General features: G+C 45.7%; 5 protein-coding genes across 16 annotated transcripts in view; 2 read left to right on the top strand and 3 right to left on the bottom strand.

The window, feature by feature from the left end:
- Positions 1–65,214, top strand: part of FGD5 (FYVE, RhoGEF and PH domain containing 5) — a 123,596-nt gene extending 58,382 nt beyond the window's left edge. The window contains exons 4-22 of one of the 5 annotated variants that reach the window (XR_004677838.1): positions 10,316–10,374; positions 10,487–10,517; positions 29,358–29,518; positions 29,783–29,939; positions 30,562–30,649; positions 32,367–32,417; positions 33,014–33,072; positions 38,764–38,835; positions 39,890–39,958; positions 44,112–44,195; positions 45,185–45,264; positions 47,420–47,519; positions 47,835–47,972; positions 48,423–48,552; positions 49,360–49,490; positions 55,241–55,369; positions 56,285–56,340; positions 60,287–60,441; positions 60,791–65,214. Coding sequence is in view for 4 of the 5 variants with exons in the window: in XM_034997591.1 (XP_034853482.1) it covers positions 10,316–10,374; positions 10,487–10,517; positions 29,358–29,518; positions 29,783–29,939; positions 30,562–30,649; positions 32,367–32,417; positions 33,014–33,072; positions 38,764–38,835; positions 39,890–39,958; positions 44,112–44,195; positions 45,185–45,264; positions 47,420–47,519; positions 47,835–47,972; positions 48,423–48,552; positions 49,360–49,490; positions 55,241–55,369; positions 60,287–60,441; positions 60,791–60,827 (1,731 nt within the window). In the remaining variant the exon portion in view is untranslated. Of the gene's footprint in view, positions 1–10,315; positions 10,375–10,486; positions 10,518–29,357; positions 29,519–29,782; positions 29,940–30,561; positions 30,650–32,366; positions 32,418–33,013; positions 33,073–38,763; positions 38,836–39,889; positions 39,959–44,111; positions 44,196–45,184; positions 45,265–47,419; positions 47,520–47,834; positions 47,973–48,422; positions 48,553–49,359; positions 49,491–55,240; positions 55,370–56,284; positions 56,818–60,286; positions 60,442–60,790 lie in introns of those variants that run through there. The other 4 variants (XM_034997591.1, XM_034997592.1, XM_034997593.1 and 1 more) reach the window with 4 other exon arrangements.
- Positions 65,215–74,503: 9,289 nt separating this feature from the next.
- NR2C2 (nuclear receptor subfamily 2 group C member 2) lies at positions 74,504–171,914 on the top strand. 6 transcript variants are annotated; one of them, XM_034997597.1, is made up of 17 exons: positions 74,504–74,814; positions 87,222–87,261; positions 87,604–87,708; positions 90,425–90,508; positions 126,026–126,136; positions 144,695–144,895; positions 146,843–146,945; positions 149,341–149,520; positions 150,462–150,609; positions 151,359–151,452; positions 155,138–155,271; positions 156,244–156,421; positions 157,568–157,689; positions 158,516–158,655; positions 161,323–161,460; positions 162,615–162,720; positions 165,434–171,914. In XM_034997597.1, exons 4-17 carry the CDS (start codon positions 90,449–90,451, stop codon positions 165,606–165,608), a joined length of 1,890 nt encoding a protein of 629 aa, XP_034853488.1. In that variant the 5' UTR covers positions 74,504–74,814; positions 87,222–87,261; positions 87,604–87,708; positions 90,425–90,448; the 3' UTR covers positions 165,609–171,914. The 6 variants fall into 6 exon arrangements, with proteins under 6 accessions (XP_034853488.1, XP_034853487.1, XP_034853489.1 ...); XM_034997596.1 differs by lacking the exons at positions 87,222–87,261; positions 87,604–87,708; XM_034997595.1 differs by lacking the exon at positions 74,504–74,814 and having other exon boundaries at positions 85,921–87,708.
- Positions 145,497–187,372, bottom strand: MRPS25 (mitochondrial ribosomal protein S25). 2 transcript variants are annotated; one of them, XM_034997603.1, is made up of 5 exons: positions 187,105–187,372; positions 182,173–182,279; positions 175,301–175,388; positions 162,719–162,774; positions 145,497–146,099 (listed from the first exon to the last, which is right to left on the bottom strand). In XM_034997603.1, the coding sequence occupies exons 1-5, from the start codon at positions 187,236–187,238 to the stop codon at positions 146,014–146,016; spliced, it is 471 nt and encodes a 156-aa protein (XP_034853494.1). In that variant the 5' UTR covers positions 187,239–187,372; the 3' UTR covers positions 145,497–146,013. The 2 variants fall into 2 exon arrangements, with proteins under 2 accessions (XP_034853494.1, XP_034853493.1); XM_034997602.1 differs by lacking the exons at positions 145,497–146,099; positions 162,719–162,774 and adding an exon at positions 174,214–174,576 and having other exon boundaries at positions 187,105–187,356.
- A 5,055-nt stretch (positions 187,373–192,427) lies between these two features.
- On the bottom strand, positions 192,428–220,679 carry RBSN (rabenosyn, RAB effector). Of its 2 annotated transcripts, XM_034996392.1 has the most exons (12): positions 220,553–220,678; positions 218,075–218,395; positions 214,277–214,414; positions 209,728–209,828; positions 208,750–208,795; positions 208,287–208,448; positions 205,568–205,809; positions 203,601–203,671; positions 199,524–199,610; positions 198,335–198,437; positions 197,183–197,287; positions 192,428–196,299 (listed from the first exon to the last, which is right to left on the bottom strand). In XM_034996392.1, exons 2-12 carry the CDS (start codon positions 218,220–218,222, stop codon positions 195,181–195,183), a joined length of 2,322 nt encoding a protein of 773 aa, XP_034852283.1. In that variant the 5' UTR covers positions 218,223–218,395; positions 220,553–220,678; the 3' UTR covers positions 192,428–195,180. The 2 variants fall into 2 exon arrangements, with proteins under 2 accessions (XP_034852283.1, XP_034852284.1); XM_034996393.1 differs by lacking the exon at positions 218,075–218,395 and having other exon boundaries at positions 220,553–220,679.
- A 35,363-nt stretch (positions 220,680–256,042) lies between these two features.
- On the bottom strand, positions 256,043–259,162 carry TRH (thyrotropin releasing hormone). Its single transcript, XM_034996719.1, has 3 exons — positions 259,055–259,162; positions 257,837–258,058; positions 256,043–257,158 (listed from the first exon to the last, which is right to left on the bottom strand). Exons 2-3 carry the CDS (start codon positions 258,048–258,050, stop codon positions 256,656–256,658), a joined length of 717 nt encoding a protein of 238 aa, XP_034852610.1. The 5' UTR covers positions 258,051–258,058; positions 259,055–259,162; the 3' UTR covers positions 256,043–256,655.
- Positions 259,163–286,827: the final 27,665 nt, after the last annotated feature.

The raw sequence follows: 286,827 nt of genomic DNA on the forward strand, positions 1-286,827 counted from the left end.
CTTTATTATAATGGTCTGGAAAGACCCACAATATCTCCAAGGTATGCTCATGTGGGGTTTGGCACTATCTGTGGTTTCAGGCATCCTCTGGGAGTCTTTAGACATATCCCCCAAAGATAAAGAGGGTCTACTGTACCTCTGACTCAGCACATCCCAAACTGAACTCAGCATCTTCCCATCCCTTTGGCCTGCTTCCCCTCTTGTGTCTGCCATTCTGGGTGTTGGCACCAGATTCTAAAGATTTGAAATCCCTGGCATTTCATTTCTATTGTCATGTGTTAATCACAGATCAAATGAAAATCAACAAACTCCAAGGCCTTTGGCCAGGCATCATGAAGGATTCAAAAACAAGTTCTATCCATTCTTCAAACCCACTTCAGGGTCTTTGCACTTGCAGTTGCCTCCACCTAAAGCACTCATCCCACCCTTTGCACAGCTGGCTAAGGGTTTCAAATTAAATATCACCTCCTCAAAGAGGTCTCCCCTGCTCACTCTGCAGTGCTCGGTTGCAGCATTCCTGTCTACTTCCTTCCTCATACTTATCTCAAGCTGTGATTATGTCTTTCTTTTTCTGCTTACTTGCATGCCAGTTGCCTTTCCCCGTAAGAATAGCTCCAAGAGGGCAGGGCCACGTTTCTTTTTAAGATTTTATTTATTTGAGAGAGAGAGCGCTTACGAGGGGTGGGAGGAGGGGCAGGGGAGAAGCAGACTCCCCGCTGAGCAGGGAGCCTGAGGTGGGGCTCCATCCCAGGACCCTGAGATCATGACCTGAGCCAAAGGCAGACGCTTCACCGACTGAGCCACCCATGCACCTCCAGTGCCACACTTCTGTTCACATTTGTGTCCTTACCGCCTGGCACATAAAATAGTACTCAGTAAATATTCTTGAAAAAACTAATAAATAAATGAATACATTAGACTCAGTTCCTGCAGTCAAGTAAGGAAAACAAACTTAGATGCATGACAGTTTAGTAAAATGAAAACCCTTGTTTGGTCCTGTATAATTTACTTTGCACAGTGAGGGACAGAGCTGGGAGCCAGCCCAGCTTCTCACCAGCTCCCCAGTAATAATGCAGAGGGTGTGCCAGTTCAGCAGACTAACACAATAGACATTTCAAGGTAGTGTGACTGGAAGAGGATGAGGGATGCAGACTCTCAGAGACCAGGGGCTCAGGTCTGGAGGCGGCCAGGGCACCTGCATGTCCCACACCCCTTGTTCAGAGTCCTGGAGGGCTTGGGGACTGTCCGGAGCCAACAGGCTAGGTACGGAGACAGTTAGGATGCCCTGACCCTCAGAACTTGTTCTGTGGCTTGATTTTCCTCTCCACTTTGTCTAGATGTGCCCGTGGCCCCAGTGTGGGATTGGGGCCTCCATCACACTCACCCTCCCTTTCTCCTTCCTGGTTTCCTGGCAGCTACTCTGTATACCTAGTCTGCAGCCCTGTTGCCCAGAGTTGGCCATGGAGACCTGCAGCACCCCAGACTCACCACGTCAGGATCCCCAGCAGCGTGTGTCTGCTCACTGAAGTTTGAGCTCTGGCCTGTGTACGTCAGCCAGCCAGTTTGTATGGAGCCCCCACAGGGCCCTCAGCCCTCCGAGTGCCAGGAAAGAAGCCAGTGGGGTGCCCAACCATGGGGCGCTCACAGCCAAGGTGGAGCGTGAAAACGCTGCTGACACGATAGTCTCCAAACCTTACATTTATGTTTTATGCTCTTTTCTGAATGTTCTGTCTCAGGAGTTAGAAACAATAGCTGCCTGTGAGATAGAACAGTTGTGGGGCAGCCCCAGTGTCCTCAGCTGTGTGAGCTAAGCTCCGAACAGGGTAAGTGGCTCAAGTCTTAAGAGTCTGGGCAATCAGGAAGGCTTCCAGGAGGTGAGGCCTTAATACTCCACAAAGGAGAGTAGGATATCGTGAAGTGGAAAGGAGAAGGAGGGTACATAGGAGGCTCAAACAGACAGGATGGAATCTAGCCATTGACTGGCTTCTTGAGGTCATGGCTGGCCCTTTCTTGACCTGAAGTGAGATGGTGAGGACAGGAAGACCGAATATTGTATGAGCCATGACTGGCCTTGTCAACAGTGAGAACTTGCCAATCACAGTTATAACCACTCTCTTAGGATTCTAGAAGCTGAGAGAGCTGACAGGGGCATTTTGCTATCACTTTGTTTTGTTTTGTTTTTTAAAGATTTTATTCATTCATCAGAGAGAGAGAGCGGCAGGCAGAAGGAGAGGGAGAAGCAGACTCCCCGCTGAGCAGGGAGTCTGATGCGGGGCTTGATCCCAGGATGCTGAGATCATGACCTGAGCCAAAGGCAGATGCTTAACCATCTGAGTCACCCAGGCGCCCCTGTTTTGTTTTGTTTTTAATTGCGGTAAGAACACTTCACATGAAATCTACCTTCTTAATGTCCATTGACAGATGAATGGGTAAACAAAGTGTGGTCTCTTCAAACAACAGAATATTATTCAGCCTTAAAAAGGAAGGAAATCCCGTCACGTGATATAGCACGGATGAACCTGGGGGACATTGTGCTAAGTGAAGTTAGCCAGTCACAGAGGGACAAATACTGCATCATTCCATTTACACGAGGAATCTAAAACAGTTGAAGCAGATGCTAGAATGATGGTTGCCAGGGGCTGGGGGAGAGGGACATCGAGAGTGGCTATTCAGGGAGTATAGTGTCCCAGTTATGCAGGAGAGCTTTGTCTCACAGGAAGGAAAACTAAAGCTCATGGAGAAGCCGTCGCCTGCTGAGGGTTATCAGCAGGTTCGAGGCAAAGTCTGCAGTAGAAATCAGGTTTCCTGATCTCTTGTTCGGGGCCTTCCCAGATAACATGCTGCTTCTGTGAATGTATTACAAACTGCAAACCAAAGGTTCCTTCCAAAACTAAAAGTTTTTTTAAAGCATCTAGGCCAAAGCCAGACTCACAGCAGCCTGGCTTCAGGAGCTAGAATAAGACAGGTGTCAGCATGAACTGGAGGCAGACACTGGGTCCTGGGGGAGCCAGAGGACTTCTGTCTGGTCCCACCTTCTCCCCGCCTCTTCCTGGCTGGTGTTGTCTCTCTCTCACCATCTTTATCCCTTCTCTGCCTCCTGTGGGAGCACAGCTGACAGCTGGGATAAAGATGAGCCATGTCTCCCTGAGCTGTCTTTGAATTTCCCAGTGGCCGCTGAAGGCTGTGCTGGAAACCCTGACCTGAGTCCCCAGGGGCTCAACAATGTCTGTGATGGTGGTGCCTGGAGGAACTTCAGAGACAATGCTCTCCAGGAGTCTGGTGCCACCTTCGAGTCCTGAGCATTCTCCCTTCTCCAGATGTGACCTCAGAACACTCCAGCAAGCCCCCTCACTGGGACCCTCACAGGATTTCCCCAAGGCTTGAGACAGCCATGGAAGGCAGCCCCTCCCCCCTTCTGGGTGGATTTTTCTTTCAGTGGGCTGTGTGGCTGAGGAGGCTGGCAAATCCGGAGCATCAGGATGCCCACCTTGGTGCTCTGCAACCCCCTCCCCCCCAGGATTAGTGTGTGACTTAGAGACATTTACGGAGATTATAGGGGAGTGCTGGCATAGGGACCTGCAGGAACCAAAAAGGCCCAGAGGTAGGGAAAAACAAGGTGTAAAACTGAGTTCCGTGGGGCGTGGAAGAATGTAGGAGAGGTGTCCGGAAAGGGTCTCTAGGCTGAGTCACAGGCAAAGGGTAGGACTTAGCAGTGCCTCAGTTTCCTCATCTGCAAAATGGAGGTAATAAGAATAGTACCTTACTTGTAGGTTGTTGGGAGGATTCAGTGGGAATACATGTAAAAAGCTAGAGCCATTCTTAGCACATACTAAGTGTTCAATGAATGTTAGCTGTTCTGTTAAGTAGCTTTATTATTATTACTACCACCGTGTTACAGATGAGGTTGAGGGAAGAGAAATCACGTGCATAAAGCATAGGTGTAGGAAGGGGTGGAGCCTGGAATTTGAACCCAGGTCTTCGGACACCAGAGCACGGGCTCTCAGCATCATTCTGAAGGATAAGTTCTTTCTGCAAGTGCTAGGGAACCACAGGAGCCACTGGGGGCTGTGAGTGACAGCAGAAGGTGGCCACCACGACCTAGGATGGATTGGAGTAGGTGAAAGACTGGAGCTCCCAAAGAGCTAAGAGACAAGCTCAGTTGAGGGTGGAAGGATGCTAGGAGCTCTGGTCTAAGATGGGGACCAGAAAGCTCATCACTTCTGAGATAGGGCAGTTCTAGTGTGGAGAAGGCCCAGGCTAGGTGGAATGGATGTACATGTGGCAAAAGTCATCAGAGAAGGTATCAAGGGGCTGAGAGGGGGAGGGTCCTGGTAACTACAGATAGGGAGAACTGAGCCAAGCGCCAAGACCCCAGGACATGGGGCTTGACCAGGGGCTGGCAGAGACAAGTCTGGAAAGAAAGAGGTGGCTGTTAAAGGGCAGGGCAGGTGTGAAGCCAGGAGGCCTGTAAGCGGGGAAGGTGGTGAGAAACCAGGAGCTTTGGGGATGGTTTCTTCCTCTTCTGTAAAGTAGGACGTTGTGAAGAAGGACCATGTGGCCCCTGGGCCTACTTGGGACCATCCTGAGGGCCAGGCCATAAAGCCGGGGGTTCGTTGGCCTGCTTTTCACAAAACAATAATTATTACTATGACTATTACACAGTGATAATGATGCCTCCCTCCTCTGTGGCTCTTCACTGAGAAGAGCTTTTCCACCTACAATCCTGTATGAGCTTTGCAACAGCCTCTAAAACAGCAGTTGTCAAAACCTTTTGGCCTCACACGTCTCTCTCCTCTTAAAAATGATTGAGGACCCCAAATTTTTTGTTTCTATGAGTTTTATCAGTCAGTATTTACCACATGAAAAGGTAACACTGAGAAAAATTTTAAACATCTCTTAATTCATTTAAGAGTAACAGTAATAGGTCCATTGCATGTTAACATAAATGGCATTTTTTATGAAGGATAACTTTTCAAAAAAACTTAGTGAGGTGCCTAACACTGGTTTCCCATTTTTGCAAATATTCCTAATGTCTAGCTTCCTAGAAGACAGCTGGATTCTCCTGGCTGCCTCTGTGCTCAGTCTGTTGGAATTGTTGTTTGGGCCAGCTTCACAGATAAGTAGTTGGAAAAGGGAGACGGAACCCCAGAGGTTCTCAGGCCACGCTTGAGGAACTGCTCTTCTAGAAGAAGGCTAAGCACCCACATGTAATAGCTGGAGAAACTGAGGCATAGAGACAGAGGACTAGGGCTCCTAGCTCTTTCTGTGACTGCTACCAGGAGGGTCCCTAAAGGAGGACTAGCCCTCCCATCCTGGTCCCAGAATATCCTGGGGTTGACTGGCTGGTTTGCCTGGGGCCTGGGGAGGAAGTGCAGGACTGGGCGGCCCTGGGGAACTGGGAAGATAAGCTGCTTCGGCCTTGGGCAGAGGGGCCAGCGGTGGCCTGATATAACACTCACAGCATCAGCCTGAGAAACGCGATAGCGCAGGCCCTGGCGCCCCCAGCCCCCACACTCCTGGGAGGAACCCTGTTCCCAGAAGTCTGTCCCTGGACACTGCCGTCAACCTCAGAGTTCATTTCCTGGTTAAACAAACATCTATATTAAATGGCCCGGTTGGGCAACGCCCAGTAGCAGCTTCTGAGGAGAGCCTCGGGCACATGGCCTGCCAGGCCCCCTTCTTGTCCGGCTGGTGAAGACACATCCATCATCGGCAGAGTCACTCAGGCAGGACAGCCCCGTGCGTCCCACCCAGAGTCTGCCCGTCTGGCAGGAGAGGTTGAGAAGGACGTGCAGAGTGGCCCGTGCCCCAGTCTGCCCCTGACAGCTTTGAGATCGAAACAATAGTAATGGTGACAACTCTGAAAGTTGGGGTGGGCCTCACCACTCCCATCCATCATCTCATCGTCTCGTCCTTGCACGGTGGGAGTGCTGACCCCGTCTTCCAGATGAGGCATGGATGCATCTGAGGGGGGCTTGCCCTCAGTCGCGTAGCCACTCGTGGCCTGGCTGGGATGGGGTCCGAGCATCCTGACTTCCAGCATAGCTCTTTCCTTTGTAGCATGCTCCGAGGTAGGCACTGCTCCAAGGCTCGGAGATCAGAGAGAACCGAGTCAGAGGACTAGTCTGGGCGCCCCCTGGAGTGCCAGACTCCTGCTACCACCTTTCCAGCGCAGGTGAAGAATAGGTGTTTCCAACTTGAGAAACCCTGCCATCTGTCATGAGCAGAGATGCCTTTTACCGAGTGCTTACCTTGTGCCAGATGCACTGCTAAGTGCTTGGTTGTTGAAGCCAGACTACCTGGTTTTGAATTTTGGCTCTGCCACTTACTAGCAGTGACTTTGGGCAAAGGTTAGAACTTACCTGCGCCTCAGTTTCCTCATCTGCAAAATGGAGGTAATAAGAATAGTACCTTGCGGGCACCTGGGTGGCTCAGTCGGTTAAGCGACTGCCTTCGGCTCAGGTCATGATCCTGGAGTCCCGGGATCGAGTCCCGCATCGGGCTCCCTGCTCGGCAGGGAGCCTGCTTCTCCCTCTGACCCTCCCCCCTCTCATGCTCTCTCTATCTCATTCTCTCTCTCGCAAATAAATAAAATCTTAAAAAAAAAAAATTAAAAAAAAAAAGAATAGTACCTTGCTCATAAGTTGTTGGGAGGATTCAGTGAGAATACATGTAAAAAGCTAGAGCCATTCTTAGCACATACTAAGTGTTCAATGAATGCTAGCTGTTCTGTTATTAAGTAGGTGTTATTATTATTTTATTACCGCTGTGTTACAGATGGGGCTCAGAGAAGAGAAATCACCTGTTCAAGGGCACAGGTGCAGGAAGGGGTGGAGCCCAGGATTTGAACCTAGGTCTTCTGACATCAGAGCACGCACTCTCAGCATCATGCTGGATGACAAGTGAGAATTGAGTCACAGGCCTCTGGGAGATAGGAGGTCATCTTGTTTTCATTTTATAGGGGAAGAACCTGAGTTTGAGATCTTCTGACCCCTGTCCTTTCTCTACAAAGTCATTCTCTTGATGGAAACTTGACCACAGGATTTCTTAGCTGTTAAGGCTCGTCCTGGCAGAATATATTTTCCATTGCGAGGGTTTTGTTTACAAAGCCTTTCACATGTGGGACTCTGCAGGAGCCCCTGCTTGGGAGGAGTGAGCTACTCTTGTCCACAGAGCCCCACACTAGCCTTGCAGATGCAGAAGGCAGACAGTGAGTCACGATTCGGCGCCTGTGGGAGGGCGGGAGGCCAGGTGAGGCTGCAGGCCTCTGCAGGCCTCGCTGTTTTCCCCTCCTGCTCTACGGATGCTTTGATAGCCCGCCAAGAGGCAGCAGTGAGATGCAAGAGGGAGACTGACAAAGGACCCAAGTTCTGCCCTATTTGGGTGGCCTTGAAGAGAATGAAATCTCCAAAAACACTATGCTTCTTAGCCAAGAAACTATTAGGGGTGGAGCAGCTAGAGAAGGGAATTCATTTATTGAGTGCCTACTGTGTGCCAGGCACTGTATCTCATTTCATTTATTTATTCAGTTGTCGATTGAACATCTCATGTGTGCAAGGATAGCATCAGGTGGTGTGGTTGCTGTAAAGAAGAGCACAGCAAGATGACAGCTTATAACAAGTGGCTCTCACCCAGAGGTGAGATTTTGCCCTCCCCCTGCAGAGGACATTTGGCACTGTCTAGAGACATTTTTGGTTGCCCCAAATTGGGGTGGGGCTGCTCCTGTCATCCAGTGAGTAGAAGCCACAGATGCTGTTAATGATCCTACAGTACACAGGACAGCCTTTGCAACCAAAGCTGCCTGGCCTAGAATGTCAGTAGTGCCAAAGCTGAGAAACCCTGGGGTAGAGAATGACTTCGGGTGATCTTTGTTTAGGTCAGGTGGTCATGGATGGTCACACTAAGGATGGGATTTTTGATCTGAAAACGTCAGACAGTAAGAATGAGATCTGGGAAAGGGCGTCACATGCAGAGGGAGCAGCAAGTACAAAGGCCTTGAGTCAGGAATGTATCATCAAAAAGACCAGTGCACGAGGGGCGCCTGGGTGGCTCAGTCGGTTGGGCATGTGCCCTCGGCTCAGGTCATGGTCCCGGGGTCCTGGGATTGAGCCCTGCATCAGGCTCCCTGCTCAGCAAGGAGCCTGCTTTCCCTCTCCCCCCGCCCCCACTCATGTTCTCTCTCACTATCTCTCTCTCTCTCTCTCAAATAAACAAATAAAATCTTTAAAAAAAAAAAGACCAGGGGCGCCTGGGTGGCTCAGTTGGTTAAGCGACTGCCTTCGGCTCAAGTCGTGATCCTCGAGTTCCGGGATCGAGTCCCACATCAGGCTCCCTGCTCAGCAGGGAGTCTGCCTCTCTCTCTGACCCTCCCCCCTCTCATGCTCTCTATCTCATTCTCTCTCTCAAATAAATAAATAAAATCTTTTAAAAAAAAATTAAATTAAAAAAGACCAGTGCACAAGATCAGGCTGATTATTCTCCACCATATTTCGGATAAAAAAAAACTGAGGCTCAGAGGAAACAGTTTGCCAGCCACCATACAATTACACAATGTGGGAGCCGGGATTTGAACTTGGATATGCTTCATCCTAGAGTCCCTTTGCTTTCCACTACCTCAACTGCTACTCTCAGAGGAATGGCTCAGCCTTCATTTTGCAGTTGAGACCTCTCCCCTACTTGACCCTGTAAATTATTTTTTTCTTATTCCATCCCTGGGCACTTGGTTCCAGCCCCGGTTTCTACCTCAATAACAAAAACCACAAAGATAATGATAGCCATTACTTTCGTAGTGCTTACTGTGCACCAGGCACTATTCCACGTGAGCGATATCTATATAGATACATAGATAAGAGATAGATCTCTCTCTGTATATGCACTCATTTGGTCTGCACAATATGCAGGTTTTAAGTACCCTTATTCTGTTGTGCCCATTTTATAGATAGGAAAATTGAGGTATAGAGAGAGGCTAAATGACATGTTCAACTAGTAAAAGGCAGAAGTAGGATTTGAGCCCAAACTACCTAGTTCCAGGGTCTGTGCTCTTAACCATAACACTGTGTAGTTGCTCTCTCAACAGGTGGTGAGTTTCTAGTCATTAGAGTAGATCATTCACTTGATCAGTGGCTCCTTGAGTTTAGTCACACGTAAGTTCAGCATAGAAGGGAATTTAGAGGTCACTTTATTCAGACATGGGAAGACTGAGGCCCAGTCTCAGAAAGTGACTTGTGCAGATTGTACCAGGAGGCAATGGAAGAGCTGTAACCAGAAGCCAGGTGTCCCATCCAAGTGCCTTGTGCTCCGCTGTGGGCCACCCCACCCCCAGACTTGCCTGCACATTCCCGGAATCTGCCGTCTGTTCTGTCAGGCTGCCCCATAGTGTCTTTGCTCTCCTGGGTGCCAGCCAGCAGCTGTGTCTGATATTTGTCAGGTTTGGGGCCACAGAGGAGGGGCCTGCTTATGGCAGAAGGCCCAGGCATCTGCCTCAGCCCCCACCCATCCTTCCTGTTTATAGACATAATCTCAGTTATTCCCGAATCTTACAGGTGCAGAAGTTGGGCCTCGGTGGGTTAAATGGCTCACCTCCTGAGGTAAGCCAGGACAGTTAGTGCTTCCCAAGTGGAATGAGCATTCATTCATCCTTTCATTCACTCATTCATTCTTTCAGCCAACAAAAGCAAGCCTACTATATGTGAGGCACTGGTAGTGCATGCGTGAAATTTATGGTTCCTGCCCTCCAGGAGAGACATACTTGGTATCCTGAGAGGAGAATGCCCCGGAAAGGATACCTAATCCAGCTGGTTCAGGCAGGGGATCAAAAAAGGCTCCTTGGAGGAGGTGATGGATACCATGGCTAAGTCTTAAAGGATAACTGGGAATTAGCCAGGCAGAAAAGGGGAAATGGACACCAAGAGGACAGCACATGCAAAAGCAAGAAGCAAGAGCCCTCTCTATGTGCAGAGAACCGCAGGTGGTTCAAGGTTGCTAGGCCTGTGGGTGGACGCCAAGATCATACAGTCATGATAGGGGCCACCTAGTGAGCACTTACTGTGTGTTGGGCAGTGTGCTGAGCATTAGCTCAACAACTTTCTGAGTTAGATGCTTTCAATATCCACACTTGCAGATAAGGAAACCGAGGTGCCGTGAGGTTGAAGATCTCACGGGTAGTGAGTGCCAGGGAATGGGCTGAGAAGTACATGGATTTTGCCTCCAGCAGTTGGCAGTTTGTTCTGTAAACCCGAGGCTTGCGGAGGTGGGGTCTCCCTTCCCCTCTCTGAATTGGTGCTGTGCCTCCTAATGACTCTGTTCCCTCTTGCAGCTGGAAGGACTGTCTAGAGCCCATGTCATCGCACAGGAACTGCTGTCTTCAGAGAAAGCGTGAGTCCCCAAGCAGCTGCCTGTGGCCTTGAGCTTGTTAACAGAACGTCACCCCTCCCTGGCTTAAATGGGATGGGAATTAATGCAAACTCAACCCTCTTTCCCTCTGCAGATACATGGAGATGCTCCAGCACTTATATCTGGTGAGTTAATCATTTCCACTGTCCAAAACTCATTGCCCTTTTACCAGGCTGTGATATAAGAGGCAGAAAAGCAGTAAGGAGGCAGAGATGATTTTGATGAACAGAGGCTTGGCAGCAGATAGATGTCCACCAAGGCTTTTCGTGGACGTCTGTCTCCTGATTCATGTGCTTCAGGGGGTGAATGGCACTGTGCTTTCCATGGGTGTGTCTCTCTGCCTGGACCAGAGGTGTATGGGGGGATGTGCTAAGGTTTCTGGAAAGATGTTTGCAGTTTCCTCAGCCCTCTTGTTGAAGAAGGCAGGAGGAGGACAGATGTAGCGCTGGGTCATTGCTGTGTGTGCGAGTTTAGGTGTGTATGTGAGTATACGTGTGTGGGTGCATGCGTGTGTGGGGGGTGTATACATGTGTATGTATGTTTAGGTCTGTATGGAGAAGAGGATATGTTACCAGTGTGACAGAGCAGCTGGGGTTGAGAGAGGCTTTCTCAGTCATCCCAGCACTGGGGCAATAACACCTGAGCCCATGGAGAGGAAATCCTCTGGACTTTCAGAGGAAAGGAGGCCAGACTTGGAGACTGCCTGGGTATCAGGTACTGCCACCCTTTCCAACCCACAAAACTGCCTGGAAGGTCTCCCTTTGCAGTTAGTTCAGTTCAGTTCAACAAACACTTTTTGAGCACTTGCTATGTGACAAGAGTTGGGAAGTAGAAAGATCAGACAGGTCCTTTCCCAGGAGCTCTCTGGCTAGTGAAGGAAACAGATTAGTAAATGAGTAATCATCTGGAGCACAGGGGGGAAGGACTGACAACCTGGGGGAATCTAGGCAGACTTCCCTGAGGAGGTGACTTTTGGGATGAGTCATAAGGAGGGATGAAGGAAGAGGGTACAGCTGAGATGTGGGAAGTGAAGGAACATCAAGGGCACCTGCTCTTTGAGGTCTCTAAGCCATTTCCAGTCCCCTAGTAGTTTAGCATCTGATTCCACGCTGTGTTGCATTGTTCACCACGTCCATCCAAGAACATCAGAGCTGGGAATGTTCACCCTGGACATTTTGTCTGTGGTGATATGGAGGCCCAGAGAGAGTGACTGAGCCAGGGTGAACACCCTGTACTCCCAGTGCACTGTCATGTGTTAATCCTGTGTCTCCCAACTGCCTTTGGTCCTACAAGGACCTCTCTGGATGCTACAGATCACCCAACAACAAGCCAGGTCTCCTGCAGAATCCAGCTGAGGTCTCTGTCAGTGACATCACCCTACTGTCACATTGCTATGTGAGCAGGGGCCCCCAGGTCCCTGGAAGCAGGACAGAGCACTACTCTGGTCTGTGCACCGAGCCCCTCATTTTCGCCCTTTAGAATGAGAGCTTTGTGTTCATTATTAAACCCAAAAACCCTCAAGTATGAAGTGTACCACACTCTTACACCTAAAAGATTTCTTTAGGAAGGGCAGGAAGAGGCACTGTCCTGTTTTTTCTTCTCTCTCACTTGCCTCTGAGCTGGCAGCATGACAGAGAGTCTGGGCTTTTTGTTTTATGACTTTGTTAAGAGGGTTTTAACTGGGAAACTTCCATCTGTGTTTGCACTGCTTCCTGCCAGTTGGAAAGATGCTGAAACCGCTGGTAATCTATAATAATATCCTGAGGAGAAAAAAAAAGAGCCCATAAAAGTCACAACTCATAAGCTAGTTTCGGGAAATTGTGGTCCAGAGCTACATTTATGACGTCAGTGTGCATAGGGACAGAAGTGACAGAAAAGCCCCAGTGTGACTCCCAAGTCCTAGCCAGGGACATGAGTCTAAAGGAGACCCATAAACTTCGAGACATTCTCCACCACTCCCGGTCTGGATCCATCTCTGAATGCTAAGATTGGCAGGTTATCTCTCAGAATTCCTCCTTATAGATTTGATGCTGTTGAACTCCCAAGACTCCCAGTGATGGGAAGGGCTGACCATGCATTCTGAACCTCCCTAGCTAGAAAGGTCTCTGGCTCCATTATGCTGTTTTGAGGGGGGATGGGGTGGCCTCTGGCCTTCTGTGTTTGTGATTCAACCCTGTACTTGTGAACTGGTAGACAGAGCTAACTCAGGGCTTACTAAAAGTTCTGGTCATCCAAAATTGAATCCTAATGGTCAAGATCCTGTTTTTGCATAGCCTATTAACTAAGAATGGATTTTATATGTTTTACTTATTTTGTTTATTTATTTAAGATTTTATTTTTTTATTTGGGGGGATTGAGTGGGGGGAGGGGCAGAGGGAGAGGGAGAAGCAGACTCTCCGCTGAGCATGGAGTCTGACTCATGGGGCTCCATCCCAGGACCCTGAGATCATGTCCTAAGCTGGGGTTAGCCACTTAACCAATTGAGCGACCCAGGCACCCCTATATGTTTTAAATGTTTGTGAAAAAAGGCAAAGAAGATGCATCAACTGTACTAAGAGTTTTCCATATATTCTGGATACTAGACCCTTGTCAAATATATAATTTGAAAAAAAGAGGTGAAGAATATATGACTGAGATTGTATGTGGTCCACAAAGCCTTAAATATTTATTGTGTGTCCCTTTACAGAAAAGGTTTGCTGACTTCTGGTTTAAAGACTCCCTTCTATCCTTCCAGGAATCCAGTCATAAATGCATTCATCCCCCTGCCCATCTATCTGTATAATCAAATTCTCACCCACTCATGTAGCCAGCTTTTCAACCGCTCATCTGTCCTTTAATCTATCTATGCCCCTCTATGGCACATCTGTGCTCCCATTCATATCTCCCCCTCAATTCACGCACTATTCAGAGGTCTACCCATCCTTTCAACCATCCACCCATCCTCCCATCCACCCATCTTCCCATCCATCCACCCATCCACCCACCCCCCATCCATCCAACCATCCATCCACCTGGTTTATTCCTTTTGGATGGGACATCACAGGATTTTTACAGTGCCTATGGCACTGAGATGGGCCTTCAAGGCCCAAAGATATATATGGCCTAGAAATCTGCCCTTGAACAGGTGTCTCTTATTTGTGGGGGGATAGGGTGGAGTGGGGAGGAGAAATAGGTAAATAGTTATGCTACTCCATGGTAAGTATAATTTGCACAATTATAGTTTTGTGCAAAATCTGCAGGAGCATGGGGAAGGGAGAGACTTATTCCCCTTTGGGGTATCTAAGAAGATTGGCAGAAGAGGTGCCCCTAAGATGGACTTTGAAGGAGCCTGAGGGAGGAGGGCACATTAAGGCAGGTGGTCAGCATGGAAATGTTCACAGGCCTGAAGGTACATGATATGTCTGGAGAATGGTGCATCATCACACATGGTTAGAACATGGATAAGTTTGAAAAGGCAGGTTGGAGGTGGAATTGGGGGTCAAATGATTGGCCCAAAAACCAAGTACCTAAAATGCCAGGCCCAGGGTTTATGCTAGTTATTCGTTATAGACCTTGAGCAGTTATGTCCCGTGGACATCTTCAGTGCTCTGTTTTCTCATCTAAAAAAAAAAAATCCCTCCCTAGCAAAAGCTGAAAATTCCTACCATGGGTTCCTCCTTTGTGCTAAGGCATTGAAGGCCTTTTCAGAAGCCAGTCTGCTGACTGGGAGAGGTAACCCTGGAAGTTATCACCATCTGATTCCCCAAGAGAAGCTCCCTCCCCTAAGAGGTCCTGTCTACCTCTCTGGCACTGCCTCCTACCATTTTTGTTGTTCGCTCCAGCCACTCTGGGCCTTCCCGCTCTACTTCACATACTACAAATGCATTTCCGTTGCATGGCTTTTGCACGTGTTTTTCCTGCTGCTGGAATGTCCTACCCCAGATCTTCTCATAGCCAGTTCCTCCTTCTCATTCTGCTGTCAGCTCAAAGTGGTGCCCAAAACTTAGTGGCATAGAACAACCATGTTATTAGGCTTGCAAATTCTTTGGGCCAGGAATTTGGACAGGGCAAGGTGGGGAGAGTGTGTCTCTGCTTCCCAGTATCTGGGGAGGACTTCAAGACTAAGGGCAACTTGATGGCCAGGGGTTAGAATCATCCTAAGTGTCATCTTTCATGGCTTGTGGTTAGTGCTGGCTATTGTCTGGGACCTCATTTGGGCTGTTGGCCAGAACACATACTTGTGGCCTCTCCATGTGGTCTCTCTGCATGGGCAAGTTTGGGCTCCCTCACAGTATGGTGGCAGCATTCCAAGACTCAGTGCCCCAGGAGAGAGCCAGGAGGAAGTGTGTGGCATTTTTATGATCCAGCCTAAGTCACGTAGCACCACTTCCACCATACTCTATTAGTGGAGACAGTCACATAGGTCTACCCAAGTTCAAGGGGAGGGGATATAATTTCCAGCATCAGTGGGAGAAATATCAAGCTTACATTGCATAATGACCGTGTGAGATAGGAGACACTGTTATGAGCCATTTGGGGAAAATACAATCTGGGTCAACTGAGTTGTCAAAGCTGGGTTCAACTCAGTGGCTGTGCTTCTTATGTGTTCATTCTGGGACCCAGGCTGAAGGGACAGCAGGCAACCAGGGAAGGCTCTCCCCATGGTGATGGCAGGGAGTGAGCAGAAACACCGGAGGGCTTCTGAGATCCAGTCTCACGACTGGCACATCATCACTTCTGCCCACGTCCCATTGGCCAGAGCGAGTGCATGGCCTGGCCCATAGACAAGGGACAGGGATCTGCTCTCCCCATGAAGAGGCCATGGCAAGGGTGTGGATGCTAGGGGAGGGTAAGGAACCACAGCTGTGCCTCCTCTTCTGCACCATCTCATACTTCCTTTTATTTTCTTCACAGAACCTTTCATATCTAAAATCATCTAATTTATGTATTTGTTTACTTATGTTGTATTTTCATTTTTGTTCAATTCCAAATACTTTCTAATTCCCCTTGTGATTTCTTCTTTGACCCATGAGTTATTTAAAATTATGTTGTTCCATTTCCAACTATTTGTGAATTTCCCAAATTTCCTCCTCCTGCTGATTTTTAATTCCATCGTGGTTGGAGAATGTACTTTGTGTGGTTTTAAATTTATAGAGATCTGTTTTATGGCCTGGCATATAGTATATCCTGGAGAATGTTCTGTGTGTGCTTGAAAACAATGTGTTTTCTGCTCTAGCTGGTGGGTGTCCTATAGATTTCACTTAAGTCAGGCTGATCAATGGTGCTGTTTGAGTCTTCTACATCCTTGCTGGTTTTCTGTCTCATCTTTCTGTCCCTTACTGGGAGTGGGGTATTGATTACTGAGTTGTCTATCTCTCCCTTCCATTCTGTCCACTTTGCTTCATTTATTTGGGGGCTGTTCTTAGGGACTTATTGACTGTCTTGTCTCCCTCACTAAACTCAGAGCTCCTTGGGGGCAAATACCTTGACTGGTCCCAATCCCAGTGTCTTGTGAGGCCTGGTACACCATCAGGGCTCAGTAAATATCTGATGAATGAGTGATGGTGGGGTCAATCCTTCCAGCAGTCTTACCACTTCTTCAGTCAGAAATATTTCCTGAGCACTTCTTATGTGCTGGGTACTGGGTCCTTGCCCTTCAGGAATGACAGTCTAGGAAAGAGGCACAAAAGGGACAATATTGTACAATGGTAGGGGCATACTGAGCCTGAGAGATTCTGAGGAGGCCCCCAGGCTTCTGGGGGTTGGAGAAGGATTCCCAGAGGAAACATGTGTAAGCTGAGACCTGAAGGATGGGGAGCAGTTGGCCAGGTGAGGAAGGCTTGTACCTGGCAAGGGGGTCTGCATGTGCAGAGGTCTGGGGTCCAGTTAGAGATTGGCGTGTTTGGAAGCTGAACGAAATGCCACATGGCTGGAGCATGTGTGTGAGTGCAGAGTGGTGAGAGGTAAGGGGCAGAGCGGGCAGAGCCCCGTGAGTCATGTTGGGGGGTGGGTTTGATCCGCTGAAGGTCTGTGGGGAGGCCACCGGGTGATCCCAGCAGGAGGTGACACTGGACTGGAGTGCTGCAGGCAGATTGGAGGATGACATGCTTGGTGATTGGCTGCTGTGGGGTGCAGGAAAGGCAGGGAGGGGTCCAGGCTGACCTCAGATTTCTGGCTTGCTCCCTCACCAGAGCGGCAAGTGCTGGAGGGGGTCAGGCAAGGCATGGGGGTGATGAGTTTAGTGTGGGTCTTGTGAAGCATGACGGGTGGGGGAAGGACATCCCAGTGATCAGCTGGGCACAGGATGTGCACCAGAAGTGATTAAGTGTAGAGATATCAACTGAAGCCCCAGGAGTGGCCCGGATTTCCCCCAGGGAATGTGTGGGGTGGGGAGAAGGCTCTCAGGTGCCTGGGGCCTGGCAGGATTTTGTGGATTTTTTTAATTTATTTGAGAGAGAGAGAGAAAGAGAACATGTAAGAATGGGAGAAGGGGCAGAGGGAAAGGGGCAAGCAGGCTCCCCACTGAGCAGGGAGCCCAAGGACAAGGAGGAACGTGATGATGACAACTACGAGACAGGGCTCCATCCCAGGCCCTGGGGCTTGATCCCAGGACCCTGCGATCATGACCTGAGCTGAAGTCAGACACTTAACCAACCAGCCACCCAGGTGCTCCACCTGGCAGGTTTTTGTGAAAGGGTCAGAGGGACTAAGGGAGGAGTATTAGGAGAACACAGTGCAGAAAGGCAAGTAAGAGGCTTCTCATATCCTCCCTGAATCTGTCCCACTGATAGCACCTCCCGTACCCACCTTGCTCAGTGGTGGTAGGCACCAGAAGGGGCATCAGGAGTGCCCAGGACAGAGCCGGATTTCTCAGACTGCTCAGAGGAACAGGACAGCCCTCCTTATCACTGCATGCATGTTTAATTCAACCGTGGCCTTGGCACCGGCAGGACTGGCGCAAGTGCAGGATCTAGGGGGACTCGGTGTCGAATTCCTGAGTTTATCTGAATTGGGTGCTATCAGTTTGCCCCCCCATCCCAGTCCCCTCTTTCCTCTCCCAGACAGCTCTGGCTTCTGAGTATAACCAGTGTCCAGTGTACCTGATGCTTTAGAGGGGGGGTGGCATGAACATCTGTTGACCTTCTGTTGTGTGCTTGACAATTTATATACATTATGTCATTTAATTACACACACTCTGTGCTCAGTGGTATTTCTAAGATGGCTGAATGAGTCCAAAACTGAGTCTCAGAGAAGATGAATGACTTGCCCAAGGTCACACAGCCAGTAAGAAGTATGACCAGGGCCATCTGACTCCAGAGCCCTGAGAAGGGGAGGAAACAAAGACAAGTAGAACAGTCTGTTTGGGTGTAAGGAGCCTTAGGAGGGGGAAATCAGTGTGAGCAGGAGGAATGAAGTCAGGAAAGGCTTTCTGGAAGAGAGGACATTGAGATGGCACTGATGGACAGAAAGTAGGAACAGGTGGACAGAGTGGAGGGCTTGGGGGTGTGGGGTGTACAGGAAGTGGCTGGAGAGCTGGTCTTCAGGGAGAGCCTGAATACCATACCCCAAGGCCTTTCAAAAGGGAGGTATAGGAATTTGGGAGCCCTGAGGACTTGAGCAGGGCAGATATAGTGAAGGAGTTTGGGGGAAGGTTGGTCTTTGGGTTGGGTGGGAGGGGCTGATGCTGGGGGACCAAGAGGTTAACCCCGACCAAACTCCTAGATGGTCTCATGCTGGGGAAGTTGTGTGGAGCTAGGAAGTTCTTGTGTCTGTCTCTTACTTTTATCTTTGAGCCCCTGTCCCCAGACAACATTAAGAAGTAAGTTTTAATTGAGTGGGGAGGGCCCTGTTTCTGAGTCTTTGCTGGGCTCTTCCAGGGCAGAGTGAGCTCACTGATCTTTGTGGACCCAGAGAGAGACAGATTTCAGTCCAGTGTGAGAAAATGTGCTTTCTTTCCACCTGAACTGCCAGGGAGGGGGTGGGCTGTCCGTATTGGGAAGTATGAATGGAGTAGCTATTGAGGAGTCTTCAGGAGAGGGGTTCCTACCCCCCAGGTGTGTGGCTCTTCCCTGTATGTTTTCATTCAGTTCAGGAAAAAAGACTATAACCCTGGAAAGTCTCTCCTCCTTTTTTTTTTTTTTAATGTTTTATTTATTCATGAGACACAGAGAGAGAGTGTGAGAGAGAGAGGCAGAGGGAGAAGCAGGCTCCCCGCCTAGCAGGGAGCTGGATGAGGGACTCGATCCCAGGACCCTGGGATCATGACCTGAGCCGAAGGCAGACGCTGAACCATCTGAGCCACCCAGGCGCCCTTCTCCTCCTTTTAATCCCTCACCCTGAGATGGCCAGTGGGACTCAGACATTTTTAGCCATGGAAGTTTATCTTCAAATGGAATTTTACCTGGAACCCCAATATGAAGACTAGCTGAGAGCAGAGATGCTATGGTTCAAATGTAGGTGGAGGCCAGAGTTTGGGCTCTGCCTCTACCGCCCTTAACCCTGGGTCTCCATGGAACCCAGGGTGAGAAGGTCAACTAAATGAGTGGTTCTCCCAATGTGGTCCCTGAACCAGTGGCACCAGCATTACCTGGGAACTTGTAAGAAATGCATATTCTTGGGCCCCACCTCACAGCTGTGAAATCAGAGACTCTGGGGGTGGGGCCTGGCCATCTGTGTTTTAAGGAACCTTCCAGGTGGTGCTGATGGACAGTAATGTTTGAGACCCACAGATGATCCCATAAGGTCCCTTCTGCATGAGTTCTTTGTGATTCCCTGCCCCTTCATGACAGGCATCCTCTAGAACACTGGTCCCCAACCCTGGCTGTGCACAGATACCCAGAAGCTTTAAAAAATATGGTTTAGGGGCGCCTGGGTGGCTCAGTTGGTTAAGCGACTGCCTTCGGCTCAGGTCATGATCCTGGAGTCCCGGGATCGAGTCCCGCATCGGGCTCCCTGCTCGGCAGGGAGTCTGCTTCTCCCTCTGACCCTCCTCCCTCTCATGCTCTCTGTCTCTCATTCTCTCTGTCTCAAATAAATAAATAAAATCTTTAAAAAAAAAATATGGTTTAAAAACATTCATTCAGCACAGTTATGAACAAAGCTGGGTCAATCTAAGGGTGAAACTTAAGTGAATGAGACAGTCTGCTCTCTGCGTAATTGGAGAGAAGATAACAGAAACATACGGAGTGAGTACATAGCCTGACAATGCAAAATTTTGCAAAGCCATTGCTTTTCAGGCTGGGATACATATAACCCTGCCTAAGGTATATAGTAAGTGTCCAACAGGACACATTTTCTAAGAGCTGCTTTGCTTTAGATATATATTTTTAAGCAAATCATACATGGATATATTTTGGAGAATAATATAAAATATGCCTTAATTCTTTTTTTTTTTTTAAGATTTTATTTATCCACTTGACAGAGAAAGACACAGCGAGAGAAGGAACACGAGCAGGGGGAGCGGGAGAGGGAGAAACAGGCTTCCCGCCGAGCAGGGAGCCCGCCAAGGGGCTCGATCCCAGGACCCTGGGATCACAACCCGAGCCGAAGGCAGATGCTTAACGACTGAGCCACCCAGGCGTCCCTAAAATATGCCTTAATTCTTAAGCTAAAATATGAGATTTCAGACACATCCCTTCAGGCTGTGATCCCAGAGTTTTGGAGGCTGTAGGATACTTGAAAGACCCCTAGACTGACTGCTGAAGTGACCCAGAAGGGTTTTCATGATGGAGGTGGCATTTGAAGCAACTTTAAAAGATGAACAAGATGGGGCGCCTGGGTGGCTCAGTCAGTTAAGCGGCTGCCTTCGGCTCAGGTCATGATCCCAGGGTCCTGGGATTGAGCCCCTCGTCAGGCTCCCTGCTCGGCAGGAAGCCTGTTTCTCCCTCTCCCACTGCCCCCTGCTTGTGTTCCTTCTCTCGCTATCTCTCTCTGTCAAATAAATAAAATCTTTAAAAAAAAAAAAAAAAAGGAAGATGAACAAGATATAGATTAGATGCCAGAAGCAAAGAACAAAGTCACAGAGGATGGAAAAGAGGATTCCTGTAAAGCAGTGGTGCTCAAAATGTGGTCCCAGGACCAGCAGCAGCAGCATTACTTGGGAACATGGGAGAAGTAAAAATTTTACCCATCCCCATCCCCAGCCTCCCGAATGGAAGGTCTGGAGGTGGGCCCAGCGATCTGGGTTTGAATAAGTCCCACAGATGATTGTGAAGCATGCTCATCCTGGAGAGGCCCTGGTATACAGAGTGAGCAGGTGTGGAGGTAGGCTGGACCATGAACTCCAGGCCCAGGAGTTTAACTTTAAATGAAGGGCTTGGAGGAGACACGAAGCAGTGGGGGAAAGCGGTCCTTGTCTTCCTCACTCAGAGAGCTGCTTTCTTTTTTAAAAAAATGTTTTCGGGCGCCTGGGTGGCTCAGTTGGTTGAGCGACTGCCTTCGGCTCAGGTCATGATCCTGGAGTCCCGGGATCGAGTCCCGCATCGGGCTCCCCGCTCGGCAGGAAGCCTGCTTCTCCCTCTGACCCTCCCCCCTCTCATGTGCTCTCTCCTCTCATTCTCTCTGTCTCAAATAAATAAATAAAATCTTTAAAAAAAAACACAAAAAAACAAAATAAAAAAATGTTTTCTATGGGCACCTGGGTGGCTCAGTCGTTGGGCATCTGCCTTCGGCTCAGGTCATGATCTCAGGGTCCTGGGATCGAGCCCCACATCGGGCTCTCTGCTCAGCGGGAGGCCTGCTTCTCCCTCTCCCACTCCCCCCCTGCTTGTGTTCCCTCTCTCACTGTGTCTCTCTCTGTCAAATAAATAAAATCTTTAAAAAAAAAAATGTTTTCTAACTTACATACAGTTAAGTGCACAAATCTTAAGGGTAGGTCTTAAATTTTTAATGTGTGTATGTGCGTGCGCACACAACATGCCACTCAGGTAGAACATTTTCATCATCCCAGAAGATGCCTCTGTGCCCCTCCCCAGTCCCTGTCACCCTCCAGAGGTTACCACTATTTTTCTTTCCATCACATTCAATTGGTTTAGCCTGTCGTTGGACCTCATATGAATGGAATCATGAATTATGTATTCTTTTGTGTCTGGCTTCTTTAGGGCAACACGATACGTGAGAGTCATCCAAGTTTTCATGCATATCAGTATTCTTTTGTGTGGATATACCACCGTTGGGGTATCTATCCCCCTGTGAATGATCATTTAGCTTGTTTCTAGCTCGGGCTATTATGAAGCTGCTATGAATGTTCTCATATATATCTTTAGGGAACATGAGCACTCATTTCTCCTAAGTATCTACCTTGAGTGGAATTGTTGGTCATAGAGTAAGCACAGATTCAGCTTTCTTAGGAACTGCCAAATAGGTTTTCAAAGCGATTGAAGCAATATATACTTCCACCCCCAACATCTGGGAATACCATTCCTCATGCTGCCAGCGCATTGGTATTGTCAGTCTTACTCGTGACCATTCTGGTGATCGCATGGTGGCTTCTCATTGGGTTTAGCTTGCATTTCCCTAATGATTGATGAAATTGAGTATCTTTCTGTTTATTAGCCATTTAGAAATCCTCATTTGAAGTCTTTTGCTTATTTTTTAATTGGGTTGTCTGTCTTTTTCTTACCGATCTGTAGGAATTCCTTAGATGTTCTGGATACAAATCTATTTTCAGATATGCATATTGTGAATATTCTCCCAATCTGTGTCTTCCCTATTCCATTTTTTGAACAGCTTAGTTGAGATATAAATCTCATACCATACAATTCAGCCATTTAAAGTATAAAATGTAATGGTTTTTAGTATGTTCAGAGTTGTGTTATCATCATGACAATCAATTTTGGCACATTCTCATCACCCCCCAAAAAAACCACAACCCCCTAAGCTGTCACTCCCCATCACCCCATCTCAGCCCTAGGCACCCAGCTGTCTAGTTCTGTCTCTCTAGATTTTCCTGTTCTTGACATTTCACATAAATTGTACTCTTTTGTCATTGATGTCTTTCACCTAGTATAATGTATTTAAGGTTCATCTATGTTATAGTATGTGTCCGTACTTCATCCCTTTTCATGGCTAACATTCCATTGTGTGGATAGACCACATTTTGTTTATCCATTCATCAGTTGATGGACATTTGAGTGCCTTCCACTTTTTGACTGTTCGGAAAATGCTTCTATGAGCATTCATGGACAAATTCTTGTATGAACATGTTTTCCATTCTCTTGGGAATATACCTAGGAGTGCAACTGCTGGATCATACGGTAACTTTTTAACCTTTTGAGGAACCACCAGCTGTTTGCACCATTTTAGATACCCACCAGTAGTGTGTGAGTGTTCCAATTTCTCCCACCTCCTTGCAGGACTTGTTATTATCTTTTTTATTATAGCCATCCTGGTGGGTACAAAGTGGGATCTCATTGTGGTTTTGATTTTGCATTTCCCTAATGACTAATGATGTCAGGCATCTTTTCATGTGCTTCTTGATCATTTGTATGTTTTCTTTGGAGAAATGTCTTCAAATCCATTGCCCATTTTTTAATGGGTTATCTTTTCATTGTAATTCTGTGTACCAGTCCCTTATCAGATCTGTGATTTGCAAATATTTCCTCTCATTCTGTGGGTTGTCTTTTCACTCTCTTGAGATTATCCCTTGAAGCACAAAAGTTTTTAATTTTGATGTAATCTAATTCGTTTTCTTTTGTTGCTTGTGCTTTTGGTGTCATATCTGAGAAAGCTTTTCTAGTCCCAGATCATAAAGGTTTACTCCCATATCCAAATATCTCAGCACCATTTGTTGAAAAGGCTTTTTTTCCCCACTGAATTTTCTTGGCACCCTTGTTAAAAATCACTTGACCATGAACATTTATTTCTGGGTTCTTAGTTCTATTCCATAGATCTTTCTCTCTGTCTTATGCCAATACCACACAGTCTTTTTTTTTTTTAAGATTTATCGAGAGAGAGAGAGAGCAGGGGGAGGGGCAGAGGGAGAGAATCTTCAAGCAGACTCCCCACTGAGCAGGGAGCCCAACATGGGGCTCAGTCTCACAATCCATGAGATCCTGACCTGAGCTGAAACCAAGAGCCAGACACTTAACTGACTGAGCTACCCAGGCACCCTAATGCCATACAGTCTTGATTCCTGTAGCCCTCTAGTAAGTTTTGAAATCAGGAAGTGTGAGTCTTCCAACTTTGTTTCCCTTTTTCAAGATAGTTTTGACTATTCTGGGTCCCTTGCATCTCCATGTGAATTTTAGAATCAGCCTGTCAGTTTCTCTAATAAAAAGGCAACTGGGATTTTGATGGGGGTTGAGATGAATCTGTATATCACCTTGGGGAATATTGCCCTCTTAACAATATTAAGTTGTGAATATGAGAGATCTTTCCATTTACATAGGTCTTCTTTAATTTCTTTTTTTTTTTAGAGAGGGGGTAGGGGCAGAGGGAGAGAGAATCTTAAATGGACTCCACACCCAGTGTGGAGCCCTATGCAGGGATCGATCTCACAACCCTGAGATCATGACCTGAGCCAGTATCAAGAGTCAGATGCTTAACTGTCTGAGCCACCCAGGTGCCCCTTCTTTAATTTCTTTCAGTGATGTTTTGTTGTTTTCAGAGTACAGGTTGTATGCTTTTGTTGAATATATTCCTAAGCCTTTTATTTTTCATCTTACTTTTTCAATGATTTTAAACTTCTATCTATCTATTTTAAAGATTTATTTATTTATTTTAGAGAGAGAGAACAAGCACAAGTGGGAGGGGCAAAGGGAGAAGGAGAGAGAATCTTAAGCAGACCCCATGCTGAGTGTGGAGTATGGAGCCCAGTGCGGGGCTCAATCTCACCACCCTGAGATCATGACTTAAGAGTCGGTCCCTCAACTGACTGTGCCCCCAGGTGCCCCTAAACTTCTATTTAAAAATAAATTCAATTTTACAGAAAAGTGATAGGAATAGCAGTAGTACATAGAACAACCAAATTCCCTTTTTCCATATTCATCTGTTAACATGAAGGCAATATATTTCTTTTTCTGTATGGCTCATACTTTTTGTATACAGCTTAAGAAGCCTAGGGGTGCCTAGGTGGCTCAGTCGTTTAAGCATCCAACTCTTGATTTCAGCTTAGGTCATGATCTCATGGTCGTGAGATCGAGCCCCGCATTGGTCTCTGAGCTGGGCGTGGAACCTGCTTAAGATTCTCTCTCTTCCTCCCCCTCTGCCCCTCCCCCTTTCTTCTCTTTCCCTCTCTTAAAAAAAGAAAAAAAAGAAGAAGTCTTTGTGTGCCCCCCCACAGAATTGTTTTCAGGGTTCCAAAGTACCCTCCAGTGACTGATCAGGCCAGGTGAACCTATGTCTACTGGACAGCTCACGGCCTGCCAGTGCATGTTGGTGACACAGGTGGGTCATGGTTGAGGTTGGTGTGTGTTTGGCCAGATGGGATCCCAGTGAGTCCACTTGACTTTTGGCAGCAACATTAGTGGTTTGACATTCTGGCTACCCACCAACTGTTTAGCCCAGAGAATGGAGATGCTATGCTGCCCAGAAAACTCAGTAGTGGGTTTGGAAAAGGAAAAAGGGGCCAAGGGACTAGGCCCTGCATGTGAGCTCCCCACTTCTACCACCCACAAGTCCAGGACAGGGTTCTGAGAACCCTGAGAACTCTAGGAAACTTGTTCGCATTCCAGAGGCAGAGAGGCAGTCCTCACACTCAGGCCTCTCCACCAGGCTGCCCCAGGGTCTCTGAGGTTGGGTAGGAGCCCTGGGCAGCACTGTGGAGAACTGGGGTCTAGTCCTCCTCCTTCACCTGAGGAAGTCACTCCCCTGTCTGAGCCCATCTGTAAATGTGGAATTGGCATGGAGCAATGGAAAGAGCTGGGACTTTGGAGTCAGGCTGACTTTGGCTCGAATCTTGCCATCTTGACGGCTTTGGGCAATTTACTCCATCCCTCTGGGCCTGATTATTTTATCGGCAAAATGAAAGTAATAATAATGCCAAAGTGAGAGGGTTGTTCTGAGGACTAGATGGGAAAGTGTAGTGTTGAGCTCAGATTGCGGGAGTGTTCGGTACATGTTGGCTGTTGTCATGTGTTGCTCACCTTCCCCGGGGCTGGGTGCTGGGGATACAGAGATAAGTAAAACTCAGTCTAGGGGAGAAGGAAGGCACAAAAACCAGTCATCCTAAAACATAACAGAAGGCAGTGTGCACAGACTCTGTGAAGAAGGTATTTGTATCCCCATTTAGCAGAGGGGGAAATTGAGGTCCATAGAGATGAAGTAACTTGCCCAAGGTCACACATAGGCAACTCTCCAGGTAGACAAGGACTCATGTGTGTTCTCTAGGCCTTGGCTTGGGGCCTAGAGGCTCTAAGGCTGGAACAGGAGCTCCACAGAGAGCTGGGAAGTGAGCATGGTGAGAAGGTGGACTAGGTGAGGAAGGTCTCTGGTGCCCAGAGGGGTTTTGACTGGACCCTGCAGGCATGGGGGCCATTTGGTTCTTCTTCCTTATTATCTCTAGTCCATCCCCCATCTCCATCCCATCCCCATGGCCACCACTGGGTCTGGGCCCTGCTCCTGGATGACTAGAACGGCCTTCGTACTGCTCTTGCTCTCCTTCTGGCCACCACCACTTTGTTCTCCCAACAAAGTAAATTTTCTAAGATAGATATTTGATCCAGTGGTTCCCTGTCACCCTACGATGAAACCCAAGTGCCTTTAAAAGCCTGCAGGGCTCTATGGAATGGGTTCTCTGTCTGATTCTCCAGCGCCATTGTATTCTAATCCTGCAAGGTGTACACACATACTGCACCCAAGACACACTCAACTTAGTTCCTCCTTCACCTCAGGACCTTTGCACATGCTGTGCCCTCTGCATGACACACTCCCCTCTTATCTCAGTGGAGGTGTTGCCTTCCTGGCATGGTTTCCCAGAGCCGAGCCAGCTCTCCCCCTTATGGCCAGCTGTGGCTCCTGTGTTTTTCCCCATCACAGCACTTTCCCCCATCAACCTCTGTGTTGAAACTGTGGTTGTACTCCTCATTTTCTCCAGATTGCAAACTCTTTGAGGGCAGAATAGCATTTCCTGCTTTCACTCTCTCCTCAGGGCTTGGTGCAGAGCAGGCACTCAGAATATTTGGTGAATGAATAAGGGGATAAGGGCCGGTATCTCCTATCTCCTACCTCCTTCCTCTGTCTGAGAGACCCTGGGTGCAGTGATGGCCAGGACTATTGAGATGAGTGATGGATGGTGCGGCTGGCACTTGGCGCTTCCAGCCAATGCATGAGTTTTAAGAATGGATGTTTGTGATGAATCCAATTATGCTCCAGTTTTTGAAATGAGTCATGCTGGTGATGGCCATCCTGCCCATTGGGACTGAGTCAATTTAGTGAGAATTAATTACGGATGAGAAACTAGCTTGCAGAGCAGTTAATATTTCAGTTCCCTGGGGTGCGATGCACATGCAGCCATCAGTCTTGTCTTTGCTTGTCCTTCCTTCTCTCCCTCGCCTTAGCCCTCTTCCCCTTTTTGTGGTGGTCTGGGTGGCAGGGTGACCGAATTATGATCTTGGCTCCCCTATGGCTCACTCTCCTTTTCCATTAAATAAAGGTCTTTCAATCAGTCAGTAGTCAGCAAGTACTATAAAACTTCTCTGTGTCACATGCTCTGTTGGACTTTAGAAACATAGCAGGAAACAAAACAGATGTGACCCTGTTCTGAAGAGGTCATAACTAAAATATGATCACAACTGCCGTGGGGATAGCACTTTACAGTTTACAAAGCAGTTTTAAACATCAGGATGAGCCTCTCAGCAGCCTCATGCTGTACTTAGTGGTACTGCTATCCCCATTTTATGGATGAGGAAATGGAGGCTCAGATAGGTGACAGTTTGTCCACAGTCATCAGCTACTCTTCTGGTGTATCTGAGCTTGAACCTGGCACAGAGCCGATGACAGTGTATTGAAAGTCCTCTGTCTACCAGCTGCCCAAACGAGAGGGGTTACTGTCCTCATCAGGATGTTTTCTTTCTTTCTCTGAGATGCCAGGGCTGAGAAGACCCTGCAGGGCTGGAGGCTGGGCCCTAACCATGGGGACTCATAAGGAAGAGTGGGAGGGTCCTCCTGCCCTGGGTCAGCAGAGAAACCCCCACTCCAGGTTCAAAACAACCCCAGTGTCCCAGAGCCAGCTGCGGGCAGAAATAAGAATCAAGCACCACCTCCCCCTGGTTGCCTCTCACTTGTAGTTCACACTTTCTCCACCCTCTGAAACATGCTTTCAGGAAAGGCTCTGATAGCTTAGGTACAATGGGATTTGGTTTCTAATTATAGCTCTAGCATGTGGCCTCCGCTTAAGGACACACATGCCTTCAGCCAGAGAGTCTATTCATTAGTTCAAGACTCAGCCCCAAGTTTCTGACCTCAGTGATGGGGCTAGAGGGGTCCTGACCTTCAAACTGCACCAGACTGGGGCTGATGAGGGCTGGCCTCAGGAAGAACCAGCTCATTCTCCCTCCTTGGGACCACAGGCCAGGGTGGGCCGCCCTCTCCTTGTCCTTCCTCCCAATTCCCGGCAGAGCAGGTTGCAGGAGCAGGAGGTCAGCTCCGGACAGGATGAGGTGTTCAGGAAGCAGAGACCTTTATAGCCCCCACATCTGCTGTCCTCTGTCCGATGGCGCAGGCAGCCTCTTTAAAGACAGGGCCCAGGAGAGTATGCTGCTTCTCACCTTCTGTGTCCTGCTCTCTTCTCAGTCCCTCCTTCCCTCCTACCCTCCCGCTCTCTCCTCTTTGTCCCTCTCTCTTTCTCTCTGCTTTCTCATTTTTCTTCTTCTCTCCCCTTGTCCCTCTCTCTCTGGCCCTGTCCTACCTCCCTGCCTTTTTTCCCTAGCCTTCCCCTTCTCCTGATTCCTTTGGGGAGAACATCAGAAAGACTTCCTGGAGGAAGTCACTAAATGCCTCTCAGGCATTTTCCCCTTTCAGGTCTCAATGTAGAGAGACCATTCTAGCAATGAAAACTGTTCAGCAGTGGAATTAACTGTCTTGGTCAGTAATGAGTTCTCCATCAGGGAGGCAATCAAACAAGGCAGTGTGAGATCATCTTTCCTAAATGTTATAAAGGTGATTTGACTTTCTTGATTTGGGCTGGACCACATGACCTCTGATGCTGATGTTTTTCCTGATGTGCACCACTCCACAGTTTGAGGTGGTTTCAGTATATCCCATATATTTAAAACTACAGACCTGTGGCTCATGCAAGAGCAGGTATATTTGAAGATAAAATTTTTTTTGTTAAAAAAAGGTTTTGCATTTGTTTTAATTTTAGCATTCATTAAATTTAGTGGAATTTTTAAAGTAATTAATCACAATACAGATATTTTAGAAAACAAAGAAGAAAAAAAATCATTCCAATCTTAGACCCCTGACACAACCACTGTTTACATTTCAATCTATTTCCTTTTAGCTTTTTCCTTTTTTCCTGTGTTATGGGATTGTGTTAGGATAGAAAGACAACTTTGTATACCTTCTTGATTCCTAGCTCTAGGACATGAATATTTGTACATAGTCACCATCTGCATCATTTTCAGTGACTGCTTAATACACCATGGAGGGGTTGCCTATGATTTCTTTAGACTTCATTTTAAAACAACACAGTGCATGAACCTTTTCAAAGACAGATAATGGTTAGAGCACCCTATATTTCTTCAGAGAGGGAATTACCCAAATATTCGGAAGAAGAGCATGACCCAAGTTCAGGAATGAACATGCTTTAACGCCCTCTGTTGTAACAGGAGTTGTGTTGGGTGCTTTTTGGGCACCAGTTATCTGTGATCATCAGGTATGTGTTATCACCCCTGTTTTACAGGTGAGAATACTGGGGTCTGAAATGCTGACCTAAGGTCCTGTGCTATCTGTGTGTAGGTCAGGGCTTCAAAGCCGTGGGGGAGCTGCAAAGGGTGAACTTGTGCTCAGTCCTATCAGCTGTGGGTAACAGGCCTTTGGGGTTTCAGGATTTCCACGGAGCTGTCATGAGGGCCTTGGATGAAATAGACCAGGAGGGCAAGGACACGTTGGCCAGGGAGGAGCTGAGGCGTGGCCTGAGTGAACTCCCAGCCATCCGAGACCTGCACCAGGGGATCCTGGAGGAGCTGGGGGAGAGGCTGTTGCACTGGTGAGCTGTCTATGGACTCCTGCCCCTACTTCCATTACACTGGGGTGTGGGGGTGCTTAAAGTCCCAGCATGTGAAACGGTGTCTCCATTTGACCAGCGCAGAAGCCGAGACACAGGTATTAGGTCATTTGCCCAAAGTAAAACGAGCGCGGGAGGGTCAAGCTGGGGTTGCCACCCAGTAATGTGACTCCAGCGCTCACCAGTGAACACTGTGCTGGTCACAAGGCTGAGTTCTCGCTGTCCCATCCCCCTCCCCGGCTGCAGGGAGGGCCAGCAGAAGGTGGCTGACGTCTTCCTGGCCCGGGAACAAGAGTTTGACCATCATGCCGCTCACATCCTGCAGTTCGACAGGTATCTGAGTCTGCTCAGTGAGAACTGCCTGCATTCTCCCCGGCTGGCCGCTGCTGTCCGCGAGTTTGAGGTGGGTCCCTTGGTCCTCTGGAACCTGCTCTAAGGATCCAGGGGCGGGGTGCACATGGAAGGGCTTACTGCGAATCAGTGGGGCTTCTTGGTAGGTCTGAGGATGGGGGTCAGAGGGCAAGACCTGGCTGGGGAAGGAGAGGGTGACCCAGCAGGAGGGAAGACCTAGAACCGAGAACATTCCCTGATGGGTGATTGATGACAACTCTATGAGCCCCCACCATGGTGAGGGTTTTAGTGACCATTCTCCTGTCGCAGGAGAAAAGCACAAAGCAAGCTGGGACCCCAGCCAATGGAGTGACCAACAAATGGATCAACAAACTGGGTATCCAGTTACTAGACAGAAAAATGGTTGTTTTTTTTTTTCTTTTACTAACATTAATGAAAAGCAGGGACTGGTAGATGCACTGACTGCGAGCCTGAAGGAAGGAACTGTCACAGCAGGGTGATGCTAATCTGGGAGGCCTTCCTGAAGGAGGGGATCCTGATTTTAGAGATGGGGAGAAGCTTGGCATGGCCAGGAAGAGGTGTGGATGGGACAGTATATGAGGGATGCCATGAGCCTGGTGCCTTGAGACAGGGGTCTCTGATGGAGTTTTGTCCTCTCTGTCTCTTGGGAGCAGCAGAGTCAGCAAGGAGGTGGCCAGAATGTGAAGCACCGGCTGCTGCGGGTGGTTCAGCGCCTCTTCCAGTACCAAGTGCTCCTCACAGGTGGGCCCCACAGGTCAACGTGCACTGAGGTGATGCGGGGAGGGAAGGCCCCTGAGGAGGGGTGCACCAGTGCTGGTGGCAAGCTGTGTTAGGACAACCTCCCCTCCCACCATGGCGGCAGTGGGTAGGGGGAGGATGGCTCTCAGTTCCTGGCACCTGCTCCTCCAGACATGCTAGACTCTGTTACCACCTTCCCTCCAGCTGAGCTTGGAACCCCCTGCTGCCACCTTGGAAACCTCACTTCGGCGGCCACCTTCTGTGTCTTCCTTCAGCCTCTCCCATCCTAACACACAGAAACTCCCACCTTCCCCTGTTCTGCATTTCCTCAGTGGGTATCTCATTTCCCTAATGCTGTTCTTATCACCACGTCCTCCTTGTGGCCAAATCATTGGACATTTTTCACCTTGGACCTGCTCTGGCCATCTCTGTGGCTTAGCCACTGACCACTTTCTGCTTCTCAACCCTCTCATTCTGAGGTTTCTGTGATACACGCTCTCCCCCTGTCTCCCTCAGACTTCTCTGCTACCCTTCTCCATCTGTATTGACAACCTCCCTTCATCCACTCTTCCATAAATGTCAGTGTTTCTTGGGGCTCAGTCCTAGGTCCTCTCTCCTTCCTTCCCATTTGACAAACTCTCCCCTGGGAAAGTCATCCCCTCCCCTACCTCCACCTGCCAGAAATACTACACCTCTGTCCTGAGCTCCAGACTCATTTACCCAGCTGCCTCCCAAATGGACAAAGACACCAGGCGTGGGGAACTGCTGTTCCAGTAAAGGAGACAGACACCCACACGTAGAGATAGGCATGTAATTCCAGATAGTGACCAGGGCCACAAGGAAAGTATATTAGGGCCAAGGGACAGAGAATTTGTTCATCTAATTCAACAAATGTTTATTGAGTATCTCCTGTGTACAAGGCCCTGTGCTAGATGCTAGAAATATAGCAGTGAATTAAACAGCCAAAACTCTGTAACACTGTGGAGTTTATACTTTAACAAACTAACAAGGAAATAAAAATACGTCAGTGATTAAGAGCTCTGAAGAAAATAAAGCAGGTTAAGGGGATGGAGGTAATAGGGCTCTGAGTTAGATACAGCACGGGGAAGGATCTCTCTGAGGAGGTAGCACTGCATAGAGATCTCAGCCAAGTGAGGACATGAACCCTATGAAGATCTGGAAGAAGAGAGTACCAGGTGGAGGGAGTAGTGAGTGCAAAGGCCCGGGGGTATTAACAGGCTTGGCATGTTCAAGCAATAGTAAGAGTGCCAGCATTGCTAGAATGAATGAGTGACATGGAGAGGTAGCTGGAGAGAGAGCTAGAGCTTGTGGGTATAAATGTGTTAAAGGTGTAATACATCACACTCCGCTGTGATGCTGGTCACATCTGTTCCCCCAGTAGACAGTGTGCTTCTCAGAGGCAGGATTCACCTTGTCTGTGAATCCTGAAGGTATAGCACAGTGCCAGGCACACAGCAAGCACTCGATAGATACTTGTTGAACGAGTGAATGACTAGCAGTTGTGGCAATGATGCTGGTGATGGTTCGGGGGCCTGTTTTGTTCTAGTGTGGTGGGGTGGCGGGCTAACGGGGGTGAGAGGGTAGGTACCCCATTCTTCTGGCACTTTTCCTCCAAGTCCGGAGAGGGGGGCTCCTGCTGTGGACAGGAGGGACTGGCCTCCCAGGGGCAAACTGACCCTGGCTCTTGTTCTCCCTGCAGACTATTTAAACAACCTTTGTCCGGACTCAGCTGAGTACGATAACACGCAGGGTAAGTGCAGCATGAACCCGGAGGACGGGGACGTGTTCCTCTTTTGGTCCCTGTCCCTGGTGCAGGACATAGCCCCCTCCCTGGCAGCTGGATGTGCAGTGGGCAGGAAACCTCTGGGGCTTCTGAGGTGATTACCCCCTCCCCTCAAGCACAGGGCTCCCCAGGATGGGCTGTCATCTAGTCAAAGGAGAGGGCAGTAATCAGAATTTGGTGCTAGGAGGTGGTGCCAGGTCTCAAAAAGTCACCTCAGTGTCCCTGTTTCCTCCCAATTCTATGTGACTGTCCCTGCATATGACCTACCTACCAGGGCAGTCCCTATTTTAACATATTCAGTTTATAGACAAGGGCACTAAGGCACAGAGTGGTCAAACCACTGGCAAGGACACTTAGGCTGTAGTAGCAAAGCAAGGGTTGGGCCCGTGACCTGACCCAGCTGTGGGAAGACCTGGTGCCTCCCGCACACAAGCCCCTACAACTGTGGTGATCTTGGGGAGTGGGTGGGAGAGAGGGGAGGACAGGAAAGAGGTGAGAATGGTGGCTCCTGGACTGGCCCTCCTCCTCAGAAGGCCTGCTATCTTCTCTCTTTCCCCCCACAGGTGCCCTCACCCTCATCTCCAAAGTCACAGACCATGCCAATGATAGCATGGAGCAAGGGGTAAGTCCATTTCCTGGGCTCCTTCTCCGGGGTTCGGGTCTAGGCCCCCCTCCAGCCTGCCCACGTCTGCCTTGTGATGCTCCACTTCTGGGGGTGCTGCAGGCATCCATCTATGGGACCTGGCAAAGAGTTGTTGGCCCTTGGGTTCTGTCCCTGACACTTGCTGTGTGAACTCAGGCACTGTGTGTTCCTGTCCAGGTCTCTGGTTCACCATTAGAATACTGAGGGGGGGCTATAGACTTGTATAGATCTGGTAAGTAATGTCCCGACTGTGGTCTGAGACCATCTGCATCAGCACCTGGAGTGCCTTGTAAGCTACAAATTCCTAGGCACACCTTACATCTTCTCAGCCAGAATATCTGGGGGTCAGGTCCAGGGATATGCATTTTTTTTTTTAAGATTTTATTTATTTGACAGAGAGATACCGAGAGCAGGAACACAAGCGGGGGGAGTGGGAGAGGGAAAAGCAGGCTTCCTGCCGAGCAGGGAGCCCGATGTGGGGCTCGATCCCACCCTGGGATCATGATCTGAGCTGAAGGCAGACGCTTAACGACTGAGCCACCCAGGCACCCCAGGGATATGCATTTTTAACAAGCACCCCAGGTAAATGTTTTGCTCACAAAAGTTTGAAAACCACTTGTCCACAAGATTATGTGAGCTCTAACTACACGCCGGGTTCTGCCAGAGTGTGATTCTGTTGGACGCTGATCCAGTATTTGCCAGTTTTCTGTCAAAGACGACCAACTTTATCCCACATCCCAGCTCTGTTCAAGTGGCTACCTTGATTACTTGTGTCCCGTATTTTCTGCTCCACTAAGGTGTGGCTAGAGCTTTGTGTTGAGAAGGATTCTGAGGCTGAGTCCTAGCCCAGGGGGAAAGAGTTTGGTGATCAGTTAGTGATGTGTTCCACCAGCAGAGGTGGGGGTGATGGTGGTATGCATGCTGAGTACTTGCTCAGCTCTGCTGTGGCAGATACACAGAGCACCCTTTTAGCAAGTCATCCACAGGTAGAAGAAGGAGAGGGGAGTCACATCTATTAGACACCTACTCCATGTCAGTCTTGTGTTGGGGACTGGAGATACAGAGTTAAAACATGAATCCCAGCATGAGGAGATCACAGCTCATGGAGGAGTAAACATGTGGACATGATAAGCATCATGAGGGAGAGAGAAAATGCCACATGGTTCAGAGAAGGGAGCCATCCCTCCCAGCTGGGGCTGTGAGAAGAGATGATGGAGGTGCCCCCACAGGGAGGACACATGCCTCAAAAGCAGAGAGAGGAAAGATGTGCCAGGAAGAGTAGCTGACCTGGGCAGAGGCATGGAGGTGGAGAAGCGTAGGTCACATCCGAGTTCAGAGAGCCACCCAGCATGGCCGGAAGATGGGATCAGGGTAGGTGAGGTAGGGCAAGAGTCTGAAGAGATGGTGTGCTGAGTGTGGAGGCTGAAGCCAGCTGGGTATGAAAATCGGTACATCAGACATGTTGTCATCATCAGGTTGTCTGTCCTCCTGCTCTGGGGTCCATGAGCTCCTTGCTCTTTGTTGTTTTAGCATCGTGTACATGCAGTAAGATTTCCTTCAGCGTAGCCAAAGACAGAGGTGCTTTGGCGTCCCATACCCCGTCATGACATAGCATCAGATGGGCTGGCTTCTCTGCACCTCACTTTAACCAGGGATGCCTCTGTTTCCAAAAAGGAAAACTAGGTCAGGAAGGGCCATGTCTTCCCTCCTGTGGGTGAGCTCATGTGTGGCACCACCTTGCAGGAGGAACTGAACCCCAACCCCCTCCCCCAGCTTTCTCAAAGCATGGGGCTAGATGCTGTGCCTGGCACAGGCTGGCTCTTGTCTCTCCAGCTGCCTGGGGATACCACACTGGGTCTGCTCTGGATTATCAGCCCCTACTGCATGCCTGCTGGGATCTGGACTGGACTCTGCCTGGGCCATGGACAGGCAGGTCCAGATAAACCCAATGCCAGGGCAGAGCTCAGTGGTTTGAGTGGCTAAAGGGCAAGGCTGGGGCTCTGCCTCTCCTTCCCCATGGCCACTACACACCTCAGGCCTCATCACCTCCCAACCCTACCATTCCATTCAGAGCGATCCTGTTAAAATGTGTCTGATGGTGCCGTGCCCCCATTTTACAAAGCTTTCTATGTCTCCACATTATGTTCAGTAGAATCTGGGCAGTACTTATTGGTTGTGAGAACCAGGGAAAACTTCCTGGAGGTGGCAGCATTCATGTAGGTTTTATGCTCATATCAAACCATTGCCATAACTCCCCACAAAGGTAGCTAAGCTGGTGATATGATTTCTAGGAAGAGCCAGATCCCACCACCCTGAAATGGGACCCACATACCTACCTGACACCTGGTCTGAAATGCCACTAATAAACTCACTAGAATAAAGTACTGACAGCCAAGCCAAACTATAAATCCGTTGAACAGCCTGTTAACGGAAAACTGTTAGGTGATAGGAGAAACTTTGGGAAGTCTGACTCTTAAGAGCTGAGGCCCAGGTAACCCCTCCTCTGCCGTGATCCTCACATTTTGATGGAGGACAAGGAATAAATGGGAGCAGTGTGGAAGACGGGATGGGAAAGTCTTAGAAGTGAGAGAAGTCATCCTCATCAGCTTTGCAGGAAAAGCTATAGCAGATGCCCATGTGGCATCCTACTCACGGTGACCACAGCTGCCTCTGTTGAGCAGGGGATCGTGCCCAACGTTCTCCTCTAATCCTCAGGGGAACTGTTATCAGCCCAGTGTCACAAGCAAGGAAACTGAGGCCTGGAGAGACGAGTTGCTTCACCCAGGATCACTCAGCTCTCAGCGTGGGAGCTGGGTTTGAACGTGAGCCTTTCTTAGCCACCAGGCTGGACATGCTTGCACACATCACTCACAGGTTCAGACCTGGAACCTCACACACATTCTTGCATGAAAACACGTGCACATGCCCATGCACGCCGCACCTGCTCCTCTCTTGCGTGACACACATGAATGACCATAGGGACCATTTTTCTCTTTCCCACATTTGGGTCTGTCTTTTTCTTTCTTTACCCAGCCATGAGGAATGTCATGAAATGTAGGCATGGAGGTTTAGAGTTGCTCCCAGGTTTGTGAGCACTGGGAACTCCTTCAGGGACTGGTCACAGGTTGGATCAGAGAGTGGATGCACCTTGCTTCTAACTACAGTTACTCAGACCAAACCTCAGATTCCCTAGGAGAAAAATCCCACATCTGGTTGCAAGGTCAGGCTTTCGAGGCTTTTGATCAAATTAGCCATTGACTGTCCTCTTCCCTATAGCATGAAAGTAAGCTGTCTCCCTCCAGAACAGAGTGAGGGGACAGGTGTAAGTCTCTCCGAATTTCACTGTCTTTTTTTTAATAGACTTTTAAAAAAAATTTTATTGAGGTACAATATATGTAACATAAAATTGACCATCTTAACCATTTTTAAGTGCACAGTTCATCAGCATTATGTACGCTGACATTGTTGTGTGACCGTCACCACCATCCACCTTTAGAACTTTTTCACTGTCCCCAACTGAAACTGTCCCCATTAAATGCTAAGCCCCTCCCCCCCAGCCCCTGGCCACCACCATCGTTTCTGAACAGATTTAATTTTTTAGAACAGTCAGAGTTGCTCTAAAGTCCCTGTCTGATGGTTCCAATAACATTTGTGTCACCTCTCCGTCTGGTTTTGTTGAAAGCTTTATTTCCTGAAAATGAGTTGGGGTTCTTTCTTGCTTTTTGTGTTTCTCATAATGTTTGATTGAAGCTGGCATTATGTGTTGGAGGAATTATGGAGACTGAGGGAAACAGTATCTACCCCAGAAGTGGGAGCGCCTGGTTTTGATCATGCCGTTCATGTAAGGGGTGTAAGGGGTGGGGGTTGGGTCAGTCCAGTCAGTAGTTGAGTTGAGTTGGGTTTGGGTTTTGTTATTGTTATGTCACCCTCAGAGCCCCCCAGACTTCACACTCGTCCAGAAGGGCGCTGCTATCACCTGGTACTGTTTGTGGGGCCTGAGATGCCAGAGAGTTTTTCTCATTTTCCTTCTCCCCCCTCTGCCGCAGCTTTTAGCAATCCCTGCACCCGAGAAGGGGCCTCTCTCCATGCCCTTGCCCCTTCTCAGAGGTAGACTGCTATTTCCTGTTACGCACTACTACGCTCCCAAGTCTCTGCTCTCCGGGACAAGCCTCAGTCTTCAGCAGGGCCTGCAAGCCAGGCTTTCTCTCTTTCCTGCCCCTCCTCTGCATGGTAGCCAAACACAGCCTTGTAGCTGTGGCAGGTCTTGGACAGGTCTCTGCTTTGTATGAGTGCACAATCCTGGGCCCGAGGGGCTACCTCCCCTCTCCTGGGGGAAGACAGCTTTTGCTTCTGCCCTTTCCCCAGGAGTAGTGAGTGGCACTTCGCCTGTCCTCTGGGAGGGGATTTCTTGGCCTCTCCCAGGGGTGAGGGGTTTGTACAAGAGAGGGGCCTGGGGAAGTTGGCAGGATTTTTTGCCGGCCCCCCCAGTGGTAGCCTGCATGCGTTCACCGCCAAGGGGGTTCTTTCTGGCCCCCTGCCCTGCCTCTAGTCTTCCTTGTGAGCACCTGGTGGGAGCTGCTAGAAAAGAAGAGCTTGCAAGTGACTGCAGATGTGCCTTGAGTCTGGGGCTCTCTGTTATTCTAAACTGTCCCACCAGCCTACACCCGACCTTCCAGAATCCATTAACATTTCAGTTGCTTTCTTCTCATCCTCCTTTCTGTGGCCGCCCCTGCCTCCTGGGTGTTACAACAGTGCACGTGTCTCACGTCGCTGTGAAGGCGCCTGTCAGTCTCCCGGATTCGGGTCCGGTGGGGTTGCCTTGGGACTTCAGCTCTCTAGTAGATGGAAGAGGAGTCAGGGCTCTGTGGATTACCTTGGCCTCATTATTAGGCTAGGGGCACTGTTCTCTGTCACGAGTGGAAATGGAACAACTCTTACACATTTCTGATGTGCAGGATTTTGTGTCCAAAACTATGGACGCGGTAAAAGCCTTTTCAAGACAATTTCCCTACACACAATTTTCACCTTGCTAATTGATTTTAGAACCTGACCCTGCATAAGGTTCACCCCATGGGTGAGGCACTTGTTATTTCTAGCATAATGGGGTGCTGTACGGAGGGAAGGGAGGCGTGTCACTGCATATTATATGTAACCCAGTGAGAGCCAACAGGAGTTTCCAGGCACACTTCTTTTTCTTCAAGGAGCACAGATCTGTGTCTTCCCCAGGTGGAACATTTTCTCGATTACTCTCCCTCAGAGGCCCGACCCTGGGCTGTAAGCCCAGAGAGACAATCTGGTCTTGGGCATCTCTCTCCTCTGGGCTAGTGAAGTCTAGATGCACCAGACCTTATGGGGCACACAGATTTAGAGTAGGAGCCATGGCCTGGAGATGTATATGGGTATCGGATAGCACAGCAAGAACAAGTGACTTTCCCTATGGCACGCAGAAGATGGCGATGTCAGATCCCAGGCCCAGGGGGACTAGCCTGAGTATAGGCAGCCCACATGTCTGGCATCCAGCAGACCCAAGCTCAGGTCCCAGTCTCGCCACTGACAGGAGGTCAGATTTTGGGCAAGGCCCTTCTGGGTTCCGTTTTCCTCCTCTGAAGTAGAAGCAATGCCCTTGAAGGGGTCCTGACCGTTTCCCTCTCGCTCTGCTCCCACCCATAGGAAAACCTGCAGAAGTTGGTCCACATTGAGCACAGCGTTCGGGGCCAAGGGGATCTCCTCCAGCCAGGAAGGGTGAGTGCCACTGCCGCCATGGGCAGGGACAGAGGGCGGCCTGGTAGGCAGGCGGGTGAGGCTCTGATAAGACCCATTGTTCAGCTGGGCTGGTCCCAGACAGGCCTGGCTGCAGGTGCTGTTTACCCGCAGAGGGAGGGAGGGCAGGGCGCGGGCTCTGCTGGGCTCACAAGGCCCATGGGCTGCCTCCCCTGGGGTTTTCCACTTTCAGGACCTTTAAAGAAACAGTGCCATTTGGGTTCAGTGTCCCCTGTGGTTCTTTTCACCTCTGAGAAGAAGAGATGCCGATTATTTTTAGTTATTTTTAGTTTAGCCCAGCGTTGCTGGGAAATCAGGAAAACCATCTCTCAAGAGCCCCAACAAAGCGTCTTAAAAATAACATTTTTCAAGAGACAAATTTACCCACTTTTAAGCTTCCAAATGGAAAACATAAAATTCAGCTCAAAAATAGTCAAAAATGTGTTTGTTACCTGCTATGGTCCATGAAGGACAAGAGACAAAGAAATGAGAGGTTGTGCTCAGGATAATTTACTCAAAATTAGCAGGGATCTCACTGGTCTGAGATTCTGTAAAATCACACAGTGTTTTGGTCCTGGGTCGTCAGGTTAGTAAATATTTATTAAACATCTATTTTATTTATTCTTAAGTAACTTTAAACATCTATTTTAAACATTCTCCAGAATTATGGAGCTTGTAGCAACTGTTCACAGGTCTTCAGCTGTTTTAGCAGACCTTCAGAGGCTCCGTTCTGAAGGTCTCCTCACGGCAGCAAACCAGGGAAAGAGTCCCTGTCTGGACCACTTGGAGACCAGAACAGTGTCTGGGGCTTGGAATAAGTCAAGGTGGGGTGCCCCTACGAAGCAGAGCCTACTGTCTGTCTCCAGAGCTGTTGTGGCAAACCTGGGCATCTCCCTAAAGCTGGGAATTCACCCATGAATTCACTTTGGGAGGCATCGTAACTTAGGTTTCCCACTCAGGGCCTTTTCCCCACCCTTCCTTAGGATGGCAGCAGGCCTCAGCCTAACCCCCCAGGTCTGCTTCTCTCCCCCCACAGGAGTTTCTCAAGGAGGGGACACTGATGAAAGTAACAGGGAAAAGCAGACGCCCCCGGCACCTGTTCCTGGTAAGTACCTGGCCCCCAGCCCAGCCCCAGGACTGTCAAATTCTGTGAAGTTTTCTAGGGTCATTATTCAAAGACAACTGGAAGGGAGGGGTGGGTGCTAGAACAGAGCCGAATATTTAGGATGAAGATCATTCTACAGAGCTGAGCTTTCCAGAGAGCTGAGAGCTTAACCCTTACCAACCACAACCCTTCCTGCATTATTTGAGGGATTTTGAATGGAATTTTGCCGAAACTGAATTACCTGTGTCCCCATCTGAAACATCCTAACCCTGGGAATTTCTTATCCTGGAAATAACTGTTTGACTGCCTTATCTAATGCATGAGAAGACTGAGATCCAGAAGGGGAGTTTCCTTGGCTCCATCTCCCAGCAGGCTGGAGGCAGAGGCTCAGGAGGGAACCAGGGTTGTGACCCCAGTGTAGCATTTTCTCCACTGTGCACAAGACAGAGTACAATGTAACATTTCTGATGCTTTACAGCCACATTCTGGAGCACCAGGGAATGGCCAGGCCTGTCGCTTGATAACAACCTCTGTGGCTGTTGAGCTACAAGCAGCAATTTGCCCCAGTCCTACAAACTCCAAGTTGTTTTGCCTTTTAAGTTCTCCTACCTGTGCTGTGTATAATTTTCTCTCTGTTCTTCACTATTTTAGCTTTCTTTTTTTTTTTTTATTACTCTCAGTCGTGGCTGCCCCAACAGCCTCCTTACACTTTGTTAAGAGTTGTGTGCAAAGTAACAGTAAACAGGCTCCCAAGTGTCTAAGAACCTATTTCAGACATTTAGTGAGCACCTCTGATGTGCTGGGCACTGGAAACAAAGAGATAACAGCCTCATGCTGTACCCTCAGCCTTCAGTGTCAAATGTAAATATCGAGTTGTGAGAATGGTGTGTAATCTCAGGGCCATGGGAGCAAAAACAAGAGCAAAGAGAGTCTGGGGGAAGCTGTCCTTTGTTCCATGTTAGTCTAAAAATTTGAAAACTCTTTCTATTGAGAAGAAATTATACCCTTGAATTTAGGGATATCTATGTGGTCATGAGCCGGAGTGAGCAGGTTAGATCCTAACCCAACACTTAGCCCCTATGTAACCCTTAGACAAGTCACAGACATGTCTGAGCCTCCAGTTTCCCAGGAGGAAAGTAGGAATACTGGGCGGTTTGGGGAATTAAATGAGGCACATAGAAGGCCGCTTATTTGGTAAGTGTCCTCCCTTCCCTCTGACAATTGCTGTAGGGGACACAGGTCCTCCCTCTGCACCCGCACAGCCCTGGGGAGAGTTGGAGCCCACGACTGTGTCCTCTGAGAATGAAAAATGAAGGTCCGGGATGGTGAAAAAGGAGCATGAACTTTGGAATCAAACTGGATTGACATCCCAGTTCTGACATTTACTGGCTCTGAGGCCCATGGCACATCTGTCATTGCCCTTCTCTTTACAGTGGGGTAATAGTCCCTCCTGCCAGTGGGGGAAGGGAGTGAAGCCCCAGCTGGAACAGAGGGAGCTCCGTGCTGGTCCCCTAGCCATTCCCCATCTGGCCACCTCCTCTGGCCAGGCCCTGCTCGTGCCTTTGCCTCTCACAGGGACCCAGACAGCCAGGGAACACACAGCGTCTGTCCTTCTTTCCCTCCTCCCCTCCCTCACCTGCCCTCCAGCATCTAACTGGCCCTTCATCATAGCCTCTCCCTCAGGCATCTCGATGCTAGGCCTGGGTGTCTCTTATTCCCTTGTTATTATTAGGCCATAGCTCCCCGCAGGCTGAACCTGGGTCCCGTTCTTTGCTCTGTCTTAGCACAGGACCTTCATAAATTTCCCCTGGAGAAAGAGGTGGGAGGAAGATAGGTTCTTGAGCCAGGAAGACCCATGATGAACACACTTAAGACTTTTTCTTCCCCATAAGGTGCCAGTTTCATAAAATAACTGTAACTGTAGAACAAAGTCAGGGCATCTGCCCACCTGCACAGGGGTTTTGGTAATGCTACAGAGAGGTTCCCACCATGGCCCCAGGTGGTAGGTGGGGCTCCGCACTGGGGGCTTATTATTTTGAGAGATTCCCCTTCACTCCTCCACGAAGAATTCCTCTATCTTCCTCCAAATCAGGCTGTAAAACACCCGCTTTGAAGAGGAAAGAACTCTGGGCAGTGGGAGGCAGCCTGGTCCTGACCACTCATAAAACCCCAGGGTGCTAATGGCAGTTGCCATGGCAGCAGGTGCTTGAGGGGCAGCCACACAAAGGCTGGGACTGCTCTGATGAGTGACATGAGCCAGTTCCCCAGGGTGGGCAGGCTTATGAGCCAGGCTCTGTGCCCAGGTTTGGTCACTGTCCCCAGATGGGGCCAGGACTCACCGTGTGACCACCTCCAACACACCACACCTGAACACACTGGAGGCGCATTCATTTACATATGACCCTGCCGCTGCCACTTACAAGCTTTGTAACCTTGGGCAGGTTGTCAGGGCTCTCTGTGCCTCAGTTTCTCCCTCTGTGAAATGAGGATGATAATGGTAGAGCCTGCCTGATGGGATTGTTGGGGGCTGAACTGAAATCAGGGTGCTGAGCTCAGCCCCTGGCACAGAGTGAGTCTTGTCATTATTAGAAGGGCAGAGCTGGAAGGGGCTTTGAAGGTTCCTCTGACCTGGGGTCAGTCTGCCACCTGTTTTTGTTAATAAAGGTCTATTGGAACACAGTTCATGGATGGTCTGTGAATGCTTTTAGACTACAGTGGCTGAGTTGAATCGTTGTGACAGAGACTCTATGACCCGCAAAGACTTGAATATTTACTATCTAGCCCTTTATTAAAAAGTTTGCTGGTCCCTGGTCTCCTCCAACTCTGATTAGAGACAGTGAGGTCCAGAGAGAGGAAGGGTTTGCCTGAGCTCACCAGCAGCTCTGGGTCCAGGCCAGGTCTCCCACACTGCTCTGGCTGTGATGCTGGGATCCTAAGAGCTGGTGGCAAGAAGCCTCGTCTATTCTGTTCCCTCAGCAGACTCTCTATGGGGGGAGGAAATGCTAATCCTGAGTTCTTGCTCTGTTTTAGCCCCTTAGATGCCTTGTCGTGTTCAGTCCTCACAACACTCCTAGCTTACGCTGGCTCCCACGTTGGGTGGGCTCACTGGGGGCCATTCTTTCTCAGCGTCCATAATGAGGTAGGGTGGCACTGCCCCCCTGCTTTGCAGGGAGGAAGCTGAGGCTCAGAGAGGGAGCCAACTTGTCCACCCACAGTTGCACAGCTACAGAGCAGGGTGAGGATTGACATCGTCTTTTCAGACTATAAACCTTTTAGCCAAACAGAAACACGCTCCCCTACGGAGGTGAGGTGACTTTCACTTTCTTTCCATTTGCCCCAGATGGGGGCAAGGACCTTCAGTTGTTCATTCAACAAATATGGAGTACTTGCTGTGGTCACTGGAGATACACCAGTGACCAGGACCCATCAGCTCACTATCAAGGAGCTTCCTCTCCCCCTTCCTCTCTCCCTTCCTTAACTATACTTTATGACAGTTTCATTTGTAGAGTAAAATGTATCAATCTTAAGTGTGCGTACCTGCATATTGACTAATATGTGTCATTGTGTAACCACCACCTGGGTCAAGATATAGAATATTTCTAGACCATCCCCCCCGAAAGTTCCCCTGGGCCCCTTAGCACTCACTTTCCCTATCCCCTGCCCCAAGCAACCACTGGCCTAATTTCCGTCACTACATATTAGTTTTGCCTATATAAATGTTATGAAGCAGTGTGTACCACTCTGTGTCTGACTTCTTTCACTTAGCATGTTTTTGAGATTTGTCCATGCTATTATGTGGACCATCAGTTCCTTTTGCTATGTAGTTCTCCACAGTATGGATGTACTGTAGTTCATTTATCCATTCACCTGTTGATTAGATATTTGGGGTGGTTCCACTGTTTGGCTGTTATGAATAAAGCCTCTATGAACATTCCTGTACTTGACCTTTTGTGGACATCTGCATTTATTCCTCTTAACTATCGACCTCGGAGTGGAATTTAAAGGAAGGGACTCATGTGTTTGCTCAGAGTGGTTTTGCTCTCCTATGAGGGTCACTGGGGAATGCAAGATGCCCATGCTCTCCAGAGCTCAGTGATCCTCCGGGACAGACACCCTACAGCCTTCACGTCTGATGGGGTTTCCTTCTCCCCAGATGAGCGATGTGCTCCTGTATACGTATCCCCAGAAGGACGGGAAATACCGGCTGAAGAACACATTGTCAGTGGCCAGCATGAAGGTAAATGCCTGGTGCCAGGCACCCTGGGGTGGGTGGTCCGAGGGAGACCTCAGGGTAGGAAAGACGGCATCCCCACTTCTAGGAGCACATAGACCAGCAGGAAGAGGCAGCCCTGAGGAAACAGCGTTACACTGTGGGTTATAGCAGGATTGTGCTGGAGGTAGTCCAGGGAGTGTGGAGAGAGGGAAGGAGGATTTCCCAAAGGGAGGCAGCGGAATTCTTTAGGGTAGATAATATTTGGACAGATGGGAAAGGGGAAAGGGAAGGGCATCCTAAAAAGAGGAAAACACATAAGGACACATTTGGAGGGAGGAAATAAGTGGGTGTTCAGTAAAGGTTTTTAAATTATGGTACAATATACATAACATAAATTTACCATTTTAACCATTTTTAAGTATACAGTTCAGCAACATTAAGTATATTCACACTACTGTGCAACCATCACCACCATTCATTTCTAGAACTTTTGTATCATCCCCAGATGAAACTCTAGCCCCATTCCTAACTCCCCATTCCTCCAGCCCCCAACCCCTGGCATCCACTATCCTATTTTTTGTCTCTAGGAATTTGCTCTAGATAATTCATGTACATAGAATCATACAGTGTTTGTCTTTTTGTGACTGGCCTATTTCAGTTAGCAGGATGTCCTCAAGGTGCATCCATGTGCAACTTGTGTCAGAATGTCCTTCCATCTTATGGCTTAATGATATTCCATTGTACATATAGACCACATTTTTTTTTCCATTTGTTCATGGATGGACACGAGTTCCTTTCACCTTTTGGCTACAATGAATAATGCTGCTTTGAACCAAGTATACAGATACCTGTACAGAGCCTGCTTCCAGTCCTTTAGAGAACATACCCACCTTCCTGGGGGTGGACAGGTGCCCACAGACCAGAGTCGGAGCCACTGTGTCAGGACCAGAAGAGGCGGGTCTGTGCTTGCCCCTCCCTGCCCCCACCCTGACAGTCTGCTCTTGGTTTTCTAGGTCAGTCGTCCTGTGATGGAGAAAGTGCCCTATGCTCTAAAGATCGAGACTTCCCAGTCCTGCCTGACTCTATCTGCGAGGTATGGGGAGGTGGGTAGAGGGAGGGTCTGAGGGATAAAGGGGCAGGATTTTGCAGGTGTTAAAGGCTGGCATAATAACCTGGATGTGTCACTTCTATTTTGGTATTATTTTGGGTTAAGGGACTTATTTTCTAGAGCCTGTCATTTAAATATAACAACAATATCTCATGTTTGTAAAAGTCTACGAATTATTGGGTCTTTACAGCAATGCAAGAGGTTAAGGCGAGTAAAAAATGCATCGTGCACTTTAGTTTATAAAGTGGTCTGCTTTTAGGCTTTCATATCCGGAGAGTGAATGAGTGAGCATTCATCATTTGCCTTTCCCTGGTTCGGGGGTGTGGCCTCTCTATCAGAAGTGTGTGTGTTTTCCCCAGGCCTTTGGCTACCCAGGGATCCCGCCTCGCTTACTCTAGGCAGCAAAAGAGCTTCCCCCCTCCCTCTTTCCGGGCAAGGCCAGCTCGAGCTCCCTGGGCTCAGAAACCAGGGAGATGTGGCCCCTGCTGGGGCCACTGTGGGCACTGTGGGGGCTGGGACCGGGTCCCCAAGACATGGGTGTCTGCCTCCCCTCTCAGCTGGTACCTGACCTGGGGGTGGCAGCAGTGCCCTTTGGGTGGGGTGGTGGTTCCTGGGCCGGCACAGGATGCACACGCACTGACACATTCTCATGCAGTTGCATTTACTCCTTCAGCATTTATTAGCCACTGCTCAGTGCCAGGTCCTGTGCTGAGGACGCAAGAGTTAAACCTTGCTGTGCTCGGGGGAAGCCTACATTAAGGGCAGGAGAGTTACGTATCGGTCATGATATAGAGCATAACTGCTGTAGTAGTTAAAAGTGTTGATGACAAGAGTAACATACAGTAGGCACCTCCTCTGACCCCATCCCCACCCTTGGCTGTGGGGCTTGAGACTTCTCCCATGCATGGGGAGTTGAGGCCTAGAGAGGAGTCACATGGCCATGTGAGGAGGAACTGGGGCTCAAATGCAGGACTGTGTGACCCAGAGCTCTTATCCACTACTGTCTACTGCCGAGTGGGTAGAAGAAACCTTGAAAATTCCAAGGAGTGACCACCCATCTGGGGAAGTGAGGGAAGCCTTCGTGGAGGAGGTGATGCCTAGATGGGGTTCCATGGCATCTTTTCTCCTCATCTCTAGGTAAAGTCAGGGGCCTGAGACGGCCCGGGGTATGGTTTCTATATGTCCAGCTGTGAGGTGGGGATGGTGACAGGCCACACTCAGCCCTTCAGATGAGGCTGCCCATCTCTGCTAGGCAGGGGCACTGCCCTTTGGCCAGTGGCCTCGAGGATCCACTGTCACTGACAGGTCGGTCACCTTCCTGCACACCCAGATACTCATGCTGAAGCTTCCAGGAGACAGGCGGACCCATACATCTCCCTTCGGGGACATGGCATCTGGTTGTCCATTCCGCCTACCCCCACCTCCCTCCCAGGCCAACCTGGTCCCTTCTCCGGGCTTTCCTGGGGCAGGCCACACGCTTACTCAGGGTGGGAGCGACACCTAGTGGGCCCTGGGAGAATTTTCACCCCGCTATCTCTTGGAACCGCACTCACCACTCAGAAAACCCTGCAGGGCACGGTGCAGAATGGGGATTTGGGAAGCCAACTTGTTGGGTGAGGGAGTGTCTGGGAAACTATGTGGGAAAATGAGGAGGAAGATGGGGCGGCGACAGGGACGTTGAACTTTTCCATCTTCGCCTGCCCCTCCCCTCCCCTCCCTGTGTACACAGCCCTCTGCCCCCTGCCCCCCCCCCCCGCCCCGTCCCTCCTAAGGGTGGGGCCCTCTGCACCTCCCTAATGCCCTTTGCTTCTGCACAGTGCTTTGCCATTAACAAACCCACATGTCATTTCTTCCCCACAGCAGCTCTGGTAGCTAGAGGGATAGCGTTGAGAGTCCCGTGTGTTGCAGGGAAAGAAGCAGGCCCAGAGGACAGCTTTCTTGCCCTGGCTGCCCTGCTAGTAGATGGAGGCGCCGAGGTACAATGCTAGGCCGGTCTGGCGGCCGGCCGGTGCTTGGTGGGATCTCAGACACCGAGAGGCCCGGCCAGGGGAAAGGTGGGGGGACTTGATCTACACTGAGAAGCAGAGGCCGAGCCGCTGTGCATGCTGCATGCCTTGCTCACGCCACGTTGCACCCGCAGCTCCTGCGCAGAGCGGGACGAGTGGCACAGCTGTCTGAGCAGAGCCCTCCCTGAGGATTACAAGGCCCAGGCCCTGGCTGCCTTTCACCACAGTGTGGAGGTGAGTGGGGCCCTGACACCCACCTGACAGTGGCCTCACAGCCCTGGGTTTCCCTGGGCACCCACACATCCAGAAGGACTCTCAGCTCCTTCCATCGGGCTCCTCCTCCCACCCCTCCCACCAGCTCCCCCGTGGCCAGGCCCAAGCACAGCACCTCTGGTTGGCTCTGTTTCTGACCCAAGGTTAGCATCCTAGAGGATGCCATGGGGTGGAGGGGGTTGTAGAATTAGAATCCATCCCACACCCTGTACAGGAAAGAGGGCACCCATCTAGCCATCTCCTGACCACACCGCTCACCCCATTCCATTGCTCCAGATACGGGAGAGGCTGGGGGTCAGCCTGGGGGAGAGGCCCCCCACTCTGGTGCCCGTCACACATGTTATGATGTGCATGAACTGTGGCTGCGACTTCTCCCTCACCCTGAGGCGTCACCACTGCCACGCCTGTGGCAAGGTGAGTCACCTCATCTGGGTGAGTGTGAACTTAGGGTCGTGTGGGGTGGGCACTCGGGCATCCAGCAGTTACTGTTGGGCTCAGGGCGGGTGTTTTCACATTAACCTTGGGAGGCCCCATTGTACTGAGAGCCTCAAACCAGGGCTCCAAATCCCATTCCATTCCACCACTGCATTCCCAAAAGAAATCCTAGCACACGTGGTTATTGTCTTTGGAGAAAAAGTATCATGTCCTGGTTGAGGGCTCATCAGAAAAACTGATAGGCACTTGCACAGAAACTCTGTGTCTCCACGATGGAAAAGCAGGGGGACCTGGCACAGTCCTGTGCTCAGAACAGTACCTGGAGAGGTGGGGGGTGAGTCAGCAGAGGGGAGAAGATGCTGGTCCTCTGCACGTGCACATGCAGAGGGTGAGAACCGTTCCAACGTATGTCCCCAACCGGGCTTGCAGATTGTGTGCCGGAACTGTTCAAGAAACAAGTACCCTCTGAAGTACCTCAAGGACCGGATGGCCAAGGTCTGTGACGGCTGCTATGGGGAGCTGAAGAAGAGGGGCGGGGATGTCCCAGGCCTGATGAGAGGTAACCTGGGCACCACTGTTCTTCCGGGTGGCTTCTCGCTGGCCCCTGGTTGTGCCTGAAACCACATTCCTGTGGAGGTTCAGAACAAAAGCAGCCCTGAAGGAGGAAATAAGGGTTTAAACTCATGCCTGGGGCACCATTTCCCAAAATGTTGGCTCCTTGGGAAATCGATAGGCACTCCCAGAAGGGTCTGTGGGCAGCTAAGCTTGGGAAACGCTGGGGCAGTGCCTCTCTGTGAGGGGGATGGCAGGTGTTGTGCTTCAGGTATACTTTGCCATGGTGACCCTCTTTTTGAAAATGTTCTGTAGGCTTGTGTTCTATGGGACCTTTCCAGGATAAGGATTTTGAGACAGATAGCAGAGGAGGTGTGGATCAGGGAAGGGCTGAGGGCTCCTTGAGTGATAAAGGATCCTGAGGAAGCCAAGCTGGCCCCTGAGAGACTGTGCTCGGGGTACAAGCTTTGCCCAAGCAGAGTTGGGCCAGAGGGACAGCAAGTGTATACTGGGCCCAAAACCAAAGATTTCTCCTCTGTGGGGCCACCGGAGGCCATCACAGAGGACAGCCCAGGTGAAGAAGGGATAGCCAGCACCCAGGAAAAGCCTTCCTTCTTGGCCCCCGTGGCCTTCATGTCATCAGAGGGAGTGTGCCTGTCTTTGTGGTCACACCTGATCCCCCTCATGAGGCTGATTCCCATCTCAGGAGGGACCCAGAGCTCCAATTTTATAGGAATTGGCATTCCAAAGCAAGAAGCATGCCTGTCCATGTGGACACTCACCTCCCATCCCCTGTGGCTTATCTTGGTTACAGAGCGGCCCGTGAGCATGAGCTTCCCCCTGTCCTCCCCCCGCTTCTCGAGCAGTGCCTTCTCGTCTGTCTTCCACGGCATCAACCCCTCGACCTTCAAGAAACAGAAGAAGGTCCCTTCGGCCCTGACCGAGGTAAGGCAGGCGGACTGCCTATGTGGGAGGCAAGGGATTTAGAAGGTTCATGGTCCTCCTCGGTGGACAGGGTATGACCTCCCCCAGCCTGGCTGAGCTCTTCAGGACAAAGAGAATTCCCAATGGGAGACACTCTTGTGACAAGGACTGACTCACCACTAACAAGGGCCTGTCTCCTGGGCGTGACTGAGAACATGCCTGCTTGGTGGCAGAAGGCGGGACCCGAAATGTAGATGGTGCTAGAACTCTTTCCCATCCCTCTCTCCCCTCCAAGTCTTTCTTTTTTTCTCCTTACTTTCTTTCCTGTCCCATGGCCTAGACCTGGTCCCCATGGGTAGTGCACAGATCACTGGGGTTCTTCTGACTAAAACAGCCACAGTCCTGGCTTAGCCCTCCCTAGCAGGCCCTCGGAGCTGTGCTGTCCGCTTCAGCCTGCGGGTCCCAAAGGGCCTCGGGTGCTGAGCGTCCTGGAGGATGTGGGACTGTCTGCAGGAAGCCTCAGAATTGCTTAAATTCAAGTCTATCCTATAAGAAGGGCCAGATTATATGTCTGTATTCTGGTCACAACCACAAACAAATGTGTGCCCATGAATATACAAGCTGTCAAAAGAAGATCAGCTGTTTCCAAGTTTTTGCATTAATATTCATTATTGAGTAGCAGGTGGCAAGGTGCAAGTTTCAAAAAGTGTTAGGGTATGGAAATTTTAAAGGGGTACAGTTCTACTCATTTACTTAATTCCTTTGCATATTAAAAATCTTGGGAATAACACATACATGGTAAAAAAAATTTTTTTTCAAAACAGCACAAAAGAATACCTGATGAAACATGAGTTTCTCTCCCTCCCCGAACTCCTCCAGTCCCACCTACTCCCAGAGGTAACCACCATCAAGTTTCTTAGGGATCCTTACAGAAATTTTAATGCATATACATACTAAAGATGTACATCCATTGATCCTTTTTTTTTTTTTTACTGAAAAGGTAAATTGTACTGAATCTTCTATACACTCTTCACACTTAATTTCTCTTAGCTATCATTCCACATTTGCTCACACATACAAATCTCATACTTTTCACATTGTATGGTTGTAGCATCATTTATTTAACCTAGTCCCTTTCCACCAATTGAGAAAAGATCACCTTTTCACTCCTGCTGGGCAGAACCTGAGTGTTCCATGGGCACACAGTTTGAGAACCGCTGCTCTTAGCCTTCTAGAGTCCAGCTGTCTCTGATGCTGGTGTCCTAGCTAGCCCTTTGGTAATTTTTGCTCAAAGTGACAACCTTTTTATTACCTAGCAAAGACTGCACTTAGTGGGATTTGCAGCAGCCCCAGGAGAAATGTGCCCCACCTGTCACCCGCTGCCCTGTCCCTTTTCCGCAGGAGCTCCACCTTAACAGTAAGCCCTGCTCCCCATGACAAAGTCTGCGGAAATGCTGCCTCTCCGATCACCTGCCAGAAAGGGAGGTCAGAATCGGCTTCCCCTGACATACTCTGTCCACTCTGCCTTCCTCACTCTGCGAGCTGCCCTGGCAGGGCAAGTGCAGGGAGAGAAAGCCTGTGTCTGGTGCTGGGAGTCCTGGAACCTGTGGCGGACACAGGCTCCTTTCCTGGTACCTCTTAAAACAGTCCAGGCTGGGTGTGTGGGGGGCTCAGTCGTTAAGCGTCTGCCTTCGGCTCAGATCATGATCTTGGGGTCCTGGGATCGAGCCCCGCATCGGGCTCCCTGCTCAGTGGGAAGCATGCTTCTCCCTCTGCCTCTGCCCTTCCCCCGCTCATTCTCTCTCTCCCTCTCTCTCTCTCTCATGAATAAATAAAATCTTTAAAAAAAAAAAAAAATCCCAGGTAGGTGATGGCCTCCTTTCCCTGCATTGAAGTTCATTGACCTTCGGAGTATTTGCCAGGAGATCCAAGTTCTCTACCCTCTCTTCAACTAAGTAGAGATTTGACCTTCAGTAGATAACCTCCATTCCTCCAGGCGTCAGTTTCCCCATCTGTAAAATGGGAAAGTCAGATGAAATTATTTCCAGACCTGGCCTTCTTGCCCCAATAGTAAGATTAGTATTTTGAGCAGTTCTGTGGGCCAGGCACTATACCTGTCAGGTACCTCTCTTAGGTCATTGACTCCAGTTTTGCTAGTAGGGAATCTAAGACTTAGAAGAAGTAAATTGCCCACATTGCCCATCAAATAACTGGGAGAACCTGGGCTGGAACCCCAGACTGGTATTTCTCCAAACCTGTATTGTATTCTGAACGCCCATATAAAGACTGTGCAACAGACAAATCCTACTTCTACTAATAACAACAGGAATTAGGAAGAAGATTATAAAACCTTTTAAGTAAACATTACAAAGAGGATCCATCCTTAAATATAAGAGATAAGCTTAAAAATGAGGGGCACCTAGGTAGCTCAGTCAGCTGAGCTTCTGACTCTTGGTTTTGGCTCAGGTCACGATCTCAGGATCGTGAGATTGAGCCCCATATTGAGCCCACATCAGGCTCTACATTCAGCATGGAGTCTGCTTGAGATTTTGTCTCTACCTCTGCCCCCCCACTTGTGTTCACATGCTCTCTCTAAAATAAATAAAATATTTTAAAAATTTAAAAAGTGTAAGAATCAAGTTTATTTTTTTGAGCATGTATGTGTGGGTTTTTTTATTTTTTCAAGTTTTTATTTAAATTCCAGTTAGTTAACATACAGTGTTTATTAGTTTCAGGTGCACAATATAGTGATTCAACACTTCATACATCACCCGGTGCTCATCACAAGTGCCCCCCTAAATCCCCATCACCTATTTCATCCATCCCCCACCCCTCTCCCCTCTGGCAACCATCAGTGTGTTCTCTATAGTTAAGAGTATGTTTCTTGGTTTTTTCTCTCTTGTTTTTCCCATTTGCTCATTTGTTTTGTTTCTTAAATTCCACATATGAGTGAAATCATACAGTATTTGTCTTTGTTTGACCGACTTATTTCACTTAGCATAATACTGTCTAGCTCCATCCATGTCATTGCAAATGACAAGGTTTCATTCTTTTTCATGGCTGAGTAATATTCTACTGAATATATTTACTACATCTTCTTTATCCATTCATCAATTCGTGGACACCGGGGCTGCTTCCATATCTTGGCTATTGTTGGTAATGCTGCTATAAACATTGGGGTACATGTATCCCTGTGAATTAGTGTTTTAGTATTCTTTGGGTAAATACCCAGTAGTGTGATTGCTAGATCTAGATGGTAGGTTAGTTATTTTAACTTTCTGGGGAACCTCCATAACTTTCTGGGGAACCTCCATTTTCCACAGTGGCTGTACCAATTTGCATTCTCACCAACAGTGCAGAAGGGTTCCCCTTTCTCCACATCCTCACCAACACCTGTTGTTTCTTGTGTTGTTGATTTTAGCCATTCTGACAGGTGTCAGGTGGCTTTTCATTGCAGTGTTGATTTGCACTTCCCTGATGATAAGTGAGGATAAACATCTTTTCATGTATCTGTTGGCCATCTGGATGTCTTCTTTGGAGAAATAGCTGTTCAAGTTTTCTGCCCACTTTTTAATTGGATTATTTGTTTTTTGGGTGTTGAGTTTTATAAAGGATTTATGTATTTTGTATACTAACCCTTCATCAGATATGCCACTGGCAGTTATCTTCTCCCATTCCAAAGGTTGCCTTTTAGTTTTGTTGATTGTTTCCTTTGCTGTGCAGAAGCTTTTTATTTTGATGAAGTCCCAATAATTTATTTTTGCATTTGTTTCCCTTGCCTCAGGGGACATATTTAGAAAGAAGTTGCTGTAGCTGCTGTCAAAGAAGTTACTCTCTGTGTTCTCCTCTGGGATTTTTATGGCTTCAGGTCTCACATTTAGGTCTTTAACCCATTTTTGAATTTATTTTTGTGTATGATAAGAAAGTGGACTAGTTTCATTCTTCTGCATGTTGCTTTCCAGTTCTCTCAACACCATTTGTTGAAGAGACAGTCTTTTCCTCTTGGATATTCTTTCCTGCTTTGTCCAAGATTAGTTGACCGTATAGTTGTGGGTCCATTTCTGCATTTTCTATTCTGTTCTGTCGATCTCTGTATCTGTTTTTGTGCCAGTACCATACTGTTTTAATGAGTACGGCTTTGTGATATAACTTGAAGTCCGGAATTGTGATGCCTCCAGCTTTGCTTTTCCTTTTCAAGGTTGCTTTGGCTAAACAGGAACTTTTGTGGTTCCACACAAATTTTAGGATTGTTTTGTTCCAGCTCTGTGAAATATGCCAGTGGTATTTTGATAGGGACTGCATTAAATATGTAGGTTGCTTTAGGTAGTATAGGTATTTTAACAATATTTGTTTTTCTGGTCCATGAGCATGGAATGTTTTTCCATCTCTTCGTGCCATCTTCAGTTTCTTTCATCAGGGTTTTTATAGGTCCTCATAGTATTGGTCTTTCACCTCTGTGGTTAGGTTTATTCCTAGGTATCTTATTGTTTTTGGTGAGGTTGTAAATGGGATTGATTCCTTAATTTCTCCTGCTGCTTCATTATTGGTGTATAGAAATGCAACAGATTTCTGTACGTTGATTTTGTGTCCTGTGACTTTACTGAATTTGTTTATCAGTTCTAACAGTTCTTGGGGGTCTTTTGGGTTTTCTATACAGTATCATGTCATCTGCAAATAGTGAAAATTTTACTTCTTCCTTCCTTTGGATGCCTTTTTTTTTAAGTAATCTCTACACCCAACATGGGGCTCAAACTCATGACCCCAAGATCAAAAGTCGCATGCTCCACCGACTAAGCCAGCCAGGCACCCCGATTTGGATGCTTCTTTCTTTTTGTTGTCTGATTGCTGTTGCTCGGACTTCCAGTGCTATATTGAATAAAAGTGGTGAGAGTGGACACCCCTGTCTTATTCCTGACTGTAGAGGAAAAGCTCTCAGTTTTTCTGCATTTAGGATAATATTAGCTGTGCATTTTTCATATATGGCCTTTATTATGTTGAGGTGTGTTCCCTCTAAACCTACTTTATTGAATGTTTTTATCATGAATGGATGTTGTGCTTTGTCAAATGCTCTTTCTACATCTATTGAAATGACCATATGGTTCTTATCCTTTCTTTTGTTAACGTGATGTACCACGTTGATTGATTTGCAAATATCGAAGCACCCTTGCATCCCAGGAATAAATCCCGTTTGATAGTGGTGAATGATTTTTTTAATGTATTGTTGGATTCAGCTTGCTAGTATTCTGTTGAGGGTTTTTGCATCTATGTTCATCAGAGATATTTAGCCTGTGGGTCTCTTTTTTAGTGGTTTCTCTATCTGGTTTTGGTATCAGAGTAATGCTGGCCTCATAGGTTTCCTTCCTTTTCTATTTTTTTTTTTTTTTGAATAAAATGTTGAGAAGAATACCTATTAAATCTTGTAAGAATCAATTTTAGAAGGAAGAGCCTTTCCCCCAGATATTTGCAGTTTCGTATTATGGGGCCTTGTGGGTTGGGGAGAGGGAGCCAAGAATCTGAAACGCCACTTGGGGCAACACTCCTGAAGGCAGTTTTTGATCGTGTGTCTCCTGGGCCCACTCAGTAAGTCCTGTCTTAATCCCTGGTACTGTTGTGCGGCTTTTGAGGTGCTGGATGTGTCCCGAGACCTCATCCGAGTCTCAGATTTCAAAGCAGTATACACGCTCTGCCAGCTGGTTTGCACTGTCATTTTAGCTCCGCCTGAACCATGCCTACCCCCTGGTGCCCTGACCACTCTGCTTCTCTTCTGTCAGGTGGCCGCCTCGGGAGAGGGCTCCGCCATCAGTGGCTATCTGAGCCGGTGCAAGAAAGGCAAGAGGCACTGGAAGAAGCTCTGGTTTGTCATCAAAGGCAAAGTGCTCTACACCTACATGGCCAGTGAGGTAGTGGTGGTTCGTGCTCTCTCTCCTCTCACCTGTGAAGGCCCTCCGGTTAAGCTCATGCCTCAGAATGTCCCCGTGGGTATGCCCAACACCCCATCGCCTGCAGGGCGGTGTGAGGCTGGATGCGGGTTCCAGTTCCCGTACCACTCCAGTCTGTGTCGAGCAGTACCATGTGCTGAGTGTTGCCACAAAGACAGAACCACGTGTAGGTTCCAAGTGGAAGGACTTTACCATCTCTCTGTGGAGATACGGCGGGACAGCTTGCAGACCTGTGCACCCGACTGTTGAAGGTCACAGGCCCGGCATCTAGCACAAGCCAGGCACTCCAGGGAACTACACTGTTTCGTGGTAGTGTTTCTACTAAATACAACTTCAGTTGATACTTTTTACAGAGCGTCTGACCTTTACACATAAAATGTAGGAGGGCCTTGGACGGCCTTGGAAGTGAAGCCTGCTTCCAGAGCAGCCGGGTGCGGGCTCTGTTATACAGCAGGTGGCTGTCTGGTCCTGACCCAGGCTGACGCTGGGTGATAGTTTGAAGGATTTCCATGTCTAGCCCCCACCATCCGATGGCTTCCGCGGGCTAAACCCGCTTCGAAAACGGGACTTAAGAGCCCAGCTGCTGAGCATGTGTGTTTTACCCCAGCAGGATAGTCACATCAGCACAGGGCTGGCGCTTCTACCCCGACCCCAGATGCTGGCGAAGGTGCAAAAGACACTTTCTTTGGGGGGCATAAACGTTCTCTTACAAAAGACCGGTAGCTGTGATGGTTGCAGCCTGCCCGTCCCTCAGGGAATCCCAGAGGCCGGCAGGGACGCAGACAGACAGAGGGGGACCCACAGTAGGCCTGAGTAACTCCAGTGCCCTCACTGACATGCCCACAGAGGAGCTGAGGAGAATTTTGATCTTTCCAGAACAAACTGAAATGTGATGTGATGCCCACCTGCAGCCCAGGGCAGCATCTTCCAAAGTAGGTATTACACAGGATGCTCACAGGGGTTCTCTAAACAATGGATTCTGAGGGGACCCTGAGTAGGCAGTTAGTAGGAGTACTTCTTAGAATCTGTAATGTACCCAGATGTGTTGTGGATCTCTGAATGAGGGGATTTCCCAAGCTGGCCTGACCACAGGCCCTTCCTCATGGGGTGTCTCATGGGACTCTCCCATCCCATGGACCACTCTTTGGGAAGAAACTCTGTCTTAGACAGGTGAATGAAGGCTAGTGATAATTAAATAACCACCAAAGAGGCGAATCCTGTCTGAGAATGGAAAACCCATTCTCAGTGTCCATTCTGTAGGTCCTGAGCAACAGTTGTTATTGGAAGTAACACCCTGAGTTGATTTTAAAAGGTGGATTTTAAGTATGCTTCCAAAGAAGTTTTTTCCGTAAAGAACTAGTACAATTTCTTAATAAGACCATGCAAGTGATAGGACTAGGCTCACAAATTCCATCAAAGAAAAAAGGTTTGATAAAATGGATAGCCAGTTTTCACTGTGTGTGCTATCATGAATCCCTGTTGTTTACCTGTGGTATCCCCACCTCATTCCTGTCCCCACAGGCAGCACACTGTTCTGAATTTTTTCTACCATAGATTAGTTTTACTAACTCTTTTAGAATCTTCATATAAATCAAATCACATATAAATGTGACCTCTCCCACTCAGCATGAGGTGTCTGAGAGTCATCCATGTTTTTGAATACAGCAGTAGGTCATGACATTTTATGGCTGAGTAGTATTCCATGTTGTGAACATACCATGTGTTTATTCCATTCATCAGTTGAAGGACATTTGGGTTGTTTCTGGTTTTTGGTAATTATGAATAAAGTCACTTTAAACTTTTGTATAGAGGTTTTTATATGAAAATAGGTTTTTATTTCACTTGGGTAGACACCTAGGATTGGAATTTCTAGATCATAGGAAGGTATATGTTTGATTTATCAGAAATTACAGCCCTTTCGCAAAGTGGTCTACCATTTTATCCTCCCCTCAACAATGTATGTAAGTCTGAGAGTTCTGGTTGCTCCACATCTTAGTTAACATTTGGTATTGTCAGTCATTAATTTACTAGTATCTCAGTGTGGTTTTAATTTAGATTTCCCTAGTAACTAATGATGTTTTTGATGTGCTTATTGGCTATTTCTGTATTTCCCTTTGAGAAGTGTCTGTTCAGATCTCTTGCATATTTTTTTAAGTAAGTTGTCTTATTATTGGGTTACAGGAATTCTTTACGTATCTTGGATACCAGTCTTTTGTCAGATAAATGTTTTGTGAATATTCTCTCCCTGTCTGTGGCTTGCCTGTGCATTTTCTTAACGAATGAATTTGTTCTGTTCTTTTGGTGAACAGAAGTTTTTAACTTAAATGAAACCTAATTTATTAGTGTTTTCCTTTATGGCTGTTGCTTTTCATATCACAAACTTTTAGTCTACTGCAAGTCACAAAGTTGTTCCCCTGTATTTGCTTCTGAAAACTTGAATGTTTTAGTTTTTACATTCAGGTCTATCTGAAATTAATTTTGAGTATGGTATGAGACAGGGGGTGGTGTTCATTTTTTTTCCATATGGATATCCAATTATTCCACCACCACTTGTTTAGAAAAAACTTTCCTTTCCCTATAGGATTATTTTGGTGCCTTCGTTAAATATCAAATGACTAGGGGCACCTGGGTGGCTCAGTCGTTAAGCATCTGCCTTCGGTTCAGGTCATGAGCCCCGCATTGGGCTGCCTGCACAGCGGGAAGCCTGCTTCTCTCTCTCCCACTCCCCCTGCTTGTGTTCCCTCTCGCTATCTCACTCTCTGTCAAAAAATAAATGAAATCTTTAAAAAAATAAAAATTAAAAAAAATTCAAATGACTAAATACATTTGGGGCTATCTCTGAGTTTTCTATTCTGTTTCACTGATATATTTATGAAATCTTATGCCAATACCTTACGGCCTTAATCACCAGAACTCTATAGTAAGTCTTGAAGTCAGACTGTATAAGCCTTCAACATTGTTCTTTTATTTATTTGTTTGTTTGTTAGAGAGTGTGCATGTGCGTACAGAAGTGGGGGGAGGGGCAGAGGGAGAGAATCTCAAGCAGACTTTCACTGACACAGGGCTCAGTCCCATGACCCATGAGATCATGACTGACCTGAGCCAGAGTCACCAGTCTGATGCCTGATTGAATATCCCAGGCGCCCCTTCAACATTGTTCTTTTTAAAAGATTGTTTGGGTATTCTAGGTCTTTTGTGTTTCCATATAAACTTGTCAATTTCTACCCAAAAGCCTGAGATGATGACAGAGATTGTTGAATCAATTTGGGGAGAGTTGGCATCTTAACAATATTGAAATTCTTCAAATCTATGAATATGGCATAAATCTTCATTTATTTAGTTCTTTAGTTTTTCTTTTAATGTTTTGTAGTTTTAGTATAGAGGTCTCATACTTCTGTTCTTGCATTTATGTTAACCTTATTCCTATTTTATTTTTTGCATGCTATTTTTTTAAAGATTTTATTTTTTGACAGAGAGAGACAGTGAGAGAGGGAACACAAGCAGGGGGAGCAGCAGAGGGAGAGGGAGAAGCAGGCTTCCCAATGAGCAGGGAGCCTGATGCGGGGCTCAATCCCAGGACCCTGGGATCATGACCTGAGCCGAAGGCAGACGCTTCACGACTGAGCCACCCAGGCGCCCCTGCATGCTATTTTGAATGGAGTTTATTTTCAGTTGTTTGCTGTAAACAGATATAAAAAAATTATCCTGTGACCTTGCTAAATTGATTATTGGTTCTAGTAGTTGTTTTACAATCAAACAAGTCCTTTGCAAGCACAGATAGTTTAACTTCTTCTTTTTCTGAACTTTTTCTTCTTCTTGCCTTAATGCAATGACTAGGACCTCCAGTGCAATTTTGAGTTTAATTGGTAGGAGCGAGCACCTTCTTGCCTTGTTCCCAATCTTACAGGAAAAGCATTCAGTATTTTACTATTAAGTAGGATGTTAGCTGTAGGTATTTTATAGATAGCCTCAGATTAAGGAAGTTCCCTTCTAGTTTGCTGAGGGTTTTTTTTTTTTTTAATCATGAATCGATACTGAGTTTAGATGCTTTTCCTGATCCAGCGGTCTTTGAAAGTTGATTTCGTTTTATACACAACCTCAACTCCTCCTCCTTCTCCTCCCACAGCCTTCTTAGCTAATTATATCTTAACTAATTGCTTAACTAATTTTACCTCTTTGTCTATGTGTGGTTTCATAAAGTTGTATTTTATGAGCATGTATTTTCACATAAGTATGTATGTGTAAATATATGTTTATATACAAAAATCTCTTTTTCCACTGAGTACTGTGATTTTTAAGATCCATTTATGTTCTCTGTGAAGGTCTCATCACAGTATTAGCAACTTTATAGCACAGACACCCTACGTGCTCCATATTGAGACGTCGTGGATAGGCTGTGGGGGAATGAGTATTGGGGATATCATCTGGAATAATTCTGGAAAACAGAGTCTCTGACTAATCAAGTCAGCAGAAAGAATGCAGTGTTAGAAGGTGGTCATGAGTCCAAATTCTGGCTCTGCTCCTGACTAACCTGTGTGATCTTAGGGAGTTATTTACCTTCTCTGAGCTTCAGTGTCTTCTTAGAACAGGAGTGACACCTTCTGTGATGTTGTGAAGATTCAACAAGATAATATAAAGATGAAAATGCCTGGACCCTAATAGGCTGTGACAGAATGTTAAGTTTCTTTCTCTCCTCATGACTGGTCCTGGCGGGAAGAGGGGGTGAACAGTATGTGTATGGTTATTCCACTGTTGCCCAACCATGCCTCACACAGAAGGGCTCGTCGCGCACCTGAAATCGGAGGGAACAGTAAATGCTGAGCAGTTGACTGTGTGTAGTGCCGTGTGTAGTATCGTTTTCCCTTTTGCCCTCTGCAGGACACAGTGGCCATGGAAAGTATGCCTCTGCTCGGTTTCACCATTGCCCCAGAGAAGGAAGAGGGCAGCAGTGAAGTAGGACCTATTTTTCACCTCTACCACAAGAAAACCCTATTTTATAGCTTCAAAGCAGAGGATACCAATTCAGCTCAAAGGTACCCAAATAACTAGGCCTGTATCTCCTTGCCTCTCCCTCTACAAGTTGCTACCCAGGGCTCTGGCTTCTCTCTGCTCCAGCCTCCTGTACCATTTAACCCCTTTGGGCCACAGCAGAACAGAACCTGTTCCTGGTTGTAAGATTTTTTAAAGATTATCATGATTCGTTCATACAGGCATGCTTTGATTCAGCAGACCTTTTGCTAAATGCTAGGGAAACAAATATGAATATGACATGGTCCCCAATGTCAGGCTAATAGTCACCTAGTCCATCTGGTCACTTCTAGGTTCTCTGACCAGAGTCTCAGAGCTGTGACACCTAAGTGTGCCCTCTCCTCTGTTTTACAGGTGGATCGAGGCCATGGAAGATGCAAGTGTGTTATAGCAGTTATCAAGCATGTGGACTCAGAATAAAGTCTTAGGTTGAATGTGGACCCTTCCAGAAGCCAATCTGTGTCTCTGGCTCCTCGGGACTCATATCTGGATTCAGCACGGGGCCTCATCTTTTTTGCCATAACCCCCTCTCTCACCGTCACAAGTGGAACCCCTAAGGAATATTTATGAACCGCTCCTTTTCTATTCTTGTGTCTTCCAGCCGCCCGACCCCGCCCCACCCCAGCATAAACGATCTCCTTACCGGGTAGTGAGACCACGTTTAGTAACGTGAAGACATGGAAACAAGAGGGAAAAAGTACATTTTAGAAATGCAGGCTTTTTAGTGGAAACAAGCTTTTACAGTTTTTACCAGTGGTAAACATTATCACCTTCCATAGCACTGATGTCAGTGCCTCAGGCGAAACGAGAAACAACTGGTAAATAACAGCTACCCTCATCGAAAGCACTTTATTGTTTTACTGAGCTACAACCTCCAGTTTTATGTTTTCCAAGTGATTTACTTAAGTAAGGAGCAGATGGAGTCCTGTGGACTAATTTGCCACCAGTTCTCAACAAGGGTGTACGTACAGTTGATTTGTGCCAACACGGATGGACCTGGCCAAGTGGGCAGGTGAGCGGCACTCAGAGGGGAGGGTCCTCCTTACTGCAGAGGCCGCACTGCACTGGATAAGGCAAGGATTTTCTCCTCCACTTGATCATGAGACCTGTATACGGACATGACTTAAGGAAGGACCCCCTCCTTCCCGGGGTGGTCCTCACACTACCCCAGTGCTGGATGCTCGGCTGCCGGCAGGCCCAGCCCCCACCCTGGAGGTCACCACAAACCCTCTGAAGAGATAGGGTCTGCTGTAATTTATTGTGTGCCTTCCTGTGTTTACCCAACATGAGCTGACAGTGTTATGTGTAAAAGAACCTGTGCTTGTTTTCAACATGGTTACCCTTCGGCTGTATTACCAAAGCCTTGAAAGATACGAAGACAGAAAAGATATAATCAGAAAGTGAATTGGTGGTCTTGGCCAGTGGCTCTGGACACAGTGAGGGAGCACAGAAGTAGTGGCTTGAAGAAACTCTCTGGGCACCTGGGGCTCAGCCACCTCCCGCTGATGACTGCTGCTCATCATGCTGGACAAATTTCTACATAGAGCAAGAATGGGGGTGGGGCAGGTGGGATTCCTTGTTACTCTCATTGAAATAGAAAACGATCATATCATTTCCTGATGTCCTGTCCCCTAAACAAAACGGCATTTGCGACAAACCTTTTGTAAAAAGCACCATCTCAAGGAGTTATTTACATTAAATATTTTCAGGGGAATTTTTTTTTCTAGTTTGCAATTTCTCCTTTAAAATGTTTGCATTGAACATTTAATTAATGATTCAAACTAAGTGATTAGACAGATCTTTTTATTAATTTTTGAGGGCTCAATTCCAATGCAACCACTTTCATTATCAGACCTACTTTAAGCGGGCCTTCTAGAGCCTCTGAGCCTTTAAAAAGCACAGCAAGACTTCGGCACCAGGTAGTGGGAGCTTCCCCAATCTGCTGTGCGCCACTGGCCACTGTCAGTTTCTGGGCTCCAGGTAGAATTATGCATTTGGAAGTCATCTGAAGGTCTCTTGTACCATATAACATCCTATTTCCGACGCTGAAAAGAAGAGGTAATGGGGCTTTGATTTCTCAGTCAGTAGTTACCCTAATAAAAACCACCTGGGTTATAGATAAAACCTAGTGGATCAGTTTGATAAAAGGAAGTGGCAGGGGCCACTAAGATCCTCCACAGTTCCTATGTGACTGGGCAAGGACCCATCTGGTTTACCTGTAACTCATTCGTACCTGTCCTTCCTACGGTTCTTCGATTTCAGCCAATTTCTACTAGTCAATTTCGCTTGCTGTTCCTTCCCTGACCTTCTCTTTGTCCAGCCCATTTTACAGGTTCATGGGGCCTGGTTGGAATAACTCAAGTGAAGCCATCCACCTGGCCTAAGGGTGGATGCACCCAGGGGCTAGAGAAGTAACAGCTTTGATGCCACGACCACGCTCCCCAAGCTTCCCATGGTATCTGCTTTGCCTACCTGCTCCCTGGGCTTCAGCAAAGGCTGTGTTTCTAGGGAGGAAGCAGTTCTGTACCAAGCTGTAGCCCAGAAATGAGAGCACACAGGGTAAAGTCACTCACGTCAGAGGCTCCAGCTCCAAGCCTTGGTGTTTTCACCAGTCACATGGAGACCATTCCAACTTCCAAAAGAGTTCAGGGGCAAAGCACAAACCAAACATTCAAGAAAGTGGACTGGAAACCATAACCCCATGGGGGAAGGGCATGCACTGTACAAAGTGAAAATAAGTAACGGGCCCTGCTCTGTGACAATACAAGATGAAGACAATATGCAAAGACCTTCCTTCTTATTCATGGAAATGGCAAGAAAGAAGCCAGGCCTGAAGAGAGCCTGGCAGGGGCAGGCTGAGCTCCTTTGGTCATCAGGTCTTTTCCCCCTCTATTTGTTGTGAATGACCTCTCCTTGAGCTCGTCACACATGGGTCAAGAAAACACAGCCCTTTGCAGGGTTGGCCTCTGCCTGCTTCTCAGAATCAGTAAAATTTTATGAAACTGGAGTTACACTGAAAGCACTTACTTTCAAGTGGCTTCACACCTTCCCTGCAATGTATTTCCAGCCTGGATTGGTTTTAGTAACTAGGAAGAATTCTGTTCATGATTATTAATACAAAGCACACTAGAAACAAAGTGTCCAGGGACATTGGTCGAGTTCCTGGCTCCTGGTAATAATTCTTGCACATATCAGAAGTAGGCTTTGAGTTGTTGTGGTCAGGCCGACAGACACGCTGACCACGTATTCTCCATTGGATGCAGCCTGGTCCCTTATGTGGGTGTGGACTGAGGGTGGATCATTGGGTGTACGCCATGCAAGCCAGTGCCCAGGACACCGACAGCCCTGCTACCACAACTGAAGGGTAATGAGGTCAGAGTCTTTTCTTCATCCAGCCCAGCCTTTTGTTTGACTGAGTATAAATGTCATCGCTGAACACTGAACCTCTAAATGGGGACTGAGGTCACCTGGGCTAGGAGTGGTAGGACTAAGCTGGAGCCTGAGTTCTGCTACAAGGCAGAGACAACAACATGCTAGAATATTCTGTTAATTGATTCAACCGTGTTTTGTGGCTTCTATAATCGTGGGAGTTTTGCGCTTCCACACATGAATGGTCAGTTGAAAGGACAGACGTGTCCACGCTAAGGAGTCTGTTTTCAATAAGTAAGAGCAAACTAACATCAAATTGGTTTAAATAGCTTTACAAGAGGAGGTCCAAAAGCAGGGCAGTTTCAGACTTCGACAGTATCCCTAAGGACCAAGCTCTTTGGGCTTCTCTAATCTGCTGTCCAGCGTCAGCTTGATTCCAGGGCTGGTTCTCCAGAGACTGATGAGTGACTGCCACTGATGGCGGGGCTAGAGGTTTTCCTGTTCACAGGCACCAGAGAGGGGAAGCTCATCTTCCTGTTGTAGCTTTTTCTTAGAGGCACCCAGCAGGCCTTCCGTGACACTCCAGGTCCACACTTACTTATTGCCTGCCCTTTCTTAAGCTACTTACAGGGAGAGACTGGTCAGCTGGGGGCTGAGGGGAGGACGGCTGCTGAGGATCCACCCACAAAGTCCACTCTTTGGACCACATCTTTTGGAAAGACTACGGTTTGGATTAGCATAATGTAAGGGCTCTGCAGGGCCATGGAGGAAGCTCCCTAGGTGGCCTCAGTTTCTTCCTTGCACAGATAATCTGGTGATGCTGTACAGGAAAGGGCATCCTCTGCTGACAGAACAGAATGACAACAGGCCTCATTCTCTTGACAGTCCTTCACGGGTACTGTTACAATAGAGCAAGTATAGAAAGGCAGCACATCCACAAGAGTGAAAGAGGTTTGTACAAAATCCGTGTTAAGAAAGCAGAGAGAAACAAAGACACTGTGAACAAAAATTTTAGCCTTGTTTTTTTCAACTCTAGGAGTGGGTTATGAAATCGACGCAGTGGACCACAACCAGCTCCCTCCCCCAGCCCCACCCTACATGCTCACTGAAGACAGCAGAGCGGAACACAGCAGGGCGTATCCGTCCTCCTTAAGGCTGTTTTATGACATTTTGTTTTTCAATTGTGTGTGCATACACATGATATTACTGATTGTTGATGTCAAAATGTAGTTCCACTTCTAGATTATGGTCAAAACTTACTTTCAAAAAATTTTTAAGCCACTAGCTTAAGACTGTCAGGTAAGAAAAAAATGAGCACAGAGTTGCAGTTAAGACATATAATGAGCCAAATCAAAAGACCTTACTAAAGACACATATTCAAATGTAAGGACATTGCCAGTTTTATTTTTTGAATGCTTCAAAAATATAACGAGGGGAAAGGTATAAAATTTATGGTAAAGCTACAGAAATAGTTTTGATCAGGAAATGGTATGGTAGCAATCAAGGTATCAGATACCTATAAGCAAAGTAACATACACCTGTTATTGGTGTATGTAAATTATAAATTATAACAATTATCCAGAAGCTGAGAGTTGCAAATATGACAGAACTTTAGAATAACAACATGTTTTATGCCAGGGGCTCCCAAAGCTTATTTTCAACAGTGACCACTACTCTGGTTTATTACATAAAGATTTCCCCACTCAAGTGAGAACTGCCCTAAATGACCTCAAATTCTCTTCAAAATTAGGATCTCACTTTCAAAAGTGCAATTCACATTCTCTCCAAAGGTAGACTCAGAGGGAAAGTAAGGAAGGATTTGGCTCTATGTCTAATGTGTTCACCGGCAAGGTGTATCCAAAAATCTGTCTTGTGGTCAAGGATAGGCATAAGCCTATGTTCCTAAGAACTCCTTTTAAAGTAACAGACACAAGAAGCAGATGAAGATTTAAAAGAATTGCTCCCGTAAATCTGCGGCCCTTCAAATCCAGTGGCCTATACTTAACAACCCTTAACAATACCACACTAGAATTCATGAATGTGTCATGGAACTGCCCCACTGTGAGCAATGTACATGAGAAAATAAATTACCTCTTGATCGCTACAGTAATTGGCTATACCCCAAAGCATGAGGCTTGATTATGCCAACATGTATAATTATGGAAGTTATTACAGGCATAAAATTAGATAGCTCTTTTTAAAATACAGCTATAATACCACTCAGTGTAACCCTGAATCCTACTTTATGGGGCAGGGTGGAAAATGACCATTAGTTTTCACTGTAGCAATTTGACTAATTTCTCTTAAATCTCAACCTTTCACCTACTCAACAAAGATCTTCCATTTTTACAATTATGAAGATATCACTGTCTCATCCTGTAAGTCCATCCCTTGCTATATAGGATAAGAAACATCCCCTCCTAACAAAAAGATGTGAAGAAAATGGCCTTTTATTATTTTTTAAGATTTATTTATTTGAGAGATCATGCACCCGAGCAGGAGGAGGGGCAGAGAGGGAGGGCGAGAGAATCTCAAGCAGACTCCCTGCTGAGCATGGAGCCTGACTTGGGGGGCCATCCTATGACCCTGAGACCATAACCTCAGCTGAAATCAAGAGTCGGACACTCAACCGACTGAGCCACCCATGTGCCCCAAAAATGGCCTTTTAAATAACATTTCTTAGAAAGCTCTCCTTTTTCCAAGATATGTCCCTTGACATTATTAAGCTTTCTTTGTGAAAATTTTTAAGGGAACAGTATTTTTCTTCTTTGTTTAAGAAAGCTATAGGGATAAAACTTCTAAGAGAGGATGCAACATAGTATTCCTTGACAAGTTCTCTCTTTGGGGATAAAAATCACAATAAATACAACATTTGCTAAATACCGTATCTCAAAATTTTAAATTAACAAAGTGCATTAAACATTCAAAGTTTCTTGTCTACATAATTTAGGTGTTTAGTTCAGGGCTTTGGTCAAGAGTATCAGCAGCCTTCATGGACGCGTGTTTACCACTTGGAAGAGTGCTTCCATGTTCTTCCTTCCACATTCCCCTCCCCACCCCACCCCCGTAGGTGGGGGGGCCTCAACTGACCTAGGAGCCAACAGACTCAGGAGTTGGATCTCCTCTAAAGCCCCACAATCCATTAATGGCAAATCTGGAATATGCCAAGACATCCAGGGTACTTTGTACCCTATCCCCGCCATCATCCTAAGCTGAAAGATGACTTTCAGTTATTCTGAAAACTGACTCTGCTGATTGAAACTCTGATACACAATTGACTGATAAATATTGACTTTCCTAACACACAGAAATGATGACTACCTAAGTCATAACCGAAACATCTATGAACAAATCAAATTTGTTCAACAAACCTGGAGCCTCGAGAATACATGATCTGGAAAGAAAAGTTAATATGATCAGGGTTGTGTTGCTGGTGCTAGAAATGTTCAGTTGACTGCTGGAAGAAGAGGAAGGGCCGAATGTTGCGCACGTTAGCCTAGGAGAATGCTAAGGGACTTTGGAACACTGCAATACTCAGGTGCTATTTTAACAGTGACAGCCGAGTTGGCACAGTACTGAGCACTAGAGACATCGTTACTTACTTCCAGGAGCTCACCCCCTGAGAAGTCAGGTACAAACACTCTATGGTAGAGGTTGAGAAAGGGCTGTGGGAGAATGGTAACAGTGAATGAATTGTGCCTGAGGCAGATTAGGAAATCGCGGGGGGGGGGGGGGGGGGACTTGTCATCTGAGGAGGGCTTGCCTTATACAGAAAAGGGGTTGGAGAGGCCCTTGGAGGCAGAGAGCAGGAGTTAAGGTGTTGAGAATGAGTAGGATACCATGTGGCATATTCAGGAAATGGGGTAGCTCGGAATCATCAAAGTGGAGGGAAGAAGTCACAAAAACATGAGACAAAGAAGGACTGTTTGTGGCCAGGTCATTCAGGTCCCCTGCACTTATCTATAGTTTCTAGGGGATGTAGGGCAACGAGATGGGGGGGGGTCCTTCAGATGCTTTAAAATAGGGGACAAAACATCTGTTTTAGAAAGACCACTCTGGTCTTCCATTTAAAGAAGACAAATTGAATACATGTGAGATGGAGTCTATTCTGTCAGAGATGGCTGCCACAACAGATGCCCTCCTGCATATTCTCCTGACAATTTGACTTACTCTTCCCATCAAGTGATGGAGTACGCATCTCCTCCCCTGACCCTGGACAGACCTGTGTGATGGCTCAAGGAGTAGCAGAGGAAGTGACTTACATAAAATGCCACTTTGTTCTCTGGTGTCCTCCTCGAATGTGTGCAGCATGCTATGAGGAAGCCCAGGCCACATGGAGAGGTCACATGTCAGGATTCACACTGCCAACCAGCATCAGTCACTAGACAGACTAGGAAGCCTTTCAGATGACTAGCTCCGGCCACTTTCTAACTGCAACCACAAGAGACCTCCAGAGAGAACCTCCTATCTGAGCCCCCTAGAACTGCAAGATGATAATTTTAAAAAGTGTTTTTTAAGCCACTGAGTTTGGGTGTAATTAGTTTCACAGTGATAACCAGGAAGCATGCATTTCGTGGCTCCTTTCCAAAACCTACTAAAAGGACAGTAAATGAATAAAAAGATATAACCTAAAGGACAAAGAAAATGCAAGAAAAGGCACAGGGTATCAAAATGGTCAATTCATTTTTGGAGGATACCTGGACAGTGGCAGCTGACTTAGCAAACTAATACCGAAGTGACTGCAGGGAAGGATTCCAGTGAGACACAAGGACCAGTCCTTGCTCTCAGGAGGCGTGGCGATTTGGAGGCACAGATGTCTGAGAAGGCTAGAGTGGGACTAACAAGAGGATCAGTTGAGAGCTGCTGTAAGTATTCATGAGACCCTCAGATCCCCTGACCCCACTCTATAGAGATAAGTGACTGCCCTTTCCCACCCTGGCAGGAAACAGTAAATTTATGCTCTGGAAAAATGAGAACTACAAGAGGAACGTGCCTCCACCGACCAACGCATGCACGCACAGGCACACACACACTGCATACAACCTGGAGACACGGGCTACCGTCTCCTGCCTGCGAAGTTCCCTTTCCATGACAGATTAAAATGTATGTTCAATAGAAGGAATCAAAATTCTGAGTTCAAGTGTTTTTACTGTAATACTACCATTGAATGGGGCGCCTGGGTGGCTCAGTTGGTTAAGCGACTGCCTTCGGCTCAGGTCATGATCCTGGAGTCCCTGGATCAAGTCCCACATCAGGCTCCCTGCTCGGCAGGGAGTCTGCTTCTCCCTCTCCCACTCCCCCTGCTTGTGTTCCCTCTCTCACTGTGTCTTTCTCTGTCAAATAAATAAATAAAATCTTTACAAAAAAAAAAAAAAGAAAAGAAAAAAAATACTACCATTGAATGATGCTCTAATCTGAAAGGGGCTGAAAAGACCCACTGTGAAGGACTTTCAGTGGCCCTAGCTCAGTTTAGATTTTATCTGATTGGTCAAAGGTCCCAAACTAGTTCTGAGACCCACAACCATGTTTAAGAGATGATGCATAGTTAAAAAACCACTTGTAAACTGCCAACATTTCAAAACCAAGAGATTTCATTTACAAATCTGGATTTCTGGCTTCTCTTGAAAAATCCATTTCTGGCTGCATTCCAGATGCTGATGAGGGGCTGCCCCTTTAAGTCTAGTGAGCTCCCCAGGTGTCACTATGACCTTTTAACATACTAATAGTGTTTATCTCAGCTTACTGACCTCCTTTAGAACACTTGCAAGACCCGACCCCTACTGTCCTCGCCTTAGGCATCTGAGTTTTCACTTCAGCCCTAAGCAATGCAGAGCCATTAAAGAACTTTATTGGTAGAAGAGAGCTAGAACTGGCTGTTGGCAGAAAACTCAGGCAGTGGGAGGGAAAAGGGGAGGGCGGTGGGTGGGGAGGGGGCAGCTGGCAGACTGGTTTGGAAGGTTAGGAAACCATGACAGCAGGCCAGAGAGACCTAAACTAGAGAACAGTGGAGGAGGGGCCAACCGTGAGGACAGAACCAAGAGGATCTCTGTGTAGACCCAGTCCGGACAATGTACCCAGAGCGTCCCCAAGGCCAGAAGCCTCAGGGCAGCATCCTAGCTTCTCCCCAAGGTGAAGCACAGGATCCAAAGCAAAGCACTGAAGGGGAAGACTTTTCCAAGAGTCTTTTGGCTTTGAGGTACATTTCCTGGCCTGTAGTGAATAGGCTGTGGGGCTGAAATAATCTCTTCTTTAAGAAACTCAAGCAGTGCCACTATTCAGACTTTGAGAGTAAAAGGCCAATAGGCCCCGGTGATTAACTCTTGTGGTAGCACTGGGCTAGTGAAGAACTCCCAACCTCAAGATTGAGACTTCCTAATTAGGCAAGCTGCATTCTAAAACAAGGGACCAAGGGCAGGCACATTTTTCTGAGAAGATAATCTAATTCTCCACATGTTCCAAGATACCTGAGCCAAATACAACTTTGAAATAATAACCTTTTCAAGGCGCAGGAAGCCTCAGGTCAGAAATTCCCAGCAAAAGCCATTCTGGAGGGGACTCAGGAACTCACTCTCACAGTGTCCCTGCGTTCCATTCCCACCAGTCTACCACAGGCTCAGTCTCTTTTCTCTTCCTGGGAAAAGCAAGGGCCAAGTATACAGAATCTGAGACCTCTCCAAGTAGCCTTCTACTCTGACAGAGCTTGACTGACAGAATCATGGAGGTGGGAAGATGGTTTTCTTTTCAAAGTTCTCAAGGACAGAAGAGAAATAAGCAGAAGTAACTATGAATAAATGTTCCACCACCTGCCAACCATGTGACTTTGGAGAAGTCATGCTCCCCTGTTTAAGGCCTCAGCCTCTTCAGGTATAAAAACAAGATAATACCATCCACTTCACAAAGTTATTGTGAAGATTTAACAGGATAATGTGAGTATAAGGAACAGGCAATCTGGTACTTACTGATTACATCTGTTTAGATTCCACATTCTTAAAAAATAAGGCTAAAAAGAATTATATCAGGTTTAACAGTTTATTTTATAAACATGTCATAATTATATAAATGATATAAATGTAAGTTTCATAAATTACTATACATAGCAATAAAGCATAAGCTATTACAGAAAAGCTGATACAAAGATATAAATACTTAAGAAGGTAATTATTAAGCCTTCCCAGTCTACAAAAATAAGGAAAACCATCATTTCTGCTACCAAAAAAGCAGTATCTTTACAAGTTAAAAAACCAACTTTGCTTAATAATAACTTGAAAATTTTAGCACATATACAACTATTATTTAACCAAAATTTGGTTTTCATTGACATTTATTATTTAAATAACCCTGGATGGCAAAAAACATGTTTACTCTGTCCTATGTACAAAATGAAACTGCATGATATTGTTCCTGCTCTCAAGGAGCTCACAGACAAGTTATTTAATGACTGAGTGAAGAACACACTAGTTAAGTGTTGTGAAAAAAATACCTGCCCAGAGAACAGAGAGGGAAGAGAAAGGAACACCTGGGTCTCATCCACAGAGCACTATGCAAGGAGCGAACAGCCCCAGGCTCACATCCCAGCTCAAGGAAGTCACCAAACTTTGTTTTCACTGAGTTCATCTTAAAAGTGGGATGATAGGGGCGCCTGGGTGGCTCAGTCCTTAAGCGTCTGCCTTCAGCTCAGGTCATGATCCCGGGGTCCTGGGATCGAGCCCCACATCGGGCTCCCTGCTCGGCGGGAAGCCTGCTTCTCCCTCTCCCACTCCCCCTGCTTGTGTTCCCTCTCTCGCTGTGTCTCTCTCTGTCAAATAAATAAATAAAATCTTAAAAAAAAAAAAAAGTGGGATGATAATATGAATATTGTTCACCATATACTGTTGCTGGGAAAAGCACTGATTTAGTAAATACCCATCTTTACTAGGTACTGTGGTAAGGGCTGAGATAGGACAAGGCACATTTCGATACAGAGCTCACAGTCTGGGTAGGTGCCAAGAAGATGCACACAAAACAGCTGGGTATCATCAATCCTGTCAAGCCCCTGTCCCTGTGAATGAATAATCTTCAGTAGTCAGTTTGAAAAAACCAACAACTGCATTTCAAAAAATGAAAAGTTTTGTCTTGTTTTTCTTTTGCCACGCATTTTTGGAATCAGATCAGTGGTTCAGGCCGGTAGTGTACATCAGAATTCTCTGTGATGCTCAGAAGTGCTGATGCCAGGCCCACCCAAAGCTTAATGCTTCACAACCACTGGGGCCTGGCAGTTCTTTACTACACCCCTCAGTCAAGAATCCTTTAATATTTAAAGGCAGATAAAACAATGCTAAAAGCACTGTTGATACAAATGTGGATACTTATCAACAGTCAAAAAAAAGTATAGCTAGTATGATACAACTTGAATTTTTTTTGTGATTAAAGCTGCTAAAACATTCTCACTAAAAAGACTTCTAGCGAGTCGTGCCTGCGTGGCTTAGTCTATTAAGCATCTTGACTCTTGATTTCGGCTCAGGTCATGATCTCAGGGTCATGGGACCGAGCCCCAAGATGGGCTCCACACTGAGAGTGGAGCCTGCTTAAGATTCTCTCTGTCACCCCCCACCTCACATGTGCACTCTCTAAAAATAAACAAACATATATATATATATATTTTTTTTTTTTTTAAGACTTCTAGCAAAAACACAATGGAGAAAAAAAAATGGCACTATGGCAGCACTGATTTCAGCTTGCAGAGGCCTGTTACCTGCTGATATTGTTTGCAATCTGTCTCTGTACGTGTGCATCTGTTTTCCAGGGAAGAAAAGCTGCCCAAGATTATGAACCCTTTCTACACTACTTTTTTAAAAAAAAAATTTGAGAGCGAGAGAGAACGAGCAGGGGAAGGACAGAGGGAGAGGGAAAGCAGACTCCCTGCTGAGCAGGGAGACAGAGGAAGGGTTCCATCCCAGGACCCTGGGATCATGACCTGAGCTGAAGGCGGCCACTTAACCGCCTGAGCCACCCAGGCACCTCTCTACACTACTTTTAATATTAAACAACTAACCTTAAAGTGAACATCTGGCCACTGATACAGCATGGTTTTACAGCATAAACCTTAAGGTCAAAAGGACTAAATCACAGCTCTGGCTTCCCTTATTGCATCTGTAACATTTGTCAGATTGCTTACCTTACCCAGGCCTCAGTTCCTACACCTCAGTAAAATGAAATAACTGTGCCTTGTTCACAGTGCTAATGATAGGCCATCATAGAAACATTAATGATTGTTTAGTATTTACTTCAAAATTAGTGCAACTGTAATGTGTTTGCAAAAAAAGAAAAACCCAAAACTCACTGATGTCTGAATTTTTACACTATATCTGGAAGCATTATTTAACGTTAAAAAACTAATTTTTGAAAAAGAATACAATTGTAAAAACAGTCCATGTTTACAAGGATTTACCATCAAATTACTGTGTAACCATAGGCACATCACTTGACCTTTCTGGTTCTCACCCACCTCTCCCGTAAGATCTTCCTGCCAGAAGAGGACTGGGCCATATCATTTCTTGAGGCCCCTTCCAGCTTCAGGCAGGACATTACAAATTTAACTCTTTTCCCCACTTCTTTTCGAGGTGAGAACATGGGAAAAGAAAAAAATGGGTGTATTTAAAGCATTTCCTATCAAATAGAAACAGAAGATTTAGGACAAAATACTCAAAGTTGGGGTCAGCCTGATCAAAGCACAAATGTTTAAGAAAAAAGGTTAACCCATCCATCTTGGGGTCAGTATTTATTCATAACAAACAAGAAAAATGCAAGAAAAAAAATCAATTAGCAAGGAATCTTCCTCCTACAAAGCATGACGATCAAGGAGAGTCTAACCAAAACATTTCAGGACATCTAGGAAAAATAAGTGGTACACACCTCCCAAAGCAAGTCAAAACCACGACTTAGAAAGAGAAATATCTAAAGAAAACCTACAACCCAAAATTCTTAAGACCAAGAGAAGCAATTTTGCAGTTGGTTTACACACACTTATGTATCACTTCACTAGTTCCAAAGAGCGGGGAGAGTGGAAAGGACGTAAGATTTGGGTCATGTGTTCACTAAAAGACCATAAATAACAGGTTTGGGACGGTTTCAATACTTTACCTAATACTGCCAGAAGCTGGCGACCTTTAAAACCTAAATAAAAACCATCCGTAAAGAGTAGGGCACAAACAATTCAATACCCACCAATAAACCACCCACTTAACCTACAGGCTCTCTGCTGGGAGACTGCTTCTTCAATCAACAGAGGCTTCAGCTCAGCGGGAGGCCGGGATGGAGGGTATCACAGGGAGAACACAGAAACCACCTAGCCTCGAGGAGCTCGCGGTCCCCCAGGAGGCGCGGGCTTGCATCCGAATAACGGTGCGCCGCGTTCCCAGGTTTTCAAGACGACCAATCGGCCCTCTGCCCTGAAAACAGAGGCGTCCGCGCCACTGAAATTTCATTTTCGCCTAGGGGCTGCGCCAACCCAGTCCGGGGCGGAGGCTCCCCGGCCAGCAGGGCCGACACCAGCTCCCGCCCGCTCGCCGCCGGGCCCGCGGGCCGCCGAGGGGCCGGATGGACCAGCGCCGGCCGCGGCGTTCCGGTGCGCGCGCGCGCCTCAGCCAATCGCGTGCTCGCCCGCCCCCCGCGGCCGCGGCGAGGCTGGCGCTGGGAAGAGGAAGAAGAACATTCGCCCTCCTCCTACCAGCGCGCGGGCGGCGGCGGCGGCGGCACCGGGGTCACGAACTCTGACCTTTCACTGACAAAAACAATAACAAACCCCCCCTTCCCCGCGACCGCGGCGGCGCCCCCGGGCCCGCCCCCGCCGCCCCCGCTCCCACCTCGGCGTCTCGTCTCTCGCCTGCTGCCCCGCGAGCCCACGGCCCCGGGGCTCCCGCCATCCGCCAACGCCGGGAGGCCGGCCTCCCCGCGCCCTGCCCTCCGCGTCGGGGGCCGCCCGCCGCAGACACGGGACCTGCTTCGAGGCTGCTTTGGCGCCAAATCCTGAGGTAAAATTGAAAAGGGGCCGGGGCGGGCTCGGGCCGGCGGCGGAGGGGGCGGGCCTGGCGCGCGGACATGGAGCCGCCGCGACGGCGGCTGAACCCGACCCTTTTACCTTTGCCACGGGGCGGCGGCGGCGGCGCCGCCGGACGCTTTGCATAGTGGGCCGGGCCGCTTCCCTCCCCTCCCCGCCCGCGGCCGGGCGAAGAGAGCGGGCTCCCCCTGACCGGCCCGGCCGGCGCGAGGGTGGGGGCGGAGGGGGAATGGCCGCGGCCCCGCCTCACAGTTGGCCCTCCGCCAGCGCCGCCATTTTGTTCTCGATGGAGATGGCTCCGGCTGGGCCAGGCTCCCCTCCTCCTCCCTTTCATCCTCCTCCTCCCTGCAGTCCCTCCTTCCCTAGTTCCCCGGCTCCTCGCCCCTCCGCTTCCCGCCCGCCGTTGGAGACCGCCGCGGCCCAACCGCCGTTTTTTCTGAAGGGAGGGTGGAGAAAAGGGAGGGAGGCGGGTGCGGGGCGCGACTTCGTGAACGACAGCTGTCCCGACCAATTGATGCTCCGATAGGAGGGCTGGGTCCTCTGACTCCGCCCCCCAAGGCTCTGTTGATTGGCTCGGGCGGGAGGGGGCGGCCCCCGCGGGGCGCGGGAGCCCAGGCAGGGCGGGAGCAGAGGCCGCGGTGCGGCGTGAGGCCGGGGCGGTGGGGGCGGGGCCGGGGGCGGGGCGCGCGGGGGCGCGGCCTGGGTTAAGAGTCTGGGGGCGCTCGGGGACGCCGCGAGGGCCCGGGTGGTTTCCCTCTGCCTGGAAGGCGTCCTGAATGAGTGCGGTAGAACAATAGTAATAAAGGTGATGAAGCACCTTGAATCCACGGCGCTGGCTCGTGGGAAGGGCTTTTCGGAACCTGGACGCCCGTCGGGGCTCCTGCCCGTGTTTTCGGCATGGCTGCGGGCGAATCCCTTCCGAGGCTCAGTTTCCTAAACTGTAAAATGGGGGAGAGATCGTTTTAGGGGCTCTGCTCAGAAAATGGAGTCCAGGCTACTTTGTGAACCTCAAAGTAATGTAGAGATGGTGTTCCTGTTGAAAATGGGGTGTAGAGCCACCAGGAGTGGAAAGCTTAAGGGTATTGAGGGCTTTATAGAACAGAGGTAAATCTGAAGTAATTCTCATTCGTTGATTAAATGGATATTTGCCTAGTTTGGGGCACTGGAGGATACATCCAGAGAACCACCTAGACAAAGCCCCTGCCCTCCTAGGATTGGGAGTTGGGGTGAATAGACATTAAAGAGATGATTAGAGTGGTCAGTTTCATGAAAGAAATGAAATGAAACTGAGTGATGTGTTAAAGAAGGCCTGCGGAGACTAATTTGGATTGGATGTTCGGGAAAGGTGGTGATGTTTGAACGGAGGAACCCAAGGAAGGAATAGTGTTCTGGAGAGCGAGGCCCAGGAGGGAAAGTGTCTGGAGTGACTGAGAACGGGCCAGTTGTGGCTGGAAAGTGGTTGGAACTAGTTCATTGTCCTTTTTCCATAATCCCACTCTGCCTCCAGGCTAAAGTCTGTGAAGTATGACAAAGGCAGGGGAGAACAAATCTTCAATTTAACAATAAAAAAGTAGACAAGGAAAATACAGCCATCAAGTGAATTGCTGATGGATACATGACTGAGGGGGAAAGCATCAGAAAATCACTTTACTTCTGGATTCAAGTCTTTTGTTAGTCCCTTATATCCATCTTTAGTTGGTAAAGTATTTGCCAGGCCCCCCTAATACCCTAGGCACTAGGTGACCAATACACGGATCCGTGTCCTCAATTATGCGAATGTGGTTTTATACAGGTGAGTTCTGTTCTCCACCCCCCCCCATACGTACATACACACGTAAAATGTTTTAAGCAGCAGCTAAATAGTGTTGTGGTTAACAATGTCAAGATTTACCAGCTGTGCGACTTTGAATAATTTTAACTTTTTTGAGCCTCAGTGTTTTCATCTGGACAATAATAGAGCCTTTTTTCTAGAATTGATGATTAAATAAGTTAATGTAAATAAAGAGCTTAGAAAATTGCCTGACATACTCATAATTGGAGTTGTCATTATGAAGCAGTAGTTGTCTGGTAAAGACATTGGACTAGTTAAGTGATATAAACAGTGAAATTTTTAGGCAGTGTGGTATAGGGGCAAAACACTGGATTAGAACACTGGGGTTCTAGTTTTAGCTCTTCTCCTTTTGGCTTGTCACTTGGCATCCAGGCCGAAAGTTTATTTAGAAAACAAAGTAGTGGAAGTAAATAGTACTTACGAAAGTAAGGGTGCCTTACAATTTACAAAATTCCTTTAAAGGCATTATATTGTTGAAGCCCCACCAGAACCCAAGTTACAGTAGAGGCCATTTGGCTGCTTCCTATTTTAAGACCTTTCTGTAAACTTACCATTTTCTTATCCTTGTACCCCTAGTTCCTGTGCTCTAAACACAGTGGCCTGCCGTCGACTTCTTTGAGGGTGCGGCTTACCTTTACCCCAGGCCCTTTCAGGCTCTTCCCTTGGCCTGAAATCCTCATATGCCTGCCCTTTCCCCCACATACTCTAGTCCTGCAGCTCTCAGCTCAAGCTGATCACTTCCTCAGGGAAGCCCTCTCCGATGCCCACTGTTTGTCTAGATCAGATTCTTCTACTTTACATTGTGTTCTTTTTCCTTGTAAGCTTTATTTCACTTTTTAATTACACTCCATTATATGATTGATTGATTGATATCTCTTCCCCTTACCATACTGTAAGCTTTGTGAGAGCAGGAATCATTTCACTCACCATTATGTTTCCAGCACTTAGCAGAGTGTCTAGTACTATTTGTTGAGTGAATGAATTGTTGATAACTTATGATATCACTGATAAGTAAGTTGCTGCTCTTTAATGGTGCCTTTTTATGTGGGCTTGCTTGGCAGTTCAGATAGCAGTGCCAGCAATAAAATGTCTGTTCAGGTATTTGGATGAATTTAGGAATTGGTCCCTCACAGATGTGGCTCTGCCTGGAGACATAAATATGAATAAAAGAACCCAGATTAATCTCTTTTTACCCACTTATATGTTGATTTGTGTTTTTTAAAGAGAAATAGATAATTTAATAATTAATTGAATTATAAGTGAAATTTAATTCATATGGAACTCATTAATAAATAGCCCAAATATAATCATGTCGTTTCTTTTAAGTGAAGAAACAAAGCATCCATGTGATTTTCTTGAAATTAAAAATGATGGTCTTTGTTTCTCTATCACAGAGGATCAAAGAACAGAAAAGAAGACTTTGGTGGGTTTGCAGGGAGTTGGGAGTTGAAAGTCTCTGTAGCCGTTAATTTCAAATATTTATCTTTCCAACAATAATTTGATTCATGCAGTGGAGTTACTGAAAATCACCTTTTAATTGCTTTACCAAGGTTAAAAGATTTTTGCGATGTGTCAAGCTTCTATGAAAGTCTGGTAAATAGGACATTTTTGTAACATTTTTACTTAATTCTTTATTTTTGGATGTTTCTTTTCTATCCTGTTCAAGGATTTTTTGTATCACTTACTCAATTTAACACTTCTGATTCCTTGAACTAATTACTCAGGGTAAGCAAAGAACTGATAGTTTAATGCAAAAGCTATATGTTGTTTTATATCATTAAATTACTTATTTATTGCCTTCAACAGTTGTATTTATGGTGATCTTGAAGTTTTGTTGGACATGCCTTTATAGAAAGAAGAAAAACCCTGTGTAATAACCTTACTTTATGAGGACTTGTGGAAAGTTTTAAGATTTGTTTCCAAGGATTCAAGTGACAGTGCAGCATCTGTGTCTGCAACCTTGAATGGGTAGCCTCTTAGAGGCTTATACATTCCCCACTTGTCATATAGGGAGGGGTGAGCCAACATAGGGGCCAGGAGTAGGGGCCAGTTGTCCAAATGACTTAGAGAACAAGGTAGGTGGGCCTGTGTAGAGTAGCACCCCCCTCAGTCATAGCACTGAACCACTGGCTTCATGTATCTAGCTGTCTGAGTGTGACCTATTGAGGGCTCTCATTTGGAATTTTTATCTTTGAGTTCTCTTACCTATATGCCAAATGCTCCTTTAGTCCCAAAGCACCCCCTAAAGCAGATACTGGTCCCCGTTAAATCAATACCACTTAGGGAGAATCTGTGAAGAAATCCATCTTAAAGCTTATCAAGTCCAGCCTCACACCTGATGCAAAGCTCCCCAGCCAGTTAGTTCATCTCTTTTTACTTCATTGCTGGTTGTGAGGAGCTTAAATATATTTGTGTTGACTTTTTCCCTCCACGTATGATTACCACCTTTAACCTGATAGACACATTTGTGCTCCTGTCACACATTGTAAAAAATATGTTCTTCCTTATATGTTGGAGTGTGACTTGCCTTCAGCCTGACATGCCTAAAGGCTGAGATCCCTCCCTCCCATCCTGCCGTTCCTTCCCTGTGTCACCTATCACACTGCTGCCACTTGCTTCCCATGTGCTCTTCAGTGCCCTGAGTGCTAGAGTTGTTTTTTGTTTTTTTTTTTTTTAGATTTTTTTATTTATTTATTTGACAGAGAGAGACACAGTGAGAGAGGGAACACAAGCAGGGGGAGTGGGAGAGGGAGAAGCAGGCTTCCCGCCAAGCAGGGAGCCCGATGTGGGGCTCGATCCCAGGACCCTGGGATCATGACCTGAGCCGAAGGCAGACGCTTAACAACTGAGCCACCCAGGCGCCCCAGAGTGCTAGAGAGTTTTAAACAGCTGGAGCTCTGTGTCAAAAGGCAGGACTGCCTGGGAACAACGATTCAGCTAGCATAGCTTATAGTGATGATGAGGGAGACTGAACAGAGAAGGTGAAAGCCCATATCAAGGCACTGGCATGGGGCATGTTAGGAGGACAGTATGAGCAGATTCATGCCCCTGGCATCTGGGAATCTTAGAGTAGAAGGATGGGAGGTGAATTGTTTAAGATGGGAAAGGAATAGGCTAGCTCAGACACTCAACTATCCTTTCTGATTCACCCCTAGACTCCAGGTAGCCTGTAAGGATGAAAGCCAACCTCAGGTGCACAGTGTGATGTTTAGAGACAATAAAAATTACCTCCTCCACTATAATAAGAGGCCTGAAGTCTTAATAGGTTAAACCTTTCATTCCTTAACTATTGACAGTAACCCCAAAGATTCTAATTCCTGGAAATGTTAAAATTGTTGTAGAGAGAAGTTTCATTCCAAGCATAAACAAGGATATCACTCTCTCCTGTTTGGATTAGTAGTAGGAGGTACAAGAGATATTGGGGCCTAGAAAATTAAAGTGAGTGGGAGAAGTGAGAGGCTTGTGGGGGCAGACTCAAATTTGAAGGCTTCATGGCTTTACTGGAGCCACCTTGCCTTTTTTTTTTTTTTTTAAGATTTTATTTATTTGAGAGAGAGAGCGTGTGCACCAGTGGGGGGAGGGGCAGAGGGAGAGGGAGAAGCTGACTCCCCTCTGAGCAGGGAGCCAGATGTGGGACTTGATCCCAGCACCCTGGGATCATGACCTGGGCCAAAGGCAGATGCTTAACTGACTGAGCCACCCAAGCACCCTATTATTTTTTTCTTTTTTTAAAGATTTTATTTATTTTAGAGAGAGAGACTGTGCGTGTGCACAGATATGAGCGACCCAGGGGAAGGGGGAGGAGCAGAGAGAGAGGGATAAGCAGACTCTGTGCTGAACGCAGAGCCCAACGGGCTCCATCCTCAAACCCTGAGATCATGACCGGAGCCGAAACCAAGAGTTGCACACTCAGCCAACTGAGCCACACAGGCACTCTACCTTATTTGCCTTTATTGTTCATGTATTGATAGAAGCTATGCAAAAAAAAAAAAGAAAAATAATAATTACATTCTTACCTGGCTGCTCACACATGCAACCTCAAGAACTCTAATAACTGCCTGCTTCTATGTGGCAAGCAGGTCTTGGCTGAGAAAGATACACAACAAAGATTGGACGGCTCTTGGGAAGTCATACAATGCCAGCAGGCTTCATGATGCATTTGCCCCAGTAGTATTTATTGAACTTGAATCTAATTATTGTATTATTTGTGAAACATTTCAGAAATGCCATTTGTATTGTCCTCATTCTTTTTCTCTCCCCCCTGCTCCATTGCTTCTGTAATAATGCATCTTTTTACTAGGTTGATTAAGTGAATAGCCTGGAATTATTGAAAAATCACCTTTCACTAAGGTTAAAAGCATATATTGCAAAGTACATGCCAACCCTTGACTGAAAAGACCGGTAACTAGAATATATTTGTTGGGGTACCTGGGTAGCTCAATCAGTTAAGCATCCAACTCTTGGTCTCAGCTCAGGTCTTGATCTTAGGGTCATGAGTTCAAGCCCCATGTTGGGCTCCAAGCTGGGCATGAAGCCTACTTAAGAAAAAAAAGGGGCGCCTGGGTGGCTCAGTTGGTTAAGCAACTGCCTTCGGCTCAGGTCATGATCCTGGAGTCCCTGGATCGAGTCCCACATCAGGCTCCCTGCTCGGCAGGGTGCCTGCTTCTGCCTCTGACCCTCCCCTCTCTCATGTGCTCTCTCTCTCTCATTCTCTCTGTCTCAAATAAATAAAATCTTAAGAAAAAAAAAAGTAGATTTGTTGACTTATTTAATACAATACAGATTCTTGAAATTTTAAATTTATAATACGTTTCTTTTCTGAAGAAGGAAGACAGTCGATTTTTTAAAATAGGAAAATTTTCAAATGAAGAAAAGATAGCATTGCATCAAAAGGCATGTACAAGAATGTTCATAGGAACACTAGTTATAAGAGCTCCAGACTAGAAACAATCTGAATGTTCATCAGCTATAGAAAGGATACATAAATTATGGCATATTGGAATACTATATATTGGAATACTGTACAACAATGGAGAATGGATTAATTGTTGATGTTTATCACAAAATTGGAATACTATACAACAATGAGAATTCACAAAATATATTTATTTTTATAAATATAAATAAAATTTATTCACAAAAATAATAAGCAAAAGAAGCCAGACACAAAAAATGTATTACAGCTCAAAAACAAGCAAAACTAATCCATGGTAAAAGAAGTCAGGAGAGAGAAGGGAACTAAATGACAATGAGGGGGTACAAGGGAAACTTTTGGGGGTGCTGGTAATGTTTTCTGATCTGAGTGGTGTATACATGTGTGTTCACTTAGTGAAAATTCACTGAGTGGTTTCATTTATGAATTGTGCACTTTTTATTTGCATATTGTACTTTAGTAAAAATTTTTACTTTAAGAAAAGATGGTAAAATTATCCTCATTATTTTAATCAAGTGATTATTAGATAGGTAAAATTTTAAGGGAAAAGTGTGTTCAAGTTCCAAAAGAACTGTCATGTTACTATCTGAGTGGAGCTAGGTCAGAAATCTCTGTGAATAATACTGAACATAAATCACATATTTTGGAATTAGTGGTATAAATGAGTTCTTAAGTGATCTAGCTTATTGATGTAAGCAGTTTGTTCCCTTAGATGATTAGCTGGTCTCCTGTCACTTTTTAAAATTCCCTCCTCTTCTGCTTTCTGGGAAACTATTTTGAAGGGCACTATGGTATAGAGGGAATGTTGTGATTTTAGAGGCAGAGAGGCCTTAGAATCTTAAGTCCATCTCTTACTAACTGGATGACTTGAAACAAGTGGATTAAAATTCTGAGTCTGTTTCTTCTGTATTGGTGGAGCTAATAATACTTGGAAGGTATGTTAAGGATTAAATGATGCCAAGTTTGATGTAAGGCACATAGTAGATGCTCAGAAAATCTATCCTGCTTTCCTTCCATCCTTCTATCCGTGGTTCAGAGTAATAGAAACAAAAGAGAGTGCATATAGCCTTTACACTTGGGCCCTTGGTAAGGGAGGAAATCACCCACAAGTGTACATTATTTTTTAGGGGCATTCTCATATAGAAAATTGTAGTGCTGCTCGCATAGAATAGGAACTCCATGCAGATGAGAGTTACTTCTCTTCCCCACTATTCATTCACTCCTCCCCTCCCCATCACACATATACCATTGCTTTCTTATGGTGCAGACTTGTCATATGAAGAAATAGGTTTCCTATGGAGGGCAGGAAATCATCTGACCTAGATGCTAAATAATCTTTAAGTCTAAATAATGTCAGGGTTTCTGATAAAAGGATATATATATCTGGGGGCTTCTGGGTGGCACAGTGGTTAGGCATCTGACTCTTGGTTTTGGCTCAGGGTCATGAGATCCAGCCAGGGTTGGGCTCCCTGCTCAGTGGGAGTCTGTGTAAGACTCTCTCTCCCTCTCCCTCTGCCCTCCTCCCTCCCCACATAGACTCACTCTCTCGCTCTCAAATAAATCTTAAAAAAAAAAAAAAAAAGGATGCATATCTGAATTTGAGGCATTCCAGTGAGCATGTTTTCTGTTGATGAACATTTATATTATACTCAATATGCCACTTGATTTCCATTTCCTGATTTCAGGTCTTGATTTAGGATTTCAAGTCTTCACCTATGTATTTTTTAATTCTCTCTCAGGCAATCCAGATTCTTCAGTTTTTATTTTCCCATGAGTATAAAAAGACTTCTGATAATCACAGCATAATAAAACTTAAACTAGATACCTCATACCTATTAAGAAGTTCTATACCCAGTAGTATTTTGCAGATAATTATTACTATTTATTAATATGTATATAATAAATATACTATGTATTACTAATAAGTTATATTTTTATTTTTAAATATTTGTGAGATTTATCCTAATTCAAGCCTTTCATTTTGCACAGGTGAATAATTTAACAATGAATTACAAATGCTGTGTGAGCATATTTTATATGTATGTGTATATTATATGCGCACACATTTCATGTGGTTCTTATGTCAGAATAAGAGACCTATTCCTAGTAATAATACACATTATACAGTTTGAATTTTTGCTTTCAAATTTCTTTGAGAAAGTACAAGTGTCAGCATATCCTTATACCAATAGTAGCTAGCATGTATTGCATGTCTACTATGTGCCAGGCACAGTATTAGGCTCTTGACTTACATATTTAAGATCTAATCTTCAGCCTTCACAGTAACCTCATGCAATATGATATCTGATCAGCTTAGTGTCAGAGCCTCAAAAACCTGATATATTTGTTTAAATGGGAAAATATCGTGGGCCATGCACTGCATAAATATGGATGATGTGAATCAGTTATTGTGAAGGGTAAGGCAAGCTCACTCATTCCTGTCAGTGAAGACAGAGTCATTGTCCCAGGACTTGCTTATTGTTATTTGAGACACTGGCTCCTAAACCTGCCCCTGTGGAAAGCATAGCTGATCTGTCCTGGCGACTGACCTGGGGATTCGGGTGTTCACAGTCAGAGCCCAGTTTTCACTACAGTGGGGTCTGTAGCCCTTCTTGACTAAAAAACCCTGGTTGCCTCTTTGACCTCAGCCATAGCAACTTCTTCCTAGAAACATCGCCAGAGGCAAGGGAAGCAAGGGCAAAAATGAACTATTGGGACCTCATCAAGATAAAAAGCTTTTGCGTAGCAAAAGAAACAGTCAACAAAACCAGAAGACAACCGACAGAATGGGAGAAGATATTTGCAAATGAGTATCAGATAAAGTGCTAGTATCCAAAATCCATAAAGAACTTCTCAAACTCAACACCCAAAGAACAAATGATCCAATCAAGAAATGGGCAGAAGACATGAAAAGACATTTTTCCAAAGAAGACATCCATATGGCCAACAGACACATGAAAAACTGCTCAACATCACTCGGCATCAGGGAAATCCAAATCAAAACCTCAATGAGATATCACCTCACACCAGTCAGAATGGCTAAAATTAACAAGTCAGGAAACAACAGATGTTGGCGGGGATGCTAAGAAAGGGGAACCCTCCTACACTGTTGGTGGGAATGCAAGCTGGTGCAGCCACTCTGGAAAACAGTATGGAGGTTCCTCAAAAAGTTGAAAATAGAGCTACCATATGATCCAGCAATTGCACTACTGGGTATTTACCCCAAAGGTACAAATGTAGGGATCCGAAGGGGTACGTGCACCCCGATGTTTATAGCAGCAATGTCCACAATAGCCAAACTGTGGGAAGAGTCAAGATGTCCATCGACAGATGAATGGATAAAGAAGATGTGGTATATATATACAATGGAATATTATGCAGCCATCAAAAGGAATGAGATCTTGCCATTTGCAATGACGTGGATGGAACTGGAGGGTATTATGCTGAGCGAAATAAGTCAATCAGAGAAAGACATGTATCATATGACCTCACTGATAAGAGGAATTCTTAATCTCAGGAAACAAACTGAGGGTTGCTGGAGTGGTGAGGGGTGGGAGGGATGAGGCGGCTAGGTGATAGGCATTGGGGAGGGTATGTGCTATGGTGAGTGCTGTGAATTGTGCAAGACTGTTGAATCACAGATCTGTACCTCTGAAACAAATACATTATATGTTAAAAAAAAGAAGAAGAAGATAGCAGGAGGGAAGAATGAAGGGGGCAATCGGAGGGGGAGATGAACCATGAGAGACAATGGACTCTGAAAAACAAACTGAGGGTTCTAGAGGGGAGGGGGGTGGGAGGATGGGTTAGCCTGGTGATGGGTATTAAAGAGGGCATGTTCTGCATGGAGCACTGGGTGTTATATGTAAATAATGAACCATGGAACACTACATCAGAAACTAATGATGTAATGTATGGTGATTAACATAACATAATAAAAAAAAACAAAACAAAAAAAAACCCTGGTTGCAAAATTTGGTCAGCTCTACACTTTTTGTGAGCCTAGAAAAGTTGATTCAGAGTCACCATTGTATTGTTTTTTTGTTGTTAAAAGAGTGATATTGTTCTATTTGTATTTGAAAGGATTTATATTATAAAACCTACCACCACATAAGGCCAAGCAGTAGTAGTTTTACTTCCATCATTCTGTGGTCTGTATCACAGTTTTTTATTTATTTATTTATTTATTATTTATTTATTTATTTTTTTTTTTTATTTAAAGATTTTATTTAGCAAGAGAGAGCACAAGCAGGGAGGAGAGGGAGAAGCAGGCTCTCCGCGGAGCAGGGAGCCCGACGCGGGGCTCGATCCTAGGACCCTGGGATCATGACCTGAGCCAAAGGCAGCCGCTTAACCAACTAAGACACCCAGGCGCCTCAGTATCACAGTTTTATATGCTGTGCCCTGTTATCATTTGTGTGCAGTACAGGAAAAACTCACTAGTTCAAGTTAAGTTTAAGACTCTGCTTTCATTCCTAGTCTTTCTAGCCACCACTTTCTAACTGCCTTCCCACATACAGTCTCTCCTTTTCCATCTCTCCACACTGTTGCCCAAAGGGGTTTTTTTTTTTTGTTTTGTTTTGTTCTGTTTTGTTTTTTTAAGATCCAGATGTGATTGTTTCATTTCTCTGACAAACCTCTGGTAGTTCTCTGTTGTCAACAGTGTCAGCCTCTCTTCCCCTGACCTCTCCAGCAGTTTCCCACCTGACTGCTGTTCTTCGAATATGCCGTTCTCCTTCATACCTGCCAGTTTGTATGAGCTGTCCCCTCTGCCTAGAACTCTCTCCCTGTCATCCCATTCCTTGCTTGCTAAATTTCCATTCTTCCTTCAAGGACCTAGTTTAAATAGCTCCTCTCCTATGAAACTGTCATTGGCTCCCACAGGCAGAGAGAGAAGCTTTTTCCTTTGGCTACTCATTGTAGCATTTACATTGTATAGCTATTACAGGTTCCTTCTTAAGTTCTTCAGGGACAAGGACTTTCTTCTCCTCCTCCTCTTCTTCCTTCTTCTTAGTTCACTGCCTAGTTCACAGCAGTTGCTTTAAAAGGTTTGGTGGTCTTGAATTTGATTAGTTTAAAACCACCATAGGAAAATACTCTGTAGTAGCTTTTTTTACTTAAGCTATTTGGTCTTACAGCTCTTTTGGCGACTAATCAGGCTCTTTTTCAGAAGCATTATTGTGCATGTGGGCAATCTTCAAGGGTTAAGGAGCTGAGTGGTCAAGCGCCAGCCTTTGAAGACCTCAGGTTTCTTTACCAAGAGCTACTGTAGTGTTTTGTCCACAGTGGTTATTACTACAGTGCCTGGAGTATAGTAACCACTCAGTAAGTGTTAGTTACTATCAGTGTTATGCTTACTGTTAGCTCCACCAGCCAAGAATCGCTAATGCTTTGTCTAATTTATAGTATCCAAACAATAGATTGTTCTCTTTTTTCAGATCAAATGCAGAATTACATTATGCTAGTGAATATGGTTTTTCAAACTACATGTAGACACAACCGACTGTCCCCTGGAGCTTCTCATTCTAGGGAAACACCCCCTAATTGACAACCATTGCCCAGGACCCTTTCCAAAACACTCTACCCTTCCTGCTCACTGTGATCTTTCTGTCTCTAGGACTGCCTATGGCTGCAGTAGCAGTAAGAGAAGCTCTCAGGTGAGAGTCTTACCCCCTGACATTATCTTTTTTTTTCTGGGATGCACTTGAGTTAAATGTTTTCCCTCACTTCTTGACATTGCCTGAGGATTTCAGCTTGTTTCTTATATTGTGATATCCTAGGAGAAGCCTCTGTCTTTCTTATCTATATGTGAGGATAGGATATGGTTTGTGATAACATTTTCAAAAATGATGAAATGGAAAATAATTTTCTGAAATAAGCCTCTCACCTGCTCTCACTCGATTTAAATCTTTATTGAAAGCACTTGCTTTTCATAGTTTCTCTTTCATTTTCTCTCTCCCACTCTTATTCTCACTCTTTGTCTCTGCTTGTTTTTCCAGAAGGTGCACATTCCTCCTTGTTCATTTTAAGTAGCTTCAAAAGTTGCTGTTGATGATGCCTGAAGTTGCTTTGGAGGGAGAAAACCAACAGTGAGATCAAGAATTGTAAGAATTCAAATATGTAAAGAAAGGTTGCTGTTCTGGTTTTGAGTGCTTGAGATGGTCCAGGAAGTTGGTGGGTGGAGAAGAGAGCAAGGTAGGGGCGGCGGGGGGGGGGGGGGGGGGGGTTCTTGCCCTAACAGAAAGCACCACTTCTTGTAAAGCTGCAGTAATAAGATAATGGTAGTGGCATGGAGAAAAGTAGAACAGTAGTGGAACAGAACAGAGAACTTAGAATTATAGCCACACATACAGGGAAGCCTGAAATAGGACAGACGTGGCATTACAGATTAGTAGGGAAAAGGATAAATTGTTCAAAAATGGTGCTGGAAAATTGATTATTCACACAGGAAGAAAATTAATTGGATCCTTACTCCTCATCAAACTCAAGAATCAACTTGCACATAGATTGAGGCCTTAAATGTGAGGGACAGGGACAAAACTCTTAAACATTTATAAGAAATACATAAAATTATGCTTATGACCCTGGGGTAGGACAGAATTTTCATAAATAAAACGTAAAAGTACAACCTGTACAATAAATGTTGATAAATTCAGCCTTACTAAATTTAAGAACTTCTGTTCATCAAAAGATACCATAAAGAAGGTAAACAAATGAACCACAGGGTAGGAGAAGATACTTAGCTTAATATTTAGAATATCCAGAATATTTAGCTTTTTTAAGCTGAACAGGTTAACTACTATTTCTCTATGACCTAGTATCTATAATCACTGATTATTAGCAGTATCTTGGGACAGGCCCTCCCATCAGCCTTATCTGAGGCTGATTGGTCCTGCAAATTTAATGTTAAAGGAATCATTACAGAAAGTTTTCTGAGTTACAAAGTCTCTATCAGGCAGTCATCTATAAAATCTGCTTCAGCTCAAAACTTGAAGGAATCAAGCCACCTGTTTTTAGGGAAACCCAATAGAAAGATACACTTTTCTAGTGTTCTTTTGTTTCTCTACTACTCAATATTTCCATAAGAATATTTCTGTAATATTAAAAGTCATACATTTCTTGCAGCAAACTGCAGTTAATAACAGCAACAGAAATACTAACAAGACCTAAAAGTGATAAAATTAATAGTTGCAGCTGCATATTTGGATTTTATTTCTTAATATAAAATACCTATTAGCTATCTACCCATTTGATTTCCTAGAGACTTACTTACTAGTTTGAGAAAAAAGATTAGAACTCTAGACTTTTAACATGCAATAATAATGTTTTTAACAACTGTCAATAGACCTTTCTGGTACCCGTGAAGTGATGCTTTTTTCTTCCATGTCTGTTAATTGGAACCAAACTGTAACTGGGGAAAAAAAGACCAGAGTGTTTTTTGACACGTGTGACCTGGTTTCATTGTAGCAGGTGGTACAGTACCCGCTCTTACAGGATTTTGACTCCTTGGAGGCAGGGGCCAGTTCTTTTATATTTGTCAGTCACAGTTTCGTGCCACCATTTCTCTCTCATTGCTATTTTAGCAATAAAATAATCTGAAGGGGAATTACGTTAGTAGATATGGCTATTTAATAGTAGATAGAATCATTGGAAAATTACCAGAGGATGAAAACGTTTCATAGAGATCAGGGCTTACAAGTATAATGCTTGAGGTAAGAACTACGTGAAAGTGTTTTGTAAAATTGCATTGTCTAGTTTATGGTCGAGGGAGGGCCAAGCAAATGAACTGTGTATGCATTTGTGTATTACTATATAGTTGGTAGTACTGTATAGTTTTTATATGTATTGCTGAAAATAAATTATACCAGACCTTTTTTTCTCATATTCACCGTGGGACCAGTGCCGTCAGTAATAAAGTCTTTCTGATTTGTCCAGGAATTAGGTCCAAAGTGGAATCTCTTTATCCTGGATTCTTTGTGGAAGAGTTATTGGAAGGGGGTTAGGGACTGTTCAGTGGAGCTGTGTCTTTAGACCTGAAGAGACGGGGGTCTGTTGCATTAACAGTGCTTGCATTCAAGGGATCCTCCCCAGGAGACTAGCACACTTTTTGGTTTTTAGATTATTTTTCTTAATTTTTACAAATGATGGCACTATTTTTTCTATTAATAGAAAGCTGAATTATCTGGTTTTCTTATTTAATGAGGACTCTAAATATAAATTGATGAATTTATGGGTACCACGTTTTTACCCCACGTTTTAGCACTTTAGTAATGCAGTCTCCTTACTTCTTTTCTTGGTTAGTGCTAGTGTTTGCCTTTCAACCTATGAGTGAGTTGTGTTAGCGCCTGGACAGGGTTTTGCTTCTCACATTGCCACTGGTAAAAGAAGTATAGTTGTTGATAGCAATCTAGTGCTCCCTATCTAACGTTGATCTCACACCTTTCTCAGATAGCCATCTTCTTTTTCAGCATACTGTGACAGGTAGCTATCCAAAAAAATGTGATTCCCACCTCCCTGAGAGGTGAACCAAGCAGTTACAACCCAAGAGACCTGATAATTAAAGTTCCGAATTCATCTTTGTCTGTGTTTACCAGGGGAAGTCTTGTTTCCAAATTGAAATGTTTCTGCTAATTAATTTTGGTACCTGTAGTTGAAAAAGCTGGCACAGCATATCCAGATATGCTTAGCCTTGTAGCTGTGTCTTCTATAGAGGGCAGAATCTGCACAGGACAGTACCAAAGATGAATTTTGATTTCTGATATTTTTCAAGTAGCCTGGTTTCTCCCCACCTGATAGAAGTTGCTGCATCTTTCCAAACAGGTTCTCTAATGATCTTGCTTCACCATGGCTACAAATATGGAGGGGCTGGTTCAGCACAGAGTGGGGACCCAGCAGGTGGCTGAGGTGAGTGACAGGGGCTAGCACAATAGCTAGCACCCTTGCTTTTGAAAGGAAAAGTACATCAGTGTGCTCTGTTGTTTGAAAATAGTCCCAATGAAGTCAGCATGTGATCCAGATCCAAAGCAGGATGCTGCCACGGAAGAAAAAATAAAAATGACAACATTTGCTCCTAATGTTTCTTTGCGTGAGTAGGTGGCCTAGCTTCATATAGTAAGGTGACTTTAAAAGTTCACCTTGGGGCACCTGGGTGGCTCAGTCAGTTAAGCGTCAGCCTTCAGCTCAGGTCATGATCTCAGGGTCCTGGGATCGAGCCCCACGTCAGGCTCCCTGCTCAGCGGGGAGCCTGCTTCTCTCTCTCCTCCCCACTCATGCTCTCTGTCACTATTTCTGTCTCTCTCTCTCTCTAAAATAAATAAATAAAATCTTAAAAAAAAAAAATTCACCTTAACCCTAAACCTAAAAGAATCCAATGCTTATCAAACTTATGATTATAGTTTTAACTCCAAGGCTCTGTCTTAGTTTCTTGCACATTTGATACTTTGTTAATACTGTGGTATGGTGGAAAGCCCAGTTCTGTGCATTTTACAGTCATTATTGACCAACTACCATGTGCTAGGGATTTGGGTAGGTACTGAGAAATCTAGAGGTAAATGAGCCATTGGACCTCCTTTAGCAGCCTCAGAGCCTGGTTAAGGAGTAATTATAAATCAGGATGAGAAGTGTAACTCCATGTGAGGAACATGATCCTGGAGAGGGTTTTGAATAACAAGTAAGCATTTGTCAGACAGACCCAAAGAAGTGGGGTAAGGAACTCTGCCGCTGATGCTGACGAGGGCACCCTAAGTCAGAAACCTATGTAAAGGGGCGCCTGGGTGGCTCAGTCGTTAACCGTCTGCCTTCAGCTCAGGTCATGATCCCAGGGTCATGGGATCGAGACCCGCATCGGGCTCCCTGCTCAGCGGGAAGCCTGCTTCTCCCTCTCCCACTCCCCCTGCTTGTGTTCCCTCTCTCGCTGTCTCTCTATCTGTCAGATAAATAAAATCTTTAAAAAAAAAAAAGAAAAGAAACCTATGTAAGGTCGGGACAGAGGCATGACGTAGCTGGTATGTTCGGGCACCTTGAGGTGTAAAGGAGGGAAGTAGTAGGGCCAGATCTTTTCACTCTATACCATGCAAGGGCTTTAGTGCATTTGAAGTTGGTATGATCATTCCCATTTTATAGGTGAGGAAACCAAGGCTCAAAGACAGGAGTAATTGGCTAATGGTACACTGACCTAGTTCTGTTCCACTTCTTCCAAAGTTCCTCCAATAACATGCATCCTACTGTAACCAGGAACCATTAGAAGGATTCACATTCACACTTTTGAACCAGTACTCATATTTCTAAGGCAAAGATGCAAATTTACCCAAAAAAAATGGACATTTAAAGAAAGAATTTAAAAAGTAAGAACACACATGCCAGTTTAAACAAACAAAAATGGTGAGCATATTTTCCAAATTTTGGATCAACCATTAACTTTAAGCCTAATCACCTCCTTCCCCCAGCAAATAGTGATTAATATTGACTGAAGATGAAAGCAGGTAGATTTCATAATTTTTTTTTAATATTGCATTTTTTAAAGGGTTATCAGAGCTGTGAAAGTGTTAAGTTTAAAGTGCTTGTGTTTATTTGTTGCTTTAGCTCGTGGTAGGAATAATTACCTTGGAAATCATTGTTGGTTTTTCAAAGAGTTAGGGTTATTTTGCATTTGATAAAGTTTCCAGTTGAAGCTGACTTGGAGACTGATGTATGGATCACTGCCCGAGAGGTCGTCATTAATTCTTTAGGGGAAGAGATTAGTATAGGAACTTAAAGTAGTAATCTATAGCAATTTATAGGCTAATCTAAGTTTTGTGTATGCAATCAGAAAATTTGCTAGCTAAAATTTTCTGTCAAATATCTTACTTCCTTCAGGAAATGGAATTTCATATATTAACTTAATGCAACTATTGTTTCCCATGACAAAAAAGTGCATTCTTAGGAGACATCTAAAGTAAAAGAAGGCATTGTTAATTTGGAGTGCAAAAGCAATCTTATTTAAAATATCCCCTTGATTTCCTTGCTTTTAGTTCAAGGGATAAGTATGTGTGTGTGTTCTTTGAAATTTTTGTTTGTTTTTGAAATTTTGAGTTTAATAACTTTAAACTACATATAATAACTATATAATATTAGATGAGCTAAAAGAGTAAGAGAGCCTACAGTTCATCATTTCAATGCTAAGTAGTAGTTGAGAGGGAATGAAGTATCTAAATTGAGGAGTTACTAAGAGTCACTTTTGGATAGTTGTTTATTCAGTCAGCAGACAGTGAAGGAACACACCCCTTCTTTGCCTGTTGGCCAGCGAGGGCACACAGGTAAATAATAGGCTGGGTGTCTGCTTACCAAGAGCTCTCTATCAAGAGTGGGGGGTCAAGCATAAGACGGGCCATACTAGAAGAGTGAATAGAAAAGGACAGGGTTTCCATAGTAGAAAAGAAGATCCGCAGGGGCCAGACAGATTGGGATTTAAATTCAGGCCCTGCCATTTGCTATGTGGGTGACTGCCTTGCTCCTCAGTTTCCTCATCTAGAAAATGGGAGTAATAATAGTACCTATCTCATGGCATTGTTGTGAGAAGTCATTGAAATAAAAATGTATAAAGAGCTTTAGTAGGTGCCATGCTTTTGCTCAATGAATGAGATACAGCAACATTGTCAATCATGTAAATGATTTTCTCTTAGGTCCCCAGATCAACCTTTTTGTCTCTAGACCAGATAAGTCATAAATACCAGGGTAAACTACAAAGGTTGGATAATACAAAGTAACAACTTGATGGCTTACGATGTTCTCAAATTTATTGAGTTATTCAGAGAGGCAGTTTAATATAGTGGTCAAGACTGTAGACTGTAGTAGAGTCAGTCAGATGGCCTAGATTTGAATCCTGGCCTTGCCACCTGAAGACTGTGTGACCTCTCTGTTTTTTTGGAATTGTTTATGAAGAATTAGTGTTAATTCTTTTTTAAATGTCTGGTAGAATTTAGCAGTGAAGCCATATGGGCTTGGGCTTTTCTTTGAAGGTAGCTTTTTGGTTACTAATTCAGTCTTTTTCATTTGTTGTACGTCTATTCATACTGTCTTTTTCTTTCTTTTCAAGTCAGTTTAGTAGTTGGTGTCTTTATGAGAATTTATTCATTTTATCTAAGTTATCTAACATGTTGGCATATAATTGTTTACAGTATTCCTTTATAATTCTTTTTATTTCTCTAAGTTCAGTAACAATTTCATTCATTTCTGAGTCTAGTAATTTTTAATCTTTTTTTGGTCAGTCTAGCTTAAGGTATGTCAATTTGTTGATCTTTTCAAAGAACCACCTTTTGGTTTCATTGATTTTCTCAATTGTTTTTGTATTGTCCATTCACTAATTTCCACTCTAAGTAAACCCTAATGAGATACTATTTTGCATCCACTAGAATGACTAGAAATAAAAAGTCAGATAACAAGTGCTGGTGAGGAGGTGGAAAAATTGGAAACTTCGTACATTGCTTATGGGAATGTGAAATGGTGTAGCCACTTTGGAAAATAGTCTGGCAGTTCCTCAAAAAGTTAAACATAGAGTTACCACATGACCCAACAATTCCATTCTTAGGTATACTGTTGACCCTTGATCAACACCAGGGTTGGGGTGCCAACGACTGTACAACCAAAAATCTATGTATAATTTTGACTCCCTGGAACTTAACTACTAAGAGCCTACTGTTGACCGGAAGCCTTACCAACAACACAAATAGTAAATTAACATATTTTTTATGTTATATGTATTATATAATATACCATATATTTACAATAGTACCTGACTTTTTCTTTTTTTCAGTATTTCTAGACTATTCATTTCATCTGCAAGTTTTTTCAAATTGTCACAAATCTCCAAAAAATTTACCCAAGTATTTATGGAAGAAAAATCTGTGCATTAGTGTACCATGCAGTTTGAACCTGTGTTGTTCAAGGGTCAACTGTATACCCCAGAGAAACAAAAACATGTCCACACAAAAACTTGAACACAAGTATTTATAGCAGTGTTATTAAAAATAGCCAAAAGGTAGAAATAGCCGATGTCCATCAACTGACAAATGGTTAACAAAGTGTGGTATATACATATAATAGAATATTATTCGACCATAAAAAGTAATGAGGTACTGACACATGCTAGGGCATGGGTGAACCTTGACGTTATACTAAGTGAAGAAGCTGGTCACAAAAGACCATATATTACATTATTCCATTCTTACGAAATGTCCAGAATAGGGAAATCTACAGAGATAGAAAGATTAGTGGTTGGTTAGGGCTGTGTATTCGGGGGTGATACCTAAAGAGGTTTCTTTTTTTTTTAAGATCTATGTATTTGAGAGGGAGAGCGTGCGCTTGTGCGCACAGAGGGAGAGGGAGAAGCAGACTCCCCGCTGAGCAGAGAGCCCAGTGCGGGCTCGATCCCAGAACCCTGGAATCATGACCTGAGCTGAAGGCAGACACTTAACTGACTGAGCCACCCAGGCGCCCCAAGAGGTTTCTTTTTGAGGTGATAAAATGTTGTAAAATTGACTGTGGTGATGATTGCATATTTCTGTGAATATACTAAAAACTACTTAATTGTATACTTCATGTGTGTAGATTATATGGTAGGTGAATTATATCTCAATAAAACTGTTTTTAGGGGTGCCTGGGTGGCTTAGTCAGTTAAGCATCTGCCTTCAGCTCAGGTCATGATCCCAGCCCCACATCAGGCTCCCTGCTCAGCAGGGAGTCTCCTCCCTCTTCCTTTCCCCCCACCCTGACTCATGCTATCTCTCTCTCTCTCTCAAATAAATAAATAAATAAAATCTTTAAATAATAATAATAAAACTTTTTTAAAAAACAGTACATAAGCAGCCAGATGCCACTGCCAAAATTAGAAAGTATTTTCCAGTATAAAAGAATAAAAAGAAATGGGGGGACAGAAACCTAAAGGGATTTGTGACAACTTTCACTTATTAATTAGAATTATCTACTTCCCAAAATAGTAAAGGATGATTTACATATACAATAAACTATGCATTAAAAAACAACCAATATACAGTTTGATTCCAGTTTTGTAAAATATTTATACCTAATATTTATAGCTATATACCATCTACTATGTAATACAGTGTGTCAGGTATTATGCTAAGCTTATCATCTCATTTAATACTTCCATTAACACTACAAGGAAAGTATTACTTTCCCCACTTTAAATGAGGAAACTGAGAGGTAGAGAGATGAGATTACTTTGCCAGGTTTCAAACTCCTGTGTGAGTGACATCAGAACCCAGGCCTTTAATCACTATCCAATAAGTTCATTTTTTAAAATATCCTAAATACTAACAGTGTTTTTAGTTTTCCAGGTTATGGACAATTGTCTTTATACAAACTTCATTTTCCAAGTTTTAATTGTAACACTTATTTAAACAATTCAACAAATTATTGATTCTTTCCATGGACAGAGTGTCAGAAGCGTGGCTAAATTCAAGCTTCTGCAAAATCTTTGTGCTATGGAGTTGACTATGAAACTTGATAAAGAACAATATGGTTAAATTTTTTTAAGATTTTATTTATTTATTTATTTTAGAGATAGAGTGCAAGTGAAGGGGATGAGCAGAGGAAGAGGGCCAAGCAGACTCCACTCTGAGCGCAGAGCCCAGCTTGGGGGCCTAATCCCACAACCCTGGGATTATGACCTGAGCTGAAACCAAGAGTCATCCATGTGCCCCCAATATGGTTAATTTTTAAAAAGGGATAGTTGAGAATTTGTAACTATAGCAGGAGAAGATTGAATCATACCTAATAATAGCATTAGTTTTGCTTTTCATTTATGAAATAAATGGATTTTTGAAAGGGCTTCACTATTTTTTAAGCATTTAAAATTTCCCTCTATAGCTGGAAATAATAAAACACACAAACATCCAGACTTAGTGTTTCTTCATATTGCCTACATGAAATAAAGACACTTTTTAACTCAATGTTTTGAGTCAGAAAAATTTAGGAGTTAACTCGTTGGAGCATTTTGAGTTACTTACTGGTTGGCAGAAAGAGCCCATTCATTCACCCAAACTGTAAGTTGAGTGTATGTTTACGCAGTGGGAGGGTGGTGGCTTCACAGATCTTGGCAAGGCATTTTCCTGGCCCCAGGCTGTCTAAGGGGCTCTCAGCCATCAGATCCTCTTTGAATAGGAAGGTCCTGTCACCACAGAGAAAATAGCCAGATTCTTACGACCCCATTATTCTTTTATCAGCAGGGCTTGCATCACCATTGGAGAAAACAACTTTCCATATAAGGGAATGTTTAAAAACATATGGCTCTCCCGGTTCTTGAATAGAACTCCGTACTGGCAAAGCTACATCCTCAAGTGGGAAAAAACAGTCATTGCTCAGGTTTCAGGTTTCCAGTGTCCTCAGAAGACCAACTCATTACATTAAATTCTGTTATTCTGCCCTCGTACAAGCTGGACATTTAAGTTTTAATTTTCTTGTCGAAGTGAAGTACATATACATAGACTTGAAAGTTGGCCAATACTATGTTCGGCTTGAAATAGGAAACAGCAAGCTCCTGAACCACCCTTACCCTTCCTTATCCCCAAGTCTCCCTCTCTAAATTTGATTTCTTCTGGTATTTAACTCCTTATTTCTAAAAATAACCTTCCCCTGCCCTTTTTTGTTTTTTAAATCAGTGTTAGACATTGTCCTTTTGGGGGGGAAGAAGTGTTGTGTTTTGTTTTGTAGTAAAATACCAAGTTCACCATTATAACCATTTTTAAATGTCTGGTTCTGTGGTGTTAAGTTCACATTCACATTATTCAGCAGCCATCACCATCATCCATCTCCAGAACTTTTCAAATTCCCAAACTGAAACTCTGTACTCCTTAACATTAACTGCCATTCCTCTTCCCCTCTGCCTCAGCAACCACCATTTTTTTCTCTATGAATTGGACTACTGTAGGTACCTCATATAAGTGGAATCATAATATCTGTCCTTTTTGATAGGCTTATTTCATTTAGTATAATATCCTCAAGGTTCATTAATGCTGTAGCATATATTAGAATTTTCCTCCTTTTTAGGGATGCCTAACTGGCTCGGTTAGTAGAGCATGCATCTCTTAATCTCAGGGCCGTGAGTTCATGCCCAATATTGGGCATAGAGCTTACTTAAAAAAAAAAAAATACATATATATATATATATATATATATATATATATATATATATATCTTCCTTTTTTTAAAAAAGGCCAAAAAATATTCCATTGTGTATATGTTACATTTTGTTATCAGTTCATCTGTCCATGGACACTTACGTTGCTTCCACCTCTAGGCTACTAAGAACAATGCAGCTATGAATATGGGTGTATGGGTGTACAAATACCTCTTCAAATCCATGATTTCAGTTTTGGGGGTATATACCCAGAAGTGGAATTGCTGGATCATATGGTAATTCTATGTTTAATTTGTTGAAGAACCACCATACTATTTTCCTTAGCAGCTGCACCATTTTATATTTCTGTCAGCAGTGCACAAGGGTTCCGATTTCTCCCCATTCTCCCAAACACCTGCTATTTTCTGCTTTCTTTTTTATAATTGCCACCCCAGGGAAGTATGAAATGATATTTCATTTTGGTTTTGATTTACATTTCCCACATAATCAGTGATGTTGAACAGTTTTTCATGTGCTTATTGACCATTTGTATATCAATTTTTTTTTAAAGATTTTATTTATTTATTTGAGAGAGAGAATGAGATAAAGCGTGAGGGGGGGAGGGTCAGAGGGAGAAGCAGACTCCCCGCTGAGCAGGGAGCCCGACGCGGGACTCGATCCCCAGACTCCAGGATCATGACCTGAGCCGAAGGCAGTCGCCTAACCAACTGAGCCACCCAGGCGCCCTGGATATCAATTTTAGAGATCCTCTTTATTCAAGACTTTTGCCCATTTTTTAATTGAGTAGTTCTATTAAGTTGTGGGAGTTCTTTACATATTCTGGATAGTAAAGTTCATCAGACATAAGCTTTATAAATATTTTCTCCCATTTTGTGGGTTGTGTATTCACTCTCTTGATAGTGCCGTTTGAAGGACAAAAAAAAGTTTTTAGTTTTGATGAAGTTCATTCATTTTTTTTCTTTTGCTACCTGTGCCTTTGGGGCCATATCCATGAAATCACTGCCAAAATCATTGTCATGCTTTTCCCCTATATTTTCTTCTAACAGTTTCATAGTTTTGGCTCTTATGTTTTAGGTTTATGATCCATTCATATATGGAATAGCATAAGGGGCCAACTTCATTCTTTTGCATGTGGATATCCAGTTTTCTTGGCACCATTTGTTGAAAAAACTGTCCTTTCCCCCACTGAATGGTCTTAGCCTCCTTTTTGAAAATCATATGACACATATGCAAGGATTTATTTCTGGGTTCTCTATTTTTTTTAATTATGGTAAAAGCCATATAAAATTTACCATCTTAACCATTTTTAAGTATACACAGTAAAGTACATTCACATTGTTCTGCAGTGGATCTCCACAACTTTTTTATTTTGTAAAACTTAAACTCTGTATCCACTAAACAATTACCCATTTTCCTCTCTTCCCAGCCCCTGGCAACCATCATTCTTTCTATGAATCTGACTACTTTTTATACTTCATATATATGGAGTGGAATCATAAAGAACTTATCTTTTTGTGACTGGCTTAGTTTTAGCATAATATCCTCAAGGTTCTGAAGTCAATTCTGTTCCACTAGTCAGTATGTTTGTTTTTATCCCACTACCATACAGATTTGATTATTGTAGCTTTGCATTAAGTTTTGAAATCAGGAAGGGTGAGACATCAAACTTTGTTCTAATTTTTTGAGATTGTTTTAGCTATTTTTGGGTCCCTTGACATTCCATATGAAAGTTAGGGTGGGTTTTTCTATTTCTATAAAAAACATTGTTGGGATTTGAATCCCTAGGGATTACATTGAATCTGTTAGATGGCTTTGGGTAGTATTGACATCTTAAAAATATTAAATTTTCCAATACATGAACATAGTATGTGTTCCATTTATTTATGTATTTAATTTCTTTCAGCTGTGTTTGTAGTTTTCAGTGTTTAAGTCTTTTACTTCCTTTGGGTAAGTTTATTTTTAAGCATTTTATTTTTGTGCTATTGTAAATGGAATTGTTTTCTTAATTTCCTTTTATCATGTTCATTGTTAATGTATAGAAATGTGACTGATTTTTATGTGTTGATTTTGTATCCTGCGACTTTAATGGTTTATTAGTTCTAACAGTTTGTCCGTGTGTGTGTGTGTGTGTGTGTAATCTTTAGGATTTTCTATATGGAAGATCATATCATATGTGAATAGAGATAATTGTACTTGTTTTTTTCCAGTGTGGGTGCCTTTTGTTATTTTTCTTGCCTAACTGCTCTGGCCAGAACTTCCAATATAATTTAGTGGAAGTGAGGGAGGGCATACTTGTCTTCCTGACCTTAGAGGAAAATTTTTCAGTGTTTCATCACAGAATATTGTATTAGCTGTGGGGTTTTGTTTTCTTTTTTTTCACATTTGACCTTTATTATGTTAAGATAGTTTCCTTCTAGGGGCACCTGGGTGGCTCAGTCGTTGGGCGTCTGCCTTCTGCTTGGGTCATGATCCCAGGGTCTTGGGATTGAGCCCTGCATCAGGCTCCCTGCTCCGCGGGAGGCCTGCTTCTCCCTCTCCCACTTCCCCTGCTTGTGTTCACTCTCTCACTGTGTCTCTCTTTGTCAAATGAATAAATAAAATCTTTAAAAAAAAAAAAAAAAAGATAGTTTCCTTCTATTCCTGCTCTGCTGAATGTTTTTGTGAAGGAGTGTTGAATTTTGTCAAATGCATTTTCTCCATTAATTGAGATTATCTTGTGTTTTTTCCCTTTCATCCTGTTAATGCAGTATATTGCATTGATTAATTTTTGTATGTCATACCATCCTTGCATTGCAGGAATAAGTCCCATTTGGTCATGACGTGCAGTATTTTTACCATGCTGCTGATAATCAGTTTGCTACTGTTTTGTTTGAGGAATTTTCATTGGTATTCATAAGGGACACTGGGCTGTAGTTTTCTTTTCTTGTAGTGTCTAATGCTAGCCTCATAGAATGAGTTTGGGAGTATTCCTTCCTCTTCAGTTTTTTGGAAGACTTTGAGAAGGATTATTGTTAATTCTACTTTAAATGTTTGCTAGAATTCACCAGGACTGGTCCAGGGCTTGTTTATGTTACTTACTTTATTTTTATTTATTTATTTTTTGAGAAGGGTGTTGATTAATAATGATTCATTCTTCTAGTTAGTTATAGGTCTGTTGAGATTTCTATTTCTTCATGATTAAAAGTTGGTAGGGTTGTATGGTTGTTGGAATTTGTCCATTTCATCCAGGTTGCCCAGTTTGTTGGCATGCAGTTATTCATAGTACTCATTTACAATCCATTTTATTTCTGCAAAATCAGTAGTAATGTTTGCACTTTCATTTCCAAGATTAGATATTTTTTGGCTTACTATTATGGATGAAGAAATTTTAGTTTTCATTCAGCACCTCCCATTTCCATCTCTCCTCCCTTCATTCTCTCATTAAATTATATCCTCTTTGCATTAATTAATGTTCTGTTACCCAATTATGACACTTAGTACAAATACTTCCTAGTGTCTCCAGTATTGTAAAAATTATAAAATTGTAAAACCCTGTTTTCCATACAAATACATCAGAGGAATTTTCAGTTTCCTCTTTTTTTTTTTTTCCATGAAAACATTCCTTCTAAAGCCCTCTGATCTCCTGCTCCAGTCCTTACTGATTGCTTTTTGGGCCTGCTGCACAGCTGTCATTCTTGACTTCTCTCGTTTGGAGTCTTTGTTTCCTTGAGTCCATGTTTTTTTCCTTAAAAAAAAAAAAAAATGGGGGCGCCTGGGTGGCTCAGTCGTTAAGCATCTGCCTTCGGCTCAGGTCATGATCCCAGGGTCCCGGAATCGAGCCCCACATCGAGCTCTCTGCTTGGCAGGAAGCCTGCTTCTCCCTCTCCCACTCCCCCTGCTTGTGTTCCCTTTCTCTCTGTCAAATAAATAAAATCTTAAAAAATAATAATAATAATTAAATAAAAATGGAAGTAACATGCTTCAAAAGCTTCCTAGGAAAGGGTACATCAGAGGTGAATTTTTTTAATTTAATTTTTTTTTTCATTTTATTTATTTGAGAGAGAGCACAAGCAGGGGGAGGCAGAGAGAGAGAGTGAGAAGCAGACTCCCCGCTGAGCAGGGAGCCCGATGCGGGGCTGGATCCCAGGACCCTGAGATCATGACCTGAGCTGAAGGCTGACACTTAACCGACTGAGCCACCCAGGCGCCGCAGTGAATTCTTTTTAGATCTTACACAGTTGACCCTTGAACACCATGGGTTTGAACTGCTTAAGTCCACTTATATGCAGATTTTTTCAGTAAATACAGTACTATAAATGTATTTTCTCTGAATTTTTTTTACATTTTTTAAGTTTTCGCTTTGTTTTGTTTTTTAAGTAATCTCTACACCCAACGTGGGGCTCAAACTCCCGACTCCAAAGATCAAGAGTTATATGCTTTTCCAGCTGAACCAGCCAGGCACCCCCTTCCTTATGACTTTCTTAATAACATGTTCTTTTTTCTAGCTTACTTTTTTGTAAGAATAGAATATATAATACATAAAACATACAAAATATGGGGCGCCTGGGTGGCTCAGTCAGTTAAGTGTCTGCCTTCAGCTCAGGTCGGGATCCCGGGATCCTGGGATCGATCCCTGCATTGATCACCTCATCAGGCTCCCTGCTCAATGGGGAGTCTGCTTCTCCCTCTCCCTCTGCCCCTCCCCCTGCTCGCTCTCTCTCTCTCTCAAATAAATAAAAATCTTTGAAAAAAATATGTGTTAATCAACTTTATGTTATCAGTGAGGCTTTGGGTCAGCTGTAGGCTATTAGTAATTAAGTTTTGGGGGAGCCAAAATTATACGTAGATTTTCCAACTACACACAGAGTTGATGCCCCTAACTCATATGCAAGGGTCAGCTATATATCTAAACATGTCTTTATTTACACCCACATGTTTAATAGTTAGACTAAGAGTAGAACTCTAAGTTTTTAGAAAATAATTTTACCTCAGAATTTGAGGCATCATTTTATTGTCTTCCAGCGTGGAGTGTTGGTTTTGAAAAGGCTGTTTGTACTCTTGATCTTGTAGGTGACCTTCCCTCTCTCTCTCTCCCTCTGTTTCTCTCTGTTTCTTTCTCTTTCATTCTGCCTCCTTTTATACTTCCCTCCACCCCTATTGTTAATATTTTTTCTTCATCCCTGTTCTGAAATTTCACATTATCTCTTGATGTAGTTACTCTTTCATATATTGTACTGGTACTCAGAAAGTCTCTTCAAATCTAGGAAATTGTTGTATACTAGTTCTCTGATAATTTCTTCCCTCAGTATTTTTCTAGTCTCTTTCCAGAACTAATTAATTGGATTTTGGATCTCTTGAACTAACCTTTTCAATTACTCATCTTTTCTCTCCTATTTCCAACTCTGTCTACTTCAGGGATAGTTCCTGATTTATATCTGTCTTCGGCCTTTAGCAATTGCACGAGTATATCATTTAATCTTGCTTTGCCAATTTCTCCACCGGTCAAATGGGGTTAATGTTTATATTTACTTTATAGAGGATCACTGTGAGAATTAAATGAGTTAATGCATATAAAGCATGGCACGTAGCAAATAATACCTTGTGGCAAAGAGTAAACACCCCAACTCCTGCTGCTGCTGCTGGTGTACTGTTCTTTAAACACTTTTTTCATTTTGTTTTGAGCATCAGCACTCAGACATTTCAATTTGTACACAATTCTTGAGATATGTACTGAATATTTAAAAAGCCAAGTAGTTGTGGTTCTTTTCTAAGTAGTTATTCCAGCTTAAAATTTGAAAGTAAATTTTCCTTACAAGTTATCAATTGCCAGTATCTTCAAATATTGATATTACATGATAAGCCCCATTAATTAACAATTTAATGTCATATACATACATTGTCAGTCTTTCACAGCGCATTAACAAAGTTACTAGGAAAAGTGGACTAGCACTACCCAAAGATGTTTCAGAGTGCAAGCAGTTCTGACAGGGACAGCCAAGATCAAGGAGTGTTCTTTAGAAAACAGTTCTACTAAAAACAACATGGGGAACAGAAGTAAGTTAAAATGTTCAAGGCATAGTAAATGTACAAGTGTGACTCCAAATTGCCGTTTAGTGTGTTCTATTTAATAGGATATAAAAACTACCTCCCATCTATGGAATGTTAAGCTGACACTTAAGATAAAGTGTTAACACATTCAATATCTCACTGTTTTCAGGCTGTACCCAAAAAATAAACAACCAGCAAATGATTTTACCTAAAAAAATAAAAAAGTCATTTACACTTTAAAAATGGGATGAGGTGGGATTCCTTTCCTAAAAGCATTACTAGAGGGGCGCCTGGGTGGCTCAGTCGTTAAGTGTCTGCCTTCGGCTCAGGTCATGTTCCCAGGGTCCTGGGATTGAGCCCCACATTCGGCTCCCTGCTTGGCGGGAAGCCTGCTTCTCCCTCTCCCACTCCCCCTGCTTCTGTTCCCTCTCTCGCTGTGTCTCTGTCAAATAAATAAATCTTCAAAAAAAAAAAACCTTACTAGAGCTACTGAAAACATTTGTATCTACAAAATAGTTGATAAAAATATTCCTCTGGGTTGTACAGGAAGGGAGATGGACCCCTGATAAGACAGGTTATATGATATTAATCAAACTTAGCCTCTTTCTCTCCTGCTTCTTCAGAGGCTGGACTCTCCTCATTCTTAGTTTCTCTGTTTTTTACGGAAAAACCGTCTTTAGTTTCCTGGTAAACTACTCCCTTTGCTCCCCTTTTCCCCTTGGTGCACTTTTTTCGTCTGAACATTTATGGTTTCCTGCCCTTTTGGCTTCATTTCCACTGCAGGTTTAGCTGACAACCTCCTGGATCCCCTGGGCTCCCCTGACTCCACCCCTTCAGAGTAGCTGACCTTCTTCCTTTGGGCTTCCTGGAGGTCAGGGGTGAACCAGACAGAGCCTTTGCGAGGCTGGGCCGCCAGAGTGGCTGTAACCCACCGCAGGGGTGGGGGTAGAACCAGATGGAACTGTATGGCAGCTTTTTATTGTCTCTTTTTGCTCTTTCTAGTTTTCCTTTGCTTTTACATAGTTGCTGTGTTATCCAAGTTCTTTTGTTTCTTTTAGTTTCTTTCATAGGAAGCTTTCCTCAAATGATTAATGATCCTTGTTTTTGGTTCACATTTAAGAATGAAGCACTTACAATTGAAAACAAAAAAGTGTTTAAGGCTTGTCAACTAGTTTGGTTTGATTTTACTTTGGGGTGATTACATAGTCACCCACACATTTTGTTTGGAGGGTGCCCCAGATGTCACTATAGGTTTCTTTTCTGAGGCCATTCGTTTTTTCTTGTCAAGAATTCTTCAGTTTCGGGGCGCCTGGGGGGCTCAGTTGGTTAAGTGTCTGCCTTCAGCTCAGGTCATGATCCTGGGGTCCTGCCCAGGCATTGGGCTCCCTGCTCAACAAGGAGCCTGCTCCCCCTGCTTGTGCTCGCTCTCTCTCTCTCTGACAAATAAAAATCTTTAAAGAATAAAAAATAAAAAGAAAAAAGAATTGTTCAGTTTTCTGTCTGAGATATACACCTAATGCCAGTATTTTTTGCAGCTGCTGCTGCTGTTGTTTAAAAGGTGTGGCACAAGGAAGGGGGTTGGAGGTTTACCTTCAGTACTTTTACTTAATCTGCCTCTTTGAAAACAGAAGACAGGGCTCCTCCTTCGCTGTGAAAATGTGTTTGATGTCCCTGGGTCTGGGGCCTCTTTGGTTCAACTTATCCACTGACTATATTTCTTTATTCTGCAGTGAATGAGGAGGTGATGCTTTTGCTTATGGTGGTGAGTTCCTGGCTGCACCACAGCCAGTCCCCTAGATTTTAGCCTGTTTCTCAGCCCAGCTTTCTGTGGGACCTAGAATTCTAGTACTGAGCATTTCTGGGGTCCTGGGGTAGGAATTCATTTTCTAGCCCCTCTGTAGTCCCTGGAATTCAGCTTTGTTCATTCTGCTGAGTCGGTTTCTTTTGTTTTGTTTTTTTTAAAGCCGGGCAAAGTCATAAAGACTTAACTGTATCCATATTTAAGTAGTTGTTACATGATTATTGAAGAATATAAAGATAGGCCCTGTCACATAAATTGAGAGAAAAGAGTTTTTTTTAAGATTCCAGCAAATCTGTACCCCGTAGTTTAACATTAGGGGTACATAGGGAATTTAATGTTATCATGAGAACAAATTTAGGCAGCTGTTGTTGCATGAAGAGATGTAGAACCACCCAGAGCAATTTTTCAAGAATCCATAAATACTTTCTTGTTAAATATTGGTTTAAAAACTACAGCACCCCCAATCACCCAAAAGTCTAGCACTCAAGCGGACCACCCATTTACAGCATTCTTCTAACACCAGTGGTATTCCAAAAGTGACCAAACTAGGATTAAAACATTCAGCAACTATCTTTTTCCTGCCCTAATACAAAGCCCTAGGGACTAAGTCATTTACATTTTAAGTAGCTAGCAGCATTTCACTATCTGTAATATAAATTTGATTCATTGATACAATTACTAATCAGAGCCGTGTTATAGTCCATTTCTACTAAAGTTCCAGAATAAACTTGGAGTATTTCCTGTATTCTCTCTTGCATGCTATTACATTTCATTTCAGATGTTCTACTTTCATTCAGTCTAAACAAGACTAGTATTGGTCAATAGCAAATTTATCAAGCCAAAAATTTTAGTTTTAGATTATAGGTCTGGAGGGGAAAAAAAGCTCTTGGACTTCACTCTGTATACACAATTGATTTTCCTCATGATAAACTATCAACTCATGAAGAATAACAGTTTTACTGCTTCAAAGTAAAGAAGACTATAAGAACCTTTTTCCTCTTTTTCAATTAAAAAAATTATGGGACAAAAGTCAAGTTTGCATTTTTTATAGCATAAATTACCAGCAAGGCCCAGACCTAGTAATCAAAAATTAAATAAAATCTCAAAATTTAAAACCAAGAAACAAGCTAAATCGCACACATATTTCAACCAAACAAATATTGAAATATTTCCCAAATAAAAACATAAGCACAATTATTATATTCCATGGTTCAGGGAAGCAGCATTAAGGATTCATGCCATAAGTTTATTTATAAACATATCAAGCATATTGAATTCAAGAGTTTGATCCATTTTTCAGAGATTGCAAGACTGCACCTTTTAAAATGCTCCTTTTCACATCTGTTTAATGGATTAATTAAAACATCCTTATTTCTTAAGTAGTTGGTATCTTGCTATAAAAAAAAAAAGGTGCAACAAATCAGATCCAAAGTACACAGTTGTCATAATTAGTAACCGTCACATGTTTTCCACTGAAAATGGCAAATTCTTCCCAGGGCCCTCCTCATAGTGGCTCCTGTGGGCCACAGAAGTTGCGAACCTTCGGATACTCTATCCCAGCATAGTGCTATCGGAAGTTCTGTGAGAGGCGCAGAGACCCAAGACGGAAGAAATGGCAGCACCACACCAAGTCCTCCTCTCACTGGGTTGGTTTCCATTCCACCTTCTGCTTTCCATTTTCCTGAAGTCTGTTAATATTTGTGATCCACTGTCACCTTCTTGACTATCCTTTCTGTCCTTGTGGGTCTGTACATTTTTTTAATCCTTACTCATAACTTAAATGTGATTTGGAAAGGAATAGAGATGATAAATGAATGTGAGTGTATTTTGGTATCAAGTTTAGCATAGCCTCATGAAGGGAATTGGGAGTAAGGCCCCTCCTTTTCTACTTTTTATGATAATTTATGTAAAATTGCAGGGTTTTTTGGTTCTTAAATGCCTGTAGAACACACCAGTAAAACTATTAGGGTGTGGAAAGATTTTTAACTACTTAGTTTCTTTAATAATTAAAGGACTGTTCAGATTTTGTTATTTGTAATTGACTCAGTTTTAATAAGTTCTACCTTTTTCTAAGAATTTGTTTTAAGTTTTCAAGTTTATTGGCATACCATTGTTCAAAATAACTTTGTTTTGTATTTTAATATTTGAAGCAACTCTAGTTATAGCCCCTTTTCATTCGTAATTGTATTTGTAATAATGTAATAATGTAGTAATGTAATAATCTCTTTTTTCCTTGATTGGTTTCATGAGAGAATCATTTTATCTCTGATTATTATTGTCTCTATTATTTTCTTCCTTCTGCTTTTTGGCACTTATTTTGGTATTCTTTTTCTAAATCCTTGGGATGGATCTTAGCTTATTGATTTCTCAGCCTTTCTTCTTTTCTGTATAAGCATTGAGCTATCTACTATCGCCTGAATAGACCTCTAGCCATATCCACTTCCAGGCAGCCAATGATTATCTTCCTATTGTTTTAGATTGATTTGCACTCTCTAGAATTTTCTGTGAAAGAAGTTATACAGTATGTACCCCTTACTGTCTGACTTTCATTCCACATAATTATTTTCAGACTCATCCATGTTTTATATGTATCAGTAGTTCATGCATTTTTTTATGGTGTATCCATTGTATGGAAATACTGCAAGGTGTTTTTTTATCCTGAATGGATAAACATCTTTTTTTTAAAGATTTATTAATTTATTTGTGAGAGTGTGTACACATGCATGTGTGCACAAGTGGGGGATGGACAGAGGGAGAGGATGAGGGAGAGAATCTCAAGCAGGCTCCCCACTGAGTGTGAAGGCTGGTTCGGGGCTCAATCTCACAACCCTGAGATCATGACCTGAGCTAAAATCAGGAGGCGGACACTTAACTGACTGAGCCACCCAGGGGCCCCCCAATAAACGCTTTTATCCTAAATGAATAGACATTTGAGCTGTTTACTTTTTTTGACTACTACAGATAAAGATGTTATGAACATTTCTGTACAAATGTTCATGAGAACATATGCTTTCATTTCTCTTGGATAGATAGCTAGGAGATAGATAGCTACTTGCTGGGTCATATATGGTAATTTTTAAGAAACTGCCCAGTTGATTTCCAAAGTAGTTTGTAAAATTTTATATTCCTACCAGTTGTATATAAGAGTTCTAGTCGCTCTACAGCTTTGCCAACACTTGGTATGGCCAGTCTTGTTAATGTTAGGCATTCTGGTAGATGTTTACTGGCTCCTCATTGTGGTTTTGCTTTGCATTTCTCTAATGTTGAGTGTCTTTCATGCGCGTATTTGCCATCCATGTATCATTTTTCATATGTTGAAATCTTTTGCCAATTTTTTTGAGTTATTAAATTTTGAGAGTTCTTTATGTATTCTGGGTATATGTCCTTTATCAGATACATGGTTTCTGAATATTTTCTTATAGTCTGTGGGTTTATCTTTTCATTCTCTTAACAGTGTCTTTTGAAGAACACAGTTTTTTTATTTGGATGAAGTCTAATTTATCAGTTTTTTATTTTATGAATTATGCTTTTGATGTCATATCAAAATCTTTACCTAACTCAAGATCACAAAGATTTTCTCCTGTGTTTTCTCTAGCAATTTTATAGTTCCAGGTTTTGCTTTTATAATTACCTTTTGTAATTTTTTTTAAAAGATTTTATTTATTGGGCGCCTGGGTGGCTCAGTTGGTTAAGCGACTGCCTTCGGCTCAGGTCATGATCCTGGAGTCCCGGGATCAAGTCCCGCATCGGGCTCCCTGCTCGGCGGGGAGTCTGCTTCTCCCTCTGACCCTCCCCCCTCTCATGCTCTCTCTATCTCATTCTCTCTGTCAAATAAATAAATAAAATCTTTAAAAAAAAAGATTTTATTTATTCACTTGAGAGAGAGCAAGCAAGCATGAGTGGGGTGAGAGGCAGAGGGAGAGGGAGAAGCAGACTCCCCGCTGAGCAGGCAGCCCGAAGCAGGGCTTGATCCCAGGACGTAGAGATCATGACCTGAGCTACCCAGGCACCCCTATAATTTTTTTTTTAACTTAATATAGTCAGAAAATCTGGTTGTATGATAGCAGTTCTTGAAGTTTGTTTTAGCTTGGTGTGTTACCTTCCAGGTTTTTTTCCTAAGTATTTATGTTCATGTGTATGTAGCTACAGAAATACATTTGACCCTTAAACAACATGGGGGCTTATGGGTGCCGCGCCAACCTCCACACAACTGAAAGTCCATGTATAATTTTTGACTCCCCAAAAACTACTAATAGCCTACTGTTGACTGGAAGCCTTATAAATAACATAAAAGTTGATTCATACATATTTTGTATGTTGTATGTATTATATATCATATTCTTACAAGAAAGTAATTTAGAGAAAAGAAAATGCTATTAAGAAAATCATAAGGAGGGATGCCTGGGTGGCTCAGTTGGTTAAGCGTCTGCCTTCAGCTCAGGCCATGATCCCAGAGTTCCTGGATCAAGCCCCAGACCAGGCTCCCTGCTCAGTGGAGAGTCTGCTTCTCCCTCTGCCCGTCCCCCCCTGCACATGTGCTCTCACTCTCTCCATCTCTCAAATAAATAAATAAAATCTTTAAAAAAGAAAATCGTAAGGAAGGGGTGCCTGGGTGGCTCAGCCAGTTGAGCGTCCAACTTTTATTTTCTGCTCAGTTGTGATCTCAGGGTCTTGGGAACACCCGTGTTGGGCTCCATGCTCAGTGGGGAGTCTGCTTCAGTTTCTCTCCCTCTGATCCTCCCCCTGCTCTTGCTTTTTCTCTCTCTAGTAAATAAATCTTAAAAAAAAAAAGAGAGAGAGAGAGAGACTTTCAATGGATTTGACAAAGCAGCTTTACCCAACTTGGGCCCCGGGATCATCTCAGATGCCCAGTGAAGAGAATTCCCAGGAAGGCTCAGCTGCCTCTCAAACTATCTCCAAAGTGTTAATAAAGAACTTTAGTAAATTGACTCTCGACCCTAGTGTCAAACTCCTTCCCCTCTACCAGAATATCCACCCCAACAGCAGGACAGAGAAGAAACCACAGGGGCTCTTTGACCGCATCCTCAGCAGCAGGACAAGAGGTGGAGTAAGGACTTTGCTAACTGCTTGGAAAGAAAGGATGGAAAGGATGATGCTATTGATTCAGTACCAGTGCTACCCCAACCAGCGATCCATGCATGCTTCAGAAGGAAATTGAGGGTGAATCAAGAGTGGAAAGATTTAGATGTATGTAGCTGTCATTATTACCTGTATCATAAAGATCTTTCTGAGGATACCAGCATGGAAACAATTATGACATGCAGCCGATGGAAACCTAGACTTTATTCTTGTGCTGCTGCTTCTCGCTAGTAATTTTAGGATCATTATGCAGCAGCTTGGGAAAGCTGCTCTATGTTAGGACAAACTGTACAATATTTTGATAATCTATGATACAAGCTGTCTTTTTTGTATCGTTTCTACCTGGGGATACCAGTAATTTGTGAGGAATCCTGTAGTTTGCATTTGAATGGCTTCAGTATACTTCCACTTTTTTATTGACCTAAGGAAGCACTAACAGGTTTTGAATGTTGCCTGTGTGTTTGAGAAGCCTGAAATGATTAAGAGAAAACCTAACATCAAATTGGAAGCCAAGTAACTTGTGCAGAAGGAATACACAGAAAACTTTGGGTGGTTTGGTTAGAGCATAATTAGGGCAGGGTGCATATGCTAGATTTTCTGGTTTTCAAAAATTGTAATAAAATTTTTTTTATGTGCTATGCTGTTTAAATTGTCAGTAGCAAATGTGTGTGTAGAGGATCTTATTAAAACTGAGACTTAGGGCTCCTGGGTGGCTCAGTTGGTTAAGCGACTGCCTTCGGCTCAGGTCATGATCCTGGAGTCCCGGGATCGAGTCCCGCATCGGGCTCCCTGCTCGGCGAGGAGCCTGCTTCTCCCTCTGACCCTCCCCCCTCTCATGTGCTCTCTCTCTCATTCTCTCTGTCAAATAAATAAATAAAATCTTTAAAAAAAAAAACTGAGACTTATTTGGGGGGAAAAAAGGAAAAAAAAAAGAAAGACAATCATACGGAAAAGAAAATATGTTTACAGTACCACACTGCATTTATTGGAAAAAAAATTCACATGTAAGTATACTCACACAGTTCAAACCCATGTTTTTCAAGGGTCAACTGTATATAGGTTTTTAAATTTAACATAAATGGAATCACACTAGATAAGATGTTCTGCAAGTTGCTTTTTTTACTTTGTCTCAGATATAGTGATTAATTAGTATACCATTTTATATTCCTACCAGCAGTGTACAAGAGTCCCGTTGCTCAAATCTATATCATTCTTTTTGCTATCATAAGTATTACATAAATTAGAGCTCTGCTTATTTAGCCACTCTACTGTAGAAGCACATTTTTGAGTTGTTTCCAAATTTTCTCAGACATAAATAGTGCTGCAACAAACATCTTTGTGTATGATGTCTCCTTGAGCTCACGTGTGGGTGTATTTCTCTAGACTAGGAGTAGAATCACTGAATCACAATCTTTCTGGGCAGAATGTTATCTTCTAAGATGTGTTTTTGTTTTTGTCAGCAATCACATAACCTGTATACAGGAAGTAGCTGGGCCACTGATAAGCTCAGTTGTTGATTCAGCAAGCACTCATTGAGTACATACTTTGTGACCCTTCCTTTTGGGGGTTTTGGGGGTTTTCAGTTCCTTCAGATGCAGTACCCCCTTTTTCTTGCAGTATTTCTTTTTTTTTTTTTAAGATTTTATTTACTCATTTGACAGAGATAGACACAGTGAGAGAGGGAACACAAGCAGGGGAGTGTGAGAGGGAGAAGCAGGCCTCCCGCGGAGTGGGGAGCCCGATGCGGGGCTCGATCCCAGGACCCTGGGATCACGACCCGAGCCGAAGGCAGACACCCAACGACTGAGCCACCCAGGCGTCCCTATTGCAGTATTTCTTAGTGACCCTTTTACTATACCAAAGTGATATTCATATTAAATATACCCATTCATATAGAAATAACTTCAAAAAAATCAGTATAGTACAATAACTATTTTCAAGAGAAGTAAAAGAAGCAATTTATTGTAATGTATTTCATGTAAATGCTCAGTCACAGCTATCATAGAAGGTGTATTAGAGAATTCATATAGTTCCACATATTTAAATAAGTTAGGACTTAAGAGTAGTAAGAAGATGAAGCTATTTTGTGAATGAAATACACACCGTGGACTTAGAATAAAATCAGTGTTATAATGAATAAGACTAGACTTACTTGTAGTATGGTAAGAGAAAAAGAGTTGACAAGTGGAGTTGTCAAACAGGAGAAAATGAAGAAGTATGCTGTCCTTGTAAATATGATGTACCTTATGTGGAAGTATTGTACCAAAATAATTTCCTGTGATATGTATGTCTTGGGGCAGAATAGTAATGTTCTATCTTAGAAAACATCTCCTTTCTTAAAATCTCACTGCATTTGAGGTGTGTAGCTTTATTTTTTTAAGATTTTATTTATTTGACAGCGAGAGAGGGAACACAAGCAGGGGGAGTGGGAGAGGGAGAAGCAGGCCTCCCGCGGAGCAGGGAGCCCGATGCGGGGCTCCATCCCAGGACCCTGGGATCATGACCTGAGCCGAAGGCAGACGCTTAACGACTGAGCCACCCAGGCGCCCCTAGTGTCTGATACTTGAAACAAGACTTTGGAGATTGTATCCTTTTATTGGTCATAGGTAATGGGGGATTAGAAATGAAACCATTTTTTTTTTTTTAAGATTTTATTTATTTATTTGACAGAGCAAGCGAAGGAACACAAGCAGGGGGAGAGGGAGAGGGAGAAGCAGGCTTCCTGCCGAGCAGGGAGCCTGATGCGGGGCTTGATCCCAGGACCCCGGGATCACGACCTGAGCGGAAGGCAGACGCTCAACAATTGAGCCACCCAGGCGCCCCAGAAATGAAACCATTTTGTCTGTAAACAAACAATGACCATCTGCTATAGGAGGAGATTAACATCTTACTCAGAGTGATAGGTTTAGCTCTACGCATTTGATTTCCTCCAAAATTATAATAGGAATGCTCTGTGTTTATATAATGCATTGTACTTTATTGCCTCATTTTAATCCTCCCATTGTCCTGTGAAGTAAGAGGTATCAATGTCAATTTTACAAATGAGTAAACAAAGGCTTAGAACAATTAAGGGACTTGTCCAAAGCCACCCAGACAGGAGCTAGCCTTCTAAGTGAAATGAGTTTCCCCTGTAACTAGCTGCCTACCAGGATGATTCCGTTTATTTTGATTTGTGATTGCAGAAATACAGCCTAGTTTTAAAATCTCTTCAGTAGGCAAGGAGAATTCTTTCTCACAGTAAAATTTTATATATCATCTTATGAAAAAAAGGTTTTCTTGAATGGATAGAAAAGGAGTTTTTCTTTTTAAAATGAAGAAAAGTACGGAGAACACTCAGTATTTCAGACGGGGTGAAAAATAAGATCGTTCATAATACCAAATTCTAACAATATTTGCTAGTTTTAAAAGGTAATTTTTTTTGGAAATAGGTTTTTTTTAATTGATTATGAAAGTGGTAAAACATTCTGGAAAATTTGAAAAGGAGAGAAGGAAGCCATATTTCTACAATTTTACACATCTCTATCATTTTACTACTTTATCCCTTCCTTGTATAACCATTCTACCTCTGTCACTCTTTATCCTTGTTACTGTTACTTTTCTCCAAAGTGCTTATCATTATCTGACAAACATATATACATCTTTGTCACAATAGAATGTAAAGTGCAGAAAGGCAGGAACTTTGTTTCATTTGCTGTTGTCTTCCCAGTATTTAAAACACTTTCCAGTGCGTAGAACACAGTAAGCACTCAATACTAAGATTTCTTTATTGGGCACTTGGGTGGCTCAGTTAGTTAAGCATCTGACTCTGAATTTTGTCTCAGGTCATATCTCGGGGTCATGAGATCGAGCCCTGGGTCGGGCTCCAGGCTCAGCAGGGAGTCTGCTTGGGATTCTCTCTCTCCCCCTCTGCCCCTCCCCATCATGTGCATGCGAGCGCTCTCAAATAAATAAATCTTTTAAAAAATTTATTGAGGGGCGCCTGGGTGGCTCAGTCATTAAGCGTCTGCCTTCGGCTCAGGTCATGATCCCAGGGTCCTGGGATCGAACCCCGCTTCAGGCTTCCTGCTCCGTGGGAAAACTGCTTCTCCCTCTCTCACTCCCACTGCTTGTGTTCCCTCTCTCACTGTATCTGTCTCTGTCAAATAAATAAATAAAATCTTAAAAAATAAAAATAAAAATTTATTGAATAAATGTATTTTTTGGTCTTTTTTTCACATGCATGTCATCCAGTTGTAATCACAGCATGCACACAATTTAGCAGTGTGATTTCACAGAATGTTATTTCACAGAATAAATGTAAATATCCTTTCCACAGGTTGCAACATAGCCTGCACGATCAACATTTTTCATAGCTACATAGTATTGTATCAAGGGAGTATAACATAACTCATCTCCTAGTTTGAGACATTTCAGTTGCTTCTGACCTTTAGGTTAAATATATCCATTCTTTACCAGTCAAGGGGCTCACCTGTCTCTCAGCCAAACTGTAGGTATTAAAACAGGTAGTGAGTCCCATGTCAAACAGAAGGCTACAGTTTGGCTTAGACACAGGTGCTCTGAGTATTAGTTACAGCCCCACCTCAAATGTGATCTCAGGAGCTCCCTTTCGGCTGTGGCCTTGGGGGAGGGCTGAGACTGAGACTTGAAGCCATTGAGCAGCCAGTTACTATGCCCTCCTTTGCAAGGACTACATGTGCTCACCTTCCTGCCAGAATGGGAGGCTGCAGAGGCAAGAACTCTAACCTGAATTCACATGCCTGGCACATGTTGGGTGGGTGTAGTAAAATATTTGTTAAATGAGCCCAGTGCTGTTATTCTCATGGTTGTTTTGTATGTAATGTAGATTGTTACGTTGCCTTGCCTTTGAATAGAATAGTAACTTGCAAAGACCCTGTATCTTCAAAAAATGTTGTCTTGATGTACTGTGAAGTTCAAAATGCTATATGCAGAACACGGTGTCTCTGAATTCTCCAAATCTTCCCTCCACTCTTTTTAGTTTTAAAACTGTTTTGAGTTGGTTGGATTCCATGGTAATATGCTCAGGAGCTCTTGGTTCAGGAAGGGTGGTCTTTAACGGGAAGCCGGTGAGGATGGGGGGAGGATGGTGCATTTAGCAAAAGCAACAATCTAGGTGAAGGGAGAACTTTGTAAAGCAAAGTACATCTTCCTTAGAAGCAATTAATCATATTATTAGACAAACTGCTTCAGCAGCTGGGGAAACGGCAGGAACATGTCAATTTTGCTTCCATGGTTACAGGGAGTGATAGTGTACTTGACCTTCAGCAAGCAGGGTCATAGAGAGGGCATCTTTAAACAGCTCTGTCTGGTTTTGGTGAATGGAATCTGTACTGACAGTTTGAAAGCAAATGCCTGGATTTCCCCCAACCATCCCTTGGCCCTTCGGGTTGGGCTCTCTGGCCTGGGAGGTTGCTGAGGAAAAATGTAAATAAAGCTGCAGGGAGCCATTGGCATGGTAAGTATAAGTGTCCTAAAAAAACAAGACTGCAATTTTGTTCTCATTCTGTTTCTGGGGGAAGCCTCCTTGTAATGCAGTGTATTTCATAGATACTTGTTTTTAGAGCAGTTGGTAAAATAGCAGTGGATTTAGACACCTATTATGTATTTTGAAGGAATTCAATTTAGTGTGTGTTGCTATGCTTAGCACCTAGCAAATTATGTCTTCATAGGAACTTGTATTTGGGTAAGTTCAGGTGGGGCAAAAGCCGCTTACTTGTTTGTTGTTTTCAAGAGTTTTACCTGCTTATGAACAAGGAGTTGCTCGTAAACACCTCATTGTTTTTACATAATGTGGCTAATGATTGTTGACTGTATGGATCTTTTTGTGCCAAGACATATAGGGCTGTGATTTTATCTTTTTAAACATATTATCAACTGGCAAATTTAAAAACTGCATAGTCAGTTCTGATATAAATGAGGCTGACTTGTAATGTTCAGGTTTGAATCCTTCATTGACTGCAGTATAAAGAAGAGCCTAACTTACCAGTCATCAGGAGAATTTATTTTTTAGGAACACAACACCGTGGCACTGTAAGGTCCTAATCCTTTGTATGAGGGAAGGGATGAGCACTTTCAAGACTGGCAGCCTCCTGTGGCGGCTTCTCTCTATGCTGCAAGTTGCAGAACAAAGAGAGATTAACTCTGCCCATTGACCCTTCACTACACTTATTACTTAATGGTCCTTTGAAATAAGAATAAAAGGAGGATGTGGAGCATTTCAGTTCAGACTGAAGGTATCCCATGGCTGAAACCCTTTACCCTACTTAGGTATTTACATTGTTCATTATTTCACTGGGAATGTTTAGAAGTCGGAAGTTCGTGGTTGAGATTTGTAACATATTAGGTCTGCATGATCTTTTTTCCCCACAGGGTGTGAACTTGGTTGCCCTATTAATAACCCATGGGAATGTTGCAGCCAAAACTCAGAATAAATTATAGATTTAGAAACTCTGAATATTTGCTCCTTAGCTCAATGCTGTGGGCTTTCTCTTCAACCTAGATGTCCATCTTTTAGCATGTAAACCACAGAAATTTTTCCTAAGAATTTTTTCCTTATAAAACTGCCAAAGCAATGTCATCTTATGATGGAATAGAGAAGGTTCTTACTCCAGGGTGTAAATGTATGAACTTTCCTAGCAGCCTCATAAACGCAGGTATGTCAGTGAAAGCCCGTACTCCTTGGGTTTATGTAATAAACTGTCAAAGCAGGTGTTGTGCAGTACCTGCAGGGTGTCTGATTAGCAGACAAGCATGAGAGTAGAATAAGAGAAGAAAAGGTGTAAGTAGAGTCCCAGGATCAAGGACTGTAGAACAGACTTCTTACTCATTCCTGAAATTAATAAATGTTTATTCACCAAGCAATCATTGTGGCCCTAAAATGAACCTGGCCTTGGGAATAAAAGGAGAAATAGGAAATGTTTTATACTGCCCTCTGAGGTAGACATAACCAAGCAGTTACAGTAGGTGCCTTGTGGAGGAGCAGCTGCTAAGATATAGGAACTCCGAGCACCCAGAACAGGACCTGTATATCAACTTGAGGAATCAGGAAAGGCTGGCCTGAGGAGCAGGGCTTTTATTAAACTCTTTAGACAGTAAACATTTGTGTGTCGGGCGAGCATGGTTAACTTTTTTTCTTTAAGATTTTATTTATTTATTTGACAGAGTGAGCACGTGCACAAGCAGGGGGGAGCGGCAGGGAGAGGGAGAAGCAGGCTTCCCGCTGAGCAGGAAGCCCGACACAGGGCTCGACACAGGGCTCGATCCTAGGACCCTGGAATCATGACTTGAGCTGAAGGCAGACGCTTAACACGGTTTACTTTAGAAAAGATGCAAAGCAGAACCGCTGATTTTACCCTTTAAGTGTGAGTCAGAGACCATGCCCTGGAAGGTCTATGTCCAAACATACTTTCACATCCTCCTTGCTTATGGTTTGAGTCCTTTGGACTAGCCATTTTCCTATTAAAATGTAAGTGTTCTGGCCAGGGTATAAGGCGCATCTGGGTGTTGCCAGGCGTTTTATACCTCAGTATGAACTAATGATCCTGTCCTTTGCAACTTGAGCGGATTGAAGGAGTAGAAAGTAGGCTAAGGCCTAGACTGACACCAGGTACTGAAAAGGTAGGCAAGAGAGGATGGAAAGGAGATGCTCCCGCTAGTTAATTTGCATCTATGTTTTTATGTCCTATTACCAAATTGGCTTTTTATCACTGTGCTAAATGATATTCAGCAATATGCTTCTGGAAAAAAAGTAGATTCCTCACCTAAATGTGTACTTATAATGCCAGGCTCTAAATTCATAAGCTGCAAGAATTTCCGAGCAGTCCCATTGTGGCATCACTTTGCCTTCAAGCCAGATCATATCTGGTGCCCCTGGTGCCACTTAGAACACACCTTCTCTCTAAAGGTCACGGGGTGGGGGTGGGGGGAGATCCTAAATATTTTCCCACTAACCTGTCACCTCCAGAGTTAAGCATTCCTCTGCTAAATTCAAGGGATATTTTGGGTTGTTCATGTAATCTAAATTTGTTACTGAGCTATTGGGAGCCCATTGCCAACATGACCTATACCCCTCTCAGGCAAATTTGTAGAGGCACTTGGGCTTCTCATACAAAAGGAATCATAAAATTTGCAAGCATATCCTTGAACAGGTGAGGGAACCAGAGTCTAGAGAATTTAAACTGTAGCTCACACAGAAGCTGGCAAAAAGCAGTCTTAGCACCCAATCTGTGCTGCTTCCACTACAGCCGTCTGTCTTCCCCAACAGATGCTCTAAGGCAGAACCACTTTTGATTGCTCTGCACACCCAGCATGCAGCAAGCTCTAGGGTAGCAGAGGGTTAATGCAAAGCAGGTTCAAGTGAAGCATGGACAACAGTCTTTTTCGGCTTACTGACATAGAAAGCTTCTTTGAGACCCTATGAAATACTTCTTAATACTGTTACTCTTTTAAATAAACTTTATTGTAATGTACATAAGTTCACAGTTCCTAAGTGTGTGACACAGTGAATTATCACACAGAGGACATGTCCATGTAAACACTACTCAGGTTAAGAGCAGAATAGAGCAGTACCTGGCTGGCTCATGAGTTCAAGCCCCACGTTGGGCATAGAGATTATTTAAAAAAAAAAAATGGCAGAATAGAATTTCCTTCCTCCTTCCAATTACTGCCCGTACCCTCTTCCCTAAAGGTGACCTTTATCCTGACTCCTTAAATAATTTTCTATTTGTTGATTTCATTCATTTAAAAAAATTTTAAGAGCTCTATTAAGATATAATTCACATATCATACAGTTACCTAAAGTATATAATTCTGTGGCTTTTATTATATTCATAAGGTTGTGTAGCCATCACCACTATCTAGTTGCGGAACGTTTTTCATTATCACAAAAAAGAAACTCTTACACCCTTTGGGTGTCACCCACCTACCCCCAGTTTCCTTATTCCCCAGCCATAGGCAACCACTGTTTACTTTCTGGGTTGTTTGGGGTGTTTTTCTGTTTGTTTTTTTTTAACTTGCCTCTTCTGGACATTTCATATAAATGAAATCAGACAATCTGTGGCCTTTTTATGTCTGGCCTCTCAGCATGTTTTCAAGGTTCATCCACAATATAGCTTGAGTCAGTACTTCATTCCTTTTTTTTTTTTTTTTTTAAGATTTTATTTGTGGGAGGGCTGGGTAGTGAGAGAGCACAAGCAGGGGGAGTAGCAGGCAGAGGGAGAAGCAGGCTCCCCAGTGAGCAAGGAGCCCAATGCGGGACTCGATCCCACGACCCTGGGATCATGACCTGAGCCAAAGGCAGACACTTAACCAACTGAGCCACCCAGGTGTCCCATTTCATTCCTTTTTATGGCTGGATAATGTTAATTATATGTATATACCACATTTTATTTATCACTTGAGGGACATTGGGTTGTTTGCATTTTTTTACTATTACGAATAATGCTGCTATGAACATTTATGTACAAATTTTTGTGTAGACAGATGTTTTTAATTCTCTGGTGTATATACCTAGGAGTAGAATTGCTAAATAGTATGGCAACTCTTATGTTTAACCATTTGCAGAACTGATACTTATTTCCAAAGTGTCCATACCATTCTGTATTCTCCCCAGCAGTGTATGAGAATTCCAGTTTCTACACATCCTTGCCAACTCTTGTTATCTTTGTTTTTTATTATAACCATCCTAAGGGGTGGGAAGTGGTATCTTAATGTGGTTTTGATTTGCATTTCCCTAATGACTAATGATATTGAACAATTTTCATGGGCTTATTGGTCATTTGAATATTTTCTTTGGAGAAATGTTTGTTTGACTCCATTTGCCCATTTCTAAATGGTTTCTTGGTATTCTTATTGATTATAAGGGTTCTTTATATGTTCTTGATACAAATCCCTTAAGATATGTGATTTGCAAATATTTTCTCCTATTCTGTGGGTTACTTTTCACTTTCTATATAGTGTCCTTTGAAGCACAAAAGTTTTTAATTTTGACAAAGTCCATTTTGTGTATTTTTCTTTTGTTTATTGTGTTTTAAGTGTGATAGTAAGAAATTATTGCCTAATCCAAGGTTAAGAAACTCTACACCTATGTTTTCTAATTTTTGTATATGATGTGAGGTAGGGTTGAATTTTTTTTTTTTTTTAAGGTTTATTTATTTGAAAGAGAGCACAAGCATGAGTTGGGGGAGGGACGGAGGGAGAGAATCTCAAGCAGATTCCCCACCAAGCATGGAGCCTGATGCGGGGCCCAGTCCCATGACCCTGAGATCATGACTTGAGTTGAAATCACAAGTTGGATGCTTAACCTACTGAGCCATCCCAGTACCCCTTATATTTTTTTATAGTTAGAAAAAAAAAGAATTTTCTGTCCAAGGAGAGCTTCACTATTACACTTTTATCACATGTAACAACAATATTTATACACAGTTTATAACTCAGGTTCTAGAAAAATTTTCAGGAAGCTTGTGGTAGTATTGATAGTTACTATGTATTGAATGGAATTAATACTTAACATATTCAGTAACCCTCACATCAGTCTCATAAAGTAGTCATAATATGTCCATGTTAAATTTGAGGAAATTGAAGTTTAGAGGGTTTAAGTCACTTGCTCAGGATGACAGTACATATTTCAGAGCCCGGGTCTATCTGATTCCATAGCCTGTGGTACTCATATAATGTTGATTGCTTTAAAATGTCTTACAGGTAAAGTGAGTATCTAAATCAGAAAGTTAGCATATTATTCTATCAGTTAAGAATTCCATATATCTGAAATTGGTAGAATTAACTTGCAGGGTAATAATAGATTCAAAAAAAATTCTAAATGTTCATTACTAAAGAAGGATTTAATGAATGTGCTCTGATAAAGTGACTGGCCAGTCTCTTCTTCATAATGACAAATAAACAGAGCTAGCAAATATGTGTACATGGATACTGGGAGATGTATTTTGCAGGATTTGGCTTTCCTGCCTATATCTTAGCTCAGACCTAATTTACATAAAACATTTTTTAAACTGAATATCACTATGAGAATATTGTATTCTGTTGTCTTTATAATGTAATCTTTTTGGTTGGTTAAATTAATGCTGTGAAAGAAAAAAGCTTTTCATAACTACCCCCAACAATTAATCAATTGTGATGTGCTTTATAAAACTGAGATCTGTTTCACTTACCATAAAATTCACCCTTTAAAAGTATATAGTTTTGGGGCACCTGGCTGGTTCAGTTGGTAGAGCGTGTGACTTTTGATCTCAGGGTTGTGAGTTCAAGCCCCACACTGGGCATGGAGCCTACTTAAAAAAAAAAAAAAAAGATACGTATTTGATACATTTGCAGTGTTAAACAACCAACACCACTAATTCCAGAACATTTTCATCATCCCCCAAAGAAACTCCATGCCTATTAGCAGTTATTCCACCTTCCCCCATCCCCTCAGTCCTGGGAACCACTAATTTACTTTCTTTAGCTATGGATTTGCCTATTACATTTTATATGAATGGAATCATATGTGTGGTTTTTTATGACTGATTTCATCCATGTTGTAGCATGTATCAGTACTTCATTCCTTTTTATTACTAAATACTATTCCATAGCATGGATATACCACTCTTTTTTTTAATCCATTCATCAGTTGATAGTCATTTGGGTGGTTTCTACTTTTGAGTTGTTATGAATAATACTGAACATTACTATACAAATTTTTGTGTGGACATGTGTTTGCTTTTCTCTTGAGTATATACCTAGGAGTGAAACTGTTGGTTCATATGACAACTCTGTGTTTAACTTTTGAAGATTGGTGAGACTGTTTTCCAAAGAGGCTGTACCATTCTATATTCCTGCCAGCAGTGCATGAGAGTTCCAGTTTCTTCACATCCTCATCAACATTTGTTATTTTCTGGTTTTTTGGATAGTAGCCATCCTAGTATGCATGAGATGGCATTTTGATGTAGTTTTGGTTTTTATTTCCCTAATGATTAGTAGTGATGTTGAATGGCTTTTCATGTGCTTATTGGCTGTTTTGTATCTTCTGTGGAGAAATGTCTATTCAAGTCCTTTATTCATTTTTTATTTGGGTTAGGTTTTTTATGTTGTTGGATTTTAGGAGTTCTTTGTATATTCTGGATATTGTAGCTTTAGGTCTTAAATTTAGATTTTTGATCCATTTTGAGTTAATTTTTGTATATGGTGTTAGATAAAGGTACAACTTCATTCTTTTGCATGTGGATAGCCAGTTTTTCCAGCACCAGTTGTTGAAAAGACTGTCCTTTCCCCCACCAAATGATCTTGACACCTCTATCAAAAATCATTTAACCATTATATGCCAGGTTTTATTTCTGGGATCTCTAGTCTGTTCCTTTGGTCTTTATGTCTGTTTTTATACCAATATCACACTGTTTTGATTATTTTCACTTTGTAGCAAAATCAGGAAGTGTGAGTTCTCCAGCTTTGTTCTTTTTCAAGGTAGTTTTGGCTATCTGTTTAGGGTCCTTTGAGATTCCATACGAATTTTGGGATGGATTTTCTGTTTCTGCAAAAAACACTGGTATTTTGACAGGGGTTGCATTAAATCTGTAGATCACTTTGTGTAGTATTGACATCTTAGCAATATTAAGTCTTCCAGTCCATGAACACAGAATATGTTTCCATTTACTTATATCTTTAATTTCTTTTAGCAGTGTTTTATAGATTTTATTATACAGGTCTTTTTTACCTCTTTGGTTAACTTAATTGCTAAGTAATTGATTCTTTTTGATGCTATCACAATGGAATTTTTTTTTTTGTAATTTCCTTTCCAGATTGTTCATTTTGTATAGAAATGCTACTGATTTTTCTGTGTTGACTTAGTATCCTGCTGCTTTCCTGAATTTATTTTTTCTAAGAGACTTTTTGGGAGGGAGGGGGGAAATCTTTGGTTTCTGACCTTAATTAGAAACCTTGCACTCTCTCTCTCTCTCTCTGTCTCTCATGAATAAATAAATAAAATCTTTAAAAAAAAAAAAAACAACGGGCGCCTGGGTGGCTCAGATGGTTAAGCGTCTGCCTTCGGCTCAGGTCATGATCCCAGGGTCCTGGGATCGAGTCCCGCATCGGGCTCCCTGCTCCTTGGGAGCCTGCTTCTCCCTCTGCCTCTCTGTCTCTCTCTCTCTCTCTCTCTGTCTCTCATGAATAAATAAATAAAATCTTTAAAAAAAAAAAAAAAAGAAAAAGAAACCTTGCAGTCTTGGGGTGCCTGGGTGACTCAAATCAGTTAAGCAACTAACTCTTGGGTTTGGCTCATGTCATGATCTCGGGGTCATGAGATCAAGCCCCGTGAGAGTTCTGTGCTGGGCATGGAGCCTGCTTAAGATTCTCTCTCTCCCTCCGCCCCTCCTCCCAACCCCCCTTCACCCCACCCCCACTCTTGCACATGCTCTCTCTCTCAAATAAATAAATAAATTTTTTAAAGAAAACTATCAGTCTTTTACCATTAAGTATTGTGTTAGCTGTATTTTATAGATACTCTTTATCCAATTGAGAACTCTTTATTTATTTACTTGAGAGAGAGAGTGTGTGTGCATGAGCGGGGGGAGGGGCAGAGGGAGAGGGAGAAGCAGGCTTCCCACTGAGCAGGGAGCCCAACATTGGACTGGATCCCAGGACCTAAGATCATGAGCTGAGCCAAAGGCAGATGCTTAACCAACTGAGCCACCCAGGTGCCCCAGATTGAGAACTTTGTTTCTAGGTAGTTGAATGGGTTTTTTTTGTGAAATGGTGTTGGATTTTGTCAAATGGTTTTTGTGTGTCAATTGAGATGTTGAGGCTTTTATCCTCTATTAATACAGCAGATTACATTACATACATATGGTGAGCCAGCCTTGTATTTCTGTGGTAAATCCCACGTGGTCATGGTGTATAATTTTTTTTAAAGATTTTATTTATTAGAGCTCATGCGCGCATGAGAGGAGGGAGAGGGGCAGAAGGAGAGGGAGAAAGAGACTCCCTGGTGAGCAGGGAGGCCAACGCAGGCCTCCATCCCAGGACTCTGAGTTCATGACCTGAGCCGAAGGCAGCTGCTTAACCAACTGAGCCTCCCAGGTACCCTCATGATGTATAATTTTTTATATGCCTCTGGATTCAGTTTGCTAATGTTTTATTGAGGATTGTTGCACCTATATTCATAAGGAATATTGGTCTTCTGTAGTTTTCTTGTGATGTCTTTGCCTAGTTTTGGTTACATAGAATGAATTGAGAAGTGTTCCCCCACCTGTTTTTTGGAAGAGCTTATAAAGCATGGTTCATGATATACTTTTTTTCTTTTTTTTACGAGAGCGAGCACATGCGAACCAGGGGGAGGGGCAGAGGGAGAGGGAGAATCTCTTAAGAGAGAATCTTTTTTTTTTTTTTAAGATTTTATTTATTTATTTGAGAGAGAGAAAGAGACAGAGATAGTGACAGAGATAGCATGAGCAGGGAGAGGGAGAAGCAGGCTCCCCACTGAGCAGGTAGCCCTGCATGGAGTTTGATCCCAGGACCCTGGGATCATGACCTGAACCGAAGGCACTTAACCGACTGAGCCACCCACACGCCCCTTAAGAGAGAATCTTAAGCAGGCTCAATGCCCAGTGTGGAGCTGATGTGGGGATTGATCTCATGACCCTGAGATCATGACCTGAGCTGAAATCAAGAGTCAGTCGCTTAACCAATGGAGCCACCCAGGTGCCCCATGATATACTTTTATTCAAGGAAAAGTAATAACTGCCCACTTCAGGTGCCTAGATGACCACTCAGGACCTTGAACCTTGCCTTTGGTGGGTATTGACTAAATTCCAGACCTTTGTATAATTGATGGGCTTTTCCCAGCCCCATCCCAGTGGGACTGGGGGATTACCAGGACTCTTTCACAAGTAGTTTTTCAGTGTAGTGCTGGTTCTTTTTGCCATCCTTTATGGTGTTATGAGAGCCTTTCTTCTGGAAACTATCATCTTAAAGGAGTGTTTTACAGCTGGTTTTGGAGACAGTGAAAACATTCAAAGATCATTTCTAAAAAGTTACTCTAGTAGCTATTTATTTAAAGTTGTATAGAGCAGATTTGAAATTCCTCTGTGTTTTTTGTGGGAATTTTTTTGTTTTATGGGGGGGTTATTTGTTTTTGCATTTTCAGCATTAGAAATAGCTCTTTTAAGATTGTATTTTCTTACAGCCATCCTGTGGCATTATCTCATTAGTTCCTTTGTCGTTCTGGGTGCAAACACCAGAACTACTCAAGTTTATTACTCAAAGCCACAGTGAAAGCAAGAGGCATGGTCCCCAGCTACCACTGGGCATTTTTCTGAGCTCCATTGTGATCCAGCCCACTTCTCCCCCACAGGTACCACGGACACAGACCTCTCGGCCGGAATCTCCAGGGATGACCAGCCCCTCCCCACGCATCCAGATAATCTCCACCGACTCTGCGGTAGCTTCACCTCAGCGAATTCAGGTACCTGCACCAATCCCACTTGGTTCCAGCCACCTGCCCAAAGGTAGTCCTGTCTTCTGAATCCTTTGCAGAACAAACCTACCTCAGGATTTCACTAAGGAGTTGTGCTTCTTGGGCATCAAGTACAATACAACCTCATTTATTCTTTAAAAAAGAAAAAAAAAGTTTACATTGATTGAACTAGCTTACTTTTTATGCAAAAGTTTAAACTATTGTTTGAAACTATTGGGATCAGTGTACCATTTAATTACTTAAATGCTTCCAAATTGAGAGGCAGTATGTCCTCGTAGTTAAGTGTATGGGCCCCCACTTGAAGTCAGATTCAGTGCCCCACTTTTTAGCTATTTCGACCTTAAAAATTAACTTTTCAGTGCCTCAGTTTTTTTCATTTAGAAAATGTATGTAAACCTCATAAGGTTATTTTGAAGAATCAATGGGATATTGCTTGTAAAGTGCATAGAACAGTGATTGGCACATACTAATGGTTCAGTATGTACTAATTATATGCAATAATTATTGCTAGTATTATTGTTATTAACTAATTGGTATTCACTTATTATAGGTTTAGACTTCCCCAGGGCTCTGAGAAGATGTGTGTATTGAAGTCACTGTCAACAACTTGGGAGGAAGGGATAATATGTTGATGACACACAGATTAAAGATTCAAAGTTACCTCAACAAGCTGAATCAAAAGGCTAAACAACAACAACAACAAAAACATGAAAAAAAGATGAATGGCAGAAAAAATACTAGTTACATAACACGAGTTTGAGAGAATACCAGGGTGGACAGGTAATTTGAGTGACTAAGTAAAAGGATTGCTTCATTTACAGTTTATTCCACGCTTGGTATAAGTGAACAGGATGATATCGTAACTAGATAATTTCTATAATGTTTACCTACTCTTAAAAGTGATTTTTTGGACTAACCTATTTTTTTTTTAAGATTTTATTTATTTATTTGACAGAGAGAATGAGAGAGAGAGAGAGCATGAGAAGGGGGAGGGTCAGAGGGAGAAGCAGACCCTCCGCTGGGCAGGGAGCCCGATGCGGGACTCGATCCCGGGACTCCAGGATCATGACCTGAGCCGAAGGCAGTGGCTTAACCAACTGAGCCACCCAGGCGCCCATATTATAAACTAAACATAGAAGAGTTCGTTTTATTTAATGAAAGAAGTTAAAGATTATATTCCCATTGTGTCTGTATTGTGTAATATTTTATCATAAACACTGAAGCTCATATAAGTAAGTCATTTTAACTTCACACCAGTAGGAAACACGTAGCTGAGTGTTTGGAAATTCAGAAGTAATGGGCCCAGCATTAACAAGGTTTTACTGTTCCTCAGAATTAAGAACTCTATAGCTAAATTATTTTTTCTCTTTTATTTTGTTCTTATTTGATCATTACGACTTAAAAATGGGTCCTTTATAGTTTTGTGGAGTATGTGTTAGCATTCTGCCTACAAAACTCTCCCAACTCTGGGAAAGGAGCTAACTGCATTTAATCATGGCCTATACATCATGGGCTCACAACCATCTGAGGGCAGATGAGAACATAGAAAGTTCTCCAGGAGACTGTCAGTAGCTAATGTATATATCAAGAGAGTACACCTTTCCCCCCATTTTGGTATGAGAAGAATCTCTCTTTTCCTAAGGGCCATTCTAGCATCCCATTCCTTACAGTGGGCTATCCCCATGCCATGGTGCTTGGCCCATGGTGACACTGTTGTCCTGGCTGGAATGCAATGCAGTAAGGTCCCTTGAACAGAAGTCTTGTAGAATAGATGCTTGGTGTTGAGCTTTTAGTCTCTCTGGGGAAGATAACCCTTTGGCATGAGCTTTATATATAGTAAATGTAGTTGAAATCTTTTCATTGTGAACTGTCAATAAAATTAGACATACCCTGAGTGCAGCTGAATTGACTGTATTTCAAGGTTTGGTTTGTTTTTTTGTTTGTTTTTGTTTTTAAGGAAAATGAAGGTTATAAGATGATTTTTTGGTTCTTTGTTGGTGGTGATGGCTTCAGTGAGTTTTCATTTCTAGCCCTGACTTCAGTGATAATCTCCAAAGCCCTAAGGCCTGGGAAGATAATAAGTGCTGTGATGTTTTCATGAATAACAATGCTTAGAACCCAAATGGTGGCTTCTGTGATAAAGTTGGGAGGGAAAGATTATACAGTAAGGGTGATAGGATAGGGCTAGGTGACATTTAGGAGCTTTGGCTCTGAATGGAACAGACTTAGGATCAAATCTTTTTTTTAAGTTTTATTTTTATATAATTTCAAACTTACAGAAAATGGTACATGGAAATCCTGTACATCTACCCAGATTTACCAGTTGTTTGCTATTAACATTCTAAGTGAATGTATGTATATTTTTTCTGAATCATTTTGAGAATAGAGATAGCACACCTCTTTGCCCTAAGTATTTCAGTATGTATTTTCTAAGAATAATGACATTTTCTTACATTATCACAATACAGTTATCAAAAATCAGGGAATTTAATATTGAAACATGCCATTATCTAATCCATAGTTCATATTCTAAAATGTCATCAGTTGTCATAGTTAAGTCCTTTATAGCTGTTTTCTCTCATTCCAGGATTTGTGTTACTGTTTTTAATAATGATAATGTGGCAGTCAGTGCAAGACCAACATACCTAGTTATGCAGGCCTGCACTGAGTGATCTAGAACATAGACTTGTATCTGTCAGTATCTTGTCATCATAATGGCAGCAAAGGGCTTTGGGGCCAAGTGGGAAGGCTGGAGGAAGTAGCCTTGCGGCTGGAGTTGAGAGCCATTGTTATGGGGATACAGAGGTCTAGGGTGGGGGCTGTGGAAGGAGACAGGGAGATAAGAAGAGCCATAGAAGAGCACCCACTTGTCTGAGAATGAGGCTTAATTGAACCCATCCAATCACAAGGTAGCTTCTCAATAAATCTCACAGGTTTTCATCATAATGCAGTGTTTCCAGGCCAGTGGTTTGCAAATTTTGTCTTTGTTGCTTCCCACATGACATAAACATTAGGTTCAAATTTTGTTTTTTAAATATATAATCCAGTTTTTAAAGCAATCAAGACAGATTAAAAGAAAAACACACTTGAACATGTCATATACCAAATTTGACATGCTGGAGATCACTGGTGTGCCTACGTGTACTGCCATGTTCATTGTTCGGAGCGGACCTTGGTATAAAGCTTCTCTTGCCATTTCTGTGTATTTTAAGGTTTTCCTGAGATACTCCTCTATACTCCCCATTTCAAGTTTATGTTTTGAGAGCATCATTATATTCAGTGTTTGACCTAAAGAAATATTTGCATTTGAGCTTATAAAATATATGATAAAATACTTGTTTTATCTACTTTATATATTGAAGTTTCACATTTTACTAGGAAGGACTTCTGCTATTATATATTTTTTAAGAGTTTGAGATCTTTACTTGGGCTCTTAAAGCACCTCCTTCCCTATTTCTCTCTTCTACTAGCTCTTTATTCCTGCACATCCCTTCTTGAATGTCAGTACTCTTCTGTCCTTTCCATGTTCTTAGCCATCTGACGTTTCCTTTCTTGCTTTGAAGTTCTCGGCCCCCCTCAGGTACTCATTGCTGTAAAAAATCACACCACACCAAACAGGGTACAGAGTAAATGATGCATCTCCCTTCCTCCTCTTCCCCAAGTCACCCAGGTCTCTCCCAGGAGGTAGCCACTATTACCATATTGCTTGCTTGTTTTTTCAGAGACAGGCTGTACGTATAGACTAAAAACACATGTGCAAATATGTACGGCATATTTTTCATGCATGAAGACATTTTTCTAGACTGTGCTACACCTTACTGTTTTGTCTTAACATCTCTTAGAGGTGGTTCCTATGTGGTAGAAATAACTCCTTCTTTCTCTTGAGTGGCAACTTTGATATCCCATCGATGCTGCAGTGAATACCTTTTACCTGTTTAATTTAGCACATCTGTAGAATCAGTTCTTCAAACTAGGATTGCTGGGAGAAAGGAGATATCCATGTGTAATTTTTTGTTTATTGAGGTGTAATTGACCTATCACAACATATTAGCTTCAGGTATACAACATCATGATTTTTTAAAAAGATTTTATTTATTTGAGAGAGTGTGTGCACGAGAGAGAGAGCATGGGGGAGGGAGGGACAGAGGGAGAGGGAGAAGCAGACTCCCTGCTGAGCAGGGAGCCCGATGTGGGACTTGATCCCAGGACGCTGGGATCAGGACCCTAGCAGAAGGCAGACGCCCAACCGACTGAGCCACCCAGGCACCCCAATGTAATAGTTCAACATTTGTTTATATTGTGAAATGATCATAGTGAGTCTGGTTACCATTCATCACCATACGTGGTTAGACATTTTTTTTCTCATACTAAAAACTTTTAAGATTTACTCTCTTAGCAACTCTCTAGTATGCCACACAGTATTATTAACTGTAGTCACCGTACTGTATATTGCATCCCCATGACACTTATTTTATAACTGGAAATATGTACCTTTTGACCTCCTTTGCCCACTTTGACCCCCCTTCCCAACCTCCCCACTTAAGGGAGCCACCAATCTATGCTCTGTATCTAAGAGCTCATTTTTTTTTTTTAAGATTCCACATGTAAGTGAGATCATATAGTATTTGTCTTTGTCTTTATTTCAGTTAGCATACTGCTCTCAAGGTCTGTCTGTGTTGTCACAGATGGCAAAATTGCATTCTTTTTTATGGCTGTATAATACTCTATATAAATAAATACACACACACACATACATACATACATACATTTTCTTTATCCACTCATCCATCTATAGACACTTAGGTTGTTTCCATATGTTGGCAGTTGTAAATAATGTTGCAATGAACATTAAGGTGCATATATCTTTTTGAGCTAGTGCTTTTGTTTTCCTTGGATAAATACCCAGAAGTGGAATTGCTGGATTATATGATAGTTCTATTTTTAATTTTTTAAAAAATTAAAGCCACCGTTTTCCGTAGTGGCTGCACCAATTTATATTCCTACCAACTGTGCATGAGGGCTCCTTTCTCTCCACATCCTTGCCAACATTTGTTATTGCTTTTTTTATAATTATTTGATACTAGCCATTCTGACAGGTGTGAAGTGGTATCTCATTGTGGTTTTGATTTGCATTTCCCTGATGATTAGTGATGTTGAGCATCTTTTCAGTACTTGTTGGCCAACTTTTTGTCTTTTGGAAAATATCTATTCAGATCCTCTGCCCATTTTTTAATCAGTTTGTTTTTTGCTGTTGAGGTGTTTGAGTTTTTTATATAACTTGGTTATTAACCCCTTAACAGATAGATAATTTACAGGTATTTTCTCCCATTCAGTAGGTTGTCTTTCCATTTTGTTGATGGTTTCGAAAACTTTGCTGTGCAGAAGCTTTTTAGTTTCATATATGGGCTTCACTTGTTTAATTTTGCTTTTGGTCTCAGATCACCAAAACTGATGTTGAGTTTACCATCTTTTTATGTTTTCTTATAGGAGTTTTATGGTTTCAGGTCTTAAAATCAAGCCTTGATTTTTTTTTTTAAGACTTTATTTATTTGAGAGAATGGGGGAGGTGCATAGAAGGAGAGGGAGAGAGAGAATGCCACTCAGACTCTGTGCTGAGTGAGCAGGGAGCCCGGCCTGGGGCTCAGTCTCACAACCTTGAGATCATGACCTGAGCCGAAATCAAGAGACAGACACTTAACAAACTGAGCACCCAGGCCCCCCAAGTCTTCCTTTGATTTTGAGTTGATCTTTGTATATGGTGTAAAATAATGGTCCCGTTTCATTCTTCTGCACGTGGCTGTCCAGTTTTCCCAGTATCATTCACTTATTGAAGAGGCTGTCCTTTCCCCATGGAATATTCTTGGCTCCTTTGTCATAAATTAATTGACCCATATATGTGTGGGTTTATTTCTGGGCTCTTTCTTCTTTGCCATTCATCTACTTGTCTGTTTTTATGCCAGTACCATACTGTTTTGATTACTATAGCTTTATAATATAGTTTGAGATCAGGGAGCATGATGCTTCCAGCTTTGTTCTTTTATTCTCAAGGTTGCTTTGGCTATTTGTCTTTTGTGGTTCCATACAAATTTTAGGATCACTTTGTTCTATGAAAAATGCCATTGGAATTTTGATAGGAATTGCATTGAATCTGTAGATTGCTTTGGGTAGTATAGACATTTTGACAGTATTAACTCTTCCAGTTTAGGAGCACAGAATATTTTTCTATTTGTGTTTTCAGTTTCTTCTATTAATGTTTTACAGTTTTCAGTGTGCACGTCTTTTACCTTCTTGGTTAAATTTATTCCTAGGTATTTTATTCTTTTCTCTTCTCTTCTCTTTTCTTTTTTTTCTCTTTTCTTTCTGTAGGCTCCATGCTGGGCTTGAACTCACAACCCTGAGATCAAGTGTCAGAGGCTTAACTGACTGAGCCACCCAGGCGCCCCTTGTCTTTATGATTTTCTATGCATAATATCATGGCATCTGCAAATATTGACAGTTTTACCTCTTTCTTTTCAATTTGAATGCCTTTTTCTTATTTTTCTTGGCTAATTGCGCTGGCTAGGACTTCCAGTACTTTGTTGAATAAAAGCACCAACAGTAGGCATCTTTGTTTTATTCCTGATATTGGAGGAAAAGCATTCAGCTTTTCACCTTTGAGTATGATGTTAGCTGAATTGTCCATGTATAATTTTGACAGTCACTGACAGACTGCCTTCCAAAGAGGTTGTGCCAATTTATATTCCCACCAGCCCAGTATGAGGGTGCCCATTTCCCTCACACTTAACTATATATTATGATGTATATACTGTTTAATCTTTTTTAGTTCTCTAGGTGAAATATCACTGCTGTATAAGTTTTGCATTTCTGTTACTTATTCATCCATAAATATGTAATAACAAAAATTATATTTTTGAGTATTTAAGCTGATACTTAAATTTTATATAATCATAAATAAGAAAGTACTTTTTTACCTATCTTTCACCATAACTCTACCCCCCTTTACTTTTCAACCAATAGGCTTTTTGAAAATTATGTCTAATTTTATTATGATTATCTTTTATATTAAATGTACTTTATGATCCAAGTATAAATACATATATTAAAATATTAGGCTTTTCTAGAACCACTGCTCTGAAATATCCAAGATCAGTCAACCAGCTAAGTATCTGTTTAATAGGAAGAATAATATTTGGAAAGCTTACAGGAAATAATTTATAAAAATAGGAAATATATAAAATAGGAAATTATTCTGGACTAACTTTTATAGTATTGGCTGTAGTTCTTTGCTGCACCTTCTCTGCCAGACTGCTAAATGTTGAAATCCCTCAGGATTCCTTTCTAGGCTCACTCTCTCCTCTCTGTATTTTCTCTGAGCCTGTGGCTTAAATGTCATTTTATACTAGTGATTCCCAAATAGATATCTATGGCCCAGACCTCTGCTGTGAACTCCATTTGGTTCAAAATATTTTAAATTTGTCTTGAGACTTCTTCTTTGACCCATGTGTTATTCAGAAGTGTGTTGTTTAATTTCTAAATATGTGGGGATTTTTAAAACTATTTTTCTATTATTGATTTCTAGTTTAATTCCTTTGTGGTCTAAGAATGTACTTTAGGATTCCTATTTTAACTTAAGGTGTATTTTATGGCCCAGAATGTGATCTGTCTTACTGAATGTTCCATGCAAGCTTGAGAAGAATGTGTATCCTGCTGTTGTTAGATTTATTATTTTATAAATGTCAGTTATATCAGGTTGATTGATAGTGCTCTCAGAGTCAACTATCTCCTTATTGATTTTCTGCCTGCTTAATCTACCATGCTGACAGGGAAACAATGACATCTACAACTATAATAGTTGATTTCTCTTTTTCTCCTTGGCAGTTTTATCATTTTTTGCCTCATGTATTTTGAAGCTCGGTTGTTAGGTGCATACATGTTTAGGATTGTTATGTATTTTGGGGAATCGACCCATTTATCATCATGTAATGCCCCTCTTTATGCCTGATACTTTCCTTGATCTGAAGTCTACTTTGTCTTTAAATTCAATTCAGTTACTCCAGCTGTCTTTTCATTAATGATAGCATGGTGTCTTACTCCATGCCTTTACTTTTGATCTGTCTGTGCCTGGGGTCTCCTGTTGACAATTTATAGTTGGGGATTCTTTTTTTAACCAAACAGGTCTTAGTCCTTTAGTGTTATATGTAGACCATCCACATTTAAAGTGGTTATGGATATATATGCATTAATATGAACCATGTGTATAACTGTTTTCTCTTTGTTGCCAGAGGCTTCTTTTTCTGCCTTACCTGATTTTGATTGAGCAACTTATATGATCCCGTTTATCTCTTAATGTATCAAATATACGTCTTTACAAGTGTTTTCAGTTGTTGCTCTGGAGGTTTAAAGTAATCATTTTATAAGCCTACCTTCAAATGATACTGTTTTATTTCACATGTAATATAGGTTCCTTATAACAGTGTTCCCAATTCCTTCTTCCCATCCCTTGTGACACTGCTGTCATTCATTTCACTTATCCACATGCTGTAATCACCCAATATATTGTTACTATTATTAACTTAAACAATTATTTTTTAGATCAATTAGGAATAAGAAAATAAGATTTATTTTACTTTCACTTACTCCTACAATGCTCTTCCATTCTTTATGTACATCCAAGTTCTAACCTGTATCATTTACTAAGTAAAGAAAAGCTTTTAATATTTCTTACAGGACAGGTTTGCTGGTGATGACATCTCTTAGTTTTGTTGTCTGAGAAAGTATTTCTCATTGACTTTTTTGTTGTGGTTTTTAAATTATTTTCAGCAAAATTCATAGGACGTAAAATTAACCATTTTAGGGGCACCTGTGTGGCTCAGTCGGTTAAGTGTCTGCCTTTGGCTCAGGTCATGATCCCAGAGTCCTAGGATCAAGCCCCACATCAGGCTCCCTGCTCAGTGAGGTGTCTTTTTATCCCTCTCTCTCTGCTCTAAACCCCCCTACTCATGCTCTCTCTCTCGTTCTCTCTCTCTCAAATAAAGAAATGAAATCATTAAAAAAAAATTTAACCATTTTAAAGTGAAGAGTGGCATTTAGTACATTCACAGTGCTGTACAACTACCACCTTTGTCTAGTTCCAAAACATTTCCATCAGTCCAGAATAAAATCCCTTACCCATTAAGCAGTTTCTCCCTGTTTCTTCTCCTTGTTCCTCCTTCTCTCTAGACCCTGGCAACCACTAGTCTACATTCTGTCTCTATAGACTTATCAGTTTTGGACATTTCATATACATATAATATGGATCATTTGTGTCTAGCTTCTTTCACTTAGCATAATGTTCATTTATCTATGATGTCGCATGAATCAGTACTTCATTCCTTTTCATGACTGAATAACCCATTGTATGGATATACCACAATTCATTTATCCAGTCATCATCCACTGATGGACTCTTCTCCACTTTTGAGGAATACTTTTGTCAAATGTAGAATTCTACTTTGGTGATTTCTTTCTTTCAGCATTTGAACTATTTCATTCTTCTATCTTCTGGCTTATGTGGTTTCTGGTAAGAAATCTGCAATGAATCTTACCCTTGTTTCTCTTTCCCCCATCTTCACCCTCCAGCTTCTTTCAGTATTTTCTCTTTGTCTTTGGTTTTCTGTGGTTTGAATATGTTAAGGAAATATAATTAAAAGAAACAAAATCTTCTCCCAACTCAGAAAACCTCTCTGTAAAGGTAGAAGAGACAGAAAACAGGTTTCTTTCTTTGCTTTGCTTCTTTTTAAGATTTAATTTTTAAGTAATCTCTACACCTAATGTAAGGCTCAAACTCACACCCCCAAGATCAAGAGTTACGTGCTCCACTGACTGAGCCAGCCAAACACCTCTTTCTTTTCTTTTTTTTTTAGTAAGCATTAAATCAGAATGTGATGTGCATTACAGGCAGTCTTCTAAGAAATTGCAAAGACAGAAAGGAATTTCACTTGTTTGTATAGGCAAGTAGGTACAACCCATTACATCATACATGTTTTCAAGATCCTAACTTTATCATGGAAATTGTGGAAACCCACCTGTGCTAGTTAGTTGGCTTTACTGGGGACCGAGGCGGGGGTGATTTTCTTAAATCCTTATGATGGGAGGTAATTTGCAAATAGGAGCAAGGTGCCCACCAAGTTAGACCCTTCCTCTCCCAGAGGCCTAAGAGGTAGGGGAGCTATCTCTCTTGAAGTTTACATTTCAAAATAATGGGTCCCAGATCCTTGAGAAAACATTCCTGAGTCGTGAGACTGGTAAGAGGCTTATGCAACCATTATAAAGATTTACATGCATATCAAGAAGACAGAGAAAGAGTTCTGAAGGGAAAGAAGTTTCTTCCTTTATTTTCAACAGGGAGAATTAAGCCTCTTTTATTTGTATTTAGTCTCACAAGTAGGATATGTCTAGATGTAGTATTTTAGTATTTAATCTGCTTGATGTTTTCTGAGCTTCATAGATTTGTGCTTTGGTGTTTGTCATTAATTTTTTAAAGTTCTCAGCTAGTATTCAAACATTTCCCCATTCTCCTGGTATTCCAGTTATGCATATGTTATATCTTGAAATTGTCCCATAGTTCTTGGATACTCTGTTCTGGTTTTTTTGTTTGTTTTGTTTTCCCTCATTGTTTTCTCCCTTTGCATTTCATTCTTTCCTTGGTTGTATCCAGTATACTGACGAGCCCATCAAGGCATTCTTCATTTTTTTACTGTGTTTTTGATTTTTAGCATTTCCTGCTTTCTGAGAATTTCCATCTTCTTACATTTCTCATCTGTTCTTGCATGTTGTCTACTTTTTCCTCTAGAGACCTTACATATTGATCTTTCTATTTTAAGTTTCTTGTTTGGTCATTCCAAGATTTTTGTCCTTTTGGAGTCTGATTCTGCTGCTTGTTTTATCTCTTCCGATTGTGTTTTTCTTGCCTTTTGGCATGCCTTATACATACTCTTTTTAAAACCAGACAGTATCTGCTGTTAGGTAATAAGAAGTAAAGTAAATAAACCTCTACTATGAGGATTTATGTTAATCTGGCTAGGGTTGAACTGTGTGTGGTGTTTGCTGTGGCTGTAGATCCAGAGGCTTCAGATTCCTCTAGTGTCTTTGTCTTAGTCTCTCCTCTTGACTTTGGGCTTCCTTGGATATTCTTCCTCAGAGAGTGTGTGTCTTGAAGCTCTTCCATCTGTAATCCACTGTTATACTGGAGCCCGGTTGGTAGGGTGGTAAGGTGTCAGGGAGGGAAAGCATTCTATCATCTTATGATGAAATCTCAGTATTTAGTAGGCCTGTGTCCCTGGGCTACCTGTATGAGTTTCAGGACCCAGTTCCAACTTTGAGGTGGGGTTGGAGGGGTCCCGCATACACAACACCAAGCAGTTCTGACACTATCAGCGCAGAGATAGCATCAGATTCTACAGACTAATGATTCAGCCCTGTAAGGCTGACCCCTACTCTCACCTCAGACACCAGTCACAAGTCCCAGGCTATTAGCTGAGCTTCTGACCAATCAGTTACGGATTAGAGGTTCCAGTGACATTCTTAGGTTCAATTAATTTGCTAGAGCAGCTCACAGAACTCAGGGAAGCACTTACTCATGGTTACCAGTTTGTTAAAGGATACAGATCACCAGCCAGATGAAGATACCTTGGGCAAGGTGCCAAACGAAGGAGCTTCTGCCCTCGTGAAGCTTGGGGCCAGCTTGGTGACACATGGAAGTGTTCTGGTTCACCAAGCATGGAGGCTCTCTGTAAAGGGCCAAAAAGCTGTTCTCTTGGGTTTTTATGAAGGCTTTATTACATAGGCATGATTGATTAAGTAACTGACCTTACTTAATCTTAAGGCTGATTCGACCTCCAGCCCCTCCCCCACACCCCAACCCCCCCGGGGTGGGGGGGTGGTACTGAAAGTTCCAACCTTTTAATCACATGGTTGATCCTTTTGGCAACCAGCCCCTGCTGTTGGGAGGGGTCCCAAAAGTCACCTTCATTAATAACAAGACACTCGTTTCACTTTTTTGGCTCTAAAGCATTTTTAGGAGCTGTGGGTGAAGATCGAATATATCTGAAAAATATATTTTTGTCATCTGAATGACCAATTATATTTTTCTTATAAATCATATTGCAGGCTGTAACCTTCACAAGTGTGTATTATTCCCTTACTGCCCACCCCTTTCTCTAAGATAGAAAGGTCTGAGAGGCCTGGAGTTGAAGAAATGCCCTTTCCCCAGGTGGGATAGGACTCAAGTAAAGTGTTTTCCCCTGGGGAATAGGCCTGTGTTTATTTTACAGAAGAAACCCTTGAGTTTATTTTACAAAAATTCTTCCCCTACCCCTACCAGAGCCACCAGGGAATCTTTCTCATCTCTTCACCTTGAGAACCAAGTGGAATTCCTAGGTCTAAAATCCCTGACCCTCCCAAGACTGTGGCCCCCAGGAGTTTCTTACTCCCATCCTAGTCTGTGCTAAGTCTCCAGCAGTTCTTTGTAATTACCTTTTAAATATTCCTCCAGGTTGGCTTCTGCTCCACCTAAGCAGATCTCAGACTTTGTGAATCCACCTCTCCAGATTTGAAGACGGATTTGCCCTGCACACTCAAGTTCTCTGATAAGTCCAAGGAAGGTCATTGATTTTCAGTTTATCTTGCTTTTTCTTGTAGTAAAGATGAAATGGCGACTTCTAAGCTCTTTACATTGAAGTTGAAACCAGAAATATACTTTGAGCTCCACACTCATCTATCTGGTATTTTACTTGACATATCTATTTAGGCATCTCATATTTGACAGGCCAAAAACAGACTTCTGAATTCCTACCAACCCTCGCTCCCTCCACCATGCCATTCATTGTTCAGGCTAGAAACCCGAGAGTCATTCCTGGCTCTTCATTCTCCAGTCCTCACATCTGTACCCACTTGCATGTGCTGTCGCTTCTCCTTCCAGCACACATCCTGCAGTGATCCTCTGCTCTCCAGACCCACAGCCCCCATCTTCAGCTCCCACCTGGGCTCCTCCAGGGACATCTGAACAGTTTCTCAGTTTCCACTTTTTTTTGTTCTGTATTTTTTCCATCCAGCATCCAGGAATATCTGTTTAAAATGCAAAGTCCATCATTCCTTCACTTCAGGTCTTGACTGTATTTAGAAAACACTGTTTTGTGTTATTCAGGGAGGAAAGCTTTGTCAAATATTTTATCTACGTAAACGTTCTAGGGATTGAGTTAGTGAGGCTGAATGGAGAATATATTTGTTTGATCTTTGCCTGTGAGCAGCACTAACTACTTATGAGTTAAAATTTATATTTGAGTAAAAGATTCATGTACCTTTTTGCATAGGTCAAAAAAATTTTTAACAGATTTTCTTTGCCTTTACTTTTAATTATCTCTTCTATTGTCCTTTGTTATGCTTTAATATACCGACTTATAATAATCTGACAAATTATATATATATATATTTAAAAATATATGTGTTTGTATAGGATAGTATATAAGATAGATATAAAATAGCATAAGAAACCTGAAGACCCTGATTTAGGAGGGCAAAACCCCTGAGCGGCTCCTGTTGTACTTGGAATGAAATCCTGACTTCCACTAGGGCCAGCCCACCTCCCTCACTAGGTTCCTGGGCCACTCTTCATTGTCCATAGGCCTGATGTCAGTTCTAAGAGTTCCTTCCTCTTAGGGCTTTCCATATGCCAGAACATTTCCCATTGCTTGGAACACACTTTTCCCTAAACCTTTATCTGACTCCCTTCTTAGCCTTGAATCCTGAGTTAAATGCCACCTTGACACAGAAGCCTTCCTTGACCTCTCTTGACCTCTCTTTCTAAAAAGTTAAGTGCCTGTGTTACTCTCTCCTACTCTAGTCAGATCTTTTCCCTCATAACATTTATCATAAATTGTTCATTGGCTGTTCTGTTTACTTGTCTTTTGCCACTTTTCCACTAAACTTAGAAGCTTCACGAGACCTCCTGCCATCTCCATCATGCCTGTAATCTAGCAAAGTGCCCGGCATAGAGTAGACCCTTTGTAAGCATTTGAGGAATGAATGAGTGAGTGAGTGAGCCAAAGTCGGAGGGAGAGATTCAATGAGATGAAAGGAGTAAAAAAGACTTCTGAATGAGGAAACAAGTATGTGAGAGCTTAGAGCAGGAAATATTTTTAGCAAGGTCCTCTTATATTCTGGGGCTCGTACCAACTGCCTTCAGATGTAATAATTCTTTTTTAAAGGTATGTAAACAGGGTCTCAGAAAGCACATATAACTGTTCCACAGTGACCCAGTTGGGAAGCAGTAGAATGAGCATTCCATTCGCAGCTCTAGCTGCAAAGCCCTATTTCAGGATCACAAACCTGTGTTTACAGGACCAGCTGGCACTGAAGAAGGTGGACAGGGTGAGAATTAGGGCCAAACAGAGCGCCCGTGCCCCATCCAAAGGAGCAACCACACACAGCCAGTTGATAACCACAGGGGAACTTGGGGACAAGGATGGGGACAGCTTGTCAAAAGAACTGTAAATCTGATTTTTATGGTAAATACTCTATCCTCAGGTAGTGCCAACCAGTTTTTTAAATTTTAAACTCTGGGAGGTCAAGCAAAAGTTATCCAGTGGCTGTTTTTTTGCCTTTAGGCTGTCCATTTGCAGACTTTTCTTTACAGCATGAATGATGAGCCCAGCTTGGCTGGAACAGAGAGTGGGTAACATGGAGGAGAATGGCAGTAAGTAGATCTTTGAGGTCCTTTTGGGGTAGAAGTAGAGAGGGCCTTGGGCCAGTAGAGTATGTAGTCATCTCTGCTATAATATGACATATGTGTTCTAAAAATTCCCATACTGTGCAAAATTCTACAGTGGAAACCAGAGGGCTTATGGGGGTATGTGGGGTTAGTGGCATAATATTCAGAAATTGTTGGTGACACATTAAAAAGCAGGTATGAATTTGATTTGATTTAAATTGTGGTTTTACATACATTAAATGGTTAAGAAATACATAATGACGACCATAAATATGGCACTTTTCCTTGAAAGAGACCTGAAGCTTGCTTGTGGAGGGGATGTGGGAGGATTGTAGCTCCTGAGTTGCTGTGAGTGGGGTGATCTGAAATCAGGGAAAGCTGTAACACCACGTGCACTGAGCTGGCTGTTCCCACTCCGCTCACTTCACCTGGGGGTCATTCTCTGTGTGTGTACTGTTTCTCAGGAGAAGTCATGCATAAACACAAGATTTATATGATGCACAGAATAGTCCCTAATATATCAGTCACACTGGAACAAATGTACCTTTTCAAAACAAGAGTTGTAGCAGTACTAACCATGTAGCCAGCCTTGGAAGGCCTTAAGAGTCACAGAGGGGCACCTGGGTGGCTCAGTCAGTTAAACGTCCAATTTTTAGCTCGGGTCATGATCTCAGGGTCGTGGGATCAAGCCCTGTGTTGGGCTCTGTGCTGAACATGGAGCCTGCTTAAGATTCTCTCTCTCCCTCTCCTTCTGCCCCTCCTCCCTGCTCACTCTCTCTCTTAAAAAAAAAAAATCACAGAGAAAACAAGACATTCCTCCTTAGGTTCTTCCCCTCCCCCCATTTGTTACTGTTTGCAAGCAGAGAGTATGAACATTTGTTCCAAGTGAAGAGATTAAATAAAGTTTGCCTCTTATGTTCGTTTCTTAGGGCTGCCATAACAAATTACCACAAACTTGGTGCCTTAAAACAACAGAAATTTATTTTCTCGCAATTCTGGAGCCCAGAAGCCCAAATTCAGGTATTTGCTAGGGGCATGCTCTCTCTAAGATTCTAGGGAAGTATCCCTCTGTGCCTTCCTAGCTTCTGGTAGTGACCGGAAATCCTCAGTGTTCCTTGCCTGCAACTGCAGCACTCCAGTCTCTGCCTCTGTCATCACAGGCCTGCTAGTAAGGACACCAGTCACTGGATTTGGGGCCCACCCTCTTCCATTATGGACTCAACTTGATCACACTTGCAAAGGTCCTGTTTCCAAATAAGGTCGCATTCACAGGCCCTGGGGGGTTAGGATGTAACCATCTCTTTTGGGGGGGGTCATGATTCTACCAACAGCACCTTTTCACCACCCCTCCTCGGGAGATTTAATAAGTCTGGATACATCCTCAATTTGATGTTTCCTTGGTGTCATTAAACAGGTATCTGCCTGCTGATATTTGTCAGCAAGGCCTTTGTTTGCCTGAGGGTCATCCTGAGGTTTTGTGAGCCTGAATCTTTAGGAGAAAAAAGAAAAGAATAGTCTGAGCTTCGGGATATGTTACATAGAGCCACCAAGAGCAGCTGGACCCAGTTACTCCGACCTCCCACCCCTGCCCCATCCCCATATCTGCCATGTCTCGACCAAGAGGCCTGGGGAATAGCATCAAAGGTGGTGACATGCCAGTGACTGTGTGTACTCAGGCGCAGAGGTTTTACCTCTGAACACGTGGAGGACTTCGACTAGCCTTGCCTTGGTTATAGCTGGTGATTGGAGAGCCCTCTCAATCACATGACTGTTTCATTTGTTAACAGGGAAGGTAATTTAGGAAGTAGATAAGTTTTGATAGACATGAAAATGAAGTCAGACATTTTACTCCCAGATCTCAAGGTTATAAGGGCCTTCCAAAGGCCAGCTTGTTACCTTTTAACTAAGGTAGGAGTCCCTTCTGTGGCAGCTGAGAGAAGTGTGTGTCAGCCAGTCTGTCTGCAGTCTTTCAGTTCAGCATTGGGTAGGAAAGTGTAAGAGAATTCTTCTTATAAAGTTTTCTGTCTCATGTTGTACTTTTCCAGGGGACTCTGAGTGTGTATGCCACAGGTTGTAACAATGAAAGGTACTTCCTTTCGTTCTCTACATCTATTCTTCAGCCTTCAAGATCTTTTGACCTTGATCAGTTGCAAATGATGCTATGCTGGGATTCATGCGCCACCATCAGCTAAGGATTTGTTCATGCATCTTCTGTTCCCAGTCTGCTCTTTCTGGTCTTGAACTTGCTGTGCCCTCAGCCTGTAAAATACTTTGCCACATACTTGCATGACTTCCTCTCTTGCTTCATTCAGGTCTTTGCTCAACATCACCTCCATCAGAGAGATCTTTCTTTCTAAAGCAGCCCCCCTGCCTCCTTCCCCTTGACATGCTTTGTCCATTTATTCTGCTTTTATTCTTTATGATACCTACCATGACCGATAACTCTACAATATCAGTGTTCATGGTCTGTTTTCCCCATATAAGGTTAACTCCACGAGGTAGGAACTCTGTTGTGTTCATGTCCCTATCCCTAGTACAAAGAACAGAGCTTGACATATAGTGGACACTCCGTAAACATAATGAAGTGATTAGATCTTTGTCGTCTTTTTTTTTTAACTAACCAGCATTGTCTGATTTTCCATATTGGATAGTTGGCAAAGCTGTTGTGCTAGATTCTGTGTGAGTTTGCTGTCTGAACTTCGGAATGCTGTGTCACAAGTCAGCATCCGTCAAGATGTAGCACGGATGCCAGACCTGCCCATAAATATGGTAGAGGGAAGGGAGTTCCAGCTAGAGATGTAGTACCTCTCCCCTTATCCAAGGTCCAGCCACAACAGCCCCCAGAATCCTATTTGCTGTGAGGGCCTGCTGGTGCCCCAGGGAGAAGGTGGGCAGTGTTCCAAAGCTGGGCACTCGGCCTCGAGGAAGGCAGGACAGGGAGTAGAACAACTTCAGAGAATTTCAGGAGCAGGAATGACAAGTCCCTCTTGCTGTAGCAACTATTTCAATTGTAACTGATGCAGTTAGGCAGGGATTCTGGAAAGAGGCGGACTCCGACAGCTGGCCCCCTGAATGGTGAACGGTGAGAGCCTCTGGAGGAGTCAGGGTCAGGACTTCTCTGGACTTTATTATGCCTAGGACAAGGCTTTTTTTTTTTTTTTTTTTAAGCTAAACTTATCATCTACTATTATTATCTCCATTTCATAGAAGAAAGGACTTTTTCCAATTTTATTGAGATATAATTGACACACAGTGTATAAGTCCAAGGTGTACAGCTTAATGACTTCACTTACATATATTATGAAATGATGGCCACTATAAGTTTAGTTAACATCCATCATCTCATATAGATACAAAAGAAAAAGAAAAAATGGCTTATTCTTTGTGATGAGAACTCTTAGGATCTACCTTCTTAACAACTTTCAGATGCACCATACAGCAGAGTTAGCTACAGTCACCATGCCATACATCATATCCCAGTACTTTTTTTATCTTAAAACTGGAAGTTTGAATCTTTTGACCACCTTCATCTAGTACCCCACCACCGCCCCAAAGGACATTTTAATTAAAATAGTAGGAATGATATCATCCTAAAATAAAATTAGCTCCATGAACATTGGTTTCTGAAAAGCTCACGGTTGTGTTTTATTTTTCTCATTTCACCATGCACTGGTGAAACTACATCTTGGACCAGCATTGACTCCAGGACGGCACTGGGCAATCACCACTTTGAGCACCACCTGCAAGTACACGAGTTGCATGATACTCCGTGAGAGCAGCCTCCATGTTGTGTCTTGTAGATTGTAACAGACCAGCAGACAGGACAGAAGATCCAGATAGTCACCGCAGTGGACGCCTCCGGATCCCCCAAGCAGCAGTTCATCCTGACCAGCCCAGATGGAGCTGGAACTGGGAAGGTGATCCTGGCTTCCCCGGAGACATCCAGTGCCAAGCAGCTCATATTCACCACCTCGGACAACCTTGTCCCTGGCAGGATCCAGGTAAGGCTGTTCACAGGCATTCCTTTCAGCACTTCTGCTACCAAATTGGTTTGTGACTCTTCCTCTGCCTTGAAGGCCAAATCCATCTCTAGAAGGTCCTTCGAGGACCTACAAGTATGGCAGGTTGCTGCTTTAGCTAAAGTAAAAAACCAGCAAGTGAGCGGCAAGGCCCAGGAGGCAGTCAGCTACAGTGCTCAGATGCGATGGAAGTTGAGCCAGGACAGTCAGTGGCCCATAGGAGACTGGCATGAGCAAGCTGGTACTAAGGCCACTGGAGAATTGTTCTAACTAACCTAAGGCTGCACGGTGGCAGTTCTTGGCCCTGATATTTTAGGGGCCCCACCTAGGGCTGTCCACAGCCAAATGAGGACTGACTTGTTCCTAAATCTCACTTCATCTTTTCCAGATCGTCAGGCCTGGTCCCAGCTCTTCATTCTGTCCTTACCTGCTCCTGTGAACTGCTGCCTTTGGGTCTCTCCTCTCCCTGCAGCCCTGGCAACCATCCTCCTCCTTTCTGTCTTTACGACTTTGGCCGTTCTAGGGACTTCACATAAGTGGAACCCTACAATATTTTTTCTTTTGCATTTGGTTCATTTCACTGAGCATAATGTCCTCAAGGTTCATCCATGTTGTAGCCTGTGTCAGAATTTCATTCCTTTTTAAGGCTGAAGAATATTCCATTCTATGTATAGACCACACTTTACTTATATAGTCATCTGTTGTTGGATGTTTGGGGTGCTTCTTCCTTCTGGCTCTTGTGAATAATGCTGCTAAGAATCCATGTGTTTTGAGTGGGGAGGAACTTTCTACTATGGAGAAAAATAAGGAAAAGGATGTTTTTTCTTCTGATAGGACTGGGTTCAGAGCACAAGTGATGTTCAGCTTTCAGAACTGCACTTTTGAGACTCCTCATAGTGCAGTTAGTAAATACTGCCTCCTTTCCCAGAGTACATTCTGACCAACTGAAATTAAAATTCCTCCCTGCTTTTTTATGTTGTTCATGAGAAGGTGGCTGTGGATTTTGTTGCATGTTTTATAAGAGGTCATTCTACATAGCAATCTCTATATATATTCCCACCATACAGAAATAATTGTAAGGGTTATTGTTGATACATTATTTAATAACAGCTATTTTTTACTTTCTCATATTGGTGTCCGTTACAGTATTCTTCTGGATGAGTAACACTGTCACCTAGAAAGTCAGCTGCAAGTGAAGGAGAAATAACAGGTTTCAGAGGTCGCCTGTTCTAGTCCTTCTACTCCCAGCTGCCTCAAGGAGAGACCTAGTTATTTAATTAATAAAGCTTGATTCTGGGACACCTGGGTTGCTCAGTAGGTTAAGTGTCTGCCTTCGGCTCAGGTCATGATCCCAAGGTCCTGGGATCAAGCGCCACATAGGGCTACCTGCTGAGCAGGGCGCCTGCTTCTCCCTCTGCCCCTCCCCCCGCTCATGCTTTTGCTTGCTCTCTCTCTCTCTCAAATGAATAAATAAAATCTTGGGGGGAAAAAAAAGCAGCTTGATTCTTTCTCTGCCAAATATGCCTCTCAGCATACATTCCAAGCTGTTTCATGGGAATAGAGAAGGAGCCAGAAAGACCTGCAGTATGTTCATGTTGGAGCATCTGCATGTGATTCTCCACATGGCCCCCCCATCCTGGGCGATTTGCTAGCCAGATAGGAGAGTGAGTAAAAACCAGTGCCTGACCTTGGACAAACCGCGCCCCCCCCCCCCGCCCCCCGCCACTACCATCACTGCTGAAGGGGCACTGTCTAGGTGAGCAACAGGGCCATTCTGGATATCAGGGTAAGTTGTCAGGTGGGATTTTCCCAGTTCTGCCCAGGGTTTTCCTGCTTAGAAACCAAGATTAGGAATTTATAGTTAAACATTAGTTTGTTTAACGATCTGGTTTTTAACCAGCACTTTGCTTGTTTCCTGATTCTTCTTAGATCGTCACGGACTCTGCTTCTGTGGAGCGCTTGCTGGGTAAGGCCGACGTCCAGCGGCCGCAAGTGGTAGAGTACTGTGTGGTCTGTGGCGACAAAGCCTCCGGTAAGTAACCCTAGGTTATAGGTGCACAACATGGTCCAACATCATGAACCAAATGGGGGTTGGAGGATTATTGGAAAGAGAACATTTTCTGTTTGTTTGTAGGTTTCAAAACATGAACTCCATTTTTCTGAGTGGGGTAGTGATACAAATAAGCAAACCAGTTTGTCAGATTATTAGAATCAAAAGGAGGAGTCAAGATACTGTTTCTGTGACTTATAAATCTTGGTTATGTGTCAAATATTTACATACTACCAAGAAAGCAATCATTTCTTTAATCTAGGTAGTATTAGCACAGTGCTTTGCTGTTTCACAAGATGTGTTATCTATTTCTTCTTCATCCTTATTCTGTCTGCCATCCCCTCACTATAAATGAGTATGGTAACTACTGTAATCTTGCAGTAGCAGTCACATTCTGTGAAGCTTGGAGGTTGGGTGTGTGTGTGTGTGTGTGTGTGTGTGTTGGGTAAAGCAGGAGGGCATTCTGGCTGGTGGAGCCAGGGCCCAGTGAATTTACTGTCCACACCCATGGTGTCTTTGGGGAAGAGCTCCTGGACTTCTGTGGTTAGGATGTGGGTGAAAGGAAACTGGAGAAGATGTCTGGTCCAAAAGTTCAGACTTTAGCCTGCTAATGCCAGGAAGCCGTAGAAGGTGAGGCAGGCAGGAAGGATGGAGGAGTATTTAGTATATGTGCCACTGAAATGAGCACAGGATAGAGAAGGATTTAATAAGCTATTCTTCCAGCTGTGCTACGGGCACAGGCCTGAGTTTTGTGATTGGTTCCACTTTACTCTGTAGTCACAGAATTCCCAGGAACTTTGGACACTTTGTGGTCCTAGTTAAGCAAAAAAAAAGGTTGGACCAAGCATCTTAGGAAGACAGCCCAAACATCCACAGAGGTCAGAAGCTCCAGCGCCCTCCTAGCTCATGGTACCGTTTGCTGTGCCAGGGTGCGCTGCCTCTGTTCCCACTCCTTATCTTGAACAAGGCAAAACCTAGCCCATCCCATCCCTTTTCTGAAGCCAGTGCTGTCTGTGTCCTCCTCGTCCTTTTGTATAGACTGCTCTGGCATTTGTTACATTCTCTTATAATTGATTCTTACAGGCCTGTCTTCCACACCAGAAGGGGCTCTTTTTGTTAGAGCAAGAACCATGTTTGGCCCCTCCATCTCTATATCTTCTTGCTCAGCCAGGAGAGGCACTCTGCAGACCTTTAAATGAATGAAGCATGGACATAACAAAGAGGCCACAGAGTCTGCTTGGCTTCCCCATTTGTCAGTCGCCTTCTGGGCTTAAAGGAATGGCCTAGTCATAGGCTTGCAGTGCCACAGTCTCCAGATATCAGAGGTCACTCTAAGGGCTAGAGAGGCTAAGGAAATACACCGCAAGGAAGGAAAAATGACGTCTACACAGCAATTTTAGTACTACTCTTCAAGGCACAAAATTGAGACCCTCCAAGTACACACTTGGGGAATGGCTCTGCATGCTCGAGCTCAGGACAGTGGGACGCTCAGTAGCTGCCATCAGCGATGATCCTATGAAATGTTTCTTCTCAGCAATGTAGCTATGGTATTGAGTTACAGAAGATCAAACCAGGAGAGCGTGTCCATGGTCTGTGCCAGCTGGGAGCAAAGGTGGTGTGATGCATGTAGAAGCGCTTGGTGTATTTGGAAGGGTAAACTGAGATGGGGGGCTCTTTTTAATGTCATCGGTCATTAGAAGTTAGAGACACCAAAGTAAACAAGATTAGAAAAAAAGAACTGTATGTAATAAATGTACTTCTAGAACTGTGTTTCCAGAAGAGTCTGAATACCTAATCCAGGTGAGCCACACAGCATGCACCCTTCCTTCACCTTGGGCCTACATAAGCACAGCCCCTGCGCTTCCCCCAGGGTAGCTGTAGGGCCCAGGACGTGACTCACACCGAGCGAGTACAGGGAGGAGTAGGGCCCTTGTGCTCAGGCAGCTCATGCATGCTTCTGCTGCGTGCCACCGTCGGCAGGACAGGAGTGCCAAGTGGCTTCACAGCCCAGCTCTGGAGCCAGGAGCAGGTGTGCACGGTGGGCGGGATGGCTCAGCCGTCCTCCGTGAGCTGCTGCTGCGTGTTAGGTCCTTCGTGTGCTAAAAGCATTAAGGTCACGCCATATACCAGCTGTCATGTAACCTGTCTGAGCTTCTGCTTTTCTATCATGACATCACAGGGCTGCTTTAAAGACCATAGGAAAATTAGGCGAAGAACCTCAGTGCCCCGCTTCATGCTCAGGCTCGTGGTTGTGCCGTGGCTGCCGGCACCGGACATTGTGCACCAGTTACTTTGATAGCCTTACCTTAGACACAGGGCCTGTGAGGGATCAGCTCTTCTCTGGGTGATCTGTTTCACACACACTTTCCCCTTTTAGGCCGGCACTATGGGGCTGTCAGTTGTGAAGGTTGCAAAGGTTTCTTCAAAAGGAGTGTAAGGAAAAATCTGACCTACAGTTGCCGGAGCAACCAAGACTGTATCATCAATAAACACCACCGGAACCGCTGTCAGTTTTGCCGGCTGAAAAAATGCTTAGAGATGGGCATGAAGATGGAGTGTGAGTAACTGTACACGAACAAGCCACTTGAGTTAGCGGGTTGGGAGAAAGCAAGAATTCTCTACCTGGCTTTAAAATACTCTAAGAGGAAAATATCCACCGAGGCTTCCTTTTGTTTCCATTCTGGGGCAGCCAGGGGATCCGGCGCCCATGCTGCTGTGATTGGTCATTTCCCCATGGTGTGTGTGGAAACCTATTCCAGTTAACTCGGCATGCAGCACAGTGCAGTGGGGTGAACACAGGCTTTGGGGTATCAAACCCCAGCCCTGCCACTTCGGAGCTGTGAGGCCTGGGGAAGACATGGCACCTCTCTCAGCCACAGGTTCCTTGTCTAAATAGGACCCCTTAGCTTTCTTACATATTGGATCTGGGGTTCATCCTTTCTTTCTTTTAAAAAGATCTTTATTTCCTTCAGTTGTTTCTGGCCCGTATACGTCTCTCACAGATTGCTGAAGGGAGAGACTGCTAGTGTTACAGAAAACTGACACCCCATTAAACAGTTTGCAGAAGCCATGCAGGCTTGAGTTGGACATTAGAAAAGCTCTCTATGACACATGCGTTGGACAGGCTCTCTGTTGAGGGCCCACTTGAAGATGGGTGTTCCTCTTCCTGGAGAGTGCCTTTTGTGAGCAGCAAAAAGTGAAAACCCAGAAAGCTCAGTGTGGGCCCCCCACAAGGCCATGCCAATGCCATGCTGAAGTTTCTTAGCAGGCAGTGAGCTTGAACTCTTTAGACTTAGCATGGCATTGCTTGGCTTTGAGCTTTTCTTTGCTTTGGCTGAAAAGTCCCCTGAAAATTGAGCTGGATGTGCCTAGCGCTGGAGCTTATCATCCCCATAGTAGCAGGCTTACTAAGGAAGATCCTAACTTGACTACAAAGGATGTCGTTTTTCATGACTTGACTCCTTCGTCTAAGCCTGAATATTTACGTTGTGATTTAAGCTGTGCAGAGTGAGCGGAAGCCCTTTGATGTGCAGCGGGAGAAACCAAGCAATTGTGCCGCTTCAACTGAGAAAATCTATATCCGGAAGGACCTGAGAAGTCCTCTGATAGCCACTCCCACGTTTGTGGCAGATAAAGACGGAGCAAGGTCAGTCCCTGTTTTGACAAAGGGCAACACTACCATCAGCCTCTGAGCTGATCAGAGGCGGCGTGGCTATTCCTCGGAGGGAGCTTATGTGGCTCCTTCCCCGCTGCCACAGCCTTCAGCCTGGTCTTGCCTCATCCCACCCTTTCCGGAGCTGCTTCAGTCACGCCTGTGGACAGACCCGAGGATGGCTGATTTAAGATGGGGTTTTTCTCCTGCCTCGGGGTTATGTCCTATAGTTATTCATACACTGCTCTGCAATTCAAGATGGGGTTTTTCTGCAGCATAGACAAAAGGCCTAAGTCCCCGGGTAGTCCCAAATAGTTAACACAAGTTAACTTATGTCTTTTTCCCCATGTGATCTATCGAACTTCATTTAAAAGGAACAGAAAGGGAAAACAAGAAATCCAAACTGTATCCTAGTGAGAACTAGAGTTGAGAATTCCTTGGTGATATTCTGAAGATCAAGTTAACTTTATTTAACAAAGCGGCCACAGTCTGAGGTCTGCATGGAAGCCAAAGGGATGTGTATCTGTGTGGCATCCTATCTCAGGCTGTAGGCCCAGCTTTGTGCTCATCTCATTCTAGAGAGAAGGGGGGTGTGGTTCAGTCACTCGATTGGCTGAGTCTAGTTAGAGCTTTTCTGCTATTCAGGCAGTTTTGCAGATGTAGAAGGGACAGGGCAATGCAGCATGATCATACTGTGTGTTAAATGTTGGAAGCTACTCTGGGTTTCTTTATGTCTTAAATAGACAAACAGGTCTTCTTGATCCAGGGATGCTTGTGAACATCCAACAGCCTTTGATACGTGAGGATGGTACAGTTCTCCTGGCCACGGATTCCAAGGTGATATTCTCTACTTATGCCTTCTCCTCCACCTTTATGTTGCAGTGCACACTGCTTCTCTAAATTTGTGCACCCACCTTCTTCTTGGCCTTCTGAGACTACCTTGAAAGCATGGCCTTCTACATCTCTTATTTCTTATACAGCCATCCTATGATTTGTTTTAGGGATGCTGGCAGCTTTCCAGAAACTCGGGGCTGGCTGGTTATAGTCATTATTACATGTCAGGATCTAGAGTTCAGTTTGGTGAAAATTCAGTGGCTCTCATCTCAATAACCACCCCCACCCCACCCCAGTACACGAATTAGCAAACTACTGGTGTGCTGGGGAAATGGCTGCTTATCCTCAGATGGCCTTTTGCAAAAGCCTACTTATTCCTTTTTTTTTTTTTTTAATTGAAGCATGGTTGACACACAGTGTTACATTATCCACCCCCACCCCACTCTTTTTAATTAGATGATCTGCAGGAAAAAGTTCAGGCAGGATTCTGACAATTGCAAAACTACTAAGAGCAAATCAGCCATAGGGAATTTAACGTGTTGTGAACAGAGGGGTTTGTCAATCAGGAGAGCAAGAAAGCTGGCTAACCCCCATGAAGATACCCAAGGGACGGGTTTTATCCAGGCAAGAAAATTGATTCTATTTCCCATCTCGTTCTGATGTGACCCGGTAATGATGAAGTAGCAGCAAGCCATGGCTGAGGTCCAGTTTTCCTTCTCCAAAAGGAGGGACTTGGTAACGGTGCTGGCGGAGCCACTGCCCTGGGCCCGAGCAGCACTACCCGCAGGCTTCCTTCTCATCCGTCCACGTGCACACCACTGTGCCCACTCAGTACACGAGGAACATCCTCTCTTGGGAAAGAAAGGCATCAGTGGGAGCTCTTGGCTGGCACCAAAAGTGGCCTTCCATCCCGTGGTCCTGAGGCTGGGCCTCGAGCTTTCTCTCCTTGGGCCCTGGTGCTGCGTGCGACATGGCCATCACACCTGGCTTGCTGCCATCCAGTAGACACTCAGGACAGTGATGGATGCGTGGTGGGGTGGAGAGAAACCAGAAGCCTGAGGGAAGGCCCGGATAGCCTTAAGACCTGATTACCAAAGGATTTCCCAGCAGCTCTTGTGTCGTGCCGTCCACGCAGAGACTGAGAACCAAGAGACTCCAGAGTCGGCGGGCCCTGGGTCCAGAGCCCAGCGCCACTCTTGGTAGCCGTGCGCCCTCTTTCCTACATCCCTGCTTCCCTCAGGACCGCCACACAGGGGGTGCTGGCAAACTGGAGTGAGTTACTTACATAAAGCCTGCAGCATACAGTGCACCCTCAGGAAGTGACGAGTTAGTCGTGGTCACAGGACGGAAGAGAACGGACACAGGCACTGTGTGGTATTTAAGTAGTAGTGACGAGCAAGAGCTGCAGAGTCAGACCCACGCTTCCACCCCGCTCCTTGCTCTGTGCTCTGGAAGTGACCATACCCACCCCAGGCGTGTGTCATGAATAATAGGATATAGACAAAGCTCCTAAAGGTAGCTCTTTTTTGTTTTTGTTTTTAAAGATTTATTTATTTGGAACAGAGAGAAGACATCACAAGTAGGTAGAGCAGCAGACAGAGGCAGAGGGAGAAGCAGGCCTCCCGCTGAGCAGGGAGCCTGACGCGGGGCTCGATCCCAGGAGCCTGGGACCGTGACCTGAGCCGAAGGCAGACACCCAACGACTGAGCCACCCAGGCTCCCAGAAGCTGTTTTTTAAACCTTCTACTTTTAAATTATTAAAATTCAAAACAGTGTACTTTGACTAAATAACAGAGCTCTCACAGAGATCCCAGGCGCCCCCGGCCGACACCTGGGCGGTGCGGGCCGACTGGTCTTTCTCTTTCTCTCTGACGTGTCGGCCCCGCATCTTTCAGCAGCTGCACGATACTCTGTTATGTGGTTGTTCTGTGATGTATGAAGCAGTGCTCTGCTTAGGATCTTTTCCACTGCTCTAGTTTTTCACTTTCGTGATCCAGACACAACAGACATTTGTGTCTACCTGTCTTGGTTTATTTGTTTGCATATGTCTTTGGCTTTCCTATTTTTTTTTTTATGGAGATCTAATTCATGTACCAGAAAACTCACACTTTTCGCGTACAGTGCAGTGGTTTTAGTACATTCACAAGGCTGTACAACCATCACCACTACCTGATTCCAGAACATTTTCATCACCCCAAAAAGAAGCCCTGCACCCATTAAGCCATCACTTCCCTCTCCCCCTGCTCCCACCCCTGCCAACCGCTACTCTACTTTCTGACTATGGTTTTGTCAATTCTGGACATTTCATATAAAGAGAATCTTTCAATATATGGCTTTTTGTGACTGGCTTCTTTCCCTTGACATACTGTTTTCGAGGTTCATCCATGTTCTGGCATGTATCAGCACTTCATTCCTTTTTTTTGCCAGATACTAAGCCATTGAGTGGCTGACCCACATTTTATTTATCCATTCATCAGCTGACAAACATTTGGGTTGTTTCCACTTTTTGTCTATTATGAATAGTGCTGCTACAAACATTTGCGTACAAGTTTTTTTGTGGACATACGTTTCGATTTCTCTTATGTATGTACCTAGGAGTGGAATGGCTGGTCATATGGTAACTCTGTGTTTAAACTTCTTGAGGAGCTGCCAGACTGTTTTCCACAGTAGCTGCACCATTTCACATTCCCACCAGCAGTGTGTGAGAGGGTCCACTTTCTCCACATCCTCCCAACACCTGTTATTATGTCTTTTTGATTATAACTCCTGTTGGGTGTGAGGCGGTATCTCATTGTGGTTTTGATTTGCATTTCCATTGATGTTGAACATCCTTTCATGTGCTTATTGACCACTTGTATACCTCTTTGAAGAAATGTCTGTTTAAATCCTTGGCCCATTCTTTTTTAACTCATTTGTCTTTTTATTATTAACTGTAAGAGTTCTTTAGATATTCTGGCTACTAAACCATTATTAAGATGTATGATTTGCAAATACCTCCTCCCATTCTGTGGGTTATCTTTTGTGTGTGGAAAGGGGGGGTTGTCTTTTTACTTTCTTAATGGCTTTTTTTTTTTTTTTAGATTTTATTTTTAAGCCATCTCTCCACCCAGCATGGGGCTCAAACTCACAACCCTGAGATCAAGAGTCACACGTTCCACTCACTGAGCCAGCCAGGCGCCCCATTTAACTTTCTTAGTATCTTTTGAAGCATAAAAGTTTAAATTTTGGTGATGTCCAGTTTGTCTTTTGTTCCATTACCTTATTACGTGTATATTTGTGTAACCACCACAATGAAGACACAGAACTCTTCCATCACCAGAAAGATCTCCCCCCTGCTGCCCTGTTGAGGTCACACCCTATAGAAGCTGTTTTTATTTTTATTTATTTTTTTTTTGAAGATTTTTTATTTATTTGACAGAGAGAGACACAGCGAGAGAGGGAACACAAGCAGGGGGAGAGGGGGAGGGAGAAGCAGGCCTCCCGCGGAGCAGAGAGCAGCCCGATGCGGGGCTCGATCCCAGGACCCCGGAATCATGACCTGAGCCGCAGGCAGACGCTTAACGACTGAGCCACCCAGGCGCCCCCCATAGAGGCTGTTTTTAAACTAACATTATACCTTCATTGGCCTGAGAGCCTTTTGTGTGTGTGTTTGTGTTCATCTTTAATGTTCTTATTTTGTGTTTAATAGGCTGAAACAAGCCAGGGAGCTCTGGGCACACTGGCAAATGTAGTAACCTCCCTTGCCAACTTAAGTGAATCCCTGAACAATGGTGACACTTCGGAAATGCAGCCGGAGGACCAGTCTGCAAGTGAGATTACTCGGTATGATGCCATGAGTGTGGGGGCTCCCCCGTGACGTGCACACTCAGTTGTTGCTGCGGGAGGGCGGGTGGCAGCATTTGACACCCACCCTGTATTTATTCAGGGATTGTAAAATCGTCACAGTGTTCCTGCACATCTATCTTCTTCCACATTTTAACTATGGGAACATGGACCCATTTATATTACATGATATAAAGCAATCAAAACTGCTTTTCATTCCAAACAATGAAAAAGGAAATGGAGTGATTCAGTGGAAGCAGGGAAAACCCTTCAGTAGACAGGTGTTACTTGTTATCAGTCTTTATTTTGACTAAGTATTAGTAGTTCGTCCACTTTCCCACTTCTGTTTTAGTCTATTTTTCTCATGTATATTTTTTTCCAAGTAGTCTATAGCTTCAGTCCATCAGGGTGTTCCTGACAGACGGCATTAGCTGATCCCAGACACCCGTAACGGGCTGCAGACGGTGTTTCTTCCCTACGACCTGGCTCTCATGTTCACCCCTTCCCTGTGGGACTGGCCACTCCTGCCCATCTTGCCAGGCCACACAAGCACCTGGTCCTCATATTCTCTTGCGGCCTGATAGCAAAATTAAGATCTAGATCCAGTGGAAAGAGAATGGGATTCGAGTTGGGTAGAGTTCTGGTTCCACCACTCACTGGGTGGTTAGTATTGGAAAAGTTATTTAACATCCCTAAGCCTCAGCTTTCACATCTGTAAAACGGAGAGGGTTCTACCTTGGAGAGTAGTTGTGAAAAATAGAAATTATGTGTGAAAATAAATACTATGTCGCTTAGTGCCCGTGATGATGTATAGACCGTACACAGAAGCTCTCGTTATCCCTTCCCCCTGCAGGTAGACTTGAATGATCTTTTCCCTGTCGCCTTGTTTTTCTAGATTAGGTCTCAGCTAGAGTTCTGTTCCTCCTGAAAGCTGGGGATTCACAACACTGCCTGCTTCCTTTTTGCTTACAGGGCATTTGATACTTTAGCTAAAGCACTTAATACCACAGACAGCTCCTCACCTCCAAGCCTAGCAGATGGGATAGACGCCAGTGGCGGAGGGGGCATCCATGTCATCAGCAGAGACCAGTCCACACCCATCATCGAGGTCGAAGGGCCCCTCCTTTCAGACACTCATGTCACATTTAAGGTGAGTGCATTCAGCCTAATCACATGCCCCAGCCTCCCCAGCCTGCAGTTTGAAGCTAAAATCTTGCAGTGAGCTCATTTTCATATTGTTGGCTTTTGTTTGGATCTGGACCTTGTGTTCCAGAACAGTATTCTCATTAGAAAGAATTGTCACTCATGTTTTACACACAGTGTTTTGGCTCTGAAGATAACTCACCCTGAAGCAAGTGTGGCCTATCCTTGCCAGGTGGGGCCGACATGGTGCTGCCCATCGAGGGCTTTTAGTGGACTACTCTGCCTCTTCTGCTTTCTGGGATGGCCTGGCTCCAGCATAGGCAGGCACCTGTGTCCGCTCCAGCATGCAGGCAGCCAGCCCTCATTCCTAACCACTGGTCCTGACTGCTTGCTGTCTCGAGCCACAGAAAACAGACCTCCTACATCCTTGAAGAAGGCTGTTAGTCTTCCCCACATGCTCCTTCACTGGCCTCACTTCTGAAAGACAGTCCCAGGTTCCCCAAAGCCCTCTCAGTTTCTAGGGCTACAGACTGTGACTTCCTGTTCCCCCAGTGTTCTTTACTAGAGAGTCCTGACCAATCACTTAGGAAGACTGGGTCCCTGCTCATAGTTGCCCACCAGTGCCAAGAATATAGGTCACCAGTGGGATTCCAGCATCAAAGGCATTAATTCTCCTTCTGGACAGTGGAGCTCTGGAGCCCACTCCTGAACATTCTGGTGGTGGGGTCTCATCCTCCCGCCACATAGGCTTCTGCTCAGCTCTCACTCATTGCTACCCTGAGGCCACCTACCAAATGCCTTCTAGCCATGAGGTTGATCGCTGTTAACTGATTTAATTTAGATTTTAACCTATGGCTCAAAATGGAATTGCCTTAGAAGAAATACCAGTTTAGCTGAGGCAAGAGTTGACCACATTCCAAGTGCCATCAGAGCCTAGTTCACTGGGCAAGAGATTATGGGGCGTTGGTGCCAGCCCCCCGCTGCAAAGGACACGGGCTTCATAAGGATGGGTCTACACAGGAACTTCAGCATCAGAGATCATCACAGCTCAGGCTCTCATAGTTGTTGAGACGTGACAGCAGTTCACGTTGACAGACAAAGCCATGCCCTGTCTCTCCGTCACCTCCTGTGCTGTGTGCCTCCTCCTCTCCAGCTCACGATGCCCAGCCCGATGCCAGAGTACCTCAACGTGCACTACATCTGCGAGTCAGCATCCCGCCTGCTTTTCCTCTCCATGCACTGGGCCAGGTCAATCCCAGCCTTTCAGGCACTTGGGTAAGTGGCCTTTTTCTCTGTGTGTATCCTTCGGCAAGAGCCTTCTCCTTGTTAGGAATGGCCTAGAAGGTATCTGAGGGCCCTTCTAGTTTGCACCTAGGACCTTGCTCCAGTGACCCTGATTTTCTTATTAAATACACTCTGTGGACTGGGAGCAGAGGACCAAGGCGGCCAGTGCTTCAGTGTTCCTCAACTTTTCTCGGGCCTTCTCCATATGCTGAGGACTTGGTGCTGAGAGCCAGGGATGGAGTGGAACAGAAGGCAGGAGTTGTCTGAAATCTTGAGACAAGGAGAGTGAGGCTGCATCTAGGGGCTTCTCAGATAAAGTCATACCGTTCGCAGTGCGCCAAAGAGGCCATCCTGAGTATAAATCGTCCGAGGCAGGGCTGAAAGCTGGCGTGGCTGGCCCCTTTCTCTGCGTGCCAGTGCCGGCCCCTCCCCGGCAGGGCTCACAGGCCCTCTGTCCTTGAGCATAGGTGCAGGCTGTGTCAGAGGCCACATTCAGCTCCTAGCCTTTGGGTCGCTGCAGCATCTCTAACAGCCACGCCAGGGCTACTGTGGGTTTAGAGGGCTGTAGGAGATGACACTTTAGTCATACCCATCTCGATTTCTCATTACTGAAGTCTAAAGTGTCTTTGTTAAGAAAATAGTTTATCCTCAGAGGGACTTCAGTTAAGAGATTCACAGACAGTGGTATTTTTGGAGAATGATCCTGGACATACCATAGACTTTCAAGAAATGCTTGTTGAATCTACTTGTTTGGAGCAAGCTGGGGCCTGGAGAATACCAGCATGTACCCACACCCACCCCGACCTTGTGTCCCCAGGCAGGACTGCAACACCAGCCTGGTGCGGGCCTGCTGGAACGAGCTCTTCACCCTCGGCCTGGCCCAGTGTGCCCAGGTCATGAGTCTCTCCACTATCCTGGCAGCCATTGTCAACCACCTGCAGAACAGCATCCAGGAAGGTAGGGCTGGGGCTGTGGGGGAGCGTGTCTTGGTTCAGGCCGGCCCCTCCAAACTGGCTGGCCACAGTGTCCCACAGCTTCCACAGGCTGAGGGTAGCTTAGCTTTTAAGTCCTGGGGCCTTTACCAGTGAGAACACTTAAAATTCCACCTGTCTGTCTTCTTTTCATACAAGGAATATGAAAGGAAAAAAAAAGATAATTGGAAAAGTTGCCAGCTTCCTGATACATAGGTATTTAGTGATGTTTTCAGAATAATCACAACTTACACTTTCATCTTGATTGACAGGTATAAATGGAAGAAACTGTAGTTTTTCACTTGTGTGGGTGAAAGAAAACCCAGTTCTTCTTTACTGTGTTTCTCTTCCCTGCATGTCTCCTTTACTGCTCACACAGAACACTTCTGACATGTGTGGTCACCAGTGTGGGGGGTGTTTTCCCCACAACAGGCAATTCTCTGAGACACCAGCTGGGTATACAACAGTTCAACTCCATTCTGACAGTCAGACATAGTGTCAGATCCCACAGGTTAAGGGCTCAGTCCCACAAGACCCTCCCCCCCAACACACTCTCTATCTCTCTCCCTCTCTCTCTCTCTCTCTCTCTCTCTCCAGACTATCCCTTGTGCTTCTCACCAACCTGCTATATAGACTGGAGGTTGTAGCAACCCTTGGGTTGGATAATTCACTAGCATAGCTCACAGAACTCAAGGATAGAGGATACAGATGAACAGCCAGATGAAGAGATATATGGCGTGAGGTCTAGGAGAGTCTCAAGCACAGGAGCTTCTGTCCCTGTGGACTTGGGGTGCTTCACCCTTCCGGTGTGCATGTGTTCACCAACCTGGAAGCTCTCTCAACCCCATATTTTATGGATACTGCCTCACGTAGGCGTGATCAGTTATTAAGTCCATTTCTAGCCCCTCTCCCCTCTCTGTAGGATGAGGGATGGGACTGGAAATTCCAAGGTTCTGAGTGTGCTTTAGTCTTTCCAGGGGCCATTAGGGGTCCCACCCAGAGTCACCTCAGTGGAACAAAAGATGCTCCTGGTGCTCTTAACATGTAAGAATTTACAGGGGTTTTAGGAGCTCTTTGTCAGGGATAGGGTCAAAAGCAAACAGACCAAGAGATGCTGCTAGTGTTCTTATCACTTAGAAATTACAAGGGCTTCAAGAGCTCTGTGCCAGGAGCCGGGGGGCAGAGACCAGCATACATACTTTCTATTCTCTCAACAACGGGTTACGCTTTCCCGTGTAACAAGTTCTCACAGCCCTGGAGGGACTGTGATTGCAGTCAGGGCCTTGACTTGCCCCAAGTGAAACAGCAAGTAGAAGAGCTGGGCACAAATCTGGCCACCCAGACTCCTAGTCCAGGACTTAGTTGCCTCACCCAGTTCCCTCGTGAATGAACGTGTCACTCTCTTCTAGAAAGATTTGTGGCAACCATCTAACATCTGGTGGCCCAGTCCCAACTGCATCCGGACCAGGAGATAGCCAGTGCAGTCTCTCCACATGCTCTGAGCCCAGAGTGCACCAAAGACACGGTCTCAAGGGAGCATGCCCAGTATTCAGGACTAATATTTGATGCTAAATTGCAGTTGAGCTGCACTTTTCATTAGGCATTCGAGATGTCTGATTACCTAGGAATCGAGTGACCTAGTTACAACTTTGGTTATTCCTTTGGAATAGTAATATTATAACATCTTGTTGCATTTAAGTTAGATTTGTTCACAAGTGAGGATTAGCTATCATTCATTCATTCATTTATTCATTTATTTTGAGAGAGAGAGAGTTGGGGAGGAGGGGCAGAGAGAGAGAATCCTAAGCAGGCTCCACACCCAGCGAGGAGCCCAGAGCAGGGCTTGATCTCACACCCCTGAGATCACAACCTGAGCCAAAATCAAGAGTCAGACACTTAACCGACCGAGCCACCCAGGCACCCCTTAATTACCCTTTATTTTTAATTGCATGTGATAATACTAATACCTTCAGCAAATATTATCAGGAAGATTAAAACAGATAACATAGAAAAATTGTTTTCACAACTAAAAAATGTCAGCATTTACTAGTCAGGTCCATAAACCTTTATTAAATGCCTGCAGAGAGTTTAGAGAGCCTGACCACTGATAAGAATTGACTTACGGGAGCGCCTGGGTGGCTCAGTCATTAAGCGTCTGCCTTCGGCTCAGGTCATGATCCCAGGCTCCTGGGATTGAGTCCCACATCGGGCTCTCCGCTCAGGGGGGGAGCCTGCTTCTCCCTCTCCCACTCCCCCTGCTTGTGTTCCCTCTCTCACTGTCTCTCTCTCTGTGTCAAACAAAGAAACAAACAAATAAAATCTAAAAAAAAAAAAAAGTTGACTTACAGGTCTTAAGCACAGAATAAAAGGAACTATCAATTTGCACCTATAGGCCCTGCCCCAAGGTAGGGCCAGGGAGAATCAGTGGTCTAGGGGTTTGTTACTGAGAGAGAATATACAGCAGAGTTGCATTTGGGTATACCTATTGTCACTTCACCTTCACCTGGAAAATGAGGCTCCTCACCATCTTAAGGTAACTGGTTTTCCATCAAAAAGTGAAATTATTTTCTCTTTCAATCTGTGGCTCCTCAAGAAAGCTCGTGTCATTGTTCTTACCAGCCTTTCTCAGGGGGTCTGTGATGTTCATTTCTAGATAAACTTTCTGGAGACCGGATAAAGCAAGTCATGGAGCACATCTGGAAGCTTCAGGAGTTCTGTAACAGTATGGCGAAGCTGGATATAGACGGCTACGAGTATGCATACCTTAAAGCTATAGTTCTCTTTAGCCCCGGTAAGATATGTGGTGGGGACTCAAAACAGTTTTCCATCTGTGTCTGCTAATATTTCTGAACATGAACTTGTCAAGTCATCAGCCAGATTGTTTGTGACCGAATATTCTCCTAATAGGTGTGCTTTGCTAGCTAACATAAACTCGTTCTTTTAAATTGTTGCCTTTACAGTCCCAAAGATATGCCGTGGTTCCTGGTAACTTCGTATGTTGAATAGATTTATTCTGTATCCTAATTTAGACCATTGGCCAAGTAAGACTTTGGCATACAAAATAGAGTATACTACCATCCAGTGTCCTTTTTTTTTTTTTTAATTCATTAGAGACAGCATGAGCAGGGGGGAGAGGCAGAAGGAGAGGGAGAAGCAGGCTCCCCACCAAGCAGGGAGCCCAACGTGGGGCTCAATCCCAGGACCCGGAGATCATAACCTGAGCCGAAAGCAGACGCCCAACCATCTGAGCCACCTAGGCGCCCCCTCAGTGTCCTTTTTTGTTTTGTTCTGATTTCTTTTGCTTTCCTTTTTTGCCAGTTTTCAGGTTTTGTTAGCCTATGTTCTCCAGTACAGACTGAAAGTGCCCAAGTTCAGCTGTCCCTGTAGGGCAGCACCTGAAAAAGCCAACAGGACTGTGCGGCTGGCCTCGCTGCCCGCCTCTCAGCTCTTCTCTCTGAACCTCCAGAGGTCACTCAGGCTGACTGTTGTCCTTAATAGTGGGGTTTGAGCACAGCTTAACCCTCCCTTCCTCCCCAGCCATCCACTCGTGAATGACAAAATAGCTAATATAAATGGGAGAAAGTATGTGATTAAATACATAGGAGGTAAGTGGTAATTTCTAATCTTGGGTGATAGGTCTAAAATCTCTGTTTTCTAGAGTGGTAGGAAGCCAGATGTCCAGATCCAAGCCAGGTGGGGCTGCTGAGGCTGGTGTGACCACTGAGGAGCCCAGCCCCCTCCTGGGAACCTTCAGGCCTTGGCAGGGTACAGAGCAAAAGCCAGTGTTTTAGCAGTAATATCCAAACCAGACCCACCTTCAGGGTTCAATCTATATCGTACTTGAGAAATTGGTCAGAGGTTTAACTAAAAATAAGTACTAAGAAGTCTGCCAAGTGAGGCTTTCCAAATACACAGGGCAATTTGGGGGCACTTTTCTCTTTTCAGATCATCCAGGTTTGACCAGCACAAGCCAGATTGAAAAATTCCAAGAAAAGGCACAGATGGAATTGCAGGACTATGTTCAGAAAACCTACTCAGAAGACACCTACCGGTGAGGCCCACAGTACGCGCTCTCGTGGTGGGGCAGGAAGGAGTGCGGCTGCATCTGCAGACAGAAATACAAATTGTCAGCCTTCCCGCCCCTGGCAGCCTGGTAGAAGCCTCCTTTTGATCACATTTTAATTCCTGCGTTTCAGGGGTGGTAACTGTGGAAAGTGCTAGGTGGTAGGGTCAGGAATCCTAGGCCATTCCAGGGTTGCTGGGTATAAACTGTGGGCAAGACCTTGGGTTGCTCTTCTGTAACATGCTGAGGGGCTGGAATCATTGCTGTGTGGTTTCCTCTGGGGCTAACGTGCACGAAGTGGCAGTTCTCGTGGGGGCTCCCCGCACCCAGAAGAGCAGCCCTGCCCCTCTGGCCCACATCCACTGAAGAGGTAGAACCAGCACACGTCATAGAAAAGTGTTCATCGGCAAAAGCCAAACCTGACCTCTACAAAGGCGTTGAGTGTGTTACAGAAAATAGTTAATTTTGCCCTTAGATAAACTGGTTTTTTTAAGTTCCTTTATTTGAGCAAAAAGTTAATTTTAATGGTTGGGCAGCAAATATATGTGCACACACACACACACACACACCCCTTTCTCACGCAAATCTGAACAGGAAAGTTGTTCTCAATTAAGGCAGAAGGCCTGCCAGGCTTTCCAGCCAAGGAGTGGAGGAGCTCTTTGATCATGACCACTTCCAGCCCACTAGAAGCTACATGAATTACTGAGGTCACGTCAGGCAAACTAATATTTCCTTCCCTTCCCTGTCCCCTCAAAGTAAACACTTGATCAAAACTGACCAGGAAGATACATGGCCCCACCGTCCTCAGTTTGTGTCGTCTTCACAGACCTCAGTCCATAGGTGCCCCATGGAATGAAAATGCCCCAGGTCCCAGGAAGACTGTTTCTGTGATGTGACTGGGGGGTGGCGGTGGGGGGCTGGCCCTGCCGGCCCTGCTGGCAGAGAACCTCCTCTGCTTTAGACACAACTCCATGACCAGACACACCTTTTGCCAAAGCGGGATCCGTTTTCTCCTGGAATCGCTGAAAACCTCACCATGACTCTTGAGTAGTAATTCCAGCCTCAGTGCACAGGGAACGGGGCCACGGGCCTGCTCCCACATGGTGCCCATGATCAGAAGAGCCTGGAAATGGCCCTCCGGGGGCTGCACACTAGAGGCATCGTGACGACAGCACCTCTCTGGCCTTGGAAAGGAGGGGTTTCTGAAGAAATCCAGCCAGGGACCCAGCCAAGCGATTTGGGACCCTTTCTCATGGGACGCAGAAACTCACTCAGAGACAGTTCTCAAAACAAGGCCCCAGGATCGCTGACCTCTTTTTCTGCATTCATTATTTTACTTTTTCTCATCTCTATGCCTTTTCTCGTACTGTTTGCTCCTCCTGAAATGCCCTCCCATTCTTCCCCACTGTTTACATCTCTGCTGAGAGAAACCTCAGCCAGCCTCTAAAGCCCAGCTGATCTCTCTCATGCCACCCCACCTCCCCCAGGCAGTCCTCCCTGATTTACCTTTGCTGACTTCCCGAGACCCTCAGCCTGTCAGCCCCTCGTGGTCTATGCTGGTGTCCCCTTATACCTTTGTATGTCCTGTAAGACTCATGGTGGCTAGACGAATGGCGGATGGTGCTGGAATGCTACTTGCATAATACATATATTCTCTTTTAAAAAATAACAATGTTTACTATAGAAAAAAATGAGAACATTCTGGAAAGTGAAAACGTCCATATAAATACCACCTTTCGTAGATACCTGTTAATGTTTTATGCATTTCCTTCCAGAAATTTTTTATATTTGTGTAATTGGAATCATAAAATACAAAGTAAGGTTTTGTAACCCTTTTTTCATTTAATGTTCAACTGAGCATACTTCATCTTTTGTGGCTAAGGAGATGCTGTAATTTCTTTAACACTTCCCCACTGATGAGAATGTAGGTTGTTTCCAGACCGGGCTGGCCCCTCAGTGAGCATCTGTGCAGTGGCGGGGAACGCCAGTCACATGCTCCAGATACAGCGGCAGTGGCCCACCACGACAGGGTCACGGTGTACCCTGCCATCCAGGGTGTTTTCAAACCGAAGACAATCTTTTGCTTTATTTTTAATTATAATGCTGTACGAACACTGGGAATTAGGGGAGTGCAGGAATACAGAAGTTTAATAAGTAAAAGCACTCCAAATCCCCAAACCAGAGGCCAGCCATTCACATTTTGGTGAACATCCTTCTGAATACTTTTGTACGCACGTCACACAAATAAATCTACGCCAGTGAGCCTGCACTGTACTTGCTGCTTCCCAGTCTGCTTTTATTCAGCCATATGTCATGGACTGCTTTCCTTACCAGTGACAGATCTTTTTTGTACTTTTTAGTGAGTATATCGTGATCTTTTATATGGAGACACACCATACCTTTTTTTAACTTATCCTTTATTGATTTCCAAGTTTTTCTTTTTTGGTGGGGGTGGGGACAATTGTTAAAAATGAAGGAAACATTTGTACAGACGTCTTTGTACTTAGTTTTGATTTCTTTTTTTTTCTTCATGATAAATCCCTACAAGAGGAACTGTTGAAATTTGAAATACAGGGGGTAGATCATAGGTCTGTTTGGTTTAATTCCAAGCATTGCAGACAGGGTCCCAGGAGCCTGTCCAGGGAGAAGTCTGAAGGGCAGTGAATCCCCTTTCTCTAACTAAGGACCCTCCCTTTCACAGATTGGCCCGGATTCTTGTTCGCCTGCCGGCACTCAGGCTGATGAGCTCCAACATAACAGAAGAACTTTTTTTCACTGGTCTCATTGGCAATGTGTCGATAGACAGCATAATCCCCTACATCCTCAAGATGGAGACAGCAGAGTACAATGGCCAGATCACCGGAGCCAGCTTATAGTGCGTACCTCACACCTGCAGAGAAGCAAAAGGATCCTCCCAGGACCACTCGGATACAGAGAAAATAAAGTAGTGGTATTTTGGTATGTGCAAATATTTCCAGTATGTTAGCCATTTCCTACCTGGTTTCTTCTTATCTGTTAATCCCAGACAATAGCAACTAAAAGACTAGTAGGATCCTTTCCTGCCATAAGAAATGTTATAATGCCTTTTGATGAAGGAGATTTTGAAACAATCTTTTAACCCAATTTGTATTTAGAAATCCTCAAAGGGCAAAAAACAGAGTTTTATAATGTCAAAGACTAGTATTAAACAAAACAAAAAGAACCTAAGAGAACAGTATGTGTGTATATATATTAAAAATGTCCTTGGAATTAATAGCTACTAATTACCAGGGTAATAATATTAGCACTTTCTAAGCACTTCTTATCAATGCGTAATGTTAGCAACATCTTGCCCTCGGGCAGGACAAATGGAAAACTGTGTATGTCTTTTGCCGAAATGCTAGTAATTTCTGTGAAAACGCACTAGGGTACAGGAGACAATCATTTATGTTTAAGAAAAGATGGCATCATTCCTAATTGTATGCACACACTTGTGGTGTTGAACTAAATTCCTATGAACGAATGAAAATGTGGCTCATCCGTATGATGCAGTAAGTGGGAGTGTGGAGGCACAGTCGGGGGTGACCCAAACCGGAAGCTTCCTCAGCTGTGAGGTGATGATGCTTGTCAGCTTCCCTGACCTCTGGTTCTGGTCTGTGACTGGCATCTGCAGGCTCCTCCAAACCTGGGGCTCTCTTCTGATGACTGGTTCTCAGAATTGGATTACAACCAGTCAGACATTAACTGCCAATTCCTGCAGCAACTGAAAACATCCCCACATCACCTCCACCACTCACGGCAGACAGAGCCCTCTGACCAAAAAGTGCAAGGTGGGCATTTTGAACCCGACAGTAATTCCTGAATGCAGTCTGGGGCACTGGCTCGTTGTTCAGACGGAGGAGTACAAAGATTCCCTTCTCATGGGGTTTCCATTCCAAACATCCCCTCAAGAAGGGCTGTATTCCTGCAGTTCACTCAGAACTATGAAGGGGATTCGGGGCCTGGGGGTGGGGGGAGGTGCAGGATTTTGCTGCCTGGCCAGGGTGGTGGTGGTGGTGCGGCTGAATGGAAGGTTTCTCTGTTGACCTTAAATATCAGGGTTTTCCAAAGTGTCTCCAGACTCAGCATTTCTGTTGGCAATTTTTTGAATGGTACTGGTACACCATGCACTTTGATTCCCCCAGGTGTGTGCCAGCAAAGAACCCTGGAGCATTTTAGGTGATGGATGCAGAAGCAAGCTACCTGCTCTTAAAAAAAAAACAACAACAACAAAAAACAAAACAAAAAAAACCTTAACTCCCAAAGTTATCTTCTTTCTCTTAAGTTATAGCAACCATCGTTTACAAGAACAGAATGCAGTTATAAGGAAGTTCTATCTAGAGAAGAGCACCCATAAATTCTCATGGATGCAAGCAGCGGGCATTTCCTGCTTGGGAAAAGTGCCGTGTCCAAGACCCAGTCAGGTACTCTTCATTTCCTTTCTGTATAGCCCAGATTAAGAAAATAGCTAAAGTTAAATCTGTGTCTCCCATATCTTTTGATCAGATGATATCCAGAAAGATCCCAGTGCGCTTCCCCTGCCTCACAGGCACTCCCCAGCCTGGCTCAGGCCCTCGTCGAGGTGGGGTCTCGGGTGCTGTGTAGGTACCCAGCCTGCCGGCCGCTGCCTTATGACAGAACAGAATGCTCTTGAAGCATTAGCAGCACTTTGTGAAAGTCGTTAGTGGGAATTAAGTGTGGGGACAGTATCTCCAACTTCTGAATTCCTATTTGGATTTAATTATATTATTTATAGTTCATGTCTTGGAAGCAAATTTTGGAGACAATAGGGGAGCCCGTTATAAAATGATGGAAAGAATTTAATTTTGCCTGCTTATTAAATTTTTGGTTTTCTAACTTGGAAGTGATTTAAATTTCAAAATTAAAGGAAAAAACAAACAAACTAGCCAAGACAGTGAAGTTAGGGCAGGTCTGTTTCATTTCTGCTCATGAAGGATTTTAGCAGAGGGTATCTGCAACCGTGTTTATGCATCTTACACAGCAAGTTGCCTCTTTTCTGTTCTTTTGGTTTTTTAATGTAAGCATGTCTGTTGATCACATAGCTGTTCTCTGGGATTACATGCTATGTCACATCTCCCAGATGTGATTCTCGGTGTTGGGGAAAAGGCCCACCCCTTCTTCCTGGGGGTGGCCCTGGGAGTCTTGTGTCCATTCAGCTTGTAGACTCAGGTGGCCTTCAGATACTGGGACGGCTTAGCCAAGACCTCGACTGAGGTCCCCACGACGCCACTGCTGAAGGGTTTTGGGGTAGAAGTGATAACCAGCAGAAAAACCGAACACTTGGGTTGAGTGAGTGCCACACCCTGGCAGGCCAACCCTGGAGAAAAATCAATTTGGCTTAGAGGGTTGTTGATTCTGACCTGGTCCTGGTCCTTGGGTCCCTTCACTGATGGTGGCTGATTGTAGTGGACCATTTTGGGCCTTGAACATCATTAGTTTCCCAGATCCTCTTGGCCTTATTTTGAAGTAGACTTCCCTGAAGATATGTTCACACAAGCTGATTTCTTGCTGCCCCAAATCATTTCACACTTTGACAGCAGGTCCGTCCCGTCTTGTCAGATTGGCTAAGAGAAGCCCAAAGTCAAGAACTTAAAGGGATCCCAAGCAAACACTGAGGTTCAGCTTTCACAAGTCTTTTACCTCTTGTTAGTAGTCTGTGAAAGTCTAGATTTAGTTACGGAAGGCCAGCCCTCTACCCATTGGGTCTCTGACTGAAATAAGCCAGGAGCAGATTCTTCACCACACAGCCTGCCCACATGTCCCTTCTGCTGTCCTGGCTCTTCCTCCCTTGCGAGAGGAGGTGGCAGAACGCATCGTGCTTCTTGATGCCAGTGGTATCTCAGATAATGCTAGACAGTTAGGTGTTGAAATTGTGGAGGTCATGACACAGAATCATAAAGGACAGGAAGAGACTTAGAAAAAGTCCAAATTACACAAGCAAATGATACTTTCCAGGTTATTCCACCCTTCTGATTTGAGATTTGTATGTGTCTGTTGGGAGGTTACCATTATTTATTATCTAACTTCTGCCATGAGGCTGTGGTTGGGGTTCTTTGTTGTTTGGGTTTTTATATTTAATGTCAGGTGTAGTCACTTGTTGTAAGATGTTATGTAAATGCCCTCAAGAGGGACTGCTGTCTAGCTTGTCAGTATTAAATGTGGACTGTGTTCTGAGGCAGTTGCCCCCAGCCACGGTGAGAGTGACGGATGCGCCTTCTCTTGGGCTCCCTGATGCGGTGGCCACACACTCACTAGAGGACATGGTTGTGGCCGTAGGACAGACTTACTCAGTGCTTTTGCTTGTGTTGGGGATAATCACAGCAGGGAGCTAAGAATCAGAAGGGCTAGATCTAGTGCTTTTATTCTGGACAAAAACCACATCCTAATCCTTTGGGGGAATTTCTAGTAGAGCAGTCTTGCCCCCAGCCTGCCCTCTGCCTGACGCGCAGCCCTTGGCTATGGAGCCAAGTTTCAGGACCCGATCAGATCAGAGTCCAGAAGCTTGTAGCCCACTTGCCGGTGGAAAGGGCCTCATGTGCAGTGGGGCTGTGGATGACATTTCAACTCTTCTCTAAGTCTAGGCCATGAAAAGTCATCTTCTGACGTTCACTTTCATCCCGGCTATGAATGAATGGGGGGATAGTGGAGCAGGCCGGGCAGATGCCCATATGCTTCCTTTGTCCCACTTCCAGTTTCTAGATTGTACGGCTCTTTGAAATGTCTTAACTTTGATGTAAATTTGTAAAGCCAAGCCCTAATCGAGATGGACTGGGTTTGGGTCTTTTGTACACAGGGTTTTGGACATCCTCACGTGTGCCTCCTGCCGGTGCACACTTGCGCGTGTCCAGCCCTGGGGTCCCTTCAGCGGCATCGTGCGTGTACAGATTTATAGGCTTGTATGACTGAATGAATGTACATGTGTTTATATCTTCTATATATGTACAGTGTATATAGTGTGTGTATGTGTACATAGATGTATATATTATGTATACAGACATGTAGCCATGTATCCAAAGTTCCCTTATGTTTTAAAGAGAGTCTATGATAGAGTTGCTAAAGTAAATTGATGTGGATGTTCCAAGGTCCCTCAGCAGGATGGATTTGCTGATATTTTAACTCCATTTTCCTTTGGGTGAGCCTGGCTGGGAAAGGCCATGAAGGCAGATACTCCACCCTATGCCAAGGAAAGTTCCAGACAGAAAAGGTCCTGATAGGAGGACACTGCTGTATATTGTATATTCTCTGGGTCAGACAGCGACCAGAAAGCTAGAAAGTTGAAAACTAGATCTTTCACCTGGATGCCGCATGCCTGTTTATAGCCCGACTGGAAGGAACTTGGCAGTTGGAGCTGTCGGCCTTCCCAGACTTGCTCTGTCATGTGGTCCAGAGATCGGCCTCACGGTCAGAGATTCGGAACGGTCCATGTGCTGGGGCCTGCCTCCCAGGTCTCTGCTTGCTCTGGACTTGGCAAACAGCGGGCACTGCCCTGTGGCTCAACAGATTCCCATCTCTAATGCCAGTTGAAAAAAACCTACCAAGTAGTCTTTTAAAATAAGCGTAAGATAACTTATGGCACGGAAGTTACAAATTTTAAATTCTCTAACTGTAGCATGTGAATAAAATCCACTGACCTAAATCCTTTCTATAAATTGTTTTAAAATTTTTAGATAAAAATGGTATTTTAATATGGCTATTTGTGCCCTTAAAGCTACAGATGCCAAATTTTTCTTGTCCAGGTCTGTTCTGATTAATTTTCCCCCTTAATTGGGCTTTAAACTGAGACATGGCACTCGGGAGCCAGGGCCCAAGCCCAGCAGAGCTGCTTACAGACCTGGGAAGTGGGGCCTGCCTGGCCGAGGGCCACAAGCTGGCCCGCTGAAGGGAGTCCCTGGAGAACTGCAAAAACTCACATAATCCACAGGTTTTCTGGTTTTTTGTTGGTGGTGTTTTTTGGGGTTTTTGGGTTTGTTTTTGTTTTTGTTTTTTTAAATAAGCTACTGAAATGTTTGAAAACACTTCATTGAGACCATAGTACTCAGTGCCTTTTGTGAGACGGTGGGTCATTTAGCCTTCAGCTTCCCCTCTATTGGATGTAAAAAAAAAAAAAAAAAACTCTGCTACTTCACTGGCCTCATCCAACAGTGCTTATTTGACCCTTGCCCCTGTCCTTGCCTGTTGTGACAATCACACTATTGAAGGTGGCTTTCCAGTTAAAATACGAGAAGAAGCTTGACAGTCTCTAAATGAATCTTCAAAATAAAAATTTTCATTTGGGGAGGGTATTTTAACAGCAATCTAAGAATAATTAAACTTTGAACTTAAAAAGAGTATCTTAGGGGTGGGGAAATGCCTCAGATATTTTTAAGGCCCAGCTAGACTTTCAGTTCAGAAACCAATTTTCTACATACAGCATAGAAAAAAATGCTATAAATATTGGGAAAAAAAAGTTTGGCAACATTTATCAGCTGACATACTGTGATAGCTTAATATTTGGATAACATTTGGAAATGGTAGACTTTTATGTTACAAATGGCTTGTCTTTAGGAACATATACTCAATTACCATTAACGACCAGAGCATCCATGGACTCAGATGCTGCCGCCACATACAACTCAAGTGCTGGAATATTTTTCTACAGTCTCCGTTCTCCCCATTCTCTTGTAAACCAGTGTTCAACTAGTTTTATAACTGAAAAGCTGCACATTTTTCATAGTACAAACCATAGTTTTTACCTGTAGTTTGGACCTGTTAATTAAGACATCTGTTAAAGGAAATTTCGGGTGTTAATTTCTTGGGACCGTTTCTGTAACTTCTGCCCTTCACAATATAGAAAATACTGTTATGCCGTTACATTTTAATTCCAGGTTTAAAACCTGTTGAAAGCTGTAGCTTGAAATCAGCTTTGTTTATGTGATGGCATTTAAAAAAGAGCATGTTCTTTTTAAACTGAATTTTATATCTAATCAATGTCTTCAGTCTTGAAGAAGAATTTGCATTGTTGTGTTTGTATATAGAGTATTGCAGTGCATGAATTAGCTTTATGCATTTTATTAAATGCTGTTTCAATGTGGCATTATCGTTGTGGCTTAATACTACTACCTAAATGAGGTTTATACTATTAAAAAAGTGAATTAAAGACTAAATGTGCATCTTCTCATTTCTTCTAATAGTAATAGCAGTAATGCCTGATCCCCAGCGGCTCCGTGCTGTCTCACCCCAAGCAGGTGGTGAGGAAGCAGCCTGTGGTCAGAGCCCTACAGCTTTCACCTCCCCTTAGTCTCAGCCAGAGTCCACGTGCTGGCCCACTGGCCTTGTAAACACCTTTAGTGGGAAAGGTATGGCCTTTTCCACTGGGGCCGTTCCTCAGTGTGGAGGTCAAAAAGCCAGGCAGCTGGTTCCGGAGCAGAGCACCCGTGGGCTGCCGGGCCACAGGCTGTCGGCACAGATGCGCCAGAGCCAGGCGGCAAAAACCAGCACGTGCTTCCTGTAAGGGTAACGACTATCCAGAATAAAAGCGTGGTCTTCCAGTTGTAGAAGTTGGAGAGCACTTGCTCGGTATGTCACGGCACTTCTCATTTTACTGGTGAGGATTCTCAGGTGCAAAGTCAGATTCCTGGCAGAACCCCCCAGCAACCAGACAGCTTTAAGTGGCCCTGCCAGGTCGTACTCAAAACGAAATCAGTCACTTCAGGAGAACAAGGTCTAAAACCATGCATCGTTTGTGCAAAGAAAAAAACATAACTCCTCATAGCGATTTTTTCCTCCCGTTTCCGTAAATTTTAAACCCATCTTATCATTACTAAACCACGGCGGAAATAGAAGACAAAGGTTTAAAGAGATAACCGTGCCCCCTAGTGGTGCTTATTTCAAGTCTCTGTAAAGAGAGGGGCAGCACTGTCCCATCAGGCACTAGATGCTTCTCTCCAAAGAGGGCTCGTTATCCAGGTCAGCAGCCTTTCTGGGGCCCCCCATTGGGCTATGGATGGAAGGGGTACTTCCCGAACGCTGGCTCACTTGCTGTGCACACAGACCAAAGGGAACAGACTCTTTCTGAAAAGCCCCAGCGGCTGGTGGGAAAACCACGGCTGCGGTCACCTGGGAGCGGTTATTAGAAACCAGACAGAGGGGCGCCCGGGTGGCTCAGTTGGTTAAACGACTGCCTTTGGCTCAGGTCATGATCCTGGAGTCCCGGGATCGAGTCCCGCATCGGGCTCCCTGCTCGGCAGGGAGTCTGCTTCTCCCTCTGACCTTCCTCCCTCTCATGCTCTCTGTCTCTCATTCTCTCTCTCTCAAATAAATAAATAAAATCTTTAAAAAAAAAAAAGAAACCAGACAGAGGATTAGAATGGAGGGCAGATTTCTCTGCTCACCCTCCAAAATTGTAAAAGGGGGCAGGGTGCCCTGTGGTGCGGACCTGCGATTAGACACACAACCCTGGTGAGCCTGCAGCCATCCCCCGCACGCACGCACGCACCCACCAGCCATGACCCGTGAACACCAGTCAGATGCAAAATCACAGAAAACCACAACCTGAGCATCAAATGTAAAAGAAGCCAAACCCCTCCCAATGTAATGGGCTGACCCCCAGCATTTATATAAAACCTTCTGGTTCCACATCCTTTCCCATGGCAGTCTACCTCCTGACCTCCCCCTGCTCCTTTCAGCCCCATTGGGCGGCTGCTTCCCGCAGGGCAGTCTCCACGTCCGCCTCCACGGCTCCCCGGGCCAGCTGGTCCCTCACTTCTGACCAGCTAAACCGTAAGGCAGCCAACCCTTGAGGGCTCTGGTGTTGCCGGAGGGCTGAAAGGCCGGGCAAGTAACCGCAGTATCCATGTCCTGTGAGGGAAGAACTAGGCGGACCCTCCGTAAGCCCTCACCCCCTCTTCCAAACCTTACAAAGTAAGGCCTGAATGAGCAAGAGGGCAGCCTCCAATACCAGCCCTCAGAGCAGGGCCCTGCAGTCTCAGCCAGCCCGCCCCTCTGCCTGTCCCCCGTCCTGGTCTGCAAACCTGTGACCGGGCCCTGGGGCCGGGGAGGCGGCTGGCAGAGGGCGCACACCGGAGGGGGGCTGGTCTGTGCCCGTCTCGGGGCCTCCTGCACCGCCGGCAGCCAGGCCTCCGGGAGGAGAGTGGGTTGGCTGCAGCAGTTGAAAGGGGAGCGCTGACAAAGGCTTGCCCTGGGGGTTCTGAAGAAGCCCGAAGAGCCTGAGCGGAGGGGGACTTCCACGTTGCCAACCACCCAGCTCCAGCCAGATCCTACCAGATCCAACCCCAGCAGCTCCTTCCTCTCCAGAGCAGGGCCTGGAAGAAGAATCGAAGCCAACAGAGACGAGGAAAGGGCGGCAGGACCGACCCAGGGATGTCAGCAGGCTGTGGCCTCAGACCTTCCCCAGCCCCACGCGGGCCTTTCTCCCGTGCCCACCGGACCAGACACACATCACCATGCCGGGGACCAGGACACATTTTATTGACCTGATAGAGCGGAGATACTCCCCCGACCCTGCCACGTCCTTTCACGCAGGTGTGCGAAAGGGGACCCTCTCACGGCAAAGGGATCTTTCAGAGTCCCGCCAGGGACAGAACCAGGGGCTTCCCTGGGTGTGGCCTGGGGCCTCAGTCCTGGGTGCTGGCCTTCAGCATGGCTTTGTACTTCCCTGTCAGCTCCTTGGGTAAGGGCACCAGGCCCGGGCAGGGCACCTGCCCTTCCACCTCGCAGATACACTCCCGCAGGCAGTACTTTCGGGGCCCAAAGTGGGCTGGGTGAGAAAGCTGCTTTTTCTCCTGCTCCTCCTCCTCCAGGGTTTCCCTGCCGAAGAGCAGAGAGAGCAACAGGTGTGGGAACAGCGCTCTGAGCCTCTAGGCAGCGTGGGACTTCTTGGCCAAGTGCACCCCGCCAGCAGCCAGGGAGCCCTGGCTCTCCCGTGCCTCTCAGCCTGCTCCCCGACCCCGACCCCAAAGTCTGCTGGCCCTCCCCCACAGGCCTCCCAGGTCACCCGGCCCGCACAGGCCCGCACAGGCCCACACAGCAGCAGTCAGCCTCCCTCCGGCCCAGGGGCAGCCCCAGCTCTGAGGCAGCACAAGGCCAGGGGGAGGGGCCTGCAAAGGCCTCTGTGCGCTTCCTCCAAGACGCACTTTCTTGGCTTCCTTCCCCTTCCTCTTTCCATCCACGTAAAGAGAAAGGACGAATCCCCAACACATACCGGGGTTAGACACCCACCAGCTCTAAGGAGAGATTCTTCCGGACAGGTGGCTGCAACCGCCCAGGCAAGTGTTTCCACAGCACCTCAGCTTCCCGTGGAGCCGAGGAGGCAGGGCGGTCTCCGACCCCACCTCCCAGCGGAGGGAGGGAGAGCTCACACAGGCTCGCTGACTTACAGCCCCACAGCTGGGGATCTGGGGAGCCGCAAAGCCCCACGGGACGGCCTCTGCAGCCCGGGAGCTCCGGCTGTGCGCGCCCTCCTGGCGCTCCTTTTCTCCCTCCCTCCGTGCCGAGACATTTGCTCCCCTCCAGGTCAGGCCCAGCAACTCACTTGTTCTTCCCTAGGATTTTCCTGATGTGCTCCATGATCTCCGTATTGCTCTTGGTCTCCACATCCACGAGGACCTGCTCCCCAGAATCTGGAAATGGGAAGCAAAGGGGACAAAAAGTGCTAAGGATTGGGCAGCACGCTCCTCAGCCTCAAGTCACGGTGACCAGTTTGCTTTTAGTGGTGAAGCATTTTAACAATAAGATAAATATGTTTGTCTACATAACCCATAATGATACCCTTCTTTTTTCTGTATTTCTTTAAACATGAGCAAAACTGAGGTATGTGCGGGGCACCTGGGTGGCTCAGTCGTTGAGCGTCTGCCTTCGGCTCAGGTCATGATCCCAGGGTCCTGGGATCGAGCCCCGCATCAGCCTCCCTGCTCAGCGGGAAGCCTGCTTCTCCCTCTCCCACTCCCCCTGCTTGTGTTCCCTCTCTCGCTGTCTCTCTCTGTCAAATAAATAAAATCTTTAAAAAAAAAAAAAAAAACTGAGGTATGTGCAAAAGCATACTATTTACTTACTTTTATTTATTTGAGAGAAAGAGCACACACACAAGCAGGGAGGGGCAGAGGGAGAGGGAGAAGCAGACTCCCGCTGAGCAGGGAGCCCAACACGAGGCTCGATCCCAGGACCCTGAGATCATAACCTGAGCTGAAGGCAGACGCTTCACCGACTGAGCCACCCAGGCACCCCATAAAGCATACTATTTTAATGGAAAGCAATTTTCCATTTCCATGTCATGGATAGAATCATCAATATCCTTAAGATGACAATTCTTCCCAAACTAGGCCATGGATTCAGTGCAATCTCTATCAAAATCCTAGCAGGTGTTTTTGTAGAAACTGGTAAGTCGAGTCTCAGATTCATGCAAAGGACCCAAAGTAGCCAAAATAATTTTGAAAAACAAGAAAATGGGAGGATGTTCATGTTCCAATTCCAAATTTACTATAAGCTACAGTAACCAAGACAGTGTGGTATTAGCGTAAGAACATACTACAGAGCAATGGAACAGAACTGAGTCCAGAAATAAACTCATATTTTTGGCCAACTGTCAGCAAAGATGCCAACACAATTCAACAAGGTAATGAATGAATTTATACCTTTAGTGCACAGCATTAAAAAAAAAAAAAGGAAAAAAAACCTGAAATTGGATCAGAGACCTAAATGTATGAGTTAAAGCCTCTATTAAACTTCTAGAAGAGGGGCGCCTGGGTGGCTCAGTCGGTTAAGTGTCTGCCTTCAGCTCAGGTCATGATCCCAGGGTCCTGGGATCGAGTCCCGCATCGGGCTCCCTGCTCAGTGGGGAGTCTGCTTCTCCCTCTCCTTCTGTCTCTCTCCCCAGCTTGTACTCTCTCAAATAAATAAATAAAATCTTTAAAAAAAAAAAAAAAACTTCTAGAAGAGAACAAAGGAAGTCTTTGTTCTCTAGGCAAAGATTTTTAGGTATGACATCAAAAACATGGTCCATTAAGGAAGTAATTTGATAAATTAAAATTCATCAAAGTTCAAAACTTGTGTTTCAAAAGATACTAAAAGCTGGGGCGTGTGGCTGGCTCAGTCAGTGGAACGTGCGACTCTTGATCTCGAAGTCGTGAGTTTGGGCCCCACATTGAGTGTAGAGATGACTTAAAAATAAACTTAAAAAAAAAAAAGATACTAAAAGCCAGAGTCGGGCGCCTGGGTGGCTCAGATGGATAAGCGTCTGCCTTCGGCTCAGGTCATGATCCCAGGGTCCTGGGATCGAGTCCCGCATCGGGCTCCCTGCTCCTTGGGAGCCTGCTTCTCCCTCTGCCTCTCTCTCTCTCTGTCTCATGAATAAATAAATAAAAATTTTAAAAAAATAATAATAAAAAATAATAATAAAAGCCAGAGTCTGGGAGAAAATATTCATAACGCATACACCTGATAAAGGATTTCTATCCCGACTACATAAAGAACTCTCACAACTCCTTAAGACTATCCAACTAAAAATACAAAATAAACATTTAACAAAAATTAATAACAGTTAATAATTAGCACATAAAAAGATACTATTCATCCATCATTAGTCATTAAAATGCAAATTAAAACCACAGGGCGATATTGGAGTGGCTCAAAATTGTTTAAATGGGTAACGCAAGTGCCAGGGAGAATGCAGAATAACTGAACTTTCCTACATGGCTGGTAGAAGTGCCACTTTAGCCAGTGAATACACAGAGAAAGGAAAGAAAGAAAAAGATTGGAAAGGAAGTTAAAACTGTATTTGCAGATAGAATAATTGTGTATATTGAAAATCCTAAGGAATTTAGAAAATAAAACCTACTAGAAATAATAAGCAAGGTGGCAAGACACGAGGCCCACACACAAAAATCAACTGGGCTTCTATAAAGTTGTAACCAAACAACTGGAAAATGAATTGTTTTTTTAAATACTTTTCACAGTAGTCACAAAACATACTCCACATTGTTAAAATGCCTATTTCTCCTCAAAATGATCTATAATGTAACTCCAATCAAAATCCCAGCAAGCGGGGAGCCTGGCTGGCTCAATCAGGAGAGCATGTGACCCTCGATTGCAGGGTCATGAGTTCAAACCCCACACTGGGCATGGAGCCTACTAAAAATAAAAAAAATAAAAAATAAAAAAATCCCAGCAAGCTTTTATCTAGAAACTGATAAGCAGATTTGGCAGGACGCCTAGATGCCACAGCCAGTTAAGCATCCAGATTCTTGATTTTACCTCAGGTCATGATTGAGGGTGATGAGATCAAGCCCTGCATTGGGCTCCGTGCTCAGAGCGGAGTCTTCTTGGGATTTTCTCTCTCCCTCTGCCCCTCCCACCCGCTCGCATGCACTCTCTAATAAATAAATAGATCTTTTTTAAAAAGTTAATATATAAATGCAAAGAACGTACAACTGCCAAAGTAATTTTGGAAAAAAAAAACAAAGATTTAAAACTACCTGATCCTAAAGACTTACTATAAAGCCACAAACCAAGACAGTGTGGTATAGCCTAAGGACATACAGATCAGTGAGAAGATGAAGTCAGAAATATAAAGTCAAATGGTATTTTTGTGTGGTAAAATACACATAACAAAAATTACCATTTTAACCATCTTAAAGTGTGTAATTCTGTAGTTTCTTTCTGTCCCTATGGACTTGCCCGTTCCAGACATTTAAATAAACGGAATGATATTATCTGTGGCCTTCTTGTGTCTGCCTTCTCTCACTTGGCTTATGTTTTCAAGTTCACCTGGGTTGTAGCATTTGTTGGTACTTTGTGCCTCTTCATGGCTGAGTAATATTCCACTGAATGGAGCTATATCAAGTTTTGCTTATCCATTCAGAGTCGACTGAGTTTTGATAAAAATGCCAAGGAAACTAAATTAGGGAAAGGACGGGTCATTCACCACGTGGTGCTGAAACACCTGAGTATCCCAAACCTAAAACCAAAAACAAGCCTCAGTCCCCAGCACACTTAATCCACAAAGAACTCAGCCTCTAGCAAAGACCCGAATATGAAACCTACAATGATAAAACTTCCAAAGGACACAGAGGAGAAAATCTTTGCCACCCTGGGGTAGACGGAGACTCCTGGACAGACACAGAAAGCACAAACCATAAAAGAAAACAACTGACAAGCCGGAGTTCTTCCAGATGAAACTTGTGCTCTCCCAAAGACCCCATCACGAAAAGAAAGCCAAAGCTGAGAGAAAAGAGTCACAATGCACCTACCCAACCAAACAACCTCATCCAGAAGAGAGAGAATTCAGTGAGAAAACGAACAGCCTAGTTTGTTTTTTTTTTTAATGGACAAAAGATTCAAAATAGACTCTTTATGAAAGAAATCTGTGAACGGCCAATAAGCACATGAAAAGATACTGGGAAAACGCAAATTAAAACTTTGATGAGGGGTGCTTGGGTGGCTCAGTCGTTAAGCATCTGCCTTCAGCTCAGGTCATGATCCCGGGGTCCTGGGATCGAGCCCCACATCGGGCTCCCTGCTCAGCGGGAAGCCTGCTTCTCCCTCTCCCACTCCCCCTGCTTGTGTTCCCTCTCTCGCTGTGTCTCTGTCAAATAAATCAATAAAATCTTAAAAAAAAAAAAAAAAAAAAAACCTTTGATGAACCCTGAAAGACTAAAATTTTTAAATATTTATGGGGCACCAGGGTGGCTCAGTCAGTTAAGCGTCCTACTCTTGGTTTCGGCTCAGGTCATGATCTCGGGGTCATAAGATAGAGCCCTATGTCAGGGTCCATGCTGGGCACAGAGCCTGCTTAAGATTCTCTCTCCCTCTCCGTCTGTCCCCCACCCTGACCCCGCTTGCGCTCTTTAAAAAAAAGAAATTTAACGTGGTAAAGAGAATGACCCCAAAACATGTCCCTGTCCTACTCCCCCAGAATGTGTGAAGAGGTCACCTTAGTGGCAAAAGGGGCTGTGCAGATATGAGTCAAGTTAAGGCCTGAAGTTGGGCCCATTCTCCCGGGTCACAGCCTAAATGACTCACACGGCCCTTAACATCAGAGAACCTATCCGGGCAGTGGTCCAAGGGGCACATGACCATGGAAGACCAGCCAGATAGGCCATGTTGCTGTCCTTGAAGATGGAGGAAGGGGCCACAAGCCAAAGAATGGGGGTGGCCCCTAGGAGCTGGAAAAGCCCCGTGAAAGAATTTGCCCCCGAGCCTCCAGAAAGGAAGGCTCTGCTGACACCCCTTGATTTCTGTCCACTTTGGCTTCTACAGAAATGTAAGAAATGTGTGTTGTAAGCCACCAAGTCTGCGCTAACTTGTTATGCAGCCACAGGGAACACGCCGGTAACAGTGGGTGAGGATGGGGAGCCGCCAGGGCTCCCACGCCCTGCTGACTGCAGGCGAGACGGGCGCTGGTTCGAGAAAGCGGTTCAGCAGCGCCTAAGAACATTACATACCGATCCTAGGGCCCAGCAACCCCACCCTGAGGCGCATGCCCAGGTCCACAGGACAACTTGTTCCAACCTTTGGAAGGTGCGGAGGCGCACCAGCTCCGAGGAGCCAAAACTAGAAACGGCCCTCGACAGCCCCGGAGGCCCTCCGGGGGAGCAGCCGGCCCACAGCGCCACCGTCTGGGACCTGGCCATTTCGGGAGTCCCTGCTGGGTGGCCATCCGAGGCGCCTCCCACCAGACTTCCCTCCAGAGATGTCCCACCGGCTCTGCCATCTGAGGACTTTCCCTGCCTCCCCCTCCCCTTATCACCAATAAATCTTCTAACTCTGCCTCGGCACTTAACAAAAAACCCCATGTCATCAACAGGGAAACGGATGAATAAACCGGTATATTCCCACAGTGGGACACTTGGCACTAAAAATGAATCCACTATGGACATACATAACAGATGAGTCTCAAAAACATGATGTGTAAAAGCCAGACCCAGCAGAACACCCACCGTGCCACCACCCCTAGGACGTTCCAAAACAAAACTGATCTACGGAGAAGTCCGAGCGGCGGCCGCCCCTGGTGGAAGGGGGAATCCAGGGGGAATCCCCTGGAAAGCCGCACGTGGGGACTTTCTAGTCAGAGATGCTCTGTATCATCCCTTGCAAAGTGGGAACACAGCTATGTAACAATTGTCAGAACTGATCAATTTATGCACAGAAGACCCGTGTGTTTCATTACGGGTAAATTATACCTCAGTGAAATTAACTGTTTAAAATGCAAACAAAATACATCCACAAAACTGCTACCGCACCACCATTCTCTTCACCCACCTGACCTCGCTCTAGGCTTCTTTCATAGCACTTATGCCCTGGGATCCTGTCTGGCTAAGCTTCTTGTCCTTTCAGTCTCCTCCTGCTACGCTATCATCCCTACGAGGGCAGAGATCTTTGTCCCTACAGCTCCCTGACACCCCAGGCACTGTGCCTGGGCCCAGCGGCCACGCCACATGTATTTGCCGAATGGATTTAAGATCAGCATCATTCTGCTTCCTGAAGCATCTCCCAAACTACACTTCATGTGGTTCTTACAACCACGTAAGGCAGATGCTGGACCTTCACCTGAGAAACAAAGCAATGGGAACATGACTCGCTCAGGGTTGGAATGACTGAGTAGAGAGCGGAGCCAAACATCTGCTCTGACTTCCAGGCACTGAGCCCAATAGAACCGAACATTCATTCTGTGCCTCGTGGGAAAAGACAGCATCGTGGAAGTGTGTGGCCCGGAAAGGACACACACAGATACACACACTGCTCAAGAGGACATGGCCAGCACTGAGCAGGCAGCTGGGGGAGACCGGGAAGGGACAATGTAAGGGTGCAGGGAGGGCTTCCTGGAAGAAGTGGTGCCCAAGTGGAATCTCAGAAAGATTTTAAAAATAAATCAATAAGCAAAGCAGCACGGGATTTCCGGCAGAGGGACCAGCATGAGCAAAGGCAGCAAAGCGAGGTGTGGCAAGGGAATTTGGAAAAACCAGCTGTACGCTGTGAGGCACGTAGAAAGATGTGGGGGCAACAGGAGATGGGGCTGGAGAAACAGGGGAAGAGTCCAGACCTCAGTGGCTACTGTGTGCCACGGTCCAAAGCCAGTGATGACGGGCGCCTGGGTGGCTCAGTCGTTAAGCGTCTGCCTTCGGCTCAGGTCATGATCCCAGGGTCCTGAGATCGAGCCCCGCATCAGGCTCTCTGCTCAGCGGAAAGCCTCCTTCTCCCTCTCCCACTCCCCTGCTTGTGTTCCCTCTCTCACTGTGTCTCTCTGTCAGATAAATAAATAAAATCTTTAAAAAAAGAAAAAAAAAACAAAGCCAGTGATGGAAGTAAGAGACGTTTACAAAAGCTCATAGCTCAGATCCCCCAAGCACTATGGTGGGAGGAAGGGATGGGAAGAAAGATCCTCCCGGCCTTGGCAGAGGCCACACTCACCCAAATAGAACCGCAGGAAGGGGGATGGCGTCATGTTCTTAAACATCATAATCTGTACCCAAGGATTTTTGTACTGGATCTGAGGTATGTTGAAAAACACAAACTTCCTGCAAAAGGGAAGAAATTAAACCTGTGAAACAGAGTTAATTTGAAATGCTGTGCACCTGTTTATTTTTTGAAGGAGATAGTCCAGAACTTTCATCCAATTCTCAGGGGACCCTGCCCCACAAAAAGGCTGAGAAAAGCAGCCGTCAGGAATTTATTAGTATATTCTCTGAACAGTGGGTGTCAGGACTTGTGGCTTGTCATTTGAGGGAAAAGACATCTGTACCCCTACCTCACACTGCACACTAACCTAAAACTCACAGAGCAGAAGAATAAATGTAAACATAAAACTATGAAATGTCCCAGATCTTGGGTGCTGGTTAGAGAGATGTATTCATTCCTAAGCAGAAGCTCATCAAGCTGTATACTTCATGTAAATTGTACCATAATTTTAAAATAAATGAAAGCAAACATGGAGAATACCTTTAAACTTAGGTTTAAAACACAGATAAATACACCACCTTAAAACTTTTATATGGCAAAATTTACCAGAAACAAAATCAACATTTGCCAAATCAGAAGAAAAATGTTTGTAAAACATAAAACAAAAAGGCTAATTCCTTTGGTAAAGTTTTACACATCATTAAGATTTACAATCCAGGGGCGCCTGGGTGGCTCAGTCGGTTAACTGTCCAACTCTTGATTTCGGCTCACATCATGATCTCAGGGTAGTGGGATCGAGCCCCACATCGGGCTCCACGCTCAGCACAGAGTCTGCTTGGGATTCTCTCCCTTCCCCTCTGCCCCCATGCACTCACCCAAACGCACACACTCTCTTTCTCTCAAATAAATAAATAAATAAAATCTTAAAAAAAAATGTTTTACAGTTCAGCCACAAAAGCCACAAACAGGCAGAAACCCAAAGAGCCTATCATCTTATGAAGAGATTCTCAATACCTTCCCAATAGTCATGTAAGTTAAAATAGGATTCTTTTCCACCTGTTAGATTGCTAAAGATTAAAAAAAAACAACAAAAAGAAGTTACAGAAATCAGGATACACTTCCTTAAGAATTGGTTTAACCTCTTTGGAGGTCAATTTGGAACTAGCAAAATATAGAAAGCATAGATCTTGACAGTGATTTCACTGCTTTTAGACATTTTTATACCTGAATGCAAAGACATTATTTGTTACAGCAAAGGAACAGAAACAACAAACGTCCTTCGAGAGAGGACTAATTAGGACACAGCTACATGTCTGGATCCCTCTCCACCTGCTCTCCATCCTAAAGTGCTAACCTACATGGGCTATGAGGTGGGCTTCCTTGACCTCTGACTTCATGTTGGGTTTGGCCAACAATGAGTGCTGGCAAGACTGAAAGGAGAGGGCAGAGTCAAAGTATTCTTTCCCTGACTCATCTCCTGGCTGAGTCCCAGGCTCCTGTCAGGCAGCCCTCTCCCCATCACTTCTGCAAGCCTAGACCTGAGGTCCTGCACGGTCCCTTATGGTTTCTTTTCCCCATCCTTGCCCATACCTCTGTAAATAGTCCCTTAATTAAAGGCTCCCCAAATTATCCTAATTTAAATGTGCCCTCTGCTTCCTCCTGCGACCCTGCCCCACATCAGATGACAGACAGGTGCGAGTGATACATGGGACAGTAACACAGTCACCCAGCTTTACCACTTCTCAGCTGTCTGAGCCAGGACAAGTTACTGCTCTGTGCCTCAATGTTTATGCCAAGATGCTGGCAATGCAGGACAACCAGTCCACAGTGGAGCTTGTAATTCGTTTTTAAGATGAATTGATAGAATCAACAGAAGGCGACTATGTGACCATTTACTTGGGGAGACTTCCATAACCGGGGCAGAATCTGCAAGCAAAACAAAGCAAAAGCAAGGACAATTATTAACTCCAGGGAAAACAAAAAGCTTTGCAAAAACAAAAAGGAAAAAATAATCATAGTACTCTAATTGGTCCAACTGTGTACAGTGTTCACAGTCGTATTAATTTAAACATTGAATATTGTTCTAGCCAAAGTTCTGAAATGACTATCCTGGGAGGATGAAGAGCTGAGTAATATGCATGTGTTGGGTTGGGGAATGGCAATAGTGGGGAAAGAGCTAAATTCTCATCTTCCATAGTGGCAAGACAACAGATAAAGCCTAAACCTAGAAAAGGAAGAAACAGCTCTCCAAGTATGGTATTTAACTATGCAAGGGAAATGCTAATGAAATGGTTAGAGTTGTAGAAGTTGTTGCCTCTAGGGGAGGCAGTGGAGGTAAGGTCCTACTATATGCCTTGCATCACGACAGCACACAAGGCTCGAAGCTCCAAAGCTGAATTTACCTTCCTGGGCTTATGACGTCTCTGCTCAATTACCACCCCACAGCAGAGGATCTCAACATCGTACAAAGAAACCAGGGCATATCCATGCAGGAATTGCTCACACCTAGAACTACTAGGGCAAAAACTCAACAGGAATTTGTTTGTGTTGTTTTTTTGTTTTTAAAAGATTTATTTATTTATTTGAGAGAGAGAGAGAGAGAAAGCACACAGTGGGGAGGGGTAGAGGGAGAGAGAATCTCGGGGAGACTCCCTGCTGAGCATGAAGCCCAACGTAGGCCTCCATCTCATGACCTGAGCCAAAATCAAGACTCAGACACTTAACCAAATGAGCCACCCAGGTGCCCCTCGACAGGAAGATGTAAACGGTTTGTGAAACCTGAGAACAAAGTTGATAATGGTAGGTAACCTTTAGTTGAGCACCTGCTGTACATGCCAGACACCTTAGGCATTTTAATACTTGAATCCTCACAATGACCCTGCAAGGTGGGGTTTTATAACTAAGCAAACAGGTCAGAAAAGTAAACTGCCCTAGGTCACACAGCCAGTAAAGAAGAGGGCTGTGTGCAGCTGGACCTCAGCCACTCTTTTGTCACCATCAAATTACCAAATTCACCTAGATCCTGAGGCTCAGGATGGACACAGAACTCAAAAAATGCTAGCAGCTGTTACTTTTTTTTATTGCACCTGAAAGGCAAGAACATCTGGCAAAGGTGAGCAGGGACTTAGCCCTCAGACACTAAGGCAGCTCCCCACACACCCAGCAGACACCCGAGACTATGGCTGGCCTGGGGAAGTATACTGGTGTACTTGGAATGGAGGTGATCCAGGGAGGGACAGCTGAAATGCTAAGGGTATATGAACAAGCAAAGGCCGGTGGGGCTGGAAAGGGCAAGTCCGGTAGACTCAAACCCAAGGGCACGAAATCCACAAGGGCATACACAGGCTCTTACCATTCCGAACAATGAAGCACAGAATGGCTGTTTGGCTCTTATTTACCTACAGGGTATTAAAATACTTGAAATGCAAGTATAAGGCCTGCAGGTCTATTCTGATAGACTGATCATTTAAAAAACCAGAGATTTATATAAAAATCTGAATTTCTGGCTTCTTGACAAGTCAGAAATTCTCCGTGGGCCCACTAAGCCGTAGCCAAGCAGTGAATGGCCCCTGGGTGACAGGGCACATTTTCCCAATCTGAGCGGGCCCATCCAGACTGCTTCCCTCCTTTCTGGTACTGCCCCACCTCTGCTGATTCCTAGCGTGGACGGATGGGATGCACAGTGAGTTATGAAGGAGTATCCGGGTGCCCATTCACCCCTAGACCCAGGTCTTCCAGAAGCCATCAGCCCACCTGTTCCCATGCAAGCAGCTACAAGTTTTTGGCTTCACCTGTGGACAACAAATAGCTAGGAGGTAGCTTCTGGCTATCCTGAACAGCTGTGCAGCAAAAGCCCCTCACCAGGGGGGGACCATACCCTACTGGGAGCACTTCCCCAGCCCATTTTGATCCACCCAGTCCCAAAGCTTCTGAAGGACAAGACTTCTTCTTAGGCACTGTTGAATCCCCAGCTCACAGCATGGGGCCAAGCATTCAGTAGGCAATCAGTAAATTTATACTTAATACCTGAAAAGCCCAAAGCACCGCTGCTGCCTCAAGGTTCAATTCAAACACTTCTTTTCTAAGCTTCCATTTAAGGAGCTCTCACTCTGCTCCATGCTGAAAAGCCACCCCAAGGAGTTTAAGGTGGGGGTGGGGGTGGGGGGCGGCGGTGGGGGTATGGAGCCTGGGGCTACACAGCTGACATAATCAATTATGAGAGGGACGAGTCCTGCAGCGGAGAAGCCCGTTCACAGCTACGGCTCACCACCACTCACCAGCCAGCGTGGTGCCCTGGGCAAGCAAGTTACTAACATCTCTGTGCGTTTCTTCATCCCTAGAATAGGGATAACCATGGGGCTTCTATAAACATCAAACGAGACAATGCATGACAAACATTCAGAAGCACGCCGCACACAGAAGGGCTCAGTAAGTGCTAGCAGCTGTTACTTCTTTCACTACATCCCACAGCGGCTCTGGACATAGGTATCATGCCAGTTTGGGACAATAAGGAGCAACTCGCCCAAAGCCAGCAGTTGTTAGAGCTGGGACCTAAACAGGGTCCGTGGCCTCGGGGCTTGGCTCCATCCAGAGCAGAACGTGCGCCGCTGCTCCCCACTGCTCGCCGGCCAGGCACAGGTAGTTAAGGAGACTCCGGCCTCCCCGGGTTAGCCTAGTCCTCCAGCGGGGAGGAAGGGGAAGGGGTGGGAGACCCTTGTCCTCCGCTCCCCGACCTCAGTCACGACTGCCCCTGGCACAGCGCGGCCCTGCTGTCCTCAGTCTCCTCGTCTGTAAAATGGGGCCAATGGCACCCAGCTCAGGAGGCCAGCCTCGGGATCAAGTAGCACCCAGAGCAGCTCCAGGTCTCAGCGTTACTACCACGTCATTACAGCGAGCAGGGTACGTCCGCGCGGCCTGGGGGCGGCCTCAAGGGCTCCGACTGACCTGGCGCCCTCGCCCAGCTCCCCGTGCGTGTTGTAGTTCACCGTCATGACCTTCACTGAGTCCTTGAACACTACGTCTCCCTGGCCCAGGTACTGGAGGGTGCGGCGGATCGGGAAGCGGCCCTTCATGGGCATGGCGGCGGAGGGGTCGGGCCGCGGGCTTAGCCGCGAGGACAGACCCAAAGCAGCCGACGCTGCTGGCCCGACGAACCTCACACCGCTTCGCCTCCTCGCTGGTTTCCACTTCCCGCGCAGACGCACAGGAGACGCCTCCCGGCGGGCAGCGCACGCGCGCGCCGCGGAGCAGCTTGGAACTTGTAGTCCCGGCCAGCGTTGGCTTAGGGTTTGGGGCGGGGATCCCGCTAGTACACCTTCGCTTTAGAACACCCACCCGGAACTTATGCTTTTCACACTCTGTAAATTAGCCTCTCCCCACCCCCACCCCGCAAGGGAAAATATTTTTAAATAGACTCAAACTCAGTCAAACAACAGAATTACAGTTGGAAATAAACCAAGAAGAGCTGCGTTCAGATGCCAAGTGGGCTACTAACTTGCTCTTCAACCTCAAGTAAGTTTTTCTTTTTTTTTTTAAGATTTTTATTTACTTATTTGACAGAGAGACAGCGAGAGAGGGAACCCAAGCAGGGGGAGTGGGAGAGGGAGAAGCAGGCTCCCCACTGATCAGGGAGCCCGATGCAGGGCTCCATCCCAGGACTCTGGGATCATGACCTGAGCCAAAGGCAGATGCTCAACGACTGAGCCACCCAGGCGCCCAAATAAGTCAGTTTTTCTCTCTCAACTTCTCCGAATTCAAAATGAAGTGTTCCAAGTGCACAATTTCTAACATTTACTATAAAAACTGATTTGCAAAAGGGGGGGGGAAGGCAAGTTTGGAAACTACCCCTTCCTGGTTCACCCACTTAACAGCTCTGGACCACAATTTGTTCATAAGCGAAAGGTGGATGAGATGCATTTCTGAAGTATGCTTACTGATCTAAGAAAGTTTTTACTTCTCCTTCACTTTTGAAGGATAATTTTGCCAGCTATAGAATTCTAGGTGAATGGGGGTTTTCTTTCAACACTTTATTACTCCACTTTTCTTGAATGTTCCTGAGGAGTAGTCAGCTATAATTCTTTGTCTTTTCTGTAAGATTTTTTCTTCTTCTGGCTTCTTTCAAGATTTTCTCTGGTTTATGCAGTTTGAATAAGATATACCTACATACAGATGGGGCGCCTGGGTGGCCGGGAATGTTAAGCCTCAGCCTCTTGGTTTCCACTGAGGTCACCGTCTCAGGGTCCAGATATCTCAACCCTGAGTGGGGCTTGGTTCTCAGCGGGGAGTCTGCTTGAGATTCCCCTCTTCCTCTGCCCCTCCCCCAAGCACACTTTCTCTCAAATAATCTTTTTTTTTTTATTTTATTATGTTATGTTAGTCACCATACATTACATCATTAGTTTTTGATGTAGTGTTCCATGATTCATTGTGTGTAACACCCAGTGCTCCATGCAGAATGTGCCCTCTTTAATACCCATCACCAGGCTAACCCATCCTCCCACTCCCCTCCCCTCTCTCAAATAATCTTAAAAAAAAGATATACCTATGTATAGACATTTGATATTTATCCTACTTGATATTGATCCTACTCTGAGCTTCCAGGATCTGTCATTAATTTTGGAAGGTTCTCAGCCATCATTACCTCAAATATTTCTTCTCTCTTCATTCTTTTTTTTCTTCTGGTGTTCCAGTTACATATATTACATCTTTTGAAATTGTCACATTGTTTTTGGATATTTTGTTCTGGGTTTGTTTTTCATTCTTTTCTCTCAGCATTTCAGTTAGGGAAGTTTCTATTGACCTATCTTCAAGCTCACTGATTCTTTCCGCAGTTGTGTCCAGTTGGTTGATGAGCCCTTTAAAGGTATTCTTCATTTGTTAGTGTTTTTGATTTGCTAACATTTCCTGTTGACTATTTCTAAGAGTTTTCTTATCTCTGCTTACATTACCCATATGTTCTTGCATACTATTTTTTATCTTGAGACTCTTTAATATATTTATCAGTTATTTTAAATTTCCTGTCTGATAATTCCAACATCTGTGTCATAGAAATCTGATGCTTGCTGTGTCTCATCAACTGTGTTTTTTTTTTTTTATTGCCTTTTAGCATGCTTAAAATTTTTTGCTGAAGGCCCAACAATATTGGCTGTATTGGATAATAGGAACTTAAGTAAATGAACCTCTAGAATGAGGATTTATGTTAATCTGGCTAGGAGTTGAGTTGTGTTTAATGTTTGCTGTAGCTGTAGGTCCAGAGGCTTTAAATTCCTCTAGTGTCGGGGAGGGGGGTGGGAGGATGGGTTAGCCTGGTGGTGGGTATTGAGGAGGGCACATTCTGCATGGAGCACTGGGTGTTATGCACAAACAATGAATCATGGAACACTTCATCTAAAACTAATGATGTAATGTGTGGGGATTAACATAAGAATAAAAAAAAAATTCCTCTAGTGTCTTTGTGGTGGTAAGGTGTGTGTGGGGGGGGGTGGGAAGCATTCTATAATCCGATGAAATCTCAGTATTTAGTGGGCCTGTGTCTTTGGGCTGTGACCTTCACAAGTATTTCTTTCTTTTTTTTTTTTAAGATTTTTATTTATTTATTTTAACAGAGATAGAGAGCACAAGCAGGCAGAGCGGCAGACAGAGGGAGAGGGAGAAGCAGGCTCTCCGCCGAGCAGGGAGCCCGATGCGGAGCTCGATCCCAGGACCCAGGGATCATGACCGGAGCCGAAGGCAGCGGCTTAACCGACTGAGCCACCCAGGCGCCCCTGGTATTCTTAATCTCATTCTCTGATATTATAATAAAAAAATAAATATTCTTAATCTCATTCTGTGATATTATAATAAATAAATAATTTATATATATATATATTTGTGGTCTTTCTTCCTGACTCATGAAACCCTTGTAATTTCCCTAATGATAATATAGGAGCATCTTTTATTTCTTTAAGATTTTATTTTTAAGTAATCTCTATACCCAACGTGGGGCTGAAACTCACAACCCCGAGATCAAGACTCACATCCTCCACTGACTGAGCTGGCCAGGTGCCCCTGGGAGCATTTTTTGTCATAATATCTGGGTTTTGTCCCTGTTCCTGAATTAGCTCTGGAGAGATAAAGATGAAAAGAGCATCTTTTGTTATCATAATAAGCCCCCTTTAACCACACCAGTTAATGCAAATGAGGGGGCTTTTGGAAACCCCCTAAGGATGGGGGATTGGTTGCCACAGATGATTAGTTGGAATTTTCAGCCCCAGCCCCCTAACCTCTGGGGAGGGGAAAGGGGCTGGAGGTTGAGTTAATCACAAATGGCCAATGATTTTAATCAATCATGCCTATGTAATGAAGCCTCCATTAAAAATACCCTAACCATGGGCATCTGGGCGGCTCAGCCAGTCGGTTAAGCATCCGCCTTCGGCTCAGGTCATGGTCCCAGAGTCCTAGGATCGAGTCCCGCATCGGGCTCCTTGCTCAGCAGAGAGCCTGCTTCTCCCCCTCCCTCTGCTGCACCCCTGCTTGTTCTCTCTCTCTCTAATAAATAAAATCTTTTTTAAAAAATACCCTAACCAAAGGGGTTGGGAGAGCTTCTAGGAGGATGAACACATCAGTGATAGTGCAGGGAGAGTGGTGCAGAGGGCATGGAAGCTCTATGCCCTGTATTCTATATCTTGCCCTATGCATCTCTTCTATCTAGTTGTTCCTAAATTGTATTCTTTTATAATTAACCAGTAATCTAGCAAGCCATTATAGCAAATTATCAAACTCAGGGAGAGGCTTGTGGGAACCCTGGCTTATAGCCTGTGAGCTAGAAGTACCAGAGACTTACACTTGTCATTGGCATCTGAAGTAGGGGGCAGTCTTGTGGCACTGAGCCCTTAATGTGTGGGATCAGGTGCTAACTCCAGATAGTGTCAGAACAGAGTTGAATTTGTAGGACACGCAGCTGGTGTCAAAGAATTGGTTGGTGTGGGAAAACCCCATATACATTTAGTGCCAACGTGTGTGAGTTGGGGCATCTAGGTGGTGCAGTCAGTTAAGCATCCCACTGTTGGTTTCAGCTCAGAAACGTCCTTCCCTGGGTAGGATTAGACTTTGGTACAGTCTTTTCCCCTGAGGAATGCTCAGAGTTTATTTTACAAAGATTACTCTTCCCCTTCCCCTGCCAGAGCCACCAGGGAATCTTTCTCAGCAATTAGCTGTGAAAACCAGGTGGGGTTCCTGGAGGTAAAACCATAAAGGTGTGCGTGGTGTCCCTTGGGCTGTGGCCCCCAGGAGTTCCTTACTATCCAGTGCTGGTCCACACTCAGCCTCCCACATTCCAACAGTGTTCCTACCAGCTATGGCTCCAGTGGCTTCTGCTCCAGGTGACTCTCCAGATTTCAAGGCAGCAGTTTGCCCTGCACTCAGTTCTCTGATGCGTCCAAGGAGAGTCATTGATTTTCTTTGTCCAGCTTTCTCTTGATGTAAGGACAGGAGTGACAACTTCAAAACTCCTTGTGTGCCTGACCTGAAATCAGAAGTCCCTTCTGAAGTGGGGTGTTTATTTCCCTCTCTGAAGTATTTTAAAAACTGTGCTAGGCTGCTGAAGAGTTTCAGGCAGAAGTTTTGATCTTAAAGTCCACAGAAGGCACTTCCTATGGATGAAATGTCCCTTCCCACATTAGAAACATGAGTGTCCATATACAACACAGGCCACAGTGCTTGGGCACTCCCGCTGTGCCTGACCCAGGTGGAACCCCTCTTGCTACTTAGGGCAAAGCGAGTCAGGCAGCCCAGGCTTTAAATCCTTATTCTACCACTGACAGGCTGTGTGACCCCCTGCCAGGCTAACCTCTCTCAACCTGTTTATCTGCCAGATAAATACCCGAGTAACTACCGCACAGGCCTGCTGGCAGAGCTAAAAGGGGAATATGTGAAAAGGTCGCACAGCCTGGCACAAATGGCAGCTGTAAGGTTCCTCAACCTCTCTGAGCCTCAGTTTCTTCTAGCCTGAAATGAGGTTGATAGGATCGTTAAAAGGTCTTGCACTACTCTGGTGTGAAACAATTCATCTGATCAACACTGCAGGAATAACTGGGGATAAGGGCAGAAGTGGAACCCACATTTACCCCATTAACAGCCTAGTGACCTTTTGTCCAGAGGCCTCAACCACACAGTTAACATAGGAGCTGGGGCTATCTTCTGATATTCAGATGATAATCAAGAAAGGGAGGGGCCAGAGATGTTATCTGGTAATTCTCTTTCAACACACATGCACATACACACACATACACCCAACCACTAACATGTTAGTTTATTTTTTAAAAAAGGTTCCAATACAAGGCCCCAGAGTAGTGCATGCAAACAATGACCCTCAAGCTGTCATTGTCAGATGACCAGTACAATCTGCTTCGATAGTCTGTGACCTGGTAAAGAGACCAGCTTCTCTGAGTACCAAGGCCTAATTATGCCAATTTATGTCCAACCTACCACCTGGTACATGATGACTCCGAAGTACACTTTAGTATCCGAACAGCAAAGACACATTGAGCTGCAAGTACAATGAGTAAGTGTCCTTAGTGTATTAGACATGGAAAAATACAAACAAGGCGTAAAAAAGAAAAGCCAACTTCATTTGATGCCTGAATTCCCAAAGTCTCTTCCATACATGACCTAGGCCTAGGGATATTTGCCAATGCTGCATCAGGAACTTGCTCATTTTCTCGTGAGATGGAGCTGTTTGCCTTGAAGGACTGCAGGAAGAGTGAAATACTCACATCAGGTAAGCACTTGAAGCTGTGGCTGCAATTCATAGGCCATCTTTATCTACCCTGACGATAACCCATCTCTGTAAATCCAACTTTGTGCTGTGTGAATTCTGGGAAATGTTAGGGATAGAGAATTCTAATTCCAGTCAGGCCTATGACTATAGGAGAATATAGCCATGGAAGAATTCATGGAAGAATACACCCATGGAAGAATTCAATCACATCAGAAGGTTTTAGTTTGGTTTAGTATATTCAGTGTTTTTTGTTTTAAGTTTAAAAATAATGTTTCTTATATGTGTGGTTCTTAATGCTCTTAGTTACTTACAGATTGCTACCTGGGTTGACTTCAGGAAAAGGTATGTTCAGTAAACTAGTCTGAATTGAAATCACTAGCTAATGAAGAGATATATTCTCATGAGAAAAGTATTTATGATGGAAAGCAGCATTTAGCTTCCGGAACTACCTGCTTTTTGGTGCAGAGTGTCGTCCTCTTCAATCAGAGAGCAATGACAGACTAGCAGTAGGAAGCATGCCAGCCAGCCACGAAACCCTCCACAACGACAGCAGGAAGGGCATGAGAAGGAAGAAAGATGCCTTACCAGGCAATACTTTAGATACCTGGTTGTCAACTTCCCAACCACAATAATCAACAAGGCTGGGAACTTGGTTGACATTAGTAATCCACTCATATTCCTTTGTGAACAGAACCCCAACGCAAAGCATCCTCCACACACCCTCCACCCATATCCCATTCCCACACCCCTATGCAAAATCTTTTCTTTCAGCCCAAAGATCCAACAGATGCCAAAGAAATGTGAATAGTGTCAACAAAAATACAGACTACCTTTACACCACAGTTCTTCAAACATTCTCAAGACCAACAAGGGTCTTCCCAGAAGGTAACAAAATGAATCTCAGCTCTCACACCAGTAATCAGTGAAAGGATGACCCATAGTTAGTTAAGGGGTATAAAGTGACTAGTGGTCAGTTATTGTTCTTTAATCAGAAACCCCTAATTGCAGGAACTCTACCTAGAGCTGAGCACACTTGAGTATCATGATGTCAGACATCAGTTAAAGCACCAGAGCTAAATTAACAATTTCCCTTTTTGCCCTTAATTGATGAAGAGTTCAAGTACTGCGGTGCTACTGGAATGATCCTGGATTGTGCCTCTTCAAACACTTCCATTTCTTAATACTAAACATTGGTAGGAAAATACCCCACTGGTGCCCCCGGTCAGGACAGGATGAACCAAAAGGGAAGAAGGCTAATCAACTAGCCCTGAAAATCATTTTATCTTTTGACTCAGGGAAGCTTCCATTCTCCTGGCAATGTTCCACAAAAGCTTCCTGATTACCAATCCTAAATTATAGACTGGGCCCTCTGAAAAAGCCCAAGTCAGAGTAATTTCACCAAAGTTCTAGAGGGAGCTTTTGCTGGGGACAGACAATTGTTCCATCAGTCATTCAGAGCAACATTTGGGTAGACAACTCTGCTCCCAAATACTACTGCCTCCGTCATCCGAAAAGTTCACCACTCCTATTTTCTAAATAGACCATGGTCAGACCCAGTGATCCCCCTGCACTGACGTTTAGCCTCCTGAAAGAGACAAACAAGGACTTAAACTGACAGGGAAATGCCCTGGTAAAACATCACCCCCCCATCACCCCCTCTTAAAAAGAGGTGCTGGGCTCTCCTGGGTCTAAACTACTGGCTTCATAGCAGTAGCTCCCCCTTCTGCCGCACAGGTGGGATGTACCCAGCAGGGTAGAGGAAGCCCCAGGTGAAAGAACCCACAGCCTAGGGGGACAGACTTCTGTCAGACCAGAGTAAGGTTTAAAGGAATCCATCGAGTCTGTCTTGGCCAAAGAAAGTGCCCTATAATACTGCATCAAGACCAAAGACTAGGCAGGAGCAAGTGGACACACGAGGGCTGCCCAAGAGAACTGCCTTTAGTTCTACTCAGTAATGAAAATTTAAAATCCCTTCTAAAGGGAAAACCCGATTCAAAAAAACAAAAACAAAAAATATTTTTTAAAAACCCCAGGAAATACAGCAAATGAATGCTGATTCTTCCTGTTCTGGTTTCCACTTTATTATTCAACTGTAGTGGAAAAACCTCCAAGTGCACAGCACGAAACAGCAGATTCCCTGCCCTAACCTGTGTGCATCTTAGTTGTCACCCTTCCTCCTTCCCCATTGGGCCCACCAGCCCTGTCCTGCTCCACAGGCTCCTGCCAGGCCCTGGGCCCAAAGATGCCCCGTCCAGTCAGTGGGGTCAGTCGGTGCCCCCCTTCTGTTTGGCCAGGGTGCGCTTCAGCTCCCTCAGGTTCTCTGTCAGCACTTCCACCTCATCCAGGCGGCCACACTGCTTGGCATCAAAAATGTACGCCTTGATGTTATCAATCTGCTGGAGGAGGAGCTCCTCCTCTATGGGCTCCTCGCCCTCTGGCCCACTGTCACTGTCCATCTCAAAGGGGTTACCAGGAACAGGAGGGCTTGAGGGCCTCTGGTGGGGATGCTCATCTTCCTCATCAAAGGGGTTGGGCGCTGGACTATCTGGGTTAGTGAAGGGATTCCCTGCGACAGCCTCCTCCTCTTCTTCCTCAAAAGGATTGTATTCTTTGAGGATGGAGACTGAAGGGCCAAAGGAATGCTCTGCGGCAGGAGGGCTGGTAGTGCCCCCTGCTGTGGGGCTGGAGGGGTCTTCCTCATAGAAGGGGTTTAGGGAGGCCAGCTCATTTTGCTGTGAAATCATGCTCTGGGGGAAGAATTCCTGGCCAAGGGCTGGGGGTCCAGACCACACTCTGGCTGGCTCGAGAGCTGAGCTGGGCGCAGGGGGCTCCGCAGCTGCACTGCTCTGAACTGAGGAAGAGCCTAGATCCAAAGCATAAGCAAGGTGGGTACGAGGCTCCCTGCCAGGCTCCAGCTGAAAAGGCCTGATTTCTCGGAAGTCCAGGGACCGAGTCCGTGTATGTAGGGACGCGGCCCGGAATTGCTCCCTCTCTCGTTCCCACTCCCGTTCACAAAGCCTCTGCAGCTGTTCTCGCTGCAGGTCCTCCTCCTCGGCCTGCCTCCGGGACAGCTCAATGGCCTTCTCCGTCTGCTGCTGGTCATACTCATCCTGCAACTGCCGCAGGTTTTCCTGCAGTGTGCGCACTTCGTCTGTCCGCCCGGCAGCCTTGGCCTGCCTAATAAATGATGTGATGTTGTGGATCTGCTGGAGGAGGGGGTCCGAGTCTTCACTCTGCCCCAGACTTCCTGACAGCGGGAGCCAGCCCTCAGCCTTTCTCAGGGGGGCAGGTCCCCCTCGAAGGGACACCACCTCCCCGTTGGCCGCACGAGACGCCAGGTCACTCTGCCTTTCCTCAAACCGTTGCTGGGATTCCAGGACAACCTGGGGAGACACCAAAGCCAAAGAGAAGAAATACAGTCACCAGGCCAACAGCAGCCACACCATCAGCCACCCCTACAGTCCCACTGTCCCTGTGCTGATGAGACTCCAAATGCCCACCTCAGGACTAAGGTATCCAACTGCTAAGTCAAATCATGCTTTTGGTTTTAGGGGAAAGAAGGGACAGAGCCTGATTTTCAAAACTAAATTAATGACAGGGCGCCTGGGTGGCTCAGTCGTTAAGCGTCTGCCTTCGGCTCAGGTCATGATCCCAGGGTCCTGGGATGGAGCCCCGCATCGGGCTCCCTGCTCAGCGGGAAGCCTGCTTCTCCCTCTCCCACTCCCCCTGCTTGTGTTCCTGCTCTCGCTATCTCTCTCTGTCAAATAAATAAATAAAATCTTAAAAAAAAAAAAAAAACTAAATTAATGACAGTAACTTAAGGGATAAGATTTTCTCAATTTTAGATTCACTGGCCATAGGCTTGTCTTAAACCTCTGAGGTCTAGTATCACTCATCCACACTAGACTCTCACACGATATTAAATGCGCACATTATTTTGATTAGTGTTGCATATTCCAAAGCATTCTACAAAGAGCTCCCTGGTATCTGGGTCCTCTGCAACCTGTGCTACAGGGAGAACTGGCAGCCTCCATGGTATTCTGGACGAGAAAAAATCAGCACGATCTCTGAAAGGCAAATAGGTCTGACCTGGGAAGAAAAATAACTATTCTGAGTCTACAGAGGAGAGGCCAGAAACGAACAGAAGAGAGATGCAAACCAGACAGCACTGAGTTCTGATTTAACATGATCTCAAAGAGGGCCGCTTGGGAGCCTGGGGCGGCCTCTGGGCTCAAGAGGCCGCCAGCATCCCTGCGTTTCACTTGCCTGTCTCTCCAGGATCCTCTTCCTCTCCATTTCCTGTTTCCTTTTCTTTTTCAGTTCCTCAAACTGTTCTCTGGTTGGCAGTGACATCAAACCCAGCAACTTTTCCTGTAGGGAGTCATGGACAATTTTGTATTTAAATCCTTTTAGGAAGAAAATGAGCCTAATGAAGTCTGTTTGTAAGATTCTATCCAAGCCCCACACCCCCGCTACCCCTTCCCTGCTCTAGGTTTCTCCACAGCACTTTTCACCATCTTAGAAATTCTATATTGTAGTTGGTTTTTGTCTATCTCCTTCCAAAAAAAAGCTTTATGGGAACAGGAATGTCTTTTTGTTCATGTCAGGACACGCAGCACCTAGCACATTGCCTGGTACACAGTAGGCACTCACCGAGTGACTGCTGAATACAACACTAGTCAAAAGGAGAAGGGGCCTAATTCTCTGCAACATGGTGTTGGAAAACTAACCAAACAGAGCTCGCTCTGTCATTAAGCCCAGATGTGGTTCACTGTGGCTCTCCCAAGGGGTGTTCTAGGTAGAAGCAACTCAGCTCTAACCACCCAGGGTTAGTCTGCCTATGAACAATCAGCTGTTTCCTCCCAAGCAATGGCCCAGGAAGAGTCCCTTGGGAGCTTATCCTGAGGAAGAAATGGCATGTATCAGTATGTCTGTCAGGCTGTACTCACACTAGCAAAAAGCAAGAATCTATCAGATGCCCAATGAAAGGGGAATAATTAAATAAAGGATGGTGCACAGAAAGTCGTATTCTGCAGCCATTCAAATAGTAACTATTTAAATGAAGACTACGTAAGAAGTGCTTATGATATAAAATTCAGTGTTAAAAAGAGAAGACATAAATTTGTAACTATGCACTAATCATAACTACTTTATATAACAAATGCAAATGAAAATAAAGGGAGGAAAATATACCAGAATGATGTGTAATAGTATTGGGGACAAAGGATTAAGAAGTTTTTACTTTTCTCTGTAATTCAGATTTTTCTCTAAATGTGGCATAATTATATTTACAATTTTAAAAAATAATAAATGTACAAACAGAGAACAAACCATTGGCATGGTCTGCCTTCTGAGAGGCAGAAAAGCAGGGGAAGCAAATGAGACGTTTCTTTGAGAAATGAGACAGGATGGCTTTACCTGCACAAACAGCGTAGCTGAGTATCTGATCATCCTCTGCAGCCGCAAAGTGTTTGGATGTGGTGGAGGGTCCTGGTTCAAGCCTAAGGTTAAGATCTTCTTACTGAATTGAAACAAACACATCGATGTAACAGGTGCTGCCAGCCCCAGAAACAAGGGTTAAATCTCTGAGTTGCCGGGCTTTTGTGCCAGGACCATCCACGGAGGAAGCAGGTTAAAGACTCCACAGAATGTCCTTGAAGGCAAAGCCCATTCCTTACCCTCTGGTTGTACCCAAAGCCCCTGACACAGCATAGGGTGTCTAACCAACACTCAGCCATCGAGGAACCGACCACACATGCAGGGCCAACTTCATGGGTGAGTGACCCGTGCCTGGTTTAATATTCTGGTGTCACTGTCTTAAAATTCTTTTTTTTTTTTTAATGGGAGCAGGGCCTGGGGGGCCAGTGAGGGACTCCCCGGGCCCCTGGAGTGGGCTGAGGTGGGAAAGGCAGGAAGCAACTGGCTTTGCCAGGCTGGTACACAAGCTGAAACTGGGCCAGGGGGTTTGTGGACAGTGCTGGGGGCAACACTGGGCAGCAGGAGGCCACAGCCACTCCAAGACCCACATCTTAAAATTCTTAATAATTCTTGCTTTTTCATTTTACCCTAGGTCCCACAAATTACATAGTTAGTCCTGCACAGATGGATGGACAAGGCCTCCTCATCTCAGTTCTCCCTCTGAATCACTATGCTTTCTATACCTCAAAGGGCTGATTTAACCCCAACAGCCAGTCCATGGTTAAAAAGCCGCTGTTGACTTGAAGAAAAAATCTGAGTTTCTATCCTGGCTCCACCGCTTTGCTAGCTGTGATGCATCTTCTCACCTACAAAGTAAGGGTATTAATCCCCACCACCCGGCTAACTTGGTTGAATAAATGAGATGTGGATACAACCAATGGCTGGTACAAAGATGGTGTCAATAATCAGTTCCTACTTCTTTAATAATGATGAACATTAGAAATCTTAACCAAGTTACTGAGATGTGATGAGTGCCAGAGCCGGCACCTACCTCAGCCTGTTCCTCACACGTACTCTCTGTCACCAGGACTCTGGGTAAGCTCGGGCCCGACAGCCACCCTCCCGCCCCACTGAAACCGCATCTCCTCCACTCAAGGCAGCAAGTCAGACATCACCTAACAGGCCTTACCTTAAAGCATCTATGAGCTCGTACACTTTCTGCACTTCCACTCGAAGGTCACTGGCATGTTCCAGGCTGTAGGTTGTCTCCCCAGCACTAAGGAAAAATCACGGAAATGTTTGATTCAAGTTTCACCTCTAAAGGTTTAGGGTCTTACAAAGGGAGACACAGCTAATTCTCTCCAAGTGGTATTATTTCACACTCTTGTATATAATGCAGGGCTCATTCCTTTAAGTGCTAATCAACTGGAAGCTGCTTTTAATTTGCAGACGCCACAGGAGCAGATTTGTGCCTAGGCCTTTAAGGACTAGCTCTTACGCTCATCACCAAGATAAATGCAAATGAACTACTTCAACCTACTTTCCCTAAACAATTTCACTATACCTAGTAAGACATATGAAGTGGTTTACTAAATAAGCTGGTTACCCTATATCCCAGGAGAAAGCAGCTGGCTTTTCTCACTCAAACACTACCCCCAGGGAGAACAGGAACAATGAGAAAGCTGACCAAGGAAACCCCAACACCTAGCAATACCCAGCACAGCATCGTATCGATTGCCAATGCTCCTGGGCCTCATTAACAATTGCTCCCTACATGAGAAAAGCACTTTGACACCAAATCAAGCAGGGAGGAGACAGGGGATAACTGCCCAGGGTGGAGCAGGGGGCTGCAGGGAAGGTCAGAGATGGCTTCATTCCACTTAACTCAGAGGAACAGCAGCAGTTATTATGTGATCTTAGAACTGTTCATTTACAAGTGTGTCACCCCGTCAGGCCTGAAATGCAAGGGCAATGATGATGGCTTATCATTTTTATCCTCAGTAACTAGCACATGGCCAAGCTTCGTCAGTGCTCACTGAAAAGAAAAACACTTCAGAAGATCTTGCAGCTGTTAATGCAGCCTCAGCAACGGCCACTCGGCTCCCTTCCTGAGGCATCAGCAATTTAAGTTAAATAAGCAGAAAGGACTGCTGCGCTGACCTGGTTTACCATCTACAAGACAGCCCTAGCTGGAAAAATCTTGGTGTGTGCTGTAATTGGAGGATCCTATTGGATGTTGGCTTCATCATCTCAAACCGCATAGTTTGCAAAAAGAACATCAGACCAGAATTAGGAATGCTTGCACTTTGTCTTGATATCTCCAAGTCACATGGAAAATAACACGGTTGGCTCAAATCTGAAAGCACCCTCCCCCCCAACCCCCACCCCTGGTCTCAGTCTCAACCACACATATTCCCCACAGAGTCCCTATCACGTCTGGAGTTATCTTGCTCATGATTTGTTCACTTGATTATGGCTGTGCTCCCATGGTAATGAAGCTCCAGGGCAGTGGACACAGTCTGCACTGTTCATTGCTACATCCCCAGTACCTCAAATAGTATTGGCACATAACTAGTGTTCAGTAAATACCCACAGAGTGAATGAGGGGGGAAAATGTGCTCAAAGCCCTTTAGAACCAGTCTTTGGAGAGCGAGTAGGAGTTAGACATCTGGAAATGTGCTCAGCGATGGTAGTTTCCCAGCTGGATGGGGAGGCCCAGTGACCCACAGCTGCGTCTGAGGCACAAAGCAAGAAAAACAACAGACTCAGGGGAAGGAGCCCCCTGGGTAACGACGTCATGAGGGAAAGTTGAGTGCCAGCTCAGACTGCCAGGAACACAGTTCTCCTTGCTGACATCCAGGAAGAAGATAGTCCTGCTCTAATTTCAGACCAGTGGGCACAGGTGGGAGGAGGGATGTTGATTCCAGTAAGTTCCAGGTAGGAAAAGAACATGAGACAGGTGCTACAAGCCAAGGATTCTCCATTTAGGGGAGGTAGATATCAGAAGCACTTGAGCTGCTTCTCCCAGCCTACTCACAGGGAGGCTATATGCTCCATTGATTGAAATTATTGCTCAGTGAACTGCAGGTAGAAAAGAAAACGTGTCCTTTCCTCCTGTTTTTCAGAACCAGTGCTCTTGGAATGAAAAGAGGAAGAACGGGGTATAGAAAGTGCAAATATAAGGGAAGAGAGGCCCTAGGACTGTTGTGGCTGAGAGGGCTGGAGAAACAGGGTGTCCTCCCCTTATCCGGTCTGCTGCCAGGGGCTGCAGACACCCAGTTGCTAGGATTGGAGGAAATGGGTGGTCTACAATGGTTTCCCTACCTCTTTTCTGTTCCCTTCCCACCTCTTTCCCCTCCCCATGGGCTGGCATACACTGGGGGAGGGAACAGGAACTGGAAGAAGAGCCCCAGAACAAGAGTAGAGGCAGGGAGACATGCAAGAGAAGGGGTGTTTTGCCACAGACCAACCATGTTTAGCCGTTCATATTTTGTAAGTCAGACATTTACAGACTCCTAAGTTAGGAAACTCCTTAAGGACCATGTAAATGAAAAAGTTCATTTTCTTTTCATGTGAGATTCACATCATAGACTTAGAATGTGGTCACTGCCATCATGAAGGAAAAGCCAAGCTTTGTGTTTTTTGTTTGTTTTTAAGTAGGCTCCATGCCCAACATGGGGCTTGAACTCATGACCCTGAGATTAAGAGTCACATGCTCTACTGACTGAGCCAGACAGGTGCCCCAAGCTTTGTTTTGTGGAGACAATATAACACATTGCCACAGTAAATGGGCAAATAAAAATACAGGTTTGTTCTAAACAAGGCACATTTAATTCCACATGCATCACTACAAAGGTGGCAGGTGGGCAATACAGGCTTAAGACAAAGGCCGATAATCCTCACATAGAGAGCACACAACTGTTTTTCTGCAGATTGGGAAAAGACTTGCTGCGATCTGATTCTAGTGGTAGCACTTCAAATTCTAGCTCACGTATCACTAACCTGCAGAAGGAGCAATGCTCTTAAGAGAGTGTCAGCATATTTTTTCTGCAAAGGACCAGATAATAATATTTTTAGCTTTGCAGGCCAGATAGTCTCTGTCACAAATGTTCAACTCTGCTGCTGTAGTTGTAGTTTGCAGTTAAAATCAAACAAATGGGCATGGCTATGCACCAGTAAAATTTTATTCATTAAAAAAATGGCAATAACAAGCATTGGCAAGGATATGGAGAAACTGAAACGCACATGCATTGCTGGCGGAAATGTAAAGTGGTGCAGTCATTTTGGAAACCAGTCTGGCAGTGCCTCAGAAAATTTAAAATCTAGAGTTACCATATGACCCAGTGACTCCACACCTAGGTATAAACCCAAAAGAAATAAAATTGTATGTCCACAAAAAAACTTATACAGGAATATTCACTGAAGCATTATTCATAATAGCCAGAAGTGGAAAAACCCAAATGTTCATCAACGGACTAATGGGTACACAAAATGTGGTCTATCCATACAATGCATTTGCACAAGTGGAATGGAACGCTAACACGTGCTGCCACAAGGGTGAATCTTGAAAACACTACACTATGTGAAAGAAACCAGACACAAAGGATCATGTATTTATATGAAATGTCCCAAAGAGGTGAATCCATAGACAGAAAGCAGACCAGTGGTCACCAGGGAGAGGGGAAATACGCAATGACTAGTAATGGGGGTGGGGTTTCTCTGGTTATAAAAATGGTTTGGAATTAAGACAGCAATGACGGTTGAATGACTCTGTGAAGAACCACTGACCTGTACACATTAAAAGGGTGTGTAAATTATTAACTTTTTTGGTGTGTAAGTTATATTTTAGTTAAAAAAAGAAACAGATGGCAGGTTAGATTTGGCCCATGGGCTGAGGTGTGCCAACCCCTGTTCTAAAGGAAATGCCTGCTCTAAGCCTGAAGCAGTAGCCCCCCTCTCCCGCCCCGGGGCAGGCACCTGAGGCACACTGTCCTTGCTCACCTCCAGAGGCCACACTCGGCAGCGGTGCCTACTGTCTGAGGCCCTTCCCTAACCTGCTCCATCAGAACTGGGGCCCCTTGAACATGGCTACCAGAGGACTGTAACACGTGCCACACAGAAATACAGACATGATAAAGACTCTCCACAGTTGGTCACAGAAGAAAAGCAGCCAGAATTAAGATTTTCATTTTCAGCTACTGAGGAGCTACGCTAAAGTGCCCACAAACAATCGTCACTGAATGAGAAAAACTGAGGAATAGCTTACTTTAATGATGCTGCCATCCTGATGTATTCGGGAGCTTTTTGGTCAACTTTCTCCATGCAAAGTCGTAATTTCTAAGAACAAAACAAAAGAGGTGAGCGGTGCTCTCAAGGTACAAAACAGTTATACTGCATCAACAGAGACGTATTTTAAATGTACAATTTCCGGGGCACCTGGCTGGCTCAGTCGGTAGAGCATGCAACTCAATCTCTGGGTTGTGAGTTCAGGCCCCACATTGGGTGTGGAGCCTACTTAAAAAAAATTTTTTTTTAAATGTACAGTTGGAAATATGCAGTGTTTTTTTGTTTGTTTTTATTGTTGTTATCAATTTCCTGATTTACAAACCTCCTTTACAAGCAGTAAATCTTGCAGGAAGGAAAAAAAGTGAGGGCAGAACTTTTGACAGGATGTTTTTGCAGGGAGCAAGGCCTTCCAGGACATAAGCCAGTGAGTTTACCAAGGCAGAGGAAAGGAACTGGTGGCTACATTCTCTCTCTGCCAGGTGATGAAAGATACTAGCAAATGGTACTGCCAGGGCTCACTTCAAAAATGAAGGAAGGAAAAAGCATTTACAAAAATGAGTTATCAGGTCATGAACTCCATACACAGGATGGGTAATGGCTACATCTGCAGCTCAGGGCTGGGTTTCATTAACACCATTTCTAGTAGTCTAAGTATTTTTCTGGTGATTCCAGAAATGCAGCCATTATGACCCACAGACCTGCTAACAGTGACCATTCAGCGATCAGCAGACAAATATACAGACGGTCCCAGACTTACAATGGTTAGACTTCATGATTTTTCAACTTTACAATGGTGCGAAAGAGATACTCATTTAGTAGGAATGGAACTTGGAGCTTTGAGTGTGGATCTTTGCCCAGACTGGCGACATGCAGTAGGACACCTTCCCGTGACCAGCCGCCGCAGCTCCAGGCCAGCCGTGTGATCACAGGGTCAGCCGCCGATACCCTTAGGACCACCCTGTACTCACTCAGCCTTCTGCTTCTCACTTTCAGCACGGTATCCAGTAAGTTACACGATCCACTCAGCACTTTGTTATCCAACAGATTTGTGTTAGAGGCTTCTGCCCAACTGCACGCTAACGTCACTGTTCCCAGCACGGTTAGTGTAGGCCAGGCTGCCACACTATGATGTTTGGTATGTTTGGTGTATTAAAGGCAATTTCGACTTGCGATATTTTCAACTCAGGATGGCTTTATCAGGACGTGGCCTCACTGTAAGTGGAGGAAGGCCCAGGCGCTCCTCTGCTCAGGGTTCTACATGCGCTGCTACCTCCACCAGGCTGATCTCCCCCTTCCCATCTCCCATCACCTGTTTATGAAACCTCCAGCTGGCTAATCCTTCTCAGCCTGCAGGTCCCCCCAGCCACTGGGAGTGAGGTAGACTCACTCCCCGTCTGACTCTGAATCCCCCGTTTTTGCACGACCCTATGTTCCTCTCAAAGTATGCATCTACTGAATGTGTTTTGGGATTGCTGGTGGTAATGACAGCTGAGGCATTTGAATGGACTTAAAAGGGAAGCTCTATGCCCATGGGCAGTCACTCAAACCTGTAAAGCCTGAAGCTCCCAAGTGAATTTCCCAGGACTCTTCTGGCCCACTGTTCATACCTGATCCAGCTCCACTACTCCTCATATGCAAATCCTGTCCACACCGAATGGCAACCATCCTTCCTCCTCTTGCCCCTGGGCCACCAAAGTCTCCAACCTCCTGCTTTCAAGTGGGCAAGGAGGGGTGAGGGAACAAGGTTGTTGCAACATACCCAGGATGACTCTGTGAATCACCCAGGGCCCTAGCTAGGAAACCGTACCAGGGCCCTTTAGCAGAAAGTAAAAATGATTCAAAGAACAACTTCCCAAAGCATTCTCCAAAATATGCAGGCATGCACATAACATGTAACAGCCAAATCTGCATCTCAAATCAGACCCAGGACCACACCCGGTGAGTCACCTCATAGAGCTTTACAATGTCGGGGGTGTGCTCCTTCTCATCAATCTGCTGCTCTCTCTTGAGCAGCGTGTCCTTGCAGTGTGTACAGCAGCGGATCCGGTCGTCATCCTTTTCATCCAGGACGGAGCTTACACTGCTCACGCTGCTGATACTGCCCCGGCGGGAGCCATGGACACTGTTGGGTGACTGGCTGGGGCTGGTGTGGGTGCTCAGGGAATCTCTGCTGGCACTGGTGAGCTTGTCTGTAAAGCACAACACAGGACAGGTGGCAATGAGCCCGCAGCATCCCATCACCCCACCGCTCGCAACAGAGGGGCGGCCACAGGTGCTGATGCAGGCTCTGTCTATGGGCAAGAAGCACCACACCTTCGCCTTCCTGGGGTCAGGCTCTGTGGTGGGAGGGACTCCCAATGCCAGCCAGGAAAAAGCCAGACAGCCTAGGAAGGTCTCTCTCTGAGGCTCTGAAGCCCATTCCTAGCCTGACCCAACACGATCCACATTCTCCCCAGACCGTCCTGACGGACTTCCCCACTCCCAAATACCTGACTCCTGCCCCTTCCAAGGCTCAGCTCAAGTGGTCCATCCTTCTGGAAGCCCTACTCTATTCCTTGAGGCAAAGCAATATGCCCTTCCTATCAGGTCCCACCACGTCATCCCTCTTGGAGCACATTCCTCTCTTCTCCCTGCATGACAGTCCTACGTATACCCCGAGCTGCTCTGTGAATCTGGGAGGGTACGAACGGTCTTATTCATACCTGTACCCCAATATAGCCAACGGGGCTACCCCACAGCACCTGCCCAGTAAATGTTAATTAGCACAAGATAAGAAAGGTGAATAGTGTCTCAAAAGCATAGCTTACGAAGGCTCAGGTGAAACAGAAAGTCAGTTTCAGGGAGAACGGGAAGGTATCAAGGTAATGTGTGCCTGCCGGATGTCAGAACGGGACGGAGGAAGCATCTGCTTCCGTCCCACATTGTCCAGATGCTCCATAGCCAACAGCACATGCAGAGTCAGCGGAACTCCCCAGGGTTGCAAAACCACCTCAAATGTCCCAGAATTGGCCCAAAGCCCAAGAGATCATCTTTAGCAACTTTTAACCAGTTGAGACTCAAAGTTCTACACCCTCTGGTTCCACCTAACATTGTAGCCACCATCCCCATAATTCTCAAACGTGTCCTCTATACTCCCCCAACTATTCTATTTGCTCATTTACTAACCTTCCCCCAGGGAAGGGCCCTTTGCTCCTACTCTGCACTCTACCCAGGATCCCTCCTGCCCTACCTCTTTGCAATCCTTGCTATCTTTTAAGGCTCTTCTCAAACATCACCTCCCAAACCTGAGCATCCATGCTCTTGATCCCCCCAGCACTCAATGTCTCTCATATTATGATATTACAGTCTGTTCTATATGACAATAAACTGTGACTTTTATCTCAAAGGAAAGGACTAGCCTCCTGCTCATTTTTAAAGAACCTTTCTGGGGCGCCTGGGTGGCTCAGTCGTTAGGCGTCTGCCTTCGCCTCGGGTCATGATCCCAGGGTCCTGGGATCGAGCCCTGCGTCGGACTCCCTGCCCTGCAGGAAGCCTGCTTCTCCCTCTCCCATTCCCCCTGCTTATATTCCCTCTCTCGCTGTGTCTCTCTCTGTCAAATAAATAAATAAAATCTTTAAAAAAAATAAAAATAAAAAAAATAAAGAACCTTTCTTATAGTCTCCTCTCAAAGCCTCAGCTGCCACTTCCAAGCAGAGCTGACAACGATTTGGTCAGCTCTCCTGGGTGTCTGATGCAACTTCTCTCCTAATACTTATCTCTTTATAAAGCAATTATTTGTAAGTCTGTATCCTCTGCTAGACGCTAGACCCTTTGCAGAATGGACAATGCCTTATAAACCATAGGTGGGCAAACATGACCTGTAAACCAAGTCCAGCCTGCTTTTGTATGGCCCTTGAGCTAAATATGGTTTTAAAAAAGGTTTTAAACAACCTTTGTTGTTGTTTTGTTTTGTTTTTTAAAGATTTTATTTATTTATCTGAGAGAGAATGAGAGAGACAGAGAGCACATGAGATGGGGGAGGGTCAGAGGGAGAAGCAGGCTCCCTGCCGAGCAGGGAGCCCGATGCGGGACTCGATCCAGGGACTCCAGGATCATGACCTGAGCCGAAGGCAGTCGCTTAACCAACTGAGCCACCCAGGCGCCCACAACCTTTGTTGTTTAAAAAAAGAAGAAGAGGGGCGCCTGATTGGCTCACTCGTTAAGTATCTGCCTTCGGCTCAGGTCATGATCTCAGGGTCCTGGGATGGAGCCCCGCATCGGGCTCCCTGCTCAGCGGGAAGCCTGCTTCTCCCTCTCCCACTCCCCCTGCTTGTGTTCCCTCTCTCGCTGTCTCTCTCTGTCAAATAAATAAATAAAATCTTTAAAAAAAACAAAGAAGAAGAAATGTCACAGAGACCATCTGTAGCCCACAAAGCTTAAACTATTTACTATCTGATCTTTTACAGAAAAAGTTTGCCAGCCCTTGTTATCCACCACTGTATCCCTGGACCCTAGCTAGCATCGTGCCTAGCCTATAGCAGGCTTCATGGAATCAGTAAATGAATGGATGAAGATCCCATGGGACATTCACTTAAACAAAAACGTTCAAAAAATCACCCACTAGTGATCAGCAAACAAGCCAGTCACAAGAAGAACAGGGCTAGGGCCCCACCTCCACATTACCTACTTGCAAAAGGGAGACTGATGAGCTCCATACACTTCTTGCACATAATAGACCCGCAGAGGCGGCAGTGGTGGCGGCGGTTACGGATGCTGAACTTATTCCCACAGTCCGGACAGAAAGGGACATCTTGGTCGTTGACCCAAGGCACCACAGACTTTTCTATTGCTTTGGGAAGAACAAAACAAAAATCAAACAAACAGAAAAGCTAGCCATTTTATTTTATTTAAAGATTTTATTTATTTATTTGACAGAGAGAGACACAGCGAGAGAGGGAACACAAGCAGGGGGAGTGGGAGAGGGAGAAGCAGGCTTCCCGCCGAGCAGGGAGCCCGATGCGGGGCTCGATCCCAGGACCCCGGGATCATGACCTGAGCCACCCAGGCGCCCCAAAGCTAGCCATTTTAAAAAGAGGTTTGGTCAGGGAGAAAGATAAATAGAGTGAATGTGAGCAAAATTCTAGAGTTACCTCGTATCTTAGCAGATTCGGTATTCGTTCTGTCAAATGCAGTGAGCTGACAAGGAGAAGACAGTGCCAAATGGAATTAAACAGGTGATGTACATACTTTCCACAGGCAAGAGGCATCAAGCAGGAATTCACACATCTTCACTTCTCAAGTCTCATCTGTCATCCCCAACCCCACAAAGTCACAAAAGCAACTTCACACTAGACAGAGTATTAGCTTGCATCTAGAAGGCAGCTCCCTTCCCCATGACCTGATTCCAATCTCGTCAGTTCTCCATTTATGCAATAACCAGAGGTAGGCAAGGATGTGGTGGGTGTGGCTACTGAAAGCAATGGGGAATTCCTGATTCTCCACGGTCCTCCTGGACAATGAAACCGGGCACATATTTCTGCCCTACAAAGTACACATCAAGAACTATACCTGCAGTTGCTACCATGCCCACCATAAAATCCAGGTTATACACAACAAGCATTTCTAGGGTCAAAGTAGAACAGAATGATTGTGGGTGTGAAGACACACTCTGGTACCACAGGACAAGAAGGCCCAGTCCAGATATTCCCACACTGAATGCTGGCCCTGGATGAGTACTCCTCACAGACCTTGTCCCAAGCTTCTGTTTGTTATCGAGTATCACACACTATGTCCCACTGCATGACTGTACTTTGGACACCCAAAAGAGGAAATAATTTGAAAGCAGAAAGGTTTTCCAGCAGCCAAGTGGGCTTCAGAGGAAGGAAAAGGAAAGCTGGATATGAGGCATGTCTGTCAACCTGGGCCATCTCCTACAGTAAAACCAGCCCAGGCTAGAACTATCTACACCATGTCCTCTGCGCCTCTTAGGTGAGCTCAAGGTGGGGCGTTTCTCTGCCAGCATCCAATATATACAACATACCTAATACACACTGCAGAAATCTAATTTTTTCTCCCCCAGAAAATTTATACTTGCAGAAAAGAAAATGTTTTAAAACAACAAAATTTACCTTCTCTAACCTGATTATTAATTTATTGACTTCAACAACATAGTGGTCAATTCTGGCAGCTCGGTGTTTTTTGAAGTCAGAAAGATGGCTTCTCACAGCGCCTAGGACAGGAAATGGGGAGATGAATGACATGTTGTTTCTCTGAGAGAGCCCCTCTCCCTCGCTGCTTATCTTCAATGAATTTTATTTATTTTTTTTTACAGATGACCTTGTATTGTTTTAAGATTGTATTTATTGGGGCACCTGGGTGGCTCAGTCATTAAGCGTCTGCCTTCAGCTCAGGTCATGATCCCAGGGTCCTGGGATCGAGCCCCGCATCAGGCTCCTTGCTCAGCGGGAAGCCTGCTTCTCCCTCTCCCACTCCCCCGCTTATGTTCCTGCTCTTGCTATCTCTCTGTCAAATGAATAAGTAAAATCTTTAAAAAAAAAAAAAAAAAGATTGTATTTATTTATTTGAGAAAGAGACAGAGCACGAGTGTGGGGGAGGAACAGAAGGAGAGGGAGAGAGAATCCCAAGCAGACTCTGAGCTGAGCACGAGCCCAACACAGGGCTCGATCCCAGGACCCTGAGATCATCACCTGAGCCGAAAACAAGAGTTGGACGCTTAACCGACTGAGCCACCCAGGTGCCCCATCCTCAATGAATTTTATTTATTTTTTTTTTAAGATTTCATTTATTTGAGAGAGAGAGAGAGAGATAGCGAGAGAGAGCACAAGTGGATAGAGAGGAAGAAGCAGGCTCTCCGCCAAGCAGGAAGCCCGACATGGGGCTTGATCCCAGGACCCCCAAAATCATGACTCGATCCAAAGAGAGACACCCAACCAACTGAGCCACCCAGGCGCCCCTTCAATGAGTTTTAAACACAAGTAGAAATTCAACGAGTTTAGAGTCTTACTAAAAATTCAAAGACAAGCAAATGGAAACAAATTTGCTAAAATGTTAACCACAGTTACCTTGGAGGCCATAAAGAGCAATATAAGAGACCTCAGAGTATGGTGGAGGAGAGCCTGGACTGGAGCCTGCCTGTGCTCAAATTTCAATTCTGCCACACACTGTGTGACCTTGAACAAGTTCCTTAATGTCTGTGTAACTTGGGAGTACTCCTCTACAAAATGGGATAACAGTAGTACCTACTCCACAAGGTTGTTAGGAGGATTAAAAAGTTAAAATTTATGAACTCCTTAGAACACTATCTGGCACATGAATTTTTGTTAAAAAGGACAGTAATATGGGAGACTTTTAAAAATCTCTCATACTTTCCTGTGCTTTCCAAAGTTGGTACACTATCGTTTTTCATCAGAATAAAAACAGTCCTTCTCAAAAAGCCCCCAAAATGTTAATGCTAACGGATGTCACTAGAAGAGCTAGTTAAACTGATTCCTTGATCAGTCCAGCAGCAAAGATCCAAGGATAAACCTTCTCACACAAATGGAACCAAATGGTAGCTTGTTGTTTCAGCATATCTGAAATATCCCCTCTTCCAAAACACCAACCCACCCCAGCTGCCCTCACCCCCAGCACACAGTCCACTTCCTTTTCCCAACCATGGCCTATTCACTTATAAGTTGTGCCCCACCTGGAGCTTCTCACATACTATACTCTGCACCATCCTTGCTCTTTTCTCCCCTAACGATACTCTCTAACATCTAATTAAATTTTAGTTTCAAATTCTTAGGCGTGACCATAGATCTCTTTTTATAAGATTTTATTTATTTATTTATTTGACAGAGAGAGAGAGAGAGAGAAAGAGCAAGCGCGAGAGCACAAACAGAGCGGCAGGCAGAGGGAGAAGCAGACTCCCTGCTGAGCAGAGAGCCTGACATGGGGCTCGATCCCAGGATGCCGGGATCATGACCTGAACCAAAGGCAGACAAACCGACTGAGCCACCCAGGCACCCGGGCGTGACCACAGATCTTAACTTTTAAAATTTGCCATTCACTTGACCTTCCACAACTCTGACTTCCTCCAGTTGTTGAAACCGGCAAGTTAATCAGAAAATTGCTCTGATAATTTAACACTGGCAATCATGAAACAGGCTATCAAAAAGCTAATAAGAATTCACATGCCTGAAATTTCTCCTTCATGTTTCAAATTGACTTTCATATGTAACTCATTACTGTATGTATACTATCAAGTTTTATTAGTTTCAGGTGTACAACATATTGATTTGAAAATTTTAATTTTTTTAATTTTAAGTAATCTCTATACCCAACACAGGGCTCGAACTCACAATCCTGAGATCACAAGTCGCACACTCTTTCCACTGAACTAGTCAGGAGCCCCTGATTTGAAAATTTCTTAAATTTTTATTTTATTATTTTTTTTTACTAAAGTGTAATTAACAATGTTACATTATGTTATTTTTATTTTTTATTTATTTTTTAAAGATTGATTGATTAGAGAGAGAGCACAGAGTGAAAAGAAGAGGGAGAAGCAGACTCCTCGCTGAGCAGAGAGCCTGATGCAGGGCTTGATCGCAGGACCCCAAGATCATGACCTGAGCCAATCATGACCTGAATCAAAGGCAGATGCTTAACCGACTAAGCCACCCAGGCACCCCATATACAGTGTTATTTTTTTTTAATATTTTATTTATTTATTTGTCAGAGAGATAGAGAGAGCACAAGCAGGGGAAGCAGCAGGCAGAGGGAGAAGCAGGCTCCCCGCTGAGCAAGGAGCCTGATGCAGGACTCCATCCCAGGGCCCTGGGATCATGACCTGAGCTGAAGGCAGACGCTTAACCAACTGAGCCACCCAGGCATTCCTATAGTGTTATTTTTAAAGCCATTTTCTCCTACCATGATGAAAATGTTTCCACTCTCCAATATGGTAGCCACTAGCCACAGGTGTAGACTGAGCACTTGAAATATGGCTAGTGTATGATTGAGGAAATTACTTTTATTTAATTTTAACTTATTTGAATTTAAATAGCCACATATAGTTAGTGGCTATCCTATCAGACAGTGCAGTTCTAACATTGTCCTCATTCAAAAAGACACATTCCATTGTGGCCCTATAAGAAGAATATGGTAGATGACTCTGGGTAAATATCAATTCCCTCCTTAGAGCCTGTTTCCTCATCTGTAAATGGGAATGAGCATCATGACCTATTCCACCTCATGAAGCTTTTGTGAAAAATGCAAAAGATAATGAATATGAAAGTATAATAAAGCCTTAGGAGGAAATCATTATTTGTCCATTGTATGGACAGAAAATATATTAAGTTTTGTTATCATACAACAGTTAAAGGACATGTAAAATTAGCTAGTTCAACATCATGTGGCATTTTTGGTAACAGCTCTTTTGAGATGTTATTCACAGACATACAATCCACCATTTAAAGCATACAAATTCCATGGTTTTTAGCATATTCAGAGTTGTACAACCATCACCAAAATAAATCTTAGAACATTTTCATCACCTCACAAAGATGTTTTTTGGGGTTTTTTTTGTTTTTTTTTTTTTATTTTTTTTTTTTAAAGATTTTATTTATTTATTTGAGAGAGAGAGAATGAGAGAGAGAGAACACATGAGAGGGGATAGGGTCAGAGGACGAAGCAGACTCCCTGCCGAGCAGGGAGCCCGATGCGGGACTCGATCCTGGGACTCCAGGATCATGACCTGAGCCGAAGGCAGTCGCTTAACCAACTGAGCCACCCAGGCGCCCACAAAGATGTTTTTTTTAAAAAAAAGATTTTATTGATTTATTTGAGAGAGAGAGAGAGGGGTGAAGCACAGAGGGAGAGCAAGAGGGAGAAGCAGACTCCCTGCTGAGCCGAGAGCCCAACGTGGGACTCGATCCCAGGAGCCTGAGATCATGACCTGAGCCGAGGGCAGACGCTTAACCAACTGAGCCACCCAGGCACCCCAAGACGATTATTTTGAAACTCAGTAGATGGTACCATAATTATGTGTTTCAGAAAATTCAGTTGCACAAATAAGTCAATGAGTGCCTCTTGCTAGGCAGGTAACATCCTACATGAGAAGAGACAGCCCAGTCAATGGAGTCTCTGCCTCGGCTGATGTCAAACATCTGGATTCCTACCTCAGTTCTATAGTTCCTTAGCTGTTTGACTCTGGGCAGGTCCCCATCCAGTGCAATGAGGATTACATGAGTACACATGTAAAGCATTTAATGCAGTGCCTAACACAAAGCAGATGCTCAGTTCATTCTGATCCATTTTTGCTCCACTCTGGGACATAAGGTCCATAAGAAGCTTAGACCGTTCTGGTTTACTGATGTCTCCTCAGCTGACTTTTTCCTCTTTAAAGGTTTATTTATTTATTTTAGAGAGACAGAGTGAGCGTGCGATTAGGGGGAGGGCCAGAAGGAGAGGATCTTCAAGCAAACTCCCATTGAGCACAGAGCCTGGACACAGAGCCTGTGTGAGATCATGACCTGAGCCGAAACCAAGAGTTGGACACTTAACTGACTAAGCCATCCAGGTGCTCCACCCCCACTTCTTTTTCTCAGCTAACTCTTAAAACATCACCAAGTACATATAGATGTTCAAACATTTGCTGAATGAATGAAGAGAACTTCTTACCTAGTTCCTGGGGTTCCCACATGTAAGGGTCGACCCCTCCATAACTGAAAGACTCATATCCTTGTGTCCCTGATTCTGCTCGGTCATCTTCTCGTTTCAACAGCCTGTTCTTGGCTTTCTTAGCCTTCTGGACAAGACCTTAAAAAATAAAACAAATACCATAAATCGATCCATAAACATCTAGTAAAAAGTCAAAGGAAATCTCAAAACACAAGAGCTGATAAAATGACTATGCTTTATTTAAAAAATTTTGGATCCCAAATAAATTGTAATAATGAGTCCACAACCACTGTATTACAAATACCACAGAGCATTCATTCACTCGTATTAGCAGTAAGTTGGTTTATATAGCCAATATACAGCTAAATTACTATTCATTGCCAAATTTAAGAGCCCAATTAAAGTATAAAATGAAATTCAATGAGGGGGCCAAGGCAATGGAAATGTTTTTTTCTAGACCTTAACTGGGGAGGTGGTTACATGGGTATATACATTTTTCAAAACTCACTAAATTGCACACATAAAAACTTATGTGTAAACTATATCTTAATTAAAATAAAGTTTTTTAAAAATTAAATTCTACAGGGGCGCCTGGGTGGCTCAGTCGTTAAGTGTCTGCCTTCTGCTCAGGTCATGATCCCAGGGTCCTGGGATCAAGTCCCGCATTGGGCTCCCTCCTCAGCAGGAGGCCTGCTTCTCCCTCTCCCACTCCCCCTGCTTGTGTTCCCTCTCTCGCTGTGTCTGTCTCTGTCAAATAAATAAATAAAATCTTTAAAATAAAAAAAATTTTAAAAATCAAAAAACTAAGCATCTGCAGAACAGGGTTTTGCTCCCTGTACTGAGGAGAGAGGACCTGCTGTTTGTTAAAAAGGGACAGCAGTCAACTTGTGTGGGAAAAAATTCTTGATCCTATGTTGCTCTCATCAAGGTTCTTAAATTTTGGGTAATTATCCCTTTCTGCCCCTAGAATCTAGTAGAAAATATGAGATTTATTTTTATTTATTTTTTTAAAGATTTTATTTATTTATGTGACAGAGAGTGAGCACAAGCAGGGGGAGCAACAGAGGGAGAGGGAGAAGCAGACTCCCCACTGGGCAGGGAGCCCGATGCAGGACTCAATTCCAGGACCCTGAGATCATCACCTGAGCTGAAGGCAGACGTTTAACGACTGAGCCACCCAGGCGCCCCGAAAATATCAGATTTAATACAAAATACAATTCTTCTAGATTTAATAGATCAATACTTCATGGAGTTCCCGCAATTTTTAAGTGCTCTGTCACCTGAATAACATTAAAAACACTACCATAGCTTTACAAAAACCTAGGGAAATGCAGATATGGAGGGGCTGGCAGGCAGAGGGGGAACTGTTATACTCATAGATATGTCTCAGTTAGACAGTCAAGCTAGTGGCTACTCTGAGATGGCTTTCTCCCACTGGAAAAAATAAGGTCCACCAGAACTAAAGGACACCGTCTAAAATGCATTCAAGTAATCTCTCTTAACAACATGGGAGAGAAAACTGCCTGATGTAAACAAAGGGTTAGCAAACAGGAAACTGGAGTTGGCACTCACTAATTCATTTTTGCAAACAAGACTAAACTGTGTCGGGTTAAACAGGCAGTCCATGCCATTTAACCACTTTAGGAGGACAGAAGAACACTCTGGCAACCTTCCCAGGTGTAGCACTTCAAGAGGGGTCAATTAAGAACAATCCCATATGTTTTTAAAACCACAAAGCAGAAAAAAAAAGTAATAACAACAACAACAAAAACACAAAGCAAAAGCCACGGTTAATTTTCAACCACCTTTTCTTACACTTACTGTACAAGTGCTAAACTGAAGCTGAACCAGGGCTGGGGGCCAAACTCACTGATCAGCTTCTACTAATGACAAATTTATATTTTCTTTCTTAAACTACTTCCAAAACCTGATACCAAGGTTTGTGCTTTTGGTTTTAACATTTCACTTGACAAAACCAGCAATGTCATAAAATTTCTAAGAACCGAAAGACCAAATAAAGACATGACCTGCTTTTTGAAGGACTTTTCAAAAATCTTTGATGTCAATCTTTAAAACTTTCCTGATTCTAAATCACAGAAAACTCCCACACAAGCAAGACTTCCTTCCTGACTAAACAAATGATCATGAGACTAAAGGAATGCTTAACTCAATTTCTTAGTTCTTTCTAGAAAAACACAAGAGAATTCTTTCAAGTGTTTTTCACAACTCATAAAATTTCTATTCTATTATTCTTTAAGTGGATTCCCACATCTATTATTCCCTAAGTAACCTTAAACATTTTTCCTCTAATAAATAGGTCACCACAGGAAGCTGAAGACATTGTCTAACCTCTGTACCCACTAGCATCAATGTCTTAGTGACATAACAGTATATGACTCAGTTCAGCTGACACTCAGGCTAGACGCTCATTAAAAATCACGGCGGCCCTTCAACTGTCCAAGGAAACCTAGACGATCAGTTTGCATTCTAGCTGCAGGACAAACTGTGATTGCAACACAGGGTCTGGTACCATCAGTGACACCAAGTGGAAAGAGCAGCACTAGACTCAGAGGTGACAGAAGACCTGGGGTCAAGGCCTAGTTCTGTCAATTCCTATGCAACCTTGGATAAGTCACTCAACATCTCTGAGCTTCACTTCTTCTCTGCAGAATGAAACCAACCACTTTCTTGCAGAGTTGCTATGAGAATCAAAAGAAATAATATTTATGCGAGAACTCTGAAAACTATAAAATGTACATTTTGGGGGAGGCTTTCTAATAGTTACAGCTCTCCTCCAGCCTCATTTATCACAGCCCTCAGGATTTTGAAAATATTTGACTTTGTCATGTTTCTGGACAGAGGTTATAAATGTTAATGATTTCAACAATTTTTTCTGAACTGAAAAGTGAGACATGGAGTGGGACTATATGATTACAGGGGGCACGTGACTCACATGTGTGGAGGCCAAATTCCACTTAGAAATACACGATCCTCCCCTTCTCTCTCATCCAACACAGAATTGTGAATACACATCTAGACCTTTTTAATCTCACTGCCTTCAGAAATGCTGCCAGTTGGGAGAAGCAGGTGAAAGTGAGTTCCAGAGTAGTGGCATCATATTTAGGAGGACCGGAAATGAACACTATGTCTAGTTAAAATTGCTTTGAAAAAATCTTTCTGCAACTCTCAATGACCTGAGGCCTGGGAAGCTCAAAAACCATGTTTAACTTTTTGGGTTGTTTCTCCTTGCTTTTCAACTATGACCTTCCTTTTTCTGGCCTGTAGAGGACAAGGGATAAGTGAAGAAGGAAGAATGGCAGAAGGCTTGAATTTGTGACAGGGAAATGGGTGTACAATGTGCCTCCACTTTCAGAGAAAAAGGAAAGGAGTTCCACTCCAAATTCTTACAGGCTGGCAATTAGATAATTCAGTGTAGCAAGAGACAGCAAAGCATAAGACTTACATTTACTAAGTTCAAAGCCAGGCCCTGCCTCACTATGTGATTTCAGGCAACTTATCTAATTTCTCTGTGACTAGTACCCTCATGAGTAAAGTGGGTCTCACAGTCCAATAGTTATTGTGAGAATTAAATGAAGTTCAATCATGGGAAGACTTTGAACAATGCCTGGCACATGGTAAGCATAAGATACATGTTCATATATGTTCACTGCTATTATTATTAATTTTCTATTGTTTATCACCGATGTTCTGGTGGCATCATAGAAGTTAATGAAACCATCCCATGAGTTAACGCTCCCACTGACAGAATAGGGTAAGCAAAAAATTCTTGCCTCTTACTTTTAATTTGCCCTTTGACATCATGGTCTTCCCCAGAGTGCTCTTCCTCATAATGTGACTGAAGCTGATAGAAAGACTGCAGGTTCTTCAGGCACAAAGGGCAAAGGAAGCCCTCCCTCACTTCCCCAGGGTCATCCAGAGAAGCCATAGCAGTGTCCCTTTCAACCCCTGCAAGACAGGGGCCTCATGCCAACAGTCAGCTTGATTTCTCCACAAGGGACCAGGGCTCTCACAGCATTAGCTTAACCAAGCAGCACACAGATGATGGAGAAGTGGTATCATGGCCCTGGATGAGGTTTCCTCTTTGGAGTAGGAGAAGCTCTGAAACAGGAAAGAGGGGGGAGGAGAGGGAGAAGAAAAAAAAAGCCCATTCAGGCTAATTAGCAGCAATTGAGAGTTTTCTTTGTTCTTTTCACAGTTCAAGATTTCTTAATGTGTGTTCAGGTGTTCAGTACGAGTTTGAAAACACAAAACTGCTTTCTCAAATCCTTACACCAAAACACAAAACCTTTAAAGATTTGAGAACATCACTGGACAATGGCAATTCAATGAAGTAGGGAGCACAGATTCCTGAAGATAAGAAAATTCAACTTCAAAAGCAAACAATACCAAGGCAGTTCTCTAACATTCACTCCAACTGGTCCAACTTCATAATCTGTATGCCATTTTAGTCACTGGGGAAATGTCTGAAGTACTTACCAACATACAGAAATTTTTGACTCTTCACCCTGGTCATTTAACCAACCACATGTACTGAGCTCTTACACATATGTCAAAAATGCAAATAGAAAAAGAAATAGTGTCTGCCCTAAAAAAACAAACAAAAGTAAAACCAACACCAACCAAACAAAAATCCCAACGTTAGTCTAAGGAGGAGCATTAGAAACCCAGTGGTAAAAAGAAAAATCTACTTTTTGCTTTATATTTGTAGAGTATTTTCTCTACAATGAGTTTACTAGATTTTATAAGCCAATAAATGACAGTTGAACAGCAAGCCTAATGTTCTCACTGCTTCAAAAACAAAAGGATTTGGTGCTTAAACAATTCAGGGCTTAATTAAGTTACATTTTCACTTTTACTGGGCCATGGCAAAGTCACTTCCAATGTCACCTCAGAAAAACTCCCAGTCATAGGGAGAATCCAGACAAAACCATTCCACAAAAGTGGAGAAATTTCTCCGCAAAATCCTGAGGTCACAAACTACAGGAAAGAGTAAGGGGAAATACATGACCCTCAGCTTTGGATGGAGCTGATGAGAGGGCCTGTGAAGAGGGAATGCCTGGTCCTCAAAACTGAAGGGTAGCTGTGACCCAGAAAATAAACAAATGAAACACCAGGACCCTGTTTTTTTTCCTCTAAGAAACCCCATGACTATATACACACAGATCTCAGTCCCTTTTCCAGTCACTGAAATAGTAGCTCCAGTTCCCACCCCAGCTAGTGGTTCATCAGATGCCCTGACTCTGAAAGCCCCCTTCCTTCCCATGCATTCACCCTAACAACCACAAATCAAACACACACACTACACACACACACACACATACACGCACGCCCTTCACATCACAACCCAAACTTACTTCCTCAAGGAAATGCCCCTTATTGAGGCATTCTACCATGGGACAGCTCCTGCACTTCCTTCAGGGCACTTATATCAATTTATAATCACAAATACATAAAATAACTAAGTACATAAGACTCTAAGTTCTGTAAGGGCAGAGACCATGTGCGTTTTTCCCACCACCTTATCCCCATGAAGAAACGCAATAAAGCCTCAAGAATGAATGAATGCGTGAACGAACTCTAAAATCGCATAACCAAACACAACACAAACCAAAGAAATGTACTACAAACCACCAAGCCAGACCCCACAACCATAACATATGCAAGCCCCTCACACCCTACACCACGCTAAAAATAAACATAAAACCTACATATCCTCAAATTATACACCCAGCATGAATGCTACCCGGCTACATGCCGCAAACACTACACAGCCCACAGTCGCACTCATCACCGCCTCGGCCGCACACAACACCCGCCACATAATTCAACACGATTATGTATACGTCGCATAACCACACACAACATGAAGACTCGAGCCTACAGAGCAGGCATGACAACTTCACACATCGCACAGACGCCACACCAAACACTACAAAGAACTCCACACAAACTGGGACCCAAACGCCTCAAGCTCACACAACCAAGGAACCAAACACAAGCACTCGGGAGACAACCGCCCACCCGCCCTCAGCCGCATAACCAAACACAGCTATGCACGCCCCGCCTAACCACACAACCAGAGCCCAATCGTCGCAAGCACACACAGGCGAAACTCGCGGCCCGAAAGCCACATCTCCCACCACGCACGTCACACCCACCACAACCACACACATCCCACACCCGCACGGCCCGCCCGTCTCTGTTCCCCAGGGGAGCCGTGCTCCCACCCCTCAGGCCCTGCCCGGCCCTCTGTACCCGGCCGCGCTCCCACTGGCACGCAGGCCCGTCGGGTCCTCCCGCCCGGGCTCTGGGCCTTTGCAGTCCCTCACTCAGCAGCAGCCGCCATCTCCATCGGCTGCTCGACGCTCGGCAGGCGCGCCTGCGCGGCACCGAAACCGGAAGACAGGCTGACAGACGCCTGTCGAGCGCCGAATCTCCGAGGGCGCGAAGGGGCCAAGGCGGGTTCCAACAGTGCAAGGCGGCCCGCGGCTTCTGCGCAGGCGCTGTAAGAACCAGCGGGGTGGGACTCGGTAATCTTCCAAGGTTTTCCAGTCCCAGGTGCTTACCAGCAACGCGTTAAGGTCAGACCCTAGCTCTCTTCTCCGTTGTAGAGGTGGGAAAACTAAAACCTGAGATTCTTTCGCTTTTGGCCAACGTGTGCGATGGATGAGGGGGCGGAGGTGGGGGCATGTTTAACACTTCCTCCCCGCCTCCCAACTGCTATTCTGAATAAATTTGGGTCGATTTAAAGTTCCTGAGAGCTAGAGATAAAAGGAATATTCAGGAGACTTGGAGGATGTGGAAAGAGCCAGAATAGAACCACGTTAGACGTGGAGTATCCATCCCGAGGGTATGTAGCATGGTCGAATCTGTGGGAAACCTGTGGCATTTTCAAATGCAAATCAAAACCGCAATGAGCTATCACCTGACACCTGTTAGAATAGCGCTTATTGAAAAGACAAGAGGGGCGCCTGGGTGGCTCAGTCGTTGAGCGTCTGCCTTCGGCTCAGGTCATGATCCCAGGGTCCCGGGATCGAGCCCCGCATCGGGCTCCCTGCTCCGCGGGAAGCCTGCTTCTCCCTCTCCCACTCCCCCTGCTTGTGTTCCCTCTCTCGCTGTCTCTCTCTCTGTCAAATAAGTAAATAAAATCTTTAAGAAAAAGAAAAGACAAGAAATGACATGTTGGCGAGGATATAGAGAAAAGTGAACCCTTGTGCACTGTGGGTAGGAAAGCAAATTGATGCAGCCACTATGGAAAAGAGTGTGGGGAGTCCTTGAAAAATTAAAAATGGGACTACCCTCCCATCCAGCAATCCCACTTCTGGATATTTAGCCAAGTGAAGTGAAAGCACTAACTTGAAAAGGTATATGCACCACCATCACCATTCCCACCATGTTCTTTGCAGTATTATTTACAATAGCCGAGATATGGAAACAACCTAAATGTCCATCCATGGATGAATAAAGGATATATGGAATATTATTCAGCCACAAAAAAAAAAAAGACTAAAAGCTTGCCATTTGCAACAACATGGATAGACCTTGAAGGCGTTATGCTAAGTTAAATAAGTCAGAGAAAGACAAATACCATATGACCTCACTTATATGTAGAATCTAAAAAACACAAAAACAAAAACCAAGCTCATAGATAGAGAACAAATTGGTGGTTGTCAGAAGTGTGGGGGGGCGGGTGAAATGGGTGAAGGGAGTTGAAAGGTACAAACTTCAGGTTATAAAATAAATCATGGAGATGTAATGTACAGCTTGGTGACTATAGCTAATAATACTGTATTGCATATTTGAAAGTTGCTAAAAAAGAGTAGATCTTAACAGTTCTCATCACAAGAAAAAATATTTTGTAACTGTATATGGTGAATTTGTTAAATAGACTTATTGTGATGATCATTTTACAATATATGCAAACTCAAATCATTTTGTTGTACATGAAATGTATATAATATATAATGTATATATAATGACATATATGTCGATTATACCTCAATTAAAAAAAAATAGAGGATGGTCACTCAGCACCTACTCTGTGCTCTGCATTGTGCTGGTCAACACAGGGTAGATAGGCACAAAACTTCATCCCAGTCCTGGGAAGCCATTTGCTTTGTGCCCTGCCCAAGGGCTGGCATCCAGCAATGTCCTGGGCTCCAGAAGAAGAGCTGCAGAGCATGATGGGGAGATCCTGAGCTTTTGGATCAGAAGGTGACCTCAGTTCACGTTCCAGGAGTGTTACTTGACTCCTTTGCCTCCTGGTAGCACCATCTGTAAAATGGGACACAAATAATAGTTTCTGGGGCGCCTGGGTGGAGGCTCAGTCGGTTAAGCGTCTGCCTTCAACTCAGGTCATGATCCCGGGATCCTGGGATCGAGTCCCGCATCAGGCTCCCTGCTCCGTGGGGAGCCTGCTTCTCCTTCTGCCTGCTGCTCCCCGTGCTTGTGCTCTCTCTCTCTCGCTGTCAAATAAATAAATAAAATATATTTTTTTAAAAGTAAATAATAGTTTCCACTTTGTGGGGTTATGAATATTGAGTGAGGTATGTGTATGTGGCAGTGAGTGTGTGTGTATGTGTGTATGCCTTTAACACTAGCTTTGGCTCTGGACAAGAGCACTGCTTCTGCGATTAGCACTGGGCCTCCAGCACCTTCCATTTAAGGACACAGGGCTCCCAGTAGGGAAAGCATTGAGTGGAAGGCAGTGCCCAGTGAAAAGGCAGGGAGCTAGGGGTCTAGAGGCCTGGGTTCTAGCCCTGGCCACACCTTACTTTGTGACTTTGAACAGTTCCCTTCCCTCTCTTGGCCTCAGTTTCTTCACCTATACAGATAAAATTAGTTCCAAAGACTTGCAAGCTCTGCTACTTTTTTCAACCTGATGACCAATTTTTTGAACTTTATAGGGTTGGCAGGAATGGACAGTGGTATCCCTTTGTGCATTGGCACAGACAGGGAAGAGACCTTGCCAACCTCTCAGAAGTAAAACAGGAGACCAAGCTCTGCCTCTCTGTCGCTGGCCTCTGTCTTAGGTCCTGGTAGCCAGGACTTGGGGAGTGAAAACACCCCAAGGTGTGGGGTGTAAGTGTCTGGTACCAGATAAGTTCCAGGACAGGTCGCTCTTATAGGCAAGACTATGTTTGGGGTCAGGTGATGGATCTCTTATTAAACCATTATGATTTTGCCGCTTGTTCTACCATTTACAAAAGCCAGTGTCACATTCATCATTTCACTTGCTCAGAAAAGCAGTGGCAATGTGACCTGCAGCTAGCTTGTGAATTAATTCTGTAAATCATGATGGATCGGCCACTGCTGTTCTATTGCTATTTTTAAGGGTGAGGATGGTAATGCTTTACACTTTATCAAAACCATTTTCATTATTGAAATCCTTTGGGTAAGGGTACCTGGGTGGCTCAGTTGGTTAAGCATCTGCCTTCAGCTCAGGTCATGATCCCGGGGTCCTGGGATCGAGACCCGCATCGGGCTCCCTGTTCCGTGGGGAGCCTGCTTCTCCCTCTTCTTCTGCCTCTGCCCGCCGTTCCCCCTGCCTGTGCTCATTCTCTCTCTGATTAAATAAATAAATAAATCCTTTGGGTAACTCTATTACTATTTCCATTTCTATAATAACAGTGGCTAATGTTTACTGAGTGATTCACATGCGCCAGTCATTGTTACATGTGCTTTATGTGCAGGGACTTGTTTAATTCTCATACAATTCTATGTGGTACCAATTAATATCATTCCTATTTTTTTTTAAAGATTTTATTTATTTATTTGAGAGAGAGAGAATGAGAGAGAGCACATGAGAAGGGAGAGGGTCAGAGGGAGAAGCAGACTCCCTGCTGAGCAGGGAGCCCGATGCGGGACTCGATCCAGGGACTCCAGGATCATGACCTGAGCCGAAGGCAGACGCTTAACGACTGAGCCACCCAGGCGCCCTATCATTCCTATTTTTAAAGTGAGGAATCTGGCACATCTGGGTGGCTCAGTCGGTTAGGCGTCTGCCTTCAGCTCAGGCCATGATCACCAGGTCCTGGGATTGAGCCCCGAATTGGGCTCCTTGCTCAGCGGGGAGCCTGCTTCTCCCTCTCCCTCTGCCTACCTCTCCGTCTGCTTGTGTGCGCTCTCTGTCTCTGACAAATAAATAAATAAAATCTTTTTAAAATATAAAATAAAGTGAGGAATCTGAGGCACAGAGAGATTAGGTGACAACCTCCACTTTTTCTTCCTCTGCGAAGGCCTGGTCTCTGAGGCTTCCTGCATCTCTCGGCATGTTCCAGGCACCAACCACAGACCAGGCATAGAGATAGAGGATGTGAGGAGAATAAGGCAAGATGGTCTCTCAGTCTGGGAGGAGGCCGTAGCTGGCAGAGGATACAAACACTCATACAGCAGTTAGTTTAAAAATATACATATATATACACATGTATGTGTGTGTAGAGGGAGAGAGAAAGAGAAAGAGAAAGGTGCACATGTGTTCAGATGCTCTGGCATCAAAGGGGAGGCTGATGAAATACCCCGTGGGAATTCAGGGAATTCAGGGAGGGTTCCCAGAGGCAGCAACACGTGAGCAGAGCCCCCAGGGAAAGATGATCATGAAGAGCCTTCCAGGCTAGGAGAACAGCGTATGCAAAGGCATGACCATGAGGAAGAACATGTGTCCTTTGAGCAACTTAGAAAAGTTCATTTGCGCTTAGAGCGTTGTTCCCAGCACCATAGGGGGCTGCTTCTAAGGGTGGAATCTGGAACTCTTCACCTTTGCCTTCCACCTTATGGTTCTCTCTCTCTAGCTGTCTCCTGTCTCTCTCTTTCTGGACCCTTATCGTCAAAGTCTACCCACACAAGGCATCTTGGCATCACATTGAAACCCCTGAGCAGGAAAGGGAAATCATGATGCTGTAAGCGTACGTCAGGGGAAAGTGGGCAGCACGTCATGCAACTCCCCAAAGATCTGGCTTCCCTCCAGGCTGGCCCAGGCCCCAGTTCCGCGGGCCTCTGCCACTGCCACTGTGGTGGTGAGCAGGCAGGGGGAGGCCGTACAGGCGGGTACGCCCCATCCACTGGCACAGGGAGACGGGGTGAGAACTGGCAGGGCCTGGTCTGCAGCACTGGTGGAGGGTGTGCCGGCTTGGGCAGTGTCCACGGGAACTCGGTGGCACCTGCTCAGGGTCAGTAATGGGGGAGGGGGAAGCAGAGAATGGAGGAACAAAAAGAGAACAAGGGAAGGAAGGAAGGGAAGCAAGTAGGGAAAGAGGGAGAAAAGAAGAAGAAGAAAGTTAAGTGGTAGCAAAGCAATGTGGTTATAAGCACAGACTCCAGGTTTTTTTTTTTTTAAGACTTTATTTATTTATTTGAGAGAGAGAATGGGATAGAGAGAGAGAGCATGAGACGGGGGATGGTCAGAGGGAGAAGCAGACTCCCCGCCAAGCAGGGAGCCCGATGCGGGACTCGATCCCGGGACTCCAGGATCATGACCTGAGCCGAAGGCAGTCGCTTAACCAACTGAGCCACCCAGGCGCCCCAATAGACTCCAGGTTTTAATCCCTGCCCCCGTAGCTATGTGATCCCAGGAAGGCCACTTAAATTCTCTGAGCTCTAGTTTCCTCATCAGTGAACTGGGATAATAGTATCTCGCTCCTAGGTTGGAGGAATCAGTTACTATTTGGAAAGTGCTAGAACAGTGCCTGGCGGGGCGCCTGGGTGGCTCAGTGGTTAAGCGTCTGCCTTCGGCTCAGGTCATGATCCCAGGGTCCTGGAATCGAGCCTCGCATCAGGCTCCCTGCTCCGCGGGAAGCCTGCTTCTCCCTCTCCCACTCCCCTTGCTTGTGTTCCCTCTCTCGCTGTGTCTCTCTCTGTCAAATAAATAAATAAAATCTTTAAAAAAAAAAAAAAAAGAACAGTGCCTGGCACATAGGAAGGGCCATGGAAATGTTTGTTAAATAAAGAAAAAGAGGGGGAGCTGTCATTCAAAGGCCTTGGCAGTTGTGTCAGGCTGAGTCAGGCAGTAGCATAGGAGGTGTGAGGATCCAGGCTGGTGTCATGGAAACATCTCTGGGAGTCCCGGCCCTGCCAGATGCGAACGCAAAAGAGAATCAAGGAGTCCCTACGTTCATGGATTCAAGGGAAGTGGGGGGTGGGCAGTGGCACCCTCACAGACCTGAAAAGGAAGGTCCGTGTGGATCTCTTGGCTTGAGGGCACGTGAGCCGCAAGGCCACGTTGAGCGCTATAGGTCGAGCGCTGGCGTCTCCTTTGACAAAGTAGGGCCACCAGCAGCCGTAGAGGCCTTTAGTAAATGGGAGAGAGCCCCCCCCCAACCGATGTGCCCTGTGCCTGCACTCACGCCCTGCACTTGGTGAGTGGGGCAGGGACTAGATGTCTGCTCCCACCCAATCCCTCTACTGTGCTACCCACAACCTATACAGGAGTCCCGGGCCCAGGGTTGAGGGGGAAGCCTCAGCAGAGTCCTCCGGTCAAGAGAAAAATCACACTGCTTATCTGCAGCTTCAGATCTCATTCTTCCGACCTCAATCTCCAGAGATCTGTATGCTTGGCCGGTTGAGAAGTTATCCCAATTCCAACCAAGATTTGAAATAATCCATGCATATATGGTATTTTAAGTATTTGGGGGCATTTAAGAGAGTCTGGCGCATAGAACATCTAACACATTAGACTGTGACTACAGTTTAAAATGTATAACTTGGGCGCCTGGGTGGCTCAAATGGTTAAGCGACTGCCTTCGGCTCAGGTCATGATCCTGGAGTCCCGGGATCGAGTCCCGCATCGGGCTCCCTGCTCGGCAGGGAGTCTGCTTCTCCCTCTGACCCTCCCCCCTCTCATGTGCTTTCTCTCTCTCATTCTCTCTGTCTCAAATAAATAAATAAAATCTTTTAAAAAAAATAAAATAAAATGTATAACTCAGCAGTTGGCTTACACTTGCAATTTTAAATTCATTCAACAAACTCTGTATTAAGCACCTGCCTACATGGAAGCCGGGATAAACCAAATGGACAGTAATTCTTGCCCTCATGGAGCTGACATTCTCGTGGAGAGACACAGACACTACACAATAGATATAGTAAATAATTGCATTATATAGTATGTTAGAAAGTAATAAGTGCTATAGAAAAAAGAAAACATTCAGTAGAGAGGGTGGTGAGTGCCAGGTCGGAGTATTTAGTAGGGTGATCAGAGCAGGTATCACGAAGAAGGCACCATTTGAACAAAGATCTGAGGGCAGTGAGGAATGAGCCGCGTGCATCTCTTAAGGAGGAGCATTGCATGCAGAAGGAACAGCCAGTGCAAAGTCCTCAAGGCAGAGGTGTGCCTGGTAGATTGAAGAAAAAGAAATAAGGCCAACACCCATGTTCATAGCAGCACCATTCACAACAGCCATAGGGTGGGAACAACCCGAGTGCCCATCAACAGATGAATGGATAAAAAAAAATGTGCTCTATCCATACAGTGGAATATTATCCAGCCATAAAAAGAAATGAAATTTTGGCATATGCTACAACATGGATGGACATTTTCTGATATGCTTAGTGAAATAGCCGGAGCAGAAGGACAAAAACTGTATGGTTCCATTTATATGAGACTCCCTAGAAAAAGCAAGTTCGTCGAGACGGAAAGTTGAACAGAGGTTATCAGGGGCTGGGGGGAGGTGGGGGAGGTTGCTGTTTCATGGGTATGGAGCTCTTATTGGGGATGATGCGAAGGTTTTGGGTATAGATAGTGGTGCTAGTTACACTGCATTGTGAATGTATTTAATGCCACTGAATTGTACACTTATAAATGGTTAAAATGATAAATACTATGTGTATTTTACCACAGTTTTAAAAAAGTAATGAGGCGGGCACCTGGGTGGCTCAGTTGGTTAAGCGACTGCCTTCGGCTCAGGTCATGATCCTGGAGTCCCGGGATCGAGTCCCGCATCGGGCTCCCTGCTCGGCAGGGAGTCTGCTTCTCCCTCTGACCCTCCCAACCCTCCCCCCTCTCATGTGCTCTCTCTCTCAGTCTCTCTCTCTCTCAAATAAATAAATAAATAAAATCTTTAAAAAAAAAAAAGTAATGAGGACAACACGGCTGGAACAGAAGGCATGAGGGAGAGACTTAGAGGAATTCATTCCCAGAGCTCAAGGGGAGAGGGCGGGTCATGGCTATTGCGAGGTGGGGGCCAGGGAAATGTTTGGAGTAGGGGAGGGACAGGATCTGGTCTCTGGCTTCTGTACTGAGAAGAGATGCAGATGGCAAAATGCCAAGTGTGCTTGGCACATACTGAACTCTTGACAAGTATCAGCTGCAAGCACATATCCAACAGTAGTTGCCTCTGGAAGGGGAGCTGAAAGTGGAGGGCTCTGCAGTAGGGTAAGCAGAGGGCTGTGAGGAGCCGATTCAGCCACCAGGGGGCGCCACGGGACCACGTGAGAGCCGTGCAGGCAACCCAGGTTTTCATCGCCAAGGTAGTTCTGCTGGTTCCTGTCCGAGGCCTTCTGAGGCTCCCTCCCGCAGTCCAGCAGAGGAAGGTGAGGACCCCAGCACTGTGGGGTGGGAGAGTCAATTCCCCCATCAAGCACCTGCACTGCTGAATTTGAGGCCCCTTTCTCTTGCAGGGGCTCGACTGAGCAGCTGACATCAGATGGCATCCGATGGCATCATGCACAGCCATGTTCTGGACTGGCCTTCTGCCTTCAACAGAGCTCATGGGTTCTTTTCTCTCGGGGACACCAGCCCAAACCTGCTCTTTCCACAGCCCTTTCATTACAGTAAATGGTGCCTCTGTTCAGCCAGGTGCTCCGGTCAAAAACCTTGAGGTCATCTTTGACCCCTCTCTTTCTCTCACCCTCTGCTTCTAATCCATCAGCAAATCCTGAGAGCTTTTACTCTGAAATGGATCTAGAATATGCCCACTTCTGCCCACCTTGCCACCACCCAAGCATCTCTCACCTGGATGACTGCAGTAGCCTCCTCCTGGATGCCCCTGTCTCTGCTCTCACCCCGCCCACCCCTACAGCATCTGCTCCCCATGCAGATGGGGGGAGGGGGTCCTACTGGACCAAAGTCACGTCCCTTCTCTGCTCAGCACCCTCCTGGGGCTCCCACCAAAGTCCTCACAATGGTCCAAAGGGCCCTACCTGACCTGGGCCCCTGTGCCCCTCGGACTCATCTCCTGCCACCCTCCCCCACCCCTGGTATGCATTCGCGGTGGTCTCAGGCTCCTACTCTCCAGCAGAGGATGCTCCACCTCTTGACATCTGCACTTGCTGGTCCTGTGCCTGGAACACTCTTCTCCCAGATTCTTTAACAAGATTTTTTTTTAAAGATTTTATTAAGGGGGGTGGGAGGATGGGTTAGCCTGGTGGTGGGTATTTAGGAGGGCACATTCTGCATGGAGCACTGGGTGTTGTGCACAAACAATGAATCATGGAACACTTCATCTAAAACTAATGTTGTAATGTAAGGGGATTAACATAAGAATAAAAAAATTAAAAAAAAAAAAAGATTTTATTAATTTATGTTAGAGAGAGAGAGAGAGCACCAGTGAGCAGGGGGAGGAACAAAGGGGAAGGGAGAGAGAGAGGACGAGAGAGAATCTGAAGCAGACTCCACACTTAGCACAGAGACGGGCTCGATCCCACGACTCTGAGATCACAACCTGAGCTGAAACCAAGAGTCAGATGCTTAACAGACTGAGCCACCCAGGCACCTCTCCCAGATTCTTAATTGCCTTTCTCCCTCACCTCCACACACATGTCACCTCTTGCCTGACCACACTATCAAAATAGCACATCCTGGGCCAGAGCTGGGAGCAGAAGAGGTGAGGTGCTCAGGGTGCAGAATTTAAGGGGCACTCCCTCCCAGGACTGTGCCTTTTTGCACCCTGGGCGCCTCACTCGCTTCCCCCTGTTCCTGGCTGTTCACCAGGGTCCTTATCCTTTACTCTCTATGTCCCTACTCTGCATTTGTTTTCTTTCTCGCTGAGGAATATGTGCCAGAGTTGACTGATCGCCTCCCTCCTCCTGGGATGACAGCTGCAGGAGGGTAGGAATTTTGTCTCGTTTACTGCTGTATCCCCAGCCTCAAACCGTGCTGGCCCATAACAGGCCCTCGGTAAATGTTTGTTGAAGTACTCAGTGAACAAATGTGTGTCTTGGGCGGGTTGCTGAGTCTCTCTAGGCTGCCCTTTCCACGTCTGTAAAATGGAGATTATAGGAGCCCACCCCTCCCGAGCCGTGGTGAGGACTGAGATTGTGCGTCTAACACAAGTCATGTGGTTTCTGACGTACGGTGGGCAGTCAATAAAGGTCTGCAAGAACCAGTCACCCGGCCCCTCCCAGCTGCACGGAGGGCTGGGAACTGTGGACCAGGCTGGGCAGCTACATCCCAGAAGCTGCACACCACGCTAGAGAAGCACACGTCTCTGGTGGACAGCTGGCCCTTTCTGCCTCAGAGAGTTTCTCAAACTAGGTCTACACTCCCTGAAAGCCTCAGGCGTGAGCCTCTGCCAGGCTGTCAAGTCACCAACTTTGCTGGGCTGGTGGTAGAGACAACCCCAGGTATCAACTGTGTACACCCCAGCCTAGGGAGGTGAGCCCCTGGATTGGAAAAGATAGCAGTGGAAATCTCATGGCCTCAGCATCTCTCTCTCTCTCTCTCTCTCTCTCTCTCTCTCTCTGAATCGTGAGGACACAACTTGTCCCAGCTGTCTTTAAGGCTGAGTTTCTGGCCAGCTCTCTTCTGCCCAGCAGATCAGACAGCCCAGCATGGCCAATCACAGTGAACTTGTGAGGAGCAGAAGACCCCAAAAGTATTGGGGAAAAAATAGAGAAGAGTTTGGGAGAGGCCAAGGCTTCCCCTACACGTTTAGGGCTCTTTTCCCCCTGACCCTGTGGGTAGCCAAATCTCCCCCACTCCTTACCTTTGTCTCCTCTCAACATGATCATCATCACCGGTGAGCGGACACCTGTTGCTCTTTCCTGGCTGGCGTACACCCCCTTCCTACTGGTAACATCTCCATTCCTTGAGGGAAACACCCTCCCCTGCCTCAGTCTATGTGGTTCAGACAATTTCCTAAGCCCTATGCTACAGAACTCGCTATTGAATCCAGGATTTTCATGTGAGCTTTAAAATCCAGCTGGGCCCCACCCCGAAGCAGCCTCTCACACTCCCACGGGCCTCTCGCCTCAGCAGAGCCTTCCCTCCCTAAAGGCCCTGTGTCCACTCCTGCACAGCCCCTCAAAATCAGTGGTGCACAAGCATCTTCTGTATAAAGAGAGGCTGCCTCTGGCCAGGCACTGGCCCGCAAGGACTGAGAGCCGAGAGGCTGGTTTGGGGAGAGAGCCCCTTGTTACAGAAGCTCTGCCGGTCAGCTATTGCTGTGTAACAAACACTCCTGAACTCAGTGACATAAGCACTTATTTTTGTTCATCAGTCCGCATATCAGCTGGGCAGTTCTTCTGGTCTTGGTTGGGCCCTCTCATACATCTGAGATCAGCCACTGCCCAGGGGTGCAGGCCTGCTGATCTAGCAGGGCTCTGTCACGTGTCTGGGGATTGGCTGGTCTAGAACAGCTTTGACTGGGAGAAATGAGTTCTGCTCCACGTGGTCTCCCAGCTGCCAGCAGGCCAGGCCAGACTTGTTCCCAAAAAGATAACAAGCAGAAGCAGGCAAGGTCTCCTGAAACATAAGCTCAGAACTGTCACTGTCACTTCTGCTGCCTTTTGGCCTTTCTGTTGGCCAAAGCAAGTCACAAGACCAGCCTAGATCCGAGGGTGGAGAGAGAGACCCATCTCTTTCTGGAAGGAGCCACAAAGGGGTAGGAGTTCATTCGGGGGCTGCCATAACAAAGTACTGCAGACCAGGTGACTTAAACAATAGAAATTTGTTTCCTCACAGTTCTGGAGGCTGGAATCCAAGATCAAGATGCTGGTGGGATTGATTTCTTCTGAGACCAAGACTATACTTTCAGGGATCATTTCTATAGTTTGATTTCTTCTGAGACCCCTGTCCTTGGCGTGCAGGTGGCCACCTTCTCTCTGTGTCTGCGCATGGTCTTCCCTCGGTGCATGTCTGTGTTCTAATTTCCCCTTCTCATGAAGACACTGTATCGGATCAGATTTACTGTAATGACCTCATTTTAACGTAATTACCTCTTTAAAGACCCTATCTCCAAACACAGTCACATTCTGAAGGTCCAGGGGCGGGGGGCGCTTTAGAACTGCAACATATGAATTTTAAAATTACATAACTCAGTCCATTAAGGATAGACACTGTTGCCATCTTTGTGCTCGATCTAGCACTGGACACCTAGCTTAGCCTATGTATGATGATGACCCTGCAACATAAACGTTAGTCACCAATTTGCTCACCAGGAAGCTGAGGCTCCCAGATGGTAAGTGGCTTATGGAGCCAGCACAGAAGTCCGGGTCCTCCCGACTGAAAGGCTCTCTCACATTCTCTTTTCCCCACAGCGGGTGTATTCCGGGGCAGAGCCCAAGCCGGGGACAGGTCATCTGGAAAACCAGTTCTTCTTCTTGAATAAGCTGACGTGAGAAACAGGGCAAAGGCCAACCGTGTGGTGCCTCCAGGAGCCCCCCTCCTCACTGGACCCTGTCTCATGACAGAGCAAACACAGAGAACACCCAGGTCTCCCTTCCCTTGACTTGAAAACACACTGCTTATTTCTGGAAACTGAGAACCTTGAATTTGGGGCCTCAGGCACACTTCCCAGCCTCCTGCAGGGTGCCGTTCCTGGTCTGTTCCAGACACAGGTTTAAAGCAATGAATAAAATCTTTCCCATATTCGTATCAGACTGCTTTTTACTTATGGGATAAGCTGTGCTGTTTTCCTGCTGCCTTCCCTTTGCATATGCCATTCCCTTGCCTGAAGTGCCCTTCCCTTTTCTCCCACCCCTTCTAAGCCTGGGTAAATCCTAGTCAACCTTTAGAACCCAATCCAGGGTGTCTGGGTGGCTCAGTCGGTTAAGCATCTGCCTTCAGCTTAGGTCATGATCTCCAGGTCCCGGGATCGAGCCCCACATTGGGCTCCCTGTTCAGGGGGAGCCTGCTTCTCCCTCACCCTTTCCCTCTCCCCCTCCTACCCCCCCAAGTTCATGCTCTCTGTCAAATAGATAAGTAAAATATTTTTTAAACTATTTATTTATTTATTTATTTGAGATAGAGTGAGCACGAGCAGGGGGGAGGGGTAGAGGGACAGGGAGAAGCAGATAAAATTTTTTTTAATTTATTTTAAAATTTTATTTTTTAAATAAATAAAATTTTAAAAAAGAAAAAAGAACCCATTTCAAGGGTCTGCCCTCCCCTCCCCGTCCCAGACAGAGGTGGCACTTCATCTCTTTTGTAGTCCCCAATCACATGTTTCCCAGGCCTGTCACTCCACTAGACTGTGAACTTCTCAAAGGAAGGAGAACCGTCTTACTCCGGTACCAGCCACACCCTACTTGTGAGAGCTTGAGCAAGTTCTTTAACCCCTCTGTGCATAAATTTCTTCACCTGTAATTGTGTGAGGACCCAGTGACTTCCCATGTGCCAAGCTCATAGAATGGTATCTGGCACAAAGTCAGTATTCAATAAATGCAAGCTATCATTCTTTGTGTTATTATCCCCCGGTGCCCTGAATAGGACCTGGCCCAGGAGTTATTTGCTGAATTAATGAATTATGAATGACCTTCAACTTCATGAGCAGAAACGAGTGCATAGGGATAAGAGAGAAATAAGAATATCACCAAGCAGGGGCGCGTGGGTGGCTCAGTCATTAAGCGTCTGCCTTCGGCTCAGGTCATGATCCCGGGGTCCTGGGATCGAGCCCCGCATCGAGCCCCGCATCGAGCCCCGCATCGAGCCCCGCATCGGGCTCCCTGCTCTGCTTCTCCCTCTCCCGTTCCCCCTGCTTGTGTTCCCTCTCTCGCTGTGTCTCTCTCTGTCAAATAAATAAAATCTTAAAAAAAAAAAAAAAGAATATCACCAAGCGCCTTAAGCATTTTAATTAGCACCTCCTCCACGTCCCCATGCTGTCTGGCCACTGCTCTCCACTCCTATTTTTGTGTAGCCTGGGTGGCACTTTGAGGATCAGAATTTGGGGCATCATCTTCTGCCTGCGTCCTAAGCCCATGTACCAGACCCGGTGGCCTCCCACATGCCTCCCAGCCACCTGCTTTAAATAGCTTCCCCTTGCTAACTGTTAATATAAAGCCTGGAGCAGAGCTTATGTAAGCTGACCAATCTCCCCCAATTTAGCTGAGCCCCTGAGTCCTGTAAATCCCACCAGAGTGGGAGCCTGCGGGCTTCTCCTGCCAATAGGAGTTCTGCAACACTGTTCTTCTCAAGAGAGAGGTGGCAGAGCCTTGGGGGAGCTCTGGGATCCACTCACCTGTCCCTGGTGGTACTTAAAGAATTCAGATGCTTGTCTCGCAACCTCCCATTGATCTGGAACGCAGCCTGGACATCGGGATCTTTAACACTCTCCATGTGATTCTGATGGTCAGCAAGATTGAGAATCATAGACCCAGAGCCTCTGCCTTCCTCTACCAACCACTGGGTGGGCTCTTTCCTGGCATTAAGCAAGGGGTCTCACTTTCCTGACCCCCACCCCCTTTTTATAAGCGATAGCAACATTTCCAGGCTTCTGAGTAGTCATGCGCCTCCTGTGTAATTTTGCTCTGTCTACAAACTGCCTGTTATTTACTTTGACTACTACTTACTTTTAAATTTTAACCCCATTCTAAGAAGATGTGAAACAATGGATTGGAGGTACTAGTTTGTTTTTTTTTTTTAATACACACTTAAATAAGAGCCAAACTATTAAATCCTTTTGTGCAGAGCCAGGGGAGGGAGGAAGCAGGGAGGGGCCACCCAAGGGTACCTGGGATCAGGGATTAGAGGCTGCCTTCCAGGGTTGCACATCAAGGAAGGCGAGGGGATAACTCCCAAATCAAGGACAGCACAGGGGCGCCTGGGTGGCTCAGTCATTAAGTGTCTGCCTTCAGCTCAGGTCCTGATCACAGGGTCCTGGGATCGAGCCCCGCATAGGGCTCCCTGCTCAACAGGAAGCCTGCTTCTCCTTCTCCCTCTCCCTCTCCCTCTCCCTCTCCCTCTCCCTCTCCCTCTCCCCCGTTTGTGTTCCTGCTCTCGCTATCTCTCTCTGTCAAATAAATAAACAAAATCTTAAAAAAAAAAAAAAAAAAAGGACAGCACAAGTATGCTGAAAATGCTTAGAATATCTCTATGGGAACCTACAAGAAACTAGTAAAAGTAGCTACCTCTGGATCTTCTGGACTTTTTTTTTTTACTTTTAAAAATAAGTCATTTATTTTTTTTTATTTTATCTTTTTAAAATATTTTATTTATTTATTTGAGAGAGAAAGAGAGCACAAGCAGTGGGGAGGGGCAGAGGGAAAGGGAGAAACAGACTCCCCACTGAAAAGGAGCCCGACGTGGGACTTGATCCCAGGACCCTGGGATCATGACCCGAGCCCAAGGCAGACACTTAACTGACTGAGCCACCCAGGTGCCCCCATTTTTTTTTTAAGAGAAAGAATGGGTGAACAGAAGGATGTGTCCCAGATAGAGATGCCAGTGCCACACTCTAACTTTGGCTGAGGATATCCAGTGCTGTCCAGGCTGGAGAGGCACAGAGTTGGGGTGGGGATCCCTGGCGTTTTGGTCACTGGAGATCTGCTGCCTTCTGTGTAGGATACTTCGGTTTCCTCAGGCTTCACCCAGGGCTGGCCTAAAAAACAACCTTTTTTCCTGAGTTTTGGCTCAGCAGGTGCTCTCTGAAGACATGTTGTTTCTCCATCCCATTCCCAGGTGCTGGGCCGTACAAGAGAGCCAGGCTGAGTGTGCCCAGGACAAGTAGGAGGCCAAGAAGGCACCAGACTCAATGAGCTGGAGGAAGCATCCTGAGGGGTCCCCTACAGCAAGCTCACAGGGTCTGGGGGCCCAGAGGACAGAGCAAGGACCCACAGGGGCATCAGGAAGCAGTCACATAGTACCAGGTCTCAGTGAAGGGAACGAACTCTTCTTCCCAGCAGGGTTGTGTTGGTTAGGAAAGTTGCTCTTGAAGGAGTGAGGTTCCCATCACTGGAGGTGTGTAAGCATGTGCCAGGGAGGTTGGGGAGAATTTTCCTACCCTCCCTGACCATTGAGGCTCTTTGAATGCTGAGCTTCTGGGATTCCAACTCCCTGACATGAGCTCTGCCTTCTCATTTACTCGCAGGGAAAATGCGAGAGAAGGTAGGAGGTACCCTCCTGCCTCCATGCCAGTCTCCTTGCCTCCCAAGAAGAACTTAGGTGTGTCAGGAGCACTGTGATAGGATGACTGGGGAGATCCTCGGGGTCTTCCGGGATCAAAGGTCATTGTTTGGCATTGACGTAAGAACTTGGGCCTTGGAAAATTACCTTCAGGAACATAGGAGATGGTGGGAGCCCTTGCAACCTCCAAGTGAGTGCCTCTCAGAGCAATGTGGGGCCTCAGGTGGGACAGTGGCCTCCGACTCAGGCATCCTGCCCAATTTGGCCTCCCAGATATAAAAACTGCAATGAATTTAGTTCAATCCAAAATAATTTTAAAAATTTGTGAGTTTTTTTGGTAGGTTTAAAACAAGAGGCGAGGTCATGTAACGAAAAGAGAATCTCCCTTTCATACTTGCCTTTGGAGCAAGCACCAACCCTGGTTTCCTCTAGAACTAGTCAGAAACATCTCTCACGAAATGTGTAGTGAGCACCAACTAAGTGTAGGGATGGGGGCTGTGGGGTGACGGAGCACAGACTGGGGAGTTAGGCCTGGGTCCACGAGTCAGCTGGTAGTATTTAACTGTTCCTGTCTGCTAAGAGCAAATGTTTACTTCCTGGGGACGAGGCACTGTTCTACGATCTTTCTGGGTTTTTTCTCATTTAATTCTCACCATGTATTAGTTGGGGTTCTTTGAGAAACAGGCACCAATATGGCATTAGTCATGAAAGAGATTTTTGGGGGGAAAATACCTGTGAAGGAAAACAAGGAAGGAACTAGAATAAGATCACCAGATTTAGTAGACAAAAATATAGGACATCTAGTTCAATTCAAATGTCAGATAAACAATGAACACTTTTCTAGTATAAGTATTTCATATGCAATATAACTGATGCATCCTTATATTTAAAAAGTATTCATTGGGGCACCTGGGTGGCTCAGTCGTTAAGCATCTGCCTTCGGCTCAGGTTATGATCCCAGGGTCCTGGGATCGAGCCCCACATCGGGCTCCCTGCTCCGCGGGAAGCCTGCTTCTCCCTCTCCCACTCCCCCTGCTTGTGTTCTCTCTCTGTCAAATAAATAAAATCTTTTAAAAATAAAAAGTATTCATTGTTTGCCAGATGGTATAAATGTAATTGGGCATCCAGTACCTCATCTGCAGACAACTGAGTTACCAGACCATGATGCAGGTCTGACCCCTTCTAGCTATTGTTAGGAAAAGTATAATATATATAAATAAAACCTAGTCATGAGACCCTTCAGATGTATATCAGTGTGCCATAAACTTGGGGGATGATTATCAACATATATCTTGGTGGGGTAGAGATAAAGGAAGTTTCCAGAGGAATTTTTTTTTTAAGATTTTATTTATTTATTTATTTGTCAGAGAGAGAGAGAGAGCACAAATGGGGGAGCGGCAGGCAGAGGGAGAGAGAAGCAGGCTCCCCGCTGAGCAGGGAGCTTGACAAGGGGCTCAATCCCAGGACACTGGGATCATGACCGGAGCCAAAGGCAGACGCTTAATGACTGAGCCACCCAGGCGCCCCTCCAAAGGAATTTTTTAAAAAAGATTTCATTTATTTATTTGAGAGAGAGAGAGAGCACGGATAGGCAGAGGGGGAGGAAGAGCAAGAAAGAATCTGAAGCAGACTCCACACTGAGCACAGAGCCCGATGTGGGTCTTGATCTCACACTCCTGAGTTATGACCTGAGCCAAAGTCAAGAGTCCGATGTTTAACCAACTGAGCCACCGAGGTGCCCCTCCAAAGAAATTTTTATTTGTTAAAGAAGACTCACAGGATCCTGGAAGTCAGGATAATGTTAAGCTAAGATTGCCTTTTGCCCTAAGTAAAGTATTAACATGGAGACAGCTGAGCTCCTAGAGGAAGGTCGCTCTGCCTGTTTCAAGGACTTGTCAATGGGCTGTAAGTACTAAAGAAATTTAACTTTTTCTTTTGCTTGTGTTTCCACATCACCACCACCTCCTTTGCCTACGGGATCTTATACCCTGGGCCACGAGCCCTCTGCCCTAATCCCCCCAGGGCTGGGTACCATACTGGAGACAGCCCCTATTGTCCCAGAGCCTGCTGGAATTATTCAAACCAGCTTACCCTGCCTTCCCCATTCCTTTCCACAGAAACCATGATAAAGTCTCCTGCCCACCTCTTTCTCCTGCTCCTTCTCCCTCCTGACAGACTCAGGTGGGTTACCACACAGCCCTTGTGGCTTTGCCTGCCCCTTCCTCTTGGGAGAGCTGTAACAAACTATCTTTTTCTTGTTTTTTTTAAGTAGGTGCCACACCCAGTGGAGCCCAACGTGGGGCTTGAACTCACGACCCTGAGATCCTGACCTGAGCTGAAATCAAGAGTTGGATGCTTAACTGACTGAGCCACCCAGGTGCCCCGCAAACTATCTTTTCAATGGCCGTCCTTCTCCCTCTGTTGGCCTTACCGTACCTGGATAATAATACATTCTACATTTTAAAGCATTCCGATACGGGGAAACAGCCCCTCTCACGTATGGGATGTGGGACTGGAAGTCCAGTTCCCTCTGGTGCAGTGCATCCCGAGAGGGTCCGTGTGGAATGGACGTACCCCACGAGCAGCCCACGAGGATTTTCATGAAGCCGTGGCCACACTGCCCTTAACACATCTCCTCACCTCCCCTGCGTCCTTCCTCACCCTCGCTGGCAATGCCCTGGGCCATCCACCTCCAAACTGTGAACTGTGGCACCTCCTCAGAGGGGTGCTGAGAGGTGCAGAGTTATAAAAGGAGACTCCGATTTTTGCTCTATATATCTGTATGTTACATGATTTTTTAAATGATGTATTAATTTATTACTTCAGTAAATCTAAAATATTAAAAATGGGGCACCTGGGTGGCTCAGTCGGTTAAATGTCTGCCTTCAGCTCAGGTCATGATCCTGGGTCCTGGGATCAAGTCCCACATCGGGCTCCCTGCTCAGCGGGGAGTCTGCTTCTCCCTCTGCCTCTGCCCCTCCCCCCGCTTGTGCGCTTGCACATTTAATATATTAAAAATGATGATAGGCGGGGGGGCGGGGGGAGAGGCATGTTAAGTCAGCAACTGTGTGGGTTGGCAGCAGGGGGCGGCAAGTGCTGTCTTTTGCTGTCTTGTCATCAGTTTTGAAGCTTTGCTCTGAGAGAAGCCGGGCCTGGTGCTGGTGGCGGGGAAGGAGGCCTCTTACTCCCAGACGTGTTGGCACTTGTCTTTGATGCCTCCTCCAGCGCACTCAACTCCTGACATGTTCCTCTTCCTCCTCCCCAGCGGGCTTCAGGAGCCTTTCATCCACGGACAGGTACAGGTCCGGGGCTCATTTGTCTCTGCCCCTGCCCTGCCCCAACTCGGTCTGAATCTCCAGGGGCTAGATGCTTCTCTGACAGCAGCCGCTCAGAAAAGCAGCTCGCAAGGGACTATCCAGGAAGCGAGTCCCCAGTCACACCATTAGCTCTAATACTGGGTTCACATACTGGTTCTCTCACGGAATTGCTGTGTGATCGTCCGCAAATTGCTTAATCTCCTCGAGCCTCGGTTTCCTCATATTTAAAACGAATAAAATAGTATCTATCTCATAAAGTTGTCTGGTTTTAAATATATCTGAGACACTGAACATAATCCTCCAAGTAAATGTTCATTTTCAGGCATCAAATTTTGTCATTACTAATCTCTCCATTCATTCATTTTCTAAACTAACATTTATTGAGTGCCTACTGTGTGCCTGGCCCTGTGCTAGTTTCCAGAGCTGTAAAACAGAGATAAAATACCTGTTCTTTATGTATCACAGGCTGGTTTGGAGTCGGTGACAGCAAGAAAGAGTTGGGTTAGACACCAGGAAGAACTTCCCAAAATGAAAGAGGCCTGGATTCTAGAAGTAGAGGGAGGAGGATTGAGGGAAACTTTTCTAATGGGAGGAGAAACTAATTCAGAAAACATTTGGACTCCTAATACCTTCACGGCTTCCTGAGCCACACTGGTGGGGTGCTGGCCAAGAGAAGAGAAAAAAGAAGTATTTTTCCCAGGCAACATTTGGCGTCTGCAAGGAGCCACATGAAATTTACAATATATGCCTGAAGAGGCAGATGACCAGTAGTTTGATCCTCAAGCTCAGCAGGCCCCAGCCTGGCAGGATTGGGTGGAAGAGAGGCTGATGAGAAGTAAATGAGACAAGTGCTGAGATTTCTTCTTTGCCAATAAAAGAAATTTGAAATTGGGCAAGTGTCTCCAGGAGGTGGGAGAAGGGGATGCGATAGGGAAAATTCTCATCTGTAACAACTCCACTAGCTGAAGGCACCCTGGGGAGCCAGCCACTCAGCCCAGGCCTCTTCCTTCTGCAGCAGGTGCTGGAGTTGGGGCCACGTGGCAGCTAATAATGTAACAAGGTGTTTCAAGTGCAGAAATCTAGCATGGTGTCAGACGACTGGATTAGACTAGGGGTTTTCAAACGGGAGCATCAGCATTCCCCGGAGGGCCTTCTACAACACAAGGTGTTGGGCCCCACTCCCAGAGTTTTTGATTTTGTAGTTCTGGAGGTGGGGCCTGAGAATTAACATTGCTCCCAAGTTTCCAGATGATGCTGGACTACACTTTGAGATGCACTGCTCTGCAGAACCCCAGGATTCTGGGGCCAGGGCCATCCAGCTCTGGTGCGTGTGAGCCCAGAGGAGCTGCCTGACACAGTGTGGAAGGAAGTCACAGAAGGCTTCCTGGAGGAGCAAGTACTGAGTTGAGTTTGGAGCTGGGATTGTCCAAGTCAAAAGGACAGGCAGGAAGAATTCCAGGCAAGGGCGCCTGGGTGGCTCAGTCGGTTAAGCGACTGCCTTCGGCTCAGGTCATGATCCCAGGGTCCTGGGATCGAGCCCCACATCGGGCTCCCTGCTCTGCGGGGAGCCTGCTTCTCCCTCTCCCACTCCCCCTGCTTGTGTTCCCTCTCTCGCTGTGTCTCTCTCTGTCAAATAAATAAATAAAATCTTTAAAAAATAATAAAATAAAATAAAGAATTCCAGGCAAAACAGTATCGTGTGGACTAAGATAGAAAGTCCGTACAGTGTGACTGGATGAGGGCAAGAGAAGGGAGCCAAGACAGGAGCAATGGGCCACTTCCAGATCACAATGGGCTGGGGAACATTGCTAAGGTGTGAGCAAGAGAATGATGCGACCAAAGCTGAGTTTTGAAATGATTTCTCTGCAAGGTAGGGGAGTGGTGGGTCAGCTATGATTATTTACCTCCTCCTTATAGCTGAGGAACCTGGGGTGCAGAGAGTAGAAATGATTTGCCTGACACTTGGCTCAAAAGCTGGAGGTGGAGCCAGGCCCCACCCTGGTTTGCTTGACACCAAATGGGCACTTCTGCCTACCACCCAGCATGGGCTGGGAGCAGGGAGAGCAGCGGGCACTAATCCTGGCTCTGCCTCCAGCTCACCGGGGCCTCTTGTTCGGATCCACCTTTTCTTGGCCACTAGGAGGAACAATGAGTAAACACGGAGTTTGTTGTAAATACAGCTTGAAGGGTGGTACGATGGCAGCTACGGAAAAGGTCTGGGGTCTGGGGCGAGGGAATCATGGGGGTGGGTGGGAGGGCTGGTGCCAACCCACAGGGCCGAAGTCGCTGCTCTGCGCTGACCATGACATCAGAAGTGCGATGTTCCCTGAGTCATCAGGCTCAGACACAAAGGGGCAGTAGCCCCTGTGCCACGCCCCCCACCCCCCACCCCCACCCCCCCCAGCTGCCACTTCCCTCTGCTCGAATGAAAAGCATTCTCCGCACAGGCGACACCAGCCCCACTTGCTGGCTCTGCTCTCAGCAGGCACTAATGAGGCATTTGGAGAGCCCAGAGGTCACAGAGACCCAGGGCCTTGGGGGAGAGATGATAAAGGGGGAACTCAACATGGCAAGATCAGGCAGCAGCCACCCTGACCCCACAGAAGAAGCAATTACACAGTACTTCCCCGGGGGGCCTTATGAAGGCGAGATGTGTGCATTTATCATGATTTCCCCACCCCAGCTCCTTTTACTCACAAACTCTGGTTCTTGACCCTCCTGGATCACAGACCTCTTTGAGAATTTGATGAAAGTTGGCAACTCTTTCCTAACAAAAATAAATGCAAACTAATGAGGTGATCATCCCAAGAGCTGACATTTATGAATAAGTCACTGTGTGCCAGGCACTGAGTTAAATGGTTTACATGCTTTATCTCATTTAACCTTCATGATACCCTAGGTTTGACATCTCCACTTAGTAGGTGGGGGAATTAAGATACAGAGAAGCTGTTAGGTGTTGGAGGCCACACAGCTAAGTTGGTGGTTGAGCTCAGACTCAGACCCAGGTCTGTTTGACTCCAAAGCCTGGCTTTTAACCAGTTCATTCTACCATACATATATACGAGCATAACAGAAGGCAATTTCAGGACATGATAAGCCCACAAAGGACCTGAAAAGCATCCTTCCTGAGTGCTAGGGACATAATTGATCTCACAGTTCAGTGGGGGACAGACATGCTCCCTGGTGATCAGTGGTATGAAGGCGGAGCTGGAAGCATAGAGGAAGGTCAGTCAACACAACCAGGGGTGTTAGGAAGGACATCCCAAAGGTAGTAATGTTGTTAAGTCACAGAGTATTAAATGATAAATGGGTAAGGGCATTCCTGGCAGACAGAATAATGGGTGCAAAGATGTAGAGGCAGGGAATAATGTGGCATGTTTGGGGACAGTGAACACCTAAGAGAAGTGACAGCAAAGGGTGGGGAGCATGAGAGTTAGGAGCTGGCCAATGATGAGGCTGAAATGTTACGTCCTATAGCAGTTAGAATGCTTTGGCCACAAGTAACGGAAACCCCAACCAGAAGTGGTTTAAACAATGAGCCAATTTTATTACCCCACATAACAAGATGTCCAGAGGTGAGGTGGCTCCAGGGTTGGTTAATTCTGCATGGCTCAATGACATTGTCAGGGAGTCAGATCTCTCTTTCTGCTCTGCCATCTCCCGTGGGTGGACTTCCATCTCAGGCTTGCGCCCTCATGGTCACAAAATGACTACCAGAGTTCCAGATATCCCTTAGGACCATTATGACATTAAGTAGAAAAAGAAGGATTATTTTTTTCCCACGGTGCCTCGTTTATCAGCAAGGAAACCTTTCCCCAAGGCCACCACCTTTCCCCCATTGACATTCCATATTTCACTGAGTGACACAGACACCCCTAAACAGATCACTGGCAAGAGAATGTAATGTCCACGATTGGCTTAGATCCATCAAGAGTCAGCTCTTGGGAGACGCATGGCCGCATGATACCTGAACAAAACCCAGAAGAAATAGAAGAAATGCCTGTTGAGGGGCGCCTGGGTGGCTCAGTCGTTAAGCGTCTGCCTTTGGCTCAGGTCATGATCCCAGGGTCCTGGGATCGAGTCCCGCATCGGGCTCCCTGCTCTGTGGGAAGCCTGCTTCTCCCTCTCCCACTCCCCCTGCTTGTGTTCCCTCTCTCCCTGTGTCTCTGTCAAATAAATAAATAAAATCTTTAAAAAAAGAGAAGAAGAAGAAGAAATGCCTGTTAAAAAGGCAACTAACAGTGTCTGCCACAGAGTCTGAACATGAAAAGCCTTTATCGCGAAGGAAATGAGGAGTCATCAGGGGTTTTAAGCAGGGAGATATAATGAAGTTCGTGTTTTTAAAAGATCACCCTGATGGCCAGAAAGATGGATTTTCAGAAGTCAGGAGAAGCAATGAGGAAATAGCAACAACAATAGACCAAGTAAAAGAGGCGAAAAGCTGCCCTAGATTGAGGAAAAGATGCATTTCTAAGATGTTTGTCAATCGTATTTTTTTTTTAAGATTTTATTTATTTATTTGAGAGAGAGAGAGAGAGAGCACATGAGAGGGGGGAGGGTCAGAGGGAGAAGCAGACTCCCTGCCAAGCAGGGAGCCCGATGCGGGCCTCGATCCTGGGACTCCAGGATCATGACCTGAGCCGAAGGCAGTCGCCCAACCAACTGAGCCACCCAGGCGCCCTGTCAATCGTATTTTTAATTTCCAAGTTTTTCTTTGTTCCCTGATTGTTCCATTTCTATATCATCTTATGCCTGTCTTATGGATGCTGTATTTTATCTTATCTCTCTGAGGATAACAATTAGAGAGTTCTTTTCTTTCTCTCTCTCTCTCTTTTTTAAGCATCCTTTTCTGGGGCGCCTGGGTGGCTCAGTTGGTTAAGCGACTGCCTTCGGCTCAGGTCATGATCCTGGAGTCCCGGGATCGAGTCCCACATCGGGCTCCCTGCTCAGCAGGGGGTCTGCTTCTCCCTCTTCTCTCTTCCCTCTCGTGCTCTCTGTCTCTCATTCTCTCTCTCTCAAATAAAAATAAATAAAATCTTAAAAAAAAAATAAACATCCTTTTCTGTTTTCAGGATTATCTGTTTTCTCTGGGGTCATTTTTTTCTGTTTCGTTTTGTTTTGTTTTGCTTATCTTGGTCTCTTGTGTAGGTTGCAAGTTCTCCTGAAATATTTAGATCATCCTTGATCATTCAGGAAGGAGAGGAACTAACCACATGTGTCCAATCAACTATCTTCAACCAGAAATCTCCTGAGATATTTAAAATATAGAAACAACAGGAGTTCCTGTGTCAGAGGGAAGCAGATACCCAAGCTCTGAACAGAGAAGCATCCATGTTATCTTTCAAAATGAGCTTGAGAGTTAATACTAATTTTAGCCTGGTGCCTGACCTTCTCAACGAAGCCCTTTAGATAGGATCTCAAACACACCACAAGACCTAATGGGCCACATAAAGAGAGACAGCCCATTCTTGTTGACTGTACCTCTAGGAACGTCTCCCTCGGTTGTGACTCATTAAGAAACTGTCTCCACAGTGGTAGAATCTCCTAGAAGTTAAGCACATGATGTTAGGAAGACAGGAGTCATAGGCCATCCATGGGCTGCTTACCCGACCTTGGACAAGTTACCTAATGCCCCTGAGCCTCAGTTTCCCCATCTGTAAAATGGGATAACTGTAGTACCTATATTGCAAAGCTGTTTGTGAGGATAAAATGAAGCAATGCATGTGATGTGTTTAGTGTGGGCACTTGGCATTGCAAGTGATCAATAAACACAAGCTATTTCTATTATTGTGGTTAATTTAAGCAGCACCTCTCATTGAGAAGGCAAGTCAGGCCCTTTGTCTGGTTCTCGGTTCCAGCTGTGGCCACAAGAGGAGGGGAAGGGCCAGGAGAAGGAGACCGGTCTCTGGCCAGAGGCCGCTCTGGGCTTGGGTTTGAGAGGCTCACATAGGTGCAGGAGCCAGAATGGGGGTGGGGGCAGGGGGGAGGCTGTGCTTCGAATCAACGCCAAGTGAGAGTAGAGAAGGCTGCTGGGAGGGCAAGATGGAGGTAGAATGTAGATCTCAAACGGAAATTCAATTCTGGACTCTGTCAACACAATCTATAGCGTAGCAGTGAAAAGCCTGAGTTTTGAGGTCATACAGAACTTTTCATCTTGGCTTAGCAACTCACTAGCTATGTGATCCTTGGCAAGTGTCTTTGCTTCTCTGAATCTCAGTTTCCTCATCTGTAAAATGAGAATAATAGCAGAACTTACCTGATAAAATCACTGTGGGGATTCCGTGTGATAACATGCAAAGTTCTGAGTTCCATGAGGGGCACACAGCGAGTGCTCAGAAAGGGTAGCTGCTGTAACAATAATTTAAAAAGAGACAATCATTTTCCTTTGGTATCGATGGGCCTAAGGGGGTTATTAAAGTCTCCCATGATTCTGTAAGCCAGACTGGCTTCTGTCTCCACTATGGTATTAATACTGTGACTACTAAAGACCCTGGCAGGAAACAGCCACCCACTGCAAGAGAGAGAGAGATAAATGAGGGGACTTTTTATCACAGAGAGGGCACGGTGAAGAGAAGCACACAAGATAGTGTGGCACCCCAAGGTGAGCGACAGCGGGGCGTTGTTACCACCCTGTGGCCTGCAGGGGCAAGGGGAGGACCGTGTTTCCAGAACCCACGGAGAGCAGGAGTAGTCAGGGCAGGCTGCCCCACAGGAGCTGTGGTCGCAGTAGGAATGAAGCCAAAACCACAGCAGGGAAGGAGAGGAGCAGAAGTATCCCAACCTTCCTCTCTCCCTCCCTCCGACCTCCTGAACCACACCAGAATCTGGAGGGAGAGGGAACCCACGTGGGGCAGTCTGCAGAGATCAGCCAGCCAGATGCAGGTGGGACAGAGAACAGGTAGGGAGCACAAACAGGTGATAACATGAAGGACAAGGGAGTCGGTACCTGGAGTTCATCAGTGACAGCCAGGGATAGAGAATAGGGCCCTGCTGGGCCTTAAGAAACGTTGGTTGGAAATGTTGACAAGAGCAGTTATGATTTTGAAGGAAGGGGTGACAGGGAAACTATACTACATGGGGACTGCAGCTGTCCCCAACATTGCTCTCTAACCTGGGCAGTGACCCAGGGAAGTATTTGGCAGGAGGTAGGGCGGGAGAAAGGATGGAGTATTCCCCACTCAAAAACATGTTAAAATAGTGCAACATTATAGATTGTGTTAAAATGTGTTGTGTTGTATAGGAAGAAACACAAATGACTAGGAAAAAAATGGAATTTATCGGTTCATGTAACTGAAAGGCTGAGGGTATAAGGTATGGCTGGATCCAGGTGCTCAAAGTCACCAGGCATCTGTCTCTGTGTCTCCATCTCTTGCTGTCTTCTTGTGGGCTTCCTTCTCAACCAGGCTCTTTCTCAGCAGTGGCTAGATGGCCTCCAGAAGCTCCAGGCTAATGGTCTACCAGTTATATAACGGTCTACCAGCCAATAATTCCAGCAGAAGTCCTGGAGCTGACTCTCACAGGCCTGGGTTGGCCTACCCCTGAGCCAATCACTGTGGCAGAGTGGGGAGGAGGGGCCGAGTCCAGCTCAAAGCTGGGGAGTAAGGAGGCGCCCTCCTGGCTGTGTGACCCAGGCAAGGCACTGCATCTCTCTGTGCAGAAATGTACTTGTCATGGGGAAGTTGGGATGATGCCAACAAAACAGGCAAGTCCTTCACTCAGTGCAGGCGCTCCCCTGTAAGTATAAGCAATACTGCCTGGAGATGAAGAGATTCTCACTCTTCCTCTCCCTCTGCCCTTCTCCCTTGTCCCTGCACCGGTGTGAACTCATGTACTTTTTTTCTCTCTCTCTCCCTATAAAAAAGAAAAAAAAGTATTGAGGACCCCCAAAGAATTTTTGATTACATGGATTATATCTACCGATATTTCCTATATTAGAAATTAAATTGAGAATTTTTAAATGTTTATTTGCTCACTTAAAAATACCTAATAAATCCATTATGTGTTAACATAAATAAAATGTTTATGGAAAATACAGTTTTCAAATAAAAACAATTTACTGAGAAGAGTGACACTGGTTTACATTTTTATGCATTTTTTTTAAAGAGTTTATTTATTTATTTGACAGAGAGAGACACAGCGAGAGAGGGAACACAAGCAGGGGGAGTGGGAGAGGGAGAAGCAGGCTTCCCACAGAGCAGGGAGCCCGATGCGGGGCTCCATCCCAGGACCCTGGGATCATGATGTGAGCCGAAGGGAGATGCTTAACGACTGAGCCACCCAGGCGCCCCTATGCATTTTTTAAATGTATGACTTAATAGAAAACAACTGGATTCTCTTATCTGCTCCTGCATTTAATCAACAGATTAAATTTTGGTTGAAGTATTAGAAGATACCCTGGCCTCACACAGATACGTAGTTAGGAAAGTGACAGCCTCGTAGATCCCCTGCAAGGGTCTTAGGACCCTAGGGGTCTTCAGAGCTGCTATATATGACGCATGAGAGTCAGCTTCTCTATAGCTGTTCAACTTGGAAGCAGACTGTCGGCGTGTAAATCTCAGATAAGTGGGCAAATCGCCTGACCTCTGTGACTCAGTTTCCTCCTAGAGAGGGTTAAATAACTTGTTTCCTGTGGAGTGGTTTGAGCAGTGCTTGGCACATAGTAAGTGCTAATAAGCACTAACTGTTATTACTAGCTCAGAGCCTGGCACTAGGAGGGCTCCCCTTTTTGCCTAGGTTGGGCATCCCCTCCAAGATCATGTTCAACCTCCCAAGAATGGCCTGGACTTCCATGTTCTCCAGGACCACTCGGAGCCTCTGTGCCCTTCCCACGGGAGACCCAGCCGAGCCCAGCACATGCCTGTCCCATCTCTTTGGCCACAGGCTCAAAGCAGCCTCCCCCACGTGTGCCTGCCCGCCTCTGGCACGGTGGACCAGTTGTACCTGCGATGGTGCCAGGAGGCTCTCCTCCCCAGCAGCTGGCAATTAGGAAGTCCCTCTCCATAATGGACAAGACGTAATCAGCCTGCTGATAATTACCAAGCCCAGAACGTGGCTGCAATTCAGGAAAGATGATCCCCGAAGACTAGAGCCACTTAAATCCTGGCATTGACCATGGATCCCCTTGGTAACCTGTAACTCAGCACAATTCAGCCACTGAGCTAATTGATGTTCTCCAAGGCAGTCAGCTCGCACTCGGGCAATCGAAATGGGCTCTAATTGCCAACATCCTTCAGGTAAGACGCTCCACGTGTCCTCTTGCCACCCAAGAGGCCCAAGCAGGAACTGAATCTCTCGGCAAGCCAGTCCTCTGATTGCATTTAATTAATCAAAATAAGGTTCGAAGAAAGAGTTAATTAGAGACCATATTGGAGGAAGTCATGATATTAAGATGTTTCCCAGCAAAGCAGAACAGGCAGCTTCGCTGAATTCATGAGAGGCAGCTCCTTGAAGAAACAGTCCCCAGTTTTTCAAAGCTACCTGAGCAAGCAACAGCAGGGAGAGAGAAAGGACAGCTGGAATTGCAGGCTTACAGAACCCGGGTGATCCCGGTCGCGCCATCCACATAAGACATGTGGCCTGGGCAAGTCACTTCACCTCTGAGCCAAGTGTTTCTCATCCATAAAGTGGGGGCAGAAATGGTGGGTGGAACGTGCCTTCCACAGGGTCCTGTACATAGTAGGATCTTGGTGACACAGCGCAGAGAGCCCTTTTGTGTCCTCCAAAGTGTTTTAAAAGGTAGAGTAATTGGGTGGATGTTACACTGGGTTGCAACATAGGCACTCAGCTCCGTGGCCCACCTTGGGGCCGGGTTCACTGGTTTGTGGTGACTGCACGGCCTCCTACAACATTTGGGTTTGCCTCCCACCTTACCCTTGGGCTGGTCTCAAATCCCAGATCCACCTTTGCACGTGTGGCGTTCGTTCATATTCAACAAACGTTTGCCGAGCACTCGCTCTGCACCAGGCACTCTCCTAGGTGCTGGGGTTGCTGGAGTGGTCCCTGCTTCACGGAGCACAGATTGTGGTGAAGGAGAAGCCTCTTATGAAAAAAATCATCAAGAAGACTGTGGCAGATGCTCCTGGTACCTCACCTCATCCCCTCAGCTCTCACCTTCACAGGACACATAATGGCATCCTGAGATTCTTTACACAATGGCCTCCTTCTTGCGGTCAGCACCTAGGGCAAGCTGGAAGCACCAGGGAGTTAACATCCCCAGGAGCAGCCCGCAGCCCCTGATCAAAGGGAATCCTCAGAAAATCTCTACCTTCCTCACTCCATCGAGTGGGACAACTCTGAGGCCTGTCTACAGTTTCCCAAGGAAAACGTGCTCGCTAATGCATTCCACATGCCACTTCCCTCTCTTCTCCCAAACACTCCCCAACTCCCGGACCACTTCCTGGGAACAGCCTCCAAGGAAACCACTTGGACTCAAGTCCTTATCTAGGGGTCTGGTGCTGGGGGCACCCAGCCTGAGACAGATATAATTACAAACTGTTACAGCTGTAAGGCAGGGGCAGGAGGGATGCAGTGCCACATCCCGACAAAATGTTGTCTAAAGTGACAGTTAAGGAGGAGTAGGAGTTACTTAGTGTGAATCATCAGAGTTCAATGAACAAACTGAAACCATTCTGGAAATGTTAAGCGAAAAGGGTTAACACAGCAGGCCTGGCATTCAGGTCCTGGCACTGCTGTGGCCTCACAGGTGTATCCGAATCCATCCGTTGCAATTGGACATGTGTCCTGATTGGCTGATGCCTGTCTTGGACCAGTTGTGGATTATTATTTTTTAAGATATTTATCCATTTGACAGAGAGAGAGAGCGCGTGCGTGCACAAGCAGGGGGAGCAGCAGGCAGAGGCAGAGGGAGAAGCAGGCTTCCTGCCGAGCAGGGAGCCCGATGCGGGGCTCGATCCCAGGACCCTGGGATCATGACCTGAGCCGAAGGCAGACGTTTAACTGACTGAGCCACCCAGGGGCCCCCCAGATGTTGAATATTTTGAGAATCACTCTTGGAATTAGGTGTTTATGAAAAGGGCTTGAGGAGCAGGCTTGCAGAGTGATACACAGAAGCGACCTGCCAGGGAAGCTGTTTCCTCTGTTTCCAATCAGGAAGGTGGGAGATGAAGAGGCCACCACTGGGATTATTGAGTTTAAGAACTCACTACTTGGAGCACCTGTCAGCAATAAAAAGGAACAAACTACTAAAACATGCTGCATCATGGATGAAATTCAAAAAGGTGTTAATGGGTGGACGCCAGGCACAAGAAACCACATATTGTATGATTCTATATGTATAAAGTGCCTAGAAAAGGCAGACTGATGGAGAAAAAGTAGATAAGTGGTTGCTTGGGGCTGACAGTATAGAAAGAGATTCATTGTAAAAGATATTATAACGGGGGTCTGAAAATGGTCAAAAATTTACTAAAAGTCATTGAATTGTATGCCTGCAATAGGTAAATTCTATGATATGTAAAATATACACCTAATAAAGTTGTTTAAAAGGAAAAGGAAAAAAAAACATACCGGGGCGCCTGGATGGATCAGTCTGTTGGGCGTCTGCCTTTGGCTTGGGTCGTGGTCTCAGGGTCTTGGGATCGAGCCCCACGTCGTCGGGCTACCTGCTCCGTGGGGAGTTTGCTTTTCCCTCTCCGTCTTCTCCTCCCCCTCGCTCATTCTCTGTTTCTCTCTCTCTCAAATAAATAAAGTCTTAAAAAAAAAATACTTCTGGCCAGAAAGGTGCTATCAACAATTGACTCTAGATACCTCCAAAGCTGGGGTTTGGACACTGGGAAGCTGTTGCAGAAATATCACACCTCACTATGGCCCTGCTTTTTCAGCACGACGTCAAAGCAGCCTTCCAAATCTCACACCAGAGCATCCATGTGGAGAACTTACTGCGCATCCAAGACTCTAGCTGCAAGGGAGTCTGGGAAATGTAGTCTTTGCTTTCCAACCTCCACAGTGCTGGAAGACACACAGAAGGGAACACAGGGTGCTGGCGTGGAGGGGGGTGGGAGGGATGGGGTGGCTGGGTGATGGACATTGGGGAGGGTATGTGCTATGGTGAGCGCTGTGAATTGTGTAAGACTGATGAATCACAGACCTGTATCCCTGAAACAAATAATACATTATATGTTAATTTAAAAATTAAAATAGGGGCGCCTGGGTGGCTCAGTCGGTTAAGCGTCTGCCTTCGGCTCAGGTCATGATCCCAGGGTCCTGGGATCGAGCCCCGCATTGGGCTCCCTGCTCCGCAGGAAGCCTGCTTCTCCCTCTCCCACTCCCCCTGCTTGTGTTCCCTCTCTCGCTGTGTCTCTCTCTATCAAATAAATAAATAAAATCTTTAAAAAAATAAAAATAAATAAAAAAAATAAAAAATTAAAATTAAAATAATAAAAAATTAAAAAAAAAAAAGAAGGGAACGCAGGGGCCTCTACACAGAGGGAATACCATGAACAAAGGCCCTGAGTTGTGTGCAGGTAACACAATAGAGACCAACTGGGCAGGCCGTTGTGGCTGCGGTAAGGAATTTAGATTTTATCCTAGGTGAAATGAAAGCCACTGATAGGTCTTAAGCAAGGTGGTTGCCAAAATCAGATTTGCACTTTGAGAAGGTCCTTCTGGCTGTGTGTGGAGAGTAGGTTTGGGAGACAAGAGTGGAAGCCAAAGACTAGTGAGGAGCCCACTGAAGTCTCCAGATGATGATGGCCAAGGATGATGGTGGCCAGGGTCGGAGTCGTGGCCCAGGAGTTAGAAGGAAGTGGTGGATTTGAGGAGATAAAATCTACAGAACATGGTAAAAATTCTATGTGGGTGATAGGGGAGGGGAAGCATAAAAACAACTCCCAAGTTTCAGACTCATGAACTTAGAGAAGCCACCTTACTTCTCTCTTGGTTTCCTTTTCTCTAAACTGGGGTATGACTATGATGGGTAATTCATTTGTTCCACAGATATTTACAAATCACCTACTGTGTGTCTAGCAGTGCATATAAAAGTCCTTTTCCTAATGTCTGGCCCAAGAGGAAGTGGCTCAGGAAAAATTTTTTTTTCTTTCATCCTTCAAAGCTCTAAAGTGCCCCTTCCCCCATGAAGGCTTCCCTAATTCCACCCCAAACCACCCTGCTTCCTCACACATCTAAGCCATGACAGTCTGAGTCCCTGTGTGGGGACTGGACTGAACCAAGGCAGGGAGAGAGGGAGGACTGGATAAGGCACAAGGCCCGGATGAGGCACATGCCCTTCAGGGCTAGAGGATAGGGTGAGGGAGGAAAAGGAGGGTCCAAAATACCTCGGATTTCAAATGTTAGCAACTCCAAGAACACATTATTTCTTCCCACTAGGCCTTTGTTAATGCTCTTCTCTTCTGCCTGAAATGTCTTTCCTTTTATTTATCCTTTGACTCAGCGTGGATACTTCCCCTCCGGGAAGCCTGCTTCACACAAGGACCCCTCGTCTGTGCTCTCCTTGCATGCTTTGCTCACCAAAATCAACACTTCTCACACTGGGTGGCCATCATATGTTTGCTTGTCTGTCTCCCCACTGGATAGGGAGCCCCTTAAGGGCAGGGTCCCCCAGGAAGTCAAGCTGGGGAACTAAAATAGAAATGACCTAAAGCTTTCCACATCTACTCAATTAATATTTATTGACCACCTACTTCGTGCTGGGCCCTGATCTAAACAGCTCTGATGAAGGCAGATACATATGAGAAGGGAAAGATGGGAAGGATTTCAGTGGAGAGAGACCCAGGGAGGAGGCATCTGTGTTAGCCCGAATTGGCTAAGTTTGTTGGAGGAACAAATAAACCCTGAAATCTCAGTGACTTAATACAAGTTTGCTTGTATTAATACACTCAATACAAGTGATTTAATACACATGAGAAGTCTGATATGGGGGCACAGTGTCTAACTTCCATCTGGTGACTCTGGGGTCCAGAATCCCTCCATCATGCATTCTGCCATCTCAACATGTGGCCTCTCAGGCTTCCAAGGCAGGAAGAAAAGGGCAAGGGAGTCTTATGGGCTCTAACTGCCTCAGCTAGGGAGTGACACCTGTCTGCTCACAGCCCATTGGCCAGGACTAGTCATGTGACTCTATCCCAAGTGCAAGGGAGGCTGGAAAATTTAGGGAAACGCACCAAGCATCTCTGCCACAGCATCCTAGACTGAGTGAAAGGCACATGTGTGAGAGTGGGAAGGAAAGGGGGTCTTTGGGAGAGTAGCACATAGACTATCCTAAAGATAAAGCCCTAATTCCTGGCATGGACTCACAATAAAGCCCCAGTGACTGGTTTTTGGGTTTTGTTTTTTAACTTTTTTGTATGTGCAATTAGAGAATGAAGGAAGGAAAGAATAAGTGGTTCTACAAGGTTCAGTTTTGAATCCCTTCTTGCCCTGAGGCACTAGAGCTCAAAATGCCATTTATCAAGGATCTGCTTGGTGCCATGCACTGTGCTAGGACTGTACACATTATCACTCCATCCCATTTAATCATTAGAACAACTCTGAGGGAGGGGTAGGGATTGCTGGGCCCATATTACAGATGAGAAGACTGAGGCTCAAACTAGTTCAATCATTTGTCCAGGGCTGAAGCCAATGCCCAGATCCTTTCCATCATGGTGCATTGGTACGATCACTCACAGGAGCAGAGGGAAAAGCCTTAAGTGGCTGGGAGGGTGGTTTTCTCACACTCTTCAAGTCTTCCCCTATCTGAGGAGGTAACAACATCCCGCACATCAATCAAGTTTGGAAGCAAGAGAAGGTGGAGTATATCCTTGGTCAAGTGCTTCTCTTAACCACGCTCAGCTGCAACTCAACTTTTTTCAACTGTAAATGGACATGGCAGCTGGCCTGGGGCGGTCATGGGATTCACTGAGAAAGTGTCTCTAAGCACTGAGCACCAAGGAAGGACTGCATAAATGGTCCATATTGACTCTGTTAGGGCACTCACCTCCGGAGGGGGACTGTGAGCAGAGGGAACGTTATTAGGGCCCCACTTGCCCTGATGGCAACAATGGGTGTTTTAGACGGCCGAGTGGAGTGGAAAGTCAGGTGAGGAGGAATGCCAGCCCTACACACTTCATGCATCCGGGGGCGGTACCCTGGTCTCTGTGTTGGTTCTCTCATCTGAAAGTGAGAAAAATCAGCAAATCCATCAAATGCTTAATATTTCAGAGGGCTTGGGGGAGTAATATTGAAAATATGGGTGTAAGTACATCTTACAAAGCCCAAGTCTCCCTCTGTCCTGACCACACCTGAACCACGAGCTCCCCGAGGGGAGGAGCTGGGGCTCAGACACCCTTCTAGCCCCCTTCTTCCACTGCCCAAGAGGGTGACCAAAAGCTGTCTGCAGAAAAAACGAATAGCTCATCCATCCACCAAACAAATGGTGGCCTAATTTGGAGTCTAAGGCCTGAGGAAATTGGGAAGTTCAGTCTAAATCAGAGGTTGCAAACTGGCAGTGAGTAGGTCAAATTCAGCCTCAGACAAGTTACTTAACTTTTCTGTACCTTGGTTTCCTTATTAGGAAAATGGGCATAATAATAGTAATACCTAGAAGGACCGCTGTGAAGATTAAAAGAATTAATATAGGGACATCCAGCTGGCTGTCAGTGGGGCTTGTGACTCTTGGTCTTGGGGTTGTTTGAGCCCCATGTTGGGTGTAGAGATTACTTAAAAAAATAAAATCTTTAAAAAAAATAAAAAGGTTATATGTGAAGTGCTCAGGACAGTGCCTGACACATAATAAATGTTAATACATTGTTGTTATTGTTATTTGATTCACACAATGTTTTTGGATTTAAGTGTTTTCACTTATCCGGCCTCTTCATTTTGCCTTAGTCCCCACCACTCCCTCTTGTCCTACACCCATCTTGCCTCCCTGCACAGGCCCAGAAGGCCCCTAGTTTGAGTCCCCAACGACAGCCTGGTCCTTTGTTCTCATTGTGGCTGCTGAATGACACAGGCTGTTGATTCCTGCCATCGAACCATGACGATTACAATCCCAGAGGCCTTGATGCCCTTTCTTAATAGAATCGGGGAGCTCTAATCTTGTCCCACTCAATGTTAAAAAGAGAAACCCCACACCAGCTGAGACGAAACTGCAACCACAGAGCTCCAAGATTATGCAGATGCATGTTTTATTATCATTCGGATGATTATCATGGACGGGGGAAGACGCTAGAAGGTTATATACAAGTTCAGTTTTCAGGGCTGTTTCCAGACGCCTGCACATATTTATTCCCACAGTCACCACACAGCACAGCACGGGATGCCCCTCCCTGCAAAGCTTTGCCCAAGCAGAGCACAGCCATGGGGCGGGGCTCTGCCTACCCACAAAAGGACGCCCAAGAAAGGGAGGATAGAAACTGGATTTGGACATTACATCTTCAATCCCACCCTGACCTCACTGGCTGCTGGATCCGTAGTCACCCTGCTTCTCTCTGGGGATCGCTCAGAGGACACAGAAGGATCATTTTAGCCAGAGCTAAGGAAGGGGAGCAGCCTGAGGGGGTGCAGGGAGAGGGACTCTGGGATCTGCCCCCTTGCCAACAGTGGAAAGCAGGGTAATATGGGGTTTTAACTCAGAGGCTCGCTTTCTCATGTCCCTGAAGGGGGAGGGGGACAAGGCCAGGGACTTGGGTGTTGTATATGGGGGGGGAGCCTCAGGTGTATGGTCAGGGATCTAAGGAGGAGGGAAAGAGGACATCACAAAGGGATAGGGCCCACAGGGCTTAAGACATTCTTAGACTCTAAACTTCATAGGAAAGTGGGTTCACTCCTCCAGCGGCTCCCTGGCCCAGGATGCCCGCCGCTTCTCCTCGGCCCCCTGACTCCTGCTCAGGTCATCCACGAGCCCCAGCAGCAGGCTGGCTTGACCACAGGCTCCCCCGGGCCCACACGGGCCTCCCAGGGCCCTCTTGCCCGGATGCTGGCGTTTATCGGGCATCGGCTCTCCCTCCTCCTCCTCCTCCTCTTCCTCCTCCTTTGCCTCCCAGCTCCTCTGGGCCTTGGAATCCACCAGCCGTCTGCCTGGGTGCTGCCTCTTGGTTAAAGTGTACCCCAGCCAGGAGGAGCGCCGGCCGGGATGCTGCCGCTTCTGCTGGGCTACATCGGACCATGCGACCACATCCTCCCGCCGGCCAGGGTGCTGCCGTTTGTGGGGGCCCACAGCCCCACCTTCTTCCTCCTCCTCTTCAACTCCTTCTTCTGCCTCCCCCTCCCTTTTGCCTGGATGCTGACGCTTGGAGAGCCAGTCCGGCTGAATGATCTGAGCCTCTGGGGAAGGAAAGAGACCAGTGAGGGACCCTCTGCCCCTGAGCGCCCCCTCCAGCCTCGCTCCTAGTTAAGGCAGATTCCCCGCAGCACTCATCCAGAGTCACTGCCTTGCATAGCCTCTCAGAAATCGCAGACACACACGCACACGCACACGCACACGCACAAGCACACGCGCGCCCACACAGATGGTCAAAGGCCTCTGGTTTCAGTCCCAGCTCTGCCACTCCCTAGCTGTGTGACCATAAGCAACTCACTTAACTTCTCTGAGCCTCAGTTTTCTTCTGTGCAAAATGAGGGATAATAGTCTGGATCTAAGAGCTTGTTAGGAAGATCAGATAGTGTGATAATGTGTTTGAAGTGCTTAGAACAGTGCCTAGCATATATGCACCTAGTAAGTAGTAATTAAAACTGTCACCTACAGAGACTTTTCCTCTCTCCCCTGCACAGAATCTTCCCACTGAAAGTCTGTTCTCTGTGAAACATTCCCAGGACCAACATGGAAGAGAAATCTGATCTCGGAAAAGGGTCAACTCATGATCCTGCTAAGGTTATGATCAAGAGTTTCTAAGCCTCTGGAAGGCAAGAGTTTGGATGACCAAGTCCCTCCCCACCTCTGCGTCCTGGTTCCCCCCAGCCCTCTTCAGGTCCTCTGGTCGGAGGGACACGGCCGCCCCTCACCTGATTCTGGCTCGCCCTGCTTTCCTCGCAGCCGCTGGAGGTCTTCGCCGAGGAGTAGGAGGCGCTCCGCCTGGCGCAGGAGGTCGTCCAGACCCGCGTGCTTGGCGGCCATCGCTGCCTCCTGCTGGGCCACCTCGGGCTGTGCGCGACCTCCCGGAATACCAGCCACGGTCAGGGTCAACGCCATGGCCAGCAGCAACCAAGGGCCGGGCATCGCGGCGTCTGGAATTGGGAGGACAGAGAGAGAGAGCATAAGCGCGCCGCACCCCTCTCCCAAACCGCACCATCTTCCCCCCTTTTCTGTCCCAGCGGCTCCCTAAGCTGGGTAACAAACCGTTCCAACATCCTCCCACTGGCAGGACCACCTGCCACCTTAGGGTGGGGCGGGGGCAGCCTCGGGCTTTGGGTGTCCTCCCCCATAGAGATGCCTGGAGTGACTGGCCGCGCGCCCAATTCTGCCGCGCGAGCCTGGAAGCCGTGGGAACCCCATCGCCACCACCACTCCTCAGTGTCACTGAGCGCAGGGCTGGCTCGCCAGGACTGTAACCACCCAGAGCGCCCGGCCCGACGGCCACAATGCTAACTGACGCGTCGCAGGCTGACTCTTCCCTGCGCCACATTCTTGGTCCAACGCGCCTTTCCAATGTTCTAATTCCGATGTCAACGTTCCGATTCCAAGGCTAAGATTCCGTTTCTAATGCTAAGATTCCATGGCCAAGCGAGGAAGCCAGTTCTAACTCTGAAATCCCCAATTTCAACGGTAAAATTGTTTCTAAGGTGGGACTGAGGCTCTAAGGCTAAGATTCGAGTCCAACGCGAAAATCAGTTTCTAACATCTGGATTCGGCTTCTAACTCCAGGGCTCTGACGCCGGACGCCCTGACTGCCCGGTTCTGCCCCCAACGTCCGGGCGCGGACCTACAGCTGCCATCCAGGCAGGGGTGGGCTGGCGAACTTTCCATGGTGCCGCCGCTCGGCGCCGAGCAGCTCCAGAAGCCGGGACGTGAGTGCACAGGAGCGAGCGCCTCCAGACCGCCCGCGCCTCCAGGTGCCCGCGCCGTGGAAGACCCGGGGGTGCGGACGCCACGCTCCCGGGAGGCGCTCGGGGGACAAAAGCCGCGGCTTCCCCCGGGGGCTCACCCGGTGGCGGGCGGAGAGGGCCCCCTTCCCAGTGCGCCCGGACGCCCCCTGCGTGGGGAGAAGGGGCGGCGGTGGTTACCTGCCCGGCGAGAGCTCCGCGGGACGGGTCCGAGATGCTGGGGGTCCGGGTTCGGAGTTTCGGAGTCCAGGGTCGGCGGGTCAGGAGGCCGGGAGCGCTCGCAGGACCCGGGAGCCGGCCGCCCGCTGCTCCGCGGCGCCGCTGCTTATATCCGCGCGGGGCGGCGGCGCCGGTGAGGTCAGCGGGGAGGGGTCGCGGCCGCCGGGAAGGGGCGCTGACGGCACCGACCCCGTGGGAGCCGGAAATCAGCGCCCCCGGAAATGTGCGGCGGGGGCGGCGGGGGCGGCGGGGCGCGAGCCCGAGGTGGGGCGGGGTGGGGGAGTGGTGCTGATGCCGGGTCGCCTCTGCACCCAGCTCCGAAGGTTTGTTGTCGGAGAGAACGCTCCTGGAGGGGACACAGAGAGCAGAGAGATGCTGAGAGAATCACACAGTTGAAAAGAGACCCACAGGAGAGAGTAGGAGATAGAGACAGACTGAAAGAGGTACTCAGAGACAGAGCAGAGACACACGCGCGCGCACACACACACACACAGAAGGAAAAAGAGAAGGGGGAGAAGACAGACGAAAAAAGTAGGGGACAAATGGGACCTGGGCTCTGATTCTGACCATATCACCTCCAGCAAATTCCTCCTGCTCCCTGGGCCTCAATTTTCTCATCTGTACAGTGGGAGAGAGGGACAGTTTTCAGAATTCCAAAACTGGTAGCCTGGGGCCCCCCACTAAGTCACAGATGGTTTCGTTGGACTCCCACAGTGATTTGAAAAAAAAACTGAGTAACATTTAAACTCAGGTAAAAATTGGATTTATGGCTTCTCTTGAAAATCTCTTGAGAAAGAATGGATCCGCATTTCCTCCCAACAACAGCCAGCTGGAGCTGAGCGTGGTTGCCCCAGTCACCAAGGTAGGACATTGGATTTTGTGGCCCTTGGACCAGAAGTCTGCTGGAGCCCACCCCATCCAGGCAAAGGAGGAGAGGAGATGCAGGGAGGAGAAAAGCATGGGTGACAAGGACCTTGTCCCTCAATCAGTCCCCAAAATCACATTGGAAGAGAACACAGCCACATCTAGTCCTGAGCACAGCCTCCACCCTGAAACATTTAAGGGGCACCCACAGTGTGCCAGGCTCCTTGGTAAGTCCTAGAGACACAGAAGTTAGCCAGGCCCTCTTAGAGGGAGCCACATTTTAGACAGAGGGAACGACGTCAGTGAAGGCATCTCCTACCTCTGGATGATCTCGACATTAGTCTGCTTCACCATGCAGTATGTCTTCAACCTCCCATTTTAGCTTAGCACCTGCTGAACGTCCCAAGCCCTGCTAGTGTTCTAGCAAGGGATTCCAGAAGTGTTTAATTATCTCTCCTTTCTACCATATCACTGCATCTTCACATCACCTGGCAAGGTAAACAAGGTAGAGACTATTAGTCCCAATTCATATAGAGGCACAGAAGCTTGGGGAGTCAGAAGGACCTTGAAAATTAGAGGTGGAAGGGAACTTTCAGAACACCAGCTAGAGTCCTCTCCTCATTTTAGATGAGGAAGCTAAGGCTGATCAAGATGACCTGATCTGCTTCCTGACTCCCAGGCACCCCTGGAGTCAGAAAGTTGGCTGGGGTAGATTGTAGACCTGAAACCCCAGGCTTGATCTCCCAGCCAGACTCCAGGATTTGAAGAATTGCTGTCCTAACTGAGCATTAAAACAGACAGACAGTCAGACCTGTTTTCTTTCGTATATAAGGAAAAGGTGTAAATTGATAGAATCTCTGTGGGTGGCAACCTGAAAATTTAACACATGCATACCTTCCACAAGACCTCCTGCAGATACCCATCCCTGTGCATGAGGATGTACACACAGGGTATTTGGTGCAGGGGGTTTCTAGAAGCCGGAACTGGAAATAGCCTGGATGTCTGTCTGTCATGAGGGGTCTGCTTAACTCAACTAGGACACATCCAAAACTATGGGTACTGTTCTGACTTGGAAGCATGAGGCGGTTCCCTATTTTTGGATGTGGAGTAAGCTCCAGGATATATTAAGTGGAAGAAGCCGAGCGGAGAACAGTGTGTACATCCTGTACATGCCCGAGAGATGGATTATTGTTATACTCTTCAGCAGAGACTCTCTCCCGAGGGATGCAGGAATACAGTGCAAACAGGGAATTGGGGAGCTAGGGAAGGGGAGGCCAGTGGGGGGGGGGGCTTGCTGTTCACTGTCAGCCCTTAATACTGCTTGAATGTTCTCCCTTTGCAGCATTACCCATCTACAAACCAACAAACAGTACCAACAAAACAAAGTAACAATGAAATCTCCTCGGAGTCTGAGGCAGAAAAGGAATGATGAGCGCGGATGGATAGAAAAGCTGCCTGGTGGGGTGAGATGGCTGGAACATCGCCCCCTGGTGAGCCCATTGGATGCGTTTCTATAATCAGGGATTTGAGTTGCCTGTTTGGAGGACAGTTCCTGGAGAGCTGGGGAGGGGAGAAGAGAGGTCTCACATTGCCCAAGGGACCAGAGAGAAAGGTATAAGCATATGAGGCTCTCTCTCTCCCACCTTCGCTCAGCAAATATTCACTGAGCCCCTAGAAAGTACCAGGACCTATTCTAGACCCTGGCACTGTATTGCCCTGTATTTCTGATGCTTTGACCTCTGGGGGTCTGGCTGACTCTGGAGAGACTGCCTCTCCCAGGGTTAGCCAATTCTTAGAGGTCATAAAGGACTCACCTTTCATATGCGTGCATACTAGCCAATCCAGAGCCTACTTCCCCACAACACTCTGGGCTACTGTCTCCTCGCCCTCATCACCCAAAGCCAGGTACCAGACGGCTAGGAACAATCCCTAAGCCCCAGAGCCACTGAAATTATTCAAACCAGCCAATCCTAAACCTGCTTACCCTGCCTCCCCATTCCTCTGTTCCTCATTCCTTCAGGCAGAAACCACAGTAAAGGGGCTTGCCCACATTTCCCCACTGCTCCCTGCTTCCTCTGCCTCTTAATGAATCCTGGTGCTTCCCAGTGCATCCTTGCCTGGTGTGGTTTGCCCTTCCTTTTGAGAACTGTAAATAATAGCTATCTCTTCAGTGGTAGTGGTCTCCTAATCTACTGGCCTCACCATACCTGAATAATAATAAAACCTACATTTTAAAACAGGCATCCAGCCGAACAAATCAGGATCCTGCTCTGGTCTCTCATGGAGCTGAGAGTCGAGTCACTATGTCCCATGTATTTTCCTCTGATAATACAAATGTGCTTGATTCTCAAGACTGTAGTTGCTTATCAGATTGATACATCTATGCTTTTGAAAATGAATAATGGGATAAATTAACTGTGAGTTTGTACACTAATTTCTAACTCCCGGTGCCTGCCCACCCATCCCCACCCCAAGACACACACACACACACCGCCCTTCCTGCAGGAGGGCTCAGGATGGATTCTAATTTTCCAGACTCTGCCTTCCCTGATTTCCCCTGTCTGCTCTCTCAAAGTCTCTCTGCTCCCTGTTCAGAGATGTCTCCCAGATATTTTGGGGTCTTTTTCAACCCTGAGCTGCAGAAGGGCAAGTAGCCCCACTCAAATTACATCTTAATTTTTTTCATGGTGGGGTTTTTTTTTTAAGATTTTATTTATTTATTTGACAGAGAGAGAGATAGCGAGAGCAGGAACACAAGCAGGGGGAATGGGAGAGGGAGAAGCAGGCTTCTTGCCGAGCAGGGAGCCCGATGTGGGGCTCGATTCCAGGACCCTGGGATCATGACCCGAACCGAAGGCAGACGCCCAACGACTGAGCCACCCCAGCGCCCCATGGTGGTTTTTTAAATTAAGCTTTTTCTTTCAAGATAATTGTAGATTCACATGCGGTTCTAAGAAATAATACAAAGAGGTTGTGGGTACCCGTCACCCAGCTTCTCTTCATGGTTACATGCTGTAAACTATAGTACAAGATCACAACCAGGATAATGACTTTGATACAATCCACTGATCTTATTCAGATTTCCCCAGTTTTACTTGTACGCATTTGTGTGTGTGTGTGTGTGCCCTTAGTTCTATGCAGTTTTATCACATGCATAGTTTGAGAGTCTATGATATGGTGACTTTTTAATTACAGAAAATGGTACCTTGGGGCGCCTGGGTGGCTCAGTTGTTGAGTGTCTGCCTTTGGCTCAGGTCATGATCCCAGGGTCCTGGGATCAAGCCCTGCATCTGGCTCCCTGCTCAGCGGGAAGCCTGCTTCTCCCTCTCCCACTCCCCTTGCTTGTGTTCCCTCTCTCGCTGTGTTTCTCTCCGTCAAATAAATAAAATCTTTAAAAAAAAAAAAAAGAAAGAAAATGGTACCTTTATATACTCAAGTCTTTCCTTTATATTCTGTTTCTGCTGTCAAAATAATGGAGGTCTTCTTTTCCCCAAGATCGTAAAAATTCCGAGAAGAAAAAACCATTTCGTATCTGCTTTTTCTCCATAGAAACTCATTCCAGAAATCTTTCTAATCCAGATTTCCCCTTGCCCTTTCTATTGGAGATTTTTGAACCAGTTGAGCAACAATTCCTTGATGATGAATCCACTGGAAACTTTTCAGTTCTCATTTCAATCACTGATTTATTTTTTTATTCAACAAATAGTTCCAGTCTATGCATAGGTGTTAAGCACCTGTGTTAGGCCCGGGGCACACGATGGGTGCAGATGGGGATGGAGGATGTACAAGATAAGAGAAAGGTGGGAAGCAGTGAGATCTCATGGGACTCTGTTGGCGGTGGAGAGTAAGGAGATTGGAATTTATTCTCAAGACAGTGGGGAAATAGAGGGTTTAAAGCAGGGGAGAGATGTGACCTGATTTATTCTCTAACCATCAATCTGGCTGCTTGGTGAATTATGAGCATACAGAGGGGGCGAGAGGGAAGCAGCCAAGCCAGTGAGGAACCTCTGTGAAACTCTTTTGCTTCGTTGTGAAACTCTCTTGCCTCTCTCATCCTATTTGTTCACTCCTCCTTTTGGGCTCTCCTTCTGCTCTGCTTGCCTCTGAAATGGGTGTGCTCCACGGGGCCCTGGGTGTGTCTGCTCTCACCCCATGCATCGTCCCGTCCCTGGTCTTCCTCATCTCCTTCACTTCACCTGGCCACATGCTGGTGCTTCCCAAATCAGCTTCTCCACAGGAAACTACACCGGCATCAGAAAGAAGGAGCCCCTCCTGGGGTGATCCTCCTTACCAGCTGCAAGCAAGAGAAAACACAACCCAAACTGGCTAAGGCAGAATAAAAGGGAGATGTACTGGTGGATGTAACCAAGAACATAAAGACTTAGAACTAACTTCATGTATGGCATGAAGGCTCAAATGATGTCACTAGGAATCTGTCCCATTTTACCATTTATTATCTCCACTTTCCTCTAGATGGCTTCATTCTCAGGCTGTCTGTCCTCAAAGGTGGAGAAGTAGCCACAGGCATCCCTAGGATCACATTGTCCCAGCTGAGTTGCCCTAAAAGCAGAAGAGTCCTTCTCATTCCCCAAAGTCCCAGGGTCAGTTCTCATTGGCCCAGGCTAGGTCACATGTGCATTCCTGAACAGATCACTGTGATTCAGATTGGCCAACCTTGGGGCTAGGGGATGGGGTCAGCCTTATCTGAACAGCATGGGCCGAGGGGGGCCTCCAAAGGCATATTGGGGTTCACCTACGCAAGAAGGGGAGCTGAATGATAAGCCAGGTCTGCAGGGTTCAGATTGTTTCCAAAGAGCCATTTTCTGCCCAGCTGGAGTTTGCTGACGGAGCACAGTTGTGCTCAGGGGGGGCACCAGGGGCTGCAGGAAGCCCTGCTGACGCACAGGGCTGGCATGGAGCTAGATGCATAGGGTGGTGTCTGAGGAGTGTCGTCTGACGCATTTAGCTGACACAGAGCACGTGCATATATGTGTGGGGGCCTCTGGCTGTGCACGTGTCTCTGTATCTACCACACGTGCCCCTGTGAGCACGGGCATACATGTATATGGTCCATGTCTATGTGGTATACACGCGTTCATGGACACTCTTGCCCTCTGTGCATGTGTATACACGTGTCTGTGTTCTGTGTACGGTGAGCTCAGATCCGTGTACACCTTTGCCTTGGGTGTATGGGGCATATGTGCACATGTATGCACGCACGTGTGTGGGTGCGTGTCTGCACGGGGTGCACATGGGCATCTGTGCTTGTGCCCAGGCGTACAGGTCAGTGTGGACACGTGTGGCACACGTATCTGTGGCTTAGTTTGGGGCAGGGCCCAGTTGGTCACCGGTGACCCCATCTGCAGAGGGAACATGGCTCTGAATCAAATAGGACATCCTCACGATCTTCTTTGACACTTGTCTGTTTCCTCTTCCATTCTCTGTTCTCTGCAGCTAGTCTGGTAAATTAACATGTGTTAATAGAATAGAATCTCCTTGAGGGCAGAGTCTGTGTTCATCTCCCATGTTGCTTGGTGTAGGGTAGGTGCTGAGGAAAAGGTAAATACTGAAGAGGGACAGCAGATAAGAATTGAGAAGAAGGGGGCGCCTGGGTGGCTCAGTCATTAAGCGTCTGCCTTCGGCTCAGGTCATGGTTCCAGGGTCCTGGGATCGAGTCCCGCGTCAGGCTCCCTGCTCAGCGGGAAGCCTGCTTCTCCCTCTCCCACTCCCCCTGCTTGTGTTCCCTCTCTCGCTTTGTCTCTGTCAAATAAATAAGTAAAATCTTTAAAAAAAAAAAAAAAAAAGAATTGAGAAGATGGGAACCAACTCCTAAGTGCCCTGAATACATTTTCTTGTTTAATTCACACAACTCTATGAGATCAGAATTACTCTGTCTGTTCAAAGAAACCAAGGCTCAGGGATACCTGGGTGGTTGAGTCTGTTAAGCGTCTGCCTTCGGCTCAGGTCATGATCTCAGGGTCCTGGGATCGAGTCCCGCATTGGGCTCCCTGCTCAGCGGGAAGCCTGTTTCTCCCTCTGCCTGTTGCTCCCCCCTCCCCGCCCCTGCCGCTTGTGCTCTCTCTCCCTCTCTCTCTCTGACAAACAAATAAAATCTTAAAAGAAAGAAAGGAAGAAAGAAAGGAAGGAAGGAAGAGAAAGAAAAGAAAGAAAGAAAGAGAAAGAAAAGAAAGAAAGAGAAAGAAAAGAAAGAGAAAGAAAGAGAGAAAGAAAAAGAAAGAGAAAGAAAGAAAGAAGAAAGAAAGAAAGAAAGAAAGAAAGAAAGAAAGAAAGAACAAGAAAGAAAGAAAGAAAGAAAGAAAGAACAAGAAAGAAAGAAAGAAAGAAAGAAAGAAAGAAAGAAAGAAAGAAAGAAAGAAAGAAAGAAAGAAAGAAAGAAAGAAAAAGAAAGAAAGAAAGACCAAGGCTTGGAAAAGTGAAGTGATTTGTTCAAAGTCACACAGCCAGGAGCTTGGATTTGAACTCAGGTCTGTGTTATACCAAAGCCTTTTCCACTCTACCCCACTGGAAGGGAATATGCCCAGATGAAAATAGTTAATGTGTTAGGATGGGGATGAATATGAAGATTTTTTTTTGCTTTTGCAACATTGTCTTTGATGTTTTGATTACATCTTCTCCTCACTAAGTTAAAGGAACTTTTATTTTTCATAGAAAGTACTTCGAAGGAAGAAATACCTAAAGTCATCCTTCAGTTCAGAATCTGATGTCGCAAAGCCCATAATAGAGAAAGAGTGAGACTCTGACTTTTGAAGTAACATCAAGCTTATCTTTAAATCATCTCAAGAGGACATATGCTAATTCTGATGAGGATGGAAGTGCTCTGGGTGGGCCAGGGTGGTGGCGGGTGGGTGATAGATGGCTTGCCACCTGTGAGCTATAGTCGCTGGAGGATCAGACACTTCGTCATCCACCAGGCCTGCCAGAGATAACAAGCCCCCACTTCTGCCATCGCTTCTCTTATTACAAGAGAAAAATGAAAACCAACTCCAAATCACCTTAGCTATGTAGACATATTTATCTTGCTGTCAGCTACAGCAGGCTCTATCTCGATGTTCCGGGCTAATTAGAGCTCGGAATATATGGAGTCTACATCCCAAGTATTGCGAGTGGGGGAGCAGGTATTAATCAGCTATTAACAGTGGCCATGAGTCAGGGTGGCAACAGGTGGAGGAGGAGATGCCCAGGGGGTCCTGATTGAGACTTTCAGTTTAGCCCAACAAGATGCCACTCTCCCTCCTGAAAGTCCAAGTATTCATTGTTCCATGAGGACCCACTTGTGAGTCTAAAGTGGATTCCAGGTTGCTTTGGCCACCTGTATCCATCCTTTGACTTCCAGTTAGCAAAAGGATCCGTCTTTCCTTCTGGGGAATTTCCTTATCCCCATCCAGTGCAGCCTTGATGGGATACCAGTCACACCACCTCATTCCCAGGGCAAGGGGTCAGCCTATGGAAACTTTCTCCTGAGACTCAGACTCTTGGGTGGAGAGATGCCAGAGTTGTTGGGGGGTAGGAGGGAGACATGTCAGCAGCCGCAACAGCACTAAAATAAGATGGTGGAAAAGTCTCTGCTGCCTGAACCCTTGTAGGAACCCCTTTTAGCCTCGAGCCTGAGCCTTTGGTCTTCCTATTGAGCAATAAATCTCCTTTTTCAGCTAAGGTAGCTAAAGTTGCGCTCTGTTCTCTGCAATCCTGACTGATAAGGCCTCCTCTGTATTGGGATCTCACTAGAATTTAGAGTCATAGATTCAAATCCTAGCTGTGATTTCAGGAAGGAGAGGTGGAGGGAGGGAAAGGATTGGGAGAGGAATGCTGACAACTAGGAAGGGTAAGGGGATACAGTTGGGTCAAATGGATATCAAGGACAAAAAGAAAAAAAAAAACAAAACAGAATCCCACACAGAGGCCCAAAGGTATACCAGAAATATTCTCTATGTGATCATGAATAATTTTCACCATAAAACTTGAAAGAAAGTCTCCTTATTCCCATTTGTATAGGCAGCTATTATTTTTGTCTGGTCAGCCTCCAGTCCCCTTTCTTCTTAGGATAGGACCCCAGGTTTACAAAGGAGAACCACTCTCCTCTGCCCCAGGGCTTATAGGTCTGTGTAGGGCTGCACCACCTAGGGACCCATGTGACCAAGGACTGGCCAGTCAAGGTGTGAGTCTCCCCAGTCACAGGGATTGGTGGAAGGACAGCAGTATGGTCAAGCCAGGCCAATGAGATTCAAACTTGAGACTTTCACTGAAATTATTTTGCAAAGAAGTGTTCTTTTCATGCTGGGGTTGTGGGATGTAAGCCTACCACTGCTGAGGTCCATTTTTGCCACTTCACAGGAAGATTCTACTTGTGAATGATGTCACCATAAAGCTAGTTGAACCAAAAAGTAGAAAGTCACTGGTTGTTCATGACAGGTTAAGTTCCTCTTTTGCTTAAGTCAGTTTGGGCTGCCCTTTCTGTCACTTGCAACCTAATGACTAATAGATCAAACTCAAAGAAGCGAAGGTATCCCAGGGCTGGGCTATGGTTCACCCCATGCTAGGGCAGTGGAGAAGGGCCACAGGGCACCAAAGCAAATTCCCTGGCCTTAGCCTCTGCCTCAAACTCTGAAGGCCTGTGTGCAAGTGCCAGTTCTGCTACCAGTTCAGAGGGGGGCTTTAGGTACATCACTTAACATCTCTAGGACTCAGTTTTCTCTTCTATAAAGTGAAGGTGATAATAATATAAAACATTCAGGGGCGCCTGGGTGGCTCAGTTGGTTAAGCGACTGCCCTAGGCTCAGGTCATGATCCTGGAGTCCCGGGATCGAATCCCGCATTGGGCTCCCTGCTCGGCAGGGAGTCTGCTTCTCCCTCTGACCCTCCTCCCTCTCATGCTCTCTATCTCTCATTCTCTCTCTCGCAAATAAATAAAATCTTAAAAAATATATATATAAAACATTCAGCCAACTAACTGGTTACTACATGCTAGTCTTCGTGCAAAGTATTTTCCAGCATTATTACATTAAAGTCTCATAAAAGGTGAATGATGTAAGCATTATTGTCATTCCCATTTTATAGATGAGAAAGCCGAGACCCAAAAAGTTAGGCAACTTGCCCAAAGTCACCAAGTGGAAGACCAAATCTTTGACTCAACCCCTTGTACAACCTCTCAGATGTTGAAAGTGTAGCTGGCCAGCAGGGGACAGGGTACAGGGAGCTTTGTCCTGCCTGCTGGTTCACCAAGCACCCAGCCACTTTTTGACTTAGCCTGCACCTTACAGGGGGAGCTCCAATTCTACTTGAGTAGTGTTCCTTTAGGGAAGTCACCCAAAGTCTCGTGAGTCTCTGAAAAGATAAAGAAAGGTCAAGGCCATTCACAAGGTGAGGGTCATGGGATGGAGCCTGGCCCTGTGGACATCTGACCTGGGCTTCCAAAAGATGGGTCATTTCCCCTGGTCTCATCCATATGTGGCCAAAGGGAGGCCAGAAAGCTTTTAAGGATAATAGTGGTTTAGGTGATTGAGTGAATGAAGGAATCAGTCAATCAATCAATCAAGGAGTGAAGAAGTAAATGAGTAAATTGATGAATGAGTAAGTGAGTGACATAGAAGTGCACTGGTTTCCTGCCCATGGAGCTCTCAGGGTAGCTGAGAGACAAGACAGAAACAGTGTAAACAACTAGAGAACAATTATGTGCTAAGACACATAGCATCAATGATGTGTCATGTGGGAAGATGTCTCTACGGCCTGGAGATGTCCAACCAAATTTGAAGTGTAAAGTGGGGCTGATTGGGGCTCTGAAGAATGGGTTATATGAGAAAAGCTGGAGAAGAGGGGGCAAGCACTCAGTGGGTAGGGCCCCCATAGGCAAGTGGAGGAATGGAGCTGGCCAAGTGCAAGAAACTCGCACCCTCCCTGCAGACCCACCAGGCCCTAGCCCTCACCATTTCTGATGCATTTATCAGCACTTGGCCAGGAGTCACTTGTTGGCATAGATCTAGGGCACAGATTCTAAAGGGAAAAATCACAAGGAAGGGCAGCTCTTAACTCTAGCCCACAGCTACAGCGGGAGGTGGGCCAATGCCACCCATCACAAGCATCCTGGGTCTGGCCATGCCAAAGGCTGAGACTGGGTACATCTCCAGGGCTACTCTGAGGGCCCAGCCGGCTGCAGCAAATTAATTTTCCTTTATTGATTTTGGGGTTAGAGAGCAATTCAGGACAGTCATGAATGATGCTCAGATAAGCAAGGGCTTCCGAGGAGGGGGCAGGGCCACAGAAAGGACTCTGGAATCTCATAGACCTGGTTGTCACTACTAGGCTAACCAGTCCCTTGCTATGTGGCTGGGCGCATGTTAACATCACTGCTCTGAGCCTCCAGTTCCTCCTGTGTATACAGAAGGGCTAGTAAAATGTGCTTCCCAGGGGTGTTTCGAGGAAATGTGGAATGTGCCTGGCGTCATGCTCGCCTAAAACAGAGTAGGTAACTTGGTATATGACAGTTCTTTATTTTTTCTGACTTTTTTGCCCAATAGACTGTCTTTTTTTAAAGATTTTATTTATTTATTTGAGAGAGAGAGAGAGCACGAGCAGGGGGAAGGGCAGAGGGAGAGGGAGAAGCAGACTCTCCACTGAGCAGGGAACAGCCACTCAACTGACTGAACCACCCAGGTGCCCCCCCCCCCCAGACACTCTTGTCATCAGAAACAAATATAGTGGGGCACATGGGTGGCTCAGTTGGTTGAGCGTCTGACTTAGGATTGAGCCCCTCAGGCTCTGTGCTCAGAGGGCAGTTGGTTTCTCCCTCTCCCTCCCCCTCTGCCCCGGCCCCTCCCCCTCCTCCCTCACTTGCTCACTCTCAAATAAATAAATAAAATCCTTTTTTTAAAAAGAAAGAATTGTAAGGGCGCCTGGGTGGCTCAGATGGTTAAGCGTCTGCCTTCGGCTCAGGTCATGATCCCAGGGTCCTGGGATCGAGTCCCACATCGGGCTCCCAGCTCGGCGGAGAGCCTGCTTCTCCCTCTGACCCTCTCCCCTCTCATGCTGTTTCTCTCTCGCTCACTCTCTAAAAAATAAATAAATAAAATCTTTTAAAAAAAGAAAGAAAGAAAGAAAGAATTGTAGTTCATTTGTTTTTAATTTAAAATAACAAAAGTGTGTCTGCTTATGGTCTGGGAAGAAAGACTGTATTGGTCAAGAAATAGGTGACATCCTCAGATTGCCTAGTGTGAGGATAATTTAAGGAAAGGACTATTTATATGGGCAGAGTGCACAAGGGATGGTGCAGTCCCCAGGGAAGGTGAGAGAAGACCCACCAGCACTTCTAAGCCTAAAGGGGCAAGCGGAGGCAGCAGTTACCGGAGTCCAGAGAAAAGGGGGACTGGATGGAGAGGGTCTTGACAGAAGCTATTACCTTCAGCTGAGGGACCCCACAAGAGAGGGAGCCAGGAGATTAAATACCGCAACCTCTTTCTTCTCCCACGTTCCGATCTCCTCTGGGACTCTCCATCAGCCAAATCCAAGAGGAAACCAGGAGCCAAGGGAGCCATTGGTAAAGGCTGGTCTCCCAGGCCTTGAGCAGGATGGGGAAGGCTGCAGAGTGGATCCGGAGAATGGAATAGAGAGATCCAGCACAAGGGTTTCTAAACATCTTGTTGGCAATAAACGTGGAGACCCCTCCTCGTAAACATGCTCTTAAGCTCCCCTCTTCCACAATCTAGGTGTAGCCATTTGCAGTGACTGCCTGTGTCCCCTAGTGCAGAGAGGAATGCAGCGATGACAGCATTCTGAAGGGTAAGCTTGGCCCTTTCAGGGACGCAGCCTGAGGGTGGGTACAGGACATTGGAGCACTGATTGCGCCGAGGGGACAGGCATGGCCGGATGTCGTGCGGCAGCACTAAGGATGGGCTTCACCCCGGAGGCGACCCATGATTGATGAGCCGCTCAAGTCCAACGGGTGGGGAAATTAAAAGAAATGTTTTAAAAAGTTTAATAAATTCTGGCTGGCATCCTGCAGAGAGAGAAACCTTCCCACGCTCTTACTGACAGTCATTTTTCAGTTCGTATGCAGAGAAGTCACAAATGGATTCACTGCAGCTGTCAGGATGATGGGCGGCTTGGGTTTCCAGGGCCCTTTACAAAACCCCGACACTTCTGCTCTGGGCTTGGGATGGAGGGCTAAGTGCTTAGCTGCCTTGGCCAGGTCACAGCAACCAGGCTGGTCCATGCTGGGCACCAAGGCCAGGGTCGGCATCTCCTCGGGTGGAATGGAACGAGCGAGGAAGGAGGGTGTGGGGAAGGTGATGGAGAAGATGTCACACACTCAGACACACAGACAGACACACATGGGGGCTAATAAGGGGGCTCAGACACACTGAAAGACACACAGAGACATAAAGAAAGATACACAGGAACATTCAACAGGAACACACATAGACACCGAGGGTCATCACATACGCCAGAGAACCAGACAAATACACACAGAGGGACACATGCAAGCACACAAAGATGCACAGACAACACAGGGGAACATACGGAGGTACAGGACAAACATATAGGAACACACAACAAAGATACAGGGACACACAGAATCCTAGACACAGAGATAAACACATTCAGACACACACACAGGGACCCAGACACTCACAGGGACTTACATGAAGATATGAAGACACACAGACCCACAGTAACACACAAGAGGGACACACACTGAGTCACTTATACACAAAGACACACAGAGGGGCACACAGAAACCCCAGATATGCCCCAATATAGAGAGTATCAGCCTCACAGACACAGGTACAACACACGTGCACACACACACACACACACGCACACACCCCTCTGGAGGGGCTCTAAGAGAAGGCATAGAGCCCCTGCTGGAAGGGGTAGGAGCTGTGTGATCTCAGACAAGACTCTTCCCTAATCTCTCTGAGCTTCAGTGACCCCATCTAGAAAATGGGAGCCATGATCCCAGCCACACCGCTGCTGTGAGGGTTGAACATGACAATGACACCAAGTGCCAAGGAAGGGGTTTAATGGCAGGGCACCAAATGTATGCTGGTTCCCTAAAACCAAAAAGGAAGGAATGTCTGTTAATAGCACAATGGACTATATTTTAAACCAAAAAAAGGGGTGCCTGGAGGGCTCAGTCGTTGGGTGTCTGCCTTTGGCTCAGGTCATGATCCCAGGGTCCTGGGATCGAGTCCCACATCAGGCTCCCTGATCAGCGGGAAGCCTGCTTCTCCCTCTCCCACTCCCCCTGCTTGTGTTCCTGCTCTTGCTATCTCTCTCTCTGTCAAATGAATAAATAAAATCTTAAAAATAAATAAATAAATAAACAACAACAACAAAATGTCTAGTGGCCCAAAAGGGACTATCCTAGGGCAAGCACTTGTTGGATTCTAGCCCATTAGGCAAGGGTCAAGCCCAAAGGAGAGCCACACTTACAACCCACTGACCCCACCCCCCACTACTCTGACTCCAGGCCCAGAATTCAGAGTCTTTGTGGTCCAGCTCCCAACCCTACCCCTCCTCATCTTCACCACTCTTCCTAATATTTCAACCCCAACCCTACAATTTCCTCACTTACCCCGACTGGTCATGTTTCCCCTGCCGCCAAGCCTTGAGCCATGCATGCCATCCCTTCAGTTGAGGGGGTCCACTTTCTCCCTCTGTACCTGCAAATCATTGCCCTCCTTCCCCTGCTTGAGTCCTACTTGTCTAGGAAGCCATTCCTGACACCAGTGACCTCTCTCTGTCCTGCTCTATAAAATTATGACTTTTCCTTTCCTTCATTCACAACTGAGACTCAGAGAGGTGAAGTGACTTGCCCAGGGTCATACATCTCACAAGTGGTAGAGGGATTTGAACTCAGTTCTGTTGAAATCCAAGGCCCAGTCTCTTTTTGCTACACTCCCTTAGGCCCTAGAGATCAGGGGTTGTATTTCATGCACATTTAAGTCATTTCCAGCCCTTCGTCATTATAAGGAATACTGCAATGTACATTTGCACAGTTTAGATTATGTATTCAGCATGAATTCTCAGTAGTGAAATTAATGGTCAAGGTGTGTCTTAGTCTGGTCGGGCTGCTATAACAAAATACCACATAGACTAGATGGTCTTTAAACAACAGAAATGTATTTCTCACAGTTGCAGAGGCTGGAAGCCTGAGATCAGGGTGCCGGCCTGGTCAGGAGAGGGCCCTCTTCCAGACTGCAGACTTCTCTCTGTGTCCTCACATTATGGAAGGGAGCAGGTTGCTCTGTGGGATCTCTTTATAAGAGCACTAATCCCATTCATGAGGGCTCCACCTTCATGACCTAATCACCTCCCAAAGGCTCCACCTTCTAATACCATTACCTCGGGCATGGGATTCCAACAAACGAATTTGGGGGGCGGGAGGGGTGCAGACAAAAACATTCAATCCATAACAACTTGTATTAGCATTCGGTCATCCAACAGATATTTCTCATCACTTTGGTCTCTACCACTTTGGTCCATGCCATCATTATTGCTCGCCTGGATGGCTACAGAGGCCTCCTAACTGGACACACTACCTCCCCACTTCCTCTCATGGTATACTGAAAATTGGTCCCAATTCTTCACCCCCTCCTGCAGCCACACATTTGCCAAGGCCTCATCATGCACAGAATGGATTTCCCTGGCCCTTAACTTTGGCCTGGGCCATTGGCTTGCGTTGGCCAATGGAATAGAGCAAAAGTGGGCCAGTTCCAAGCCTGAGACTTGTTCTCTAGGCCTCTACCTCAGCCACTGCTGTGAGAACATGCCTCCACTCACACACTGCTGGTAGATGAAGGAGGAGAAGCAAGGGCAGCAGAGACACCCCAACTGTAGACCTGTAAGAATAAATGATCCTCATTTTAAGCCACGGGGTTCGGGGATGTTTTGTCATGCTGCATTATTGTGGCGATAGCCGACACGACAGATAGACACCTCTCTAACCTACCCACACACTGCCAGAGTTAGCCTTTTCTTTTTTTTTTTTTTTTAATTTGTGCTTCGTGCGCTGTAACCTTTTACCATCAATCTGCCTACCTACACCAAAGCCTTGCCACTCCATGTCCCGGGAGCTCAGGAATGAACTGATGAGAGTAGAGGAAGCAGAAGTGCCTGATCTGGCTAAGGTGTGCCCAAATATCTTCCAAGTTCATTAGGGTTGATCATGGCCAAGGTGGCCCACGCAGAGGAAGTGGAAGAAGCCCGACACCCTCACTGGAAGGGGGAGAGGAAGAGCCAATACCTAGCACTTGCCAGATATCTCACCACGGGCCTCACCATCTCCATTCACCCTGAAGGTAACAGAGGCTTTGCCCAGGGTGACGTGACTTGCCCAGGGCTGTCAGGTGACGAGACGGTAGTGGTGGGATTGGAATGCTGGCCAGTCTGTTGCCAAAGTAGCTCCTGCCCCCCAAGCCTTAGCTGGCCTGAGCCTGGGTTATCAGATAGAACCTTCCCCCATGACTACCCCCCTCTGCTTCCGGTTGGCCCACAGATATGGCTACTTACTGGCTGTGGGACCACAGCAAGTGACATCACCTCCCTGGCCACTAGATGGTAAATTCTGTGAGGGCAGGGACTTCCTTTTGTTTATTGCTCTATCCCTTCACCTGAAACAGAGCCAGGTACATCATGGGTGCTCAATGATGAATGAATAAGTCTATTCGCCTATGTCTTCGTCAGAACCACGGCATTTCTTCTGTTGAATGCTGGACAACATGGTGCTTGAATCTGGGGGCTAGTTTGACAGCCCTTAAATGTAGGGAGCCCTGGGAGTCAGACTGGCCTGATTCTAGCCAAACTAGCACCCAGGAAAAGTGACTCATTTGTTCCTCAGTTTCTCATCTATCAAATTGACCTTACTGCAGTGCTTACCATGGGGATTTGGTGGGGATTGATTGAAATAGACCTGTAAAATGCCTGGTCATCACACCAGTGCTCAATAAATGGGTCATTGTTACCTGGACTAACAGTATCTATTTAGGCTAAATGACCAGCACAAGAGATGACTGGCCAGAAGCTTCAAAACCCCCCTGGGGAGAAAGTCTAGATCTTCATCCATGCCCTGCCCTGTCAAAGGAGGCAGTATGAACAGCCAGGTCTCTGGCTCTGGGATGGGGGACGGGGATGAGCAGCAGATTTCCGGTTGTTTCATACCTGCTTTGAATTAGGTACCTGCTGAGCTGTCCTTAGAGACGAGGGGGATGGAAGTGGCAGGCACTCATAATAAGCAGAGAGCTCATCCAGGCATGGCTGGCCATTGATCATCTGGCTCTTGGCTCTGGGCTCACTCCGGCAGCAAGGGAGGAGGGAGGGGGAGCATATGCGTCGCGAGGAGCTGTATACAAGCGTCCAGATGTCAGCATGACCCTGGAGTAGAAATGGAGAGGCAGCGAGGGAGAGGAGCCGGGGCTTCCACCACCTGTGTTCAGTCATAAGAGAGGGCAGGGTTAGCACACAGGAGCACCAGGCGAGTTCCAAGCACCCTGCCTCTCCTTGAATCCTTAGGACCATCCCACATTGGAGGATTCTTACCCCTGTCCAGATGGAAGCTCACAGGTGACTCGCCCAAGGTCACACAGCTGGAAAAAGGGGTAGGACTTCTAGTCTAAAACCCAAGTATACAAAGATTGTGACTTTCTAGATTAGAACTTCATTTCTATCTCAAAACTCCCTTTCTGCCAAGAAGTGGAAACTTCATTTTGGTCATTTCAGAGTCTCCCTGCCCCTACTACTCAATCCCAGGGGTTCCCATCTGCGTTGGTTTTCTCTTGCTGCATAAGGAATCACCCCAGAATTCAATGGCTTAAAATAATACCCATCTAGGGGCACCTGGGTGTCTCAGTTGGTTCAGCGACTGCTTTCGGCTCAGGTCCCAGAATCGAGTCCCGCATCAGGCTCCCTGCTCGGCAGGGAGTCTGCTTCTCCCTCTGACCCTCCCCCCTCTCATGTGCTCTCTCTCTCTCTCTCTCATTCTCGCTCTCTCAAATAAATAAATAAATAAATAAAATCTTTTTTAAAAATACCCATCTGTTTTTCTCTTGGACCGTTCTGAAAGAGTGTGCTCAGCTAGGTGGTTCTTTTTTTTTTTTTTTAAGATTTATTTATTTTCGAGAGAGCATGCGGGCGTGGCCAAGGGAGAAGCAGACTCCCCACCCAGGTGCCTCCAGTTAGGTGGTTCTTGCCCAGGGTCGCCTGTGCTTTGCCCTGAGGCAGTGGCTGAGGCTGGAGGTATGTCAGAGCTTCCCTCGGTCAGCAGCTGAAGCTGGCTGTGGCCTGGAACACCTACATGTGGACGGTCCAAGTCACCTGGGCCCTGCTCACAGCATCGTGGCTGGGTTCCAAGAGCAAGTGACCTAAGCAAATCAGGCTGAAGTTGTGTCACCTTTCAGGACAGCCTCGGAAGTTACAGAGCACGCTTGTGTTATAGCCACATGGCACATTCAAGGGAAAAGAACCTAAGTCCCACATCTCCATGAAAGGCATGTCAACATCTTACAGTGTGAGCCCGTGGGATGGGAGGGCTTGTGGCCATCTTGAAAATACAATCCACCACACCATATCTGCGCTGATATGGCCCCCTCCTGCTCTGCAGTCATTGGTCCACACTGTCTGAGACCCCTGGGCCGTCACTGCAAGATCCCCTTGCCTGGGCTTCTTGGGTCACATTCATGTCTCTTGGTAGATGGGGATCATTTTGCTGCTTCTCACACTAACCTGGAGCACCTGGGACCACACGAGGCCACCTCAGAAGCCAACCCCCCATTTCTTCCACTCCCTCACCAGGCTGGAAGGAGTAGGACATGGACCCCAGAGCAGTGAACTTCCAGACAGGAAACAGAAGGCTCAGCACATAATAAGTGCCTAGTGAATGTTAGCTTCTGTTCCTATGATTACTATCAGTTACTGTGAGAGCACAAGGGAGGGAGAAGCTCCTTCTGCTAGAGGTATGGGAATAGTTAGGGCAAGTCTTACGGAGGAGGTGACATAGGCTGGATTTTACCAGCCGGGGAAATGAGAGGAGGGCCAATCTAGGGACAGACGACTAAAAGTGCAGAAGGTGTCAGGGTGTGAGAGTCAATAGCACATGCCGGCTGTGAAACTGGGCCAGAGCGGGGCCCAAGCCTGCAGCCTAGGCCTGGTTGGGAAGGCTCACCTGCCAAGCCCTCGTGGGGTGTGTGAGCACAAAGCTGGTCAAAAGGCAGGCTGGAGAAAAGGCTCCATGCACAGGTCCACTCTGACCACCTCCCAGCATTCCCAGGGTAGGCTATCCCAGCTCTAGAACCTTGGTGAAACGAAGGAGTCAGTCTCTCTGATGAGCTATCTTCCAGCTTCGAAGCCCCTTCCCTCCTGGCAGGGTGGGGGTAGGCCACATAGGATGTGCTCAGTGCCTTCCCAGGATAGCTGAGTTAATTAGAGGCTTTGCCAGGAGGTAGTGGAGTGTGTAATAACTCTCGTTGTTTCATTAGCAGCACTGTGTTTAGTTTAGATAACCAAAGAGGAAAACTGCAGGCCTGAGGGTTGGTGAGAGGTGTGGCTATTTAGAGTTCCAACAGAGTCCCATTGTCTGGGCTCAGTGCACCCCCTGCCCATCACCACCTCCTCCCACTCCGCCACACTGCCTACAGACTTGGGCTCCTCGCACTACCCAAAATTCTGACTCAGTGGGTCTGGGTGGGCCCCAGGTGATTCTGACGCAGGTTTCCCAGGAATATACTTGAAAAAACCCTGCTGAAGAGGTAGGTTAGGGTGAGGTCACAAAAGACCTTGAATGTCACTTAAAGAAGTTCGAGGGGTGCCCGGGTGGCTCAGTCGTTAAGCATCTGCCTTTGGCTCAGGTCATGTTCCCAGGGTCCTGGGATCGAGCCCCGCGTCGGGATCCCTGCTCCGCGGGAAGCCTGCTTCTCCCTCTCCCACCCCCACTGCTTGTGTTCCCTCTCTCGCTGTGTGTCTCTCTCTCGAATAAATAAAATCTTTAAAAAAAAAAAAAAAGAAGAAGTTCGAATGACCCTCGTCCACTTGTTTTATACTGGCTGGAGGTGGGGGCAAGACAATGTGAAAGGAGGAGTTTGAGGCCAGAGCTGACCAGCCCCAGGGTTTGATTTGGCAAAACTCATTTGTTCTTCAGGTAAATGTTCATCAACACCTGCTCAGGGCTGTGCCTTATTCTGAGGACCCTGAGGTGGGAAAAACGACTCCAGTCTGCGCTAGTCTGGTTGTGGATGGCGGGGAACAGACATGGTAGTAGGAACTTGAAGCCCTGAACAGTCACCGTGCCGTCACAGCCTGAGGAATGCAAGGATTAACTCTGCTTCTCAGAGGTGGAGGCTTTGGGGCTGGGCCTTGAGGACTGAACAGGAGTTTGCCAGACAAAGTTGGCAAGAGGGTGAGGATGGGGTGGAGGGAGGCAGTTTGAACTTTCTTCTTTTCCCACAGGGTCTGGTTTATCTCAGTAGGTTGGCCTGCCTCATGCCCTGCCTCATTGACCCCCGTGGTGGCCCAGATGACCCTGGTTGGTCCTGGCTCCCTGCACTCACCATCTCTATAACCCACCCCCCCCAAACACATACACACATCTGAAGGTCTGCTGCCTTGAGTCATCTAGCAGACACCAGGGTGACAGCCTTCCTTATCATCACTCGATTAAGGGTTCCAGCTACTGCAGAGCCTTGGGAAGGGTCTTTTCTTCTTTGGGCTTGACAATTTCTTCTTTCATCTCTGGGCCTATTATTCGCACATTTAATTAATGTTCCATTTGACTAATAAGATATAACAGAAGCAGCTGGGATCACCCAGAGGCTGGGGGCTGGGATAATTGCACATCTTGGGAAGGAGGTGGTGAGCTTTTAGGGGCTAACAACCTTGGGGTTGGGGATCAGACGTGGCCCAGGGCTCAGCAGCAACACCTGGGAGGACCGCAGCAGGGTAAGCCCACCCACTTCTGCACCTTTGCCCTGGCCGTCCCCTTCTTGGAGGGCTGCTCCCCCTCCTTTTCAAAGTCCCACCACCTCCACTGTCTCTTCAATCCCTCCATCTCCCAGGACAGCTGGGGCAATCAGGTCTCAAATTTAGCAGGGGACAGAGACACCAGAGGTGTGTGTGTGTGTGAAAATGCAGGCTCCTGGTCCAGCTCCAGGAAGCTGGGGGGTGTAAGAGTCTGCATTTCCGCATGGCTCCTCCTGGTGCTTCCGGTACAGACTGAATTCAGACAAACTCTGGGAAATCATGATTTGGACAATAAACTCCATTCCCTTCTTTTATAAAGGGGAATAATCACAGTACCACCCCACAGCACCATTAAAAGGATCTGGATCAGGCCTGGCCACCGCAAGCACTCAGCAAAGCCAAGGTCGTGGTTGTTGGCTCCACAAGGATGGTGGCTGTGTTCTCCCCTGCTGTCCCCAGTGCCCCACCCAGTGTTTGGCTCCAAATGGGTGATCAATAAGCAACTAAAGAATAGTTATCTTTGGGCAGCTCCAGGAGGCAGAGAGGGAGGGAGAGAAGCTGAAAATTAGTAGTTCACCCTCCTATACTGTTTGAATGTTTTAACATGAACGCATATTGGTTTTACAATTTTAAAAACTTGTTTAATTTTTTTTATTAAATGACTAAAATATCCTTGAGGCTTTGGATAAAGAACATGTTCTTGGGGTGCCTAGGTGGCGCATGCAGTTGAGCATCCGACTCTGGGTTTGGGCTCAGGTCCTAATCTCGGGGTCATGAGATCGAGCCCCGAGTTGGGCTCCATGCTCAGGGTGGAGTACGATTAGGATTCTTTCACCCTCTCCCTCTGCCCCTCCTGCTCATGCTCTCTCTAGCTCTCTCTAAAATAAACAAGTAAATCTTTAAAAAAAAGAACACACATTCTCTACGTAAGACTTTTGAATTAAGATCAGTGTGCAAAAATCTATTTCCACGTGGCCTGTAGATGCCTGAAATCCTCTGGGAGTTTCTTTAAATGCAGGTTCACGGGCCCCACCCTAGGCCTCCTGAATCAGAATTTCTGGGCCTGGCACCAGCCTTGCTAACCAGCTCCCCAGCCACGGGGAGAACTATCGGAGAACACTGCCTTGGGGACAGAAGCAGGTATCTGACACCCTAAGGGCAGAGACATGGCATCCCCTCCCTCTTTTGTACTTGCCCCAGCCCCCACCCCCAATCTAGGTTGTGGGAGCTCAGAAAAGACTCCTTGATGGTTTAAAAGTGCACTGAGGCCCAGAGAAGGGCAATGACCTCTCCGAAGCTACACAGCAAGCAAGTGGGAGACAGCGGAGTAGCGCTGGTTAAAAGCCTCGGTTGGAGCCAGAGGAGTCCTTGTTAGAAAAATAAAAAAAGAAACAGCTGGTTCCTCGATCAGCTGTGTGGCCTTGGATAAGTGCCTTCACCGCCCACAGCCCAACTGGCCCATTCATAAAATGGGGCTATTCATTTCTATGGCAGAGAGTTAGAGTGAAAGAAAGTAGGTAGGACGGGTGCTTAGCACGGCACCGGGCTCCCGCTAGGCTGTAATACCTGGAGGCTGCTATTGTTACTGCCGACATCATACGTACCGACATCATACATCCTTCTCACCCAGAGGCTGCACACGGCAGGGACTAAAGACTAAACACCCAGGCCCTGGAATCTCGGGCTCACGTACTAAGTGAACTTGGACGAGGCCCCACCATACTGGGCCTCGGTTGCCTTGCCTGTAAAATGGGAAGGAGGATGATACCCATAATAGCTGCCTCATCAGGCTGTTGTGAGTTGCTATCTGTGAAGCTCTTAGGACAGTGCCTGGCACAGAGAGAGCCCTGAGTGAATGCTGGCTGTTAGCAGCGGCAGCTTGGACTGGAGGCTGCGGCACCCCGGGGATGAAGCGTGCCTGCTTGCTCCCCGGTCCCTCTGGAAGGCCTGATAAAAGCTGTCTCCGTAATGAATGTACCTCTCGGCCAAGCACGGCTGTAAGCACACTGCTCTGACGAAGGAGGCCTTGACGGCAGCACCACCATCCACACAATTAAGCGGCTGGCTGCACTGGGGAGGTGGATGACAGGCACCCGGTATCCATTTCCTGGTGGGACCACAGCCCAGGCCGAGGCGGGGGGGGCGCTCTGGTTCCAGGTGGAGGGAGCTGGGGCTGCAACTCCCAAGCCACTGGGCTAAGCCCCCCTCCCTCCAGAAGGGCCACACAGGTGCCATGTTTCATGATAATGCTGGTGCGACACAGCAGTTGACATTTAATAAGCATTTAGAGCATCATTTACGCTCTAAAGCGTAAATGGTTGAAGTATGTTCAACCATACTTATAATGATGTCCTGTTTTATAGACAAGGAAACTAAAATCAGAGAGGCAGAGTTACTGACCCAGGATCACTCAGCTGGGATGCAAGCCTAAGTCTGTCTGATTCCAAAATCTTTCTCTTCACCACCACCATATTGCCTCTCATTTATTACTTGGGTGAGTTTTTTGTTGCACCTCAACTTCCCTAACTGCAAAATGGTCATGGAGGACTGGGTTGGATGGCCTCGAAGGGCTTATTCTGCATTTTTGTTTGTGGTAAATTAACTCTCCTGGGGGCTTTTGGAGTCAGCTGGGAAGGATGAGGAGGGGCCAATCTGTGAGCTGAGAATGAACCTCGCTACCCCTCAGAGAGTCTGTCACATCCACCACAGCCCAAGTAGTCATTTATAACAAGCTAACGTTTCTTTTTTTTTTTTTTTAAGATTTTTATTTGTTTATTTGACAGAGAGAGAACACATGCAGGGGAAGCAGCAGAGGGAGAGGGAGAAGCAGACTCCCCGCTGAGCAGGGAGCCCAATGCAGGACTCGATCCCAGGACCCAAGAGACCATGGGATCATGACCTGAGCCAAAGGCAGACGCTTAACCGACTGCACCACCCAGGTGCCCACAAGCTAACATTTCTGAAGCATTAACCATGTGTCAGGCACTGTTCTAGGAACATGAATTATTTTAATCCTCACTTCTCCCTGACGTAGGCACTCTACAACTCCTATTTTTCAAGTGAGGAAGCTCATTTGAGGCATAGAAAGGTCAAACAACTTGCCTGTCTAGATGCTGTGGGTTCCCCACCTGGGTCCCCCTTACTGGCTGAGGCACCCATCCCCCAGCTGCTGTGAGTGGTCACTGCTAAAGAGCACAGCTACCCCTTCTCCTGATAATTGTCCTTGGCCAGTGGGAGTCCTACCACCTCGAAAGTCCTCCCCATAGGGGACAACACTTAGGCAGTGATTGTCTGAAGTCTAGGTACAAAAGCCTGGCCCATTGCCACCAGGAACTTATTATGGGTTGAACTGTGTCCCCTAAAAAAGATATGTTCAAGGGGCGCCTGGATGTCTTAGTCGTTAAGCATCTGCCTTCGGCTCAGGTCATGATCCCAGGGTCCTGGGATCAAGCCCTGCATTGGGCTCCCTGCTCAGCGGGAGACTGCTTCTCCCTCTCCCACTCCTCCCTACTTGTGTTCCTGCTCTCGCTCTCTCTCTCTCTCTGTCAAATAAATAAATAAAAGCTTAAGGGGCGCCTGGGTGGCTCAGTTGGTTAAGCGACTGCCTTCGGCTCAGGTCATGATCCTGGAGTCCCAGGATCGAGTCCCGCATCGGGCTCCCTGCTCGGCGGGGAGTCTGCTTCTCCCTCTGACCCTCCTCCCTCTCATGCTCTCTGTCTCTCATTCTCTCTGTCTCAAAAAAAATAAATAAAATCTTTAAAAAAAAAAAGAAGAAGATATGCTCAAGTCCTAAGCCCCAGTATCTTTGAACATGACCTTATTTGGAAATAGGGTCATTGCAGATGTCATCAGTTAAAATGAAGCCATAGTGGAATAGGGTGCACCCCTCATCGAGTATGACTGGTGTCCTTATAAAAAAGGGAAAAGAGACCCAGAGACTAAGACACCCAGGGAGATGGCCATGTGATAATGGAGTGACGCATCTACAAGCCAAGGAACACCAAGGATTGCCGGCCACCAACGGAAGCTAGAAGAGGTGAGGAAGGACCCCCTCGCTCTCCCACCCCCCCTACACACACACGCGCGAGTTTCAGAGGGCGCGTGGCTCTGCTGACGCCCACCTTGCTCCAGGACTTCCGGCCTTCCAGAACTGTGAGACAACAAACTTCTGTTACTTAAGCCACCCTGTTTGTGGCACTTTGTTATGGCTGCCCTAAGGAAGGAATACAGAGGCTTTGCGACACCCTTGTCAAAAGGTGGGCTAGCTCCACGGTGTTGGTCATGCTTCAGAGGTCTCCCATCCCTACCCTAGGATCCGACAAGCTAAACTGCTATCACACCCACAGCTGTGCCCGGCTTCTTCCCCTGCCCCAGCCTGTTTCCCTCAGTCCCTCGCAGACTCCTCCGGAGAGCTCATTCTCAATCAGTCATGTGCCTAAGAATCCCCCACTCAGGCTCTGCTTCTAGGAATCTTGACACGAGTCAAGGTCACCCAGCAAGCGGCAGATTTGGCATTTTAATCCACGTAGTCCCACTGAGAGCCAAAGGTTTTGAGAACCACAATGCTCTGCCCCTAAAAGAGGGTAAGACGGCTGGTGACATTGCCGGGAGCCCACTGCTGCCCGTGCCTGGCACCTCCCGGCCTCCAGAAAGGGACTCTGGCTCTCCGTCAGGGGCCCCTTCCCGGAAGTGAGCTCCTGTACTTCCGGAGGTCTGACTCCATTCCTCGCACCTGGGGCGGGCACATGGCCCAGGCCTGGCCAATCGGAACACTCCACATCCCCACACACATAGTGATTGGCTCAGGGATGAGCACGTGACCCAAGTCCATCCGATGAGATTTAACCTCAGAAGTACTCCTTAAACTGTCGGGAACAGCTTCCTTTGCTCCCTCTGAGGCTGTGCAGTGGGCGGGAGCAAGCCTGGAGATGCATGTGGGTGGCTGTCGTGCCACTGGAAGAAAGCAGGTTCTGAGCAGTAGGCTCCTCTGCCTTCCTTCAGTGGCTCCCCATTTTCCCCAGAGTAAAAGGCAAAGTCTTTAGGGGGCTCCCAGGAGCCCCCACATCTAGCGCTGGTGTTCTGTCGTCCTCTCCTCGTGCTCCTCGCGGGTTGTTCTTCAGCACGCCGCCTCCCACTCCCATCTCGGCCCCATTGCACCTGCTATCCCTCCAGCTAGAAGGTCTCTGGAGAGCTTCGTGGCTCGCTCCCTGTGTTTCCTCCAGCCTCGGCTCAGATGTCACCACCATAGCGAGGCCTTCCTTGGCGGTCCAGGTTAAAAGAGCAGCCCCAGCACTCGCTATCCCCTTACCCAGCTTTATTTTTCAGCACAGGGATCTCTCATTACTGACATTGTTTATTGCCCTGAACAAGACTTCTTGGTGCTAGCTCGTCATTGTCATTCTGAATAATAAGCATGCATTGAGCACCTACTAGATACCGGACCCTATTAATGGCTAGTGATATAATCAGAGTCACAATACTTGTGACATTAAATTGCTTTCACAATCGAGGTCTCTGGCCCTCTTGGATATGTGCACCCCCTTCCAAAAATATTCAAATTGAGATCAGAGAAGCCACAATGTCCACCAAATAAAATAAGTCCATGTCTTCCAAATGGCCAACAGACACATGAAAAAGTGCTCAACATCGCTCAGCATCAGGGAAATCCAAATCAAAACCTCAATGAGATATCACCTCACACCAGTCAGAATGGCTAAAATTAACAAGTCAGGAAACGACAGATGTTGGTGGGGATGCAGAGAAAGGGGAACCCTCCTACACTGTTGGTGGGAATGCAAGCTGGTGCAGCCCCTCTGGAAAACAGTATGGAGGTTCCTCAAAAAGTTGAAGATAGAGCTACCATATGATCCAGCAATTGCGCTACTGGGTATTTACCCCAAAGATACAAAAGTAGGGATCTGAAAGGGTACGTGCACCCCGATGTTTATAGCAGCAATGTCCACAATAGCCAAACTGTGGAAAGAGCCAAGATGTCCATCGACAGATGACTGGATAAAGAAGATGTGGTATATATATACAATGGAATATTATGCAGCCATCAAAAGGAATGAGATCGGGGCACCTGGGTGGCTCAGTCGTTAAGCGTCTGCCTTTGGCTCAGGTCATGATCCCAGGGTCCCGGGATTGAGCCCCGCATCGGGCTCCCTGCTCCGCGGGAAGTCTGCTTCTCCCTCTCCCACTCCCCCTTCTTGTGTTCCCTCTCTCGCTGTGTCTCTCTCTGTCAAATAAATAAATAAAATTTAAAAAAAAAAAAGGAATGAGATCTTGCCATTTGCAACGACGTGGATGGACCTGGAGGGTATTATGCTGAGCGAAATAAGTCAAACAGAGAAAGACATGTATCATATGACCTCACTGATATGAGGAATTCTTAATCTCAGGAAACAAACTGAGGGTTGCTGGAGTCGGGGGTGGGGTGGGAGGGATGGGGTGACTGGGTGATAGACACTGGGGAGGGTATGTACTCTGGTAAGCGCTGTGAATTGTGCAAGACTGTTGAATCATAGATCTGTACCTCTGAAACAAATAATGCAATATATGTTAAGAAAAAAAAAAAAGAAGATAGGAGGGGAAGAATGAAGGGGGGGAGTCGGAGGGGGAGACGAACCATGAGAGATGATGGACTCTGAAAAACAAACTGAGGGTTCTAGAGGGGAGGGGGGTGGGAGGATGGGTTAGCCTGGTGATGGGTATTAAAGAGGGCACGTTCTGCATGGAGCACTGGGTGTGATGCACAAACAATGAATCATGGAACACTACATCTAAAACTAATGATGTGTATGGTGATTAACATAACAATAAAAAAATTAAACCAAAAAAAAGTCCATGTCTGGCTGTAGCTGAAGGGCCATGAGTTTGCAACTCCTGCCCAGGTTGCTCACTGTGGG

This window comes from Mirounga leonina, unplaced genomic scaffold (assembly GCF_011800145.1).
Source record: "Mirounga leonina isolate KUSES-001 unplaced genomic scaffold, KU_Mleo_1.0 Mir_94, whole genome shotgun sequence".
Taxonomy (NCBI): Eukaryota; Metazoa; Chordata; class Mammalia; order Carnivora; family Phocidae; genus Mirounga; species Mirounga leonina.

Excerpts from the sequence above, each read along its gene's own strand:
- NR2C2 (XM_034997597.1), top strand. The coding sequence starts at position 90,449 with ATGGCTACAAATATGGAGGGGCTGGTTCAGCACAGAGTGGGGACCCAG. Across the intron at positions 90,509-126,025 it reads GGACCCAGCAGGTGGCTGAG|GTACCACGGACACAGACCTC; the intron begins GTGAGTGACAGG and ends TCTCCCCCACAG. Across the intron at positions 144,896-146,842 it reads TTGTCCCTGGCAGGATCCAG|ATCGTCACGGACTCTGCTTC; the intron begins GTAAGGCTGTTC and ends GATTCTTCTTAG.
- MRPS25 (XM_034997602.1), bottom strand. The coding sequence starts at position 187,238 with ATGCCCATGAAGGGCCGCTTCCCGATCCGCCGCACCCTCCAGTACCTG. Across the intron at positions 175,389-182,172 it reads CTTCCTGCGGTTCTATTTGG|ATTCTGGGGAGCAGGTCCTC; the intron begins GTGAGTGTGGCC and ends TCCCATTTCCAG. Across the intron at positions 174,577-175,300 it reads AAAATCCTAGGGAAGAACAA|GGAAACCCTGGAGGAGGAGG; the intron begins GTGAGTTGCTGG and ends GCTCTTCGGCAG.
- RBSN (XM_034996392.1), bottom strand. The coding sequence starts at position 218,222 with ATGGCTTCTCTGGATGACCCTGGGGAAGTGAGGGAGGGCTTCCTTTGC. Across the intron at positions 214,415-218,074 it reads TGTCAAAGGGCAAATTAAAA|GTCTTGTCCAGAAGGCTAAG; the intron begins GTAAGAGGCAAG and ends TTATTTTTTAAG. Across the intron at positions 203,672-205,567 it reads ACATTGTAAAGCTCTATGAG|AAATTACGACTTTGCATGGA; the intron begins GTGACTCACCGG and ends TTTTGTTCTTAG.
- TRH (XM_034996719.1), bottom strand. The coding sequence starts at position 258,050 with ATGCCCGGCCCTTGGTTGCTGCTGGCCATGGCGTTGACCCTGACCGTG. Across the intron at positions 257,159-257,836 it reads GCAGGGCGAGCCAGAATCAG|AGGCTCAGATCATTCAGCCG; the intron begins GTGAGGGGCGGC and ends TTCCTTCCCCAG.